Source organism: Aquarana catesbeiana, linkage group LG05, assembly GCF_042186555.1.
Source record: "Aquarana catesbeiana isolate 2022-GZ linkage group LG05, ASM4218655v1, whole genome shotgun sequence".
NCBI classification, from domain to species: domain Eukaryota; kingdom Metazoa; phylum Chordata; class Amphibia; order Anura; family Ranidae; genus Aquarana; species Aquarana catesbeiana.
The window spans coordinates 56,854,089-57,142,446 of NC_133328.1; the positions used below are offsets into that span (position 1 = coordinate 56,854,089).

The 288,358-nt window shown below is 42.9% G+C and overlaps 1 protein-coding gene across 1 annotated transcript; it reads right to left on the minus strand.

Moving 5' to 3' along the window:
- Positions 1-28,313: 28,313 nt before the first annotated feature.
- LOC141144264 (phosphatidylinositol 5-phosphate 4-kinase type-2 alpha) lies at positions 28,314-224,955 on the minus strand. Its single transcript, XM_073629764.1, has 10 exons — positions 222,757-224,955; positions 80,359-80,456; positions 79,429-79,525; positions 59,248-59,400; positions 55,723-55,869; positions 50,914-50,952; positions 38,450-38,563; positions 37,371-37,614; positions 33,984-34,087; positions 28,314-29,429 (listed from the first exon to the last, which is right to left on the minus strand). The coding sequence occupies exons 1-10, from the start codon at positions 222,895-222,897 to the stop codon at positions 29,349-29,351; spliced, it is 1,218 nt and encodes a 405-aa protein (XP_073485865.1). The 5' UTR covers positions 222,898-224,955; the 3' UTR covers positions 28,314-29,348.
- Positions 224,956-288,358: the final 63,403 nt, after the last annotated feature.

Here is a 288,358-nt window from a genome sequence, read left to right on the forward strand (position 1 = left end):
AAGAACTAAACTGGTTAATGTACTCCACTATTTCAGTGCCCTTGGGTTGCGTTTGTGTTGGTTTGTCTTTACAGTGGAAAAAGTACCCCTCTGATGGATGGAAAATTTTTTTTATCAAAGAAACAAATTTTTAACAAAATAACAATTTAGTTGGTAATTTGGTTTTCATTTGGCAAAGTTCATGCATTCCAAATTTGAATGTTAACCACTTCCCACCTGTTGGATGTCATATGACATCCTGGAATCTGGTTAAATCTGAATGATGCCTGCAGCTGTAGACATCATTCAGATATTCTTTTTTGCCAGCTATTCCCTGCACCGTAAAAACAATCATAGTTGCTGTTCATATATAATGTTTGGGGGTTCTGAGTAATTTTCTAGCAAAAAAAATGATGATTTTTACATTTTGGAGAGGAGTGCCAGAATTGGTCTAGTATGGAAGCGATTGAAGTGATTGTAAAGGTAAATAAAAATTAAATAAATAAAAATAACAAACATGTCTATACTTACCTGCTCTGTGCAATGGAATTGCAAAGAGCGGCCACGAACCTCCTCTTTTTAAGCCCCCTGCCGGCGCTCCTGGCCCCTCCTCCCTGTCCAGTGCCCCTATAGGAAGCCGCTTGCCATGGGGGCACTCATGCCTGCTCACACCCGAGCCCCACTGCTGCATCCATTGACACAGACAGCGGGACTCGGCCCCGCCCCCCCCCCGCTCCCTTGTCACTGGCTTTGATTGACAGCCTGGGAGCCAATGGCTCCACGGTGCCCCAGCAAAGCCAGTGAGACCCGGAAGTGAGGGGAGAGAGGATCTTCAGATGTGTGCGGTGCTGGATCGAATGAGGGCTCAGGTAAGTAAAAGGGGGGTTAGGGGGGGATGCTGACACCCAAACAATTTTGATCTCAATGGAAGGAATGTATTAGGTAAAAAATGTTTAGACTTTACAACAATTTTAAAAGAATCAAAATTCTGAAATACTTTCTAACAACATTCGTCAAGTCATCAAATCTGCTGAGAATCTTCATACAAATGTTCGGACAAATTTTTTACAAACATTTCTAAGAAAATCTACTAGTATATGGCCAGCTTTGGACATGTAGTTTTAAATGGACTTTAAAGAGGAACGTAATTCTAAAATGACACTTTCCAACCTCCCCCCCGTAATTTTTATGTTTATTTACCTTATTTGTTATTGTTTACGTTTCAGCCCACCCCTCTTCTTCATTCCAGTGTTCTGCCGAGAATGTTCCGCTCGGCGGATAAGGACCCCCCTCTACTGAGCAGGCCAAAGGTAAATAGGTGAAAATCAGCTGTACACGGCGCCTGTAAGAGGGCCCCTCGCGGCCTCGCTTCGCTCGGATCTTTTTTATTCCCCCTCTAGGTCCACTTGGATGGTGGGGAAGGAACCTGGACCTAGGGCGCAGGCGCCGTGTACAACTGATTGCAGATTTTGAGCTTCGGCTATCTCCGGCGGCTGATAGTAGTTCGTACTGCACAGGCGCTGTGCCTGCGCGGTACAGGGGGGGTCCTTATCCGCCGAGGGAACTTTCTCGGCAAGACACCGGCCTAGGCCAGCGTCACAAGCTATGCTCCTGGAGCCTTCTAGGATATGCACATTATATAACTCAGAAAGCATTGGCTCCTATTCACAAAAGGAGCGGGGTGGGGGTGGGGGTGGGGGGTTGCAGGCCTGGTGGCAAGTCATTGGGAGGCGGCTGCCTGAACCCAGAGGAGACCGCCTCCTTCCGATGACGTCACAGAGGAAGATGACAGTGCTGAGCCTGAAGGGTGGCAGAGGAGAAGTGGATTGCAGTAGGAAAAAGCCTTGGATCTGCTGGTTTGCTAAATATCTGAATTAGGGACAACCTAGCATCAGGTATGCAGGGGATAGAAAAAAAACAAATACAAAGAAGGGGGCTTAAGTGAAGTAACTCTTTAAATTAGAGGCAAACACATTAAAGCCCAAGTCTAGCTAACGCCTTTTAGGATTTAAATACAGGCACATATAATTGTCAGCACAGATGTTTACTAGGGATGAGCTTCGTGTTCGAGTCGAACCCATGTTCGACTCGAACATCGGCTGTTCGATCGTTCGCCGAATTGCGAACGTTATGGGCCGTTCGCGCTAAATTCGTGTGGCGCGTCACGGCCCATAATTCACTGCGGCATCGCAGTGCATTGCTGGCTGATGATTGGCCAAGCATGCACTATGACCCGCATGCTTGGCCAATCACAGCGCCGTCAGTAGAGAGAGCTGTAATTGGCCAAAGCCAGGGTGGCTTTGGCCAATTATGGCTCAGGGGATTTAGTACACACCCCACACTATATAAGGCCGCCTGCACGGCGGCCCTGTGTAGTGTGTGTTCCGGTGTGCTGAGAGACAGAGAGAGAGAGAGAGACAGTGTCATTTGATTTGAGTTAGATAGATTAGGCAGAACAGTCAGTCAGTTAGCTGCACTTACAGTGTATTGTGTATATATATGCATCCCAGGTGTTGCATATATATATATACACTGTATTCAGTTTAGCTAGATCCGTTCCTGTTATCTTCTATCTAGACTATTTACATTTAATGCAGTGCGTCCTGCTCACAGTGTTCAGCTAGATCCGTTCCTGCTATTTACATTTAGTGCAGTGCGTCCTGCTCACAGTGTTCAGCTAGATCCGTTCCTGCAATTTACATTTAGTGCAGTGCGTCCTGCTCACAGTGTTCAGCTAGATCCGTTCCTGCTATTTACATTTAGTGCAGTGCGTCCTGCTCACAGTGTTCAGCTAGATCCGTTCCTGCTATTTACATTTAGTGCAGTGCGTCCTGCTCACAGTGTTCAGCTAGATCCGTTCCTGTTATCTTCTAGACTATTTACATTTAGTGCAGTGCGTCCTGCTCACAGTGTTCAGCTAGATCCGTTCCTGCAATTTACATTTAGTGCAGTGCGTCCTGCTCACAGTGTTCAGCTAGATCCGTTCCTGCTATTTACATTTAGTGCAGTGCGTCCTGCTCACAGTGTTCAGCTAGATCCGTTCCTGCTATTTACATTTAGTGCAGTGCGTCCTGCTCACAGTGTTCAGCTAGATCCGTTCCTGCTATTTACATTTAGTGCAGTGCGTCCTGCTCACAGTGTTCAGCTAGATCCGTTCCTGCTATTTACATTTAGTGCAGTGCGTCCTGCTCACAGTGTTCAGCTAGATCCGTTCCTGTTAAATTCCTACTGACCGGCAGGCTTGTCTGGTTACAGTATATAAAGCTACCTGAAGAAAATTACAGGTGTTCTATTTGATCCTATTAGTACCACGGTCAGGCAGCTAGACTATTTACATTTAGTACAGTGCGTCCTGCTCACAGTGTTCAGCTAGATCCGTTCCTGTTATCTTCCTACTGACAGGCAGGCTTGTCTGGTTACAGTATATAAAGCTACCTGAAGAAAATTACAGGTGTTCTATTTGATCCTATTAGTACCACGGTCAGGCAGCTAGACTATTTACATTTAGTACAGTGCGTCCTGCTCACAGTGTACAGCTAGATCCGTTCCTGTTATCTTCCTACTGACAGGCAGGCTTGTCTGGTTACAGTATATAAAGCTACCTGAAGAAAATTACAGGTGTTCTATTTGATCCTATTAGTACCACGGTCAGGCAGCTAGACTATTTACATTTAGTACAGTGCGTCCTGCTCACAGTGTTCAGCTAGATCCGTTCCTGTTATCTTCCTACTGACAGGCAGGCTTGTCTGGTTACAGTATATAAAGCTACTTGAAGAAAATTACAGGTGTTCTATCCCAGCTTAGTGCAGCTACAGGCCATTAGTATGTCTGGAAGGCCAAGAAGGAGAGGCAGACAGTCACAAGCCAATAAGAGAGGGCAAGCAGGCTCTGTGTCTAGTGCTGGTCGTGGAGACGGTGCATCCTCATCAGCACGTGGCCATGGGACACGCTTGGCCTTTTTTTCGGCAGCTGGCCATGTTGAGCCGCAACATGCGGAAGACTTGGTCGAGTGGATGACCAAGCCGTCCTCATCCTCCTCATCCTCTCTCACCCATGCCCAGGGTGCTTTGTCTGGCAAAGCAGCGGCCTCTTCCCTCAGCTCAATGTCATCAGTGACTCCTTCCCTAGCTCCACCATGTCCTCATGAGGATTCCCTCGAACTGTTTGACCACAGTGTTGGGTACATGCTCCAGGAGGATGCCCAGCGTTTGGAAGGCTCTGATGACGATACTGAGCTCGATGAAGGCAGTAACATGAGCGCGGACAGAGGGGGTGCCCAAGAAGGACAGCAATCTGGCAGTCATGCTCCCCCTGCTGCAGCATACTGCCAGGTTTGCTCCAGTGATGAGGAGGGAGGGGATGATGAGGTCACTGACTCAACGTGGGTGCCTGATAGGAGAGAGGAGGAGGAGGAGGAGGAGGCCCTCCAGGGGCCAGCCTAAGGGCAGCACATTGACTGCATCACACCCCAAAGCTCCACATGTGCAGGGCGCTGCAGTCTCTGCGCGTTATTCAAAAAGTTCTTTGGTGTGGGCCTTTTTTGAGACGAGTGCATCAGATCGCACCGCTGCTATTTGCAACATATGTCTCAAGCGTATCTCGCGTGGCCAAAATATCTCCCGCTTGGGTACCACATGCTTGACCAGACATATGTTGACCTGCCATGCAGTTCGTTGGCAAGCGTATCTAAAAGACCCACACCAAAGAACAAAGAGGATCTCTCCTTGCTCCTCATCAGCTGAGATTTCCAACCCCACTAGACCTTCAGTCCTCTCTGAGACCTGCAGTGAGAGGAATGAAGGTGTAGAATTAGGTGTGTCACAGCCAAGTACTTGTGGGCAATCTGCTTTTGGTACACCGACGTCAGATTGTACCAGGCAAATTTCCCTGCCCCAGCTGCTGCACCGCCGAAAGAAGTTTGCTCCCAGCCATCCACATGCCCAGCGGTTGAATGCTAGCTTGGCAAAATTGCTAGCACTTCAACTGCTGCCTTTTCAGTTGGTAGACTCTGCCCCCTTCCGTGAGTTTGTGGAATGTGCGGTTCCTCAGTGGCAGGTACCCAAACGCCACTTTTTCTCACGGAAGGCGATTCCGGCTCTCTACCGGCATGTGGAAGGCAATGTCCATGCCTCGCTGGACAGGGCGGTCAGCGGTAAGGTGCATATTACCGCTGACTCATGGTCCAGCAGGCATGGACAGGGACGTTACCTAAGTTTCACGGCGCATTGGGTGACTCTGCTGGCAGCTGGGAAGGATGCAGGACAAGGTGCAGTAGTGTTGGAGGTTGTTCCGCCACCACGCCTCCAAAATGCTGATTGTGACACACCTCTCTCCTCCACCCCCTCCTCTTCTTCTTCCTCCATGGCCTCTTCCTCGGAACCAGCGGTGCTCCGTAGGCGTTCAAGGGGCTACGCAAGTACGCAGGCCAAAAGATGCCATGCGGTGCTTGAGCTGGTGTGCTTGGGGGACAGGAGCCACACTGGGGCAGAGGTTCTGTCAGCTCTGCAGGGGCAGGTTCAGAGGTGGTTGACGCCACGCCAACTTAAGGCAGGAATGGTGGTTTGCGACAATGGCACCAACCTCCTCTCTGCCCTCCGACAGGGACAAATGACCCATGTGCCCTGTTTGGCTCACGTCCTTAACTTGGTGGTGCAGCGGTTCTTGGGCAGGTACCCGGGCTTACAGGATGTCCTGAGGCAGGCCAGGAAAGTCTGTGTGCATTTCCGCCGGTCATATAATGCCAGTGCTCGGCTGACGGACCTCCAAAAGGAGTTTAACCTGCCCAAGAACCGCCTAATCTGTGACATGCCCACCAGGTGGAACTCAACGTTGGCCATGCTGCAGCGGCTGCACACGCAGCAGAGGGCCATCAATGAGTACCTGTGCGACTATGGCACCAGGACAGGGTCAGGGGAGCTTGGTTTTTTTTCCCCACGCCAGTGGGCTATGATCAGGGATGCATGCACTGTCCTGTCACCATTCGAGGAGGCCACGAGGATGGTGAGCAGTGACAGTGCATGCATCAGTGACACTGTCCCCCTTGTCCACCTGTTGGAGCACACGCTGCGTGGAATAATGGACAGGGCACTTGAGGCAGAACAGAGGCAGGAAGAGGAGGACTTCCTTAGCTCTCAAGGCCCCCTTTATCCAGACAGTGTTCCTGCGTGCCCGCCGATCACACAGGAAGAGGACGAGGAGGAAGAGGAGGAAGATTGTGTCAGTATGGAGGTGGAGCCTGGCACTCAGCATCAGCAGCAGTCTTTAAGGGATCAGTCCCAAGAAACACATGGACTTGTACGTGGCTGGGAGGAGGTGGCTGCGGACCATGTCGTTCTTAGTGACCCAGAGGACTCCGGACCGAATGCCTCAGCAAACCTACGCTGCATGGCCTCCCTGATCCTGCAAAGCCTGCGTAAGGATCCTCGTATTCGTGGTATCAAGGAGAAGGACCAATACTGGCTGGCAACCCTCCTTGATCCACGTTACAAGGGTAAGGTTGCGGACCTTATCTTGCCATCGCAGAGGGAGCAGAGGATGAAACATCTTCGGGAGGCCTTGCAGAAAGGTCTGTGCAACGCGTTCCCAGAGACTGGGAGGTTACAAACTCCTGTTTCTGGACAACGTGTTGCTGAGGCTTCGGTCAGTCAAAGAAGGAGCGGTGGAGAAGGTGGCCGTCTGACCGATGCGTTCAGACAATTTTTTGGTCCGCAGCCCCAAGGTATGATCGGTTCCAGCAACCATCGCCAGCGTCTGTTTTACATGGTGCAGGAATACCTAGGGGCAAGATCAGACTTGGACACCTTTCCCACCGAAAATCCTCTGGGTTACTGGGTCTTGAGGATGGATCACTGGCCAGAGCTTGCACAGTATGCAATTGAGCTACTGGCCTGTCCTGCATCCAGCGTTCTTTCGGAACGCACATTCAGTGCTGCTGGAGGCGTGGTAACCGATCACAGGGTGCGTCTGTCCACCGACTCGGTCGATCGGCTGACCTTCATAAAAATGAATGAGTCTTGGATCACCACCAGCTACCAAGCACCTGATGCTGATGTAACCGAATAATTTTTTTTGAAATCTCAGATCCCTTCAAAGACTGCCTATGCTGATGCTGAGTGACTATCCCTGAGTAATTATCCTCTTCCTCCTCAATCATCACGCTGATAGCTTGTAAGAACATTTTTGGTTCTGGGCGCCACCACCAGTGCCTAAGGCACAATTTTTCAGCCCCTGTTTAACAGGGGCGTGTAATTACAATTTTTGATGTAATACTTTGCAGCAGGGCTCGTTCCTGCGTTCCAACTAGAGTGTCTGTGAGGGGTTGCAGTGTTGTGGCACCAGCACCAGTGCCTAAGGCCCAATTTTTCTGCCCCTGTCTAACAGGGGCGTGTAATTACAATTTTTGAAGCAATAATTTGCAGCAGGGCTCGTTCCTGCGTTCCAACTAGAGTGTCTGTGAGGGGTTGCAGTGTTGTGGCACCAGCACCAGTGCCTAAGGCCTAATTTTTCAGCTCCTGTTCAACAGGGGCATGTAATTACAATTCTTGATCTAATATTTCACAGCAGGGCCCTGTGAGGGCTTACAGTGTTGTGGCCACAGCAACACCTAAGGCCCAAATTTCTGCTGAGTATATAGGGCAGGACCCTACTTTCAAACATCTAACTTACAAACGACTCCTACTTGCAAACGGAAGGAGACAACAGGAAGTGAGATGAAATCTACCCCTAGGAAGGGAAATTCTCTCCTGTAAGAGTTAATATGGGAAAACAATTTCTCCTTTCCACTGATGCTTTCCAATCCTTGTTCCACAAAAAAACCCAAATTTTCAAAAAACATTTTTCATTGGGACAAAAAAGTGAGGTGAAATCTTCTGAAGAGGAGGAAAGACAGCAAAACAAATGTCACAGGGGTGATAACCCTTCCCTATGTTTTCCAAAAAGCTTAGAAAAGATTTTTTGGCTGGAGCTAAACACGTTAAAAATGTTCAAAATTACAAACAGATTCTACTTAACAACAAACCTACAGTCCCTGTCTTGTTTGCACCGCCTGTATACTGCTGTTCAGAGTATATAGGGCCTGGTGGCCCCACACCTTTCCTTATTTTAATTTGGGTGCGGGGTTCCCCTTAATATCCATACAAGACCCAAAGGGCCTGGTAATGGACTGGGGGGTACCCATGCCGTTTGTCTCACTGATTTTCATCCATATTGCCATGACCCGACATGACATTAAACCCGCAAGCAGTTTTAAATGAGATTTTCTCCTTTAAAAATGACATTTGGTGCAGGGACTGTTCTAAACATGGGAAACACGCGTCACTTTACAGGCATACTATAGACACCCCCCAGGTACGATATTTAAAGGAATATTTCACTTTTTTTTTTTTACTTTAAGCATCATTAAAATCACTGCTCCCGAAAAAACGGCCGTTTTTAAAAGTTTTTTTTGCATTGATACATGTCCCCTGGGGTAGGACCCGGGTCCCCAAACCCTTTTTAGGACAATACCATGCAAATTAGCCTTTAAAATGAGCACTTTTGATTTCGAACGTTCGAGTCCCATAGACGTCAATGGGGTTCTAACGTTCGTGCGAACTTTCGGTCCGTTCGCGGGTTCTGGTGCGAACCGAACCGGGGGGTGTTCGGCTCATCCCTAATGTTTACACAAGAATACAGGTGTATTTAGTAACATGCTGTAAATACAGCCATATTTTATGCTATACGGGCATATGTCTGTATTTGCATCTACATGCATGTAGCCTTAACCATTTTAACCCTATACAAGCTTACTGTTGTAACACTGATGTTATTGGGGGGGAGTTGGCAAAACAAAACTTACCAAGTTGATAGATGTCATCACATTCACAAATTTCACCATCTATTGGCAGATTTCATCATGTATTATTTTTTTTCCATTGTTACACTTTAATATACTTTATTGCTCTGTACACAAGCTAGTTTGCTGCATAATTAAGATAATAAATTAGATTGCATTGACACAGATTATTTTTTCCCCACAATCTATTAGCAGACATTAGAACACATTTTAAAGAAATAAAAGCAGCAGGAGCTTCCGGGGTAACAGATATTCCTAAAGACACACAAAGAAAAATTGGCAGAAAAAAACAGACTAATTCTAATTATTACTTTTTTTTTTTTTTTTACAGCTAAAGTATACTTGCTTACATACAGTAAATATACTGTATAAATACCAACCTTTGTGCTTTGTTTAGCTGAAGTATCAGGTTGACGTGTTCTTTCAGTAGATAAGGAAGTTGTCTCCCTCTTGTGGTCAGGTGTGGTTTTTCTTTTCCCTCATCATAGCCGAAGACACTTAATGCTTATTACCTGTCTGGCACTTTTTAGAACTTTGAATATGGATTTTTTTTTTTTTTCATTTTCATACGCAACAACTTTCAATTCTGGTCTTTGATCATTAGAAGAGCTATGTAGAGAGTGTAAATGTAAAAATCAAGTTTATACTACATAACTGGTACCCTGAAATAACCCGCAAAGTATGTATAGCAAAAACAAATGATGAATTTGATAATGTAAAAGTTAAAAAGTTTAATATTTCAATGCATTTTATTGTAAAGTTTTATTACTACTAATATAAAAATGCATATATTTTTTTACTATTATACTAAATAAAAATGGTGTGTTTAGAATATAAGAATTAGCATATTAGAGTGTAAAACTGATGTATTTCAATCATTTTTAACATAACATATATTTTTTTCGGATTTACAAAAGCTGAATTATTGTTTTTTGAGTATTAACTGGATGAAATTTAATTTGCGAACACAACTGTGTTTCATAAACAACTGCCATGGTTTTCTTTTTATAAAATACTGTTTTCACCTTTTTTTTTTTTTATCCTTTCTTGCATCTCAGTGCTGCTGATATCCTCTGGCTTCTTTAAGTCCCTTCCTGTCTACTCGCTCCAGTGTCACCTGCACATCATTACTCTGGATGGGCTTGCTGATAATTTCAACAGTGGATGATGCCTGTGCAACGTGGGGTTGATTTACAGCTATGCAGTTTTAGTGCTTTTTGCATTTTGCAGATTTGCACTACAGTCCATTGTACATGGTTTCCTATGGAACACGTTTCTGTAGTGCAAATCTGCAGAATGCAAAAAGCACTAAAAATGCCTAGGTGTGAATCCAACCTAAGGCTCGATTCACACCTATGCATGTTGCTTTTGAGCGTTTTAGGAGTTTTTTTTGTCATGCCTGCCACGTTTTTGAGCAGCGTTTTTGTAGCATTTTTGCCGCGTTTTTTTTTTTTTTTTTTTTTACAGTTTTAAAAAAAAAATGTTTTTACATAAAAAAAAAAAACAAAAAAACGACAAAAACGCATCAAAAACGGTGCACTTGCGTTTTTGATGCTGGTCCATTGAATTCTATTACATGCAAAACGCTGCATTTTGCATGAAAAAAAGTCCCTGACCCTTTCCAAAAATGCAGAGGTACAAAAAGGCATTGATGTGAACATGTTCCATAGGAACCCATGTTAAAAAATTCCCATGCATTTCTGCAAAATGCAAAATGCATCAAAAAACACGCTAGTGTGAATGGAGCCTTAAACAGGAGAGTGCAAAATCTGCTGCAGCTGTGCATAGAAACCAATCAGCTTCCAAGTTTTACTGTCAAGGCCTAATTGAACAAGCTGAAGTTAGAAGCTGATTGGCTATCATGAACAGCTGCACCAGATTTTTTTTTTTGTCAAAGCTTAAACAAGTTGAAGTTCGGAGCCGATTGGCCACCATGCGCACAGTTGCACCAGATTCTGAGCTTTCCAGTTTTAGTAAAACATCCTGTGTGTAAGCCCCGGTTCACACAGGGGCGACTTGTCAGGCGACTTAGCCGCCTGACAAGTCGCGTCCCGTTCTGTACTAAGGAACCGTCCTAATAGGAGCAACGCAAGTCGCTCCGACTTAGAAAAAGGTCCTGTAGTATTTTTGGGGCGACTTCAGGCGACTTGCATTGACTTCTATACAGAAGTCGTTTTGCAAGTCGCCGCTGAAGTCGTGTGCAGGTCGCCTCGTTGAGTCGACCTGCAAGTCGTGCCGCCGCTGTGTGAACCGGCACTTACCACTTGTAGTTTCCACCAGGGGTGCATATGACACAGGGACAACATAGCAGCACAAGTGGGAGACAGTTGTCATCCTATACTGTAACAGGAAGGGCCTAAACAAGGTCCTTCATGGCAAGATCGGCAGGTATTCTTTTTAGGTTCAATATATTAACATTTTGTAAGAAAAAAAAACAAGGAAAATAAAGATAACTCTACATCACAAAAATGAGGCTCCATATATATCCATAATGACAAACCAATAATTGAAAAAGTATACAGTATTATTCTGATGATAGAGGAAACCCCAAAGCTGCCGTAAAAAAAGGGTAAGCTTATAATCCAAGTGACTGAAATGAAATTAAATGCTCAGGTATTCTTTTTTTAATGAAAACTGCAGATTTATTAAAAATGAAATCAGTTTCTGAAATTACATTAAAGACCAACTCCAAGATTATATTTTCTTAAGAAATTTTTCTGTGCCCTCTACTTCCAGTGAGCTCAGACAGCCACCCCAGGGGGGGGGGATAGTGACATTATTACTGACATTGTGACATTATTTTATCTTCTAAATCTAGAGCCACGAGGACCATCTACCTAGTTCAAGAACTTTCAGTTCAAACCATAATAATGCATTCCATATACTGAAGCAAATCTTCAGATTTCTAAAAGTAAAGCAGTTCGCCTTATCACAGATTAGCACCATGTTAAAATTAATGTTTGATTCCAGTCAATGGCTTGAAGTCATTTATCATGAGCTGTTTAAACATCAAGAACAGAAAAATTTCAATTGTCCAAGCCTAGCTCCAACCAGAAATATTGTTTTCGTTTTGGATAAATATGGTTAGAACCTTTTCCTGTGTCTCCATTAGAGAGATTTCCCTTCACTTCCTATCTAGGTTGGTGTCACAAGGATGTGAATGACACTGAATTTTCCCAGTGAAGACACAGGGAGTAAAAAAGAAAGCAGAAAGAGATTCTAGATGTTCTCCATTCTTTTAAAATATGCGTTTGTACTTTTGTCTGTCAATTAAGTATATTTCCTGTGACACCCTGTTTTTCTGTCCTCCGTGCCATGCTGGGGCCAGAGGATCAAAAAGACGAACGCTAGAATTTGTAGGAGTTAAGGAATAGCTGAGATGGTTGGAAAACTGAGTCCCTGGGTGCCTTTTGTGATGTGTATATTCAGTATATACCAGTTAAAGACCAAATACCAAAAAAGACCTAAAGTGATTCTAAAGGCATTCTTTTTATTGAAATAACAAACACATTACACTAATGCTGGCCATATGCTATACGAAAAATCGGCCAAACCCATTTTCGAAAAACGAACATTCGGCCGTGAACGCAAACGATAGTGCCATCATGTAATGACCGATGAATCGTTCAGTGGACATAAATTAATGCATTTTTTATTTGTTTTTTTACATTTACCGAGTGCAGACAGTACGGACGGAAAACACATTAACCTTTCAATTTATCGTTCCTTCGGCATAAAATTGCCAAACTTGTTCCTCGTTTTTTCGTCTCAAAAACATCCCAACGATTATCGATTTTGTGCCCATTAACTGCCCGAAAAACGAACTAACTGTCTAAATGACCGAATTTCGGCTGATTTTTTGTATAGTGTATAGCCAGCACTACCTTCTCTGTGCAATAGTTTTTCACAGAGCAGCACTAATCCTCCTCTCCTCTGGTCCCCCGCCCATGTTCCTGGCTCCTTCCATCTGCCGAGGGCGTCCATAGCAAGCTGCTTGCTCTGGGTGTACTTGTGTGTGCTCAGTGCTCACGGCTGAGTAGGCTGTGTGTGTCCATTGACACACAGAGCATGGCTCCGCCCTGCCTGTGATTTACAGAAAGCAAGAGCCAATAGAGCGCTTTCTCTAAGGCAATGGGACAATCTCATAGCACTCTCTTAGATAACTCCCTCAGTTAACACGCACATCTCACAGGACACTCATGAATATGAAGATCTCTTAGCTAATAAGTTGACTGCATAGCATGCCAATCTCATAGCAGTCTCTCTTTTAGGCAATTTGAAGATCTAATAGAACCCTATCAGGTAATGTTCAGATCTCATAGCACTTTCTCTAGTATACAGATACATTGATCCATATATATCTTGAACACCCCCCATACAACTTTCATTTTGTTTAGTTTAACATTCATGTGAATTTTGTTTCAATTTCCATGTTTTCGCAATAAAAGGAAGCTCCCAACGGGAAAATAATACGAAGAGAAACGTGAAAGCTACCATTGCTGTCTGAAAATCCTAGGTGCCTGGTTGCCACGATTACCCTCTCATTTCAGTGCTTTTCAAGTCTGTGCCCTAAAAAATGAAAATGCAGTCTGGCAAGTCAGAGAGTACTACACACTATGCTTACACGGTGTACAGAAGCTTGATCTGTTGAGGCTGACAAGCCTGGTGTATATACTGCGCGGAGGTGGCGATACAGTGAAGGAAAAAAGTATTTCATTCCCTGCTGATTTTGTACGTTTGCCCAATTTTAATGGTAGGTTTATTTTAACAGTGAGAAACAGAATAACAACAAAAAAATCAAGAAAAACGCATTTCAAAAAAAATTATAAATTGATTTGCATTTTAATGAGTGAAATAAGTAGTTGATCCCCTATCAATCAGCAAGCTTTCTGGCTCCCAGGTATCTTCTGTCCAAAGAGCTGTCCAAGAGCGTCAGGGACAAGATTGTAGACCTGCACAAGGCTGGGATGGGCTACAAGACTATAGCCAAGCAGCTTGGTGAGAGGGTGACAACAGCTGGTGCGATTATTCGCAAATGGAAGAAACACAAAATAACTGTCAGTCTCGGTCGGTCTGGGGCTTAATGCAAGATCTCACCTCGTGGAGTTTCGATGATCATGAGAACGGGGAGGAATGAGCCCAGAACTACATGGGAGAATCTTGTTAATGATTTCAGGGCAGCTGGGACCATAGTCACCAAGAAAACAATTGGTAACACAACGCCGTGAAGGACTGAAATCCTGCAGCGCCCACAAGGTCCCCCTGCTAAAGAAAGCATATGTACAGGCCGTCTGAATCATTCAGATGTTCATTAGCAAACTTCAGAGGACAACTGGGTGAAAGTGTTGTGGTCAGATGAAACCAAACTTGAGTTCTTTTGCATCAACTCAACTTGCCATGTTTGGAGGAGGAATGCTGCCTATGACCCCAAGAACACCATCCCCACTGTCAAACATGGAGGTGGAAACATTATGCTTTGGGGGTGTTTTTCTTCTAAGGGGACAGCACAACTTTACCGCATCAAAAGGGACGATGGACGGGGTCATGTATTGTCAAATCTTGGATGAGAACCTCCTTCCCTCAGCCAGGGCATTGAAAATGTGTCGTTGATGGGTCTTCCAGCACGACAATGACCCAAAACACAAAGGAGTGGCTCAAGAAAAAGCACATTAAGGTCCTAAAGTGGCCCAGCCTCCAGATCTTAATCCCATAGAAAATATGTGGAGGGAGCTGAAGGTTCAAGTTATCAAACGTCAGCCTCGAAACCTTAATGACTTGGAGAGGATCTGCAAAGAGGAGTGGGACAAAATCCCTCCTGAGATGTGTGCAAACCTGGTGGCCAACTACAAGAAACGTCTGACCTCTGTGATTGCCAACAAGGGTTTTGCCACCAAGTACTAAGTCATTTTTAACGAAGGGGTCAAATACTTATTTCACTCAGCAAATCAATTTATAACTTTTTTTGAAATTAGTTTTTCTGTATTTATATGTTGTTATTCTGCCTCTCACTGTTAACATAAACCTACCATTAAAACTATAGACTGATCATTTCTTTGTCAGTGGGCAAATGTACAAAATCAGCAGGGGATCAAATACTTTTTTCCTCACTGTTCATTTGTGATATTTTAATGCAACGCCTAAAGTACTGACAAAACCCAGACAGCTGATCGTAGGTGAGGGTCAATGATCAGAAGTGACTGAAGTAACTGTAGGCAGGAAGGAGAAGCAGATCAAAGTCTCATGCAGCTTTTTGCACCAGCAGAGAGATGCTTCCTCTATGCTGTATGGAGGGACGTGACAATCCACACAGTGGAGGATATCAATGTTCAGTCTCACAGCATTAACCACTTCCACAGCAGAAATACAGGGAGTAATGGCACCCAGTGAGCAACAAAATTGAGGGAGCCTCTGATGCTCTTACTGTAAATCTTCAGAGATAGGAGAGGTGAAGAAGCGATGCCAATGGCTCTGGATCTGCAAAGTGCTTCACAGCTCCCGTTTATCAGAAGCAGAGTATGAAAAGCACCCCATACAGATCAGTGTCTGAAGGTCACCAGCCTAGCCAAGAAAGGCTAGTTAAGTGGGGTCCAGATGTACAGTCCAAAATTCAGGCTGAGACAGACTGTGCTAAGTAGCTGTCAATGGGAGGGGAACCTCCAGCTGTAGAGCAGAGAAGAGTCTTGAGTGAAGATAAAAATACAGAGTAGAAAAAATTCTGGAAATAAAAGCTTAATCTTTACAACAGCAAACCTGAAGAAAAGATGTCCATCATCATAGGCCTCTAACAAAATCCTGAGGCATGCTGGTAGTAGCAGGGGTCATCCTGGGCTGACTTGCATCCTTTTTGTATACCAGTTTCCAATTCTCCTCTAGACAGCAATAGAACCCTAAAGTTAAGGGCCTCTGGCATCCCTCAACGCATGAAAAATAAATAAAAAAGTACATGTGAACTCTAAATAAATTACATTTGGTTTTGCAAAAGCAATGGGTATTATAAACCAGTGGTCATCAACCCTGTCCTCAGGGCCCACTAACAGGCCAGGTTTGCAAGACAACTGAAATACATCACAGGTGATATCATTTGCTGCTCAGAGATTGCCGTATTCTAGTCTGCATCTCCCCAAGGTAATACATAAAACCTGGCCTGTTAGTGGGCCCTGAGGTTAGGGTTGATGACCACTGTTATCAACTGCATATTTTTTTTTTTTTTAAATTAAAGTGGTATTAAAGGTTCGGCATTCAAAGGAAACACATTGTGGTTTTGCACAGAGCAGTCCAGATCTTACTCATCTCGGGTCCCCCACAGGTGCTCCTGGCTCTCTTGACCACTTGCTATGGGGGCACTGGTGCGTGTTCGCTCCCAAGCCCTGCTCTATGTGTCCATAAGACACAGAGTCACGGCTTGGCCCCACCCATTGGCTGTGATTGACAGCAGTGGGAGCCAATGGCTCCCGTTGCTGTCTCAGCCAATGAGGAGAGGGAGTACCGGGACAGCCGAGGCTCTCATACACATTGCTGGATCGAGAGGGGGCTCAGATGAGAATTTTGAGGGAGGGCTGCGGGGGGAGCAGCACACAGAAGATTTTCTACCTTCATAGAATGCATGAAGTTAACAAAAAAACTTCAGTCATTACAACCACTTTAACATAGTTTTCATTTTTTTTTTTCATATATTGTTGCATATCAATAAAGCTGATTTCCTTCAACCATTCCCTGTCTACATGCATATACTTCATCAATTCATTTCTCAGGGAGGGTTTCCAGATGGTGAGGAGGCTCAACGTGTCTGTACAAAGTGTGTTGGTACTGCTTGTAGTCTCTCTTGGGAGAACCTGTTACAGGGTGACAACACAGGAACAAAGTTAGGAGACTGGAACAGAGTTGTTGAACCTGCACAAGGAACTTCATATGGAAATCACCAGGTATCATTTTAATGAAGGCTACAGATTTAGGATATTGAAAATGAAATCTTGTTCTTGGGGAGAACTTTTTTTATATCTCATTAATCCTGAATGTCTCTGAAAGCACAAGAACATAGTATTTATCCTCGTTCGGGACAGTGCATGTGTGTCATTAATCTACAGCGACAGCCATCTCAGACTGAATCTGTATACCCAAGGGCATTTCTCTGGGAGGGACTGTTATGTCAGAATTTACCAATGAGGTTTTTAAGTCCTGTCACTAGTTTTTAGCACTTTTATTGGCTGTAAGTTCATAAAAGGAAGGGTCCTTTTTTTTTGGCACTAGATTCTAAGAGCCCTTTCACACTGGGGCGGGGGCGGCGTCAAAACTATTATTAGTATGGTATGCGGCCGCTAGCGGGGCGGTTTTACCCCCCGCTAGCGGCCGAGAAAGGGTTAAATACCACCGCAAAGCGCCTCTGCAGAGACGCTTTGTCGGCGGTATAGCTGTGCCGTCCCATTGATTTCAATGGGCAGGAGCGGTACACACTCCGCTCCTTCACCGCTCCGAAGATGCTGCTAGCAGGACTTTTTTTTACCGTCCTGCCAGCGCATCGCTCCAGTGTGCAAGCCCTCGGGGCTTTCACACTGGAATGAAAGCAGCGGCACTTTCAGGTCGGTTTGCAGGCGCTATTATTAGCGCAATAGCGCCTGCAAACCGCCCCAGTGTGAAAGGGCTCTTAGACAAGCCACAGCTGTACTATCCTGTAAATTTCTACTTTCACATTGTTCAAACGGCAAGAGGTTTGTTACAGGTTTAGTTAGATCTTTGTTCATCTGGAACACATAAACAGCAGAAAGTGATAGTATGACTGATCAGAATGAGCCCAGGTTCACACTGAGCTGCGGGAATGAAGCCATCCGAGTTCAGTAGAACACGATTTCAGCTGCAATTTCACAGACATCTGTGCAGGTTTCTGCAAAGATGTCAATGTAAATTAAAAAAGGAAGTACAGAAACTACTTTTTGAAATCGGTGAGATTAGGACGGTGCCATTGATGGCAATTGATGCCAATTTGACATGTCAAAACGCTCCAGTGTGAACCAGGGCTAAGCTGGCATATTTAGGAGCATTTCATCAAATGGAAACCACCTAGCATATTCCCTTGTAATTTATGTCTACAGCTTTGCCACTCCAAACTTAAGCCTCATACACAAGGTACAATTGTTGGCCAACCGAGCGTCTGATTTTTGTCAAAAGGGTGTGTGCCAGGATCTTGTCTTGCATACTAACAGTACACAATTGTCGCGCCACAAACACGAACGTAGTGACGTACTATGAGGAATTTCAGCCCTTTGGGCCCCTTCTGCTAATTTCGTGTTTGGTGAACATTGATTCCGAGCATGCGTGTTTGTACTTTTAACTTGTGTGACGGATTTGTGTATTGACCATACGAAAATCTGGCGTCAAACCGATGTCCGCCAAAAATTTACTAGCCTGTCATTCAACATTTGTTGGTCAAAAGTTGGACAACAATTGTCAAAAGGAGCGTACTAACGGTAAAATTTTAGGTCAGCAGTCTGTCTACAGACAATCCCCTGCCAATAATTGTACCGTGTTTATGAGGCTTAAGTAATTGTACAGAGACCACAGCAATTAAACTTAAAGTCTCCAGATCACAATCCAGTCAAGCATCAGTGAGATGTGCTGGAAAAACAAATCCAATCCATGGAGAGGCCCCATCTAGAAAATTACAGGATTTAAAGGATATGCTACAGAAGGCTTGGTGCCAGATCCCATAGCATACCTTCAACGGTCTAGTGGAGTCCGTGCCTTGATGGGTTATAGTTGGTGGTGATCATTTTATAGTTGATCAGTGTATATCCAGAAACCTATGTAAATGCTCTACCCCACTGCAGTCCTGATGCACCTTCTCCCACCCATTTTACCCTACCCTCTGGCAACATCCCCTTTGAGGAAGTACTTATATGGGCCAAAAGGCATCAGAGTACACGTGGCCTGGTGTGTTACCCGCCAGTGAGCTCCAGCTATATGGCTACAATGAGTTTCAGCATACAATGGCATGAATGCAATGGCATTTGGTTTGCGAACCACCTGACCTATTCCTCCAACTTTCTCTCCAGGACATTGGTACTAGTGGTTTGGTGACTGTGGAAGGACTCATTGACAAGAGGTAACAGGTAGCAAACCATACTCCTTGTTTGTTGGACAACGAACAGTGGTTGATCCAGGAATTCAGCATAATCCCCAATTTGTGGCTGGCTATATGCCATTAAAGTCTATGTATGCAGGACTACTCTGGCATTTGAGTGCACAGGTGTAACACAATGGTCATTTGGAATGTTTTGAACATAAGCTCCCATTATGTGCATGATTTATTATGAGTACCCTGACACAAGCATACACTATATTAAGGCAATACTAGCCTTATATACTATCTTGAGGGATACAGTTATGAGTACCCTGCTACCAGCATATAATATATTGAGGCAACACTAGCCCTATGTACTATCTTGATTAAATGCGGTGTAAAATAGGTTATTTTTTTATCACCATAGTACAATGACTGAGAAAATACCATCTAATATTGTATGATTAGGCATCGATCATTTCTTTAGAAAAATGACATCTTATCATTGATATAGAACATCTAGAGACAACTATGATTACATACAATTGTGCTCATAAGTTTACAGATCCTGGCAGAATTTATGATTTCTTGGCCATTTTTCAGAGAATATAAATAACACAAAAACTTTTTTCACTCATGGTTAGTGTTTGGCTGAAGCCATTTATTATCAATCAAATGTGTTTACTCTTTTTAAATCATAATGCCAACATAAACTACCCAAATGACCCTGATCAAAAAAGTTTACATACCCTCGTGATTTTGGCCTAATAACATGCACACAAGTTGACACAAAGGGGGTTTAATTGCTATTAAAGGAAACCATCCTCACCTGTGATCTGTTTGCTTGTAGTGTGTGTGTGTGTGTGTGTGTGTGTGTGTAAAAGGTCAATGAGTTTCTGGACTCTACACAGACTCTTTTGTCTTTCATCTAGTGCTGCACTGACGCTTCTGGATTGAGTCATGGGGAAAGAAAAAGAATTGTCAAAGGATCTGCGGAGAAAAAGTAGTTGAACTGTATAAAACAGGAAAAGGGATATAAAAAGATATCCAAGGAATTGAGAATGCCAATCAGCAGTGTTCAAACTCTAATCAAAAAGTGGAAAACGAGGGGTTCGGCTTAAACCAAACCATCGTCAGGTAGACCAACAAAAAATTTCAGCCACAATTGCCAGGAAAATTGTTTGGGATGCAAAGAAAATCCTGCAAATGACTTCAGGTAAAATACAGGACTCTCTGAAAACATGGTGTGGCTGTTTCAAGATGCACAATAAGAAGGCACTTGAAGAAAGATGGGCTGCATGGTCAAGTTGCCAGAAGAAAGCCATTACTACACAAATGCCACAAAGTATCCTGCTTACAATACAACAAACAGCACAGAGACAAGCCCCAAACCTTCTGGCACAAAGTCATTTGGAGTGATGAGACCAAAATTGAGCTTTTTGGCCACAACTATAAACACTACATTTGGAGAGGAGTCAACAAGGCCTATGATGAAAGGTACGGAGGTAGATCGCTGATGTTTTGGGGATGTGTGAGCTACAAAGGCACAGGAAATTTGGTCAAAATTGTTAGCAAGATGAATGCAGTATTATCAAAAAATACTGGAGGAACATTTTCATTCATCAGCCAGGAAGCTACGCATTGGATGTACTTGGACCTTCTAACATGACAATGATCTAAAACACAAGGCCAAGCCGACCTGTCATTGGCTACAGCAAAATAAAGTGAAGGTTCTGGAGTGGCCAACTCAGTCTCCCGACCTCAATATCATTGAGCCACTCTGGGGAGATCCCAAAACGTGCAGTTCATGCAAGACAGCCCAAGAATTTACAGGAACTGGAGGCTTTTTGCCAAGAGGAATGGGCAGCTTTACCATCTGAGAAGATAAAGAGCCTCATCCACAAAAACCTCAAAAGATCTCAAGCTGTCATTGATGTTAAAGGGGGCAATACACAGTATTAAGAACTGGGGTATGTAAACTTTTGACCAGGGTCATTTGGTTAGCCTCTGTTGCCATTATGATGTAAACACAGTTGATTGATAATAAATGGCTTCAGCCAAACACTAACCATGAGTGAAAGAAAAGTATGTGTTGTTCATATTCTCTGAAAAATGGCCACGCAATCATAAATTCTGCCAGGGTATGTAAACTTATGAGCACAACTGTATGACCAAATTAGATTTACTGTATTAGTACACAACAGCACATCCCATTGCTCCGTGGCTCATTGTTAGTATGTTTGCTTTGCCATCTTGTAGAGCCATCTGAAAATGAGTTACATGTTTACATAAATTAGATAAACTGGAACTTTTTATATATGTTTTACAATTGTAAAATATGACTAAGGGCTCATGCACACTGCAGCTCAAAAAGAAAAAAAAAAGCTTTTGTATTTCTCTGCCTAAAGGCTAGAAGTGTGTGCTGTTTTGTATGTTTTTACTTGAGCTTCTTTGAGCACAAGTGTTTTTTTTGTTTTTGTTTTTACAAACCCTCCCTTCGTTTTACCTTTACTTGTGCATTTTCAAGGTACTTTGAGATGCAGTGTGCATGAGCCCAAAGCACAAAAAAGCTCAAAGAAGCGGCTCCTACAGGCTTTTGAGCTCTCATGTTTTCTGCCTGGACACTCCCTTCGATGTTAGCCAATGTGTCCATGCACACTATGACTTGTTCAGGAGTTTACAGACATATGCTCCTACAGGCAGAACCACCCCACCATACTCACATTTTTTGAGAGGAGCTTTCGATCAGAAAAGACACCTGAGTGCCCAGAAAAGGATGGAAGAGCTCAAAGAAGCTCGAAAACACACACAAAAAAAAAAAAAAATTGGAAAATTTAGTGAGGGGAGGGTTTGTGGGGAAAAAAAAAAAAAAAAAAAAAAAAAGGATTTTTGACTTACTATAAAATCAGTTTCTCTGAGTTCATTGACAGACACAGCCTTCTTTATTCAGAACCATAGGGTTATATTGCCCCCCCTACAGGAGTAGGACACTAGATAGAAAAAAAAAAAAAAAAAGACTTGGCTACGCCCATGGGCAGTCCTAGGTGATATACACCTCCCTCTCTGCTATAGGCGTTCAGTTATGTAACAGCAGTACTAGATGTTTTAACAACTCTATAGAGGGGTAGGTGCTGTGCCTGTCAATGAGCTCAGAGAAACTGATTTTACGGTAAGTCAAAAATCCTATTTTCTCATTCGTTCATTGACAGACACAGCCTTCTTGAATCAGAACCACGGGGATGTCCCAAAGCGGTGCCAAACATGAGGGGCGGGGCAGCCAACAAAAAAACTCAGTCGCTTTGTCCATTCTGTCAGCGTTTGCGATATCAGATCAATAGCTAAAATCGGCCGAAGCGCCGAACCCGCAATAGAGAACATAGTGTGGCTCAGAGACTCTGCCTTCCCGTCAGCCAGATCTTTAAAGGCCGGAGAGTCCTCAACTGAAATCATAGTGGTTTTGTTCAACTGAGAAACCGGGGGATCCACCACAGGTTTTTTTGAGCAGACTCTCCTCAAAGGGATAACACACAGTCAAACACTTTGGGATCACAAAGGGGTGTTTTGGATGCTGCCATTCTTTATAGACAAACTTGTCAAAAAAGGAGGGATAAGGGAACACTTTTGCTGCGCGAGGCGGCTTGTGGGTGCCAAAAGGGACCAGCACCTCCACCGCAGCCGTGGCTGCATCCTCCATTTTTAAAGTTTCCCGCACAGAAGCAATCAGTGCGTCCACCAGCGCTTTCTCGTGCGCAGCCACTGGGGCAGAGGAAATCATCCTCACTGTCTGAAAGATCTAAGAACGTGGCCGCAGACCCCGCAGGGTGAGCCCCGTCCATGGAAACCGAATCAGATTCAGGATCTGACGAGACAGATGAAGCAGGGGAAGGCGGGGGACGCTTCTTGCTAATCTGCAACCCAAGAGCCACCTCCACCAGGACACAAAGGACCCCAGAGCCGCCGTCAGTGCGTCAACAGATGACTGGGACCCAGAGGGACCTGCAGTCTCTGACAGGGGGTCAGGTGGGGAAACATGCTCCTGAGACTCCATAGGAGAGAAAAAAAAAAAAAGAGCCCCACACCAAGAGTGACCACTACAATGGGACACCCCCCACACCAGTAGTGGTACCGGACCACCAGGACACCCCATCTACAGCAGAGAAAGGCAGGATCCCCCAGACTCACCACCCCACCAGCATAGCGCTTGCTGCCCAAGATGTATGCACACACGTGGCATCCAAGGGTGAAGAAAACACAGGAGTCAGCGCCGGGTTAAAAAGAGGCACTTCCACCTGCAAAAAAACGCCGTCCTAGGCTACGCAGTAATGGCCGCCATTGCCTGAGCTAAAGTCCACCATATCATGGCCACCGGCCATAGGAGGTCTCAGGCACTGGAGAAAAGGACGCCGGCTACGGCAAAATGGCTGCCGGCCGTGCTACATGAGCCTACCACAGATGCAGGAGAACCCTGTAGCCTCCCAAGATGAGAACAAGAGAGAGAATCCGGGCACCGGACCCAGTGCCTCCCCTCCCCCCGGTAATAACGGCACCTAGGCGGCACGCACCCCCAGAACCCACTACCCCATATGGAGGGAGGAGGGGGAAAGGGGGGGGTTACCAAGGGATCTCCAGGGCCAGGAAAAAAGGGTGCAGGGACAGAGGGGACCCGCAGGACCGACCGACCCGGGGAGGGGCCCGCGTCCACCACAAAAACCCCCTAAGGGGAGAAGGGGACATTTACTCACCATACCAGGACCAAGCGGGCACCGCTCCAGACAGAACCTCCTTGCCACCGAAGTGGGGGCTGCCGGCCATAAGGGGGGCTGTGACTTGAGCCGAGATCCGGTCGTATGCAACCTCGCGAGACGTTTAACTCGCAGAGCCAGCACCCGTCCAGTGAATCTAAGTCGCAGCCAACCAAGCGCATGGCTGCGGTCTGCGTGCGCTCGCTGGCCAAACTGGGGTGACCACTGGATCGAATGTCCAGCCTGTCGCCCAGCACGGCAGTTGATTGTAGATCTCACCGGAAAAATCCAGGAAAAAACAACAAAAAAAAAAATTGCCAGGATTAGAGATGCCAGCAGGGAACTAGGTCCTTACTCCTGATTAACCAGAAAAAAAAAAAACTGAAGGCCTATAGCAGAGACGGGGGTGTATATCACCTAGGACTGCCCATGGGCATAGCGAAGTCTTTTTTCTGCCTAGTGTCCTAGTCCTGTAGGGGGCGATATAACCCTATGGTTCTAAAGAAGGCTGTGTCTGTCAATGAACGAATGAGAAATGCTTATGCTCAAAAAAGCTCAAGGGAGCATAAAGTCTCAATTTTATACTTACCTGCTCTATGCAGTGGTTTTGCACAGAACAGCCTGGATCCTTCTCTTCTCGGGTCCCTCCCTCCTGTCGAGTGCCCCCACAGCAAGCAGTTTGCTATGGGGGCAGCTGAGCCAAAACTCTGTGTCTATTCAGACACAGAACAGCAGCCCGGCCCCGCCCCCTCTCTCTCTCCTGATTGGCTAACTGACTTAGGGGGGCTGCTACACACAAGCACTTTAAAAAAGCACAAAAAAATGTGCAAAAGAGCCCAAAAAAGCACAAGCTTGTTCAAGCTAAATTAGAAGTTGAAATGCCTGTAAAAAGTTTTTTTTGAGCTGCAGTGTGCATGAGCCCTTTTTTGCACATTTTTGGGCACTTAGGCGTTTTTTCTGCTCAAAAGCTCCTCTCAAAAAATGCAAGTTTGGTGGGTTTTTTCTGCCTGTAGGAGCATATGCCTGTAAACTCCTAAAAAAAGCCCTAGTGTGCACAGACACATTGGCTAACATGGAGGGGAGTTTCCAGGCAGAGAAAAATGAGAGCTCAAAAAAAGCTCAAAAGCCTGTAGGAGCCGCTTCTTTGAGATGCAGTGTGCATGAGCCCTAATTGAAGCTACACATGTATGCCCAATGGGAAAACATTTTTGTTTAGATGAATTAAAATGTCTGCCGTGGTGATCAGTGTTTGTTGGGTTTTTGATTAAAATTTCAATACAAATAAAACAATGATTACTACAGACAATAATTGATATATGGCATGTGCTTGGGAGACCAGATAAAGATAGCGCCAAAATGATTTACAGAACAGTGAGTTTTTTTTTTTACCATGGACAGAACCTTCCACAGATCCAGTTCTTACATTTCCCAGTGTACAGTAAGCAAGAACTACCTCAAGAGCCTTCATGGGGACTTTCAGTTTATATCATGTTGCTTTGATACAATATAAAAGTAACAAGTAACAGGATGTTAAAGGACACAAAAAAGCTTTCTTAGTAGAGAAGGACGGGGCTGGAATCTCTTGGGTTTTTACTAGTGTTTGCGCTCCCACTGCAAATATATTTTTTGGCTTCCTGTCCCAGTGATGGGTTCTACTGGGACAGGCAGTAAGAAGGGGTCTAATGATATTAAGTACAGTAAAACCTTGGATTGGCAGTAACTTTGTCTATGAGTGTTTTACAAGACAAGCAGAATTTTTTTTATAAATTTTAACTTGATAAACAAGGGAGGTCCTGCAATATGAGTAGTGCCATGTCACAACTAAGTATAAGGCTCAGTTCACAATGCCGGGACTTGGGAGACTCCAAGTCGCGTGACATGTGAAATCCCATTTTAGTCAATGAGGGCTGTCTTAATTAGCACTACTGAAGTCGCTCCGACTTTAGAAAAGGTTCCTGTACTACTTCAAGGCGAATTCTATTTGACTTGTGCCCATAGACTTTAACCACTTCAGCCCCGGAAGATTTTACCCCCTTCCTGACCAGAGTACTTTTTGCGATTCGGCACTGCGTCGCTTTAACTGACAATTGCGCGGTCGTGCGACATGGCTACCAAACAAAATTGACGTCCTTTTTTTCCCCACAAATAGAGCTTTCTTTTGGTGGTATTTGATCACCCCTGCACTTTTTATTTTTTGCGCTATAAAAAAAAACGCATTATTTTTTACTTATTGCTATAATAAATATTCCCCCAGAATATATAAAAAAAACTATTTTTTTCCTCAGTTTAGGCCGATACGTATTCTTCTACATATTTTTGGTAAAAAAAAAAAAAAAAAAAAAAAAAAAAAAAAAAAATCGCAATAAGCAATTATTGATCGGTTGGCGCAAAAGTTATAGTGTTTACAAAATAGGGGATAGTTTTATGGCATTTTTATTAATTTTTTTTTTTACAAAGGCGGCGATCAGTGATTTTTATTGTGACTGCGACATTATGGCGGACACATCAGACATTTTTGGGACCACTGTCATTTATACAGCAATCAGTGCTATACAAATGCACTGATTCCTGTGTAAATGACACTGGCAGTGAAGGGGTTAACCACTAGGTGGCAGTGTAGGGGTTAAGTGTGTCCTAGGGGCGCGTTTCTAATTGTAGGGGGAATGGACTGTGTGTGACACGTCATTGATCTCTGCTCCAATGGCAGGGAGCAGAGAACAGTGACACTGTCACTAGGCAGAACGGGAAGATGCTTGTTTACATTAGCATCTCCCTGTTCTTCCTCCCCGTGAGGCGATCGCGGGTATCCCCGCAGCGATCGCGTCCATGGGACCCGCAACCTGACTCACGGAGCTTGCCACGGGCGCGTGCCCACTGGCCGCCTCTTAAAGGGGAACGTACAGGTACATGATTCTGCCTGTACGAGCCCTTCTGTCGCAGTATATCTGCGTGAGGCGGTCAGCAAGCCGTTAATGGAAGGTGCCTCCAAGCTGGATCCTTATCTTAATTATTGCGATTTGGATCCGACATTACAGGAAGATTATCCCAGGCATTCCCTGAAGTTGCCTGGCAAAGTCGTGCCAACTTTCAGGTCATGGCAGTGTGAACCGCCTCTCTTCTCTTTTATACTCTGTAGCTCCTATGATGTTATACTGTATTTTGTATTCCTGTAATCATTTTTATATGAATAAATGGTTGTGGAACGAATAATCCGAGTTTCCATTATTTCTTATGGGGAAATTAGTTTTGATATACGAGTGCTTTGGATTACAAGCACGTTTCTGCTCACAATCCAAGGTTTTACTGCATAGCTAAAGGCAAAACGTTTTTTAGTCTTGGATAGGGTGGAGAGGGATTAAAACATCTGTTAGCTTTTTATTGCGGTGTGTGATTCACCCTCTTTGTCCTCTTTACGGTTATTAGCAAAAGTGAAGGAAAATTCCAAATTGTGGGTTGTCCCGGAACAGCAAGAGTGGAAATCTTCCAATGGGGCCACTGGTCACTTCCTGTTTTGGCTATGAGTCAGAAAGCAAGCAGAAATCTCCCCAATGATACAGATGGCAAAAAAAAAAAACTACTCAACTCAAAATGAAAAGTTTTGCTTAGTTCTACTTTGACATTTTTCTTAATAAACCTACGGAAATATAGGCTGCTTCTTCTGCTGGTCTTTTAGTGACGAACATGCTTGTAGAGAAAGCATCTACAATTCCCAGTAACCAGTTCATTAGGCCCCTTTCACACTTGATTTGATTGTAGCCGTATTAGTGCAATTGTGACAGAGAAAATTGAGTACTGTCCGTGATACTTTTTTTATTTGCACTAACATACAATTTTTCAGGACAGGCTTTCGGGGTATTTCCCCTTCTTCAAGGTCCAAGCAGTACTGATTCACAAATTTTTAAGCAGAATATTAAAGAAGAAGAAAAAAAAAAAAAAAAGAGAAAACCAAACACATACAAATCAATGGTAATAAAGATAGCAGCAGAGTAAGTGAGATAAGACAGAGGGAGAGCTAGGGGGGAATGCAGGGGGGGATGCTAGTCACAGAGCGGTCGTAAAACTTTAACATAATGTGTAAGAATAATAAATAAAAAAAGTATCACGGACAGTACTCAATTTTCTCTGCCCCTTTCACACAAATTTTCAGTCTACATCCATCTGTCAGTTTTTAAGACGGATCCTGACTGAACCACAATGTATGTCTACAGGTGGGTGGATGTAAACGGATGATCATCCGTTTATATCCGCCTATATCCATGTCCGTTCAGGTCTGTCTTTTTTAAATGTAACAGCCAACGTCCAGATCCATTGAAACGTAACGTTCCATCTATGTCCATTTTTAGGAAAGAAGCATATTTTTTTTTTTTTACACTTTTGTCACCTCTGATTGGTTTCTGCAAGAAAATACAGATGCAGAAACGGATGTAAACTGAATATAAACGGATGTAAACTGAACTGAAAAGGAATGTGCAAACTGATCTAAACTGAAACCGTTTTTTCTTTGAACCAATGACATGTGAAATGGGCCTTACAAGACTAAACAGGATAAGAGCATATTCATGAATTGTATTCATCCACAGAGGTAACATTTATATGAAACAGAAATCATAAACACCAATTTTGACTTATCGAGCATAACATCTGAGACAGAAGGCTCAAAATGATTCTCTTAAGCCTGAAATTAAATCTCAAAAGCAGCCAGACATTGAATCCATACAATTGCTGTATTTCCAATTGTAACACATGAAAATAACATCTATGGAACATATTAGGATACAGACGTGAAGATTACAGGCAAGAACAGAAATGCCCCCACACTACAATGTAAACAGTTGTTCTTTATCGACTCCCATGGTTGACCTTGCTTGTTCAAAGCTATAGAATCAATAGGTTATTTGTATTGCCTAAATCTATGCAAGCACGCTTGTCTTTGTAACATTAAAACTGGATGGTACCGCTACAAAAAATTAAAAAAAAAAATAAAAAGTGAAAAAAGGAAAAAAGCAGCTCCCTTTAAAGTGAAGTGCATATTATTGTGGCAAGGGTGGAGAGACGCATGGACTTCGTCAATATGGCATCAACAATCCCAGTTTGATTTAATGAAGCATCACGCATTGAAGCTCTTTGTATAGCGGTGAAAATCTGTCCCCTCCCAAAATGCATTGCTTTCACGCCTGTCCTTCGGAACGCGAGCAGTTACGGTTTGCACCAACAGTTAAGATTTGCAGAACTTAAGCGGTGTGTTCCTTCCTCTTTTGTTATTATCCTAATGAATACTGACAATCTAACAATAAAGAAAAAAAAAAAAAAAAAAACTTAAAATAAAATAAACTGATCTACAGTTTACTGTTTGATACCATTTTAATAAACTTCACATGCATGTTGCTTTGCTGGATCCCAAATACTTCATCCACTTATCGCTACTTGCAGCTGTGCATTATTATCATTTTTTGTGCAACTTCATAGAGCAGATTCAATGTTTGTTTTTGTTTTTTTTTTGTTTTTTTTTCCCTTGAATTAAACATGAAAAAAGTAAAAAATAACTAGGACTATGCCAGGAAGCGACGGAAGTTAGTAAATTCCCTCCACTCAGGCCATCTTTTCCAGAAGATGTAGGTTACTGGGGGAGGGATGTTCTTCTCTGCATGGTGAGCTCAAGTTCCAGCACGGTCCGTCTGTCTTTCCAACCATACTCCACCAAGGTCTGTCTTCTAGAACGTTCTACTGGTAACAGGAGAGGTTACGTCAGGATATTGTTAATAAAGTCCAAGAAACGCTTAGAATACTGCTCTGGATTAACAGTGGAGATCTCTGCACCTGCCTTTGAAAGGAAAGAGAATAATTAGCAATGCAAAAAATATGCATGGCATATTAAACTACTTCAGTTTCAGAAGATTTAACCCCCCCCTCCCCACCACCACCGCCCTTCATGGCCAGGCCATTTTTTGCAATATGGCACTGCGTTATTTTAACTGGCGACGCTGTACCCAAATAAAATTTATGTCCTTTTTTTCATACAAGTAAAGATTTCTTTTGGTGGCATTTGATCACTTCTGCGTTTATTTGTTGCACTATAAAAAAAATTAACGACAATTGAGAAAAAAACTATTTTTACTTTCTGCTGTAAAAACATATCCAATAAAAAATTTCAAAAATCGAATTTCTTCATAAAATTTAGGCCAATATGTATTCTGCCACATCATTTTGGTAAAAGAAATCCCAATAAATGTATATTGATTGGTTTGCGCAAAAAAGTTATAGCGTTTACAAATGATGGGATATTATGGAATTTTTACGCGTTTATTTTATTTTTCACTAGTAATGGTGGCGATCAGCGACATATAGCGGGACTGTGACATTGCGGCGGACAAATCTGACACTTTAGACACTTTTTTGGGAACCAGTGACACTAATACAGTGATCAGTGCTAAAAATATGCACTGCCACTGTACTAATGACACTGGCTGGGAAGGGGAGATCAAAGGGTTAACTGTATGCTTAGCCAGTGTTGGTACAGTGTGGAAGGTGATTTTACTAAGGGAATACATGGATCCTTGTCCCTGCTTTACAGGAACACAGGATCCACGCCTTCCTTAATGACAGAAAGGCACACTCAGGTACTGACAAATACGCTCTCCAAAACATTTCATGTAAAATACATTACAAGCTATAAGATCATAATGGTTTACCTTTAGGGCTCATTCAGATGGCAGATTAGTGCAGGCAGTTCACTGAAGTGGATGCACATGCAGCGCACAAACACAATTGCATTTCAAAGCTGGACATGCGGGGCTGGAGCAGGTGCACGGATCTGAACGCAGAAGCTCTGTGTTCAGATCCGTGCACCAGGTCGAGTGTGCATGTACAGTAGGGAAAATGATGATTTGATCCCCTGCAGATTTTGTAAGTTTGCCCACTTACAAAGAAATGAAGGGTCTATAATTTTTATCATAGGTATGATAGAGACAGAATATCAACCAAAAATCCAGAAAAAAAAACACACATACAAATACATACAAATGTTATAGATTGAGTTGCAGTTCAGTGAGTAAAATAAGTATTTGATCCCCAAGCAAAACATGACTTAGTACTTGGTAGAGAAACCCTTGTTGGCAAACAGAGGTAAGACGTTTCTGGTAGTTGGTTACCAGGTTTGCACACATCTCAGGAGGGATTTTGGTCCTCTTCTTTACAGATCTTCTCGAAATCCTTAAGGTTTCTTGGCTGTCGCTTGGCAAAGTTTCAGCTCCTTCCATAAATTTTCTATAGGATTAAGGTCTGGACACTGGCTAGGCCACTCCATGATCTTAATGTGTTTCTTCTTGAGCCACTCCTTTGTTGCCTCGGTGGTATACTTTGGGTCATTGTCATGCTGAAAGATTCATCCATGACCCATCTTCAGTGTTCAAGGTTCTCATCCAAGAGTTTACAATACACTGGCCCCTCAATGCGGCAAAGTTGGTCTGTACCTTTAGCAGAGAAACAGCCCCAAAGCATAATGTTTCCACCTCCGTGCTTGACTGTAGGGACTGTGTTGTTTGGGTCAGAGTCAGCATTTTTCTTCCTCCAAACACGGTGAGTCCACCTCCTCAAGAAGGCACATGTACAGTCATGCCAATGAACATCTAAATGATTCAGAGCAGGATTGGGAGAAAGTGCTGTGATCAGATGAGACCAAAATTTAGCTCTTTGGCATTAACTCGACTCACCGTGTTTGGAGGTAGAAAAATGCTGACTATGACCCCAAGAACACCATCCCTACAGTCAAGCACGGAGGTGGAAACATGATGCTTTGGGGTGGTTTCTCTACTAAGGGTACAGGTTGACTTTGCAGCATTGAGGGGCCAATGGACGGGGCCATGTATTGTAAAATCTTCTCTCAGCCAAAACTCTGAAGATGGGTCGTGGATGGGTCTTCCAGCATGACAAGGACCCAAAACATACTGCCAAGGCAACAAAGGAGTGGCTCAAGAAGAAGCACATTAAAAAGGAGAAGTAGTTTTTTTTTTTTTTTTTTTTTTTGAGATTTATACTTACCTATGTTATCTGTCCCCCACTGCCTCTGCACTGTGAGAACCAAGCCACGGAACACCACCGATAGCTCGGTTCTCTCACCTCCCTGAGCGGAGAGCTGCTGCCTGTCAGTCAGCATCTCTCCTGCTCTACTCCTTCACGCTCATTGGAGCGCTGAGCTGTAGAGGCGCGGGGAACGGCCGTCTCAGCGGCTCGCTGAGAGGCTCAGACTGCCATCAGTCCAGGCAGCTGGCGGATCCAGACTTCCTAAGTTGGGATGAGGCTTCAGACCGCTCTCCGCTAAAAATGGATCACAGGTGTGCAAAGCGAATTGCATTCCTGTGACCCATAGGAGAAGCCTAGCCTAAAAAGCTCAGGCTGAACTTCACCTTTAAGGTCATGGAGTGACCTAGTCAGTCTCCAGACCTTAGTCCTATAGAAAATGTATGGGAGGGAGCTGAAACTTCAAGTTGCAGAGAGACAGCCAAAAAACCTTAAGGATTTAGAGAAGATCTGTAAAGAAGAGGACCAAAATCCCTCCTGGAGTGTGTGCAAACCTGGTAACCAACTACAAGAAACGTCTTACCTCTGTGTTTGCCAACAAGGGTTTCTCTACCAAGTACTAAGTCATGTTTTGCCTGGGGATCCAATACTCATTTTACTCACTGAACTCCCAACTTAATTTATAGCATTTGTTTTATATGTCTTTTTCTGGCTTTTTGGTTGATACTCTTTTATGATCTTTTAAAATACATCTATGATAAAAATGATAGACCCTTAATTTCTTTGTAAGTGGGAAAACTTACAAAATCTGCAGAGGATCAAATAATTATTTTCCCCACTGTAAAAACCTTGCCGGCGCTGTGTGTGCATGCACTTCTATGGGCTGCCTACATGCAGCTCCAAGATGGATGCACACACATCTGCCAGTGACTCTGCACAGAAGACGGCTCTAATCTGCCTTCTGAATGAGCCCTTAAAGAGGCACTCTCATTTCATTTTTCTGCCCCCTAGGGGGAACAACTGTTGATAACCAGCGCATGTCTAAGCTTCAAGAACGTGCTCAAGACAAGCAGCAGCAAGTGGAATGCAGAGGGACGGGAGGCTGACAGTTCTCCTTCCTTCTGCTTTCCTCTTGCCGGCATGTATCTTGGGAAAGTGCTTGATGTAAGCGTCAGTTATAACCGTCATTTCCTTGCTAGCTATGTTATCGGACATCAGGGGGGTAAGGGGGATCTCGTCGGGGTAAGGGGGATCTCGTCTGACCACGTAGCTGGTCTAACAAAGCAAAAAGTGAGAGTTCTTCTTTAAAGAGTATCTAAACCCCCAAAAAGTTTATTTTATATAGATTTTAGCTTATCTTAGAAGTGGTGGCTGCATTTGTTTTGTTTTTGTTTTTTTAGCATTACATTTTCAGCAAGTACAGAAAATGTCTGTTCTTGCCAGAAATGCTGTCTCCTCACTTCCTATGGGCTTAAAATGAAGCACAAAAAACCTTGTCTGTATTGTGTAATCTACTACTTCCATCAATCCCCCCTGGTAACAGAGCTGAATAAAGCCAGACATGTTTGAGGTCCAAACAGACTTGGGGGGCACACCCTAAAAATGCATTTACATTCAAGATGGTGCTGCTATAGTGCCATTAGTGTCCACCTGTGTTATAGGAGGAGTCCTTATAGTTCTCCCATAAAGAGGAGTTTGTCTCCCATGGTTGAGATGCAGGACCTTTCATTCTATGAATAGTGTAGGACCCATTGATAATGGGGTACTTTGACGCAGTAGTGGGCATAGCACTATATGGCCATATGGTGTAACCAAATCCCCATATTTTTGAATATGTTCAAAAATATGGGGATATCAGGTGTTTTAAATAGCCTTGCAGGATTTAAATGTCATTTTTGTATGTTTGAGGTCCAGGCTGTGTAACAACCATGGTTACCATTATAGTTGCAGGGCAGAAAAATAAGCATAGCCATGAAAGGACAGAAGTGTGTTATTTGCAGGTTTATTAGTTAAAAAAAAGGAAAAAATCCTGAAAAAAAAAAGAAGAAACCAAATCAGCCACCTAATTTAAGAACTGGTAAATTGCAATATATTTAATTTTTGTTTTGGTGGTTTGATGAGCTTTACGTTTACACTCTAGAAGAGATGGTGTCAGATGTAGCAGAGGAGGAAATCTAGGAGGATTTCATAAGACATAATATAAATATACTGAAGCCACTGAAATAGTACATGAAGTAAAACAGCACTTACGGCTGTCAGCATGCCCACCATTAGTGTACTCTAGGCTCAAAACGGACTCCCAGGCCTATGTATTGAAAACCTGTAACTACAATGAGAAGAGGAATACCACCATACTTACTCCATGTTTAACAGTTTTTGCCGCATGGGCCGCCTTCTTTTTTGCATCATAGTGAGTTAATATGTCAATAATGGCCATGAAATAGACTTCCTTCCTTGGTGCATCTGATCAGGAACAGAAAATAGAAGATGAATGATTTACATTGTGTATTTATCAAAACACAAATATATTACTTACAGGGGACATCCTCCACATCATTCTCGTTCCAGAGGAGCTTACAGTCTAATGTCCCTGCTATACATACACAAAAACCTATAGTACATGCACTCTCTGGTCAATTTGCTAGATAAAGGTTAAGTTTACCTTTAAAAAATAATAATAAATGCACATACTGTATTTTTCCAGGAAAACATGTGCATTTATTTAATTTTACAAGAACCTGCAAAGTATTGCACCCATGATCAATGGATTGTAAGTGCAATGTCAGGTTCCTGCAAACACTTCCTCCAGCGCTCTGCCTGTATGGACTTTCAGTTGCAGAGCTGGAGGAAGAGTCAATGAACTACCAGTGTGCTGCGCATGTGCAGGAGCTAGTCACACAGAATCGGCCCGGCTGCTGTAAGTTGCACTGCACATGCGCAGCTCAGTTTACAGTCCAGGGATCGCTGTCAGCAGGCAGGTATGTTTTATTGCAGAGGAGACATTACAGATCTCTTCTGCAATAAAATGCCTGCCTGCTCACAGTGTATCAAAGAGGAACTTTAGTAATGCAAGCGTCTGACTGAATGGATACAAAATGAGTGGATTGTTTAGGTAGGCCATGTTATGTAACTTTAGTAATGTAGATTGTACAGCTTTGGATTTGTCAACAACTTAGTGCAAGATCCTACCTATACAATTCAATTTATATCCATACAGAAGGCCCTTACACTACATAGCTGTTGGTAGATTGAAAGGTGATTTTACAGAATGCAACATCTGTGGCTAGCTTAAAGGATAAGATCACCTTTTAAAAAAAATAATAAATGCACATTTTTTGCAGGTAAAAAAAAATGTGCATTTATTTATTTATTTTCTAATGAGCCTGCAGAGCATTGCACCCGTGATCAGCAGATGTCCAGCTCCTGCAGACTCTCAGCATAGCTGTCTGCCCAGCCTTGTACGCAGACAGTTACCTGAGATCAGGAAGATCAATGGACTACGAGGATGCTCACCAGCGCCCTCTCAGCTCATTGAAAACTACAAGCCGTCAGCCATAATGGCGGACGGTACTTTTAGGCATTAATTCACAGAAAACTGTGAATGGCAGGGCCTTGTTGTCGGAGTGAACTAATCCTTTAAGTCTAACCATCATGTTACCTTTGATAACTTACACAATGAGAAAAGCTGCTTCATGTTTGTGGAAAAATAAATGCAAAATTCATAGAATGTATAGTAACGTACTAAAAACAATGCAAATAATCAGTGCAGCGCAACCATTCATACTTAATACAAATCAACAATGTAATAACAACTCAAATAAGTGCAATGTGAAACAGTGTCACAAAAAGTCCCAATTGAGAATATTTGCTCCACCGCTGTGGTAACTCAACGCAACAGTTCAAAATGATGCAATCCAATGTGTTCAGTGACCACCACCTTTAGACAGATTGCCTGCTCACCTCCAGACTCATGACCCCATTACAGAGTCACAATCGTCTGGGCAGCACAGTGGTGTAGTGGTTAGCACTTTTACCTAGCAGCAAAAAGGGTCATTGGTTCGAATCCCAACCATGACACCATCTGCTTGGAGTTTGCATGTTCTCCCTGTGCCTGTGTGGGTTTCCTCCGGGTACTCCGGTTTACTCCCACACTCCAAAGACATGCTGGTAGGTTAATCAGATCCTGTCTAAATTGGCCCTAGGAGATGTATGAATGTGTGGTTAGGGACCTTATCTATCTATCTATTTAAGCGCCAAACAACTGACGGCTCCCCACCTGCTGAAGAAGCTGAGGGCGTAACACGTACAAGGTGGGAGGAGCTGTTATCCAGGACATCTGCTTGTGTAAGAGCGTGGTGTGCTGATTATATAAGAAAAATGAGGGGAATAACTGCGCTACAGTGAAATACATAAACAATAACAATTATAGCTGCGATTCATCTATGTAACACAAACACAGTGAAATTAAATAAGAAAAAAAGGGGGTTGAATCGCACTTTGTTTTTTGGAACTTTTTTAAGATACTTTCGTATCACTTGGGTGATTTATTTTTTATACATGGACTTTTTATTATCACTTTGAACATTTTATTTTTGGCTTGATTATTCATTTGACATGTGTTTTGTATATTATGTATACACTAAAGGGGAACTCTTCACTTAGTTCTAAATATTTGGTTTGGTGATGATGTGTATGATCACCAATCTGTTTTAGCGCGATTCAACCCCCTTTTTTTCTTATTTAATTTCACTGAGCTGATTATATGCATGTTATTTACATATCTATGTGAGTGGTTTTTAATCCCTTTGTTTCGTTTTTAAATAAATCATTTGAAGCAAAGAGCACTATGGCTTTTCATGTTTATTCTATGGTCACAATTGGTTGATCGAGACTCCAGAAGTGGAATAGCGTGGCTCAGGGACGTTTCTTGCAGGAGTGTTCCAGCATCATCCAGAGAGATACCTTATCAGGCGATTGTGACTCTGTAATGGCGTCAGTCTGGAGGTGAGCAGGCAATCTGTCTAAAGTTGGTTACGAAACACATTGGATAACATAATTTTGAACGATTACATTGAATTACCACAGCGGTGGAGGAAATATTCACAATTGGGACTTTTTGTGACACGGTTTCCGCCTATTGCACTTATTTGAGTTATTACATAGTTGATTTGATTTCTTTACCTATCTTACCCAGATCCTTTTAAGTTACTATGCAGTACTTACCCCCACAGGTCCAGCAAGGCCATAGGTTCTGCAGGCAATACTCTTGAATTACTGTTCTATCCTAATCCTCCTTTGCGGTGAACTAGGGAATTTTTGCAGTCATACCACGAGATAGTATTGCCAATTTTATTGTTATCATGCTTACTACTTACCCTTGATATATTAGTGCTACATGTATATTTTTACTATGCTATCCATCAATGTATTAAATGTATGTTACCATTTACCATTGATACCGGAAATATGTAGGTTTACATTTTAGCATCTAATAAAATTCCTTTATGTTCACCCATTTACCTTTTTTGCTGCCACGTGCTTCATGCAAAGTCCCACCTTCCTTGTAAATAAACCCTCCTCTTCTATCAAGTATGAATGGTTGTGCTGCACTGACTATTTGCATTGTTTTATGGTGGACATACTCTGATAAGTGTTGGAGGCAATCACAGAGGGCCTCTAATGTTAATTTTGCATTTAGGTCATATTTGCACTGATTATACGGTACATTTATTTTATAGTGACGTACTGTCATGGCTTTTAATCCCATATACGTCAATAGTTGGGTCGAACTCCCCGGGAGGGAGAGGCTTTGAACTGTTCAGCGTATTCCCAGGGCTGTCCGGAGGAGTGCCTACAGGGTGCATCCCATCACTTTCACCCTCTTCTTCTCCCTCATTGTCCTCGCTCTCCACATCCTCCTGCTCGGCCCTCTCCACATCGTGGATTCCCACCAGCAGGCTGTAATCCATAAGCTTCAACTGAGCCAAAAACTAGAGGGAAGAAATTACATTTATTAACGAACAATGAAATATATATAAAAAAAAAAAAAAAAAAAAAGCAGCTCTGTGATGGAATGAGACATCTGTGAAATCAATGGTTTTACGTAAACGGTACAGCAGGCACATATCAGGAATATGAAGTGTTGGGGTAACAAACCCTTTAAATGCCGCTGGCCATTGTTTAACCCGGAGGCAGAGAGGTGCCGCAATGCTGGATTGGTGAGTCTGTGGGGGACAGCACCAGAAATAGGGCGAGTATATAACTGGATCCGTTGAATCGTTGCAGCCTTTTTACTTGCATGAGTCTGCCCCATCTGGTTTCTTTGAAAGCAGTACATTTAATATTTCTTTGGCATCTGCTTTCCTGAGTCAATTTAAATACTTATAAACATTATTGTGTCCTGATGAAGGGGGAGCATGTGCTACCCCCGAAACAAGTTGGCTGTTTTGGGAAACATTAAACCTGTTTTGGACTCCTTTATGAATTTAATCTTATATTCTGGCGCGATTTAAGATCTAAATGGTGCTTCTGGGTACCCATTGGAGGGTACACCTGGTTGCAAGCGAGCTGCCCAACTACAGCCACTCTGCATATTAATAAGTATGAAAAATCCAGTGCTTCTCAGATGTATCTGTTTTCTTTTTGGGAACTGTGTGGGAAGGGATAGGTAATTGAGATTGTGTTAAAATGCTCAAACTAGAATTTGGCTTTAAATAGTTTAATTGTAGGGGGGGGCAGGTGGCTCTATATTTTATATGGTTAAAACCTTGAAAAGCAGGGAGGGCCTGCGCACTCTTGTCACTACAAACCAAACAGGTATCTTACCTCAACATCTTTCTTTAGTTTCTCCTGAAACATCTTTTTGTTGTTCTCATCAATGTAGATTTTCTGACCATCGTTTATGAAATCGTTATCTTTGTACGTTGGGAGCTCTTTGGCCTGAAGAAAACAAAACAAGCACTGAATGGACATGACCTCCTATAGCTGAGGCTTAGGTTACTTCTCCATGGTCACAAGTAAAGAAGGGCATTTAAAGTGGTTGTAAACCCTTACATATACCCAGTGAAGTGACTGGCTTCGGGGTATACGCAGAGATGAAACAAATCCTCCTACATAAGTTGTACCTGATTATGTGCAGTCCCCTACAGCAATGATTCTCAACTCCAGTATGCAAGTTCCCCCAACAGGTCATGTTTTCAGGATTTCCCTCAGATGAAACGGCTGTGGTAATTACTAAGGCAATGAAACTGATCAAATCACCTGTGCAAAATAATGGAAAGCCTGAAAACATGACCTGTTGGGGGTACTTGAGGACTGGAGGTGAGAAACATTGCCCTACAGCCTCCTAAAGCAGTGAGCATTTCCAAGCTTTAGCAGGCAGGGGGCGGGGATCTGATGTCACACACTGCAGAGCATAGTGCAGGGAACTGAGTGTAATTTGAGATCCAAGTGGAGGGAATGGACATACCCCCTCTACAAAGTCTCAGGGAGAAGCATGAACAGCTAAAGCAGCCTATAGATTATGAGACTTTCCTTACGCCACAGGTAGAAGGAAAGAAAATCACTAGAAACCCCCCCCCATCAACACAGTCAGTGCTGCGGGAGGCATTCCCTCATCAGCACTAATTGTGTTCTGCCAGCCAGAGAGGTGGGGTTGTGGGAAGCCTTCCCGGCCAGCAGAACAATGATTACTGAAAGAGCCATTGGCAGCAATTGTCAGCTTAAGGCTGTCAATCACCTGTTGTGTGCTGGGGGCCATCCCCCAGGATTCTATGGTGTCAGCATAATCGGTCTGAAGTGACTCACACAGATAGCGGAGAGAGGAGAGAGCATGAAGGAACCAAAACAATTTTACATATGATATAAGTCAATGGAAAGCGACATGTTGGAGACTTGCAGGGTTCCACCCTTAAGGTGATGCAGTGACAACGTTTATATTTTGAAGGAGGTGGGGTCTGGACAGTGTATTAGCCTTTTTCCCACTGCAAGGAAAGTGCATAAAAATCTCTGTTTCAAAGACACTCTCCCGCCTTCAACTCAAGAACTTCTAAGGTAAATCCATTATGCGTTGCCCAAACCCTCACCGAAACCAACTGTGCTGATACTGGTTGTCAGGGGAGGTGTTGCCACCGAGGTCTCTTCAGTTTTGCATCTTTGGCAGCACACTCCCTAACATCCATTTGTCTTGGTATAAATTTCGGAGGAGGACTCAGACTTTACACAGCCTTTGTTGCTTAGAAATTAACTGAGGACTGAAAATCACCTTCCAACCCTTCCACTTCAATCCTATGAGCACAGGAGCAATAGGGAATATTGCATTTTCTGAGCCACCAAAAATGTGCTGTCACACGTGCCAGGCTGTTTATTTACACATTGCCATAGAGGCAACATAAGCTACCTACTGACTTTTTTTGCCAGTTTTTTTCCAACTGGATTAAATCATCATCACAGTAATGGTGGATAGATTCAAGAGAATGAATGATAGTTGAGTCATCTGCCCTTACTGAAGATGGCTGTGGGGGTAACGCTGAGGGGTGTCTAGACACAGACTGGCGAGTTTACTTTGAATAAAAAAATGGTTAAAATGGTGTTTTTGGGAGTTTAGTTCCGCTTTAAGAATGATGGTCAATAGGCTCTTTCAGGATTTGTAGTTTTCACAGTCACTGATCCAAAACAAGGATGCAATGCAGGTCACAAGAGTGAACTTGTGATCTGAGTACTTGTTCCAGATGAGTGCCTCAGAAATACTGAATCAGAAAGAGCCAGGCAAGTAGCATTTTTAAAGGAGAGCTCAGCAATGGCAGCCTACATGTTCTTTAAGTACAGATTTCCTCCAAAAAAATATCCAGCTTTACAATTTTGTTCTTCTGTTTAACAAGGTTATGTGACCATGAAACGCATCTAACTTCAGGATTGCAACCATCCATTTCAAGCGATGACGGGAAGGAAAGTGTTGGAAAAATAGGATGAAATGAAAGGATCAAGGATACCATAAAGTGCGTTTTAGTGAGATGTTCCATCTGACAGGAATGTGGCTTGTCTGTAATCATCTTTTTTCCTCCCTACTATTCCCAACTGAGCAGCTGACTTCTTAGGTCCTGGCAGCCTGCCCAGACTGTCAGTGCTAAAAAGAACTAAGCTGGACTAGAACCACTCATTTTATACCATATTGGTGCTGCCGCGCCTCTATGAAAAGAGTGGCCACCAGAGAGCTTTCTCTCTCACATGGAGGGGAAGAGTAATCTGTCTGAGCTCCGGCTCCTGACTGATGTCCTATCAATGAACAATGAATCTTCTGGGGGATGGAGAACGTCAAAACAGATGCAAGAATGTGACAATTGTTGGAGGTCAGTGAAGATGAAGAGGAGAACGGCTGCAGTAGGACATGGCCTGACACACACTGCTAGGCTTATTGAGCCACACAAGGCCTTGCAACGTCTGACAGAGCTGGGCTTCAGAAAGCATCCAGATTCTGCCGCCTTTCAGGCTGCATTCACACCTGAGCATTTCAAAGTCTTCTCCAAACCCAACTTCAAGCAAAGAAAAATGCAATGCCCTTACCAGAGGTGGTCTTTGCTTGAAGTTGGGTTTGGAGAAGATAGTGTCTTGGACGTTAGTATGTCTCTAACAACGCTTTGAGAAGCATTTATGAAATTTTGGAGTATCAACAGCACCATATCTGCACTTTCATGAATCTCCACTTTGTATATGGACTATAGATGCACTATGTTATACCCATATGTAATTTATTTTTGTTTATGACTTTTAATAGTTTGACAAAATAGACATGCGGTATTGCTTATCTCATTCATTCACTCATGTTTACATTGTTATGTTAATGTGATTCACAGGACCATTCATTGCTTTATACCATTTTTCTCACTTTGTTCTTTTTATTTTTTTGGTCTTTACCTTTGATGTTACATTCAGTGTGATTCACTTACATTTCCTTGTCACCAACATAGTTTATGACCCTCAGATTTATGAGCTATAATATCTTTGTGGTTACACATTCTATATATGTTTGATTATATATTTTCGTTACTTTGTGTGTCACTATCACTAATGTGACCTTACATTCACCCATTTCGATTCCTAGCACATCTCATTAGCGCCACACATTAGTGTTTTATTTATATTTTACAATTAGTCTGATTGTGGTGTTGGCTGATTTTTTTATTTAGAGTTGGCGCGGCAGTTCTCCCACCTATCATTTCAATGTTTGAATGAAATTCTGCAGGTGTAAGGTCAGCTTTAAGTGGACCTTCACCCTTAACTAATTCTCATATTGCCCGGGCCTCCTCCTCCCTCCCTCCATCACAATTTGATATACATTTTTTTAGCTTAGATTTAGGCTGCCTTTACACTGATCAGTTTTTTTTTCCATTTTGCATTAAAAAAAGCAGAAGAAAAATGCATGACCATTAAATCCTATGAAGCTGTTCATACTGGTCAGTTGCGGAGCCGTTGCGATTTTCAAAGTCCTGCAAGCTGCATTTTTGGTGTGGTAAAAAAAAAAAGCCCCAAAAATGCACCTTACCATTGAAATGAATGAAGAGCGTGCCAAAAACACAACCGCAGTTGCGTTTTTGGTGAGTTTCAGTCACATATCCTTTTTTTCACAGCCGCAAAACATGTAAAAAACGCTGCAAACATGCATATGCAGTTTACCGCATTTTTGCAACAGAGCAGTGTGAAAACAGAGTTAGGTACCTGGTAACTCTTTTTCTAAGAAGTCTTCCAGGGCAGCATCCGAGAGATAGGCTCCTCCTCCCTAAAACAGGAAACACATTAGTCCACCATTATAAATTTCACACTCTTACCTGTGTGCCTCAGTTATGTTAAAGCACCGAAGGAATTCCCTGTAAGCTGCAAGCTCCCCCTCTGTACCTGGTTTTTGTTGTTTCAAGGGTGGGAACTAGTGCTGCCCTGGAAGACTTCTTAGAAAAAGAGTTACCAGGTACCTAACTCTGTTTTCTCGAATCGTCTTCCAGGGCAGCATCCGAGAGGATATATCAAGCAATACTTACTAGGGTGGGGTTAGAGACTGGAGCACTTTACGACCAAATGCTTGGTCTTGGTCAGACAGCTGGTCTATGCGGTAGTGCTTAGCGAAAGTACTGAAGCTCGACCATGTCGCTGCCCTGCAGATCTGCTCCGGAGTTGCCCCTGCTTTCTCTGCGGCCGAGGTTGCCCAGGCTCTAGTTGAGTGCGCTCTGATTTCACTAGGTGGAGTGAGATTCTGTGCCTTATAGGTAATCTGTATGGCCATCCTTATCCATCTGCTGATGGTGCTTTTTGAAGCTTGTTTCCCTCTGTTGATTCCTGCATAGAGGATAAAGAGGGAGGTCGTTCTACGCCATTCTTTTGTTCTTTCGAGATACGCTATGAGCGTGTTCCTTACATCAAGTTTGCTGTAAATGTTTCTTTTCCTACTATCCATGGTTGTTGGAAGTGAGGGTATGACGATGTTTTGGGTTCTGTGAAATGTAGAAGAGACCTTGGGTAGAAAGGCCGGATCTGGAGAGAGAATTATCTTGTCCAGATGTATTAGACAGTATGGTTCTATTGAAGATAGAGCTTGGATCTCACTCACTCTTCTGGCGGATACTAAGGCCAGAAGGAGCGCAGTTTTTAACGTGAGGTTTTTGTCTGAGCTGTCCTCGATAGGTTCAAACGGAGGGGAAAGAAGGCCCTTAAGTACTGTGCCCATGTCCCAGGTGGGAGTTTTGTACAATTTGGCTGGTTTGGATCTTTTAAGAGCTATGAGGAATCGTCTTATCAGCGGGTCTTCCGCTAGTCTAGTATCCATGACCGAGGAAAGTGCTGCAACTTGTACTTTCAGGGTACTTGGTGATATGTTTTTGTCTGCACCATCTTGTAGGAAGTCCAAAACTATTGGAATTATCCCACCGTTGGAGATTGGTCTGTCTTCGTACCAAGAAACAAATTTTTTCCTTATTTTCTCATAGATGGCTCTCGTTACCGGCTTTCTGCTGTTTAAGATGGTGTTGATTACTCTGTCTGACAGGCCTTTGTTCTGGAGTTTTACCCTCTCAGTAACCAAGCCGAGAGCTTCAAGATTTTGTGGTTCGGATGGTTGACTGGGCCTTGTGACAGTAGATCCGGGCGGTCCGTCAGTGTCAGCTGTTGTATGCTGAGATTTTTTAAATGACTGAACCATGCTCTCTGGGGCCAGTGTGGTGCTATTAGTATCACTGTTGTTTTCTCTGCCTTGATTTTTTGGATTACTTTTGGGATTATGGCAGTTGGAGGGAATGCATAGCACAGATGCCATTTCCAGTTTTGGTTGAAAGCATCCACCCCGCTGTTGCCATCTGTAGGGTCCAGGGAGAAAAATATCGGAGATTTTGCGTTCGCCCTGGAAGCAAATAGGTCTACTTCGGGTATTCCCCACTTCTGGGTGATTTGAGTGAAGGTTGTTTGGTTTAGCGACCATTCCGTGTGTTTTATCGTTTTCCGGCTCAGGAAATCTGCCACTGTATTGTCTGTTCCTTTTAGATGAATACCGGATATCGATCTTATGTTCACTTCTGTCCACAGTAGGATAGATTGTGTCAGTCTCATCAGTTTTTGGGATTTTGTGCCCCCTTGTCTGTTTAGGTATGCGACTGTCGTTGCGTTGTCTGATTGTATCTTTACATCCTTCCCCTGTAATGCTGGCTTGAAGGTTTTTAGCGCTTCCCCCACAGCTTTCAGCTCTCTCAAGTTTGAGGAGGCTTGTGCCCATTTGGGTGTCCATTTCCCTTGCGAGAACCGCCCTTCCATGTGGGCTCCCCATCCTAGGGCGCTTGCATCGGTGGTGATGCTGACTGGATTGACTTGAGCCCATCTGCGCCCCTCGATGACCCGAAGTGGGTTGAGCCACCAGTAGAGTGTTTGTTTGACTGTGGCGGGGACGGGAATGGATTTTTCTAGGGATGCTTGCCTGCCATCCCATTGGGACAGAATGTAGTTCTGTAAGGGTCGCATGTGAATTTGTGCCCAGGTGATGGCTGGAATGGAAGACGTCATCAGTCCTAGTACGGACATTCCGTGCCTGATCGTTGTGGAATGGTTCCTTAGCAGGGACGTAATTGCTTGTGTCATTTTTACGTCTTTTTCCTTTGTTAGGAAAATTTTTGACAGTCTGGAGTCCAGCACGTATCCCAGGTACACTACTCTCTGGCTTGGGATCATTTGCGATTTCTCTGCGTTTATTAACCATCCCAGGTTTTGCAGATGGATCATACTCTTGCGCAGGTTGTTTTCTAGGATTGCTGCTGAGTCCGCAAAGAACAGGAGGTCGTCTAAGTATGGTATTATTCCAATACCCTCCTGTCTTAGACCTTTTAGCGCTTCCGCCATTATTTTTGAGAATATTCTTGGAGCTGAGGAGATTCCGAAGGGGAGAGCTGTGTACTGTAGGTGCAGCGTAGCTGCTGGCCCCTGGATTGCGAACCTTAGAAACTTTTGGTGATCCTTCCTTATGGGGACATGTAGGTAGGCATCCTGTAAGTCTAGTGTTGCCATGAATGTCTCCTGCGGTAGGATGTTCCTGATTGAATAGATAGATTCCATTCTGAATCTCTTGTATCTTATTCCTCGGTTGAGTGGTTTGAGGTTTAGTATCAGCCTTAGTTTGCCTGATGGTTTTCTTTTTGCGAAGATGTGTGAGTAGAAGCCCTTTTGTTCCTCCTCTTGGGGAACGTGACAAATCACCTTCTGATCTAATAGTTTCTGTAGGGATTCTAGAAACACCTTTGCTTGATTGCTGTCCTTGGGTAGCATGGTCGCTAAGTATTTGGTTGGGGGGCGGTTGGAGAATTCTATTGCGTAACCGTCCGCTATGGTGCGCAGTATGAATTTGTTTTCTGTTATCTCCTCCCATTGGTGGGAGAAAGCCGCCAATCTGCCCCCCACCTGAAGGCAGTCATTGTTTTTTGTTCTTTTGGGTATTAGGCTTGAGGATGAATTCACCTTTGCCTTTCTTGTTTTGTTGACCCCAGTGCTTTTTTGCCCCTGGCTTATTGAATTTCTTGAAATGCCGAAAGGGCGCCTTCCCTTGTCTCTTCTTGGTTTGAGGGAACTCCCTTATTTTTTGCTGCAGTCCTATCCAGGACTGTTTCTAGTTCGGGACCAAACAGTAGGTCTCCAGTGAATGGTATGCCACATAAACGGTTCTTGGAAGGTGCATCCCCCCCCAGGATTTTAACCACAGGGCTCTGCGGGCCGAGTTTAGTAGTGCCGTGGTCCTAGAGGATATTCTGACAGTTTCTGCTGAAGCATCTGCCAAGAAAGCTGCCGCTCTAGTTAGTGTGGGGATGGTTTTAATTAGTTCCTCCCTGGGTGTGTCGTTCTCCAATAGATCTTGCAGCTGGGTTAGCCAGATTAGCAAGGTTCGGGCTGTGCAGGTGGAAGCAATAGCCGGATTTAGGTTTGCCGCCCCTGCTTCCCATGCCCTTTTCAGGAGAGCTTCTATTTTCTTGTCCATGGGGTCGCTGAGGGTACCTGCGTCATCAAAAGCCAAGTCCGATTTGTTCGTGATTTTTGCCAGAGAGGCATCCACCTTGGGGCATTTAGCCCAGGTTTTGGTGTCTGCTTCCGCAAACGGGTATCTGCGTTTGATTGTGGCGGGGATGAAAAGCTTTTTCTCTGCCGCTGGTAGATGGGATACTGGCCTGAGCGACACTTGCTGGCGTTTCTAATTTCTCTATAGCTGAGCGTAGTGGTGCCATGGTGCTCTGAATTTCTTTCTTAAAAGAATTGAGCAGGTCTTTCAAAAATCCCTGTGATTCTTTTGCCACCATTTTGTCTAAGCATTTCTGACACAGGGGCTTTTTCCAATCTGGGGAAAGACTGTGGCTGCATGAGGCACATGTTTTGCCTTTAGCCTTCCTTTCCTCAGGGGTCTTTGCCTGCAAGCGAGCATAGAGAACAAAAAAACCCCGTGAGTTTAGATGGTCAAAGGAACTGCCTGTAGATAGGCAGTAAAGAGGTTAAGACAGAGATAATTCAAGAATATTCTGGCTTACCTTGGAGCTGTCCTGATTTGCAGGATCTGCAGGGCAGGGTGGGGAAGCGTCAGACATGATCAGCCACCAGGATCCTCTGCTTAGAGGCCTTTTTATCTGCTTCCTGCATAAGCTCCGGCCCCGCCCCCGGCTGACCCCGTGCAGGTTGGTGGACACACCTGCACATGCCGCTGTATTGTAGAGTAACTGTGCTGGTAGTGAAGGGTAGCATTGAACAAATTTGCTATTTGTATTCTGTTTTCTTTCTCTTTTTTTTTTTTTTTTTTTAAAACTTCCCGCCCCTAGGTGTCCCTGCTCTATCTCCGCAGTAGATAGACTACGGGAAAATGGCCGCCAACCCGGAAGCGGAACTTCCTCGGCGCCATCTTGGTACACCCCCGACTTCCTGTAGCGGCCTGTGGCGGTGAGGACGCTGCTGCGCCGCCCGGAGAGCGGTGGATTCGTTTGGGGGGACAGCCGCAGCCACCAGGGACCTAATTTAGAAGGTGCAAAACCCTCCCTGCTAGACCCTCTGCTGCTGAGGTTTTCGGCAGCGGTCGGCGGCGGCGGCGGCGGGGGGGGGGGGGGCGCCCATCTATGCATGTATCCATCCCCCCTGGCGGGCTCCAGATTCTGCGGAAAGCCAGAGGGGGGTGCTTGCGGAAGCATACACAGGCCTAACAGCGGCATGGGGTGGGGATGACAGAGTCCTCCTGCAGCCTGGGGGGATGATTGCAGACCCCTCAGTAGGGGCGAAATCTCAGGCTTTGAGCAATGTTGCCCAGTGCTGCGCCTGCTCGCCCTCCCAAAGCCCCTTGGGCTGTATGGGATGCTGGCAGGGGGTCTCCTGCAACAAGCACAGAGACAGGTGAAAATAAAATAACAAACGTTCTTGCAGCTCCTGTGGGTCCGGAGGAAACACAAACAACTGAGGCACACAGGTAAGAGTGTGAAATTTATAATGGTGGACTAATGTGTTTCCTGTTTTAGGGAGGAGGAGCCTATCTCTCGGATGCTGCCCTGGAAGACGATTCGAGAAAGTAGCTTTATTTGTACCGCAAAGCAGCACTTCTGCATTTCTTGCCTAGTTGAAAATGACAATTGTGCCCTCCCAGCCTGGATTCTGCACATGTGCCACAGGGCTTCAGGTCCCAACTGAGCCCTGTGGCACATCTATGCACATTGATTTTCCAGCATATCTGCGCATGTGCACACACCCCTGTGCATGCATAAAGATGGCTATTATGGAAACTCCAATACTTTACTGTCTTTGTGTGCATGCATAGATGTGCCGAAGGGGTTCCACCAGTACCCAGGCAGAGCCCTTCAGCACACCTGTGCATAAGCCATAATGGGAGCACCGGTGCTATACAAAAAGGGCAATGAAGTTCCTCTCATTTCCATAACAAGTCTCCCAAATATGAAGTTTATTCCTCATTTCATGGCTTGGCAAGGAAAATAGGGTGAACATCCAATACATGAGAAAGGCAGAGAACCTCAAATTGCAGGGATTTCAGTCTGTAGCGACACTAAAGCCTGGTACACACAATGAGAATATCTGACGAATGATCGTTAGTTTTTTTTTTTTTGCATCCTAGGAAAATTTTTGTACGACAGAATACAATTTCGGAAGTGATGTAATGTGTTGTATTGTATTATATTCCTTTGTTTCTGAGCATGCGTGGTCTTGGTCAGTGGTCTGCAAACTGTGGCCCTTTGCTTGCTTTTATTCAGGCCCTTGGGGGACTATTTCATCCATTAATACCAACAATAGAGCATAATCCCCCCCCCCCAACGCCAATGAAGAGACAAAATTTCTCCCAATGACACCAACGATGTGGTCCAATTCCTCCCAATGACACCAATGATGGGGCACAATTCCTCCCACCAAAACAAACGATGGGGCATTATTTTTTTCCCACTGACGTCAAGACCTGTTCTACTCCCAATGGTCTTAGTCTGGCCCCCCTGAAGCCTGATGGGCAGTAAACTGACCCCTTGTTTAGAAAGTTTGGAGACCCATGGTCTTGGTCTTTCGATTTCTTGCGGATGAACAGTTTACGGATTAAATGAAATTCGTTAATTCTGGTATTGTACGAGAAAAACATTCTTGTTAGCCCCTTCTAATAATTTTGCATGAACAGTCGTGATCGGCTCTCAAAGCTGTGTACTAATGATCATATATCACGATCGCTTCGTCTGCGCTGGCATAACCATACAGTGAGGGAAAAGAGTATTTGATCCCCTGCTGATTTTGTACGTTTGCCCGCTGACAAATAAATGATCAATCTATAATTTTAATGGTCGGTTTATTAAAACAGCGACAGACAGAACAACAAAAATACCCAGAAAAACACATTTCAAAAAAGTTATAAATTGATTTGCATTTTAGTGAGTGAAATAAGTATTTGAGCCCCTATTAAATCAGCAAGATTTCTGGCTCCCAGGTGTCTTCTATACAGATAACAAAATTATATAAGAAGCACTCTCTTAAAGGGAGTGCTCCTAATCTCAGCTTGTTACCTGTATAAAAGACACCTGTCCACAGAAGAAATCAATCAGATTCCAATCTCTCCACCATGGCCAAGAACAAAGAGCTGTCCAAGGACGTCAGGGACAAGATTGTAGACCTACACAAGACTGGAATGGGCTACAAGACCATTGCCAAGCAGCTTGGTGAGAGGGTGACAACAGCTGGAGCGATTATTCGCAAATGGAAGAAACACAAAATAACTGTCAATCTCTTTCAGTCTGGGGCTCCATGATCCCAAGGACACAATCCCCACCGTCCAACATGGGAGGTGGAAACATTATGCTTTGGGGGTGTTTTTCTGCTAAGAGCTGCATGGATGTGTATTCCAGCATGACAATAGCCCTAAACACACGGCCAAGGCAACAAAGGAGTGGCTCAAGAAGAAGCACATCAAGGTCCTGGAGTGGCCTAGCCAGTCTCCAGACCTTAATCCCGTAGAAAATATGTGGCGGGAGCTAAAGGTTTGAGTTACCAAATGTACGCCTTGAAACCCTAATGACTTGGAGAGGATCTGCAAAGAGGAGTGGGACAAAATCCCTCCTGAAATATGAGTAAACCTGGTGGCCAACTACAAGAAACGTCTGACCTCTGTGATTGCCAACAAGGGTTTTGGGTCATGTTTTGCGAAGGGGTCAAATGCTTATTTCACTCATTAAAATGCAAATCAATTTATAACATTTTTGAAATGCTTTTTTATGGATATTTTTGTTGTTATTCTGTCTCTTGCTGTTATAATAAACCGACCATTAAAAATATAGACTGATCATTTCTTTGTCAGTGGGCAAACGTACAAAATCAGTAGGGGATCAAATACTTTTTGCCCTCACTGTAGGGCCTTCATCACCCAACTCCTTCCTAAAATTAGGAAAGTAGAAAGTCCTCCACCTGTGCATCATTATGGTTAGGCTCCGCACTAACGCTTCCAATGACGGTGACTATATGTGTAACAATCACATCGAGTGATACATTATAGATTACCATTACAGAATTAGCAAAAAGTGCTGCCAGCATTGCTGCAGAGGTTGAAGGGGTGGGGGGTCATCCTGTCAGTGCTCAGACCATACGCCACACACTGCATAAAATTGGTCTGCATGGCTGTCGTCCCAGAAGGAAGCCTCTTCTAAAGATGATGCACAAGAAAGCCTGCAAACAGTTTGCTGAAGACAGACTAAGGACATGGATTACTGGAACCATGTCCTGTGGTCTGGTGAGGCCAAGATAAACTTATTTGGTTCAGATAGTGTCAATCGTGTGTGGCGGCAACCAGGTGAGGAGTACAAAGACAAGTGTGTCTTGCCTACAGTCAAGCATGGTGGTGGGAGTGTCATTTTCTGGGGCTGCAAGAGTGCTGCCGGCACTGGGGAGCTACAGTTCATTGAGGGAACCATGAATGCCAATATGTACTGTTAATGTACATGTACTTGCAACCTGTGAAGCTCTAATTCCATGCCCAAAAGGGTTAAGGCAGTGCTGAAAAATAATGGTGGCCACACTTTTGTTGCAAGCGGTTTAGAGATTAATGGCTGTGTGTTGAAATATTTTGGGGGGGAAAGCAAATTTACACTGTTATACAAGCTGTACACTCACTACTTTACATTGTAGCAAAGTGTCATTTCTTCAGTGTTGTCACATGGAAAGATATAATAAAATATTTACAAAAATGTGTGGGGTGTACTGACTTTTGTGAGATACTGTATATACCTATGCGCTGTCATGGCCAAAGACTGAAATAAATGATTTACCTTTTCTTTGTCACTTGCTTCTCTTGCCACAGTGGATCCCTAAGGAAAAAAAAAAAAAATTAATAAAATGTATAAAATACATGACAAGTGAAACATTTATATTAAAACAAGTCAAAAGAACCCATATGTTGTTGGACATTACTGGTACCAAAAAGGGACAGACACAAAGAAAAAATGTAAAAAAAAAAAATTTATATATTTTATTACAAATATTAAAAAGTGTTAAAACCCTAAGGGAACAAGCCTTATCAGGCGATGTAGGCTATATCTACTTTCAATACATAGTTATCTTTGCTGAAATGTCCAAGAGGTTGACGCGTTTCACATCTATGAGCTTCTTCGGGAACTTCTAAAAGCACTTGGGCTTTCACATTGGGGAGGCATGAGAGGCATTTTTCAGGTGCTTTATAGGCACTATTTTTAAGAGCTAAAATGCCTGAAAAGCGCCTCAGTGTGAAAGGGGGTCTAAATGCTGCTTTAAAATCATGCAACTTTACTTGAAATCGCATTTCAAAGCCGCATGTCAGTGCGAATTCAGGTGCGACTTGGCCGGCATGTGTGTGATTCCATGCAAAGATGTCCATGCAAGCTGTATCTGAAATCACTAAAAATCGGGCTGGAGCTTTTTTGCAAATCGGTGTGGCACCACAAAGTCAGCGTCGCACCGATTTTAACAGTTGTATTGCCGACAATAGGCTGTGTCTTTAGACTTGATTTACAAGTCTCTCGGTTACTTGTGGAAAACGAGAAGCCAATCTGTTGCAGATTGCAGAAGTAAAGCTTGGTCTGCCTGTGTATGGACAGCTGTACATTGTAATGCGACTTTAGAAAATTACTTTTCAAAGAAGTTTCTGAAAGTACAACAGAGTTCATTTTATTGATTGCAAGATTACACTAATTCCTGTAATTTTATAGAATTCAGTTCCAGACTGGAAATGGGGCAAATCAATATAATTCCAGGCTTGATGGCACAGCGAGTTTTGGCTGAGGAGAAAACACTTGATTTTTCCTCTATTATGGAACACATCAGTCACCAATCACTTATATATTTGATTTGCAGACAGCTACTAAATATGTAACGGAACAACAAATGGTCGTAAAATACATGACAAAAATTTTTTTTTTTTTTTTTTTTTTTTTTTTTTAAGTAAAGCAGAAATGTACTCTGTCCTTTAAAGTGGCCCTGTCTTTTACAGGATGTATAGCACCTTCAAAAGTGTATATTAGGGTTGCACCGATAGCACTTCAAGACCCGATGGCACTTCAAGATACCAATTACCAATACTTTTTTTAATGTCATGTGACAGTGGCACTAATATGCAGCACTGATGAGGCGTAAACGGTCAGTCATTTTTTTTTTTTTCACAATGCTTTCTATTTTTTTTTTGGGGGGGGGGGGGGGATAAGTGGAAGTCAGTGTCAGTATTTTTTTTATTTTTTATTTGACAATTTGACTTATATTTATTACATCTCCCTTTTGAGACATGAAAAGGGATGGAGGATAGAGATTCCCCAGTCCCTTTCTCAGCAGCCTCAGCTGCACTGAACATGAAAAGACAGAAGACCGAGGCTCCTCTGAATTATCACGGACTGTGCATTCAGAAAAGGAAGGAGTCGGTAAATTACATATTTACTGGCTCCTTCCTCTGCTCTCCATCCTGAAAGATCGGCGGAGGACGACAGGGGGGACGGGACGACCGGAAGAGCACACGAAGGGGGATGGGACCAGAGGAGCACATAGAGGGGGACTGGAGCCCATGGAAGAGCACAGCAGACACAGGGGAGATGGAGAATACAGGGGACACTCAGGAATGATCAGTGCGGGTGGTGGGGGAAGTTATAATCACCGAACTTCCTGTGTGGCTTTCAATAAAGCAGCTGAAAGCTGCGGAGTGGAGAGGAGAAGAAGCGGCTGTCAGCTGCTTTATTGAAAGCCACACAGGAAGTTCGGTGATTATAACTTCCCCTGCCGCCGCACCAATCATCCCTGAGTGTCCAGGTATCGGACTAGGCATCGGAGCATTTGCACAAGTACAAGTATTCCTGCAAATACTAGTATCAGTATCGGTGCCGATACTGAGTATCGGTGCAACCCTAGTGTCTATATAAAGTTTTTTTCCTCTAAGCAGGCTGTATATTTTTTAATGATATGTTTTGTGAGCGGCTCTTATTTTAAAGCGTCCAGCCAGAACACCAATTTGTGCGGCTATAAATTTATTTAAAAAAAGCAAAAAACAAAATCACATCATCCATTTTGAAGCTCATCTAAACCCAATGAACGCTAATGTTTTATATTGCAGCTTAACCAGTCATTGTATTAGATACACTAGCTTTGTTTTTGTTTTTCAGAATTTTTTTTTATTATGATGATCCTGCCATTAACACACTGGCATCAGCACCTGTTCTAAGGTTCCAATCTTCACTCCTTATACTATGTTTATTTGAGCCCCAGCTGGCTGGCAGCGTATGCGCCGGTCTGTGTATCACAATACAAGGACCAGCACATCCACTGCCAGCCAGCAGGGCAGGTGCAAAGATTTTTGTCTACACAGGTAAAGGTGCATTTTGCTGCCCTAGAGCAAGCTCTGATCTAGCTATTTTTTCTTTCTTTATTTTTTTAACATTTTATTTATTTATTTTTATTTTACACTTACACTTCTGTTTACATCTTTCTCCCTTGGCAAGGAGAGAAAGATGCAATGTATCTTTCTCTGCATTCAGAGGAGAGAAAAAAAAAAACAAAACACATGGGCGGGCTGCACAATGACTGATCACTGTGATAGCCAATCAGAGGCGATCAGATGGTCAGGAACACTGGTGTGTACAGGCAGTGGGAAGGGCTTAAAAATCTGAATCCCTAGCAAATGGCCGGGGATTAGGATTTTTCCATCCCCCTCTATCCTGGTGCATTAAGTTGGCTGCCTAAGGAGTTTTATGCTGGCGGCAGCCCTGCCAGCCAGTCAGGCACTCCTGGAGGTAAGGAGGGACTCTGCAGGGCACTTCAGGATGTAAGAGGGAATTCTGCTGGGCACTTCAGGATGTATGGGTGACTCCTAGCACTCCTGTTACAAGAGGAAACTCTGCTGGTCACTCCTGGATGTAAGGGCTTACTGTGCTAAGCACATCTGAATGCAAGGGGATACTCTAATGGGCACCCCTGGGTATAAGGAAGGACGTAGAAAAAAAATGACCTGCACTCCGGTTGTTGCTCTTAAAATTTCTTAATTTTATTGATTAGCCACAGTGAACAAACGCAGTTTAATGCCTCGTACACACGGTCGGACTTTGTTCGGACATTCCGACAACAAAATCCTAGGATTTTTTCCGACGGATGTTGGCTCAAACTTGTCTTGCATACACACGGTCACACAAAGTTGTCGGAAAATCCGATCATTCTAAACGCGGGGACGTAAAACAAGTATGTTGGGACTATAAACGGGGCAGTGGCCAATAGCTTTCATCTCTATTTATTCTGAGCATGCGTGGCACTTTGTCCGTCGGATTTGTGTACACACGATCACAAAATTTTATAGCCTGCTCTCAAACTTTGTGTGTCGGAAAATCCGATGGAAAATGTGTGATGGAGCCTACACACGGTCGGAATTTCCGACAACAAGGTCCTATCACACATTTTCCGTCGGAAAATCCGACCGTGTGTACGGGGCATTAGTCAGTTGACGCGTTTCAGGCTATAAGGCCTTAGTCATAAGGAAGGACCCTGCTGGGCACTGGTGAATACAAGGGGGTACTCTTCTGGGCACTCCTGGATGTACAGAGGGTTTTATTTAATTATTTTAAATTTATTTATAAAACCAATTTTTTTTTTTCAGCCTGAGGATATTTGTAAAATATACAATTTGGCTCTTGTACGGTTTGGAGAGCCCTGTCCTAGGACATCCAGAACACTTCATCTCCATACCATAGAGGGAGATGATCTGTTGTTCACAGAAGAGAACTGAGAAAGCTGATAATCTTGTTAGAGAGTTCAGTTCAGTGCACAGGAAATCACAAGGACACAAAATTCTGTCAGGATCAAGAGGCATTTTGCTGTACTTGTAGAAAATGCACTTAAAGGTGGTGGCTCCATTTGGTTTCTTTTTTTTTCCAGGATAAGAACTGGTAAGCTGCAATATAGAATGTTTTGTTGCTGGGTTTAGGTACAGTTTAATTCCATCTAGTGTAAGAGTCTTTTGGTACCCCCTTGGAGGGCATCCAGAGAATATATGACTACGGTTTAGAAGCCCTTATTGGTTAGAACGGTGTAATCACAGACACGCCTCCATCTCTCATCCACAGCAATATTATATTTGCAGATTGCTCCAGATCAGCACTTGCAGTACCACTCTGCAGCCAGGCAGCTTGGCAGGAGCCAATACATGAGCAGACACCGAGGCCAGCAAAAGGTAAAGCATTACTATGAAGATGCCATTTATGGAAAAAATCCTACATGACAACTTCTTCATCCAGCTCAGCTTAAAAATGTACAGGTCTACATTGATTTTCAGTATGGTAGAAGCCAAGTCCTCTATGGAGAGGTAAGTGCTCAGGAACCATGGGGCCCCCAGACTGCACCAAATTTGATTTGAGGTTAAAATGATGTACTTGCTGGGACCACAAGGAGGCCGTGCTTTGACAGACTTCTCAGCTTGAACATTTTCATCAAACATGGGCACTTTAAATCATATAGATTATTAAATGTGTCTTATAGCTTTTGCTAATCCAACTATTAGAATTCCCTGTAATTCGAACAGTATAAAAGACAAAGGCACAAGGACACTTCATTATCTCAATTATGTAAAATGTCGCTACCTTCAAGTCGTATTTCCTATACACAGATAGACGGTGACTAAAGACGTTCCTTGTGACTATCATGTACGTCTCTACTCCATCTACATTTAACCGGTACATGCCCAGGAACTGAGGGAGAAGCGTGTTCCCATGACACTCCACAATGAACTGCAAAGAAAGAAAGCAGGAGATAAAATGCATTCAATTATAAAACATTGTTTGGGGTCTGGCACAATATTCAGAAAAATGGTGGATTGCACAATAGAAAACTGCTAGATACACAGTACAGGAAAAACTTGGGCTTAAAATGCGTGTAAACGTGTCTAAATTGTAGGTGCACGTAGCACTTGAGCATTCATGCCAATGGGCAGAATAAACAAATTTGGGCCAATGGAATCCATGAACGCCCAAAAGCTTGATGCGCCTAAACACGTGTGCAAAATGTGACATTAGGCACAGTTTTTAAACTGCTTTTTTTTTCTACCAGGAACAAAGGCATCTAGGCAAGGAAAAAAAAAAAAAAAACGTCCCATGTGCACGAGAGCTTGGGCTCACAGGAAGTGACAAGGACATAGCATCTCCGGAAAGATCAGCGGCTATTTTCTGTATTTGCTGAAAATGTTTTTAGCCTAGAAATGGGAAACAAATCCAACCATCACCTCTAATGACCGGTAAGTTGATATGTTAAACTTCTGTTATTGGGTTTGGATTCACTTGAAAGCCTTCCAAATGTAACTATACAGGTCCCAAAGGCAAATACAACCCCCGCCCCCCCCGTCACAAAAAAAAAAAAAAAAAAAAAAAAAGAGGTTAAATATTGCGTATAGGGGACAACTGAGCTCACATAAAACACGTGTTGTTCAAACTAATCTGATCAATGGAGTGTGGTTATGTGCTGGCCTATTTCCTCTTTGAGCGGAAGACAGCAGATGAGCCCACAGATGATAGAATCAGCACATTTTCCATCCTAAATGCGCTCAGCGGGGCTCCGAGAGCTTATTAAAGAGCCTCCAAGTTTCCACAGCACACAACAAGCTTAGCTGGTTTCAATCTATAATTTGGTTTAATGTGTATTAATAATTCAAGAGCTTCAACCGAGTCCATTTAACAAATGGCTGAGCTAACGATGCTTCCCAGTAATCTCAAAATGCAGGTAACAATAGCTATATGAATGTGCTGAAAGTTGGAGGCCTAAAATGCAAGTGATGTTCACATGAAATCCCAAAACCACCTATTAATCCATAAGGTTGAGCAAAGTTCTCGAATAAATTTGACTTCCCTGAAAGGTAACGTAGGGGGAAAGTGACAGTGCCTGCCCATAGCCCACTCAGCCCAGGCAGGCATACCTACCAGCTATGCTCCTTCACTGCCAACACTACCGAAGACTTTGTTAAATGGCGACTCCAGGCAACTAAAATATTAGCCTTTGCACTAAGCTGCGCCAGCACTGTAAAAGTTAATTGCTTGTTTAGGTCCAGGGGAACAGTAAAAGAAGATTACATAACCTGATCCTTTGCTTCTCCCCTCTGCTAGACCCATCCCCGCAGTGTCTTCTCCCCAACTAGTCTAGGGTCCTTACATAACCAAGACCAAAACAGGGCCCATAGTAATGCACTGGGAGTTTTGACACCAAGGGATAGTCTACCGCTGGATTGCAGAGGAGCCCAATTTGCCAAAGAAGAGGGGGATCAAGAAAATAAGTGTGTTTTTCCTCTCCTCTAGACAAAATGAGTAATTCATTTTAATTTTTCCCAGAGTTGGGCTTTAAAAGGAGTGGGACTTCCAGGTATGGGGAGCAAGTGACCTTTGCCACAAGACAGTGCTCAGGCCTGAGCGACCAATCACCAGTCCCAAACACTGTTGCATGGAGGAGCGCCATGTCGTCATTCCTTTGTCCAAGCTCCAACACCAGCCAACAAAGGAGCCTGGAAAGGCTGGGATGCTGCAGCAGGGAAGCATAGCTGGGTAAGTACAGTATACATGACTGGGTGGACGTGGTCCGCTATCAGGAGACCCTGTCACTTTGCCTTGAATGGCAAAGCCTATCAACAGCCCATTTTATTTAATTTTTTGGTTTTGGATAAAGCGCTTACAATTTTCTGTCTTGATTTCATTGCTGCCCGCTGTAGAGATTTTCTTAAACTTCTGTGATGCCCTTACAATGGAGGTGGGGGTTGTCACTGGGACAGTAAGGCCAGGGCAGCAATTAAAACATCAGACGTTCCAATCCTTCCCCACTCTACTAAAATAGTGGTTTTGCCACCTTTTGATGTGAAATTTCGCACTACCTAATGTCTGGACAGGAAATCTCCATCTTGGAGCCACTGTCAGATTTTTATTGTCATTGTTGGTCTCTAAGGCCAGCCGGTTCGCATCTCTGCCAGTTTAGCAGGAACCGGACGAGATTTGAACCGTTAATAAGCAGGCTGAATGTACCAACTTGATCAATCAACTTGGGTACAACTAGCTTGCCAGATTAGTTTGCAAATATCGCTAGCGGCTGCTATAGCCGCTAGCATTAACCACTGTCTTCTCCCAGCGGGGACGGCTTCCCCCACCCAGAGAAGACAATGGCCCAGCAGGAGGGATTCCCACATTAACGCTGTCTGTGTTGATGGGGGAATTGTGGATGCAGGAAAGAAATTTGCTCTGTGTATGTCTAGTCTAATGCCCTGTACACGCGACCAGTTTTGCCGTTGGAATAAACTTCGCTCAAGCTGTCTTGTATACACACGGTCACACCAAATTCTAACCGTCCAGAATGTGGTGACGTACAACACATATGACGGGACTAGAAAACAGAAGTTCAATAGCCAGTAGCCAATAGCTTCCATCTCGTACTTGCTTCAGAGCATGCGTCGTTTTTGTTACGTCTGAACAGCATACAGACGATCGGTTTTTCTGATAGGAATTGGTTCCGTCAGAAAAATTTAGAACATGTTCTCTTTCTAGGTCCGTCAGAATTTTCGACGTAAAAAGTCCGATGGGGCATACACACGATCAGAATATACGATGAAAAGCTCCCATCGGACTTTTTCTCTCGGACATTCCGCTCGTGTGTACATGGCATAAGGCTGGCTATAGATTATGAAATTTCCTTTCCTTTCACCACAGGTGTAAGGAAAGGAAATTCCTTGCTTTGCCCATCAACACTGAATCCCTTCTGCTGCGCTATTGTACTCTGACAGCAGGAGGTTTGCCTGCCGTTAGAATACAATGATCACTGCTGGTGGCTATAGCTGCCGTCAATGATCTCATGAAAAAAAAAAAAAAAGTATGTCAGTCTGCCCATAGATGGATTAAAATGTGGTTGTTTTTTGATTTGTCTATAGTTGGCTTAAATCTTGCACACTATGTACAAACAGTATAAAAAGTTGGGCCGCCTGGAGTTGAGGTTTAAAATACAACACATATAGAACTCTGTATTCAGTTTTTCCATTGCCTTCTCATTTCTAAGGGGAGCTGCCATTTTTGCAGTGATGTCATGGATGGGTAGACACCGCTTTAGGGTATTTTTAAGCTCTAAGGGAAGACAGCCGCCTTTACCTGGTGGTACTTCTTCAGGATGTTGTGCATCTCTGCCACATCTTCACTTGTAATGGTTTTGATGATGTACCTCTTGTCACAGGAAGTATGGAAGCGCGCACCACTGCGTGCTTGTGAGTCATTGGCTAGAGGAGCGCATCTTGTCAGGGAGTTCTGAAAATGAGACAAACACATGATATAGTAAGTGAAAAGACATTTTCTACTCAAAAGGGAAAATGAAAGTCATTTAATCATCTTACTGGAAAAATGTTTCACAAATATCATGTTTTTTGTTGTTCTAGTCTGTAGGTACTCAGTCAGTAAATAATGCAACATAAATCAGAAAAAGCACCCCTTTTCTTTTCTTTTTATAGCACAGTAAAAAGTTTGGAATTAAAAAGTACACAGTGCATTTACAATGTTACAAAATCACAAAAAATAAATAAAAACAAACAAAAAAAAAAAAACCACCCAAATTACAAACAATAAAAAAAAAACAAAAAACAAAACAAAAAGAGCCTATGTATCTAGAATTCAACTGCTAGTCAGAACAAGACCACACAAGTGAAGTGGAAGGGGGCATCTTCCCCACTGCACTACTGTATTCTGACATCAGGACTCCTCTGCTGTCAGAATACATTGATCAACGCTGCAGCAAATTAAATTAAAACAGTCCCATTTGAGAGGAGTTGATCATTAGATCGACTCCTCTAGAATGGTCCCTGCTGAATCTTTCCGGATTTTGATGCATCAATAGCCAGCTTTAGTGACTAGTGTATATATGTATATATATATATATTATATATATATATATATATATACACACACACACACACACACACACACACACACACACTGAAACAATTTTTAAATTTGTGACTTTGTGTCCAACAATTTCACAAACAATACTGCAGTCACTAATGATTTGGTCTGGGATTGCAGCAAATACAGAATAGTCATGCACAGGTCCGACATTCATACAGGTATACTTACTGTGATGCACATTTTCTGTAAAACGGTGTTAGTTGTTCCATCAATAAACTAGCTTTTTATGTTGTATTTACTGCTTTTTCATATTCAGCTCTTCGCAATCATTCTAAATAGAGATGCACCGAAATTTTGGCGGCCAAAACATATTGTCCAAAAATGGTGTCATCAGCATTTTGCCGATAAGAGGAAAAAATTGCAGATAATAGGTCATGGGACTCAAAATCGCATAAAAAAAACTTAACACAGGTGCGTTATTGATGCGTTTTTGCTGCATGTTCAATACATTTCAATGAGGGTGTGTTTTTTTTTTAACTGACCAAAAATGCAGCAAGCAGGATTTTTAACACCACAATGGAAGCACAATGGACCAGTGCGAAGACATACATAGAATTTAAAGGGATGCATAGTTTTTCTTGCACTGAAAAGGTGCCGATAATGGCGGACAAATTCATATTAATTAAAATTCAAAATATTAAATTAAAAAGTTGAATATAATACAAAACTACATATACATATTTTTTAAAAACTGTCATTTTCGTTTTTCGCCAAAGTGCATCCTGCATTTTTGGGTTTTGGTACCAAAAATTTCCATTTGGTGCACCTCTAATTCTAAACTTCAAGCGTGAGTGTTCACAAACACAACAAAAGTGGCATTTGATGTTGTACAGATAATGAATATAGCACTCCTAAAGTGGTTGTAAACTCTATACAACCACTTTTACCTACAGGTAAGCCTATATTAAAGCCCCATACACACTATCAGATTTTCTGCTGATTTTTGTCTTAAGATTTACCAAAACCATATAATATGGGGTCAAACCTTAGGAGTTTCAATTTGTATGCAATCAGGCAGGCCCTTGCATTACATGGTTTTGGTAAATCTGAAGACAAAAATCAGCAGAAAATCTGATAGTGTGTATGGGGCTTTAGGCTTACCTGTAGGTGCGGGAAATATCTCCTAAACCTAAACGGTTTAGGAGACATGTACAATATACGCGAGCCGACGTCATCACCACGATCATCACGATCGTGCCCTTTCTAAAGGGATCATGCCGTGACTGGCGGCTCCCGCATGTATGTGTGGGAGTGATGTCACGTGACTCGGGCCAGTCACGGAGCTGGAGTTCGCGGCCCCGTAAGGAAGAGGGGTGAAGGTGGATGCTTCCAGCCAGCGGGGACATTGCAGGCTTCGTTTTCAGTTAAGTGACACATAATGGGCTAGTATGCGATGCATACTAGCCCATTATGCTTTACCTTTGCAGGGAAATAAAGAGGAAGTAAAACCCATCAGGGTTTACTTCCTCTTTAAACTAGTTTATATTTAACTCTATCCAAGTAAATGCATTGTGTGTACTTAACATATGTTCTACTTATACAGCTGTATCAGCAAGTCTATAAATATTCATACACCATTAAGTGCAGCACAATCAGCCTCCTGTGCTCTGCCAATGTAAGGTCTGGAATGACGGGGGGACAGGTTAGAAGCCGGGACTGATAGGCCTTGGTCAACCCTTACATGTCCACCAGGTGGCAGGTGAGCACCTTTTTAGACTTGGTAAGACATGAAAGAAACCTTGTCTACAGCATTGCCAGCAGGCATGAAAACAGACGGGTCATGGGGGCTCGGAATAAAGTAAATACATATAAAATGCCTTTATGATTCCTGAGTGGAGTGTACAAGGCACAAGGGAGAAGTCTAAAAACTAGAAACACTTGTGCTGATTTGGCATTAAAGGAGAACTACATTGGAAAGTCACCATTAAACTTTAATATTAGTCTATTAGGTAGTCCAGCAATTTGGCGATGTGGTGGGGCAAAACATCCTCCACTGTTATAAAAAAAAGAAAAAAAAAAAAAAAAAAAAAAAAAAAACTACCACAAAACATACAAAACACACCATATTCCTAATCAGTAGATATTTATATATCATTAGAAGCACAAAACCCTCCTGTCCCCTTCCTTCAACTTCTAGAATAAACTTTCCCTTGCACTAGATTCTTAAAGTGTCACTTGTAAACTAAGTGCATTCTTTATTAAAACAAAAACAAAAACAAACAAAAAAAAACACAGCATCTATACTTGCCTTTTCTGTGGGTTCTCTGCCACTTTACTGCTCCCTGACCACTGCAGGTATTCAGCACTTTGGGTAGTGTCCAATGTCCGCTCCGCCTGCTGAACACTATAGGGTTGATTTACTAAATGCATATAGGCTGTGAACTTTGCAAAGTGCAGTTGCTCCAAAGCTTAGTAAATGAGGTAAAGCTTCACTTTGCAAAGAATACCCAATCACATGCAATAAATATGCCAAAAACATTTTTGCTTGCACATGATTGGATGATGGAAGTCAGCAGAGCTCATATACTAAGCTCTGAAACAACTGCTCTTGGAGAGAGAAACTGCACTTTGCAAAGCGCACAGTCTATTCGCCTTTAGTAAATCAACCCCTTTGATTCCTCCTTTGTCCCCCCCCCCCTCCCCCTTTTTTTGTTTTTTAATTTCTTTTTTACATGGAGAACAATCAGAAAAATGATGTACAGCTTTAATTCTATGGACACTAGTACCAGTTCCAGGACAAGCAGAGCTCCAGACTTTTTTTACATTTTTTTTTTCTTTTAAAAAGTACCCCCGTGATAGTCACAGCTTATGCAATGCAAATTGCCATATGCTGCATATGTATTCATTTACTTTCTTTGCAAATATGCATTGTTACCCATTGCCCCCTCTGGAGCCTGTAAGCCACCATCTTGAGTTTGGGCATCTGAAGCCCACTTGGAGTTTCTTCCAGAATGCAGTGCAGCTGGCTACCCAGCATGCACCTCCCGAGCTTTCCAGACCAGCAGAATGAGATAAATAAAGCTAGTGGCTATGATCACTTGCAGAAAAAAAATTGACAGGGCGGTTGAATTGGTCGATCAAAAGGTTTTTATGATAGAAGACTAGTGATCTCTTCTGCCATAAATGCTTCTCCCTGTCTGTCAGCTGTCATGTATACTGAGCTGCACATGCACAGGTCAGAGAAAATTTATGGGGCCCCTCTGTGTTGTGATGAGGTGACTCCCATGCGCATGCTTGGAAGTGACATCATTGCAGACTGGCCTTGTGTGGCTGAACAGAGCGAACCCGGAAGGAAGAATAGGAGAAGATGGAAGCACCCGGGATCAGTTAGGAGCACAGACAGTGCAGCGCTGGAGGGCTTTGTTTGACAGGTAGGTTTGCCATAATGTGCTAAAATTATGTTCAGTGTAGGAAAGGGTTAAAACTGAGATTTTTTTCATCATTGGTGTCCCATTGGAACAAATTCCCCAGGTCTTGTAAACAGAAAGTGAAAGGAAATCCTTCTAAAGTAAGTGAAATGCCCCATTTTAGACAGCTGTCACTGGAACAAGTGTCCCCATTGCACTGTCCACTTAGCCCTGTTCTGGTGGTGACAACTCCGAATGTTGTGTTTTACCTCAACTTTACTTGGAGACAATGGTCACCACAAAAAAAAATAGATATGTACAGAAACCATAGGATTGGATGAGACTTTAAATGTACGTTCTAGGGTATATTAAACACCAACTCATAAGGTATTTAAAAAAAAAAATGTACGTTTTTAACAGTTTTGATATGAAATAAAACTTTATGTTAAAAACATTCACACATGTAACAGCCATATATAGGATGTCTGTCTTAGAGTTGGCCCAATTTTTTTATTTTAATGTGAAAGATGAAGTTACGCCGCGAGAATCGTGAGAGAATCATGATCTATCTTCTAAGCAAAAAAAATGTGATTCTCATTTTAGCCAGAATCATGCAGCTCTAACACTTCCCCGTTCTGCGGCTCCGTGACACGATCACCGGAAGACGCTGTACGCGGCCTCCGGCGGTGCATGTGCGTTCCCGCCAGCCCCGCCAATTAAAGGGGATGTACAGGTACGCCCATTTGCCCACCGTTGCCATTGTGCTGATGTATATCGGCGTGCAGCAGTCGGCAAGTGGTTAATAGATGGATAAACAAAAGAAAAAAATTGAGCATAGAAAAATGTGTGAGCAGCCAACACTCCACTAGACACAAAGTAAAACAGATATAACAATAATAGTGTAGCGCTCAAAAATTAAGAAAACGTTAAAAATGTGAATTTTTTTTTTAAATACACCACTAAGACAAATGGTGTAAACAAAAATAACATAACTTGTCAGTCCATCTTGATTGAATATACCATGAGGGTGTGAATAAACATCAACACAAGTGTAAACTCTAAGGTGACAAATATTGAAGAAAGTGCTTGATCACGAAGTGCAGTCAAAAAGAGTAAGGTTGGCACGCTTACCAGATGGGGTGGACACATGTACCATACAGCATATTGGTCAAACGAAGGTCACCAACGTATTTTGTCCTAACAGACATCACCCCCAATGATGTCCGTTAGGACGAAACACGTTGGGTGGCGTTCGTGGCAATCGCCCTTCACTTTTAAAGAACAAGCTTGTTTTTATCTACATTGCTGCAAGTGTGAACCCCTCTTTTTTTTTTAAATAAAAGATCTTACGGTATGTGGATCCATTTGTCTTTTGTGTTCAATGCCAATGGAATGAAATGAAATGTATGCTTTGGAGTTCGTTCGTCTGAAACACGATAATCCATCATCTACCCTTGAGGTCCACTTTCCATCCAATGCTTCACTTACAGACCACTACATTGAGGCCGAGTCCTCATCATGCCCATTTGACCCATGTGCTGTATGGTACATGTGTCCACCCAATCTGGTAAGCCTATACCCTAGATAGAACATACATTTAAAGTCCCATCCAATCCTATGGTTTCTGTCCAGTTATATAATGGGGACAGTACCTTCTAGGGGTGGATTCAACTAAACACTCCATCCCCATACCCCACAACTTATTTAGCAAAAAATGGATAGCAAAATAATAAAAATAAATAAACCCTAACAAAGGATCTAACCATTCTAAAGCATACAAAAGTTCTGGCTTTAGATACAATTTGATTACCAAAATCCACTGCTGCAATTTAAAATTAAATTTCCAGCATCTGTATGGATTTGCAGTGGGTGGTATCTGGGTGCGTCCACTGTCCAAATCCGTTTACTTACAATTTGGCATTTCCTACAAGTACACCAACATAAAACATCATGGTGGTTCCCTGATAGAGAAAGAGATCTCTGATACCATCGTCATGCTGACTCTCATCCTCACTAAGCATGTCACAGCCTTCCCTTCATTAATCACCAGTCCATGCTGAGTAACCACGGGCCCTCCACTCTAATCTGTGTACAGGAATAATGAGAGATTTTCTGCAAAGTGGAGACAAACAATACTTACAGCGCGCCATTCTATACTCTGAATCATTCAGGAGCTATTGATGCATATCAAACTAGAATCTTTTGTGTCTTGATAAAAATAGAGCACAATCTTCTTTAGGAGTGATGAGTCAAAGCCCGCAGTATAAATAGGACGATGGGCACCACCGAGGGAAAAAGTGGATACAGCACCTGGTGAGTGCCCATTAGGAGGGAATCAAGCGGCATGCCTATGTCTTTGCACTCATGCACACTGCACATGGGTGTGTTGGGCCATGTAATGTAAAATACAAACATATCTCATCACCCCAGAGCTGCTGCTTATAGATGCCTGTACAAATTAATGACAGTATATGGCTGGTGGAAGAAAAGTTTGGAGATAGTTGAAAGAAGCTTCTGTAACCCACAGCAGCCATTTAAAGCTCACTGGTGATTTTTCCCAAAAGTCCCAATTTTCACAGAAATGTTAGAAAAATAAAACCGCTCAATTTTGTTTCTCCTTAAAAAATGGAAGGAAGGGAAGGGAAAGGAAAGGAAAAGGAAAGGAAAAGGAAAGGAAAAGGAAAGGAAAGAAGGAAGGAAGGAAGGAAGGAAGGAAGGAAGGAAGAGGAAGGAAGGAAAAGGAAGGAAGGGGAAGGAAGGGAGGGAAGGGAAAGAAAGGAAGGAAGGGAAAGAAAGGAAGGAAGGGAAAGGAAGGAAGGAAGGGAAAGGAAGGAAGGAAGGAAGGAAGGAAGGAAGGAAGGAAGGAAGGAAGGAAGGAAGGAAGGAAGGGAAAGGAAGGAAGGAAGGGAAAGGAAGGAAGGAAGGAAGGGATGGGAAAGGGAAAGGGAAAGGGGAAGGAAGGAAGGGAAGGGAAAAGAAAGAGGGAAACGAAGGAAGGGAAGAAAGAAAGAAAAAGCAAGCAAGGGAGGGAGGAAGGAGGGGAAAGCAAGGGAGAGAGGAAGGAGGGGAAAGCAAGGGAGAGAGGAAGGAGGGGAAAGCAAGGGAAAGGAAGGGAAAAGAAAGGAAGGAAAAGAAAGGAAGGGAAAGAGAGATGGAGGTGGGGAGAAGAGGAAGAGAGATGGAGGTGGGGGAAGGAGAAGAGAGATGGAGGTGGGGGAAGGAGAAGAGAGATGGAGGTGGGGGAAGGAGAAGAGAGATGGAGGTGGGGGGAGGAGAGATGGAGGTGGGGGGGAAGGAGAAGGAGAGATGGAGGTGGGGGGGAAGGAGAAGGAGAGATGGAGGGGGGGGGGGGGGAGGAGAAGGAGAGATGGAGGGGGGGGGGGGGAGGAGAAGGAGAGATGGAGGGGGGGGGAAGGAGAAATGGGGGGGAAGGAGAAATGGAGGGGGGGGGGGAGGAGAGATGGAGGGGGGGGGGGGAGGAGAAGGAGAGATGGAGGGGGGGGGGGGGAGGAGAAGGAGAGATGGAGGGGGGGGGAAGGAGAAGGAGAGATGGAAGGGGGGGGGGGAGGAGAGAAGGAGAGGGAAGGGGAAGGGGAAGGGGAAGGGGAAGGGGAAGGGGAAGGGGAAGAGAAGAGAAGAGAAGACAAGACAAGACAAGACAAGACAAGAGAAGACAAGACAAGACAAGACAAGACAAGACAAGAGAAGACAAGAGAAGACAAGAGAAGAGAAGAGAAGAGAAGAGAAGAGAAGAGAAGAGAAGAGAAGAGAAGAGAAAAGAGAAGAAAGAGCAAGGGAGGGAGGAAGGAGGGGAAAGCAAGGGAGGGAGGAAGGAGGGGAAAGCAAGGGAGGGAGGAAGGAGGGGAAAGCAAGGGAGGGAGGAAGGAGGGGAAAGCAAGGGAAAGAAAGGAAGGAAGGAGGGAAAGAAAGGAAGAGGGATGGAGGTGGGGGAAGAGGAAGAGAGATGGAGGGGGGGGAGAGGAAGAGAGATGGAGGGGGGGGAGAGGAAGAGAGATGGAGGGGGGGGAGAGGAAGAGAGATGGAGGGGGGAGAGGAAGAGAGATGGAGGGGGGGGAGAGGAAGAGAGATGGAGGGGGGGGAGAGGAAGAGAGATGGAGGGGGGGGAGAGGAAGAGAGATGGAGGGGGGGGAGAGGAAGAGAGATGGAGGGGGGGGAGAGGAAGAGAGATGGAGGGGGGGGAGAGGAAGAGAGATGGAGGGGGGAGAGGAAGAGAGATGGAGGGGGGAGAGGAAGAGAGATGGAGGGGGGGAGAGGAAGAGAGATGGAGGGGGGAGAGGAAGAGAGATGGAGGGGGGGGAGAGGAAGAGAGATGGAGGGGGGGGAGAGGAAGAGAGATGGAGGGGGGGGAGAGGAAGAGAGATGGAGGGGGGAGAGGAAGAGAGATGGAGGGGGGGAGAGGAAGAGAGATGGAGGGGGGGAGAGGCAGAGAGATGGAGGGGGGAGAGGAAGAGAGATGGAGGGGGGAGAGGAAGAGAGATGGAGGGGGGAGAGGAAGAGAGATGGAGGGGGGAGAGGGAAAGGAGGGGAGGAATGGGAAGAGAAAGGGAAAGACTAAGGGAGAAAGAAAGAAGCAGGGGAAGAGAAGGAGGAAGAAAGGAAAGGAAAGGGAAGAAAGGAAAGGAAAGGAAAGGAAAGGAAAGGAAAGGAAAGGAAAGGAAAGGGAAGAAAGGAAAGGAAAGGGAAGAAAGGAAAGGAAAGGGAAGAAAGGAAAGGAAAGCAAAGGAAAGCAAAGGAAAGCAGGAAGGATAAGAAGGAGGGATAGAGGGAGGAAGGAAGAGGGAGAGAGAAGGGGGAGGGGATTCATACTCCTCTGTTTCCTGCAAAAAAAATTACCAGTACCTACTTACAAACAGCACAGACATGGAAGGCTAACAGGGTGCTATTTAAAAGGCCTGAACAGCTAACTGTTAGGATACAGATACGATGTATAAATATATATTTATAAACCTCTACAAATCACTAAGTGGTGTACCGCACACCCTCTCTGCACCACGTAGGTGCCATTAAGGCTTCATGTACACGGGATGTTTTTACAACCTCTCCTGAACGATTTAACTTGACAGATAGTAACCACGTTTAAAACGTCTGTTTTGCCGCGTTTACACAAAAAAAAAAAACTGATATCGCCGTTTTACTAACCTGACAGCTTATTATTCTAAATAGGAAACCTTCATTTTGTTTGCAAATATTAAAGATTCTAACTACCAGCAAGAATGAGTCCTTACATTTAAAGAGCACCTGTCATTTCAGATCATGGCAGCGTCTGTTCGTAGCATCCACTCACCTGCTGCTGCCACATCACCAGTTGTCCCATTAAAGCGAATAGGACTGTCAGTGAGTCAACAGCGGGTCAGAGGAGAAGCCGCTGCAGGACAGAGATGATAGTTGCTCTTTAAAAATTACGATTTGGGGGGGCGTGGCCGGGATGTTGGACTGAGCAGACATGCCTCACTGAGCTCTGCTGGAGAAAAATCCGACCATATATCCGTAGCTGGGATAGACACATTATAATTGGTCTGACAGCCCTTGTATGCCTTCAAGAACGCCCGGGGGCCCGAAACGGGGCAAAAAGCTTAAATTTCCCCCTGACATAGCGGCGGAGAAGATTCCGGCTCCAGACCTGCGGCCTATACCAGCGCGCCTCAGCAACATGGCGTCACAGACGGAGCGCGAGGAGACTACTCCACCGGGCATTCCTGAGGTGATGGCGGCTATTTCCCTATGCCAGACGGCGCTTACGACTAAAATAGAAGAGGTGCAGTTGGACGTAGGGCTGCTGAGGCAAGATTTAGATAAAATCCGCACTAGGATTACAGAGGTGGAGCAGAGGGTTGGAGATAAGGAGGACGTAGTGACCGACCATACGGCCTCCATTAGAACACTTCAAAACAAGGTGAAGGCGCTGGAGTATCGGGCAGAGGATGCCGAAAATCGTAGCAGAAGAAACAATCTTCGGATTGTTGGGCTCCCTGAAGGGGCTGAGGGGCGCAATCCCACTGCCTTCACTGAAGATCTGCTGCGATCGGTTCTCCCTGCAGCGCACCTGTCCCCGTTCTTCACGGTGGAGCGAGCCCACTGAGTCCCGCCGAGACCCGGACCAGAAGGGACACCTCCACGCACGCTAATCCTACGTCTGCTAAACTACAGAGATAGAGATGAGCTTCTGAGAGCGGCCCGAGCAGCAGGTGACATCCCCTACCGCAATGTGAAATTGATGCTGTTCCCGGATTACACGATGGAGACACAAAGGCAGCGTCGATCCTTTGATGCGGTGAAAGCAGCTCTTAGAGCCAAGGCGATCCGATACAGTATCCTGTTTCCCGCTAAGCTCCGTGTAGTGGATGGAGAAACGGTACGGATTTTCACCAGCCCTAAAGATGCTAATGCCTGGCTTGAAACCCTCCCTCCCTAAACCTTCAGATGTGTGGGCCTGAGTCTCCCCCTGTAATTTTAGCATGTTCCCTCTTCTGCTGACTACCTTCTGCAACAAGCATTGTCGGAACTCCTGCACAAAGAGGCACAGACGCTATCCGGTTTTGTTTCCATCAGATGCTCCTGTATGCATGCATAGAGTTTCAGGCTCAGTGACCCCTGTATTTCTAAGCCCCTATATAAGTTGTTAATGCTGTCCATGCTCCTTCATGGGATATACCCTCAAAGGACGACCCCATACAGCAACATGCCACATGTGCCTTGCCATAACTTTGATGCCGTTCTGGAACATACTGTGTTCACCACATGTGTCAGCTCTCCAGCAACTCACTATAGTGAGGTTTTTCATTTTACACTTTTTTTTTTCTCTACTATTTTTTGTTTTTATTTCTGTTGTCAATTTTCTATTTTTGGTATGCTCTAATCGGGTGCACGCTCCCCGATACCAAATTCTTTATATTTGGGACTCATAGTTTGTTCGGGAATATGTGTCCCTTGAAGTTGGAGGGTGCACGGGGTGGGGGGGGGGTTGGATGACCGTTGTCATCACCAAGTTATATGTTATGCTTAATATATGGTCTCAGATGTGCTTGGTTGGTCATGGTGCTCTCATTGTTGTGCTTCCTGTGTGGTGGTCCGGGGGGGTGGAGTCCCCGCTCCCTGTTGGTTTAGCGTGCCCTGGGCTCGAATGGGAGGTGGGCGGCTGCGCTCCCTCGGATGGGCCCCGCAGGTCGCAACACTCAGGTATCCTTCAATTCTGGTTACACAAAAAGTATGGCTGATTTTACAGTGTTGTCCTGGAATGTTAGGGGCCTTAACTCAGCAATCAAGAGGTCCCTGGTGCATAAATATATAAGGCAGTATAGCCCCAAAATATGTATCCTGCAGGAAACCCACTTAATAGGAGCCAGGGTGTGGGGTTAAAGAGAGCCTGGGTCTCTGCCCATTATCACGCCTCTTATTCCAACTATGCCAGAGGGGTGAGTGTTTTGATACACAGATCCCTCTCCTTTCAATTAGTAGATGTTAAGACTGATCCAGGGGGCAGGTATGTCCTAATACATGCATTAATAGCTGGTTCTCCATACATAATTGTAGGGGTATACCTGCCTCCTCCTGCTGATATTACCCTGCTTCACACATTGATGCACACTGTTGTCCAATATGATGTTAGTAAAGTGCTGATGGTGGGCGACTTTAATCAGGTAATGTCAGATGATTTAGATAGACTCCGACCCTCTTCCTCCACTGGTGGAGGCCTGTCCCACTGGGCGTCCTCTTTTCATTTCCACCCCTCAGATGCTCAATTTACTTGCTTATCCACCACTTTTCAGACGCTGTTGCGTATAGATATGGCCTTTGCCTCGACAGAGATGCTTGGAGAGACGGTGTCCACAGAGATTCTCTCGCGAGGCATCTCGGACCATGCTCCATTACTAATCACGGTCCGGGCGGCCCCTCCTGGGGGCCTGAGATTGTGGAGATTGTCCAAATATTGGATAATGGACCCAGAGATCCAGGAGGAGATGCCGGAGGAGCTGTGCACCTTTTGGTTGACCAATGCTGACTCATCCGGACCACTCATATTATGGGACACATTTAAGGCGTGGTTGAGAGGTCAATATATTAAGAAAATTGCAAATAAAAAGAGGATATTGGTGCAGTCCCTTGGGCAGTTAGAAACACAGGCCCGAGAAACAGAACAAGTATATGTTACCACCCCGAACTCTAATAATTATATCATTTGGCAACACACCCTCAGAGAACTAGCGCTGCTGAGAGTGGACCTTACTAAAAAGTCCATGCTAGCCTGTGCCCAAAGAGTTTTTGAATACGGAGACAAGAATGGCCGACTTTTGGCCTGGTTAGCAAAGGGACAGTTTGCAGCGACGCACGTGGGTAGGCTAAGGGATACAGATGGTGCTCCACTGACCACCCCTAGGGAAATTAGTAATAGATTTTTAAAATTCTATCAGCAATTATACGCTACTAGGGTAAACTATACAACAACCGACCTCTCTGATTATTTGGACCTCATACCGTTACCTGAACTGGACTTAGACCAAAGAAAGGCCCTTGATAAGGACATAACCCTGGAGGAGGTTCAAAGAGCCATGAGTTGCATGCAGGCAGGAAAAGCACCTGGCCCAGACGGTATCCCCATAGAGTTCTATTCACAGCAGCAGGAGCTGCTGGCCCCCAGATTGACCTCTCTCCTATCACAGTTTTATGATCTTGGCTCCCTTCCAGAGTCTATGTCGGAGGCGGTGGTGGTGTTGGTGCCCAAACCCGGTAGGGACCCTGAGGAATGCGCTTCCTTTAGGCCCATATCTCTCATCAATGCAGATGCCAAATTACTGGCCAAAATTCTGGCTCTTAGATTAGCCACAGTGATTGAAGACCTAATTCACCAAGACCAGACGGGGTTCATGCCGGGGAAGGGCACCGATATCAATATACGTAGGCTTTTTGTCAATCTTGATACAGCACATGACAACGTAGGCACTAGAGTCATTGCTTCCCTAGACGCGGAGAAAGCCTTCGACTCCGTGGAATGGGGCTTTCTATGGGAGGTATTAAAAAGATTTGGATTTGGCCCAAAATTTTTAAATTGGATTGGCTTACTATATAACTCGCCCAGGGCCAGGATCCGTGTTAATGACACCCTATCTGACTATTTTCTCCTCCAGAGGGGCACGAGACAGGGATGCCCGCTATCGCCCGGTCTCTTTGCCCTGGCCCTTGAGCCACTAGCTGTCCTGATCCGTGAATCGGAGGCTGTGAAGGGGTTTAGGGTTGGCCCTCTGGAGGAGAAAATCTCTTTATATGCAGATGATGCATTACTGTACCTCAACGACGCTGGTCCCTCGTTACAAGCAGCACTGGAGATTTTTAATAAATATGGGGGGTTCTCCGGAGTCAAAATAAACTGGTCCAAATCGGTCATTTTCCCTGTAGACCCTAAGGCCCGGGACGAGATGCCACTAACTCCATTAATGTGGGTGGAGGAATTTAAGTACCTGGGGATAGTGGTGTCCAGGGATCTCCAAGACTTCCGTCGTCTTAATGTCCAGCCTATTATCACTAAACTTAAGGAGCACTGCATCAAATGGAGGGAATTACCACTCAATTTGTTAGGACGCATCAATATAATTAAAATGCTTTACCTACCCAGATTTAATTATGTATTTAGGAACTGCCCTGTGTGGCTCCCTAGCTCACTATTTAAAGACCTAGATGGATATATTGGGTCATTTTTATGGAAGGGATCTTCCCCCAGATTAGCTAGGTCAACTCTACAGCTCCCGGTCCATTGTGGGGGCCTCGCATTACCAAACCTTTTAACCTACTACTGGGCAGCGGTACTGGTTACCATGCGATGGTGGTTTGAACAATCCAGATCTAATGCCGCCACATGCCTAGAGGCGGCTATCATAGGCTCCTTTAAGGAGCTAGGAAATTTAGCTTATAGGGGTTCCTCGGCCTACTCTCTGCTCCCAGGACCCACCAGGACGACCCTAAAGGTATGGGCAGAAGGAGATTTTTGCGCCCATGTCACTACTCCCCCTTTACACCACTTTGGGGGAACCCATCCCTCCATCACTTTAGATCCATACCTGACCCACAGTTATGGGCCAGATTTGGAGTTAAGGTCCTCAGGGATGTTATTCACTCAGGGACATTGCTTTCCTTTCAGGACTTAGTTGAGAAATTTGGGCTCCCTGGTAATATGATATTCAGATATTATCAGCTGCGGCATGCAGCTAGAGCTCAATTTCCCACTCCTATACACCTTAAACCAGACCCTATTGAGGAAACGCTAGCTCATGAAACCCTTAAAAAGACCCTTTCCACTCTGTACCTCGCTCTGATTGAAACTGACTCACCTAAGATGCATTCACTGTGGACCAAATGGCAGACTGATATTCCCAGTTTGGATAGGGAGACTTGGGAAGAATGCTTTGAAGATGGGTCCAAGTTACTAATTTCATCTAGAGACAGGTTGCTACACACCATATTCTTACACCGGGTATATTACACCCCACAGAGACTGCACCAGATTTATCCTAATAGATCGCCAAATTGTAATAGATGTCAATCCCCAGACAGCACATATCTACATATGTTCTGGACATGTCCTCTCATTGTGAAGTTCTGGGCAGCCGTTTTTGAAAGCATTAATATCCGCCTACAGTTAACGCTGCCGATATCCTCCGAGCTGGCCCTCTTGGGCATCCATGATGATGACCAGAGACCTAGATATACGAAGATACTAATCTCCTTACTGCTGTTTTACGCCAAAAATTACGATTTAAATCAAGTTGATTGTAGACAGTACAACTTTTGCGCAAACCAATCAATATACGCTTATTGAGATTTAAAAAAAAAAATTTATTGGATAGGTCTTGTCAGGTTTTTTTGTTTAAATAAAAAAAAAAAAACAAAAAAAAAAAAATGTAAAAAAAAAAAAAAAACGCAGAGGTCATCAAATACCACCAAAAGAAAGCTCTATTTATCAGAAAAAAAGGACATAAATGTTATTTGGGTACAGCGATGCGCAAATTGTCAGTTAATGTAACGCCATGCCGTATCGCAAAAATGGCCTGGTCATGAAGGAGTGTAAACCTTCCGGAGCTGAAGTGATTAAAAATAAATAATGACCCTGACCCAAACACTAACCCTGGCATTGACATAGAACAAACTATGATCCAAAGTATTTTTTTAATTATTATAAAAAAAATGTTCCCATCTCTGCAAGGACAGAGTGATACAATGTATCTCTTTCGTACATTCACAAAGACAGGAAACACGGGGGCGGGCTTGACAGTGACTGATAACTAATAGCCAATCAAAGGCTATCACAACAATCAGGTAACCCAGAATTAGCCGTTCTGGGTCCCGATCGTTAGAACGAGTCCCGGGGCTCTCGGTGAGACCCCAGTCTCTGTGCTGGGAACGTGCAGACACGTGCGCTTCCAGCACAAAAAGGGAGATATGCAAATATGCGGCCCCACAGCCCAGTCCAGTGGGGCTGCGTATTTGAGTACGGTCGGCGTGAATGGGTTAAACTCAAAGCTGCGTGGGGTCTGGGTGCAGCGTTCAAGGTTTTACTGAGGTTGCACCGATCCAGAGGCACCTTTTCTATTGTTGTATTAGAAGAGAGTGAAGAGTTGATTAACAAATTTGAAGAGGAAATACTAAACTAGTTACATTAAGATGCCTTAAGCACACTGGGAGTCAAAAATGCCAAATTTTAAAAGGGGTCCAACTTTGTTTTTTCTGCCTCTAAACACCCCTCTGTGTTATCCTACGTGTCCATTCACACAGTCATTTTCAGGCATTTAGAGGCAGAATAAAAACCAAATCCCCCCCAAAAAAATAAATAAAAAAAATAAATAAATAAAAAACCACATCACTCGAGCATTCAGGAGAGGAGAGTTTGGGCAGAAAAGAACCTCTTGACGTGCCAAAACGCCGCATTTAGTGCTCGAGGGGTCATTCATTTCAATTGCCAAAATATTAGAGTTCCTCCACTCTGGATCAAGGAGCACACTTGGACAGCAGCATTGTCAGTCTGGGGTGTGTTCAATGTATTAGCAGGTTCAGATACACTAACAAATTGAAGACAAACTCCAGCTAACACTTTATTCGCAGTTACAGCAAACTTTCATTTTAGTTTTGGGAAAAAAGGTTTTACATAAATAAATAAAAGCTGATCATTTTAACTACCGCTGTCAGTGTTGAATGGTTTGTCTCATCCCTGTAGTTCAGTGGTTCTCAACCTCAGTCCTCAAGTACCCCCCCAACAGGCCATGTTTGCAGATTTTCCTTTACCTTGCACAGGTGCTTTAAATCAGACTCAATGGCTTGGCATTTTGGACAGCTATTTTATCAAAGAGAAATTCCCAAAACATGCCCTGTTGGGGGTGCTTGAGGACAGGGTTGAGAACCACTGATGTAGTTTTTCAAAAGAACAAGCTCTCCTGGAAATGTATCAACAGACTTAGAGCCGGTTCACACGGGGGCGACTTGTCAGGCGACCTAGCCACCTGACAAGTCGCCTCCCGTTCTGTACAATGGAACCGTTCTAATCGGAGCGACGCAAGTCGCTCCGACTTAGAAGAAAGGTTCCTGTACTACTTTGGGGGTGACTTGCATAGACTTCTATACAGAAGTCGTCTTGCAAGTCGCCGCGGCAGTCGTGTGCAGGTCGCCTCGGTGAGGCGACCTGCAAGTCGTGCCGCTTCTAATGTGAACCGGGGCTTACTGGACAGATCACTAGATGAAAATAGAAGATAGAAAACCTAAAACTATTGCAGCCATCACATTTAGGAATTGGTAAACTTAAATAGAATAAATGTTAGCTTTTAGGTTTAATACAGCTGTAACCTTCAATCTGGGGAATTAACTTCCTGAGCCATTATATTGGTGTAGTAAACTGTCAGGAGTGGCGAGTGCCACATTAACTACGCAGATACTGTAGATCTTTTTCAGGTCTATTTGTGCCACTCACACCAGTTTATGTTTTAGAATGAAATAACCACTAGTGCAGGTCTGCCCCTAATTAGCAGAGGGAATATGGCAGTTTTCCATATAGAAAATTGCTTCAGATTCTCACCAGGTGTGACCTTGTCATATGAGCTGTCAGTAGACAGCTAATATCCCTCTCCCTGCCCGTGCAGCGATGACACTGCACAAGCAGGGTCTGCTGGGTTAACAATCCTCCTCCTCCCTTCCCAGATGAGCAGAGAGATCAGAGCATGCAGCTCCAGCTCTCCGTTGTCTATGCTGCCTGTCACAGGTGCAGCAAAACAGAGAACTGACTGATTCTAACAAAAGGGGATTATTCATATTCCGCTTTTTGGTAAAGGTGAAATAACCCTAAAAAAAAAAAACCACACCACAGCAAAACTGTCATCTTAGTCTTTGTTTGATCTTCAGTTGCCATGGTTCTGCATATGTGATTAGCTAGGACACCAGATATTTGAGGGCTTGAAAGTCCAGTTGAGAGCTGACACTGGCAACCTTGACAGTCACCACCAGAGGCATGCCATAAATGGAAAATCAGTGGGTTTAGTTCTACTATAGTCTATATAGGGTGGTAGACAGGTGTGAGCACTGCAGTAGTTAGTTTTCTCTGTCAAGAATCTACCCAAAAAATTGTTCCTGCTTCTCCACAACACTTTCCACTTCCTCCACAGGAAAAGAAATAGGTCCACACAATAAATGGATGCTGAAATTGCTGATAATGGACCTCTAAAAATGTACTAGATGTAACTTCTGAGCTGCTGATCTCCCATCTCAAAAGTACACAGATAACGTCCACAATTTTTTTCAAACGTCAAGAAACGGTTTGGTTTATACAGTGACATGAGTTTTCAAAACGAAATTGTCCGATGGCAAAATACAGGGACCAATTAATGTAAATTCCAGGGTTTTTTGTTTTTTTTGCAGAGTTATATTGGTTTAGCTTGGCCCTAAATTATTATACATATTCCATACCTGGCTGACCCCTGCAGTAGCGGAGAATTGATGTAGTATCGACTTGTCTTCCAGATCCTGTGCCGAGCAGTGGCCTTGCTGCATCTTAACTACATGGGGTCACCCGCTCATCACTGGAGCAGTTCATAGAAGACCTTGTATTTTTTAGAGAACAAAGCATTCTCTGAATGGGTTAAATCAATATCCCCACCTAGTCCAATCAGAGACCACTTTACACTCGATGAAAAAATGAAAAAGCAGTCTCGGAATACCACCCATAAGAAATACAAAAGACAGTGAGGATCACTGTAGTAGTGGTGGCCACTCCAGTGATTCTCAGCTTCCACATGGGTGGCCAGGTATAGACTATGTATACTTACATTGTGCCCTTAAAGTGGAACTTCACCAAAAGGGAAAGTCTTGTTTTCCTCCTCTCTCGCAGGTACTCGATTTCGATGGGTACCCACTCAGACTTCCGGGAAGGATCATCCTGGCAATCTGAGTTGAAGTTCGCCCCTTCACAGGTCCCAGGAGACTGCAGGACCATTCACTGGGTGCAGAGCGGCCAGGCATGCAGTGGACAGCCAACTGTGAAGCCACAAGGAGTCACAGTTGGCTGCCAACAGTTAAGGTGCCGGCGCCTGCACCCAAAAACCGGCAATGAGCCGAGTCGGGTGAGGACATCGCTGAATCCTGGGACAGGTAAGTGTGTGTTTTTTAAAAGTCAGCAGCTATAGTATTTGTAGCTGCTGACTTTTACATTTTTGTTTACATGGTGAACATTCGCTTTAAGTCTGGGACATGTGTTCATGGCTTCATGGTGAACATTCGCTTCAAAGTGGTTGTTAACCCACTTTTGTTACATGCTGCCATCCTCTCTGCATCATTATAATGTGTCCCTGTGTCTGTGTTCTGTAAAAAAAACTTCAGGATTGTACCTGTATGAGCTCTGCTCCCGACGCTCAGCTGATTTCTCTCCTGCCTTGTCTCTCCGACTCACAGCTGCAGTGGGCGGGGCCGAGCCCTCCCACTGACGTCAGCTGGGGAGGTGGGGGAGAGAGGAGAGACAGAGCTCAGAGCCGCCGACAATCAGCTGCGAGGCGTGAGCGGAGCTCATACAGGTACAATCCTGCAGTTTATTTTTACAGAACACAGGGACAATTATTAAAAAATGTGCAAAGAGGATGGGAGCATGTAATATGTAAAATGATTGCAGCAGGAGCAGGGCGGGGGTGCGGGTACGGGTAGAGCAGAGAAAGAGGGGAGGGAGGGAGAAGAACACAGGAGACAGATAGCAGCCTTAGGCTGACGGAATCACGCAAACAGACCACGATGTCAAGGGCTCAGCAGCCATGATTATCGTGATCTGTTTGCAGAGGGGAAGGTATAGCCAGGCAGGATCAGCCAGCTATTTCAGGTGATACAGGGTTTCAAATGACACAGCACAAGCACTGTGCTGTATAACATGCTTTAAGGGAACAGGATCTTTAATTTTTTTTGGGGGGTTAACAAACGCTTTAAGTCTGGGACATGTGTTTATGGTTTCAGTTACATAACATGAATTGTTGCCCAATCACATGGGTAGAGAAATTAAAATAGCATTATGTGTGGGTGACCTAGAGTGTTAAAGGGCCCAAATCCTGTTTAGCGAAAGTTCCTCCAGTTTTACATCGGTGTCTAAGGCTGCTTTCACACTGGTCCATTGCAAAAATGCGGTAAAAACACATGTGTGTTGCCGCATTTTGTCTGTTTTTACTGCGTTTCCAGCGCATTTTGCACCTGTGAAAAAAAGGACACGACTCCAAAAACATAACCCACAGGTCCATTTATGATGAATTTTTACACTTTTTTGATCCGATTTCCATTCATTTCAATGGAGAGGTGCGTTTTTTTACTACACCAATTATGAACCAAAAAAGCAGCATGCAGGACTTAAAAAATCACAACTGACCCGTGTGCAGAGCTCCATAGGATTTAATGGGCATGCATTTTGCATCCACTTTTCTAAAGCCAAAAGCGGAAGAAAAACTCAGTGTAAAAGGGTCCGAAAGAATGAGCAGAAAACAAGAAAAGCAAGAAATTTAAGTTTTCCTACCTGAAAATCTTGATCATCAATTCCAAACCTCTCTCTTAGATTACGGAAGACCATGGGGCAGTATTCTTTAAATTTAAAGTGACTGGGCATGTTTTCTCTGAAAAACAAAAGTAACAGATATCAGACTGAGCATGTACTGCCAACCCCACTCAATCCCTTACTGAAGATAACCAGAGGTAATTCTGAACAATAATTTCCCATCTGCATGCATTGTAATGTTTATTTAGGACAACTCTGGGACTAAAGCTTAGTACACACGGGCCAAATGTCGGGTGGCATCAGCTGGTTCAATAGAAACCGTCCAACATTCGACCCGCGTGTACTGGAGTCTGGCTGGCTTCTGTCGAAGGCGCATGACCGAAAAACGTCTGCTGATTGGCTCCTGGTCAGCTCTCTCAGCCAATGGCTGAGAGCACTGACCAGAGTGTTCTGGCGGGGGGACCCCCTGTCAGAACACGATAGCACAGCAGGGGAGATCGCTGTACTAACGTCGGATAGTTAGTACAGCGGCTCCTCCTGAGCTGTCAGGTTTTTTTTCATTCAGCCCTGCTGGGTTGAATGGAAAAAAAAATCCCACTAGTGTGTACAAGGCTCAAGGCAGCACATAGATGGTGCAAATTTCTTTCCTGCAACCACAGACAGTGCTGACAGGGGAATCCCTCCTGCCGAGATATTGTATTCTCCCGACAGGAAAGGGTGGCTGTCGGGAGAAGACCGTGATTATCGCTAGCGGCTATAGTAGCTGCTAACGATAATCGCAAGTAAATCTGGCAGGCTGGTTGTACGCAAGCTGATCTATCAACTTGGTATGTTCAGCCTGCCCACACATGATTCGAATCTCGGCTGGTTCCTGATTCGAGCCGTCTATGGCCAACCTAAGATTGCCTGTAGAGATACATGTAAGATGCACTGTGACAAAGTGTTACTTACTTGTTAAACAGGTGATTGTCCACCTTAATTTTCGAATAAGCTTTGAAGTCATCGGGCATTAACATAATAGGTATTTGGACATGACTGAGTTCATTGATCTACAATAAAAGAAAAAAAACACACGTTAGATCTGGTGGAGGAAATTGAACAATTTTGCATCAGTGGAACGTGGACTACTAGGGCAAAACACTTCCACATTAAAGCATATTTGCAAAAGCACCCTTCCTGTGATTAGATGCAAGAATCCAAGTGGGGGCTCCTGCTATTGGATGCAAGAGACAGCCCCTCTGAAAGCAATGGGAGGCCGACGGCTCCTCCTGTGTCCAGGATCGATCACTTGCATGTGATCATTGCATAAGAAATGACATGTTAATGGTTGCGTTTAGCTGCGGGAGCTGTCAATCTTCCATTGTTTTCAATGGAGCTACCTCTTGCAGCTAATAAAGTGATTGTAAACCCTCACCTTGTAAAACAAACCATTTAGTTTAAAATAGAAATGAAAGGCAAAACATCTGTGTATAGATATTAAAAAAAAAAAAAAAAAAAAAAAAAAAAAAAGAAAACCTCCCCCCCTTTTTTTTTCTAAAATGATCACATTTTTTCTGTTCTCAGCTGCATAAGAGCTGGGGGAGCAGCAGCAGCAGCACACGGAGCTTCCCAGTGAATGGCTGTGCAACGAGGGCCTGTCAGGACAAGTCCGATTATTGGAGAAGAGCAAACCAAGTTCCCAGCACAGCGTGTTCTCCTGCTTAGTGTGGTCAGTTTTTAATAAAAAAGCAAAGGGACTAAAAAAAGAACACCAGGGATTTCATATAAAGGAAACAATACAAAGAGAACAGGATGCTTTATCATACAAGTACATGGAACAGCAGGCACATATCAGGAATATGAAGTGTTGGGGTAACAAACGCTTTAATTTAAAAAAGTACCCTCTATTGTGTGTAAGGATTATTTTTGGAGAGTAAAAATATTGTTTGTCACTTTAAATTAGAACTATAGGTAGAATCTTTTTAATTGTTTTTGAGATAGAACAAGGAAGGGTTATAACCCCTATCAGGTTTTTTTTCTTTTTTTCTTCCCATTGGGCCATCTGTGGCCCAATGGGAAGATTTCCCTTCACTTCCTGTCTCAGAGCAAAAACTGCAAAGTGAGTAAATCCCCGGTGGTCATCAAGGTCCCCACTGGAAGATATTCTATTACTCTATTACTGTTCTGGGGACAACCCAAAATTAGGGATTTTCTTTTACTTTTGGTGATAATGGTAGATAAGACAAAATAGAATGAATCTCCCCAATGGAGGCACAGACAGTGATACAAACCCCGACAGGTGTTTCAATCCCCTTTGACTCTATATAAAAAAAAAGTTTTGCCCTTGGTTATATTTTAAACCTCTAATTTCAGATGCAAACATTCCCAGTAAGGGTTTCTGCCCTGTGAAGTCTCCCTCCTATTGCTGCATCTTCGCTATTGAAAACCTTATCAGGGTAGAGGAAGACTCCTGAGCACCCTATCAGGGTAGAGGAAGACTCCTGAGCACCTTAAATGGACATAGTAGGTGGCGAGACGAGTAGGTGATTCAATATTATACGGTTCTGAATACAATAATGCACAAGGTCCCATTGACGCATCTTCCTGAACTTCCATGGTCAGACCAACTGTGGAATGTGCACATTCCTAAGCCACAGCTCCCGCTCCAGCTGACCTTCCTGGTCATCCTTCTGATCAAAGATAAACAGGATACAATAGAAGTGCAAGGCAGAGAAAATTGAGTCCCTGGACTTTCTCAATATCCTGGAAGTGAGCCCAGAGCAAAAGCTTCCAGTGAATTCTATAACAGGATACAATGAAACGGAGTTCTAACAATGGGAGAGAAGTGTCTGTGCATGCTCAGAGCGACCAACCAGATCTAAGCTCACATTTTATGAACAATGGCAGACAACGGAGCTAGGAGACAACATTGCGGGCTTCAGTTACACAACCTGGAGCCATCCTCCTGTAGTGGCCCTAAGGCTGCATTTACACCTGAGCCTGATTTTTTAATTTTTTTATTTTTTATGTAAGGGTTCGTTTATTTTTGTTAGGTTAGGGGTAAATATTAGGTTCGGGGGTTCAGGATTAGGGGTTAATATTAGAGTTAAGCATTGGGGATTTTAAGAATTTTAATTTAATGCATTTGATCAGAAAACGCTCAAAAACACACAACAAAATGCTCGAAAACGCTCAAATCAAGCATTTCCATGGAACAAAAGACAATTAAAAAAAATGCACCAATCTGCCCGATTCTAGCTACAAAAAAAGCTCCAGAACTTTGTTTAGCTTCAGGCGACTGGTAGTGAGGATGTTAACCATCTCCATAAAGAATTATTGATTTTTTTTCTCCTCCGGCGATTTAGAGCTTCAAGCTACAAAAACGACGAGGTATAAATGGGGCCTTAACGCAGAGTTCTGGACGTTTTTTATTCTTTAAGATAAAATTACCTCCGTTATAGTCACCGCTCATTCTTTCACAATCAGCTATCTTTCAAAGTGTCCCCTTTTCTATAGTTGTGCAGTATTGATAACTTGGTTCTCCTTCTGCACAGCGCGGCCATCCTGACTATGGGCATGTGAAGCCCGCTGGGTCTCTCTTCCGGGATTCGGTGCTCATCGCCGCCTTGCATCGCATCATTTCCTGTGCGGAAACAATGCAATTCTACCAGCCAGCCATGCCCATTGACTCCTGGGATTGAGGACATTCATCTCCCAGGAGCAAATGGATGACCGGAATGCACCTTTGAAGCACTTTTCAGGCTCTTCCCATTCATTTCAATGGAGAGGGCACTTTTTTTTTTTTAGCTCTCCAAATATGCTGCTTGCAGGAGTTTTTTCACCTCCCCGCCAGCGCACCGCCCCAGTGTGAAAGCATCCATTGATTTTAATAGGAAGCAGTTTTCGGGAGCTTTTCAGGTGCTTTTTTAAAAGCAAAAGCGCTTGAAAAACTCCTCAGTGTGAAAGGGGTCTTAATAGGTTTCAAAATAAGACCCTCTGTAGCTAAAAAGATCCCAATTGTCTGTGTTTACTTATCGGAGAGGCAGAAATTGTTTATTGCTCATGGAACCCCTACGAACCTCTGAAGTAACCTTAGAGTTCCACGGAACCCTGGTTGAGAAGGGTTGTGTTCAAGATTAGAAGACTGGAAAGCTTCCAAGAACTTGAGCTGTGAACTCTGAAGAAAAACCATCTCACGGTGTCTGCAGCTACTATATTAACAGGTGACTTGTAGTTCACAGGCTGGACAAGAAGAACCTGATGGAAAACACACATACATAAGATGACAGCTGGTCAGATTAGGTGACAATCATCTGAAGAGCTGGTGTTGGCAACCTCTATCACCCCCATCACACCAATTTTATAATGGAGCACCACTCTTCAGACTTCGCTCCTTGAGGCCCATCATGCAACTTATTGAACCACCTACCAAAGTCCAACGGGACTGTGGGACACTGAACATGGTAGGTAGACTGGAAACATGCACAAAACAAGGAAAGAGAGCCAAATTCAGAAAAGTACATTTTACAGATGACTGCCAGGTGTTAAGTGTCTATAAGAACCAACACAGAGATTACGGGGGAATAGAGCTAGGAGGTTTCATCCTGTGTACAAAGTGTCTACAATGCACACAGGCAAGTTAAGGAGCCTAAACAATGCATGGAGAATTCTGGGTAAGGGCTCAACACCCAGATTTACTGAAGGTGTTGTGCGGTAGTAGAAGATTTAAAATATTACTGCAAAGCAGTAATGTAATGCAATCTATGCTCAAAGCATTGACCGCAATTACATTTCACCCTACCGCCACCTGGTGGGCAAATGTGGTGCTGCTTTGTGACCATAAAGCTCACACAGGCTCTGTGAGCGTTGTCTTTCATTTGTTGTATGGAAGTCTTCAAAGCACTGTAGACAATGTTAAAAGTAATAATGTGCTCTGTTTAAATGAGAGGATCTGTGATAGGTAGGTACTTCTTCAGGTGATTTTTTTCCTAAGTGTGTGTATATATATATATATATATATATATATATATATATATATATATATATATATATATTTACACACATACATACATACACGGGCAGTCCCCAATTTACGAACCTCCGACTTGCTAACGACTCCTACTTACGAACGGGAGGCGGTGTGACGTTCTGCACATGCGCGGGCACTTTGACGACGGGCATCTCGAAAAATGACGTCTGTGCGGCTACTTGACAGAACATCGGAAAACGACATCTTTGCCGTTCTGCGCATGCGTTTCCGACTTACGAACATTTCCGACTTAAGAACAAACCGGCAGTCCCCAACCTGTTCGTAACTCAGGGACGAAAGAGATATAGAGATAGAGATCACACACACACTATATTTTCAAAAGTATTGTGCGTGTAAAGGCAGGCGTCCCACGAACTTTAATGGCATCCCAGTCTTAGTCCGTAGAGTTCAATATTGAGTTGGCCCATCCTTTGGAGCTATAACAGCTTCAACTCTTCTGGGAAGGCTGTCCACAAGGTTTAGGGGTGTGTCTATGGGAATGTTTGACCATTCTTCCAGAAGCCCATTTGTGAGTTCAGGCACTGATGTTGGGAAGGTCTGGCTCGCAGTCTCCGCTCCAATTCATTCCAAAGGTGTTCTATTAGGTTAATGTCAGGGTTCTGTGCAGGCCAGTCAAGTTCCTCCACCCCAAACTCGCTCATCCATGTGTTTATTGACCTTGCTTTGTGCACTGGTACGCAGTTATGTTGGAACAGGAAGGGGCCATCCCCAAACTGTTCCCACAAAAGTTGGGAGCATGAAATTGCCAAAATATCTTGGTATGCTGACGCCTTAAGAGTTCCCTTCACTGGAACTAAGAGGCCGAGGCCAAGCCCAACCCCTGAAAAACAACCCCATACCATGACCCCCCCCCCCCACCCACCCACCAAATGATTTGGATCAGTGCACAAAGCAAGGTCCATAAAGACATGGATGACCGAGTTTGGGGTGGAGGAACTTGACCGGCCTGCACATAGTCCTGACCTCAACCCAATAGAACACCTTTGGGATGAATTAGAGCGGAGACTGAGCCGGGCCTTCTCATCCAACAACAGTGCTTGTTATATAGCTGCAAAGGGTGGGCCAACTCAATATTAAACCCTACGAACTAAGACTGGAATGCCATTAATGTTTGTGTAAAGGCAGGTGTCCCAATACTTTTTTTTTTTTAATATAGCGTATATACACACACACACACACACACACACACACCGGTGTCAGCTGAATCTGGGTCACAGGAGAGCAGAACCTGTGTTACCCACAGGAGAAGTATGACCAAAGGAGCTTTGGCCATGCTTCTCCTTTAAATAAATTGTTCACATCACGTTCTACATTGACACTGTAATACTTATTCCCTTCTACTTTTCTGATGGGCAGACCTCTCTTGGCAGTGTCCTTTATGTAAATAAGCAAGCTGGCTGACTCCAACATCCTTCTTGACTAGACCTTAGTGGTGTGTTTTGCAATGTCTTGACTTAAACTGGAACTAAACACCCTCCTAGCACTTCTAGCCATGGTCATCTTAAGGCTGAATTTAGGCCTAAGGCTTAAGAACAGGCCTAGGCACAAGATTCAATAGACATCACATTATGCTGTTCACATTACAAAAACATGAAGCGTTAGCGTCGCTTCGCTTCAAAATTGAAGCTTAAAGTCGAGTCAGGAGGCGTTGAAGCTTTTCAACGCCTCCCATTCAAGTCTATGGTAATGCCCTGCAAATGCTGGGCAGGCGTTTTCGACGCGGTTTTGGGGCGGTTGCAGAGCGTTAAAATCTGTCACTTTCCATTGTGTAACAGTTTTAACGCGCAAACGATACGAAAACGCGCATAGGGCGTTTAGGGAGCGTCTTAACGCTTGTAAAACACCTCATTCTAAAGCTCATTGACGCCTGTCTGACCTCCATACTAACGCTTTACAAACACTATAGGCGCGTTTGTTGAGCGTCAGTAATTTAGCAAGTGTGAACAAGCCCTAAAGGGGTTGTAAAGGCAGAAAGATTTTTATCTGAATGCATTCTATGCATTCATATAAAAAACCTTCTGTATGCAGAAGCCCCCCCCCCAGTCCAGAGATAAAATGATAATTCTCCCGCTCTACAAGACTCTGGTCCGGCCACACCTGGAGTATGCTGTCCAATTCTGGACACAAGTCCTCAGGAAGGATGTACTGGAACTGGAGAGAGTCCAGAGAAAGGCAACAAAACTAGAAAAGGGTCTGGAGGATATTAGTTATGAAGAAATATTACAAGTACTGAACTTATTCTCTCTGGAGAAGAGACGCTTGAGAGGGGATATGATATGAATATACAAATACCGTACTGGTGACCCCACAATAGGGATATTTTCTGTGAAAGGGAATTTAATAAGACATGTGGCCATTTGCTAAAATGAGAAGAAAAGAGGTTTACCCTTAAACAGTGTAGAGGGTTCTTTACTGTAAGAGCGGTAAGGATGTGGAATTCCCTTCCACAGGCGGTGGTTTCAGCAGGGGGCATCAATAGTTTAAAAAAACTATTAGATAAGCACCTGACATACAGGGTTATACAACGTAATACTGACATATAATCACACACATAGGTTGGACTTGATGGTCTTTTTTCAACCTCTCCTATGTAAATACTTACCCGAACCCCATCTAGATCCAGCGATGTTGCACGAGAATCTTGACTGTCCAGGACTCTCCCACCTTATTAGCGGGGGCACAGCAGCGGGCACCATTGGCTCCCGCTGCTGTCAAAGTCAGTGAGCCAATAAGGAGAGAGAGGGGGCAGGGTCGAGCCATGGCTCCATGTCTGAAAGGGCACACAGAGCAGTGGCTCCGCTCGGGTGCCCCCCTAGCTGCTTGGTATGGGGGGCACTCGGCAAGAGGGAGGGGCCAGGAGCACTGGAGAGGGACCAGAGAAAAGGAGGATCCGGGCTGCTGTGTGCAAAACCACTGCACAGAGCAAGTAAGTATAACATGCTTGTTATTTAAAAAAAAAAAAAAAAATTTTAATATGTCTTTCACAGTCATCATGGAGGCCATTATGTTGATTTGGGCCCGCGTTCTCCCTGTTTGGCCTACAGGGCCTTTTTGGATCTTACACCCACAACTCCCGGGACAGACCTTTTCAGCGGTAGTCCAGTGAATATGAGCATGTGTATTCCCTCTAACAGTTTTGTAAGTATGGGCACAATGTAGCGGTCCTTTAACGTTTTGACCCTGTACAATTAATTTACCTTCTCTATTATACAGTTTTTACCTTATAGATATCAAGTTTGCATCAACCCCTGAGGAAATGAATAGGTGTTCTCGAAACGCGTCGGTCACTAGGATGCATTCTTGTACTTATCTTGGACCTTTAGCATGGAAAATCATATTGTACTGCATTATTATGTGTACAACATTACAAATCTGTTCATATACTTGGCATCTGATTTTTGCTACCGTAGATCCTGTGTGAACAAATAAATCTGTTTTTTTATTTAATTAATACCAATGTCACACCTCATTTAAAGTCCCAAGGGCAAAACATTTCTATATTGGAAGGATTAAAAAGAGTTAATGTGGATTGAGAGAGTGAAATTCAGCTTTAAACTGGGGGAAGGTCACACCAGCCATTCCACACGTTGCTACTCATCATATTATCATGATGATTTATACACTGTTATCATTTCCTGTGGTTCTGTACAACATGATACAAGCAAGGGTACGCAATGCAGATAACACAAACAGATAAAACTTTTGTAATGACGTACACAAATGATTGGAAGGCAAATACCTACACCGCGTTAATAAGATACAGTACTTTGGAGAGCTTTGTCTGTACGGGTTTACAATATTTACCATTTGTAGTTCTGATAGTGTCATATTACATGCACAGTGCGATGGGATCAGTGGACACAGCACATATAACTAAAGCTGGCCATAGATGGCTCAAATATCGGATGGATCAGCAGGTACCGGCCAAGATTTATTTATTTTTATTTATTTATTTCAAGTACTTATATAGCGCCGTCAATTTACGCAGCGCTTTACATATATATTATACATTCACATCAGTCCCTACCCTCAAGGAGCTTACAAACTAAGGTCCCTAACTCACAGTCATACCTATACTAGTTCCAATTTAGACAGGATACAATTAACCTACCAGCATGTCTTTGGAGTGTGGGAGGAAACCGGAGTACCCGGAGGAAACCCACGCAGACACAGGGAGAACATGCAAACTCCAGGCAGGTAGTGTCGTGGTCGGGATTCGAACCAGCGACCCTTCTTACTGCTAGGTGAGAGTGCTACCCACTACACCACTGTGAGATTCAAATCATGTATGGGTAGGCTGAATGTACCAAAGTTAAACGTGTATGGACAGCTTAAGGTGGGAGGGGGGGAGGGGGGAGGAGGGAGGGGAGGACGAGGAGGGAGCATGAGGAGGGAGGGGAGGAGATCCTGTTTACTTATAGCAGGTTAAACAGCACAGTGCTTGTGCCATCTAACCTGCCCCTCTGGAAGCTGTAAAATACCTGGCTGATTCTGCCAGATTCTGCCCTCCCCCCTGTAAACTGACCACAGTTTATTAAGGCTGTTGAGCCCTTACACCATGGTTAGTTTACCTGCCGCTGTGTCTCCTCTGTGCTCTCCCCCCTCCCCTCCCTGCCTGTCAGCTCGAGAGTCTGCGTCTCACTCTCTTCCCCCACCCCTGTAAAATTTCGCTGCCAGACCCTTTTTAAGCTTCCATCCTGCACAGTATAATTGTTTATTAGAAACAAAGCCTCTAAATGCCTTTTTCTGATGTATCTTCAGACAGGTCACGTGATTCCCGGCCACTCTGATACTCCGATGCAGGGCTACAGTGGGAGGAGCTGAGCGGGCAGCTCGGCGGTCACGTGACTCCCAGCTGACGTCAGAGGGAGAGCTTGGCTCCTCCTGCTGTAGCCCTGGATCGGAGTATTAGAGAGGCTGGGAGTCACGTGACCGGTCTGAAGATACATCACAAAAAATGTATTTAGAGTCTTCGTTTCCAATAAACACTTATACAGTGCAGGGTGGAAGCTAAAAATAGGGGGTTGGCAGAAAATCAAAATGTAGGGTTACACACCCTTTGAAGTGCATCTAAACCAAAATTTTAATATACTGCATTTTACCAGTACTTCAATGTGGTGGTTGCATTTCTTTGCTTTTCGTTCACCGGTTTATCCTGCCAATACATATGTTAATTTTCAACTTTCATTAACATAGCTGTCCAGTAAAAGTGACAGTTGGAGGACAAACCATTTACCACTGACAGGGGTGATTACAATGATCAGCTGTTATTCATGTAAAACCTTTAAACTGCCTAAAAAGTGTTAGCTGGAGTAAAGCTGGGTATACACTAGAAGATTTTCAAATGAACATTCGCTCAAAAATTCTCAGTACATTTGATGGAAAGCAATTCATTTTTGTTTGCTTTTAACATTCGCTTTGAAGTGAATGGACTTAACTGAAGAAAAGCATATGTAGTTTTAGAAACTTGTTTGAGAAAAATGTTCCACTTACTTTTTCGAATTTTCTCATCCCTGCGTTCGAAAACAAACAAGTTCACTCCACTGATTGGAAAAATCAAATGAATGTTCGTAAAATGAAATAGTCTAAAGAAAATCTATGAGCATTTACCCAGCTTTAGACTTTAATCACTTATGCAAGTCAATCTAAAATCAACCAGACCATCTAACACTACCCTCTTCAGACAACGCCGCTGTCCATGAGCGTCTCCATTGCTCCTCCATAGCTAGAAGAGACACTCAAGGACAGGAAGTGTGTTGCTGACCACATTGCAGGTGAAAAGAACAGAAAAAAAAGGCCCCAAAAAATAGAAAAATAACGCAGCAACATATTATATTTTCATTTTTGGGTTTACAGTAGATACGCTTTAAGGCAGGTGAGTTCAGACAAGTCCAGAAGCAGACCTAAAAGCCCGTGCCCGTAGAAAAACAACAGATTTTAGGGCAGCTATAGGCAAGTTTGGGGGGGAAAAAAAATACCTTTCTTCATTAATGACTGGTTACTCTAGTGATCAATTTGCCTAGGCCAGACAGCTCAACAGCAGCATTTTCTTTTAATTCATGCAAGAAAATAGAAAATGTTTTTTAATAGTTGTGTTTTCCTATGGCTATTTTTATAGCAGAAATATATGGAACAACATTTTTAGGACCATGTATTGTTTTAAGAAGTTAGGCTTCCCCTATTCTTAAGCTAATGAACTTGTTGGACTGGTTCACAAAGCTCAGGCAACAGGAAGTGATGTTGGCAGAGAGTAGGGGGAAGGGAAAAGGACTTGAAACACAGCCATATGATGGACACAAAGGAAGAAGAGAGTCTTTTCTGGCAGAACTCCAAGAAGCAAGGAGCAGTCTGGAGAGAAGGAATGCAATGCCATCACCAAGAAAAATCAAGTTAAAGTAGAGCTATAGGCAAAAATATTTTTTTCATTTTGGATAGAGTAAGGGAGGGTTATAATGCCTGAAAGGTTTAGGTTTGCAATCCTTGTCCCATTAGGGAGATTAACCTTCACTTCCTGTCCATTAGCTAAAACAGGGAGTGAGAGGAAATCCCTGCAAATGAAGGGAATATCTTGGGGACCCCAGATCACCAGAACCATTGTCCTCATTGGAAGATTTCCCCTGTACTACTTTCCTGCAGACATCCCAAAATTTGGGATTTTCAATAATGTGGTGTAGTGGTTAGAACTTTTGCCTAGCAGAACTAGGGTCGCTGGTTCGAATCCCATCAACCCTGTCTGGAGTTTGCATGTTCTCCCTTTGTCTGTGTGGGTTTCCTCCGGGTACTTCCGTTTCCTCCCATACTCCACAGACATGCTGGTAGGTTAATTGGATGGATCCGGTCTAAAATTGGTCTTTGAATGTATAAATGTGAGTTAGGGACCTTAGATTGTAAGCTCCCGGAGGGCAGGGAGTGATGTTAATGTACAATATAAACTAAAATTGAAAGGTTATTCCTGCGCTAACAGGTGTAAAATCAAATGAACAATACTAAGGAAAAGCTGCATGCACCGAATCAGGTGCAGACCGAACCTTAAAAGGGACATAAATAAAATACTAGGTGGTGCTGCGCTAATCCTGGACACCCTCACTGAAAAACTTAGGGTGGTAATAAATAACTAAAAAGTAGTGTAAACAATCAGGAAGTGTTGGCACCAGCCATAAAATAATCGCACTCATAAATAATATGTGCTAAAAACAAATAAATGTGGTATACGTAATCACTAAAAATATCTCATCATAAATAGTAGCATTAAATTAAGCATCAATCTGTATCTGTAATCATGTGCATAAATAGGTAAGCAATAGTGTAAACAATCATCAAATTGTATCATAAAATCTAAGTGACTCAAAATGAATACCAAGCAGATAACACGTAAAGTGCAATGGTGAAAAAAATGAAAAATAAAGAAATATAAATCAGTGCAATATTCAGAGATTGTCCGAATCTATGACAAGCAGTCTTAATAAGTAATGTGACTTGAATATTTTGGCATGCACCAAATGTGACAGTAAGGAAAAGTCCTTTTTCAAATAATTGGAAGAAATAGCAATAGCGTCCTAGCATGCAACAGTCGCTCTGCGGTGCTTGAAATAAATCACACGGTGTTCAACTTCTTGTTAAAACACTTATGTAAGAGATGGCCCCTTACCTTAAGCCGTCGGAAATTGGAACAGTATTGTTGTTTTACATGTGAGTACCCTTGTTTTACCTAATAAAGTTGCTGGTTTAAACAGTATCACACTATTGGGGCTCCCTGTGTTTTTTATATCCCCCTATACCACCGAGGGAATCACCCCCTGAAACTAGGACCGTGAGGATAGGTTTCTACACCCTAGGAGGACCCCCCCCAAAGATCCTTGGTCATATGCGCTTGCCCTATTGCCTTAAGGAGGACCCTTTTAAAGATCCCTGGTTATATGCGTTTGCCCTATTGCCTTAAGGAGGACCCTTTTAAAGATCCCTGGTTATATGCGCTTGCCCTATTGCCTTAAGGAGGACCCTTTTAAAGATCCCTGGTTATATGCGTTTGCCCTATTGCCTTAAGGTAAGGGGCCATCTCTTACATAAGTGTTTTAACACGAAGTTGAACACCGTGTGATTTATTTCAAGCACCGCAGAGCGACTGTTGCATGCTAGGACGCTATTGCCATTTCTTCCAATTATTTGAAAAAGGACTTTTCCTTACTGTCACATTTGGTGCATGCCAAAATATTCAAGTCACATTACTTATTAAGACTGCTTGTCATAGATTCGGACAATCTCTGAATATTGCACTGATTTAGATTTATTTTTCATTTTTTTCACCATTGCACTATGTCACTTTACGTGTTATCTGCTTGGTATTCATTTTGAGTCACTTAGATTTTATGATACGATTTGATGATTGTTTACACTATTGCTTACCTATTTATGCACATGATTACAGATACGGATTGATGCTTAATTTAATGCTACTATTTATGATGAGATATTTTTAGTGATTACGTATACCACATTTATTTGTTTTTAGCACGTATTATTTATGAGTGCGATTATTTTATGGCTGGTGCCAACACTTCCTGATTGTTTACACTACTTTTTAGTTATTTATTACCACCCTAAGTTTTTCAGTGAGGGTGTCCAGGATTAGCGCAGCACCACCTAGTATTTTATTAATGTACAATATATATGTAAAGAGCTGTGTAAATTGACAGTGCTATACAAGTACCTGTAATAAGAAAAGAGGGCAAATAGAGAGGGTGATACTGCCCAACAGGGACACAAACAGCAATAAAAACTGATGGGTTTTTGAATCCCTCTCCCTTCTATCGAAAACTAAAAAAAAAAAAAAAAAAAAAGGGGGAGAATGTTTCCTCTTTAAACTTTAAAGTGGTTGAAAAATCAGTAGTTTTTTTTTTTTTATCTTAATGCATGCTCTGCATTAAGATTAAAAAAAAAAAACAAAAAAAAAAAAACTGTGTGCAGCAGGCCCGCTCAGCCCCTCCTAATACTTACCCGAGTCCCCTCTCGATCCAGCAATGTTGCAGGAGTGTCTTAACTGCCCAGGAGTTTCCCTCATTGGCTGAGCTGGCAGTGTGGTGCCATTGGCTCCCACTGCTGTCAAAGTCATTGAGCCAATGAGGAGGGAGAGGGGGCGGGGCCGAACCATGGCTCCATGTCTGAATGGACACACAGAGCAGCAGCTCGGCCCGGGTGCCCCCAAAGCAAGCCGCTTGCTGTGGGGGCACTCAGCAGGAGGGAGGGGCCAGGAGTGACAAAGAGGGACCCGAGAAGTGGAGGATCTGGGCTGCTCTGTGCAAAACTACTGTACAGGGCAGGCAAGTTTATTATTTTTAAAGACGGTTTGTTTTTCTTTAAAAATAATAAACCTGAGACTTTAAGATCATTTCAAGTAACTGCTTAGTTTATACCTATAGCTATTGCATACATTGCCCATGCTCATTTGCTAGGGAAGATAGATAGCTTGTGCATGTGTATATCATATGAATATTTTGTGATACTCTGTATGTCGTATTCTTCTCCCAAAATTGTAGGTAGTTTGCAGGTACAGCACTTTTATTTAGTAAAACAAAGCACTGTAGATTTTTTTTTTTATTGCTTCCTTGCTTTTACAGAAAAGAACTTTAAAGAGACACAAAACAAAATCACTAAATAATCCTTTCATATGGAATGGCTTACTCATTCAACTATTGTGAAATTATTAGTGACAGGTCCTCTAACTATAGGAGTATTGCACCAAGGACAATTGTCTAACTGGGGACTCATGAAAAAATTCCGTGGCACAAAGTGCCCATGATGACGAATTCTGAACAGATTTCACTTTTCTGACCGGAGTGTTTAAAAAAAAAAAAAAAAAAAAAAAAAAAAGAAAAGCTTAAATATAATCTTCAGCAATGTGCTTCCATAAGGACCCCATCGCCAGTCCGGCACACATGCAGCCAAGGAGCAGTCCAGGGCACAGTAATGTACGAGTTATGATGCCACGTGGCATTAATTGCCTGAAACACAAAGCAAACGTTTTTTTTTTTTCCCTCCCCGCGAGGACGATTATGTGAAATGCTACAAGTTATAAATCCAGTAACAAAAGAAGATATCAGATTAGCAATGGAAACTTCATTGGATAGCCTTGCCCAGGCTAAGTGATAACTAACCCCGCCGCGGTGCCATATCAGACCGGAGACATGTGCCCGCTGCCAAGTACACTTCAAACCGCTCAAAAGCTTTTCTTGTGTGTGAAAGACTAACGCAGCAAACTGATTTCCAGATAATCAAAACTCTCAGCCCTGCTGGGGGGGGGCTTGTTCTGTACATCGGGAAAAACTTCAATCTTATATAAACTCAGGATAAGGGCAGATAATCAGGAGCTGCAACCAATCTGCTTCTATCTTCAGCTTGTTCAGCTGCTTCTGGAGCGCCCCACACATGGCAGGGCTGCCCTTCAGCGCAAAATCACATACCTGTATGCAATTTTTTTTCTTCAGGTCGGGGGCGCGCATGCGCTCCGCCGGCGATCCGCTTCTGCTGCGATTGGACACAGCAGGAGCCAGTCGGTCTGACGGACTCGATGTCTCCTGGGACCTGCCGATCATTCCCTAGGCAGACAGAACGGCAGTCCGCCTATGAAGATGGAGAGCTTGTCTCTGCTAAGCAGGAACACAGATCTCTGTCTCCCCCCAGTCAAAGCACCTCCCCCACAGTTAGCAAGCACTCCCAGGGAACACATTTAACCCTTTGATCACCCCCTGACATTCCTGACGTTAACCCCTTCCCTGCCAGTCTCAGTACAGTAACAGTGTATTTTTTTTAGCACTGATCACTGTATTAGTGTCACTGGTCCTCAAAAAGCGTCAGTGTCAGATTTGACCGACACAATGTCGCAGTTCCGCTAAAAATCACTGATTGCTGCTACTAGTAAAAAAAAAAAAAAATTCCATAATTGCATTCCAGTTTGTAGACGGTATAACTTTTGCACAAACCAATCAATATACGCTTATTGGGATTTTTTTTCTTTAACCAAAAACATGTAGCAGAATACATATTGGACTAAATTGATGAAGAAATTGGATTTTTTACATTTTTTTTTATTGGGCATGTTTTATAACAATGTAAAAAATGTTCAGTCTCTTTCTTGTTTATAGCGCAAAAAATAAAAACCGCAGTGATCAAATATCCCCCTCCCCCAAAAAAAGCCCTATATGTGGGGGGGGACATCAATTTTTTTGGGTACAGCGTCGCAGTTAAAGAAACGCAGTGCCGTATTACAAAAAATGGCCTGGTCATAAAGGGGGGTAAACCTTCCTGAGCTAAAGTGGTTAGTTAGGCCCCCCAATCACATCTGAGCGATGCTCCCACATTGCATTTTTTTTGCAGCTTGCTTTCAGAATAGCACCCATTTTTTGAACAAGCCTCCCACTGCTACAAAAACCAGCACAGGTACCACATTTTGTCACTGAGCCAAGTGCGTTTTGTGACATGCATTTTTGTGCGATTTTTGCACATTTTGTTGTACATTTTTTCCCATGACTGCTACCCCCATTTGGAGTGCCATTAAGAAAAATTGTCACGCAAGCGCATTACACTTTTTAACCATTTTTTGCCCATTTGTGGAAACGAGGGCAGAAACAAAGGTTTCTGCCTGTGTTTCTGCTACACCCAGATGTGAACAGGACCTAAAGCTCCGAAAATAAAAAGATAAAAGCTGATTGGTTGCCATGCACAATTGCTCCAGATTCTATCTACTCCAGTTTTGATAAATTCCCCTCAGGGCCAATTCACACTATATGCGGTGACAAACAATTTCCCGCATTGTAAAACAATTGCTTCCCATTTGTCCCATTTGCACTGTACTGCAGTGTGCTGTGCTAAAAGACACCAGGCCAAATCGCACTGCATTGTCAGGCAGCACAGCATATCGCACCATCCAACATTGCAGTGAATAAAGTGTATGTTTTGTATACTTCAAAGTTTTTTGGGTTTTTTAAAACAAAAAGGGGGCCATGCAACGCAGAGCTGTGAATCGCTGTCGTTCTGTGTTGCAGTGTGAATTTGCCCTCAATGTTACTTTGCCCATTGGGCATATATGGCTGCTCCCATGTACATACAAGGCATTCCCACAGCCCTGGTTTACATATGTGCATTGTATTTGCACACGTGCTGCGGGTACAGCAGAGAAGTGAGAAATGTGAAACAAAGACGTTCCCAAACTCTTTTTTTTTTTTTTTTTTTAAATCATGCCGCACCTAACCGCATGGTGCTGTGGCACCATGCAGTTTGGCAGGCACAAAATCATGCAGCGGGTGCCAATGCGTTATAAACGAATGGCACCCCCTGTGTGTCTGCCAACGGGCAGCTTGTTTCTGTGCGAGTCGGGAGCACACGTGATTATGCACACGTACCCAACCTGCATTATTGTAAACCAAATGTAAACGGACACATACCAAAACTTACAAAAATTTGGTCTGATCGCAAAAGGTTTTAAGCCCTAGGAATAGTTAAACGAATTGTCGAACCTGGCAGATTTGGTACGTCCATCATGATCTCTAATAAAAACATGCTGATATAACAAAACGAGACTTGTTTCCCAAATAAACCTCGATGGGAAATACCGGCCCTTGTAAATGAGCTGAACAATGGAAAGCGTGACACTTCTAGAAGTGAGAGAACACAAATGTACTAGATCGGCTCTTTCGGTGCCCAGCTGTGCCAGTCGGCAGCGGTATCTCTGCTGGTATTATTCCCTCCCAATGATTAATTACATCCTTTAAACTGTCATTAAACTAATTCACAAAAAACAAATAATCTCCGGCGTGGATGTGTACCACAAAACACGGAAATTTTTTATTTTTTTATTTTTTTTATTTGCAAGGAATCCACTTTGAAATATTGCTGCCGAGTTTATTTCGGGAGGACCAAGGGGGGACTGATGAGTTATTTTGTGCGATGAGTGAAAACGGCCTGCAAACAAACCGAGGAACACGCAGAAGACAAGAGGGGACCCCCAGATAAAAACTGATCACACAAGACAAGGAAACGGTTACAAGTCAGAGGACCCGCCACAATAGTTCAGAAAAGATCACACTATAGATAGGACCATATCTTAAAGCTGAACTCCGGGTATAAGCTGTATTGCTTAGTCACATTGATCCAGCTTGGCACAATGGAAGTACGCATATACCATACCTGATTGCTGCTGGGGAAGCTGGAAATTGCTGTAGTAGTCGGCGCTACTACAGTGTTAGCTACAATCTTCCATATCCTGCTCATGTTTGGTGGCTTCCCCTCTGCACACTGGCCACATGGGGTCACTAGCATGGCACTGCCACCATTCTTAGAACACCTGTGATTGGACAAGGTGGAGATTATGACATCACTATCCCTCCTCATCCAATCAGAAAACACCTTGTACTCCTTTAGAACAAAAAAAGCAAAAACAAATACAAGACATTCTATGGACAGCAGTGCCGAGCAACCCATTGACAATTTTTGGACTGGGGTTGTGCTATGGACATGGCATATCTTGATTTCAGCAAGGCGTTGGATACAGTTCCACATCATGATCTAAGGCCCCTTTCACACTGGGGCGGTTTGCAGGCGTTATTGCACTAAAAATACCGCCTGCAAACCGACCCAAAACAGCCACTGCTGTTTGTTCAGTGTGAGAGCCCAAGGGCCCAAGGGCTTTCACACTGAAGCGGTGCGCTGGCAGGAGAAGAAAAAAGCTCCTGCAAGCCGCATCTTTGGAGCGGTGAAGGAGCGGTGTATTCACCGCTCCTGCCCATTAAAATCAATGGGGCAGCGCGGCTATACCACGCCTATAGCCGTGCTATGCGAGCAGTTTTAACCCTTTTTCGGTCGCCAGCGGGGGTTAAAACCGCACCGCTAGCGGCCGAATACCGCCGCAAAAACGACGGTAAAACAGCGCTAAAAATAGCGCTGTTTTACCGCCGACGCCCCCACCGCCCCAGTGTGAAAGGAACCTAATACAAAAGTTGTATAACCATTACGAAACCCTTGGGTGGTTCCATGGAAATGCAGTTGGCTAAAGCAACCTTTTTCAACCAGGGTGCCCTGAGGTTTCTTCAGGGGTGCCTTGGCAAAATGCCTAAAAATTTCCCACAATTGTATGCAAGCCGGTGGATGGATGAAACCTGCTTTTTAGTTACACAAAGCCATGGGTTTTCATTGTACACCATTACAACCTTCTAGCTGCTGGCATCTTAATGACATCAGTTGATAAGGAGGATGTCAGCTGTCTGCTTATTATCCTTGTTTGACCCTCCCTTGCCTCTCTCCATCAGCTTTGGGGTCTCATTGGCTAAGCAATGGAGAAAAACTGAGGGGAAAAGAGAAACATTGGAATACTAGTCAGTACCAGTTTGCAAAAGTGTATTTGCTTTGGAAGAATAAAATCACCTCTAAATGTTGGGTGTCCTACGTGTATTAATGTTGCTGCATTATGTAAAACTATCAGAATAGTTTTTACATTTTAGAATGGGGCACCTCAAGACTGTCCATAATTTTGGAGGGTGCCTTGACTGAAGAAGGTTGAGAACACTGGGCTCGATGATAGATACCAGAGTGTGGTTGTAAATGGGGTTCATTTGGAACAGGGACCAGTCACTAGTGGGGTACCACAAGGTTCTGTACTAGGTCCTGTTCTATGTAAGTGATATAAAAGGTTTGTTGGGTAGGGGATGTCTTTCTGCAGGGGTCACCAACAAGAAGAAGGAGGTTCTGATTCCCCTATATAGATCTTTAGTGAGACCTCGCTTAGAAAAAGGTATTGATACAATAGAGACAGGTTCAATATGAAGCCAAGATCAAGAACACAGGAACATAGCTTCAAACTAGCAGAAGGAAAGTGCAAACTAATCTTAGAAGGTATTTTACTGAAAGGGTAGTTGGTGCTTGGAATAGACTTCAAGCAGAGGTTGTGAGTCAACAATAAGTGGATTCAAACATGCTTGGGACAAACATCTATACTCAGAAAAAAAAAAAAAAAAAAGGTTAACAAAAACCCAAAAAAACATGTATACATTTTAAAAAGAAAAAATGGTTCAGACTTGGACCAGTTGGTCTTTTTTTCTGCAGTCACTATGTTTCTATAGGCAAATGAACTACCAAAAAACCTACCAATTTTAAATGAGCGTTTTTCTGATTCAAACCCTAGACTCCAAATCTTTAAAGCGATATTAAAGCTTTGGTTTAAAAAACAAAAACAAAAAAAACAAACTTGTTATACCTGCTCTGTGCAATGGTTTTGAACACAGCAGCCCAGATCCTCCTCTTCGAGTCCCACACCGGCGATCCTGGCTCCGCCCGCCTGCCGGGTGCCCCCATAGCAAGCAGCTTGCTGTGGGGGCACCCAAGTAGGTGCGCTCCTGAGCCACAACTCTGTTCATTCACACACGGAGCCACGGCTCGGCCCCGCCCCTCCACCTCCTGATTGGCTCACTGGCTGTGATGGACAGCAGCCAATGGCTCCCACTGCTGTCAAAAGCCAATCAGGAGTGCAAGTTCCCAGACAAGCAAGGCTCTCGTAGACATTGCTGGATCGAGAGGGGGCTCAGGTAAGTATTGGGGGGGGGGGCTGCTGCATACATGTTTTTTAACTTCATGCATAGAACCCATGAAGGGAAAAAAAAAAACCTTGTGTTTTTACAACCACTTGAACACCTCTTGTACACAGGAGTAAAAAAAAAAAAAAAAAAAAAAAATGAAATGCATCCTTGTCTATGGAATCATGCACACAGCTGAGTAAAGATCAGTAATACAGTGTTGAGTACACAGACGTAAAAAAACAAAAAAAAAAAATGAACATTTTAGATTAGAGTGCAGTAATTTACATGCATTTACATGTCTATAAGCATGTTTATGAGAGTATGAATGAGTATATTACAACAATGCGGAAGAATTTTACTCATCTATACACTTAACGCACCTCTCCACACTTATACTCAACAAGCGTATAGTTCCTGAGGAAACATCAGTAAATTATGATGCCCATGTGCAAGGGGTCTAATCTGGAACTAAACCCCCCCTATCCTTCACAGCCAAGGAAGCTGCCATCTTAGCCCCTGTTTAATTCTGCAGTTGCCATGGTGCTGTACATGTGATCAGTTATGATACCAGCCATTTGACAGTCTGGTTGAGAGCACAAGCAACTGTGACAGTTCTCATTAACAGCATGATTTGAATGTAAATGATTTGTGGGAAATAATTAAATCAATGGGTTTAATTCCAAGTTAAAGGGGAGCTCCAAGCTCCTTCAGAAAAAAAATTAAAGTCAGTGACTACAAATACTGTAGCTGCTGACTTTTAAATTTTAAGACACTTACCTGTCCACGAATCCAGCGGTGTCTTCACCCGAGCTTTCAATCGGCTCTCGGGTGCTGCCTTGCGGCTTCACAGACGGTTCCCTACTGCGCATGCCCAGCGGTGGGGGAAGAAGGAGAGGGGCTGAAATTCCGGATGAGTTTGCAACGGTGAAGTCAGTCAGAAGTGGGAGGGGATACCTGTCAAAACCAGGTACCCGCTCCCCCCTCCTTCCTGAAAGGTGCAAAATGTGGCAGCGGAGGGCGGGATATAAGCGGGGCTTCTCCTTTTGGATTGAGCTCCGCTTTAAAGTAATTGACTTTCAGCCACACGACTTTTTTTTTTTTTTTATATCTCATTGGACTCAGTAGAAAATAAGTGTAATAAATAAGGAACCTTATCCTGGGGTTAGCTTTGTGAGTTGAGTCTCTGATGATAACATCCTGCTAAAGGAAACATGACTAAAAACAGGCAATGTGGTAAATATTCTATTCAGTGCTTTCATAGATGAGCTGACTTTTGGCATAGGACTAAAGGAGTGTTGGGAATTTTGGACTTCAGAAGACACCAGAACATGGAGTTTGTACAGATCATCAGAGGACCACTTAGATGACACATTCATACTTATCCCTGTGCTGAATAAAAACGTACCTCAAAAAAAATCGTACAATTTTCATAGAAACAGATATGGTTTTCTGAAATGACGGCATTATGTCATCCCAATTTAGTTATGAATAAAGCTAAGCGGAGTTCTTGTTAAGAAAACAAGATATGGCTTTTCTCCTTACTGCATAGGTCCTGCCAGAAGGCTTCTCACCATTATCAGAGGCATTGACCTGCTTCTACACACAAGTCCTCCTGGATCTATTACCCTGCAAGGATCTCCCCGCTATCACACTACTAATTTGGATGAGAGGTTTTCCTCGCTGTTATATAAAACTCATGAAATAATTATGTCTCATTCCAGAGCATTCTATTTTTATTACATCAGCTGCAGCCATTGGGAATGTCCGGGAATAACCAGTCTTCTCTCTTCCAGACTCATCTACAAAGACAATCCAATAAAGAGAATAGTTTTCTAATGACAACTAGAGTTGGGAAATGCCCAGCTGCTGTAGGCAACATCATCAGTTTTTACTCTGCTGTTACAAATCAGCGTATATTGTCAAAACTGTCTAATTTGGTTATGCACAAATGCGTTTTTATCACTGCGTGTTGGTTCTCGTTTGTCATTTATTACACGTACTTATATAGTACTGTCACTTTACAAAGTGTTCTCTTAATGGCGCAAATGCCAAAGGACCTCCTGTGGTTACTATGCAGCAGGGCAGCTGTTCAGCACGGTATCCAGAAGACATCAAGGATCACTGTAATAGCAGCAGCTACCAAAGTGTTTCTCTTCTTCCACAGGGATAAGCCAAGTATGGAGTAAGTATACTTATATTTAGGGATGCACCAAATGGGTTTTTTTTGGTGCTGATACCCAAAATAAATCTTCCTTGATCCCGAAAACCGAAACCCCCGATACCGAAAGTGACTGTTTTTAAAAATATTTTTATACAGGAGATGATCAGCGACTGGGGACATGGTACAGGAGATGGTCAGAGACTGAGGACATGGTACAGGAGATGGTCAGAGACTGAGGACATGGTACAGGAGATGGTCAGAGACTGAGGACATGGTACAGGAGATGGTCAGAGACTGAGGACATGGTACAGGAGATGGTCAGAGACTGAGGACATGGTCAGAGACTGGGGACATGGTACAGGAGATGGTCAGACTGAGGACATGGTACAGGAGATGGTCAGACTGGGGACATGGTACAGGAGATGGTCAGACTGGGGACATGGTACAGGAGATGGTCTGAGACTGAGGACATGGTCAGAGAGTCAGACTGTGGACATCATACAAGAGATCAATGCAGCCTCATCAGTGCCCGTCAGATGCAGCCAGCCTGTGTCTCCAGTAGTGCAGCCTGTGAAGTGAGAGGAGAGCCGCCGTCGCCTGTATGATTACAGCGTTGGGAACATCACAGCTTTCATTTCAATAGCTGTTTATTCCCCCCGCTGCGCGCCATCACATACAGCCCCTCTCCCTTGTCCGGACACTTTGATAGATCACCCATCCCAGGATTGGACAGGTGATCTGTCTATCAAAGTGCACGGACAAGGGGGAGGGGCTGTATGTGACGGCGCGCAGCGGGGAATAAACTATTGATAAGCTATTGAAATGAAAGCTGTGATGTTCCCGGCACTGCAATCATACAGGCGGCGGCAGCTCTCCTCTCTTCTACGATATAGGAAGCCCCCCTGATAGGCGGCACCAGGGCCCCGCCCCATTTTCGGTGCCAGTATCAAAAAAAAAATTCTCTTTCGGCTTTTTACTGAAAGGGCCATTTTCGGCCGATATGTTTCAGTGGCCGAAATTTCGGTGCATCCCTACTTATATTGTCCAAGCTGAACCAATAACTATGCTAAATAATCCATATCTGGAGCTGAGCATTTAAGGGCTTTTGCTTTGTGCTTTGCTCTTTGAAGGGGGATTTGCAGCTAAATGGTGAGCAATCTCAACAGTGGGGTTTTACCACCCCTCAACTACACATGTGAACAAGCCCTAAGGGGTTTTAGGGACTCCTCTGGTGAAAAAAAAAATAAAATAAATAACAGGTCGAGAAAGGCTGGAATAGATAATTGTTAAACCCTTTTTTTTTTTTTTTATTTCCCATTACTTTCTGCTCCGTAGCAATGTTGAGAAAGTGACAGAGGTTCTAAAGTTACCCTACTATATCCAAAAAAATAAAATAAAGGAGAACTGAACGATCAAAGACCACTGATAACTCAGTTCTCGGCCTTCAGTGAGCAGAGAACCGAGGACCATCAGTAACTGGCTCGCTGCTCTGTCCCTCCAGCGGGTAGGAGCGGCTGGCTCAGGGTCTTAGTGGGGTGCCGAGAGGCTGAGCCAGCTGCCAGTCAGGCATCTGAGTGGATCTCGACTAGAGGTCGGCCGATATTGGTTTTTCTCTGGCTGATGCCGATATTTAGAAATTGTGGCGGCCGATGGCTGATATATGATGCCGATTTTTTTGGGCCGATATGTTAAGCCAATTTTTTTTTTCTTTTCTTTTTTTTTTCCCCCCTTCATCTTATAAAATCTAACAGTTAGACCCCTTTCACAATGGGGCATTTTTCAGGCGTTTTTGGGCTAAAAATAGCGCCTGTAAAGTGCCTGCAAAACGGCTCCCCTGCAGTCTCAGTATGAGAGCCCGAGTGCTTTCACACTGAGGCGATGCGCTGGCAGGATGTTAAAAAAGTCCTGCAAGCGGCATCTTTGGAGCGGTGTATACCGGCTTCTCCACCACTCCTGCCCATTGAAATGAATGCGCACCGCTGCCGAAGCTCCTGCAAAGTGATTCGGCAGCGGTGCTTCACGGGCGCATTCAACCCCTTCCTCGGGCGCTAGCTGGGTTATAAGTGCCCCGCTAGCAGTCGAATAGTGCCGCTAAAATGACGGTAAAGCGCCGCTAAAACTAGCAGCATTTTACCATCAATGTCTGCCCACTCCAGTGTGAAAGCAGCATTTAAGTAATACAGAAAATTTCTTACATTTAAAACAGGTAATCAAAACTTTTGGATGAAAAAAAAAAAAAATTGGCTAACTTTACTGCTTAGTTTTTTTTTTTTTTAATTCATTAGTGTATTTTTTCCAAAAAAAATTGCATTTGAAAGACCGCTGCGCAAATACCGTGACATAAAATATTGCAGCAACCGCTATTTTATTCCCTAGGGTCTCTGCTAAAAAAAAAGATATATTATTTTTGGGGGTTGTATCTGTATTGTATCTTTTTAGCTTCTTTTATCAGACTTGGCAGGCTGCCACGAGAGGAGAGAAGTCGCTCCACAGAAGACTTCAGGCAACTTGCATTGACTTCTATTACAGAAGTCATTTGCAAGTCGCGCTGAAAGCGGAGTTCCACCCTAAAGTGGAACTTCCGCTCAGATTCCTCCCCCCCTCCGGTGCCTCAATTGGCACCTTTCAGGGGGGAGGGGGGTGCAGATACCTGTATAATACAGGTATCTGCACCCACACCCAGGAATAGCTAGCCGCAGCTAGCCGCAAATGCCGCCCCCCCCCCCGTTGTGTTGTGGGAAACACACAGTTCCCACAACACAACGGGGACCGGTGTAGACACGCAGCGCGACTCGCGCATGCGCAGTAGGGAACCGGGCAGTAAAGCCACAACGCTTCACTTCCTGATTCCCTGACCGAGGATGGCGGTGGGGGCAGCAGAGAGACGAGCGATCGATCGGCTTCGGCTGCTGACATCGCTAGACCCTGGGACAGGTAAGTGTCCATTTATTAAAAGTCAGCAGCTGCAGTATTTGTAGCTGCTGGCTTTTAATATTTTTTGTTTAAGGTGGAGCTCCTCTTGAAGTTATAATCGGCCTTTTTTATCAGCACAATCGGCCGATGCCGATTAATTAAAAAACGCCAAATATCAGCCAATATATCGGCAGGCCTCTAACCTCGACTTTGATGTCAGGATCTCTCCAGAGTTTGGACCAGCTGAGTGGTGCCAGCTGACAATGGACTTTAGTCTGCTGTGGGCTGAATCTGGGTCACAGGAGTGCAGAACTAAGTGCACTACCGGAGAAGAAGGGCCAAAAGAGCTTTGGTCCTACTTCTCCTTTGACCCCTTTCCCACCCACGCTATAGCAGAATGATGGCTACAGCGTGGGATTACTTTGCCAGGCGTCTATTGATGTCCACACATGATCGCTACCTGCACGTCCCCTGCAGTGTGAGGTGAGAAGGAAGAGAGCTGATAAACTGGCTTTTGTTAAAGAGACATCTACACTTATAATTAAGGCACGGATTATCAGTGCTGTCCCAACAGTCCCCATCAGTGCCCCTCATCAGTATCTCCCCCCATCAGTATCTCCCCCCATCAGTATCCCCCATCAGTGCCCCCTCATCAGTATCCCCCATCAGTGCCCCCTCATCAGTATCCCCCATCAGTGCCCCCTCATCAGTATCCCCCCCATCAGTGCCCCCCCCATCAGTATCCCCCCCCCATCAGAACCCCCCCCCATCAGAATCCCCCCCCATCAGTATCCCCCCCATCAGTATCCCCCCCCATCAGTATCCCCCCCCATCAGTATCCCCCATCAGTGCCCCCTCATCAGTATCCCCCCCATCAGTGCCCCCCCCATCAGTATCCCCCCCCATCAGTATCCCCCCCCCCCATCAGTATCCCCCCCATCAGTATCACCTGATCATTATCCCCCATCAGTGCAGCCTCAACAGCAGCCCATCAGTGCAGCTCATCAGTGAAGCCCATCAGTGAAGGAGAAAAAAAATTACCTGTTTGCAAAATTTTATAACAAAACTATTAACTTGTTTTTTTCCAAAAAAAAATTTCGATCTTTTTTCATTTGTTTAGCAAAAAAAAAAAAAAAAAATCCCAGTGGTAAAAAAAAAAAAAAAAAAAAAAAAAAAAAAAAAAAAGCCACCAAAAGAAAGCTCTAAACAAAAAAAAAAAAAAAAAAAAAACAAAAAAAAAAAAGAAGATTAAATGATGTAATTTGGGTACAGTGTTGCATGACCGCGAATTGTGAAAGTTGGAAAGCGCTGAAAGCTGAAAATTGGCCTGGGCAGGAAGAGGTTTAAGTGCCCAGTAGGCAAGTGGTTAATTGCACCATAATTAGTAACTGCCAAAGCTGTAAGTTATGTAAAAGGATTGAATCTGGCCAGCAGACCAGATAACAGACACATGGCAATGACGCTCAGCATGGTTTGATTTGTCCCAATAATCCCAGAATGTTGAAACACAGCCCAGTTACCGACGAACTGTCAGATATATTGGTGTGGCCACATAATAGCCGATTCTGCTATAAGGAGGTGGCACGCACACGCCAACATGTCCTGGCAGAGTGACCTTGACAGTGCTGAATCGCTGTGTTTATATTTAAAATAAAGGAATCAGATTGCAGATATAGGCTGACAGAAGGTGAAGCCGGTGTTGGGTTACGCCGGTGTCGGGGAGTAAAGGGAGATCTGGAGTTGGCACAGCTGCTTGTCTGATGGGCTGTGGTCACAGGTATTCGGTTATGTAACTTATACCGGCTAATGGCAGTTCACCGCACAACGCTCTCCAAATCACCTGCTTCTACTCCAAAAGAAAGACTCTCTGGAGTGTTCGTATGCTACTTAATCACATTTCACAATTCATAATGTTACAGTTTAAAAATAGAATATCAAGGCTTTGCTTCTTTTTTTTTTTTACAGTAAGACACACTTAAAGAGTAACTCCGCTTTCACTTCAGGAATTGAGCTTACTATCTTCTTTCCAATTAAACCCCTTTACTTTCCTGTCACTGTAATAGGATTGCCACCGGTAAAAGGTTATAATAATGCATAATTAAAGCAGTGTCATGACATTTCTACCAACAGCATTGAACGCCGCTGTGCATACACAGCCAGCCAATTATTTTACATCTGCTCAGAGAGTCCACATTGCCGCCTAAAGGGGATTTCCAAGCTTCAAAATAAGCCTAATACTTTTAATTAAAAAGGAATGTATAGTGGTTACAATGAAAAAATGTACAAAAAAAAAAAATTCTTCATCAATTTAGGCTAATATGTATTCTGCTACATGTTTTTGGTAAAAAAATAAAATAAAATCCCAATAAGAACAAATGTATTGGTTTGCACAAGTTATCGCGTTATATAGGTACAAACTATGGGATATTTTTAGGGCATTTTTATTTATTTCTTTTTTTACTAGTAATGGTGGCGATCAGCGATTTTTAGCGAGACTGCGACAAATTGAACACCTGACACTTTTAACACTTTTTTGGGAACCCGTGACATTACAGTGATCAGTGCTAAAAATATGCACTGTTACTGTACTGGCAGGGAAGGGGTTAACACCAGGGTCGATCAAAGGGTTAAGTGTGTCCCTAGGGGGTGCTTGCTAACTGTGTGGGGGATGGACTGACCGGGGGAACACAGATCTTAGCAGGAAAACAAGATCTCTGTGTTCTCACCTGTCAGAACGGCAATCTGCCTTGTTTACAAAGGCAGATAACTATTCTGCCTCTCTGGGGAACGAATGGCGGGTCCCGGCGAACATCGCATCCGCCGGACCCGCCGATTGGCTTCCCCTCTTGCAAATCAGTGCGCTCCCCCGCTGTCTACTGCACAAAATGACACACAGGTACATCATTTGGTGCAATAGAGCCGACCTGCAGCAGTTTGTCTGCGGTAGGCAAATGGTTAATATAATGTACAGCTGCACTATTTGAAGAAAAAAAAAATTGTGATTTTCATTTTATCCAGAATTGTGCAGTTCTAATATGATGTAGTCTTGTTGGGCCAGCAGGGGGAACTATAATCTCTTTTTTATATGTGATGCATTGTATCACTCTCAGCTATGCTGAATGAAGTCCACTATTTATAGAATTAAATGGGTTATCGAACAGTGACACTAACCTTAGCAAGGCCGGCCATACACTGTGCTAATTTCTTTTCAGGAAAGAAATGCACACATTTTCCCCCCATCAACGCAGACAGTGCTGACAAGGGAATCAGCAAATGCCTTCTGAAGACAGTGATTGCTAGCGGCTATAGCAACTGCTAGCGATAATCGCAAGAAAATCCAGCAGGCTGGTTGTGCCCAAGTTGATCGATCAACTGGGTACATTCAGCCTGCCCAATAACTGTTCGAGTCTAGGCCGGTTCCTGCTGAACTAACCGAGATTCGAACTTTGAATGGCTGGCATTAGAGATTTCAATCAGATGAATGGAGGTGCAAAGCAAGCTGCTCCGCTGTCTCTTTAGATGACCTAAAGTGCTCTGGGAACCCTCTCTCATGGGTTAAATGTTTGTACAGTAGTTCCTGTTCCAGAAGAATGCTTGTAATCCAAAGCACTCGTATATCAAAGCGAGTTTCCCCATAGGAATCAATGGAAACTCAGATAATTCGTTAGTGTCACTGCTAGTGTATGAAGTGCCGCATGTGGCCAGAGGTGTGAGGGGGGGCGCCGGAAACACTTGGAGAAGCTCGGGGTGTCTGAGGCTTGAATCCTGCTCGTCTGATAAAACACAAAAACATCTTTCAATCATGGTTAGTGTTTGGCTGAAGCCATTTGTTATCAATCATCTGTGTTTACTCTTTTTAAATCATAATGGCAACAAACTACCCAAATGACCCTGATCAAAAGTTTACATACCCCAGTTCTTAATACAGTGTACTGCCCCCTTTAACATCAATGACAGCTTGAAGTCTTTTGTGGTATTTGTGGATGAGGCTCTTTATCATCTCAGATTGTAAAATTGCCCATTCCTCTTGGCAAAAAGCCTCCAGTTCTTGTAAATTCTTGGGCTGTCTTGCATGAACTGCACATATGAGATCTCCCCAGAGTGGCTCAATGATATTGAGGTCAGGAGACTGAGATGGCCACTCCGGAACCTTCACTTTATTCTGCTGTAGCCAATGACAGGTCGACTTGGCCTTGTGTTTTGGATCATTGTCATGTTGGAATTTCCAAGTATGTCCCATGCGCAGCTTCCTGGCTGATGAATGCAAATGTTCCCCCAGAATTTTTTGATAACATACTGCATTCATCTTGCCAACAATTTTGACCAAATTTCCTGTGCCTTTGTAGCTCACTCATCCCCAAAACATCAGCGATCCACCTCCGTACCTTTGATCATAGGCCTTGTTGACTCCTCTCCAAATGTAGCGTTTATGGTTGTGGTTAAAAAGCTCAATTTTGGTCTCATCACTCCAAATGACTTTGTACCAGAAGATTTGAGGCTTGTCTCTGTGCTGTTTGGCGTATTTAAGCGGGATGCTTCGTGGCATTTGCGTAGTAATGGCTTTCTTCTTGCAACTCGACCATGCAGCCCATCTTTCTTCAAGTTCCTCTTTATTGTGCATCTTGAAACAGCCACACCACATGTTTTCAGAAAGACCTGTATTTCACCTGAAGTTATTTGTGGGTTTTTCTTTGCATCCCGAACAATTTTCCTGGCAGTTGTGGCTGAAATTTTAGTTGGTCTACCTGACCGTGGTTTGGTTTCAACAAAACCGCTCATTTTCAACTTCCTGATTAGAGTTTGAACACTGCTGATTGGCATTCTCAATTCCTTGGATATCTTTTTATATCGCTTTCCTTTTTTTTTTTTTTTTATAGTTCAACTACCTTTTCCCGCAAATCCTTTGACAATTCTTTTGCTTTCCCCATAAATCCAAAAAGGTCAGTGCAGCACTGGATGAAAGATGCAAGGGTCTGTGAGGAGTCCAGAAACATATTGACTTTTTATACACACACACTAATTACAAGCAAACAGATCACAGGTGAGGATGGTTACCTTTAATAGCCATTCAAACCCCTTTGTGTCAACTTGTGTGCATGTTATCAGGCCAAAATCACCAGGGTATGTAAACTTTTGATCAGGGTCATTTGGGTAGTTTCTGTTGCCATTATGATTTAAAAAGAGTAAACACAGTTGGTCGATAACAAATGGCTTCAGCCAAAAGCTAACCATGAGTGAAAGAAAAGTTTTTGTGTTATCATTCATATTCTCTGAAAAATGGCCAAGAAATCATAAAATTCTGCCAGGGTATGTAAACTTATGAGCACAACTGCAGAATTGTATTAATATAATTATTTATATATATATATATATATATATATATATATATATATATATATATATATATATATATATATATATATATATATATATATATATATATATATATATATATATATATATATATATATATATATATATATATATATATATATATACACACACACACACGACAGTGATAGAAGAAAGACACCACTTGCCCCATCTATAGCTGGCCATAGCCGTAAGCAGCATTGGAAGGCTACATAAGGTATAAACAGGGCCAAGGATAAATCCAAGGGAATGCTGGGTGCTCAGTGTGCTCCTGTACTTTTAAGAAGGGGTGGACTCCCCTTCAGTCCACCTGCCCTCCACCTATCAGAATGCATGTGTCTCCCCTGTGGGGACACTTATAAGTTAGTGTTAGGTACCACAGATACAAGGGTGCCGTGGCGAGATTCTGTGGCTTACGCATGCATTTGCAAATGTGTGCAGACTAAACCCCTGCTTTTAACGCATACTTTTAAACACGTTTAATTGGTTGTCTGCCAGCTGGTAAGCTTTTTTTCCCTTGGATCTATCCTTGGTCCTATCTCGTGTGTGTGTGTGTGTCCGAATACCGACGGTAAAGCGTCACTAACAATAGCAGCGCTTTACCGCCGACGCCGCCCTCGCCCCAGTGTGAAAGGGGCCTTAGTGCTAGAAATGGCGCCTGTAAGGCCCCTTTAACACTGAGGTGCTTGTAAACTGCTAGTAAAACACCGAGCGCTTTTGAAGAGCTTTGCATTCATTTCAATGGAGAGGGGCGTTTTTTTCACCACCCTGCCAGCGCACTGTCCCAGTACTAAAGCATTCATTGATTTTAATGAAAATAGATTTTCATGCGCTTTTCAGGCTCTTTTTTAGCGTGAAAGCGCCTGAAAAGCGCCTCCAGTGTGAAAGGGGTCTAAAGTGCTTGAAAACTGCCTTCATGCCACCCGAATGTGAAAGCCTGAGTGCTTTCCCGTTGGGGCGGTGCGCTTGCGAGACGTTAGAAAAAGTCCTACAAGCAGCATCTTTGTGGCGGTTTGGGAGCGCTGTATACAGCGCTCCCAAAAACGCCCCTGCGCATTGCAATGAATGGGCAGCACTGCCAAAGCAACACGGGCGCTTTTAATCCTTTCTTCGGCCACTAGCGGGGTTAAAAGCGCGTCGCTAAAACGACAGTAAAGCGCCACTACAACTAGCGGCGCTTTACCGCTGACGCACCCCCGCCCCAGTGTGAAAGTAGCCTTGGTGAGTACCAGGGGTCAATATGTTTTTAACCCCTTCTTCAGCCGCTAGCGGGGGATAAAAGCGCCTCACTAGCGGCCGAAAAGCGCAGCTTAAACAGTGGTAAAGCGCCTAACCAAACAGCAATTTACCGCTAAACGCACGGGCAGCCCCAGTGTGAAAGGGGTCTTAAGAAAACTATTTGTTGCAGAAAAACAAGACACCTCATGGAAACACACTATAAAAAAGGATACCCGTCTATAGTCTATAGTGATCAACTGCACTAGCATACCTAGAAGAAAGGGAATTTCAGCCAAAGTCTCTTAGGGCGCATGCACACTGCAGCTCAAAGAAGTGGCTCCTACAGGCTTGTGAGATTTTATTTTTTTCTGCCTAGAAACTCCCCTCAATGTTAGCCAATGTGTCCATGCACACTAGGGCTTTTTTAGGCGGTTTCAGGCATATACTCCTACAGGCAGGAAAAACCCCCCACTAAACTTGCGTTTTTGAGAGGAGCTAGTGCACCAAAGAGCTCAAAAGAGCTTGAAAATGCGCAGAAACTTTTGTTCCAGCTTTTTGTTTGGTTTATAAGTGATTAAGAAAATACCATCTAGGTGGGTTTGTGAAAAAAAAAAAAAAAAAAAACTTATGCTCAAAAAAGCTTGGAGAAGTTCAATAAAAATGTGCACAAAAAAGCACAAGCTTATTCAAGCTGAAATAAAAGCTCAAATGTGCATGAGCCTTTGAAGTGTAGCAAAAGCCGTAAAGAAAAATGTACTACATATGCGACTTTACTAATCCTTGGATAAGGTGGCTGCATTAGTATTTTTTTTTTCAGGCTCTCCCCTGCCAGTAACACACCCTGTGATCCTGCCAGTAACACATCCTGTCCTAGGGTGTCTATACTCACATGTCTTCCACTCTTCATCTCCATTACAATGGAGAAGGGGCATTCAATGTTTAGGACCAGCCTCGTTTTGGATTTTTGGTGTTTACATGTTTAAAACAGGTTTTTTTTTGCTAGAAAATTACTTAGAACCCCCAAACATTATATATGGTTTTTCTTCTAACACCCTAGAGAATAAAATGGCGGTCGTTGAAATACTTTTTTTGCACCGTATTTGCGCAGCGGTCTTAAAAGCGCACTTTTTTTGGAAAAAATTCACTTTTTTGAATAAAAAAATAAGACAACAGTAAAGTTAGCCCAATTTTTTTTTATATTGTGGAATATAATGTTATGCCAAGTAAATTGGTACCCAACATGTCACACTTCAAAATTGCGCCCGCTCGTGGAATGGCGTCAAACTTTTACCCTCAAAAATCTTCATAAGCGATGTTTAAAAAATTCTGCAGGTTGCATATTTTGAGTTACAAAGGAGGTCTAGGGCTAGAATTATTGCTCTTGCTCTACCGGTCACGTCAATACCTCACATGTGTGGTTTGACCACCGTTTTCATATGCGGGTGCTACTTGCGTATGCGTTCGTTTCTGCACGTGAGCTCATCGGGACGGGGGGGGGGGGGGTTTTAAAAAATTTTTTTTAAATTTTTATTATTTATTTTACATTATATTTATTTTTACACTGTTTTTAAAAAAAAAAAAAATGTGTCACTTTTATTCTTATTACAAGGAATGTAAACATCCCTTGTAATAGAAAAAAAGCATGACAGGACCTCTTAAATATGAGATCTGGGGTCAAAAAGACCTCAGATCTCATATTTACAATAAAATGCAATTTAAAAAAAAAAAAAAGTCATTTAAAAAAATGACATTGAAAAAAATATGCCTTTAAGAGGCGTGGGCGGAAGTGACGTTTTGACGTCGCTTCCGCCCAGCAGTGTCATGGAGACGAGTGGGCGCCATCTTAGCCTCACTCATCTCCAGGCACACCACAGAGAAGAACACGATCGCCTCCGCCGCTACCGACGGCTCCGGTAAGCGGCGGAGGGCACCGGATCGCGGCGGGAGGGGGAGTGGCCCTCTCCTGCCACCGATAAAAGTGATCTCGCGGCGAATCTGCCGCAGGGACCACTTTTATCTGAAAGCCAGCCGCCGCATGAAAAACGGGGATACCGGGGTTATGGCAGCTAGCTGCTGCCATAACAACGATATCCCCGTTCAAAGTTTGGACGTACATCGTCGTGCGGCGGTCGGTAAGTGGTTAAAGGAGGATAACAAAGCCCTTTCACACTGAAAGCGCCCGGGCGTCTAAAAATAGCAGCGGTTTACGGTCATTTTAGCTGGGCTATTCGGCTGCTATCGGGGTGGTTTTAACCCCCGCTAGCGACTGAAAAAGGGTTAAAACCGCCCGTAAAAATGCCGCTGCAGCAGTGCTTTGCCGGCGCTGCCCATTGATTTCAATGGACAGGGGCGCTTTAGGTACAGCGCTGCAAAGAAGCTACTTGCAGGACTTTTTGTGATGCTCTGCCAGCGCAGCGCCCCAGTATGAAAGCACTCAGGCTTTCACACTGGGATTGCAGCTGAGGCTTTTTTCAGGCGCTTTACAGGCGCTATTTTTAGCGCTAAAGCGTCTGAAAAACGCCTCCAGTGTGAAAAGGGGCCTTAAAGTGATTGTAAAGTCTCAATGGCTTTAGAGACGGACTTGGAAGTACGATGATCAGGAATTCTGACAATACTCGGACTTTCCTGACCTACATGATTGAGGAAGGAAGAGAAAAGCAAATGCCCTTGTGTTGGTCTAATACTGGGATAAGACTTCTGACCTTTTTCCCTACAAATACATTACATTTTTACCATTATAACTATAAAGTTTTTACAGCATTTTGCGGCAAGGTCAGTTTTGAGATTCTTATCAGCCGCAGCTGTCCAACCCAGTATTTATGTGGGGGCCAAAATTTTCCAAAGGTTACAAGGTTGTAAATTAAATAAGAATGCTTTAAAGTGGCTGTAAACCTCTGACATGAAATATGAATAAAGCCTTTGTAATGTGTACTTGTCTCAATATAGATCACTAAGTGTTTTTTCAGTCTGCTGCCGCATTCCTCTGCTATCTGAATGAGTCACTTCTGACAGGTTTTCATGACACCAAGAGAAAAAAAAGGTGCCAGGGGAGGGACTTGCAGCACACAGCCTGTGATTGACAGCCTCAGCTCTGCTCCTGTGTGAAGGGAGGTGGGTCTCTTTCCTCCAATCAACTTTCAGGAGGTCCCCCTCACTGCAATCTGCAGCGTGTAACTTCAGCTCCCCGCCCCCTGCTTTCTGATAGTTTGGACAAGCTGTATAAATTCTGCACTTTGAACAAATGTTGAGACAAACAGGTACAACTTTTGTAGGAGGATTTGTTTCATCTCTGTGTATCACCTGAGGCCAGTCACTTCACTGGGTATATGCAAGAGTTTACAACTACTTTATGTACTGTAAGCCCCACTCCAGGCTTAATTTTTTTTTTTTTTTGATCATCCCTTCTCTCTTAGCAACCTCTAACCTATCCTACTATGCATGGTTTCCGCTTTACCCTGTCTAGCCAAAAAAAAAAAAAAAAAAAAAGGCCCCCTCCAGGTCCCATGCATTGATGTCCTAGGATATAGTCAGACCTTTTAATGCTTTTTATTACATTTAGGAGGAAAAAAAAATGGTCTTTTTAGAGATATAGATATATCCCTATATCGATATATGATATGATCTAGATAGAGAGAGATAGATATATCTGTATACACATACATACATATACACACACACACACACACACACACACACACACACACACTATATTACCAAAAGTATTGGGACACCTGCCTTTACACGCATGAACTTTAATGGCATCCCAGTCTTAGTTCGTAGGGTTCAATATTGAGTTGGCCCACCCTTTACAGCTATAACAGCTTCAACTCTTCTGGGAAGGCTGTCAACAAGGTTTAGGAGTGTGTCTATGGGAATGTTTGACCATTCTTCCAGAAGCGCATTTGTGAGATCCAACTAATGTTGGATGAGAAGGCCTGGCTGGCTCTCAGTCTCCACTCTAATTTATCCCAAAGGTGTTCTATCAGGTTGAAGTCAGGACTCGGTGCAGGCCAGTCAAGTTCCTCCACCCCAAACACGCTCATCCATGTCATGATGGACCTTGCGTCTAGGAGCAGAAAAAAAAAAAAAGATAGTTTCTGTAGAGTTTCTTAGAGAGTTTTTCCAGCAGAAACACTACTAATACCATTTTTTTTTAGCTCCCCCCTCCCTTTTTTTTTTTTAAAGAAACTGCAAAAATGTCTTAAAAAAAATGCTAACGCTATACGCTCGCACTATCGCCTAGCAGTAAGAAGGGTCGCTGGTTCGAATCCCAACCATGGCACTACCTACCTGGAGTCTGCATGTTCTCCCTGTGCCTGTGTGGGTTTCCTCCGGGTACTCCGGTTTCCTCCCACTCCAAAGACATGCTGGTAGGTTAATTGTCCCCAGTATATGAATGTGAGTTAGGGACCTTAGATTGTAAGCTCCTTGAGGGTAGGGAACGATGTGAATGTAAAATGTATATGTAAAGCGCTGCCTAAATTGACGGCGCTATAAAAGTACCTTAAATAATAAATAATAATAATAATAGTGTGCATGGAACCCAACAATGTATTTGGCATGCTTGCTTTACAACTGCTGAGATTATAGGAAGTATATTGCAGACTACTAGACAGGGGGCTTACATTTAGAGAAATAACTTTTATATACATTAAGTTGATTTAATTATTCAATTCAATTATTATTCAATTATTAATGTCTAATACACATTAGAGATGCACTGAAATTTCGGTGGCCGAAAATGGCGTTTTCGGCATTCTGCCAATATATAAAAAAAGATGCCAAAAACGCATGCGATTTTGCGCGATTTTACTATGCTTTTGGTTTGTTTTTCATAGGTCACGTGACTCAAAAACTATAAAATAACGCACCTGTGTTACGTTTTTGATGCATTTCAGCTGGGGTTGCACTGATACCAGTATCGTGCCGATACTGAGTATTTGCCCGAGTACTTGTACTCGGGCAAATGCTTCCGATGCCTGACCCGATATCTTTGCATGAAGAGGCAGCTCCTGGAATTTAGTGAGCGGAGAAGGCGGAGCGGAGAGTGAGTCCTGGCAGTGGAGAGCGAGTCCTGGCAGCAGCAGAAGGTAAGCTGGCCAGGGTGTGGGTCGAAGCATCGGTGACCCGGCCGTCGCATTCGTTAATGAAATCGATGGCCCCGGTCTCCGGAGATTGAACAGCGCGACGCCCATCTTGGTACACCCTGCACTCGGCCTCAGTAAGCAGCAGTCACAAGGCGGCAGCGGACATCTTGTTACACCCAGCCCATATAGTTCAAAAACTATATGAGCTGGGTGTAACAAGATGTCCGCTGCTGCCTTCTGACTGCTGCTTACTGAGGCCGAGTGCAGGGTGTACCAAGATGGGTGTCGCAGCACTTGTATACTGGATAAAGTTTGAACTGTTATTGATTGTCTCTCATCATTCATTTATCATGCTAGGCTGCCAGCAATTGCCAATGCAATCAGTGCTGCATTTCACTGCCACTGCTTGCCCATCAGTTCCACCTATCATTGCCCATAAGTGCCACCTATCAGTGCTAGGGGTGCAACGGATCAAAAAACTCACAGTTCGGATCGTTCCTCGGATCAGGAGTCACGGTTCGGATCATTTTCGGATCAAAAAAAAAAAAAAAATCTCCCCCCACTGTAATATCTACATCATCTCCCCCACTGTAATATCCATGTCATCTCCCCCACTGTAATATCCGCAATCTCCCCCACAGTAATAATATATTAGCAGAGTATTGGCAGGGTATTGTCAGGGCATTGCAGTGTATTGGCAGGGTATGGCAGAGTATTGGCACTGCTGCCATCTGATCTCTCCCCTCCACTGTACAAATAAGTACACAGAGGGGAGAGAGGAACTGGCATCATGACATGACGCCGGTTTGTTTACAAGTGATCGCTCCGTCATTTGATGGAGCGATCACGTGGTAAACGGCCGCCGTGTGTACCAAGATGGCCGCCGCTCCGGAGCTAGGCCGAAGCCGCTGCCTTTCCTAAGGCCGAGGCGGCGGCACGCTCTGCAAAGCGCACGTGTGCCGATCCAAACAGGCTGAACCGTTCGGATCACGGATCGGTGACGATCCGTTGCACCCCTAATCAGTGCCCATAAATGCCACCCATCAGAGCCAGCATATCAGTACCACATCAGTCAGTGCCACCTATCAGTGCTGTAAAAATATCATTAGTCTGCAATGTGCTTTGAAAACTGTCACATGACATAAAAAAAAAAAAGTCTCGGTAATCGGTATCAGCGGGTACTTGAAAAAAGTATCGGTGCTTGTACTGGGTCTTAAAGTGGTATCGGTGCAACCCTAGCAACCCTAGTTTCAACATGGAGGTGCGTTTTTGGTGTGATTTTTTTAACTGACCAAAAATGCCGCAAGCAAGATTTTTTAGCACAACAGAAGCACGGACCAGTATGAAGACATAAAAGAATTTAAGGGATGCACTTTCCTAGCGTTAAAGGTGCCAATAATGGCTGATAAATTCGTATTCATTTAAATTCATCATAATCATCAAAATGTCTAATATAATACTATTACATATAAAAATACATAATTTTTTTAAAACGAATTTTCGGTTTCGGCCAAGTGCATCCTGAATTTTCGGTTTCGACACCAAAATTTCCATTCGGTGCACCTCTAAAAATATACAGTATCTCACAAAAGTGAGTACACCCCTCACATTTTGTAAATATATTTTATTCTATCTTTTTATGTGACAACACTGAATAAATTACACTTTGCTACAATGTAAAGTAGTGAGTGTACAACTTGTATAACAGTGTAAATTTGCTGTCCTCTCAGAATAACTCAACACAGCCATTAATATATAAAACACTGGCAACAAAAGGGAGTACACCACTAAGTGAAAATGTCCAAATTGGGCCCAATTAGCCATTTTCCCTCCCCAGTGTCATGTGACTCGTTAGTGTTACAAGGTCTCAGGTGTGAATGGGGAGCAGGTGTGTTAAATTTGGTGTTATCACTCTCACTCTCTCATACTGGTCACTGGAAGTTCAACATGGCGCTGAGGATCTGAAAAAAAATAATTGTTGCTCTACATAAAGATGGCCTAGGCCAGTGATGGCGAACCTTGGCACCCCAGATGTTTTGGAACTACATTTCCCATGATGCTAATGCACTCTGCAGTGTAGTGGAGCATCATGGTAAATGTAGTTCCAAAACATTCAGGGGTGCCAAGGTTCGCCATCACTGGCCTAGGCTATAAGAAGATTGCCAAGACCCTGAAACTGAGCTGCAGCACGGTGGCCAAGATGATACAGCAGTTTAACAGGACAGGTTCCACTCAGAATAGGCCTTGCCATGTTGAGTGCACATGCTATTCATCATTCAGAGGTTGTCTTTGGGAAATAGATGTATGAGTGCTGCCAGCATTGCTGCAGAGGTTGAAGGGGTGGGGGGTCAGCCTGTCAGTGCTCAGACCATACGCGGCACACTGCATCAAATTGGTCTGCATGGCTGTCGTCCCAGAAGGGAACCTCTTCTAAAGAGGATGCACAAGAAAGCCTGCAAGCAGTTTGATGAAGACAAGCAGACTAAGGACGTGGATTACTGGAACCATGTCCTGTGGTCTGATGAGACCTTATTTAAAATAAACTTATTTGGTTCAGATGGTGTCAACCGTGTGTGGCGGCAACCAGGTGAGGAGTACAAAGACAAGTGTGTCTTGCCTACATTCAAGCATGGTGGTGGGAGTGTCATGGTCTGGGTCTGCATGAGTGCTGCCGGAAATGGGGAACTACAGTTCATTGAGGGAACCATGAATGCCAACATGTACTGTGACATACTGAAGCAGAGCATGATCCCCTCCCTTCGGAGACTGGGCCGCAGGGCAGTATTCCAACATGATACTGACCCCAAACACACCTCTAACATGATCACTGCCTTGCTAAAGAAGCTGAGGGTAAAGGTGATGGACTGGCCAAGCATGTCTCCAGACCTAAACCCCATTGAGCATCTGTGGGGCATGAAATGGAAGGTGGAGGAGCGCAAGGTCTCTAACATCCACCAGCTCTGTGATGTCGTCATGGAGGAGTGGAAGAGGACCCCAGTGGCAACCTGTGAAGCTCTGGTGAACTCCATGCCCAAGAGGGTTAAGGCAGTGCTGGAAAATAATGGTGGCCACACAAAATATTGACACTTTGGGCCCAATCTGGACATTTTCACTTAGGGGCGTACTCACTTTTGTTGCCAGCAGTTTAGACATTAATGGCTGTTGAGTTATTGTGAGGGGACAGCAAATTTACACTGTTATACAAGCTGTACACTCACTACTTTACATTGTAGCAAAGTGTCATTTCTTCATGAAAAGATATAATATCACATGAAAGATAATAAAATATTTACAAAAATGTGACGAACGCAGCGAGTATAAATACACTGACCAGTGAGAATCCTTTCTAGGTCGTCTTCTTCCAGAAACATTCCTGAAGAAGGATTTTCATTGGAGAACGATCCCATGGCCGTGCTGACAATGGCGGCTTGTCTTTATTAGATGATGCTTATGGGATCTGGGGTTACTAGTGCAGTGTATGGTGTACAGATAATTTTCTGTAAAAGCAAACGTACCCTTTCATTTAGGATAAGCTGTCCTATAGTGTAAAGGGTCACATCAGGGTTAAAAGAACATTAAAATAATGATATAGGGCAATGTCCATGACTGCATAGTCTCTGCAGTCTTACAAATAAGACATCAAAGGCCCAATAAAAGCAGGCCAGATGCAATGCAGGAAAGTTTAGGTCGGTCTTCGGGGAATATAATTACAGGTTGCAGAACTAAACCTCAACCCTGCAAGTGGTGTGCAGACCTCTAACAACTCCAGTAAAAAAGGTATTGCAAATGTACATTCATAAAGTCTGTAAGAGAGGATCGACCATTAATCTGCACCTAAAAGAAGCCATAAAAAAAGCTTAAGAGGCAGGCAGACTATAAAAACTATACACAAAGTGAGTGATCAACACATGTAGCCTGGACTGGTATGTAACATACAACGGAATAGATTTTTAAAAAAGAATCTTCTCAAAACGAAGAACCTATTACACAATATGGCCGTTTTTGGATACCTGACCTCGACTCCTACTAGGACCTTTTGGGACTTCCCAAAATCATGGTATTACTAATGGAATATCACTCTCGCTCGCCCCCCTCCCATGTTTATAACATAAAGCTTCTAACTTGAGTTTGTTCAATTAGAGTAGTAAAGTCTTCCTTTTAATTGTACCTACGGGTAAAGCCTATATTAAGGCTTACCTGTAGGTACTGTAAATATCTCCAAAAACTTGCACCGTTTAGGAGAGAATTACTATATACGCCAACATCATCGGCACATGTGCTCTGTAGAAACAGGTGCCGGTGCCGTTTCTTCAGTACCCCGTGCCGAGACCGGCGGCACCCGGTGGAGTGACGGCATCGCGACTCTGGCCAATCACAGCACCGGAACCCGCGAACCTGGAAGGAAACTCCGGGAAAAAATGTCAGTGGCCTCAGTGGTGTGCGGGCAACACTGAGAGAGCTTCGTTCTAAGGCAAGTTTTTCACAATGAGCTAGTATGCGATGTCTTGGAGGTTTTTTTTTGGGGGGGGGGATTTACAACCGCTTTAAAAACTTTGACCAAAAAAACTGGAAGCCGATTGGTTTCTATGCAGAGCTGCACCAGATTTTGCACTCTCCAGTTTTAGTAAAGCAATGTCATCATGGACTTGGCTTGGGTACAAAGTAAAAGCCATGCTAGAAGATAAAATGGTCTACCCCAGGCTGTTGTCACCAAGTTGGGAGTGGGCAATTGTCTTTGAATGCTGTAACATTAAAGCCCACTCTGGGATCAATCTATAAATACTTGAATAAAAAAATTCCCAAACACCTGTTTTTACTTACCTTAACCCACGGTCATGTGACTCCGAAGCGCCAAGTCTACTCTTCTTCTGTTTACTCCTTGCTTGAGGTCCTTCTTTAGATGTCCACATCACTGCCTGCATGATGTGGGCACTTTCTATTGGATGGCCACCAATAGGGTCCTCTTAGGAGAAAGAAGAGGACAGACGTCCTCATAGGGGGAAGGTAGAGGGACCAGTGGTCTTGGGGTGCCATTGCAACGTGGCAGTAAGGGACCTGGTTAGAGGACTTGAGTGAACAAAAAAGACTGCATAGGTTAGAGGCGGTAGGATGGTAAAATTTTAACTTTGTGTTGGAGTTGGGCTTTATTTCAATAATTTAGTGGGGGACTACCTACTTTTGTCCCCCACAGTGTAGTTGTGCTGGTCTGGTGTCCACAAAGCTTTTGACCAGCAAAAGTCTTTAATACCCAGGATTTTAAGGCTCAATGTCAGCGCATTTTGATCAGCCAAAGCTTTAAGATTTGTCTCTTCTTTCCTCCTGCACATTTTTTGGCAAGCCATTATGAACATTGTAATGAACCAATAGGAATGTATGTGTGTGTGTGGGGAGACAAGGCAAGCTTCAACATTAACAGAAGTTCCGGAGCTTTGCTTATCAGAACAGCTGATATGAGGACTCGAAGTACCCACACTTTAAACCTGCAGATTTTCTTTAATTTGTTGTGATTAATGAGTGATTTTTAGGCCTTTGTGCCCAACCTGCGGCCCTTTGGTGTTAAAAGTGCGGCCCTTGGGCCCCAGCAGTCACTACAGGGAGCACAGATTTGTAATTATTCCCTTAACAGTAGTAAAGTCTAGTGGTCTCATGCAACACCATAATCTCTGATGATCACCTAAAGCAGGGGTCTCCAAACTTTCCAAGCAAAAAAAAAAAAAAAAAAAAAAGTGTGCGGCGTACTGTCCTTCAGGCTTCAGGGGGGCCAGGCTGACCAGTGGGAGTAGAAAATACCCCAGCATCAGTGCCCCATCATTGGTAATGGGAGGAAGTGCCCCACTGTTGATATCAATAGGAGAATATTGCCCAATTGATGGTGTTAGCAGGGGGATCAGTGCTCATCTTTGGTGTCAGTTGCTGCACGATTAATCTCTAAAGAATCGAGATCTCGATTCAACTCTCCCCATGATCTTAAAATAGCTTTTTCTCAATTCTATGTAACAAGAGCAGAGAATTCTCTGCTCACTTCTGACAGCTGACAAAAAATAAAAATCCAGGCAGCCTGCAAAGTTTCAAAACAAAATTGCTTAGGCGGAGATAAAGGGAAACATTGCAACACTTAATCTAAAAGGATTAAGACCCCTTTCACACTGAGGCGCTTTTCAAGCGCTTTCACGCTAAAAAAAAGCATCTGAAAAGCTCATGAATACCTATTTCCATTAAAATCAATGATTCGCTTTCGCTAGGGCAGTGTGCTGGCAGGGTGATAAAAAAACACCCCTCTCCACTGAAATGAATGGAAAGCTCTTCAAAAGCGTCTGAAAAGATCTTCAAAAAATCACCTGAAAAGCTCTTCAAAAGTGCTCAGTGTTTTACTGGCGGTTCAGAAGTGCCTCAGTGTGAAAGGGGGCTAAAGGAACGAAGTTCGGTCTGTAAATGAGGTCAGTTTAACCTCTTAAAAGACTAAAATTTTCTGTAAAAGCAAACTTACCCTTTAATTTAGTTGCTTACAAGTTAAAATGCAATTTTTGGGAAAAAAAGAAAAACACTTTGATGAATTAAAAAAACTAAACAGTAAAATTAACCCAATTTTTTTGTATAATATGAAAGATGTTACACCGTGAGAATCGTGATCTTTATTCTAAGCAAAAAATAATGATTCTCATTTTAGCCAGAATTGTGCAGCTCTTGTGTCAGTTGGTGGAATAATGCCCCAAGAGCCAGATAAAGGCAGGCAAAAGGCCACATCCGGCCACCTGGGCCGCAGTTTGGAGACCATCCTAAAGAATGACTTCAGTCTCCAAACAGTTCGAACAGGGGAGTGGAGATTCCCTAGCCTGATCACCGAATCTCAACAAGTATTTTTCAATTGTGCAGTGGAGCTTGGGTATCTTCTGCTTGTATTTATTTTTTTCATTAGCCTGAAAATTAGCACGTTTAGATGTTTTTTCAGCAAAAACGCCCCTCTCTTGAATGCGCAAGTGTGCGTGAGGCCTAAATGACCAATATTGCCAAAATGTATTCTGATAACTGAACAGATTCATATATATTGTAACTAAATACTGTAGTTCCAGCGGTTGGCACAATCTGTAATGCCGCGTACACACAAGCAGACTTTTCGACCGGACTGGTCAGACAGACTATCCAACGGACTTTCGGCGGACTTCCAACCTACTTTCCTACACACGATCACACCAAAGTCCGATGGATTCGTATGTGATGACGTACACCGGACTAAAATAAGGAAGTTGATAGCCAGTAGCCAATAGCTGCCCTAGCGTCGGTTTTGGTCTGTCGGACTAGCATACAGACGAGCGGATTTTGATAGGAACTGAGTCCGGCGGAGTTCCGACGTAAAGGTCTGAAACATGTTCCAAATCTAAAGTCCGTCAGATTTTCCGAAAAAGTTCGCTGCAGGTCCGATGAAGCCCACACACGGTCGAATTGTCCGCTCGTGTGTACGCGGCATAAGGGCTCATTTACAGTTGTGGTGGTTTTCACCACCCTCTGAAAAGCAGTTATTGGTAGAACGATTTTCAGGGAGCACATTTGACAGGTGGTGGGAGGTCATAGGTCAGATGTCAATTGCCTGATCAATGGCAGCTGCCTTATTTCAAACCTGATATTTTTCCTTTAAGAATGTAGATCATTTGGCTGTTGTCCTATATTCAGATCTTATTTTCTGTCTCAAATTAAGTATGTCAAATTTGCCATGTAAATGTGAGCAAGGCAGTTTCATGCACAATTAAGCAGGATTTTCCAGACTGCAACAAAATAGCCTGTATGTCTGCTTTATAAATTCTTTGTTTCGGCTCACAGATAGAGAGACATTACTCGGATTCCTGCACTAGGGCAAGACCAGAAATAACATCTCGCTCGCTTGGCTGAACTTACTGCTGCTCTTAAATATTACTTTTGTGTTTGACATTTTCAGTTATTTTCTTGACATTTAAAATTCAGATGAGAATCAGAGATTTCTTATAATCTTGGAAAGTAGGAAAAAAAAAAAAAAAAAAAAAAAAAGAAGAATGTTCATTTAAAAGCATAATTCCATTTAGAAGGATCTGCTTTTCTTTTGCCATTCACATCTAGACAAAGTATGGGCCATTGTGGAATATTCGCAATGCTAATTAAAAGTGAACCTGTCATTAGAAATGACACCATAAACCAGGCAACAAGGGCAACAGAAGGCATACAAGGTGAAATGTAGGGTTGCGGTGCCGGTACCGAGTATTTGCACAAGTATCGGTACTCGTGCAAACCTGAAACCAATACTTTCAGGCTCGGTTCTTCGAGCTGTCATTGGGTCTCCCCTGCGTTAAAGAAGTCCAGTAATTGGAGCCGTCAAAAAAAAAAAAAAAAAAAACAGCCGGTGTCTTGCCGAATAAGTTCCCTCGGCAGATAAGTTCCCCCCCTGTACTGCGCAGGCGCAGCGCCATGACCAATGTAAAAGCTCCAACACACCCGTATGAGGTGGAGCAAAGGACACAAAGGTATATAAAGTAAGCACTTCAAGGAGAGAAATCTTCATTCCAGAGAGTTTAGGAAATCCATCATCCTTAACTACTATTAGTTTTTAGGAGTTTTTTTTGCTAGAAAATTACTTCGAACCCCCAAACATTATATATTTTTTTTTCTAACACCCTAGAGAATAAAATGGTGGTCATTGCAATACTTTTTTTCACATCGTATTTGCGCAGCGCTCTTACAAGCGTGCTTTTTTTGGAAAAAATTCACTTTTTTGAATAAAAAAAATAAGAGTAAATAACAGTAAAGTTAGCCAATTTTTTTATATATTGTGAAAGATAATGTTATGACGAGTAAATTGATACCCAACATGTCACGCTTCAAAATTGCGCCCGCTCGTGGAATGGCGTCAAACTTTTACCCTCAAAAATCTCAATAGGCGACGTTTAAAAAATTCTACAGGTTGCATGTTTTGCATTACAGAGGAGGTCTAGGGCTAGAATTATTGCTCTCGCTCTACCGATCGCGGCGATAACTCACATGTGTGGTTTGACCACTGTTTTCATATTCAGGCACTACTCACGTATGCGTTCGCTTCTGCGCGTGAGCTTGTCGGGACGGGGCGTTTAAAAATTTTTTTAATTATTTTTCTTATTTATTTTCTATGATTTTATTTATTTTTACACGGTTTAAAAAAAAAAAAAAAAAATTGTGTCACTTTTATTCCTATTACAAGGAATGTAAACATCCCTTGTAATAGAAAAAAGCATGACAGGTCCTCCTAAATATGAGATCAGGGGGCAAAAAAGACCGCAAAGCTCATATTTACACTAAAATGCAATTAAAAAAAAAAAAAAAAAAAGTAATTCAAAAAAATGACATTGAAAAAAATGTGCCTTTAAGATGTATGGACGGAAGTGACGTTTTGACGTCGCTTCCGCCCTGCAGTGTCATGGAGACGAGTGGGCGCCATCTTCCCCTCACTCGTCTCCAGGCACAGCTCCGGTAAGCGGCGGAGGGCACCGGATTGCGGCGGGAGGGGGGGCCCCTCTCCCGCCACCGATAAAAAGTAATCTCGCGCCGAATCCGCCGCAGAGACCACTTTTATCTTGTAGCCGACCGCCGCACGAAAACGGGGATACCGGGGTTATGGCAGCTAGCTGCTGCCATATCATCGATATCTGCTGGCAAAGTTAGGACGTACATCGGCGTGCGGCGGTCAGCAAGTGGTTAAAGAAAATGTAAACACAACATTTCATATTCCTGATATCTGCCTGCTGTACCATGTACTTGCATGAGAAAGTATCCTGTTCTCTTTGTATTGCTTCCTTTGTGTGAAATCCCTGGTGATCCTAAGTTCCTCCGATTCCCTATTAAAACTGACCACACAAGGCATGATAGCACAGCATGGTCAGTTCTCTAGATATGCTGGGAACTCAGCCTGCTCTCTTCCAATTTTCAAACTTGTCCTGACACGCCCCCCCCTCCCCCCCGCGCGCCCAGCACAGCCATTCACCGGGAAGACCAGCATGCTGATGTTTCTTTTCACCTAGCTCTCTGACCACCTTATGCAGCCAAGAACAGTAGTACAGAGCTTGAGGTCAAACATTCACTACAAAAGAAATATATTTTAGTAAAATCTTTAAAAGAATAAAGAATGCCTGTGTTCGGATTACTGCAGCAGATAGTCGGATAACCCCTCCAATTTGAATGGCCCTGAACTCATTGAGTGTTCAGAGCTGTGTTCCTGCATGGATGTATATACACATGGATGTGCCCCATGTGAACGATGCTTTATACAAAGTCTAACATGAAAGCGGTCATCTTTGAAAAACATTCTATGTATTCCTGCAATTAATATCCACTAAAAATAATATAAAGATATAACACAATGAATCCTCTTGTAAGTCTAAAAAATTAATAAAGTGGACAGAAATTTCTATCCTTGTTTAAAACCGAAGAGGAACAGAAAAGTTTATTATGGTTCTGAGCTAAAAAAACTGTTTAGCATTCTTCCTCTGAAGTGCACTGAAACTGAAACCAAGGGGCCTATTTATAGCCGAAAGTGGACACCGCTTATCCCCTGGAAATTGGCGTTTACTCCACACGGTGCTCTGTATTTTACACCAATTTCATAAAAAACGCAGGATAGCGTCCCATGGTGTTCTCCCTGAATAATCCTGCAGAGAGTACTCTGATTGGTGGAGAGGTCGATCACATGACTTTCACAGGACACATGACTGAGCTCTCCTCCCTTAGTTCACAGAGTCCTGAAGTGTAATGCAAGTGTAAGGCTTCATTCACACTTGTGCGACTTGACATGCAATCTTGGAAATCAAAGTTGCGTAAGTTGTTCACCATGTTTTACAATGATAACCATCATCCCCCCCCCCCCCCCCCCACAGCTCGGCTGAGCTCCCCCGACCCACCAGGAGGCCCAAGCGACCAGCTGGCACTTCCACCGGCTGGCCAGAGACCCGAACAAAGCCGGAATCGTCTTAGATCGGGTCTTGGATCTAGTAACCTGAAAGCGATGTCATGACATCACTTTCTGTTTACTGGAGCCTTAAAGGCACCACATTTTTTAAAAATGACGACAGTATTCAAAACAGCCAAACTTGGCGTTTTGAATGCTTTTAAGTACAAAGGAGGGATTTGGGGTCTTATAGACCCCAGATCTCTCCATAAAGAGTACCTGTCACTGCCTCTTACTGTCACACATTTTACATTCTTTGTGACAGCAATAAAAGTGATCAGAAAATAAATAAATAAATAAAGTAATTAAAAAGGGACAGTGTAAAAAAAAAAAAAAATAATAAAAAAATTGAAAGTGCCCTATCCCTACGTGCTCGCAGAAGCAAACGCATACACAAGTCGGCGCCCGCAAATGTAGACAGGGTTAAAACCACACATATGAGGTATCGCCACGATTGAGTGAGAGCAATAATTCAAGCACAAGATCTCCTCTGTAACTCTAAACTGGTAACCTGTAGAAATGTTTAAAGTGTCACCTATGGAGATTTTTTTAGATACTGTAGTTTGACAACATTCCACGCGTGTGTGCAATTTTAAAGCATGACATGTCAGGTTTTGTTTTAATTCATGAAAGTGTATTCCTTCCAAAATGTGCAAATACAATGTAATTAAAAAAAAAATATTGCAACGATCACTATTTCATTCTATAGGGTCTCTGCTAACATTTCTATTATATATATTCTTAATTAATTTTCTAACAAAAAATACTGATTTTAGCATAAAGCAACAAGTGTCAGAAAAAGGTTTAGGCATGAAGGGGTTAAAGCTAAAATGACATTCATTTACACTAAAAGTTTCAACACATACATAAAACATTTTAATACAAATAGAACGCTGATTTACTAGATTCTAGTATACATCTATGTAAGGTATACACCATTTTTGTGTATCCATTCTATCAGCTGTTCTCACAGATGTTTCCATACAGTCAGATTGATAAGGAGAATGCATCCCATATCTCAATGCATTTTGTGAACATAACTTCACTGCCTTAAGAGTGGATGCAACTGACAAGATATCTATAGAGTATAAGAAAAACATAAATTAAACTTCAAAACATGATTTGCATCATTTAAAGTCCCATAGACAAATAAATAATGCTGTGCACCTTATAAATAGGGATAGAGGTCCTTCATTATGGGCATCAGCTAATAAAAAATAAATAAAATAAAATGTAATATGTAAAAGCACAATCCTGTACTTTAGAATGTGCTTTTTTGTGGTTGTGTTGGAGCCATAGCACTGCTGGGTTCCTCAGCTTCACATGGTTAAAGAACAGTATGGTTAACCAAACGCTACAATGTTCCTAAAATTTTGTGATGACATTATAAGTTTGCAGACGATTGGCTTCTATAAACTCATACAAAATTAGTTCTGCGGACACTCTTTTAAAAGTCGTTTCCTACTGGTTGAGGAACTGAATGTGTGAAGAAATGCCACTTCTGCTCATGATGTTCTTCAGAAAAAAATGTAACCTTGCAGACATTAGGAAGGTCCGCATATATAGGACTTATGCACATGAGTATCAAACTCTGAAGCAAACTGTTGCTCTTATGTTGCCTTGACTTGATTCTGAAATGGTAATGATCAAATCAGGAGTTGCTTTGAGCTGCTTCAAGTTGATCGTAACCCCAAATTAACATGCATGTGAAGAAATGTAATTCTGAAACAACCAAGTACACCGGCCACAAGTAGTAAAGTGTGGTCACCATCTTTTTTTTTTTTATACTGCTGGTAAGGCCCCTTTCACACGTTCGGCCCGCTCGGATCTGCCTGTCTGTTTTTCAGGCGGATCCAAGCAGGCCACCCATTGACTTCTATGGGCAGGTGGATGTCAGCGGAGATGTGTCAGCTGACACCCGCCTGCCATCTGATCTGCCAAGATCGCTCAAAACAGACGGATGGGGATACATTTGCCATCCGTCCAGTGGATCAGATGAAAAACGGACAGGCTGTCAATTTTCATCTGATCGTCCCATAGAGGAGAGCAGGGCTCTGAAAGGTCCCTCCCTGCACAGTGAGCAGTGACAGACCTGTAATCCACCTGCTCAGTGGGGATCAACAGAGCAATCCACCGCTGAGCTAGCGAGTCCATCCAGCAGATCTGCCCTGTGTGAAAGGGGCCTAAGGCAAATGCTCTCTAGTTTATTTTGTCATTATATGCAGCCAACCTGCCCTAAGCAGTGTAAATGTGGCCTTAAAGAGGAAGTAAACCCTGATGGGTTTACTTCCTTTGTTTCCCTGCAAAGGTAAAGCATAATGGGCTACTATGCATCGCATAGTAGCCCATTATGTGTCACTTACCTGACACAGGAGCCTGCGATGTCACCGCTGTCCCCTCTGCTACAGAGCGTCCATCTTCTTTCCGGGTATCATGGCTCCGGCGCTGTGATTGGCCGGAGCCACAATGACGTCACTCCCACGCATGCGCATGGCAGCAGGCACTAACGGCATATCGCCGTTAGCAGCGGCATGCTCAGTGCGCCACTGTCTACGGCGCATGCGCCGTAGACAGCGGTGCCTGTCTTTTTGCAAATATCTCCTAAACCGTGTAGGTTTAGGAGATATTTCATGGACCTACAGGTAAGCCTTAATCTAGGCTTACCTGTAGGTCAAAGTGGTCTGTAAGGGTTTACAACCACTTTAAGAGTGTTACTAAACACACAACAGTAAAACCAGTCTGTATTCGCAGTAAAGCATGCTTGTTATACTCACTGTGGAACCTAAGGGGTTATTTTTCTGCATTGTGTAAAAAAGGCCATTTGCACAGATCCTCCTCTTCTTGCATTGCCCCAAAACATGTCTGGATAAGACAGACAGAGTAAATGGTGTCAGGCTGCACATGCTCAGTTGTGTGTATTGTTAGAGAGAGTTTTTTTTTTCTTGGGAGGGTGTATGTAATCGGCACTGTCCAGAGAGGGTCAGGAGTCATGTAGTAGTAGGTGAAAATGGTTTAGCCACTGTTGCATACAAACAACCAATCAGATTCTACTTGCATTTTCTGCAATCAAAGACAAAAAGGAGGAAACTGAGTGTCAGTTAGGACCTGCGCTGAGACAATCGATAAAAGAGGACCTGTGTGTGAAGATGATCTGATAGGTTCTTCCATGTCCTAGTGTTTTTAGTTCCAGGTGGTCTCTTCCATGTCCTAGTGTTTTTAGTTCCAGGTGGTCTCTTCCATGTCCTAGTGTTTTTAGTTCCCGGTGGTCTCCTCCATGTCCTAGTGTTTTTAGTTCCAGGTGGTCTCTTCCATGTCCTAGTGTTTTTAGTTCCCGGTGGTCTCCTCCATGTCCTAGTGTTTTTAGTTCCAGGTGGTCTCTTCCATGTCCTAGTGTTTTTAGTTCCCGGTGGTCTCTTCCATGTCCTAGTGTTTTTAGTTCCCGGTGGTCTCCTCCATATCCTAGTGTTTTTAGTTCCAGGTGGTCTCCTCCATATCCTAGTGTTTTTAGTTCCAGGTGGTCTCTTCCATGTCCTAGTGTTTTTAGTTCCCGGTGGTCTCTTCCATGTCCTAGTGTTTTTAGTTCCCGGTGGTCTCTTCCATGTCCTAGTGTTTTTAGTTCCCGGTGGTCTCCTCCATGTCCTAGTGTTTTTAGTTCCAGGTGGTCTCTTCCATGTCCTAGTGTTTTTAGTTCCAGGTGGTCTCTTCCATGTCCTAGTGTTTTTAGTTCCCGGTGGTCTCTTCCATGTCCTAGTGTTTTTAGTCCCCATCTTTAAAATGTGGGTTTACTTCTCTCAATATAAACAAAACCATTTGGAAAGCCCGTTCTGGACAGTGTGTTGGTGGGAGCAGACGCTTTCTTAGTAAGTACAACTTCATCCAGACTCGCCGTCTCCAGAAAGTGCAGCAACAGCTGTGGTAGAATACACCAAACACTGACTGCTCCGCCGAGTATTGGGAAAGACGTGTTGTCACAACGTGCTAAAAATATCATCTTTTCTGTAATCTTTTTACAAAGTCTGCCCTTAACGCCTCTCCATAGAGGATTGGTGCCTACAACCTATAAATACAGCTCTTACTCAATTCACCAAGTAAATAAACAAACGTTAAAGTCCAAATTCCCGTTTTTCACGTTTTGAAATCATTAAAGCAATGAAATTCTCATATTTGCTCATTTTTGGTCTCTTAACCTCTTGATGATGGCAGATTACATATGTGCAGCAGGACGGGCCTTAACAACCAGCTGCTGCACAAGTCCATGGGGTTCCAGGATTGTGGGCTGCGAGTGCGTTCACATTGCACTCCCAACACACTGACTGAGGTATTGCCAGCAGTTTGTGGTCACAGTTTGCTATCCAGATCAAACAGGATGGGTTCCCAGATCATATAATCACAATGACAGCCAATTAGGATTGAACGCCTGATCAAGAAGCTGCCTCTGCCTCCTGGCATTACTGCTCCCTGGCGATGAGAAAATCATTGAAAGGGCTTTGCTTTTTGATGTGTAAAATAAAAAGAAAACCTGCTGAGATCCTGCCAGAAATCCAGTGCTGTCTTGTGCACTTTGCAGTCTTATGTCAAACAATGTAATCACTGAGAAGCTGAGTCGCCATAACTGCAATACTGGATTCCAATAATAGGTGACAGCATCTGTCATACATAACTTATTCCCAGTAACAGCCAGAGCGTTAGAGATGAGCTTGGTCGACCTCCAAAAACTCTTCTCAAAGCCAAACTCCAAACTTGTGCTGTTTTCTTACTCCAGTGAGCTGTGGACTGGGTCATTCCGGCCCCTCAGTCCGCCTCTTTGTTAACGTGACCAGCTCACTAGAATATTATTATATTATCAATAATAATAATAATACAAAAAAGAAGGAATGGAGCACAAACTTGGAGTTTGACTAGAGAGGAGTCCAGAGAACATCCAAGCTCATCTCTAGTAGAGCTCTAGTGGGCTTGGGCATCCTCCAAATTCTTCTCAAAGCCAAACCCTGAACTTGTTTTTTCTCCAGTACAGTACTTTTTACTCCAGTGACCTATGGACTGGGTCATTCCTGCCCCTCAGTCCACCACTTTGTTAATGTGACCAACTCACTGGAATAATGATAGGAAAACAAAAAATATATAAGAATAAGAAGGAAAGGAGCGCAAACTTAAAGTTTGATTAGAGAGGAGTTCAGAGCACATCCAAGCTCATCTCTAGAGGAAAGGAGGGGGTCCTCTGTTACTACACAGAGGCAACAAGCAGATCAGAGTAGGCTTTTAAAGCATAAGAAAGGATTCCCAGAGCACTATGAGTTTTCCAAAGAGACAGTAGTACTTGTCTACTTTCAAGCTCTAAAACCTGAGCAAGAACCTTATAAAAAAAGGGAGGGGAAGAAAAGGTAGGCAATGGGACATTCATGTGTGTGTTGGTGTACATTAAGCTTGAGCAACAAGCTCTTACAACAAGAGGAAAAAAATGGAGGTTATACTCCACCTGCTGGCTGAAAAAGAGAATACAACTTAACACTATGCAAAAATTTATATTGCATGAACAAAGCACAGGCTTGCTTTAAATCTAGACAGATGGCAGCCAAGTAACTACGACAGGGACCATACGATGATAAAACTGTATTAACAAAGCCACTTAACCAGTTCAACTAGAAAACAAAGAACTGAAGCAGTAACCTAAAAAGAAACTAACCAAAATGTCTTAAATTTAGGGCAGAGTGGGGAAAGGGGGCTTCTGACAATCACTGGTTCCCTGGTTGATTCTATAGGAATATATGAAGAATGCTCTCCAGACAAGAGGGAAACAGGAAATTTACCTTGCAGCAATTGCCTGATAGTCAACAGCTCAGAAAGTGCAGAGAAATCTCCCCTGTGGGGACATAGTAATGAAAAATCAAAATTGAATGCATCCCTACACTATTGCAAAATGTTGAAGCATCACTTTAAATCTCAATGTGATCTTAAAAAAAAAAAAAAACAGAGTACAGAGAGAGCAGTTTACAATGTTAGATTACAAAGTAAAGTCACATACAGAGCTGATGCTTAATTTAGATCACTAAACTTGAACAATGTTTATCTTGGCTGCGCCTACAGCCACTTTCCAAGGTACACAAAAGTGTTGTTCCAGCATTGCAAGGCTTTCTTTTTAGAGCTTATCGTAAAAGAAACAGTGAAATATTAAAGAACGATGTCATTCTATGCCCTTAGCTCATATTTTTTCCTTTTGTTCTAAGCCACATGGCACAAAAACAGCTGCATGGAAAAAATAATAAACAGCCATTTGATTGCCCATTCAGGGCAAAGCAACAGGTTTGCTTTAATGCTCTATCTCCAGCAGACTGTATACTACCTTTCCTTCACTCCCCTGGTGTCCTGCTCCATGCTGGGAGCCAATGGAAATATTTGGTACTTCCAGATAAGGAACAGTGACAATGCTGTCACCTAGGGAGTCCATAGCACTGTGTAAACTTTCAAAACGGTATATTGTTAAGCTGTCGAGAGCAAAAAAAAATAATAAAAAAAAGTAAGAAGAAGAGGTTCTTAACAGAGCTGTGGGGGACTTTACAAAAGTTAAAAGCACTCATTCACTTTAATCAACAATTTAATCAACAATTTAATTGCTGGCCAAGCACATAAATATACCAAAAGACGTGATTCTCCAGCCCAGCTTAGCTACACTATATTACCAAAAGTATTGGGACGCCTGCCTTTACACGCACATGAACTTTAATGGAATCCCAGTCTTAGTCCGTAGGGCCCACCCTTTACAGCTATAACAGCTTCAACTCTTCTGGGAAGGCTGTCCACAAGGTTTAGGAGTGTGTCTATGGGAATGTTTGATCATTCTTCCAGAAGCACATTTGTGAGGTCAGGCACTGATTTAGGACGAGAAGGCCTGGCTCGTAGTCTTTGCTCTAATTCATCCCAAAGGTGTTCTATCGGGTTGAGGTCAGGACTCTGGGCAGGCCAGTCAAGTTCCTCCACCCCAAACTCCCTCATCCATGTCTTTATGGACCTTGATTTGTGCACTGGTGCCCAGTCATGTTAGAACAGGAAGGGGCCATCCCCAAACTGTTCCCACAAAGTTGGGAGCATGAAATTGTCCAAAATGTCTTGGTATGCTGATGCCTTAAGAGTTCCCTTCACTGGAACTAAGGGGCCAAGCCCAACCCCTGAAAAACAACCCCACACCATAATCCCCCCATCCACCAAATGATATGGACCAGTGCATAAAGCAAGGTCCATAAAGACATGGATGAACGAGTTTGCGGTGGAGGAACTTGACCGGCCTGCAACAGAGTCCTGACTTCAACCCGATAGAACACCTTTGGGATGAATTAGAGTGGAGACTGCAGATTGGAGGGGGGGGGGGGAATCTCCCACTGGAGATACCAGTTCTGGGGGATTTCCCTCACTTTAGAGAACTTTCTGTCCACTCCATGCCGCATATCTAGGACAGGAATTGAAGGCAAATCTTCTCAATAGACAGAGGTTTTAAACATTCTGAACTCTATCAAAATGTATATAAAAGGTTTTAGCTATATACACACACATATGCAACGCACACCTGAAACTGAATATTATAGTAATGGCAAGCAATAAGAAGTTGACATTATAGAAAAGGTCTACAGCATTGGTAGTCCAGTCCTAAAGTATACAGGCTCAATCTGGTAGACCAGATCATACATGTTACAGTGGAATTTGATCTCATTTAGATTATTCAACACTATCGAATATAATGCTTTGTTGCCGGTTTGTATGATGTCACATTACTCCGTTGGTGTTCTTGAAAACACGTCCAGATGCAGACATCACAGTCTTTTCAGATCTATGGTCTGTCCAGGGCCGAGCAGTGTTTACAATCTGTTCTTTCCAGGGTGGATTTGATTTAAATCACTAGTAAAAAGGCTTGATATAAAATCATAATTTTTAAAGGAGCAAATGTCATCTCTGTCCTGCAGCGGCTCCTCCTCTGACCCGCTGTTGGCTCACCGACAGTCCCATTCACTTTAATGGGGCGGCTGGTGATGCAGCAGTGACAAGGTGAGGGACATGATGGCAGCAGGTGAGTGGATGCCCCCTAACAGGCGCTGCCATGATGGATCTGAAATGACAAGTGCTCTTTAAATGCAAGGACTCATTCTTGCTGGTAGTTAGAATCTTTAACCATTTCCCGCCCGCCATATAGCAGAATGACGGCTGCAAAGTGGTTAAGTTATCCTGACTGGATGTCATATGGCATCCAGCAGGATAAGCTGCGCCCGTGGGGGACACGCAACACGGCGATCGTGGTGTGGTGTGTCAGTCTAACACACCACATGGCCGATCTTGATAAAGAGCCTATGACGTAGGCTCCTTACCATGTGATCAGCTGTGTCCAAACACAGCTGGTCACATCATAACCAGGAAGAGTCGTTTATCGGCTTTTCCTCTACTCGTGCTGCCAGGCGCGAGGAGAGCAGATTGGCTGCTCTCATGACGGGGGGGGGGTCTGTGCTAATAATCAGCGCATTTATTATCTGTGCAGACCCATCGAGGATGCCCACTAGAGCCCTCCAGGGGATGCCCACTAGAGCCCTCCAGGGGATGCCCAATCTGTGCTCAGTGCCACCTATCAGTGCCCATGAATTCTGCTCATTATTGCCGCATATAAGTGCCAATCAGTACTGCCTCATCAGTGCTCATCGGTGAAGGGGAAAAAAAAATTATTTACAAAAGTTTGGTAACAGACGAAGAATTTTTTTTGGTGATCAAATACCACCAAAACAAAGCTCTATTTGTGGGGGGGGGGTGATAACATTTTTGTTTGGGTACAGTGTTGCATGACCGCACAATTGTCATTCAAAATGCGACAGCGATGAAAAGCTGAAAATTGGACTGGGCAGGAAGAGGGTGAAAGTGCCTTTACTGAAGTAGTTAATATTTGCAAACAAAATGAAGGTTTCCCATTTAGAATAATAAGCTGTCTGGCTATTAAAACAGCAATATCAGAACCGATTTTAGGTTAATAGGTTAATCACACAGTTGGAGAACTACTCAAATTCTTTTATTTAATTAAAACAATAACATTGCCAGTGCATGCCATCTCAGCTTGCAGATTTTGAATTCATTGAGAGAGTTTACCAAAAATTTTAATAAATATTGCAGAATATAAATTAATGTATCTTAAATAGAAAACTCTCTTTGATTTTTACACCATTAAAAGCATTTTATTAAAATAAATTTGATTTAAAAAAAAAAAAAAAAATTAAATAAAAAAATAAAATAAAATAAGTAATATAGATTTTTATCCACCCTGGTTCTTTCCCAGGAGTTAATCGTGTGGTCTTGCAGGAGGCCAGCCATGGGGTGTAATGACCAAACCAATATAGGGCAGGAACCAGAGATTGCTTATTCTATAAAACTGTCAAAAACAGGCAATAAATGACTGGTCTTGTGCAGGCAGCAACAGTAAAAAGCCGATTATTTCTGCTTCTGAGATATGTCTGAACAGTTCTGCTTTTTTCATATGCAAAATAAAAAAGGCACGTTATGAACTTGCTAAAGATCCCCTAAACTGCCATAATCTTATGACTATCCACCTATTATTGAGAAGGTTCCCTCTTTTGCAGCTAAAACATCCCCTTTTGCCACCAAAACCACTCTGACTTATCGAGACATGGACACTACTAGACTTCTGAAGGTATGCTGTGGTATCTGGCACCAAGCAGTCAGTAGCAGATCATTCAAGTCTTGTAAGTTGTCAGATGGGGACTTCATGGATTGAACTTGTTTTTCCAGCACGTCCCACAGATGCTCGATTGGATTAAGATCTGGAGAGTTTGGCAGCCAAGTCAACACCTTGAACTCATTGTTCATACTCCCCGTATGTGTGTTCTTTATGTACAGAGTCCAATGATTGTGAATTTCATATATTGTATTGCATATCTTGTCTATATTACGCATGCTGTATTCCCCTGTATATCCACTTTTGTGCATCGTAGACTTGTTAGATCTACACCCAATAAAAACTCATTTTCATTACAAAAAATTTACACTCCTTATACTCCTTATTACTCTAGAGTAGGTTCTCCCTTTAAAGTCCCGCAAGAGGAACAAATTTCCATTTGCTTAGATTATTGGGGATGTGGGTTAACCCGAATCTCTAGGCCAACTCAGCACCACCCCTACAAATTTTGATCTAATACAGCCATGAGTCTTTTTGGGAAAGATGCAACAAGTTTTTCACACCTGGATTTGGGGATCCTCTGCCATTCCTCCTTGCAGATCCTCTCCAGTTCTGTCAGTTGGATGGTAAACGGTGGTGGACAGCCATTTTTAGGTCTCTCCAGAGATGCTCAATTGGGTTTAAGTCAGGGCTTTGGCTGGGCCATTCAAGAACAGTCATGGAGTTGTCGTTAAGCCACTCCTTCATTTTAGCTGTGTGCTTAGGGTCATGGTCTTGTTGGAAGGTAAACCTTCGGCCCAGTCTGAGGTCCTGAGCACTCTGGAGAAGGTTTTCATCCAGGATATCCCTGTTCTTGGCCGCATTCATCTTTTCCTCGATTGCAACCAGTCGTCCTGTCCCTGCAGCTGAAAAACACCCCCACAGCATGATGCTGCCACCACCATGCTTCACTGTTGGGACTGTATTGGACAGGTGATGAGCAGTGCCTGGGTTTTCTCCACACATACCGCTTAGAATTAAGGCCAAAAAGTTCTATCTTGGTCTCATCAGATCAGAGAATCTTATTTCTCACCATCTTGGAGTCCTTCAGGTGTTTTTTAGCAAACTCCATGTGTCTTGCACTGAGGAGAGGCTTCCGTCGGGCCACTCTGCCACAAAAAGCCCTGACTGGTGGAGGGCTGCAGTGATGGTTGACTTTCTACAACTTTCTCCCATCTCCCGACTGCATCTCTGAAGCTCAGCCACAGTGATCTTTGGGTTCTTCTTTACCTCTCTCACCAAGGCTCTTTTCCCCCGATAGCTCAGTTTGGCCGGGCGGCCGGCTCTAGGAATGGTTCTGGTCGTCCCAAACGTCTTCCATTTAAGGATTATGGAGGCCACTGTGTTCTTAGGAACCTTAAGTGCAGCAGAAATTTTTTTGTTACCTTGGCCAGATCTGTGCCTTGCCACAATTCTGTTTGAGCTCTTCAGGCAGTTCCTTTGACCTTATGATTCTCATTTGCTCTGACATGCACTGTGAGCTGTAAGGTCTTATATAGACAGGTGTGTGGCTTTCCTAATCAAGTCCAATCAGTGTAATCAAACACAGCTGGACTCAAATGAAGGTGTAGAACCATCTCAAGGATGATCAGAAGAAATGGACAGCACCCGACTTAAATATATGAGCGTCACAGCAAAGGATCTGAATACTTAGGACCATGTGAAATTTCAGTTTTTCTTTTTTAATAAATCAGCAAAAATGTCAACAATTCTGTGTTTTTCTGTCAATATGGGGTGCTGTGTGTACATTAATGAGGAAAAAAATGAATTTAAATGATTTTCGCAAATGTCTGCAATATAACAAAGAGTGAAAAATGTAAGGGGGTCTGAATACTTTCCGTCCCCACTGTGTGTGTATATGTGTATATATATTTATTAAAAAAACTACCACCACCCCCCCCGCTTTACCAACACTGTCCACTGCCCCAATCCCCTCCCCCCAAAAAGCATTGCGAATTAATAAAAAAAAAAAAAAAATTGTAAAAAAACTGTAAAAAAACAATATGTAAAAATAAAAACTACCGACACCATCACCGCCACATACTCTCCACCCCTTTCCCAGAAGCACTGTGAAAAAAATATTTAAAAAAATGATTTAAAGAAAATAATAAACGAAATTGTAAAAAATAGAGAAAATAATAAAAACAAAAAAACTGACACGCTGCTCTACTCACACTGTCCACTACCCCCCCACCCCTAATCATTGTGAAAAACAAAAATAAAAAAGTAAAAATTGTAAAAAATAATTTTAAAAAATTCAATTGTAAAAAAAATAATAAAAATAAAGAACTACTGACACCATCCTGCGCATACTACTCACCGATGTACACTCCACACTGTATATTCCCTATTTAACATTACTACATTCTGCAAGTCATCTCAGACTCTATTAACCCCTTCCCGCCGAGCGTACGCAGATGTGCGTACTCGGCTTTCCGGGGTTATACCGGGATCATGCCCGCAGCTGCAGGCATCATCCCGGTACCGGTTTTTACAGCGGGCGATCGGCTTTCTGGGTATAACAACCGATGCAGCTAAAAGCCGCTCGGCTGTTATGCCAGAGCAGCGGGAGGGGACGTTCCCCCCCTCACGCCGCCGTTACCGGGCCTTCTGTTCAATCGGGAGGCCCTGTGGCCAATCGGCTGCCTCTGGCGGCTGGGGGCGGGCTGGAACAAAGCTGTGGGCGGCTTCTTTCCAGCCTTCTAAATGTAAACGCGGAAGCGACGTCATGACGTCACTTCCCGTTTACTCGGCTGCCAATGGTGCCGATTTTAAAAAGATACACAGTATTCAGAATCGCCGAAAACGGCGATCTGAATACTTCGAAGTGCAAAGGAGGGATCGGGGGTCTTTTAGACCCCCGATCCCTCCATAAAGAGTATCTGTCACCACCTATTACTGTCACAAGGGATGTTTACATTCCTTGTGACAGCAATATGTCATAATTTTTTTTTTTTAACACAATTTATAAATATAAAAATTAATAAAATAAATAAGAAAAAACATTTTTTTAAAGCGCCCCCCTCCCCGCGAGCTCACATAGCAAAGAAAACGCATACGGAAGTCGCGCCTGCATATGTACACGGTGTTCAAATCACACAGGTGAGGTATCGCCGCAATCTTCAGAGCGAGAGCAATAATTCTAGCACTAGACCTCCTCTGTAACTCTAACCTGGTAACCATAAATAATTCTGCAAACCGTTCTGGGTGTTCAGGCAGTCTTGGAATTCGGCCCATTCTGCACTAAACCTACATTTCATATTTCAATAACATATCAACATACTCAGAAAAGTATCCCCATTGCCAAGTTCCTTACCCTCCTTCATAGACATTGCTGCAGCTAGGCCTCAGGCAGAGAAAGGGTGGGTTACATCTACAGGCTGACAGTGACACTGCTACAAAATGCTTCATTCTCTGCATAGCAAGGCTATACAAAAAGTATATTCTTTGGAGACAATGGAGAAAGAGGTTATCCTGACACACTGCACATTGTTAAAAGACAAGAGATATCGCTGACCATGCAGGAAGGAAGAAAATTCCGAATGATGCAAATTATTATGACAAGCGTTTGATCTTAATCATGTCGCACATTTGACACCAAGCAAAATTCTGCAGTGTGTTTTTTTTTAGTTTATCGTGAATTTTAAACATCCAGTTTTAAGAAACCTTTGTTGGGAATGCTGTTAGCAGCTGGCAATAGCAGATGTCCCTTGAGGTATGGTCACTGTTCCTTAAGAAAAAACATAAGAACACAAGTTGACTCGTTTAAAGTGGTTCCTGCACCATTTCACCCATTCCACACCCGATACTTGTTGGCACTGTGGTTCCTCCAAGGGTACCATGATCCACATATGGCAGGAATGCCCCCCTATCAGATCCTTCTGTCAGCATATCTTTGACCTTTGCTGCAAATTGATGGGGACCTCTGTACAACCCTCACCTGAAGTAGCTCTCTCTGCAAATACTTTCTGGATCCTTCAAATCCATTAAAAAAACAACATCCTTCAACATTTCTTATCCACAGCTAGAATGGTCATACTTCACCATTGGAAGACCACCGACATACCTTCTATTGGGGAGTGGTCCATGGAAGATGACTCAGAGACCTTAAACGGCTGTTGGCACAGGAGGCTAATAGGGAAGAACAGTTTTCGCTAACCTGGACCTCGTGGTATATGTTCCACTACTCATCAATTCTCACCTGGGTCTCGGGTGATCCCATACATACCTTTTCTGGATCTTGATGGAGTATACAGAACCTCTCTCCGAATTCTTGATTCTACTTTGTGTGCTTGATATATCCCTGATATTTTTTCCAGACTCATTTTTGTCATAAAAAAATAAATAAAAATGAGCTCTACACCTTAGTGCTCCTTACAACATATCTATGCATATTCAATTAAATCATGCAGGTTAAAAGTAAATTTTTACTCTATGATCTATTATACCCCAATATCATCCTAATAGTTACCATGATAACTGTTACAGTTCGTTCCACTGTCCATGTGTTGATGAATATAGTTATTTTTCTTTTGAAGTTTCTTGACCTATGTAATTGATCATCTTATACTTCATATACGTATTTGTGTTGGTCTATGGTTTGTGATCATATTTTTTGATACAATAAATTGAGACTGAACTTATGTGGTTCCAAACACTAAGATTCCTTACACACGAGAGGTCAGATCATCTGTTTTTCAGCTGGACCTTATCAGACCATCCGGATCCAATAAAAAAAGGAAGGAAGGAAGGAAGGAAGGAAGGAAGGAAGGAAGGAAGGAAGGAAGGAAGGAAGGAAGGAAGGAAGGAAAGAAAAGGAAAGGAAGGAGATCCATTCCCTCCTCGATCAGAGGGCAGTCAGGTGTAAACTGACAGCTGGTCCTTTTACATCCAGCTGCCCACAGAGCAAAGCTGGCTGTGTGACGGGGGCCCAAAGGTTTTTTACCTTAATGCATTCTATGTATTAGATAAAAATCCTTCCACTGCCTGTTTCTCTCTAAACACTAACCTACATCAATTCAGTGCTGTGCCCAGTGAAGTTCTTCTCTCCCCTCTCCCTGCTCTTACAGGCTGCACAGATAGCAGCAGGAACCATTGGCTGCTGTCAATCAATACCTGGGAGGAGGGAGCAGGGGCGCCTATGGATGCACACAGCCTGACCAGCTTGCTATGGGGGCATAAACAGGGAAGGAGTGGAGAGGGCCAGCGGGGGACAGAACTGAAGGTAAAGGGCCACTATGTGCATTACCATTGCACAGAGCAGGCAAGTATAACACACGGTTCACATTTCTCTAATTTTTACTAGCAGTAGATGCAGTGAATGACCTCTATGTGAAGCTTCCCAACTGTTAGTTAGCTAGGTGTCGCCTCACACAGCAGAAGCAAAAGAATGTTACATTAGTGTTTCTCAACTCCAGTACTCAAGGTGCCCAAACAGGTCATGTTTTCAGGATTTCTCTCAGATGAAACGGCTGTGGTAATTACTAAGGCAGTTAAACTGATCAAATCACCTGTGCAAAATAATGGGAGGCCTGAAAACATGACCTGTTGGGGCGGCTTGAGGACTGGAGTTGAGAAACACGGTCATATCACTTTCGCTTTTAATGCGAAACATGTCATCACTTTCACACCTGCAAATCATGTAGTGTTTCCATATTTTTGTCCAACCCTTGTATATTCCCATTTACATAACATACCTTACCATTTTGACATGCCATAAAGACACAGGAGTAGTAGCCATATACATAGGGTTATGCAGCGGCCTCCAAGAGGGTAGACACTGGCAAACAAGAGCTCTAAGGACAAACCAGTATACCTTCTCCTACCTTCCATATTATGGAATATACACAAAGAAAATGATTTAGAAGTCAAAAGATCCTATTTTTTAATAATACATTACAAGACACAGGAGACGTAGTCAGATAAAGCGGACCGCAGTCCACTGAGAGGTTGGCAACACAGAAAATGAAGGATAACAGGTCCATGAAAACCAACAGGGTAATAGAGGGTGCTAAACAGATTACAGAGCTGCCTGAAGAACTTTATGACTACAGCCAGCATCAGCTGAGGCCTGGACATCCATTATCAAACGTGTACAGAAAACCAGGTGGCAGCCTTGTAAATCTGTGGAACAGATCGATGCCTGGTGCCGAAAGAGGCACTAACTGACCTAGTGAAGTGAGCCCTCATGGGAAAATAAGTTGTTGAATCCACCCAGCAATGTTGGAGCAGGAAGCGGATTACCCCTTTTGGCAGGGTTTCTCAACCATCGAACCCTATGCTTCACGAAGAGGTTGCTAGGGGTTCCTTGAGCAATTTTTGCCTCTCAGATAAAATGCCCATGGACACCATTTTACTTCTTACGTTAAGGGAGTAATCCCTCCACAAGTGTTAGGAGCATTCTTCCCACTAATGTATCATCAGTTGTAGATATAGGAATTTTTAGCAGGGGTTGCCGGAGACTGGAAAGTAAAAAGCGGTAGTAAACGCGCACTGGACACCTGTACCTTGTATAATAAAACTTACCTATAGATACAAGGAATATCTCCTAAGCATGCACAGTTTAGGAGACATTCTAGTGAGCAGCAGACAGTGATGTCACCGGCGCATGCGCTCTGAAGAAACTGCATATTTGTGCCGTTCCTTCATAGCTCTGTGCTGCAGCCAAAACTCCCATGCACATGTGGAAAGAAGACCAGGTGTAGATGGAAGCGGTGACAGTGTGCCGCTGTGGGCTTTATTTTAAGGGAAGTCTTATGTGCTAGTATGCGCTGCACTACTATGACATTTTTATTTTTAGTAAAGTTTACTACCGCTTCAATTCAAGGGTTCCTCAGTGCTGAAAAGGTTGAGTAAGGCTGCCTTATAGGAACCTTCAGAAATAACAAACAGGGATTCGACTGCCATAAGGAAGATGTAGCTGAAGACTCAAACAGCACATATCACATTCAGATAAAGTTGATGAGGAAGAATGTTTTGAAGCAGAACAGAGAGGGTAGACTATGTTCTGATTAAGGTGGAAGGAAGAAACCACCTTGAAAAGAAGAGGTTTGGGCCTAGTCTTTGTACAGCAGAAAAAATCATTCAGAAACTCAAACGCTTCATGGAAGTGATGACAAGAAAGACAACCTTACAAGTAAGGGTAGACGGGAATATCCCTAGTAGGTTAAAAGTGCAATGTTCAAAGAACTGGCTGAGATCCCACAGATTCACTGTGAAATGTACAGGAGGAATGATGTGAGCAACATCCTGCACTAAGAAACGAGAGGCAGGCAGTCTAAATAAGAACTCCTAAGGACGAGATTTGTCCGTTGAGGTACTAAAGGCCAATTGCTGATTCAGATCAGACTAGAGAAAAGACAGGATTCATCCACGATGAACTTCCTGGTGTGGAATTTCCTTGTCTTGAACGAAAAGAACAGTTTATCAACAGGGGTGTCAAACTCAATTTCATCATGGACCGCATCAGCATTATGATTGTCCTCAAAAGGGCCGGTTGTATCTGTAAGATTAGATGTCTAGCGCATCCCGTCCCCTTACATTAGATGTCAAGAACCACCCCACCATCAGAAGTTGAGTCCCCTACTCTCCCTAACATCACAGTGCACCCCCCTTTCCTTATGCTGCTGGGAAGAAGCTGGATGCATTGCTTGAAAGCAGAAAGTAGAGGTCTGGAGGAGGACCAGAGGAGGGCAGGAGCTCTCCTGCAGCTGCAGGAGAGGTGTGAGGGCCACATGAAATGGCCTAGAGGGCTGGATTCGGCCCGCAGGCCTTGTGTTTGAAACCTGTGGTTTACAAGTACGAAGGCAGACTTTACAAGAAGTTGATTAACTAGCTTTTAAGATCATAGAGATGATCTAACCTGAAAGGATAGGCCCCTTTCCCTCAGAAGTTTTAAAACCAGTAACCGAGAAGCAGAACTAGGACTGATAGCTTTGGTTCAAATACAAGGAATGGGATAAATTGACTTATCAGAGTTTCACAAAAAAAAAAAAAAAGTGTTCTATATCCACAATATTCAGACGTGAAATCCAATAATCTTTCAAATAACAGAAATTATGAAACACACTTTTATTCATGATAAAAATGAACAATGATTATTGTGGGCGTATATAAACAAGTTTCCTCTGGTCAGCACCAAAAAAGACAAGACGTTATTTGTTCTCCGTGAAGACAGTAATCCTGTGCTTGTTTCCTTGTTTCTACAACAAGATGCTGTCCTATGTAAAATGAAAGTTAACCACTTAAGGACCGACCCTTTTTCTGAGATTTGTTGTTTAAGTTAAAAACATTTTTTTTGCTAGAAAATTACTTAGAACCCCCAAACATTATACATTTTTTTTTTCTAACACCTTAGAAAATAAAACGGCGGTCATTGCAATACTTTGTCACACCATATTTGCGCAGCGGTCTTACAAGCGCACTTTTTTTTGCAAAAAATACACTTTTTTGAATTAAAAAAATAAAAACAGTAAAGTTAGCCCAATTTTTGTTTACATTGTGAAAGATAATGTTACGCCGAGTAAATTGATACCCAACATGTCACGCTTCACAATTGCACCTGCTCGTGGAATGGCGACAAATTTTAACCTTAAAGTGGTTGTATACCTTTTTTTTTTTTAACTTTTACCTACAGGTAAGCCTATAATAAGGCTTACCTGTAGGTAAAAAAAAAATATCTCCTAAACCTGTACGGTTTAGGAGATATTCCCCTCGCAATGAGCCGCTGACATGCGCACAGGGGATTCTCGGCTGACAGCCGGCAAACTCCGGAGCTTGCCGGACAGAAGTCTCCTGCGCGCATGCACGGGAGTGACGACATCGCGGCTCCGGCCACTCACAGCGCCGGAGCCGCGATACCCGGAAGACACGCCGAGGGGAAATGTCAGCTCCCTCGGCGTGGACAGGATGAGATGCCGGCGCCTCGTTCTAAGGTAAGTATCTCATAATGAGCTAGTATGCGGTGCATACTAGCTCATTATGCCTTTTCCCTTGCAGGTGTAGCAAAAAAAAAAAAAAAACCCAGCGGGTATACAACCGCTTTAAAGATCTCCATAGGCGACGTTTGAAAAAAATTCTACAGGTTGCATGTTTTGAGTTACAGTCCGTGGCGATACCTCACATGTGTGGTTTGAACACTGTTTTCATATGCGGGTGCTACTCGCGTATGCGTTCGCTTCTGCACACTTTCTTTTTTACACTTTTTTTTTCTTAAAAAACAGGACCTCTTAAATATGAGATCTGGGGTCAAAAAGACCTCAGATCTCATATTTACACTAAAATGCAATAAAAAAAAAAAAAATTGTCATTTGAAAAAATAAAAATGGCCCTTTAAGAGCTATAGGCGGAAGTGACGTTTTGATGTTGCTTCCACCCTGCAATGGTATGGAGACGCCGATAAACCACAGACACCACTATTATCGGAAACCGAACCGCCCGCTGAAGAAAAGGATACCGGGGTTATGGCAGCTAGCTGCTGCCATAACAAAGATATCCCTCTTCAAAGTTAGGACGTATATCGGCGTGCGGCAGTCCTGAAGTGGTTAAAGCGTTTTCTATAGAAAGAAGGAATATACTTAAAACCTGTTACTTTGTAAAGGCTTCTAAGGCTATAGCTACACGGGTGATTAAAGTGTATGTCTAGGCAAAAAAAAAAAAAAAAAAAGCACATATGTTGTACATCCCTGCCGTAAAATACACATTTTGTCTATTTAATATTGTTGCAAGTGCAGAAAAATCCTGTTGATCATCCAAAAATCCAGTGAGCTCCTAACTTTCTAAAGTAAGCTGAAAAAACAATACCTCTGCTGCATGGAAATCTCAAGCAGTACGGTCTTCTATGCTGGACTACAGAATGCCACCTCCATTCCTTATCAGCAGAACATATGAAGGGGATGCTCTATTGGCCAGCAGAGGAGATCTCGTACAAGGCAGATTGCTTGAGATTTCACTGGAGCAAGGGCACCGTGCTGCCATTTCACTACAGGAAGCTGGGAGACAACTGGATTTCTGGCAGATCAGCTGGTATGTACTTGCAGTTTTATAGGTGGTAAGGTTGAATAAAGACACCAGTCCATCTAGTTCAATGTTGTGTGTGTACCATTTCCCATATATTCCATTCGCTAAGATGCCCATCTAAGTTTTTTTAATTAACACCTCCCGCCGACACCACTGATTGTGGAGGGGCGTTCCACATCCTTCCTGCTCTAACAGTAAAGAACCCAGTTGTCTTACAGCCTGTCAGTTCTTATAGCCTAAGTTCACACTTACGTGGTTATGAGGTTATTATAATAATAATACAGGATTTATATAGTGCCAACAGTTTACGCAGCACTTTACAATATAAAAAGGAGACAATACAGTTATAATACAATAAAATACAAGAGGCTTAAGAGGGCCCTGCTCAGAAGAGCTTACAATCTAATAGGTTTTTAGTAAGATTTCCAGGATAATGTCCATGGCAACTCCAATGTGATTTGGATACAGCTGTGATTCTCTCTCTCCCTCTGGAAATCAGCTCAGAAAGACAGTATATAGACTGCTAGAAATTTCACTGGAATTGCATAGACTTTGAGCACCTATGCATTTTCTACACAGTTTCCATTAGACTCTATGGAGGTGAAAACTGCATCTCACCACACCAAACACGCACAGGACCCTTTAGAAAAAAAGCATTGTGTACGGACTGCATATATGTGAAGGTCACCACAGAAAGTCACGTTATTTCACTTGTCATGTGATTCCATACATTCTGGTACACATATGAAATCACATCAGTGTGAACCAGGGCTTAAAGTGGTTGTAAAGGCAGAATGTTTATCCTAATGCATTAAGATATAAAGCCTTCTGTGTGCAGCAGCTCCCCATCAGCCCAATCTACATCCAGCAATGTCAGCTGTCCGTGACTCTCCCTCATTGGCTGAGACGGCAGTGAAGCACCATTGGCTCCCGCTGCTGTCAAAGTCACTGAGCCAATGGGGAGAAAGAGGGGGTGGGGCCGGGCCGTGGCTCCCTGTCTGAATGGACACACAGAGCTGTGGCTCGGGTGGCCTCATAGCAAGCTGCTTTCTGTGGGGGGCACTCAATAAGAGGGAGGGGCCAGGAACACCAAAGAGGGACCCAAGAAGAGGAGGATCTGGGCTGCTCTGGGCAAAACCATTACACAAATCAGGCAAGTATAACATGTTTCTTATACTGAACAAAAAAAAAACAAAAAAAAAAAAAAAACAAAAAAAAAAAAAAAAAACACTTTAGTATCACTTTAAAGAGCTAAATCATGGGGAACTGTGCATGTAGTACAGAGAGCTACTTCAATGTTTTTAATTCTTACGCCCTGCAAACTTTAAATCTTTGCTGTTTAACAACTGGCTGGGAGTCCCTTTTTTTTTTGCAGTACACAGAAATAAATGAGATAACATTCTACAAGCAGTTTAATCTCTAAATAGCAAAGAGATTTAATTATCTAATGAATGGATCCATAATGCCATAACTTACAATTATCTACATCGTCAAATATGGATTATATTAAGAAGATAACGATCTCCTATGTGGCCGGCGTAAAGAGATAATGTGGTGCCAGTTGCAGAAGCACCAAAAATCCCAGAAGGACTTGCAGAGCAATGCTGAGACATGTAGATATTCATACAGCTAACCAACACTGATGCAAACATCCAAGCTGAGCTATTAATGGGCATGTTCTCCACCCATCTGATGCTCTGATCCGAGGATCCTTGCGAGTGTTGGGCTATGCATGGTGTCCCATGGAAAGTATCAGTTTAACGGTGTGCACTGCTTCCAACATGGACAACACTGGCAGGGTCAAAGACAAAAGTCTTACCGCCTGTTATTCTCAGTGAGACATCTGCTTAAAGTTTAACAAAAAGAGTTATATAATGATCTATGGTAACCAGAACCTTCTGCAACTATTCCTCCTGACTTGCTCAGGATGGGGACTTTTATGCAATGAGTGTTAATTCTAAAGTGAACCTGACCTTCAAAGCAATCCTTGGGTCCTTGTGGAGCCCATCAAATCCTAGGTCCTTGTCTGTAGACAACGACTTTCCTCCAAAATTAGGAGATAAAATAAAGTAATTACATGTTATTGGGCAGTAGAAAAACAAATTGAGGACCAGGGCTTGACAAATCTGCTTTGAATCTAAGAGCCAGCTAAAAAAAAAAGTTATGAGCCAGTTTTTGTTTTAACCAACAAACCTTACGGGTAGAACATGTAATGTAACACGTTCCTGAAGGTTATGATCCCTAAAGCGGGGGTCCACCTATCTATCGTTTTTTTTTTTTTGGAGTTCATTCACAAACTTTTCTTCTCATGATTATCTACTCACATGTTCTGTGTAATAAGTCCACCTGTGTCCGATTTTGTTGTAAAGAATAACTTATAAAATTCACTGAAGGCGGTTTCCATCTTCATTGTGGGCATTTGAAGCCCACAAGCATGTATTTTCTGGATGCAGTGAATGCTGTGCTCCCAGCATTCACCGAGATGTTGTGATGACACTGTTGCACAATGCATGCTGGGAAGCCTGAGACTAGCTCCCAGGGGACTGTGGGAGGTCTGGGAGAGGCTAGAAACACGCCTACTCCCATGGGAGGAAAACCAGGAAGTGCTAAGAAGATTAGAAAAAAAAAGGTAATTACGGCGATTTAAATTTTTTTACACAGCATGTCAGCATCTAGGCAAGGAAGAGAATGCATAGAGATAATGTTCAAAATTTGGGTGGAACCCCGCTTTAACCCTTTCACAACCAGCCGTTTTTGTGTTTTTTTTGCACAGGTTTGATAAATCAATTTAGGCCTGAAAATTACATAAAATCCCCAAACATTATATATTTTCTGAAAGCAGGCACTCTGGAGAATAAAATAGTGGTAGTTCCAATTTTACCCAATTTTTTGGTGTACTATAAAAGCTGAAGATGCACAGAGTAAACAGATACCCAACATGTCAAACCTTAAACATGTCAGTGTTTCAGATTTTTCTTAGGCGATGCTTTTAAAAGCCCCCTAGAAGTAAGTCATAAGTTTAGTGTTACAAAAGGAGGTTTGGTGTTAGAAATATTGCTCTCAATCCGCCATGTGCGCCGATATGGAACATACGTATCACAATCGATAACAATTAAAGAAAAGAATATTTTCTACATCACATGGGGACAAAAAGTCCCCTGTGATTATTTTCTTGCATGTCTCCCCTGTGATCCACTGAATTTAATGCAAATCACACTGCATTACATTCTTTCCCAGGCCCCAATTGCCAGGGAAACTGTCAAATGGGGACCCAGCAGTGACGTCACTTCCAGGTCAACAACTAGAAGGAGAGGAGAGCAGACGTGTGTCCACTCTTTTCCCTCCCCCCTCTAGCCGGCAGCACCTGCTATGAAGGTCCCGGGTCGGCGGATAGGTAAGCGGAGCTCAGGCACCAGTGTGGGGAGCATTTGGGCAGCAGTCCAGGTGCCAGGACCAAACTTCTAAACTTAACTAAACTCTCTCAGTCAACATTGACTATTTCTAATCCTTATTCTTCAAGCATTAGTAAATAGATTGGAAGGTATATTATATTTACTTGTTTTAAACTTTTTTTTTTATGTTCCTTCAGTTGCTTCCTGGTTTTTTGCCTAGGCCAAAATGATGTCAAATCCCAAAAGTCTCCATGATCAGCTAACCGCGTCCAGGCTCAGACAGACATTCACCCCTAACCACAGGTAATCCCATGGTGTGCGGCTATATGCAAACAGCGGCGGCTGCAGTCAGCCTGCCATTAGTGTATATAGGCTGTGCAACCGCTGCGATTAACATGCACCTGTCACTACAACCACAAGAATCCGCTGATTCTTGCCACAGAAATCCAGTGTATACGGCTAAACGGATACATGAAGGAGGCATTTAACAATGGTTATTCAGAGTGCATGTATATCCAAATCTTCTATTTTAATACTGCATAAGTTAGGGAAGGTTTAACCACTTCCATACCGAGCCTATTCTGGCACTCCTCTCCTACATGTAAAAAATCATCATTTTTTTGCTAGAAAATTACTCAGAACCTCCAAACATTATATGTTTTTTTTAGCAGACACTCTAGGGAATAGGGCGCGACTTAAGTGTGCGGTCGCTTTAAATTTTTTTTTTTTTTTTTTATTGTTTATTTTACTTACATTTTTTTATTTTTACACTTTCTCTTAGAATTTTTTTTTTTTTGATCACTTTTTATTCCTATTACAAGGAATGGAAACATCCCTTGTATTAGGAATGGTGCGTGACAGGTCCCCTTTATGGAGAGATGTGGGGTCTATAAGACCCCACATCTCTCCTCCAGGCTGAAAAGATTGAGATAGGAAAAAAAAAAAAAAACCCCATCTCTTTCTTTCCAGCCGAGATCTTGGCCTGGTTTACTTTCGCCGGCCGGACGTGACGCAACGTCAACCCCGGGCCTGCGACAGTCAGAGATGACTGGGGACCATCTCTATGATCATCGTCCTGTGGTGGCGGGTTCTTTCTCCGGGTTGACGATTGCACGGGGCGAGCCTGGAGAAACAGCAGAGGGCGGTGGGGGCGATGTCCCCTCCAGCTGCCTGTAATGCCACGTACACATGAACAGACTTTACGGCAGACATTCCGAATGAACGGACTTGCCTACACACGATCAACCAAAGTCCGACAGATTCGTACGTGATGACGTACGACCGGACTAAAACAAGGAAGTTCATAGCCAGTAGCCAATAGCTGCCCTAGCGTTGGTTTTTGTCCGTCGGACTAGCAAACAGACAAGCGGACTTTTTCGACCGGACTCGAGTCCGTCGGACAGATTTGAAACATGTTTCAAATCTAAGTCCGTCAAACTTTTCAGAAAAAAAAAAAGTCAGCTGGAGCCCACACACGATCGAATTGTCCGACGGACTCAGGTACGCCGGACCAAGTATGCCGTAAAGTCCGATCGTGTGTACGCGGCATTAGAATGATCAAGCAGCTGCTATGATTGTTCTTAGGGTGCACAGAATCGTCGGCTCTAAAAGATGATATCAGAATGATGCCTGTAACCGCAGGCATCATTTAGATATCCCCACTGAAAGTCAAAGATGTCATGTGACGTTGGAAGTGGTTAAAACCCATCAGTTTTCTTTTTTGCTGTCTGCATCAAGTTGGACTATTTCTCTTCACTCTTGGAGCTGCAACTGGAAATGAAAAGGAAAAAGTATGGGGAATTCTGCACTTAGACAGCTACCAATGGGACAAAAGGTCCCCAATGGACCTTTTGAAAAATTTTACTTTACCTCCTGTTTTGGGGACAACTAAAATTTAGAGTTTTTCAACTGTCTCTTCTGTCTCAATGACAATGGTCACCAAAACAAATAGAGGGGTCGCAGACAGAAATAAAAATCTAAAAAAAAGGGGGTTCTAAAGGTCTCTACTCTGTCCAATCTACCTACAATCTAGAGCAGTATTTCTAAAACCTTTTAGTTAAGACACCCTTATGGACATTCTCGTGGCGCTCCATTCTAAAATGTAAAAAACTATTTTAATAGCTTTACACAATGCAGCAACATCCACACGTAGAACAACCAACAGTAGAGGTGATTTATTCTTCCAAAACAAATACACTTTTGCAAACTGGTACTGACTAGTATTCCAATGTTTCTCTTCTCCCTCAGCTTTTTCCCCCATCACTTAACTAATGTGACCCCAACACTGATAGAGAGGGGCAGGGGAGGGTCAAACAAGGATGCTATGCAGCCGACTGACATCCTCATTCTCAACTGAGGATAGAAGGTTGCAATGGTGCACAATGAAAATCTGTCACTTAGTGTAACTAAAAGGAAGCTTTCATCCACACACCGGCTTGTATACAATTTTTGGACAATTTTTAGGCATTTTGCCAAGGCACCCCTGAAGAAACCTTAAGGCAACCTGGTTGAAAAAGGGCTGATCTAGAGGCTTGTTCACACCACTGACCACAGTAATGTGTGCCACTGTGGACTTTACCACCATGTGCGACAACATACATTATATGTGTAGGTGCAATGCTGATGGACGAACACTGAAGAGAAAAGGGTATTTAGTTTATATTTACTAAAATAATTGCATTTCCAAGTACTGTGTACTGTGTGAGACCAGATATAGTGAATGCAGGCTCCTGGGTTTAGTATCACTTTAACCTCTTGGCACCTGCACTATAGCCGAATGACGGCCACAGCGCAGACCTGAATTTCCGGGAGGCCGTCATATGACGGCCTCCCCTGTGCACGCATCCTGCAGGGCGTGCGCTGTGATCACCGAGTCACAGACTCGGGTGATCACCGATCCGAGTAAGGGCCGGTCCCGGCCCCTTACCATGTGATCAGCTGTCAGTCAATGACAGCTGATTACATGATGTAAACAAAAGCTCGGTAATCTTTTTTTTTTTTCTCCTCACGCTAAAGATGATCACCGGCTCATCAGCAAGGGACATCAGTCCCGAAGAGGAAGAGGCAATTATGCCTCATCTGCGCCACCTGCCATTGCCACCTATCAGTGCCCACAAGTGCCACCTATCAATGCCCACCAGTGGTGCCAATCAGTGCCACCTAGCAGTGCTGCCTATCAGTGTAACCGATCATTGCCCATCACTGCCGCCTCATCAGCATACATCAATGGAGAAAAATTACCCGTTTTAAAATTTTTATAATAAAATATATATTAAAAAAAAAAAAAATTTAAATTCGGTCTTTTTAACAAAAAATAAAAACAGCACAGGTGATCAAATAACACCAAAAGAAAGCTCTATTTGTGGGAAAAAAAAGATAAAAATTTCATTTGGGTACAGTGTTGTATGACCGCGCAATTGTCATTCAAAGTGCCTCAGTGCTGAAAGCTGAAAATTGGTCTGGGTAGGAGGGGGGTTTAAGTGCCCAGTAAGCAAGTGGTTAAATAAGTGTAAAACACCTCAAGATGCATTGTATTTTTAGATCCTTAAAAAGCAAGAGAGAATGAATAATTCCTCTGATACCATAATAAAGCGCGATAATCGTTGTCTGCAGGGACACTCATAGGAGGACTCACCCTGCAGCTCCAGTTCATGTTAGAACTATGGACAACACACAACATGTACAGATTACACATGATGTAAATATGAGTCAGTGAGCGTCTATGTACAAACTGATATCGGACAAGATTGTGTATTGTTCTCTTTGTTTGAAGAACAGGCAGTGGAGTCTGGCTGGAACACAATACGGAATGTATACACAGATCTTTCTATAGAACAGAGACAGGTCCCTAGACAGGCTTTCATATATTGTATACAGACATATCTAAGCTATACAATGACCTGCTTTATGGTGGTCTCTGCCTGGTTTCAGAAGCTATACGTAATCACCATAAAAGACAACTCTAAAATGATTGTTGGACTACTGGTGGTAAAAAAAATAAAAAAAAAAAAAAAAAAAAGAGAAGAGGAGAAACACAGGCGCCTCTGAACATAGATTAAACATTTAATGGGAAAAGTGCAATATAAACTCACATAGAGGTATCTGTAATCAGGCACATAAGGTCCAGTGGTAGACGCCGACATCCGCACAGGCTTGTGTGTTGATCCCGTGGCTCACATGGCTAGATTGTGACGGGAATGCTGGCCAGCTGGATGCTGTGGCACTCGAGCAGGAACCAGGGTTGGAGTGCAGCTGAAGCTTGTGGCGGGAGCTGGACCTCAGAGTTGGACGTGATGGCGTCACTGGCGTGCTCGCGACGCGTTTCGGAGCATGGGCACTGGGGAGATGTACACAGTGGGCGCTCCTTTGTCAAGCATGTCACCAGTGCGCATGCCATGAAACGCGTCACAAGCACGCCAGTGACGCCATCATGTCCAACGCCGTAGTCCAGCTCCCCGCACCGAGCTTCAGCTGCGCTCCAACCCTTGGTCTGGTTCCTGTTCGAGTGCCACAGCATCCAGCTGGCCAGGATTCCCATCACAATCTAGCCGTGGGATCAACACACAGCCTGGAAGGATGTCAGCGTCCATCACTGGACATTACGTGCCTGATTACATATGTGAGTTTATATTGCACTTTTCCCATTAAATGTTTAGTCTACGTTCAGTGGCGCCTGTGTTTCTCTTTTTTTCTGCATGTATGACGTTTGCTTCCACTTCCCCTACAAAGCTGGCCCTGGTACAGTTGATGGTTTCCCCTTTTATACGGAGCGGATTAGCTCAAATGGACTCTCGTTTTATTTAAAACACCAATTATTTTGTGCCACTACCCAATTTGTTTTGCCTCTACTGGTGTTGAAAGCAAGGGGAACATCAAGGTGGGCACAACAGCAATAAAAGCCGGTTTACGTATGGGTAGGAAGGGGTTAGAACCTCTGTCAGAAATCTGGACCCTGCTCCATATGTGGTTGATGTAGATCAACAAAAAAATGAAAAAAATAAATCCTCCTCCTCTCCATACTTCCAGGTCTCTAAAACCAAAAAGAAACTACCAACTTGCCTCCAAATGTATACGATTGACTGCAAGTGGTTATACCGGAGTAATGGCTGCAGCTGTCAGCACCCGCTGACTGGTTTGTGCTGCAGCAGCGCATGTAATCCAGTGGTAGGTAAGTGAGCCGGTGCAGAGCAGCCACCTTGCTGCAGTATATCTATGGTGGGCGGTCCACAAGCGGCTAGAAGAAAATATCAAACATGTTATACTTACCTGCTCTGTGCAGTAACTTTGCACAGAGCAGCCTCGATCCTCCTTCTCAGATCCACCGCCAGCGTTCCTGGCTCCTTCCCCTTCCCCTTGACCATGCCCCCAAATAGCAAGCCGCTAGCTATGGGGGCACTGGTGCATGCTTGTTCCAGAGCACTGCTCTATTCTATGCGGTCATAAGACACAGAGCCGTGGCTCAGCCCCCCCCCCCCACCGCTCTTCTCCTCATTGACTCACTGACTGAGATTGACAGCAGTGGAAGCCAAAAGCTCCCACTGCTGTCTCAGCCAATAGAGGAGAGGAAGTCCCGGAACAGCCAAGGCTCTCGTGCACGTCGCTGGATCGAGAGGGGGCTCAGGTAAGTTATTAGGGGAGCAGCACACAGGTGGTTTTGTTTATGCATGAAGGTACAAAACTTTCAGCCTTTACAACCACTTTAAGCCTCTGTCAGGTTTTTGTTTTGGTCTGTCTCCGTTAGAGAAGTTCTCGAAGCTTCCCATGTGATCAATGGCACTGGAAATGAGAGGATTTCTCTCCGAAGGGACCACTGACCGCAATAAAAGCACTTATGTGACACATGGAAGCATTTGAACCTCTGTCAAGAGTACATTTTTTTTTTTTTTGAAGACTCCTTTTTTTCTGTGCATTCACTGAACAAGCAGTGAATGAAAATATTTGCCAATGGAGACAGACAACATAAAAACTTAACAGAGGTTGTAAACCTTTCTCACTACACCCAATACAAATAAAGAAAAGATCTTGGTTGGAGACACATTCTAATAGTAGGTATAGCCTTGGTGGCATAGAAAAAAATCTCTATTAGTTCACCATGTAACAATTTGATCATAAAAATTACAAAATGTCCCTAACCAAAAATGGTAATTTAAAATCCTTGAAATGTACATTGATCACCCAAAGGGTTAAAGCCTAACTTAAATTTAAAAAAATGCTAGGAAAGGAGTTTTCTTTTTGTTTTGTCTTTTTTGTGTGCATTTCTTCTGCATTAAAAAAAAAAAAAAAAAAAAAAAAAAGGGCGGCGCATGCCACGATACACTCTCGGTCCCTTTCGGCATGTATGAAATGCCTAGAATGGAGCCCAGTTCTAGGATGATGTAATATCACATTAGAGGCAGTCCAATGGCTAAAGAGCAGCAGAAGAAAATCAAAGAATGGCACAAACAAGGACACCAGAGACACCCAAGATCCCAATATGATAAGGACCATCAATAATAAATAAATAGCAAATGTAAAAAAAAAGGTGGCATATAAATAAACCACAATTTTTAGGGTCCACTATAACAGTTCATAGTCATGAAAGGGCTAACTGCCTCAGCGGTTGTGCCTCAAAGTGAAATGAATGATAATTGGCAATTCACATGTACAGTATGTGGAAAATACCGTATTTATCGGTGTATAACACACACCCCAAGTTTAGGAGGGAATTTTAGGGAAAAAACTTTTTAAGGAAAAAAAAAAAAAAAACTTACATTTAAATGCCCATCAATGCAGCCTTGTGTCATCTGCAGCCTTGCCCAGTGACACTGCAGACTTTTCAGTTTTTAAGTATGGCGCTTTCGGCTCCTCTCGTAGTGATGTGGGCAGAGCCGAGCGCCGCCGACATTCATACATAGAGTGAACTCGGAGCTAGCCGAACCTAGCCGAGTACACTCGGCTATGTATGAATGTCGGCGGCACTCGGCTCCGCCCACATCACTACGAGAGAAACCGAAAGCAGCCGAGAGCCGCCGACATTCATACATAGCCGAGTGTACTCGGCTAGGTTCGGCTAGCTCCGCTCACAGTCACGCCCAGTCCTGTGTTATGTCCATCATAGGGCGGGACTGGGCGTGACTGTGAGCGGAGCTAGCCGAACCTAGCCGGCTATGTATGAATGTCGGCAGCTCTCGCTCCTCCACTCACAGTCAGCGGGGGATCTACGGGGGATCGGCGTATAACACGCACCCGCGATTTTCCCCTAAATTTAAAGGGGAAAAAAGTGCGTGTTATATGCCGATAAATACGGTAAGTGCCCATCAAAAGAGACCTGATGGAGGTAGCCAGGATAAAATAATCCTTTGGCCATCAGTTGTAGGTAATAGGCTGGATCAGGAATCATCGGAAGCACCATGGACTCCAACTACCTACAACTGATGGCCAAAGGATTCTTTTACCCTGTCTTTACACCAACTCTTTTGATGGGCATTTATTTTCCACATATATGCGAGTTGGCAATTATTCATTCAACCAGGTGTTGACCACCCCACGCACATATATTATGGCAGGGCGGCCTAGTACATGGTCCAATACCTCTGGTTCTGGGGCATGTGCGCCATCCGTGACCCACTCCCCCTGTGATTGGACACAGCATGAGCCAATCAGCAGGTCTGGCGAACTCTATGTCCGCCAATACCCGGCGATCATTCGGGACACAGACAGAACGGCAGTCTGCCTATGTCAGTGGTGCTCAACCCCTCTAGTGCCATGTCTTCTTGATAACATTTCCCAAGTTGTGGAGACCCCTAACAGTAAAATTATTTTCGTAGCGTGGGTTGTTAGCACCTAAGGCAAGACAAGTAATTTGCGCCCCGAACACACGAACATTTAGAGCTCCGAGTTCCTTCCACTGGTACAGTATTAAAACCCCTTATGGTACATTTTAGGATGTACCACTTTTTCTCTTTGTTCTCCTTTCTTTCCCTTTTCTCCCTCTGTCCTAATTTCTTGTTTTTTTTTTCCCCATTCCTCTATCTAGCCGTCTTTCTTGTTCTCTTATTCTTTCTCTCCCTTTTTCTTTGTTCCTCCCTTGTTTTCCTCTCCCTTGCATGTATTCTCTATTTTTGTTCCTCCTCCTTGGTGGGGGGTGGGGGGAAAGGGATGAGTGTCAGTGCTGGCGGGGAGTTGGGATGAGAGGCATGGCCGGGGGGTGGGGGGTAGGGTATCAGTGGCAGCGCTGGGGGGAGTTCTGATCAGCCAACTAAGGTTGATCGAGGTCATCTGCTGATCCGAGAACTGTAGTGGGGGCTTTTAATGGCAACTAGACTCACAGGTAGTTTTACTCATTGTGTCTCAGACTTTGTGGTGTCTCGTAGCAGTGACACCTATGCCGAAATCAGGAGATAGGGTCTCCTCCAGCCTCTCCCACTTCACATTCCTCACCAGTCAGCTGACCTCTAGTCTTTGCCCCCCCCCCAGCCATGTCGTGAACCGAATGGGTGTCTGTGAAGAGGCTGAGTGGGCGGCCGTGGGCTCCAGGGACAGACCTGCTGGGCAGCTGCAAAAAGGCTGGGAGAACGGTGCGGGCTTCAAGACCTGCCCAGGATTCAGTGACCCCTGGGCAAATCATCATTCGACCCCCAGGTTGAGAACCACTGGCCTATGTAAACAAGGCAGATCGGTTATTGGGAAGAATGCTCCTTACTCTTGTGGTCACTGGAAGGAATTACCCCCTTACAGATTGCTAAAAAGGTCAATGTTGTCAGTGGGAACTTATCTGAGAGGAGGAAATTTCTTATTGCGCAAGGAACCCCCTTAGCAACTTCTGGAGGAACCCTGGTTGATAAACCCTGGTTGACAAACCCTGGTATTGAGTAATGGATGGATGGGCAAGTTTGATGTGAACATTACAAAAAATTTAAGAGCGTTTTCAGTTTGTGGTGCTCAGATACTGTTGAATCCGCTTTAAGAACCTTTACGCTCAAGGGCAGAAGGCAACAAAACATTATCTCCAAATCTGATGATATACTTTACATTATCAAATGTGTCACACAGCTTCAAACCCATCTTGTTCTGCCATGGGTGAGACATATGTAGAAAACACCGGATGACACTGGTATTTAAAACATGACTTCTGTGTCGGATAAACCTAACAATTGTCTTCTTCACACCTGTGTAGTAGAAGCCCCTTCACTTCCCTGTCACTGTAATAGGATTGCCACCGGTAAAAGGTTATAATAATGCATAATTAAAGCAGTGTCATGACATTTCTACTAACAGCATGTGAACGCCGTGCATTCACAGCCAGCCAATTATTTTACGCATCTGCTCAGAGAGAATCCTCATTGCCTCCTAAAAAGGTACACGCCAGATAAACCTCAAGAATTTGTTTTCTCTGAGATGGCAAAAACTAATAGGATGTTCACAGGTTCTAACACCATGCAACCCCCCTCCCCCCCAACCTGCAGCAGCCTTTGAAGCCCAACTGAATGTACAATACACATTCACTTAATACATTCCTGATGCATCAAAACTAAAGCTGTGCAAAGTCTTGCAGGTCCTTTTTATTAGAGAGCAGCAGTGGTCTCTCTGCAGAGGTCAGACATGATCCCTGGCGAGTCAGAGCTAGAGCCCTGCAATCAGCAAAGAGGAGGAGTCTTGCTATAATACAGGTCTGACTCAACAGAGGGCATAGTACTACAAAAACAAGAAAAAAAGGGTGCACCAGCCTTGCCCATTATCCCCAAAGATCGATTTATTTATTTTTTTTATCAAAAAAACAAACCGTTTTTATTTAGAATTGAATACATACTGTCCAAAGATCAACATTTAGTCCATATACAGCAATTATATACAGTCCGGTATACAATGGAAACATTCCGTTTTTCACCATGGTCACCATCATCACTTATACATCCTGAAGTCAAAGCCCATAGCACCTTACACCCAAAATCTGGGAAAGTTTACCACGTCATCCATGATCTATTAGTAATTCAGTAAGACAACTGCATTTAGCCCACATTGAATCTCAAAAGTCGATCCATGATCAGGTCATCCGGGGCAAGTCCCGGTGTTCCCAAGCATGGGTCCCATAGTTTTTCACATTTTCCAGAGCACCCCCTATGTTGATAAATGACTTTTTCCATTCTCAGTGCATTACCTACAGCAGTAATCCATTCTTTGACCGTGGGGGGCGAGTCAGACCTCCAGTGTAACATTATCGGTCTGTGGGCCATAAAGAGGGCCCGCGTGAGAGCTTCTCTAGTATGGTGTTACCATTCCAGCTCCAACAGACCATTAATAAAATCAAAATAAATACACTCATAAACCACTGTGATATACAAAGCTCAGAGTAAACATGGTTCTTGGCTTGGGAAGACGTCACCTGTATGCCTACTGGCCTATGAGTTTCGAGGGGTATCCCCCCTTCAGAGTTTTGGCTCTAAAGAAGAGAGGATAACCCTCTAAACACATAAGCCAGTAGGGATCCAGGTTCATAACCCTGAGAGGGCAGCAAAGCATGGCACCTCCTTCTCTTCCTAGGAGAAGTGGATGCGTGAGAAGCATTGGTGTCTGACTACCACACTTGGTGCGAAAGTGTATTGCATTGTTTTCAGCAGAGGTCATGTCAGACCTCTGCAGAGAGACCACTGATTCCACACAGATAGCAAGGGTGTCTTCCTATGCAACCCGCTATCAAGGCACGGAATTTTGTACTCAAGCTGTGGTTGCTGCCACTCTGCATGCCTTAATGCATTGTGGTTCCAATCATTTTGAACGCCACATCAATGCAGTAAGGCAAGGCACCCGCGCCATAACAGCACCCCAAAAAAGTGTCAGGTGCTGTTTTGGCTGCATTGGGGTGCATTTGGTAGCCCATTCAAAATGAATGAGCTTACCTCCCTAATAGAGGGCAACTACAAAGTACTAATGCGATGATACATGGTCCCTGTTAGAATCGCCCAATGGGTGCGTGGAGTCTTCCCCCTATGTTTGAGGGTGCGGCCAAGAGGGAACGGCGTATCGCGTATGGTAGATGTGCACGAAAGCTCATAGATTATGGATCTATAATTTAATCTATTCCCTCACGGGGACTAATATGACTAAAGCCCATGCAACAAGCACTCCTCGGACACCCTGTTGCGGGAGCCCCAAGAGTCACCCAACTCCTATTTTCTTTCATCCTAATAGCAGCCAGAATAATGGCAAGATCTTGGAAATCCCTGTTGCTATCTTTTGACCTCTTAAAGAAAAAGCTGTCCTGGATAATGCTAAACAAACTCCTCTCTACCATCCTGCAGGACAATCTTCCCCGATTCTAAAAAAAAACCTGGGACACCTGGATCACCTACGTGATGGGGACAGCCTCGTCAGATCTGAGGCCAACCTCTTAGTACCCTAAGAGAGGCTCGCTGTCTTTTTCCCTTTCTTCTCTTCCCCTTTTCCTACTTATTAAACTTTTTAGTAGTTTGGGGAGCAATGTAGGGCCGCTGGTCAGCCGCCATTAGTCCCACTCTCTGTTTGCGGGCTGTGTATTTAAAGAAGTAAACTGCCCTGGATTGTTTATACCTATAGGAAGGCTTATCTATAGGTACTGTAAATATCTCCTAAACTTGCACTGTTTAGGAGATATTTACTATGCTTCCTGGCCATGCAATTCCTCTTCAGAAGATTTATCTACGGCGCTTAAGAATTATAGTCATAGCCCAAAATTGTGTTATACCAGTTCCTTAGCGGCCAATGATTTATATGACCAATGTTATCATGCACCGGTACTTTTCTGTACTGTATTGTATGTTTTATATCTCTATGATTTACAACCTTAATAAAAATTATTGGAAAAGAAAATGAATGGGCTGTCTTAACACAATGCACATTAACGCAAGCCGGGTTCACGCTTGCAGTGCATTAACTGACGTACATTAATGTGCATTGTGTGAAGACAGCCCATTCATTTTCTTTTCCAATCATTTTTATTAAGGTTGTAAAGCATAGAGATATAAAACATACAATACAGTACAGAAGAGTACCGATGCATGATAACATTGGTCACATGAACCCGGCTTGCTTACAGCATACACTTTCATTTAACATCAGCATTGTAACAATAATACAAAACAATAGTTATTTTGGACAATCCAATATAAGCTTAATTGAAAAAAACATCCCCTTTCATTATGTGAGTGCTGGCTGTCTTTCCAAAACTTCCTGGATTCTCTGCATGCTTTGCAGCTTCTCTTCTGCTGTTCAATTTCTAAGGACTACATATCCCATGGTACCTTGCTGACCAAAATAAATTCTACCTGTACTGACCCCGCCTCCTGAAACTCCTCCTCTCCACTCCTCTGTAGTTCAGAATGCAGGCTCTATGAAATGTGTGACACAGCAGTGCCTACTCACACAGCATAGTGAATTAAATGTGTAGGAATCATCACAAGATTGTTCAGATTAATAAAGAGTAGGCTAGAAATATTTGAAATACAATGCAGAAATCAATAAAGGAATTTACAATTTGACCATAGATACACTTTAAATGATGGTTAACCCCTTCATGCCGACATAACACAAATATGCAGCCCCATTTATTTGTGTTATCTCCTTTTGTGCTGGGAGCCCACCGCACGACAAGCTTCCAGCACAGAGACCAGGGTCTCACGGAGTACCAACGATTGGGGCCCGGAACTCCCGATTCCAGGTCAACTGATCGCGGTGATAACCTCTGATTGGCCATCAGTCAGATTACTGCTCAGTCACTATGAAGCCTGCCCCCCCCTTGTTTTTTCTCTGTGAATGGAGGAGAGAGATCCATCATATCTCTCTCTCCTTGCAGACTAAATACAAAAAAAAAAAAAAAAAAAAGAAGAGAAAAAAAGTATGTGTAAAAAAATAAAAAATAAAATACCTAGAGGAAGGTTTGAGCTAGGTCAGTGCCAGGATTAGTGTTTGTGTTAGGGTCAAAGGTCAAGGTCAGTATTTTTTTTTTTTTTTTTAAATTAGTATCAGTGCAAACAACAACTAACATACACATAAGTGGTATAGTCAGGAGCAGCAGGAGAATTTTATTTGGCTTGTTCTTTGGTGGAAGGTTATGATAGTAACAAGAAATATAAAGCTACGCTTACAGCAGGGCGATTTTCTCCAAAAAAAACCTTGATTCACGATTCATATTTTTTTTTTTTTGATGAACACCGCGCCAGCCCTGAGGAGCTGCGGGAAGGAGTTTTTAGGCGAGGCCGCGGCTTCGGCCTGGGCCTAGTCCACAGCGTCCGGCCTCACCTAAAAACTCCTGCCCGCAGCTCCTCAGGACCAGCGCGGTGTCAGTGCCGGTCCTAGTGAAGAAGAAAAAAAAAAAATCGATTTGCTGAAAAATTTTAATCGATTTGACCTCTCAACTCGATTCAAATCAATTTTTTTACCCAGACCAAGCTACGCTTAAAAAAAAAAATAAATAAATAAAACTATTTTTTTAATATTTTGGCCAAGTTTTTCTTTGATAATAATAAAAAAACAAAAAAAAAAAAATCAGTAGGAGATCTCCATTACCATTTACCACCAAAAGAAAGACCAATTAATCCACCTGGATACACAAAGCAGTTGTGATGATATGTACAGTTTTACTAAGACATGCCAAATTGTGCTTAGGCATTAAGATTCGTTTTACCCTTAGGCGCAAAAGGGGTAAAAAAAAAAAAAAAAAAACTAGCACTCATACAATGAGCAGTGACTGTTCTGAAGACCAGCAAAGTCTCTACACTTTTGTATCTTCTCTACACTTTGGAGGAATGCAGGCCATGGACAGTTTAGTCTGGCAGGATGACAGAGGATGACATCTACAAAACATCACTGGGGGTGTCCTGTGACAAGGCAATATGTTATAGCAGGATATGGTAAGACAGCCACCGGCTTATTATAGAACACCCTTCCTGTACACTCCATCCATCCAGACCTGATGCAAACCAGCTGCTCAGAGACAACTTCACCAATCCCGGGGTGAGTGGAGAACAGGAAAAAAAAAAAAAAAAAATGAAGACTTGGTTACTTCATCCAAATCTATCGGACATCCATTACAGCATCAACCAACTATTTCTGTTATCACTCTAAAATACCACGAAGAAAAAAAAAAAAAAAAAAAAAAAAAACAAACACACATGGATGACATATTGCAGGTCTACCTGTTAGAGCTCGGTTCACACCAGAGGCGGCACGACTTGCAGCACACGACTGCCTGGGTGACTTGCAAAACGACTTCTGTATAGAAGTCTATGCAAGTCGCCCCAAGTCGCCCCCAAAGTAGTACAGGAACCTTTTTCTAAGTCAGAGCGACTTGTGTCGCTCCCCTTAGAACGGTTCCATTGTACAGAACAGGACGCTACTTGTCAGGCGACTAGGTCGCCTGACAAGTCATCCTAGTGTGAACCGAGCCTTAGGGCTCGTTCAGATGTGCATAAGGGGGCGGCAAAAGCAGGCAGATGAGCTGCAGTTTTGCCTCCTCTCCAACTGCCCACCTAAACAAAGACATGCAGCTGCAAAGAGCTATGCACATGCCACAATGCCTTGCTTCATGGGATGGGGGCAAATTTCTGTGCATGACTGATCAAATAATATCGGATGAACTGTCCTGATTGGCTCTCGAAAACTCTGTACTAACGATCAGAGTATCGTACGATCGCTTAGAAAATCTGTATTTTTCGTACGATTTTCTGATCTTGTGTACGGGGCTCAACCGTCACATTTGATTGTGCTCTCAAACAAACTGTCAATCCATCAAATGGCTGGAGTCATAACTGATCACATGTGCAGCACCATGGCAGTTGCAGATCAAACAGAAGCAGCCAATTCTGCTTTAAGGCTGTCAACAGATCGGCCCCTACAAACTCAGCAGTGTCTAAAAATGGAGAAACTGAGCATGTGCAGAGCAGGGTGAGACTCTATTACAGGATTTTAAAAGGAATAGGCAATTATTTTTACCGTTTTACAGAGCCGTGCAAAAGTATTCACCCCCCTTGGCATTTTTATTCGTGTTTTGTTGCCTCACAACCTGGAATTAACATGGATTGTTTGAGGATTTGCTTCATTTAATTTACAGAACATGCCCACAACTTAGAAGATTTTTCTTTTTTTATTGTGAAGCAAACAAATAGGACAAAATAACAGAAAAAGTCAATGTGCATAACTATTCACCCCCCTAAAGTCAATACTTTGTAGAGCCACCTTTTGCTTCTATCACAGCTCCAAGTCGCTTTGGATAAGTCTCTATGAGCTTGCCACATCTTACCACTGGGATTTTTGCCCATTCCTCCTTGCAAAACTGCTCCAGCTCCTTCAAGTTGGATGGTTTGCGCTTGTGAACAGCAATCTTTAAGTCTGACCACAGATTTTCTATTGGATTGAGGTCTGGGCTTTGACTAGGCCATTCCCACACATTTACATGTGTCTCCTTAAATGCCCTCCTTGCCCGGTCAGTGAGCTTTGGTGTGCGGCCGTCTCTTGGCAGGTTTGCCGTTGTGCCATGTTCTTTCCATTTGGTTATGATAGATTTGATGGTGCTCCTAGGGATCATCAAAGATTTGGATATTTTTTTTATAACCTAACCCTGACTTGTACTTCTCAACAACATTGTCCCTTACTTGTTTGGAGAGTTCCTTGGTCTTCATGGCAGTATTTGGTTAGTGGTGCCTCTTGCTTAGGTGTTGCAGCCTCTGGGGTCTTTCAAAAAGGTGTGTATATGTAATGACAGATCATGTGACACTTAGATTGCACACAGGTGGACATCATGTCACTAATTATGTAACTTCTGAAGATAATTGGTTGTACCAGAGCTTTTTATGGGCTTCATAACAAAGGGGGTGAATACATACGCACATGCCAATTATCAGTTTTTTATTTCTGAAAAATAGTTTTATGTATATATTTTTCTAATTTTACTTCACCAACTTAGACTATTGTGTTCTGATCCATCACATATAATTCAGATTAAATAAACATTGAACTAAAGGCTGTAATGTAACAAAATAGGTAAAAAGCCAAGGGGGTGAATACTTTTGCAAGGCACTGTACATCTCTATACCTGCAAAAGGGGCCAGCCTGAAGAGATCTAGCAGGACTTAAACTTTCTTTTCCACTTTTATAGGGCCGCACTGCAACCGCGCACAATGCAAAGGATTGCAGCACGGTAGTTCAGTCATTTTAGAGTTAAAACATGCCATTTGGGGGCACCAGATCCCCTTCTGTTGGTCAACCACTATTTATTATATTGCACATCATCAATTCTTAGATGTGATGACTGCACGGTTTGCTGTAACTGCTTATAATGTATCAGCTGGAGTTTGGCTTTAGTCTGTTATGGTATCTAAATCTGCTAGTGCAATAAACATTCTTCCCCCCCCCCCCCCCCCCCCCCCAACACATTAACAATGCTGCTGTCCAAAGGTGCCCCTGTGTGCTCCATCTAGAGTGGGGGGCACCCTAATACATGATGTGTGTTACCGGACAGAAAACAAGGTGGAAACAAAGGGAATAGTCTAAAAAAAAAATAAAATAAATAAAGTTAAAACTAATGCAGCCACCACATCTAATGATTGGTAAGCTGCAATATATTACATTTTTGGTTTTGGGTTCAATACCGCTTTACCACTTTAAAAAGTTTACACGTAAACCCCAACATCAGCTGGGACATGGGAACCTATGGGTGATGTCACCACTTTCGGAATTCATAGCCATTGTCGGAGCACTCTCTCCTCTCCCCTGCAGCTGCCGCTGGCTGACACAGGGGTTCAAGTGACCGGACTGGGTTGAAAATAGGAAAGTATATGTTTATTTTTTTATTTTTTTTGCACAGCTTAGTCAGCATAGATGTTAAGAGGGGAGTTGAGACATTTTTGATTTTTTAAGATTGCTTAGGTTTAGGCTGGAAATCCATTTTAAATCTGCGGGTTTAATTCCGCTTCATATCAAATGGGCATTTGGATATTTTTTTCTTCTATACTAGCAGCTAAAGGGTGGTAATGGGGGATAGGGTCTGCCAATATCCTGGAGTTGGGGCTTTTAACCACTTGCATACCACGTGAATTCTAGCACTCCTCTCCTACGTCTAAAAAAAAAAAATCAGCATTTTGTTTGCTAGAAAAATTACTCAGAACACCCAAAACATTATACATATATTTTTTAGTAGACAGCCTAGGAAATAAAATGGTGGTCATTGCAACTTTTTATGTCACATGGTATTTGCTCAGCGATCTTTCAAACGCGATTTTGGAAAAACAATTTCATGGGAAAAAAACAAAACAAAACAAAAAAAAAATGCACCAAAACAGTAAAAGTTAGCCCAATTTTTTTTGTATAATGTGACAGATGATGTTACGCCCAGTAAATCGATACCGCACACTCGTGGAATAGTGCCAAATTTATACTTATAAATCTCCATAGGCGACGCTTTAAATATTTTTTACAGGTTACATGTTTAGAGTTACAGAGGAGGTCTAGGGCTAGAATTATTGCTCTCGCTCGCTTCGCGGTGATACCTCACATGCGTGGTTTTAATGTAGTTTACACATGCAGACGCGACCTACGTATGCTTTCACTTCTGCGTTGTGAGCACATGGGGAGGGGGGGGGGGTAAATGTATTTGTTGTTTATTTTATTAAAAAAAAAATATATATATTTTTACACTTTCCCTTTAAAAAAAATGTTTTTGATCACTTTTATTCCTATTACAAGGAATGTAAACATCCTTTGTAATAGGAAAAAAGCAGGTCCTCTTTATGGAGAGTTGTGGGGTTTAGAAGACTCGACATCTCTCCTCCAGGCTAGAAAGCCTGAGATCAAAAAAATAACAATAAAATTAAAACGATCTCAGGCTTTTCCAGCCGAGTCCCCAGCATTGTTTACTTCCGCCAGCCTGGACGTGACGTCAGAACGACCCTGCTTAAAAAAAAAAAAAAAAAAACACCCCCCCCCACCAAATACTTAAATAACGTATTTATGGGCGTATAACACGCACCGGCGTATAACATGCACCCCAATTTAGGAGGGAATTTTAAGGGAAAAAAAAAACTTTTAGGAGGGAAGTTGAAGGGAAAAAAACTTACATTTAAATGCCCATCATTGCAGCCTTCTCAGTGCAGCCTTGCCCCCGTGCAGCCTTGCCGCTCGCTGAGCTTCAAAATCGCCGACCGCGATTTGAAAATGGCGCCGCCGAAATACACAGAGCTGGTCCTTGGCTCTTCTCGGCGGCTCTCGTTCACTTTCGGCTCCACTCGGGATGGGCGTGACGGTGAGCGGAGCTATCCGAACCTAGCCGAGTACACTCGGCTAGGTTCGGGCGGCGCTCGAGTGAAGCCGAAAGTGGCCAAGAAGAGCCAAGAACCGGCACTGTGTATTTCGGCGCCGGCGGCGCCATTTTCAAATCGCGGTCGGCGATTTTTTTAGATCTGACAGGTCAGGATCGCAGGGGATCGGCGTATAACAGGCACCCGCGATTTTCCCCTGATTTTAAGGGGGAAAAAAGTGCGTGTTATACGCCAATAAATACGGTACTTACCCGAGCCCAATATTATTCCGGCGCTGTGCCCTGTTCTCTCTCGCCCTCCTCATTGGACTCAGAGTAGTGGGAGCCATTGGCTCCAGCTGCTGTTAATCAAATCTATTGATGAAGAAGCAGGGGGGGGGGGGCTGAGCTGCACTGTATGTGTCAATAGACAGTACAGTGCGGCTCAGGATCAAGTCTAAACGAGTACCTCCCCTAGGAAGCAGCTTTCTAGGGGGGGGTTACTCCAAGGCAGGAGGAGCCAGCAGTGCTGGTGGAGGATCCAAGAAGAGGCGGATCGGGTCTGCTCCTTGCAAAATCATTGCACAAACAGGCAAGTATAATAGGTTTGTAATTTGTTTATAAAAAAAAAAAAAAAAAAAAAAAGGGAGGAAGATCCTTTACAAATCACTTTAAAGTGTTACTAAACCCAGGACCCTGCATTTACTACATGCAGTCTCCCACAGTACACAGAACATGGAAATGCAATTATTTTAGTAAAATTAAACCGCAAAATATCTTCTTTTCGCATCAGCAGTATATAGCAGTCTTGTGACTTCTATCAGTGTCTGGTTAAAGATTGTAGGAGGAGTTTTCATTCTACTCTGACAGTCCTACGAGGCTGCATGACCCCTGACCCTCTGTCTGGGCAGTACCGATTGGCCCTGTGCTGATCACATGCACCCTCCCAAGGGAAGAAAAAAAAAAAAAACTAGCAATACACACCAAACTGAGCATGTGCAGAGTGCTCCCAAGGCTCTGTACTGCCAGGAGATAGATTGGGGACAGTGGAAGAAGGGGAGGATCACAGAAGACAGGATTTTACACAATGCGCAGGATTAACCCCTTAGGTCCCACAGTGAGTATAACAAGCATGCTTTACTACATATTTTACTGCTGTGGGTTTAGAAACACTTTAAAATAGGGAGTCCACCTAAAAAAAAAAAAAAAAGTTATTAAAAGCCAGCAGCTACAAATACTGCAGCTGCTGACTTTTAATAAATGGAAACTTACCTGTGATGGAGTCCAGCGATGTCGGCAGTCGAAGCCGATGAATCGTTTGGATCTCGGCTGCTGCCATTCTCTACGAGGCAATCAGGAAGTGAAGTGTTGCGGCTTCACTTCCCGGTTCCCTACTGTGCATGCGCAAGTCGCGTGGTGCGTCATAAGTGGTCCCCGCTATCTCCTGGGACCTGTGTGTTGTTTCCCAGGAGACAGCAGGGGGGGTGCGGGAAGGGGCGTGACTCCTGCGGGAGTCTATTCCAGGAAGTGTGCGCAAATACCTGTAGTAGACAGGTATCTGCACCCCCTCCCACCTGAAAGGTGTCAATTGTGGCACCGGAAGGGGGGGGGGGGGGATAAGATGAGCGGAAGTTCCACTTTCGGGTGGAACTCCGCTTTAAGTGAATAAAAAAGGCACAAGTATGCATTTTCTCAGATGCATGTACAAAGTGTCTGCCTTGGTAGACTAAGACAGTGGTTTTATGTCTGCATACACAATTAGATCTATCGAAGGAAAAGTTAAAACTTGCATTCTCACCAATTAAAAATGTATGCATCCCGCATCGCTCTCAGATCAAACAGTCCTTGAAGCCGTCAGCCCGGAGTTTGCAGTCAGCGAACAATATGTAATTGCCTCTACATAAACCACTTAAAGGGGAAGCGTGTGGTAAATGTAATTTACTTAATTTCTAATAAACACAGCTGCACCCTGCTAAAGAGTGTTTTACATCATTTTCCTAGAGAGCTGAATGCTGTCAATCTAAAGGGCTGTGGATGGATAGAGCTTATCCACGGTTCTAACATCGAAGCAGTTGCAGCAAAGATGACAACACTTCAGTGATTGAAATACAGAAGAAAAAGCATCGTCACCCCCAACAAAGAAATGCCGATCCAATGGTTCTTTTGGCAGGATCAACAGACTTTTACATCATGTTCCAGGGGATACTTCGAAAAACAGACAGCTCAGTCTTAGCGGTATGGTCAGCCTACATCACATATGTGATTTCATAGTTTGGTTCTACTATTTAAAATTGACAGCAGAAACCCTTTCACTTAAAATTTCAGCAGCTCAGCTCTCCCTCCCAGCAGTGACTTGGCAGCTTGCCCACCTTACGATTACTCATGAAAACATAGCTCCCAACTGTCCCTGATTTCGAGGGACTATCCTTGATTTCGGGCAATGTTCCTTTGTCTCTCATTCCACCTCATTTGTCCCTCATTTTGGCCTGATCAATATAGATGTGTATAAAATGCACTTTTTAGCTATCAAAAAGTGTTTTCTGGGGCTAAACCTTTCATCTGATTTCTAAATTGCTGCATTTGTAAATTCCAAAATAAATGAAAAGTAAAAGTAATGGTAAAAAAAAAAAAAAAAAAAAAAAGAGCACTTGTGGGTTTAACCAATCTTTTTTTGTACAATTCTCCTTTAATAGGGCGTGGCAAGGGGTGTGTCCTATGCCTGCATACTTTTGGTGATAGTCGTCCCTCATTCCTATCTCAGAAAGTTGGGGGGTATGATGAAAATACTCAGTATCAGTACCAATAATGGCGCATGTCATTGGGCTGGCATGTTAAAGCAAAACTAAAGTAATACTCACCTATTCTCTGACACCGTCGCTGGCATCTTCTCCCTGGTGGCTTCTTCTGGGCGCCAATCTTCATCCATGACTGGATGGTGCAGGATGACATGCACAGGAGTGCAGTCACCCTGGCAGTGTGCCTAAAAAGCAAACGGAGCTGCGCATGCACAGCTCTGAGCACATTTTAACCTATACTGTTGAAATAAACTTAGAGGGCCTTAGGCCCCTTTCACACGGACGGATAGAGTGGTGCTTTTAGCTGCGGATTTTCTAGTTTTCTACCGCAGCTAAAAGCACACAATGCTTTCCTATGGCCCCATTCACACACTGCATTTAGCTGCGATTTAGTTACATGCGGTTCCGTGCGGATAGAAAAAATAGAATTGACTGCGTCCAGAAGCAATTTAGAGCAGCTATCCACACATAACCACAGGTAATCGCAGTGCACTGTGTCAGCTGCGGATAACAGCGCCGAGTTGCTCATCGGGAAAGGAAAATTTTAAGGGGAACCCCCTACGCCAAAAAAACGGCGTGGGGTCCCCCTAAAATCCATAGCAGACCGAAGGGCCTGGTATGCTCTTGGAGGGGGAATCCATGCCATTTTTTTTTCATTTAAAATTTGGCGTGGCGTCCCCCTCAAGATTCATACCAAACAGTGCCGGGGATCCAAGTCTGATCCCCGATCAATAAGTGGGTACCCTGTCGGGTTGCTCTGGAAATGGCAAACCGCAGTTAAAACGCAACTGCAGCTAATCGCACTGTACAAATGCAGCTGATCGCAGTGCCTAGAGTCTTGAATTTCACAGGAAAAAAAAGAACATGCTTTTAACTGCGGCAGAATAGCCATCCGTGTGAAAGGCGCCTTATAGAAAGATTATTAAATAATCATATCTGACCTGACTCAGACTAGAATTGACACAGCACTACTGAGCAGGAAGCAAAGCCTATATATTTAATGAACGAATATAGATAACCACAAAATTTTATATATATATACATACATACACACACACACACATATATACACACACTGAAAGGGACATGCGGTGAGGTCAGTGGCTGGTGAGGCACTGGCTAGTATCACAGCCAGATACACACAGGTCACATTCGCCACGATCGTTACAGCGAGAGCAATAGCTCTAGCATTAGATCTCCTCTGTAACTCTAAACATGTAATCAGTAAAAAAAAAAAATTAAAGCGTCGCATATGGAGATTTTCAAGTACTGAAGTTTGGCGTCATTCCACAAGTGTGTGCAATTTTAAAGTGTGACGTTGGGTATCTATTTACTCGGCAATACATCATCTTTCTCATTAAAAAAAATTAAAATTAAAAAAAGGGTTATCTTCAGGTGTATTTTTTTTCCCTGAACCCCCACCAAAAAACGCGTTTGAAAAATTGCTGCGCAAATACCATGCAACATAAAAAAGTTGCAATGACCGCCATTTTATTCCCTAGGGTGTCTGCTAAAACTATACATCTATCTATATCTAGATATAGATATATCTATATATAGATAGATAGATAGCGATCTATAGATAGCTCTATCTAATGTCTGGGGGTTCCGAGTAATTTTCTAGCAAAAAAAATGATTATTACTACATGTAGGAGAGGAGTGTCAGAATTCGCTTGGGTGGCAAGGGGTTAATTACCACAAGTCACGTACAATTATTATATTGTTTTTAAAGTAATTTACTAGATTTTTAAAAACTGTACTCAAGCTGGTGGTTTAACGGATAGAATTGCTGAAGTTATAACTTCAAACAAGTAATTTGACAGTAAATAGATACATTTTCTAACATCTAGCATAATATCCCCTTAGCGCCGACCGTACACATATGCGGCTTCGGCTTTCAGGGGTTATACCGGGGTGATGTATGCAGCTGTATGTATCACCCCGGTATAACCCCTGAAAGCCGAAGCCGCATATGTGTACGGTCGGCGCTAAGGCGCTATGTTAAAAAATGTATTTATCCATTTACCTTTTTTTTTTTTTTAGAGCAGGCGGTCGGCTCTTTACGGATAACAACTGATGCGGCTAAAAGCCACTCGGTTGTTATTCCGGAGGAACAGGAGGGAGCCCCCCCCCCCCTCCTGCTGCCTTCCGCCGCTGTTCGCGGGCCTCCCGTCCCACCGAGAGACCCGATCCGCGATCCGGCACTTCCGCCAGCTAGAGAGAGACTGTATCAAAGCCCTAAACGGCTATGTTCCAGTCTCCCATGTGTAAACACGGAAGTCGACGTCACTTCCGGTTTACTCAGCTACCAACTCTGCCGAATTTTGAAAAACCGACAGTATTCAGGATCGCCGTTTTTGGCGATCTGAATACTTTGAAGTGCAAAGGAGAGATTGGGGGTACCACTTCTGGGAGCCACAGACACGGCTATTGACGTCACCACAGGGCTCCCTCCTCCTCTCCCTGTCGCCATGCCAGTAGGAGAGAGGAGAGGAGCGGAGCCTCGTGCATGCGCAGTAGGGTTCCTGGCGTGAAGCCGTAAGGCTACACTGCCATGTTCCCTTACACGCAATGGCTGCGGCAGCACCCCGACAACTGATGGAAACATCATCTGCAGTGCCGACATCACTGGACTCCAGGATAGGCAAGTGTCCTATTATTAAAAGCCAACAAACCCATTATATGTAGCTGCTGGCTTTTAATTTTTGCAGCGGTGGGCAGACCTCCTCTGAGAAAAACATGGGATTGTGGGTAAATCTTATACCCATAATCGCATGTTTTTTCCTTGTAGTTAAGAGGGTTGGGCTGGAAGGGAGCATTTGTCTTTTAGACACATGCCCCCTTCTATAACACCACAGTGAGAGGCGTGCCTCCACTGCAGCATTTTTAATGGACAGCTGGGGCTAATGGTGCTTTACCATTGGTCCAAGGCTCCAAGCTGTCCACTGAGCTCAGTGCCTCTGATGAGAAGTGAGGAGAGAAACTGTGAGCTCATCCTCTCAGTCTGCTGCAAACAAAGTGTGCAAGCTTATATTTAAAGTGGCCGCTCTGTATGTAGCTTCTGACAGGTGCAAGTAGCCCCGTATCTCTGGAACCATAGGTCCAGAGATACGGCTCTCAAAGCTAGATTTATTATTTTATTTTATTTTTTTAATGTTCATGGCAGGTGAGGCTCTGCCTTACCTGCCTCCCCTGACTGCACGTCCCTGCTGAAAGTGTGTGTATGAATAGTGGAATCTACAGCTAGACTAAAAGGGGAAGAGATTCATCCTGATAGATTATTCTCAATCAAGGACCCATCTAATCAATGCTTTTGAAAAAGCAATGAAAGATAAAAAAAAAAAAAAAAACCTAAGTGGTCCATTGGGACTCCGCCCTTGTAGACACAAGCAAAAACCAAACCCTTGCTTACTATGGTTCCCTACAACAGCTTGTACATCTATTAGGTTTACCTTCAGCTCTTTAGCAGTTTAGGAAAAGTGGAAGGGAACAAACAGCACAAAAACCCATCTGCATGGACCAATTTACACATTTGAACTTTCAACATCCCCTGCATGTTTTTAAACAGGCTAATAAAGTTGCGACACATCCCAACAAAATGAACAGATGCTGGTGTATCATGTTTTACTGGGATGCAGACCTACAGCGTTCTAGAACAAGGTGACATGAATGAGAAAGGGGTTTTAGAAAAGGACATATTCTATTACATTGTGACCAATACTTAAAGAAAAAAAAAAAAAAAAAAAGTGAATATCGGCCGCACCGATAATCCGTCGACCCCTAGTACACAGCGGTGGATCTTTAATGTTGGTAATGTGACATATATTTTTCACACATATTGTGTGTTATTTTGTACACAGTGGTGGAACTCTATTGCGGGGACGATTACATTTTTTTTTTTTTTTTTTACACATATTGTGTGCCATTTTTTATGTTCTACACAAGTTGTGTGTTATTGGAGATATCTATCTATATATCTATAGATATATAGATATATAGATAGATATAGATATATAGATAGATATAGATATATAGATATATAGATAGATATAGATATATAGATAGATATATAGATATATAGATATATATATATATATATTATATATATATATATTATATATATATATATATATATATATATATATATATATATATATATATATATATATATATATATATATATATATATAGAGATATATATAGATATATATATATATATATATATATATATATATATATATATATATATATTATATATATATATTAGTTTTACTGCTACAGGGACGCACCTGTGTGCCAGATCAAGTATATACACGTGATCTAATACTTCCGGGTAGGGGGCACGCACGCACCCTACCCCCTACCAAAAATATGTAGCAGAATACATTTTGGCCTAAATGTATGAAGAAATTCGATTTTTTTATCTTTTTTTTTTTTTTTTTTATTGGATAGGTTTTACAGCAGAAAGTAAAAAAAATATTTTTTTTTTCCCTCAAAAATGGTCAGCCGTTTATGGCAAAAAAAAAAAAAAAAAAAAAAAAGCTATTTGTGGGGAAAAAGGGACATATTTTATTTGGGTACAGTGTCACATGACCGTGCAATTGTCAGTTGAAGTAACGCAGTGCTGTATTACAAAAAATGGCCTGGTCATGAAGGAGGGGGGTAAACCTTCCGAAGGTCAAGTGGTTCAAGAAAAAGTGTAAAATAAAATAAATAGTAAAAAAAAAAAAAAAAGAAAGAGTCCCACTCCCTGTGTAAAAGGGAACGCATCACACATGTAAGGTATTGCCATGAATATCAGATTGAGAACAATAATTCTAGCACCAGACCTCCTCTGCAACTCTCCACTGGTAACCTGTAAAGGCTTTTAAATCTTTGCCTATAGAGATTCTGCATAACACCATGTTATAATATATACCCAATTTTTTGGTAAAATGATATAGTGTTTGTGTGCATTAAAAAGGGGTTGTGAAGGTTAATTAACCTTTTTTACAAACAGGTTATAATTACCTGCTCTTTGCAAGGGTTTTGCACAGAGCAGCCCCGATCCTTCTCTTCTGGGGTTCCCCGCCGACGATCCTGGCTCCTCCCCTTCACTGGGTGCCTGCACCAGAGAAATCACTTTCCATGGGGGCACTCGTAGAGGTGCGCGCCAGAATCCCTGGGCTTGGCCCCGTCCCCCCGCCCCTGTATCACTGGATTTGATTGACAGCAGCGGGAGCCAATGGCTCTCCCTGCTATCAATCTATCCAATGAGGACAGAGACAGTAGCCGGAGCCGCTGCGCTCATGCTCATCGCTGGAATGGATGGGCTCAGGTAAGAAAAAGAGGGGGTTCTGAGGGCACCTGCAAAGAAGGTTTTTCACCTTAATGCATAGAATGTATTAAAGGTGAAAAACCTTGAGAATTCACAATTCCTTTAAAATGTATTTTTTTTTCAAAAAATGTGCGTTTGAAAAACCGCTACGCAAATACAACGCGACATAAAAAATTGCAAAACCCACCATTTTTTTCTCTAAGGCCTCTGCTAAAAAAATATATTATGTTTGCTGGTTTTAAAGTGATTGTAAGGGCTCGTTTTTTTTTCCCCCCTTTTAAAATAAAAAAACATATCATACTTACCTCCACTGTGCAGCTCGTTTTGCACAGAGTGGCCCCCGAACCTGCTCTTCTGGGGTCCCCCGGCGGCTCCTCCCCACATCAGATAACCCCCTAGGAGAAGCGCTCTCCCGAGGAGGTAACCTTGCGGGCGCGCTCCTGAGTCCAGCATTCGGCGTCCATAGCTGCTGAACGTACGATTCGGCCCCGCCTCCGTGTCATTGGATTTGATTGACAGCAGGAGCCAATGGCTGCACTGCTATCAATCTATTCAATCAAGAGCCGTCACTGCCAGGTGTTTTTTCATCTTGATGCATTAAGGTGAAAACACGAAGGTTTAAAAAAAAAAAAAAGCAGATTTTTACATGTAAACAAAAAGTGGTCAGAAAGGCCTGATCTTCAAGTGGATAAATTGCATCAGAAAGCCAAGAGCTGGCATGTGATTGGTCACTACTGGCAAGCTTCCAATTGTATAATCTTGGCCTGCAACTGGTCATTCCATGAAAAGAAGACAAAATCTGAAGTCACATTCCCTGGTCTGTAATCTGGACAACCCCTAGGGGAAGTGTCCATAAGGAAAACACCAATATTATATTGGCAACCAGGCGCCGATCCCAAGGGGAGCAATTTTCCTACACGCTACTAACATTCTGTTGGCAGTCCTACTGCAGTACGCGGCGGGCGGCTTCCAACAGCCTAAAATAGCCGGATAATAAAACAAGCCATCATTTCTCCAAGTAATCCTTCAAGACTCGCTTTCTCAGCAGACAAGAGGACGATCGCTGTATCAGGAGTGACTCAGCCGCATTACATCATCCCGCATAATGTTTGGCGAGAGCTCGTCCGACGCAGACAAGACACACAAAATTCAATGCAAATAAAACAATGAAAGCCAAAGCTGTTTCAATCAAACTCATGAAAACAGAACACTGCGTTCCACCCGCTTTCATGTCCGTCTCTTGTCACAAGAACACCCGAAGGTACCTGCAACGCCGACACCAAACAAACATCGCCTTCTCCATCAGACACCGATTAATAATGGATTGCCGATACTGTGTGCTGCGGCATTTTCCTATGCTTTAGAAATGTTCCGCTTCATAACCCTTTAATAATGTATACATTCCCTCATCACCGCTCTCCCATGTGTGCCACTCCAAGCTGACTCCAGCAATTTCATGTTAAAAAAATAAAGTGGTGTTGTTAAGAACTACCTGCAATCTGCCACATGTCAGGAAAATTACTAAAAAGGGTTTTTTTTTGTTTTAGTGTGTTTTTCATAAATGGACACAGCACCAGAAAAGTATAGGCAGAAATATTCTGAATTCCCCCTCTATATTTTTGGCACATCAATAATTTCCTGTATATGCGGCATATTTAAAGTGGTTCTAAAGGCAGAAGTTTTCTTAAAAAAAAACCTTCTGGGTGCAGCTCCCCACCCAGCCCCTCCTTATACTTACCTGAGCCTGACATCGATCCAGTGATGTGCATGAGAGCAGCGGCTCTCCCAGGTCTCTGTCTCTCCTCATTGGCTCACACAACAGCAAGAACCATTGAGCCAATGAGGAGAGAGAGCGGGGGCAGGGCTAAGCCCTGTTGTGTGTGTGAATGGACAACGTCCATTCACAGGAGCGAGCCTACTCGAGTACCCCCACAGCAAGAGGTTTGCTATTGGGAGCAATCAGCAAGGAGGAGGGGGGGGGGGGCAGGACCACCAGCAGGAGACCCAAAAAGAAGAGAATCAGGGCTGCTCTGTGCAAAACCAATGCACAGAGCAAGGCAAGTATAAAATTTTTTTTTTTTCACAGCCTTTACAATCACTTTAACCACTTCAGCTCCGGAGGGTTTACCCCTTCATGACCAGGCCATTTTTTTGCGATACGGCACTGTTACTTTAACTGACCATTGCGCAGTCATGTGACGCTGTACCCAAATAAAATGTATATCTTTTTCCCCCCACAAATAGAGCATTTTTTTGGGTGGTATCTGATCACCTCTGCGGCTTTTATTTTTTGCGCTATAAAACAAAAATTATATACACCTAATTAATGTATGTATGTATGTATGTATGTATGTATGTATTAGAGCTGCATGATTCTGGCCAAAATGAGAATCACGATTTTTGCTTAGAATAAAAATATCACGATTCTCTCACGATTCCTGCGAAATAAAATATTTCACAGTATACAAAAAAATGGGCTAACTTTACTGGTTAGTTTTTTTTTTAAATTCATTAAAGTAATTTTTTCCAAAAAAATACAGTGTGACATAAAATATTGCAACAACCACCATTTTATTCTCTAAGGTGTCTACTAAATATATATATATGTAATTTTCTAGCAAAAAAAAAAATGATTTTAACTTGAAACCAACAGATGTCAGAAAAAGGTTTAGTGTTAAAACTTTTTTCACTTGCACACAAAGTCTATTCCATTGACAAATTGTTACAATGTTTATACTTAAGTTCAACTGATAAAGAAGGTTTTGTTTCCTGGCAGACTGCTCAGTTTTTCTCTTCCTTTCTTTTGATGGCTGTGGCTTCAGAAGAGCAGAGAGAATTCTTTGTATAGAAAGAATTGTGAAACACTTTAGTCAAGATTCTTGACGATTAATTGTGCAGCTCTAGTATGTATGTATGTATGTATGTATATTTTTATTATATATACACACACACACACACACACACACACACACACACACACACACACACACACACACATATATATATATACACACACACACACTATAAAAAATAAAATCGAATTTCATCAATTTAGGCCAATATGTATTCTGCTTTTTGGTAAAAAAAAAAAAAAAAATCCCAATAAGCGTATATTGATTGGTTTGCACAAAAGTTATAGCATCTATAAACTAGGAGATATTTTTATGGCATTTTCATCTATTTATTTATTTTACTAGTAAAGGTGGCGATCAGAGACATATAGCGGGACAGATATTGCGGCGGACAATTCGGACACCTGACACTTTTTTGGGAACCAGCAAAACCAATACAGTGATCCGTGCTAAAAAATATGCACCGCCACTATACTATGACATGGTCTGGGAAGGGGTTAACATCAAGGGCAATCAAAGGGTTAAATGTGCGCCTAGCCAGTGTTTTATTTACAGTGTCGGAAGAGCTTTTACTAAAGAGAAGGCATAGATCTGTGTCCTTCGCAGGAACACAGGATTCATGCCCTCCTCCTCCTCCCCCCGACAGAACGGCAATCTGCATTGTTTACATAGATCCCAGAAGGAAGAAGTGATTTGCTGTAACTGATTATAAAGTGTTAGCTGCAGTTTGGCTTCAATTTGTGTATTTAAATCTGTTAATGCATTTAACACCCCCCCTCCCCCCCAGACTGACCATGCCGCTGTGCCTCCTGTGCTCATTCCTCCAGAGTGGGGACCCACTAATACAGGAGGTGTGCTATTGGCCAGATCACCAGGTGAAAACAGAGGGATATAAAAGAAAGAAAATAATGCAGCCACCACATCCAATAGATGTTAAGCTGCAATATTATACATTTTTGGTTATGGGTTTAACACCGCTTTATCTAGATCTGCCATTAAAAATTATAGGAGGTTTTTTTGCTTAAACTGGAGTTCCTCCTTAACGATCCGTTCTTTCCTCGGGGTGCAGTCTTTATAGGCAAAGTGTTATTATTGGCTCAGATCCGTGTAATAAACATCATCACTTGGCCGCAGGAAAAACAGTATCCAAGTGTTCGGAAAGAGTTGAGTCTATTTTTATGTGTTTATGTTTTCTGATAAACACGTTATTCATATCCTCATCGATTGTAATCGTAGAGCCGGCAGGTCTGGGTGTGTTGCATTGTGGAAGGGAGAGAATCTGATATTTGGACTCCAGTGTAAAGCCTATACAGCCCGAGCCAACTGTTTACTCAGAATGTTTTCATAGAGAAGACTTTCACTTCTATTCACGTGTGACCAAGTATGATCCCGGTAAAAATCTGCCGCTAAGTCCTTGAAAATCCTCTCTTGAAAGAAGCGGAGAAGCCACAATGTTTGCTTCACATAGCGCAGGATTGGAGAAGGTAAGCATGGGCGTGTGAAAACCCGACGTGGTAAGACGATCTCTAGAACGCCGTGAGAACCAAGAGAACATATCACACAGAGAATGTAGAAGAAAAAAAAAAAGTTATATGATACACATTTGGGGAGATTTACCAACACTGGTGAACACAGAATCTGGTGCAGCTGTGCATAGTAGAGCTGCACGAATAATCGTTAAAAGTTTGAGATCGATTCGACACACACACACACACACACACACACACACACACACACTTAATCCAGCATTTCCACGATTCATGTAACAAGTGCAGAGCAGTTCCCCTGCTCACAGCTGACCAAAAAAAAATACAGCTGGCAATGTTTATCAACAACATTGCTCAGCACTGAAGGAGTGATAAAACAAAATATTGTATCTTTCTATTTATTAATTACAGAGCAAAGGGATGAACTTCAGTCTGTAAATGAAGTCAGTTTAAAGCAACCTTGTCAAGTAAAAAAATTTTTTTGTCTTTATTAAACTGTTCCTTTGTTTAACCCATTAACCCTTAAAGTGATACTAAAGGGTTGGTTTTTAAAAACAAAAAAAAACAACAAAAAACAAACATGTCATACTTGCCTCCACTGTGCAACTTGTTTTGCACAGAGTGGCCCCGAACATCCATCTCTGGAGTCCCATCTGCAGCTCTTGCGGCTCCTCCCCACATTAGATAACCCCCTAGGAGAAGCGCTCTCCGAGGGGGTTACCTTGCGGGCGCGCTCCCCAGTCCAGCATAAGACGTCCATAGAGGCCAAATGCAGGACTCGGCCCCATTCCCCGTTTTGACTGAAGCAAAGAGTTTTATGTCTTATTTTACTGCCATGTTGTTTGATTACCTAATGTTCAGGGAATGTAAATCTTTTTTTTTTTTTTTTTTTTTATTTCAAAAAGTTCAGAAATCGTGATCTTTACTCTAAGCAAAAAAAAAAAAAATAAATAAATAAATAAAAAATCTCATTTTATCCAGAATCGTGCAGTATAGATCTAGTGCATAGTATTCAGATTTTAACTTCAGCTTGTCCAGGTAAGCTTTGACAAGAAGGCTCCATTCACATTTGTACCACTCCAAAGTCGTGCGATTTACATTGCCACTTAGATGCAACATTGAATGGATGCGACTTGGATGCAACTTTGACTGTTGTACAACTGTCGCACTGATAACATTAAGATATGACTTTCACGGGTCTTTTGAGACTTTACATTGCAGTCTGATACTAAAGTCGCATGAAAAGTAGTGTAGGAACCTTTAGGTCACATAGATTTGAACAGCCCCTACTGAAATACATGGTGTCCAAAGTCACATGACAAGTCGCACAAATGTGAATGGAGCTCAAAACCTAGAAGCTGATCAGCGACTATGCACAGCGGGCTCCAGTTTTGGTAAATCTCTCTCTCTGTATTATATCACATTGTAAAATAAGATCTTTTTTTACACCACAATGTCGTCTAGAGCAATCCGATCGTTCAAGTCATCAAAACTGCTAATATCTGTTCTCTTAAACTGGGCACACTATACAATCTGAATGTACAATCTGCTGTAGAGTTACTAAAACCATTTACAGTAGTACCTTGGATTACAAGCATAATTTGTTCCAGAAGTATGCTTGTAATCCAAAGCAATCATATATCAAAGCAAATTTCCCCATAGGAATCAATGGAAACTCAGATAATTATTATTATACAGAATTTATATAGTGCCGACAGTTTACGCATCGCTTTACAACATGAGGGCAGACAATACAAGTACAATACAATTCAACACAGGAGTTATCAGAGGGCCCTGCTCGTTAGAGCTTATAATCTAGGAGATAATGCGTTCAAGTGCCACTGCTGGTGTATGCAGTACTGCATGTGGCCAGAGGTGTGGGGGCGCCAGAGACACTTGGGAACCGGAGCGTCTCTAAACATCAACGGCACCCCCCGCACCTCTGGCCACATGCGGTACTGCACACCCCAGAGGCTTGAATCCTGCTTATCTTGCAAGACAATGCTCACAAATCGAGTCAAATTTTTTAAAAATTTTATTTAAAAAATAGCTCGTATTGCGAAATGCTCGTAAACTGTGTTACTCACAATCCGAGGTATTACTTTAATAGGAGGATACCTCTGGACAATCTATTCAATCTGCAATAAATCAGGTAGGCCCCTGTGCTATGTAGCTGATGGTAGATGGTGAGAAGATTGTTCAATCAGATCACATAGTGTATGGCTACCTTTGGGGGTTCATTCACACTAGCAGTTGAGGGGTGCAAAACCCACACACTTTTACTCCACCCAGCTGCTACCCACTTTGTGTACCTCTGCAGCTAGTCATGTTGGAACAGGAAGGGGCCATCCCCAAACTGTTCCCACAAAGTTGGAAACATGAAATTGGCCAAAATGTTGGTATGCTGATGCCTTAAGAGTTCCCTTCACTGGAACTAAGGGGCCAAACCCAACCCCAGAAAAACAACCCCACACCATAATCCCCCCGCCACCAAATGATTTGGACCAGTGCACAAAGCAAGGTCCATAAAGACATGGATGAGGGAGTTTGCGGTGGAGGAACTTGACTGGCCTGCACAGAGTCCTGATCTCAACCCAATAGAACACCTTTGGGATTAATTAGACTAGAGACTGCCAGCCAGCCCTTCTCATCCAACATCAGTGCCTGACCTCACAAATGCTCTTCTGGAAGAATGATCAAAGCATTCCCATAGACACACTCCTAAACCTTGTGGACAGCCTTCCCAGAAGAGTTGAAACTGTTATAGCTACAAAGGGTGGACCAACTCATTATTTATATATATATATATATAAAGTTCATGTGTCCCAATACTTTAGGTAATAGAGCGTATGTAAAACGATGCATCTATAGAGGAGCAGAGCTGTCCGCTAGGTATGTTAGGACTAGAGGACACCTCTCCCAGTCTTGTGCTGGGAGGATCAGGTAAGTACATCTGCCTTCTCCTCTCCCCTAGACATAAATGAGCAGTGAACACGTGCAGTGCAGGAATTGACCCACTGCAGGGGAAAACTAATTTTCTTCCTGGAGATGGGTTTAAATCCTTGGGAGGGTAAGGCCTCATACAAACAAGCACTTTGTGCCATAAAATATAGAATTTGGGAATATTTCCCTCTCTGGGATCCCCAGCTGCTGTGTACAGCCAGCTGCTCATAGAAATCAATGGCTGCACGCAGGTACACAGGTACACACGGATGCGTACAGACATAGAACTCTGGATACAGAATGCTCAGGGGTGATCATCCATACACATGTGTTTACACAAGTACCAGCATCTACCAGTGTACTGCTGTTGATTTCTATGAGTGACTTTACACAGCTCACTTGGTGGAGAAACACTCCCAAATTTTACATTGTACAACCCCAAGCGCCTGTAGTCATGAAGTCTAATAAAAAGGAGAAGAGATAAGAAACACATTACATATGCAGTTTCTGCTTCCTGCTTTGAAGTGCTACACAATGCTTTACTGCTCATAATTATAATGAAAATCTGGAAATCCTCCAACTGAAAACAATGCACTCCCTCAGTGGCTGATGTCTTATTTCAGAGGTCCATCCAGCCCTCCCCTGTGTGTGGGGACCCACATTACAGTGCCTTGCAAAACTATTCACCAGTGTTCATTTTGGCAGCAAATTTTGATTTAGTTTTAGTCGTAGTCTTAGGACTAAAATGGCATTATAGTTTTTAGTCCCATTTTAGTCTTCTGCAATTGTTTTAGTCGTATTTAGTCGACTAAATTTCCAGTGCATTTTAGTTGACTAAAACTAATTTTAGTCAGCTAAAATCTAATTGTTGTAATTAAATTGTAATGCATTAACATTTCTCTACAATTTCCAAACTCATTATACAGTACACTGCTGGAGTGAAAAATCTCATATTATTTGAGCTATGAACATACACTACAGACCAGTGTTCATTTTGAAGTCAAATTTCAATTTAGTTTTAGTCCCATTTTAGTCATCTCAATTGCTTTAGTCGTATTTTAGTCGACAAAATTAACACTGGTATTCACCCCTTTGGCTTTTTACCTATTTGGTTACATTACAGCCTTTAGTTCAATGTTTTTTTTTTAATCTGAATTATATGTGATGGATCAGAACACAATAGTCTAAGTTGGTTGAAGTAAAATTAGAAAAATATATACATAAAACTATTTTCAGAAATAAAAAACTGATAATTGGCATGTGCGTATGTATTCACCCCCTTTGATTATGAAGCCCATAAAAAGCTCTGGTGCAACCAATTACCTTCAGAAGTCACCATAATTAGTGAAATGATGTCCACCTGTTTGCAATCCAAGTGTCACATGATCTGTCATTACATAGACACACCTTTTTGAAAGGCCCCAGAGGCCTGCAACACCTAAGCAAGAGGCACCACTAACCAAACACTGCATGAAGACCAAGGAACTCTCCAAACAAGTAAGGGACAATGTTGTTGAGAAGTACAAGTCAGGGTTAGGTTATAAAAAAAAACATCCAAATCTTTGATGATCCCTAGGAGCACCATCAAATCTATCATAACCAAATGGAAAGAACATGGCACAACGGCAAACCTGCCAAGAGACGGCCGCACACCAAAACTCACCTGACCGGGCAAGGTGGGCATTAATCAGAGAGGCAGCACAGAGACCTAAGGTAACCCTGGAGGAGCTGCAGAGATCCACAGCAGAGACTGGAGTATCTGTACATAGGATGTGAGTGGCCAGAATAAAGCCATTACTTTCACCAAAAAACAAAATGGCACGTTTTAAGTTTGTGAAAAGGCATGTGGGAGACTCCCAAAATGTATGAAGGAAGGTGCTCTGGTCTGATGAGACTAAAATTGAACTTTTTGGCCATCAAAGAAAACGCTATGTCTGGCACAAACCCAACACATCACATCACCCAAAGAACACCATCCCCACAGTGAAACATGGTGGTGGCAGCATCGTGCTGTGGGGATGTTTTTCAGCAGTCGGGACTGGGAAACTGGTCAGAGTTGAGGTAAAGATGGATGGTGCTAAATACAGGGATATTCTTGAGCAAAACCTGTACCACTCTGTGTGTGATTTGAGGCTAGGACGAAGCTTCACCTTCCAGCAGGACAATGACCCCAAACACACTGCTAAAGCAACACTTGAGTGGTTTAAGGGGAAACATGTAAATGTGTTGGAATGGCCTAGTCAAAGCCCAGACCTCAATCCAATAGAAAATCTGTGGTCAAACTTAAAGATTGCTGTTCACAAGCTCAAACCAGGAGCTGGAGCAGTTTTGCAAGGAGGAATAGGCAAAAATCCCAGTGGTAAGATGTGGCAAGCTCATAGAGACTTATCCAAAGTGACTTGGAGCTGTGATAGCCGCAAAAGGTGGCTCTACAAAGTATTGACTTTAGGGGGGTGAATAGTTATGCACATTGACTTTTTCTGTTATTTTGTCCTATTTGTTGTTTGCTTTACAATAAACAAAATTATATATATATATCTTCAAAGTTGTGGGCGCATGTTCTGTAAATTAAATGATGCAAATCCCCAAACAATCCATGTTAATTCCAGGTTGTGAGGCAACAAAACACAAAAAAAAAAAGGGGGGGTGAATACTTTTGCAAGGCACTGTATATAAGGAAAGCTGATCCTTGTCCTGAAATGTCCCGGAGGACCAGCACCCTCCCCCATATTATTTTAGAAGCCTCTTTCTCTTTTTGTAATACATTCTTTGGAAGTGGTTGCATGCGTTTGATTTCAACAACTTCCTCAATGTTTACTTAGAAGGGAGATTACAAAGAGCAGAAGTGTTGCTACAACAAGATCATATTTGTGTGAAAGATTAGAATTGTGATTAAAAGGATGCGTCACCGCCGCCATGAAGAGCCCATTCTGGATAAAGCACAAACTTCTCCTTCCATGGAAGGTGAGAGACTTGGCCTACATACATCTTCGGAAAGCCCATGGACAGCACACATCGCATGTCTCCGCTCAACAAGGACTGAGCACACTTTAGGGAATGGGATTGTATGCATTAGGACCCTTTAACATGTATGTTTATACCATAAAGTGTAGGGAATATGCATTGCTGATGGCCATTTTCCATGCACTGATAGTCGCTGAGCTTATTACCCTTGCATTGACATGTTTCCTGTTCATGCATTTTACATGGTACATATGCACCAAAACCCTCAAAAGCACGTGTAGGAAAACCCCCTTTTTTTTCTGCATTGACCTACATAAATCTGAACTGGCAAAATATAGTCAAGTCTTTTTGAAGAAGATGTTGCAGCAGAAACATGTGCAAGTATGAACGGGCATGCATGGATCTCTTGTGCCCTCTCTCCGCTCTACCCTACCCGGCTCTAATTCCACCCCTAACAAATAATAACACAAAGCAGATTTCATTGATCTGACTGTGATAACTAAAATAAGGATAAAATAGGATTGGCTTACTATAGGCACTGTACACATCACTACCTCCTTGTTAAGCAAATATTGTAATGCTACTGTATAATATAGCATTAAAAAAAACGAAAACAAACGAGGGGCACTTTCACAGATTTCGCATTCAGAGAGACTTCCAGCCAAGCACAGCACTGGACAGGGGAGCAGGACCTGCCAAAGTTACCTTTTCCTATTAACAAGCTGGTGATTGGTTGTTCAGACCGCCTAGCAACCAATCACCAGCTTGTTAATAGGAAAAAAAAAAAAAAAAACACAACTTTGCCAGCTCCCACCCAACCCTCCTCCCCAACCTCATCTAGTTCTTTGCCATCTTTGAGGGCTATAGAGAGAGATTATATATAATATATCAGGCTCAACAAACTGCATTCAATTTGCAGTGGCATGTGTACATATCGTTTAGGTGGGACGGCAGTTAAACCAAGTCTCAACTGCTTGTTTTTACCAGCCCTTATGTAAACAAGGCCTTGGTTGGTTATAAAGTCAAAAGTGGAACTAAAGCCTCCTAGCTATCCTTTTCAGCCAAGGAAGCCGCCATCTTTTGTTTGATCCGCAACTGCCGTGGTGCTGCACGTTTTGACACCAGCCATTTGATGGTTTGATAGTTTGGTGGAGAGCTCAAGCAAATGTTACAGTAAGACCCCTTTTACACTAGAGGCATTTTTCAGGCATTTTAGCGATAAAAATAAACGTCTCTCAATGCTCCCCAGTGTGAAAGCCCGAGTACATTCACACTGGGGCGCTGCGCTGGCAGGACGTTAGAAAAAAAAAGTCCTGCAAGCAGCATCTTTGGGGCGGTGGAGGGGTATACACCGCTCCTGCCCACTGAAATAAATGGGCACCGCTGCCAAAGCACCTGAAAAGCGCAGCGGCGATACACGGGCATTATTAATCCTTTCTTCGGCCACTAGCAGGGGCTAAAAGTGCCCCGCTAGCGGCTAAAAAGCGCCGCTAAAACTAGCGTCGCTTTACTGCTAACGCGGCTCATGGTGAAAGGGTTCTTAGCATTTTCAGAATGCCGGGAATGTAACAGTTTTTTTTTTTTTAAGTTGTTAATTTGATGGTTTTAGTTCCGCTTTATTGCATGCTCTGCACTAAAGTTTAACATTGAACTTTACCCATAACAACTGGATAAAAAAATAATGTTCTTTAGCAAGACATTCCATATTAATAAGGATTACCAAAATTAGCGTGTGCTGTAAATTGCTTCCAGCATTGCTCCCGTTTCCTCTTGCTGGAGGCTGCCATTTTGCTGAAGCCGAGGGCCCCTGAGCAGCAGTAAATCATTAGGCCGTCAGCAGATCAGCCTCTACAAATTGGCACAGTGCCTAAAAATAGAGCAAAAAGCAAAAATGTGCATTAAAATGTTTTGCACTGAAGCTTGCAAAGCAATGCAACTGGTATCAGTGGATCGATATTGCAATGCACAGGCGCCAATATTCCTCCAGGTCCATACAGAGTTATGGACCTTCGTTCAGGTCTCATGCAAACAGGGCATTTGTCTAAGACACTGACTATCTAAGATAATCTTTTTACATCAGTCATGTTACTGACCCCGTTGCCAATTAACCTAAATTAGTTTTAAAAAAATGTTTTTCCAGCTCTTCCTTGTTAGTACCACTTGCTCGCTTTTTGTTGCCCTCCGCCAATCTTTTTTAGATGTGTTGCTGCCATCAATTTCAAAATAACTTATTTTTTTTTTAAATGGTACATTTATTGTGAATAAAAGATAGGTTTGAGATTTGGAAATCATTGCATCCTGTTTTTTTGTGCACAGCGTCCCAACATTTTTGGAACTGGGGTTGTATAAAAAAGTCAACAGAAGAAAAGAATTATGCAGAGAATTGCATTTCAATTATTTTCAAATATTCAGAGATCCTATGTACCCCTTTATTTGGTTTCCATTCCTGCCAAGGGGTAGGGCTACTACTGCTTAAAGAGGAACCGCAGTCTGCTCACATAATTTGTAATAAAAACATCATTCTGAAGCTTCCCTCCAACCACTTTGCATATTATTCTATATATACTGTGATTCTGTACTTGCCAAATATGCTGCAGAAATCTCCCTCCACTGAGTCTGGCTGCAACCATTTTAACTGTGGGCAGCTGAAGCTGCTGCCTGTTCACTTCCTGGATTTACACAGACACACACCTCACGCTCTGCAGCGCTCATTGGCCCTCTTATGACTCGTCCCCCCTCCTTTCAGAGAGACAGAGAGAAAGAGAGACATGATGTCATAAGCCTAGGCTAATGACCAGACAAGAAACAGGAAGTGGGCTGTATAAAGTATTTACTGGCAGAAAAAAAAATTACTATCCAAAGTTAGAAACAATGGCAGAAGATTTCATAAATGGAAAGTTGAAAAAAAAAAAATAATTACTGAAGGTCCACATTAAGAACCCCTGCAATAAGTAGTTCAGGTAGAAGTACGACAGCCGTGCACCTATAAAACCAAGTCTGCACCGGCTGCTCCCATATATTCATTACTGACAGATCTCTTCGAAAGTTTAAAAATGGGAAGGCAGAAAGCAGAAGTAAAATTGTAAAAAAGCCAATTATAATTAGACTCTCCCTGCAAACTGTTTAGCAAAATGTTGAGTTAGAGAAGTGAAGGGCAAACTATCCGAAAGATAATTACTCTGAGAAAGCTGACAGGGATTACATTACCAATCAGGATAATTGTTCACTTTCTAGCCCCGGGATTGGCAAACCCTTTAAAGCTGAGGCCTTCAAATGCTGATATCAGTCCATCACACGCATGTATTTCAGCCGGCCAGATCTCGCAAGTGATTACGCCGCACGTACGGCTTCCTGCCGATGATACAAAAGGATCCAAAACCCGTGTCTGGCAGATGACTGGCTGAACACAAATACAAAACCTTTGGCAGGTAAAAGATGTCATTTAAGCATTTCAAGTCTGCCTGCAACTCAGAATCTACGCCTGGCTTCTGACTAAATTTACTGAAAGCCACAAAAAAATAAATAAAAAAAAATTGAGACCAAGTCCAAAAACTTGGGAAAAAAAAAATAATGAATCAATTCATCCATTTTAAAAATCAAATAAAAAAAAAAAAAAAAAAAAAACAAACAAACTTAAAGTGGAGCTCCACCCAAAAGGGGAAGTTCTGCTTTAAGAACTCCCCTCCCACATTTGGTATGTAATTTTTTATGGGGGGGGAAGAGGGAGGAAAGAAAGAGGGGAGGGGGGGGGGGAAGAAAGAGGGGAGGGGGGGGGGGGAGGAAAGAGGGGAGGGGGGGGGGGGGAGAGAAGAAAGAGGGGAGGGGGAGGAAAGAAAGAGGGGAGGGGGAGGAAAGAAAGAGGGGAGGGGGAGGAAAGAAAGAGGGGAGGGGGAGGAAAGGGAAGGGAAGAAAAGGAAAAGGAAGAGGGGAGGGGAGGGGAGGGGAGGGGAGGGGAGGGGAGGGGAGGGAAGAAAGAGGGGAGGGGAGGGAGAAAGAAAGAGAGGAGGGGGGAGGAAAGAAAGAGGGGAGGGGGAGGAAAGAAAGAGGGGAGGGGGAGGAAAGAAAGAAAGAGGGGAGGGGGAGGAAAGAAAGAGGGGAGGGGGAGGGGGAGGGGGAGGCAAGAAAGAGGGGAGAAAGAGGGGAGGGGGAGGGAAGGGAAGAAAAGGAAGAGGGGAGGGGAGGGGAGGGGAGGAAAGGAAAGGAAAGGAAGAGGGGAGGGGAGGGGAGGGGAGGGGAGGAAAGGAAGAGGGGAGGGGAGGGGAGGGAAGAAAGAGGGGAGGGGAGGGAAGAAGGAGGGGAGGGAAGAAAGAGGGGAGGGGAGGGATGAAAGAGGGGAGGGGAGGGATGAAAGAGGGGAGGGGAGGGGAGGGGAGGGAAGAAAGAGGGGAGGGAAGAAAGAGGGGAGGGGAGGGGAGGGAAGAAAAGGAGGTAGGAAGGGGAGGGGAGGGAGGAGGGTCAAGGGAAGAAGGGGAGGGGAGGGAAGAAGAGGAGGTAGGAAGGGAAGGGGAGGGGAGGGGGAGGGTGCTATAGGAGGAAGCATCGGCTTATGCGGCTCCTGCTCCCTGCACAGCTGCCTGCTTCCTCTTCTGTCGGTGCCGGCTCAATGCACGCCAATGCTCTGGGATGGAGGGTCGGCAACCTGTTTATTGTGATTTGTCAACCCGCAATCCCAGCATGGGCATGTGCTTCCCTGGTCTGAGATCGTGGGCCATCAGAGGGCTCCACAGACCACAGTTTGAGCACCACCGCTCTAGGGGTTCCTCGAACTGTGGTTGATTGACCTCCTATTTTACGGTGCTTGTATGGTCCCAGGCCAAATGTCACCTGGAAAAGCCAGCAGCATGACAGCAATGATTTGTTTAGCTGTCTGTAAGGGTGGCATAATGACAACCACAGTCAAGTTATGCATTCTTCCTACTGACCACATTTTTCCCATTGACCCTGATAAATTTGTTTCACTGAGGGTTCCCCCGAGACCTGAACGTTATCCAAGGTTGGGTTCACACCTATGGGAATTGGATGCAAGTTTCTCCACATCCAATTCACATAGCAGGAGATTGTGACCTGCTCTCTATGGAGCCGGTTCACACATCCTCGCAGCGGCTTCAGTGCTAATTACAGGGGTCCTGTGCGTCTTTTAGGGCTGAAATCAGACCTGAAACTGAATGGAGACACACCAGGTTAAAAAAAAAAGTTGTGAAAGGCCCCATTACATCTTTTTAACCAAGTGCAAGAAATCTCCTATAAGGTTTCCTATTCAAATGAGACAATCTATTCATTTTTAAGCCGTTAATGCATCCTTATTTAATCCACATAGTCAGATGATAATTAGTGATGAGCTCATTAATCAACTACACCAAAATGACACCCTCATCATAGCCGCCTGAAGTTACTCAAAGCTTCAAAACGAAGAATTGCCAATTAACTAAAACAATCTGTTCCTGGAACAAAATAAAAAAAAGAAAAAAAAATATTGAGAAATAAAAATGCATAATCTGCTATTTCAGATCTATCTCTAGTTAGGTTTGGATAAAAGGCAAAACCAATAAATGATCATCTATTTGGGTAAACTAGTCAGCCTGAGAAACTGCATAACTGTGCAACAAAGAAAAAGCTGAAAAATTCCCCCCTATTCACCCAACATTTCTCAGTACCAATACACAGCTAATTTTCTGCTACATCTCTGATAATCTGTTGTGACTCTTTTCTCCAGCATCCCCATCTGATAAGTAAGCCAAGCCATTAATCTCTATGGCTGGGGGCCAATCCATGCAAACTACACCACCCTACAGCAGAGGCGCTCTGGTTCCCATTAGGCTGTAAACATTTCTCAGCCCTGTACAAGGCGGGCCTCTGACTTCTTGGATTGGGAGGGGAAGGTACTGTGCTGGAAAGATTTACCCCTGTAAAAACATTAAAAAAAGGTCAGAAAGTCCACTCATTTCACCGTCAGGGTTTACACCACCAGAGTGCATCTGCACTGCAAAAATAAATAAAATGGCAGAAATCCCTAAAATTTCCCTTGTTAAAATAAGTTAGAACCCATGGATGTGAAATAGACCGTCTAATGCAGCATGTTACCCACATGCACTGCAGCACATCACCAATCAATTCCAAATGGGTCCTTCAAATTAACTGTAGGGAGCAAACGGAAAAAGGTGTTGCCATTTAAACCAGTTAGTAGGTACTACAGCTGCACGATTCCGGTTAAAATGAGAATCACAATTTTCTTTTGCTTAGAATAAAGATCATGTTTCTCTCACGATTCTCGCTGCGTAAAATCATCTTTCACATTATACAAAAAAATAAATAAATAAATAAAATATGGGCTAACTTTACTTTTTCTTAATTCATTAAAGTGTTTTTTTTTTTTTAAATTGCGTTTCAAAGACCGCTGCACAAATACAGTGACATAAAATACTGCAGCAACCACCATTTTATTCTCTAGGGTCTCTGCTTTAAAAAAAAAATTTTTTTTAATATTTATAAATATTAATATAATAGAATATAATATTTATACTGATTTTCAACTTGTAAGCAACAAGTGTCGGAAAAAGGTTTAGTCTTTGCCAATAAGGACCAGGCCTATTTTTCAAACTTGTTGTTTTACAAGTTAAAATTGTTTTTTTTTTTTTCCTAGAAAATTACTTAGAACCCCCAAACATACATTTTTTTTTTCTCCCATACACCCTAGAGAATAAAATGGTGGTCGGTGCAATACTTTGTCACCTTATTTGCACAGAGGTCTTACAAACGCAATTTTTTGGAAGAAAAAAAAAAAAAAACACTTTTTTTTTTTTTTTTTTTTTTTTTTTTATTATTCAAAAAAGGGGGGGGAAGAAAAAACAGTGAAGTTAGCCCAATATTTATTTTCAGATTGGGAAAGAGAATGTTACGCTGAGTAAATTGATACCAAACATGTCACACTTCAAAATTGTGCCCATTCGTGGAATGCCGACAAACTTTGACCCTTAAAAATCTCCATAGGTGACGTTTAACAATTTCTACAGGTTACCAGTTTTGAGTTACAGAGGAGGTATTTTCCTATAATTATCGCTCTCACTCTAACGATCCCGATGATACCTCACATGTGTGGTTTGAACACAGTTTACATATGCGGCCACGATTTAAGTATGCGTTCGCTTCTGCGCGCGAACAAGTAGGGACGGGACGCTTTAAATTTTTAATTTATTTTTTCCCCTTTTATTTTAATACTGTCCCTTTTAACCACTTCAGTAGAGGGTATTTATACACCCTTCCTTCCCAGACCAATTTTTAGCTTTCATCGCTTTCACACTTTAAATGCCAAATTACTCAGTCATGCAACATTGTACCCAAACAAAATTTTTATCACTTATTTCATACAAATAGAGCTTTTTGGTTGTATTTAATCACCGCTGGGTTTTTTATTTTTTGCGACTTAAGTGAAAAAAAGAGCAAAAATTTTGAAAGAAAAAAAAAAAAAAAACACAACTTAGTTTCTATGATAAAATTTTGCAAATAAGTTTTTTTTGTTCATAAAATTGGGCCAAAATTTATACTGCTACATCTTTGGTAAAAATAACCCAAATTAATGGATATTATTTGGTCTCTGTGAAAGTTATAGCGTCTACAAGCTATGGTGCAAATCATTGAAAATTGATCACATCTAATGCACTGACGGCCTCTCATTTCTTGAGGCTCTGAAATGTCAGGAAATTACAAATAACCCCCAAATGACCCCTTTTTGAAAAGTAGACAAAGGTATTTAGTAAGAGGCATGGTGAGTTTTTTTTGAAGTTGTAATTTTTTCCCACAATTCTTGGGAAAATTAAGATTTATTTTTTTTTTTTTCACAAAATTGTCATAAAAACAAGTTATTTCTCACACACAGCATATGCATACTTCCAGTCGGTTGCCGGTCACGTGGTAAAGAGACATTTTTTTATTGTCTCTTTACACGGATCTGGGATGGGCTGTGTCCAAGTGGCCCGCAGGAGAGGCGAGAAACTGAGGACGTCATATGAAGCCCGCCCAGGATGGGAGATCCCATCTGCGGATGTCATATGACTATAGCTCGGTATTGAAGTGGTTAAAAAAAAAAAAAAGTATAATGGCGGCGGGCTGTCCGGAAGTGGTTAAGTGTTTAAACTGACCTCATTTACAGACTGAAGTTCATTCCTTTGATCTAAAATAACACTTTGTTTATTGTTTTCTCCCAGTGCTGACAATGTTGTGATAAGCTGTGCAGGCTGTCTGTTTTTTTTTTTTTTTTTTTTGTGAGCAGAGAACTCTCTGCACTGAATCGGGAAAATGCTGTACTAAGATCGTGAAGGGGGTTGAATCGGGATCGCAATTTTTTTTTTAACTATTAAATCGTGCAGCTCTAGTAGGTACCCCATGATCCGCTCTATAGTACTCAAGATTCCCCCCACAAATCATTGATTGCATTGTGTGGCAAATAGGTGCCCATGATTTCTGGCGTAAAGAGCTAGCCCCTTCCGGATGGGTGAACCTCTTGGTTAGTAAGCCCATGACACACCCAGAAAGTCAATGTCTGAAAAGGCTAAGCACTCACCCCTTCCACGCCAATACATATCAGTACTCAGACCATTCGGCAGGGGTTCGTTCACATCATTGAGCTATGTTGACCTGCATAAAACAAATCCAGGCTCAAGGCAAAAAAGGAACATAGAAAACATCAACCTGTTGGAATCACTGATTACTCCCGATGTATTTTTTTTTCCCTTCCCAGTGGCACCATCCGTCCCACTGACACCAATGAGGGGCCACCATTCCCTCCCACTGACACCAATGAAGGGCCACCATTCCCTCCCACTGACACCAATGAAGGGCCACCATTCCCTCCCACTGACACCAATGAAGGGCCACCATTCCCTCCCACTGACACCAATGAAGGGCCACCATTCCCTCCCACTGACACCAATGAAGGGCCACCATTCCCTCCCACTGACACCAATGAAGGGCCACCATTCCCTCCCACTGACACCAATGAAGGGCCACCATTCCCTCCCACTGACACCAATGATGGGCCACCATTTCTCCCACTGACACCAATGATGGGCCACCATTTCTCCCACTGACACCAATGACAGGCCACTATTTCTCCCACTGACACCAACAATGAGGCAAGTGAGTGAATACTATTGATGAGGCACTATTCCATGGAAAATGCTGAACACTCTGGGACAAAAGGAACGCCCTCTCACGGGACACATCAGAGTGCTCCGCAGGCCACATGTGGCCTGCAGACCACGGGTTAAGCACCCCTGGTGTAGACTGGATGTATTTTTGTTTGACCTTTATGAATGGCTTTGTTTTACTGAAATTATTGTTCTTGCAGATTACAAAAAAGCACCAAGTAAAACGTATCAACTCATTAAAAAAAATTTCCATTCATAAAAAAAAAAAAAAAAAAAAAAAAAAAAAAAAATTGCCTAGCAAATATTTAAGGTATGAAATGTGTCCCTCAAACTAAAACATTTAGCCCCTGCTCTACAAGATGGCCATGGCTGTGACGTGTGAAATCGGTCAAACATTTCTGTGGACAGTGACGTCAATTACAGATTTGATACGTGGCTTCCCCCAGCTATTATTTCCTATGCAGGCACTGAGATTCTCAGCACTCGTTTCCTTTGGAGCTGAGCTGCAAGAAGTCTCCCCTGAACAGGACTCATCGGCCAAGGCAGGCTGGGATTTGTAGTCCCCCTTGTTTAAGCACTTCTTATCTCACACATAAAAATCAAGAAACAAAAGGAACGGCTGCTTTTCAAAAAAATACATTTAGCAAAACCCTCCCACCAACCACTTCCTGTTTTAAAACGCAGCACATTTCTGCCGTCACATTCCAAATGTCTGTGTAATTTACCACCGAGCAAGAGGAATAAACTGAACTCAATGTAGGACTCTTACTATTAAAATCAGCAGAGTCTTAAAGTTTTATGAGAGGATTAAATATGAATCTTCTGACTGCTGTTACTGGCTGCAGGCAATGTTCAATCGCAAACTGCGATATATAAAACAGTGAGCTTAAAGTATAAGTAAATTAAAGTGCACGTTAGTGTTATTTCAAAAGCAATTTTCAATATTTTGAATTCTGCAGCTTTCATTAAATTAATAACTGGAAATCCTGCCATGAAGGTTCTTGCTCCGGCACTTCCTGTTCTAACAGAGTGACAACTCTCTCTCTGTCACCCCAATTATATTCCTGCCTCCTCTTTGCAATAAGGAGGAAGGAGTATGGTCCTCCTTTGATAATTGCTGTTGATGCATGAAGGCTCGTTCACACCGGCTTAATATATGAACAATTACCTGGCCAGGGAGCATGTGATGTTGGCACCCCAGCCCGATTTTCGGATAGGCTGTTGGGTGCTGCCGCCAACTCCACTAAGAGAAACTGGCAGTGAATCCTTTCAGCTTCACAGCCGGTTCCCTACTGCGCCTGCGTGAAGAGTGCTACACTTTTTAACTGGCGGAAGGGGGCCGAACTTCAGGGGGACGGCTCGGCGGCTCCGTCTCGAAAGTGGGGAAGGGTACCTGCCAAAAAAAAAAAAAAAATGTGGGGGGGAAGCAGATAAGCAGAGGTTCCACTGTTGGGTGGAACTTTGCTTTAAAATAGAACTTACAGTGGAGTTCCAGTCTCCTAGCCAACATTGCAATAATATTAAGGAGATTTAATTTTTAGTTTTAATTCATCATAAGCATAATGGATATTGCTGCCCATATACACATTGTAACTACTTACATATTGCCATGTTCTCATTTGTCCCCCTCGATTCCGGCTGCGGCCATGCAGGACGTGGGCAGCTGAAGCCAGCCTGGCTTCATTTCCTGGATTTTGTGCAGTTGGCTACCCAGCATGCACCTCCAGATCTCACGCCTGCACAGTAATGACACTTTGAGGCAGGTTTTGTTGTTTCAAGGATGCCAAAGGCTTCTGGGATTAAGGAGATAGATATCCCAGGAGTCAACTGGCCAGGCTAATAATGTAATTGATTAGGCGGTCATGACCTGTAGTCGCAGGTAACACTGCAAAAAAAATAAAATAAATTAAAAAAAAAAAGGGGAGGTACTTTTTAAAGAGTTTACCATTTCAATATCCAAACCCTAATTCATTAGAGGTGCACATTAGAATAAGGGCGATCTCCGAAGTCTAATATTTAGTAAGCAATCTTAATTAAAATCATCAAATGGCAGAGGAACATACAGAAACAAAGCTCATTTGTTTCATGCTGATCTAGCGCTTAATCATAGTTTTTTTTATATTGTGTACCTGTGGGCATAACATTAAAAAATAAATAAATAAAACTGTCCCAAAGCGCACAGTCGACACTTCCAGGTACCTGCACTTTAGTTAAGCCCTAAAGCCTGGAAAGTGTGCACTGTTATGCAAATAGTGACCACATCCTCTAGAGCTAGCTGATTTCTGCATGTGAACATTATAAAAAAAAATATATATATATATATATATACACACACACACACACACACACACACATATACATACATACACAAAAAAGTCAAAGAAAATGGACACTGATGAAAGTATAGGATATGATACCCACTTCCGTCACGAAGTACTGTAAAGCCCCATAACATCCTGCTTCAAGCATACCACAGTCTTTGCCATGCAAGTACAGCCCAGATTTCCCCACAAAGAATGGGGCCACCCACACTTTAAGAGCATATCTGAGCGTTACACACCTTGCTTTAAGATGCCGATTAGGCCACAACATACCACGGATACTGCATGCCACACTTTGCATTGCAGCACACAGATCATTTACATCTCTGATCCATTACAACGCATATGTGCTACAGAGCGTTCTGGTAGCGTGTTGGAGTGCTGTTCCAAATGAACAGCGTCACAAGGTGGTACATATGTCACATTTGGACATTTACGCGCTATAAAACACACAATTTTACAGTGAGTTTCCGCAAGGTGTGAATGGGTCCAAAGGCAGGGTTGCATATCCTCTCGTCTTCAGTCATAGACAAAATTCCCCAGGCTGGAGAGCCATGAATGAACTCCTCCTTATTACATGCGGTTGCAGCCAGTTACAGGCAGGCCCCTTAAGTGGGTTGTGTTCAGTGGTGCTATTGCCCACCGAAAGTAACAGAAGGTATCATTTTTTTATGTGACTGTGGCATGTGTCTTAATCTCCAAAATGCTGATCCAATGCACTGCAACCGAGTGCATTTGCTGGAATAGCGTTTGGTGTCGGTACTGCCCGCTGAACAATTCTTGCTGTGGTCATGAAGTAAAGCATCGTGGCCGTGGCTTGTGTACAACCTGTCCGACTGCCTAAGTAGGGTGGTTGGGGGGGGACAGTCAAAATGCAGTCACATGTTTTTACCACCTCTCAACAGCAAGTGTAAGCAAGCACTGGTTGTCAGACCTGCAGTTCTCCTCTGGTGGACTACAGAACACCTCCCCCTCTCCTCATCGAAAGGGGTAGCCTTCCTTACCACCAGATTTTTTTACATGGCATTCCATGTGCCTTCTGACTTTGGCCTTATTCATTAGCCAGTACTAGAAGCCAAGCAAAGAAGTGCAATAATCCCTTGCAAGCAACAAAAATTCAGTGAGGGATAATTAGGCCTTAATTGTGGTTGCTAATCTGTTGCACCCTATATTTTATAACGCACGTTAGGGGCAGATAGAAATCTATAGAACAAATATTTTTTAACTGTATAACTGCAACTGTAGTTGTATAATCAATCTGAATATTTGCCCATAAATGGACTGAAATCCAGCCAGTTCTGTAGGGACTGGATAAATTTCGATCCATTTATGGCCATCCCTGTTCAACAGAAGTCGGTCATTAGATCAACTTTTGTCGAACAGGAATGTCGGAAATTTCTCGATTAGCGTCTGCAGCTAGGACCCTTTCGCTGCCAGAATACAATGTCCCAGCATGGAGGATTCCTCCATCTACCTTGCTTGTGTGGATGAAGGAATCCAGTGGGCCAAACTTAAAGCAGTAGCTTGTATTGGTTGTACTTCTCCTATGGATCACAAGAGTGCGGTATGTTCTGCACTCCTGTGACCTGTTTTCAGCAGACAGCGTGCCCAAGTCGGCTGACGTCACTATTTAACAGCCAAAATACATTTAAAGAAAGATGGAGGCGGGGGCTGAACACAAATCCTTAACACATAGCAAGGAATCATCAGTTTTGCCTAATGGCTTGACTTCGCCAGCTCTCTACATATCTGGGCCCCCAAAAAGACAAGGGCCACCCAAATTGAGAAGTCCATGTAAAAATGAAAAAAAGAGAGCATCAAATGACTGTTTCAAGAGTACAAAATCCTTTATTCTTTTTATCATGCATAACACAAGCCAGCCAACGCATTTTAGGGGCCTAATCCCCCTTCATCAGGGCTTAGACAAGGTAGCAAAAAGGGGTCAATTGAACTTGAGTCAAAAGCTCTGGATAACACAGAAGAAAGACCAGATGTGCGGTTGCACTTCTACTGAGTGATATGCGATTCTTTCTCCTGTCAGGCATACAATGTGCAAATTTCATCTGGTTCCTAATGAGCCAGCCAAAATTTGCTCAGTGGGTGGCTCTGTTGGCCTCCTAACTCCCCAATATACCTTAAATGAAAAATCCTAGGAGCTGGGTGGAAAATCAGCTGAACATCTACATTGTCCAAGCTCTGATGAAAGGGTATGTCTGCAACCGAAACGTGTTAGTTGTCTTTTGCCGTTCTGTTGTTATGACTGATAATATAGGAGTTTAGACTCAAGACAATCGCTTGGAGCTCACGCTTTTACCTGAACTGCAGAAATAAACCTGTCACTTTGATCGCAAATCGGACCAAAGATTCATGCTACCATTTTTGCGCACAAACATACATAATTAATAAAGAAAGCAGAACGGACTGGTTGCTAAGGGCAACAGATGTTTCAGCCATATCCAGCCATGAGGTCAAGTGAAAAATGGATTGCTGTCATAAGCTGACCCCCAGCCCCACACTCTGTTCCAGCAGGATATATGGAACCAATGGAAATGACTGCCTGTAAATACCATTTCAGTACAACCTGAAGAACATGGGACATTTCATTTACTTGTTTAAATAGTAAAGTGGAAGAATGTGTCACTCTGAAGCAACTTAATTTTTCACTCCGACTGACAGGCCAAATGCCAACTTCTCTTCCCAGCTGATGCTTTCTGACATCACAATGAGCCATATACAGGCAGCGTCAGTAAAAACATGATGGAACAAGCTTACAATTCTATTTTCCCTTTAAAAGGTGGCCAGTAAAAATATAGAAATCAGGCACAAAGACTATAAATATCTGAGCCAGCAAACAGATTTTGAATGAACCCGTCATCGACCTAAAGTGATCAGTCTAAGGCAAGGGTCTTCAATCCCTCTAAATAAAGGGCCAATTTACTGTCCTTCAGATGGGCCGGACTGTGACCAGTGGGAGTAAAGAATGCCTGATGTGTGCGGGGAGTGTCTGTTATCTCACCCCCCCCCCCCCCCCCCAAAAAAAATTAAAAAAAAAGAGCATTAGATCCTTCATCTGAGGGGAGCAACGTTAATGATTTTGTAATGGTACAGTAACAGCAAGTTAACTGAAGTTATCTTTTTTTAATATTAAAGAGGAACTGCACTCTGGAAGGTGCGCCCCAAAAAAAGCCACACGAGAGAACAAAGGTCTAGTCATCAGTATTGATAACACTGATAACTCCTCATTATTCACCATATCTTGTTCTGTACTACTCTGTATAGAGGCGGCCATCTTGGTGGAGGCAGGGCTTTGCTTCCTCGTGTCAAAACCTCCAGTTAGAAGTCCAAAGCAATATTCCCAACACGCTCGTTTTTGGAAATGGCTGAAGAGTAAGTAGGTGCTGTAGGGTCCTGGGGACAGGAATGTCTAGGTCACCAGCACGCCAAGGAACTCCATTAAAAAGGGTCCAACGCTTTAATAAAGGATCACATCATAGCAGAAGATAGCAACATTTCAAAGGCACGCAGGACCTGTGACACAAGCCTGATGAAGGGGTCCTGTGTAGCTCCAAAACGTTGCTATCTTCTGCTGTGATGTGATCCTTTAATAAAGCATTGGTCCGTTTTCAATAAAGTTCCTTGGCATGCTGATGACCTATTCCTCGCTTCAGAAACGAGATTTTCCTGTGCTCAGATCCCAATAGTTTGTCCATGCATATAATCTAGCAGGCGCTAAAAAGGTGTGACCTAATGTTTACCTTCCTTGTAATAGGAAAAAAGTGGCACAATTTTTTTTTTTTTTTTAAAACAGTGTAAAAATAAAAAAATAAATAAAAAAAAAGGTAAAATAAAGAAGAAAAAAAAAAGAAAATTTTAAACGCGTCCCATTCCGCCAAGCTCGTGTGCAGAAGCGAACGCATACATGAGTAACGCCCACATATGAAAATGGTGTTCAAACCACACATGTGAGGTATCGCCGTGATCGGTAGAGCAAGAGCAATAATTCTAGACCTAGACCTCCTCTGTAACGCAAAACATGCAACCGGTAGAAATTTTTAAATGTCACCTATGGAGATTTTTAAGGATAAAAGTTTGTCGTCATTCGAGCGGGCGCAATTTTGAAGCGTGACATGGGTATCAATTTACTCAGCATAACATTATCTTTCACAATATAAAAAAAAAAAATGGGCTAACTTTACTGTTGTCTTAATTTTTAATTCAAAAATGTAATTTTTTTTTTTTTTTTTTTGAAAAAAAGTGCGCTTGTAAGACCGCTGCGCAAATACGGTGTGACAGAAGGTATTGCAATGACCGCCATTTTATTCTAGGGTGTTAGGGGAAAAAAAAAATGTATAATGTTTAGGGGTTCTAAGTAATTTTCTAGTAAAAAAAAAACAAAAAACAGTTTTTAACTTGTAAACACCATATCTAAAAAAGAGGCTCGGTCTTAAAGTGGTTAAGCACAATTGACAATTGCAAATGTTCCCTATAATATTGCAAATCTTCACTTTTGGAGTTCAGGTCTGATTTACAGGAGTTGTAAAGTCTCGAGGTTTTTCACCTTAATGTATTCTATGCATTAAGGTGAAAAACATTTTGTGGTGCAGCTGCCCCCCAGAGCCCCCCCCCCCCCCTTTTTACTTACCTGAACCCGAACTTTCCAGCAAAGAAAAAAAAAAAAAAAACAGCACAGCAGCTCCAGCTGCTGTCCTTCCCCGCCCGGTGCCCCCATTGAATGCGGCTCTCCGTGGGGGCACTCGATGCAGAGGAGGAGCCAGGAGCGCCGCCAGGGGACCCCAGAAGAGGAGGATCAGGGCCACCCTGTGCAAAACCCTTGCACAGAGGAAGTATAACATGTTTGTGGGGAAAAAAAAAAACTTTACAATCAAGTGCAAAAAATGGTTCTGTTTTATGCATGTATGGGTCCACAGTTGTCACCATCAGCAAACCCGTCTGAGAAATGCCATGCAGCCATCACTGTGGTGCATGTAGACAGGAGGTGGCTGCAAAGAAGATGTACAAAATCAGCAGCCCTGAGATGCAACAAAGGATAAAAAAAAAAAAAGTTTGAGAGTTTAAATATGGTGATTATTTATGATACAGTACATAGTGCTTTAGCAAACTGAAAGACATTCAGTTAGAGTTTCCAGCTTACCTTAAGACAGTGTTTTGTCTTTTTTACTCAATTATACTTTTGTTCTTCCGTGGTGGCAAAACCGCATTTAAAAAGGTGACAATTAAACTGATCAGCTAAGAGCTAAACAGGAAGCAAACACCAAAGGAAGAAGAGCGTTTTCAAAAAGAAAAGTCATACTTAAAATGCAACAAAAAGTTATACTGGAGTGGAGTATGAAGAATAAATGACTGAGGTCTAGGCAAAGTGGTCTCCAAACTGCGGCCCTTTGCGTGCCTTTATCCAGTCCCTGGGGCACTATTCCTACGAGACACTATACTGCCAGCTGACGCCAACAATGGGGCACCATTTTTCCCACCGGCGCCAACAATGAGGCAGTATTCCTCTCAGTGATACCAATGATTCCTCCTCCTCCCCCTCCCTCTAATACCAAACATGGCGGCGTTTACTCCCACTGATGCCAGAAAAATTTTCACTCCCACTGACCACAGTCTGGCCTGCATAAAGTCTGAAGGACAAAAGGATGGCCCTCCGTTTAGAAACGAATGTACCATTTTCCTTTGAACCTCTCAGAAGGAGTCGCTGTTTGGCCCACACTTTTCCATCTGGCTCCTTTGCCAAGTCAACTGAAAAGTAGCTTGTAATGCGGTGCACACACAGGTGGACTTTTCAGCATCAAAAGGTCCGACGGTGTTTCCGACGGACGGACTTGAGATGGACTTCCGAATGAATGGACTTGCCTACACACGATCACACCAAAGTCTGACGGATGACGTACACCGGACTAAAATAAGGAAGCATGTTCCAAATCTAAAGTCCGTCTGATTTTCAACCGAAAAAGTCCACTGCAGGTCCGATGAAGCCCACACACGGTCGTATTGTCCGACGGATTCGTCCCGTCGGACCAGTCTGCTCTAAAAGTCCGCCCGCGTGTACACGGCATTAGGGTTGGAGATCATGCAGCGTGAAAGAATTCCCTTCCAATGATTTCTGCCCAACTTAAAAAGAAAGTGGCGAGCTCTTTTTGGGGGTACGGCCTTGAGGTTATCAAGGTAGGTGGAAAGGAGCACTTGACATCCAGTGAATGCAAGTTGGAAGGGGAGTTTGTAATCATTTATGGAGTGTAGAAACAAGTAATTGAGCCAACGTGTTTCGGGAAACGGACTCCCTCTTCCTTAGGGTTGTTGCTGCAAAATAATAAATGGGGAATAATCCCAAACAGGTGTGTCTGCAACAGAAGGATCAGGCGGATCGATGTTGGCTGTGTTTACAGAAGCAGAATTGAGGAGTCAATTGAAAAATATTTCTTGGCCAAGACCTCAGACATGCTATATCTTTGTGTTGCGATTTAGGTGCAACTTTTTTTCTGAAATTGTCCTCCTTCCTTTGGTATTTGGTTGGACTAAATTTGAGCTGCATATGGAAGACTTTTTTTTTTTTTTTTTTTATTCATTTTCTCACTGCCTATTCACCTGTTTTGCCACATTGTGCCGACAGGGCCACTCACGACACATTTTGGCTGATTCACAAGGAATAGGACTGAATTTAAGCTGCCTATGGATGGCTTTTGTTAAGTTTCCAAGTTCATATACAAGCTTTTCTCATGGTCTTCATTCATTCTTACAAAGGTTTCTACGTTTCACAGAATTAATGGAAACTTGGCATTAGGCTACATTGAAATATTTGGAATAATCAAAACCAGGTACTAAAATTGTTATCCTTTGAGGGCTCATTCAGATGGTCACTGTGACCTTCATGCTCAGGCACTTTTTGCTGTGTGTCTGCATCCACCTCGGAGCGCTGTGCAGGCCGCCCATAGAAGTGGGTGCGGACGTAGCAGCTGCACAGACACAATTGCATGTCAAAATTTGACACACGGGCAGGAGTGGGAGCATCGATCCAAACACAGGCACTGTGCGACAGGTCTCATCAATGCCTGTCTGAATGTGCCCCAAGGCTAGAATTATAACCAAAATAGAATCGTGTACACTAAAATGATTTTGTAGCATCGCTCAAAAAAAAAAAAAAAAAAAAAAATGCACATTGACCAGGATTTGCTTGAATGCATTACATACACTACAATTAAATAGAAAACAAAGGCCATTTTCCCAACTTGTCTACAAAAATGAGATATATAGATATATATATATATATATATATATATATATATATATATATATATATATATATATATATATATATATATATATATGTTTTTTTTGCCCGTGTGCATGAAGCTTCAGGGCCAGTTCACACCACATGCAGTGCGTTTTTTTCCTGCATCAAAAACACATGGAAAGTAGGTTATATATGGTTTCCAATGGCATAGTTCACACCAGTGCAGTCAGTTCCAGGGCTTTCCAATTCCCAAAAAAAAAAAGAAGGGTTAAAACACTGCACTGAAAACGCATTAAAACCGCACCAGATCCATTACAGTGGAAAAAAAAAACACCTGGGATGCATCCTGAAACGCATCAAAAACGTGCATGCAAAAACGCATGTGGAACGTATCTGGAGTGCATTTTTGTGGTGTGAATCAGCTCTTAAAGTAGAACTAAAGACAAAACTTTTTTTTTCGTTATGGATAGAGGGGAGATAGATTAGAACATTAGAAGATTTTTTGCTTTCGGTGTCCCTGTTATGGAGATTTAACCTCTCTATTTATCCTGTTTGCCATTATCATTTAAGCGGAGGTCCGCCAATTTTTCCAAAAGGCGGAAGTTCCATTTTTGTGTGGAACTCCGCTTTAAAAGGGGAAAGTATAAAATATATATATATATATATATATATATATATATATATATATATATATATATATATATATATATATATATATATATATATATATATATATATATATATATATATATATATATATATATATATATATATATAAATAAAACACTAAAATTTTGGGTTGTCACCAGAAAAGTAATAACAGGGAAATCTTCCAATGGGGACATTAGTTCTGGTGATCTGGGGTTCCCCAAGAAATTCCCTTAATTTGCAGGGATTTCCTCTCACTTCCTGTTTGGCTGTAAGACAGGAAGTGAATGGAAATCTCTGAAAAAGGGACACAGATAGCGGAAAAAAAAAAAAAAAAAAAAATCAGACTGGGTTATAACCCTCCCTTGCTCTATTCAAAATGAAAAGAAACATGTTTGCCTATAGTTTAAGCCTAGTGCACACAATGAGAATATCGGATGAATGATCGTCCATTTTTGATATGAGACTAGCATGCAAAAAATAAAAAATAAAATATACGATGACGTTACAAAAGTTATGAAAATTCTTGTAGGACAGAATAAAACTTTGGAAGTGATGTAATGTGTTGTATTAATTTTGTTTCCGAGCATGCATGGTCTTGTTATGATTTTTTTTTGGACGAATATTGTACTGATTAAATGAAAATCATACATTCTGGTATCATACGAGAAAAATTTGTGTTTGTCCCTTCGGATAATTTCATATGAACACCTCTCTCGAAAGCTGTGTACAAACGATCAGATTATCGTACGATCGCTTCAAAAGTTGTATTTTTCATCTGATTTTCTGATCATGTGTAGCAGGCATTAAAGTAGATGTGAGCCCAATCACTAAAACCTGATAAAACATGTTACCGTAATTCCAAGTTTACAGTAGGTTTTTAATCGCTTTATAACTACAGATTTCATTAAAACTATACCCAGTAATCCTGCTGTGAAGATCATTGTCCAGGCACTTCTAATTATAGGAGGTCAATGCTTTGTCCCTTTCTTCCAACTGTTCTGCATCGTCACCTCGTTATGTGAGCTGCTCGACCTCGTGATAAGGGATAACAGGCAGAACTGCTGCGATTCTGCCCACGATCCCAACTCTGGTGCCAATCACAGCACACTTGCGCAACTCCACAGGTACACGATTTTCAACTTTGATTCAACTTTACACTCTCTGGATCAAATTTGAATCAAAGTAATGCAGGCACCTTTTTTTAAGTCGCACCAATTTAAATGATTGCCATTGAAAAGAATGGGCTGTGACTTGTCGTGCTATTTTGATGTCCAAAGTCGCATGACAAGCCACACAAGTATGAATGGAACCCAAGTAATTATGTGCAACCACCCCAAAAGGAAGCGCATGTAGACAGCACAGAGATGTTAAAAAGGTAAAACTATATTTTCTAAAAAGAAAAATCAATACAATGGTTTAATGGTCACTGTGTCTATAACATACCAGTTCACATGGATCTTTCTCCATCATGGACTCAGAGATGGATCAAATCACGGCCGATTCAGTAGGGACCAGCCAAGATTTGATCAGTGTATGGGCAGACTGGCTGTACTGAAGTTGATCCATCAATTTCAGTACAACTAAGGCCGCATTCACACGAGGCGGACTCCGTTTCCACGGAGTCCGCCTCGGTCCGCCGGCTCAGCGGGAGATCAGTCCGTTGATCTCCGCTGAGCCAGCGGATGACAGGCCCCTCTCTGCTCACTGAACGGGGAGGGGCTTGTCAGGCGCCGCTGCTGCCTATGGAGGGATCGGATGAAAACGGACAGCGTGTCCGTTTTCGTCAGATCTCACCCGATCCGATAGCGACGGATCTGGACGTAGGGCCATCCGTCTGCTTTTAGCGGATCGGACCGGATGTCAGCGGACATGTCTCCGCTGACATCCGTCGCTCCATAGGCTAACATGGAGCGCCTGTTTAGGTCCGCCGTCAAAACTGACAGGCGGACCTGAACGGTCCAATCATGTGAAAGGGGCCTAACAGGTCAGATTTTTGACATGCAATTACTATAGATGCTAGCAGTAATCATTGTGTTCTGCCAGCCAGGAAGGCTTCCCCCGCCACAATACAATAGAGCTGATTGAGGCATTCTCCCATCACTACAGTCAGGGAATCAAATGTTTTTTTTTTTTTTCCTTGCGCCTGTGGTTGCAAGAATAAAAATCAAATCATCTATGGCACATGTGTCAAACACAAGGCCTGTGAGCCAAATCCAGCCCTCCAGGCTATTCCATGTAGCCCTCACACCCAGGGAGAAGGGTGGAAGTAAGGTGTGGACAGCCTGTGAAAGAGTTGAACACTGTACTCTGTAGGCAGCGCGCCCCTGAACCCTGCACTCTGTAGGCAGCGCGCCCCTGAACCCTGCACTCTGTAGGCAGCGCGCCCCTGAACCCTGCACTCTGTAGGCAGCGCGCCCCTGAACCCTGCACTCTGTAGGCAGCGCGCCCCTGAACCCTGCACTCTGTAGGCAGCGCGCCCCTGAACCCTGCACTCTGTAGGCAGCGCGCCCCTGAACCCTGCACTCTGTAGGCAGCGCGCCCCTGAACCCTGCACTCTGTAGGCAGCGCGCCCCTGAACCCTGCACTCTGTAGGCAGCGCGCCCCTGAACCCTGCACTCTGTAGGCAGCGCGCCCCTGAACCCTGCACTCTGTAGGCAGCGCGCCCCTGAACCCTGCACTCTGTAGGCAGCGCGCCCCTGAACCCTGCACTCTGTAGGCAGCGCGCCCCTGAACCCTGCACTCTGTAGGCAGCGCGCCCCTGAACTCCACATAACGCACTCCTGGCATTTGTTGCCCCTTGACCCTCCCCACTGCACAATTTGGCCACACCCACCATTTTATGCATGAATGTGTGTGCGTGGGGGGGTTGAGTTCCTGCACCTATTCTCTAAAAATAAATAAATAAAATCCCTGCATAAATTGTTATAATCTTACAGATAAAACCGTCCCCTTTGGGAACCACCATAATGCTGGTGCGGCTCCAATGAAATAGAGAGTGACACCACTGATCTATGGCTTGCCTAAGTTTTGCCCCTTCTATATGTTCAGCCCTCACATGCATAAGCTGACATGCCCCCTCACTGAACCTTATTTGCCATTGTAGAAGCCCAATCATCCAGAATGTCTAGGTCAGCGTGTAAACTGGAGAATCTTCCACTGATTGGATTACACTACATAGCTCGGTGTCACCTGCAAACATGGAAAGTGTACTTTAATCTTAAATGCTGCATCATTTATAAATAAGCTAAACAGTAAGTCCTCGTGCACACAGGGCGTGTGGTCATCTCTCCTAGACGACTTACCACCAGGCAGCAGTGTTTTAGCAGAAAAACTCTTGACGCCGGTAAATGCATTTAGACACATCAAGTGTTTGGGCGTTTATTATTCTGGCCAGTGAAATTACTTATTTTTTTTAATGTTATTTTTTTTAACTTAAAAGGCCCCCCCCTCTCCTCTGACCCTCAGTTGTTAGAAGATCAAGTAAACCTCCACCAAAAGTGCACTTGGCAGAGGAATAACAGAAACTCACTTAAACACCACCACCACCAGGTAAACAAAAGGAGACAAGTGAATACAGAATAGGGTGGAAATATAGACGCTCTCCTGGAAGATTCATGGAAATACCATTACCGGTAAGTCTAACGGGGTTTCCCCCCCCCTCATCTTCCATGACAGCTACTTGAGGATAAGCAAGATTCTATACCTCGGGGGGGGGGGGGGGGGGGGGGATGGGGGGGGGCGACAGCCTGAAGCACTTTCCTACCAAAGGAGAGGTCCTGGCTGGAGAGCATCTGGACTCTATAATGCTTGATGAACGCATGAGAGGAGGACCAGACACCAGCTTTAGAAATTTCTTCTCATGATGCTCCTGCTCTTTCTGCCCATGACACGGCCAAAGATGTCGTTGAATGAGCTCTAACTCTGGAAGGAGGGATGCTTCCCTAATCCATCTGGAAATGGAACTTTTAGATGCTTTGGTCCCCCTTCTTGGGGCCACTGAACACTAAGAGTTGGGAGGATCTCCTAAACTCACTAGACCTTTCTAGTTAAAGCAGAAGGCATCTTTTTCACGTCCAAAAATCTAAATCTTTCCTCTTCCGCATTCTTGGGGGAGGAACAAAAACTAGGAAGCACTACCTCCTGGGACCTGTGAAAACAACTTTGGGTAAGTACAAAGGATCGGGCCTAATCACTACTCTGTCCTCTAAAATCCTCAGGAAAGGGTCCTTACAGGAAAGGGACTCTAGATCAAAAATTCTTCTCCCTGACATTATAGCCAAAAGAAAGGTAATCTTTAAGGAAATCAATTTCAGAGAGGCCTCATGCAATGGCTCAAAAGGAGCATTTAATACCAAGGACAGATCCCAGGGAGGAATCTGTTTACCTGGGTGTACTCCTAAGTTCTGGCTGAAAGGAACCTCCTGACCAAAGGGTCCTCAGCTAGTCTTTTTTCTGCAAACAGACAGGGCAGCAACCTGAACCTTAAGGGTGCTGACAGAAAGTCCTTTCTCCACTTACCTCTAAAAAAAATCTAATACATAGGGAGTAGAAAAAGAATCTATTCCTGTCTTCTTCTGCCAGGAAACAAACGTTTTCCAAACTTTCCCATAGATTTTTCTTGTGACTAATGTACGGCTGTCCAGGATAATCTTAACGCTCTCTGAACACCCCCTTAGCTGTAGGATGCGCCGCTCAGCCGCCAGGCTGTCAAATGGAAGGTCTGAGGGTTTGGATGGAGCACCGGCCCCTGACGGAGAAAATTCCTCCACTCCGGCAGGGGCCGGGGTTCTATTGAGAGAGCTCTTAGCAAGGAGAACAAACTCCTCCTGGGCCACCAAGGGGCAATCAGGATAATTTCTGCTTGATCTGCCGAACTACCAGCGGTAAGAGGAAATGCATAGGCTAGAGTGAAATTCCACGGGTAGGAGAGTGCATCTGTCCCTAAGGACTCTGTCTCTCTTTCCAGCAAAAAGAAAACCGGTAGTTTCTTGTTGAGACTGGATGCAAAAAGATCCACTCTGGGAACACCCCACTTTACACGATCTCCTGGATTGTGTCTTGATTCAGTTCCCGACTGCCGGCACTGATATTTATTCTGCTCAGATAGTCCACCAGAACATTCGCTGAACCACTGATGTGCACCGCTCTGATTGAAGAGACATTATTCTCTGTCCAGGGCAGAATCTGCTGGGTTAACAATAGAAGATTATCTGAGCGAGTGTCCCCTTGCTTGTTTAGGTATGCCACGGTCCTTGTCTGAAAAAAATCAACAGGTCCTTTGAATTGACCCTCTCCTTCAGAGCAACTAATGCCTTCCCCACTGCTAACAGTTCTCTGAAATTTAATGAGTGACATGCCTCCTCTGGCAGCCAGGCCCCTGAGTGAGCTCCACAGGCTGGCATCTGTAGTAATTTTTCATTGGGGAATTCTGTGCCCAGTCCTTCCCTCCCTGCAGATGTTCCTGCTGCTCCCACCAGGACAGATTGAGAAAATCCTCTCTTGGAAGCTGTATGAGCTGATTCAAAAGCTTTTTCTGCAATCCCAATGACGCAGAAAAAACGCCTGAAGGGGCCTGGAATGCAATTGGGCCCATGGCACCCCTGGAATGGCTGCAGTCATTAAGCCCAATAACTGCATGATCTGACGAAGGGAGGCCTGTGGGAGCAACCTGAAGTTCTGCATGGAGAGAAGAATCTTTAAAATCTTTTCTTCCGGAGGATTAATCTTTTGGGCAACAGTGTCTATTAGGTAACCTAAAAAGGGCATGCTCTGGGAGGGAACCAGGCAAGACTTCTGCCGATTGACCTTCCACTCCAATTTCTGAAAGGTCTGTAAGATCAATTGTAGATTCTGAACAAGGCTCTCTTTCTCTCGGGTAAAGACCAAAAAATCGTCTAAATATGGAACGTTTGATACCCTCTGTATCCGAAAATAGACCATGACTTCGGCCATGATTTTCATGAAAATCCTTGGTGCTGCCGAGAGACCAAAAGGGAGGGCTCTGAACTGCCAATAACTTGGACCGTTCTCCATGAGAAGTGCAAATCTAAGGAACTTTTGATGACTCTGGCAGATTGGTACATGAAGATAAGCGTCCTGAAGATCCAGGGTTACCATGAACACTCCTTGTAATAAAAGATTACTTACAGAATAAATGTTTTCCATCCGGAATCGTCTGTAGACTATGAATCTGTTCAGGATGCTTAAATTGATGACCATCCAAAACCCGTCGGTAGCCTTCCTTAGCAGAAAGACGTGAGAATAAAATCCTCTGAATTTTTGATCTTCTGGAATGGGAGAAATAACACCCTCTGTTTCCCACATCGCAATCAGATTCACCATGGCTTGCCGTCTCTTTTGGTCCCTCGGCAGATGGGTAAGAAAAAACCTCTGGGGTGGGGGGCTTTTGAATTCCAACCTGTAACCTCTATCATTTGGAGGATAAAAGGATTGCTGGAAATCTCTGCCCATTCCTTGATGAAATGGGACAATCTCCCTCAAACTTCTGCTCTGGCGTCACTGGGGATTTTTGGTAGGGGCTGAAGAAGCAAAGAGTGCCCCCTCTTTTTGCTTGTCTTTGTTAAAAGACCATTTCTTTGCCTGTTACCCTTAAAATGGACTTGTTCTGAAAGCCACTCTTATTCTGGGGCTTATTCTTTTGAGAAGATGGAAACCGTTTACTCTTCTCGGAGGAACGAGCTAGGACTTCCTCTGAGGAAGAACCGAATAAGAGAGTTTGCGCTCAAAGGGTATGCCGCAGAGTTTAATCTTGGAGACTAGATCACCTTCCCAAGATTTCAAACAGATGGCCCGTCTAGCTGAATTAATGAGTGCTGAAGTTCTGGCCACAGATTTTAGAGAATCTGCTGCCACATCAGCCAAAAAAGCAACTGACTTGGCAATAAGGGGTAGAGAATCCCTGATCTCCTCTATGGGGGTGTTGGAGGAGAGAAGGTCATCCAGACGTTGGACCCACACATCTAAATTCCTAGCAACATAGATGGATGCTACAGCTGGTCCTAAAGAAAAGGCAGAGGCATCACAGGCCTTACGTAATAAAGAGTCAGCCTTCCTATCCATCTGCGCTTTAAGGACTCCAGAGTCCTCAAATGAAAGATCTGACTTTTTAGATACTTGTGACATAGGAGCATCTAATCTAGGACATTTGAAAAAACTTCCTCAAAATCGGACTGAAAGAGAAACCATCTCTTGTGTCCTCTAGACTGGAACAACCTTTTGTTATTGTGAAAAGGATCACGTCCTTGAGTGAATGATGCACAGGAAAAGACCTAGTTTTCCGTCCTTGCAGACCTCCGTACATTTTATCCTGAACAGATTGGGCTTGCTGAGGCATCTCAATTAATAGTCTGTCAATATCTTCAAATGGAAAAAAAGATACCAGTATCCTCATCCTCTGATACATGCAGATGTAGATACCGGATTCTCACCTTCTTCCAAATCAGAAACATTACGTGAACTACTGGTCTTTGATACTAAAAGAAGTCACAGGTTTAGAAGTGGAAGGCCCTAGCCCAGCTACTCTGTCGTTAAAGGACCGAAAAGAGGCCACTACCTCCTTCATAGAAGTCATCAACTCCTTAAAAGAGGCAGTAGACCCAGAACCTGCCTTTGATGGAATACAATCCTCACAAAATAGTGTCTTACAACTATCAGAAAGCCTAGCTCTACAGTCCCCACATTTTTTCTTTATAGGTTTGTCAACCTAGGAAAAAAAAAAAAAAAAAAAAAAAAAAAACACAGAAAACAAAACCATAAAAAAGGTTTATACAGACCCCCCTGCAGCAGTAGCTCTTTATTCACAGACAAGGGCTTAGCTTGGGGGCAGTATTGGACCCAGATGCCACCGCTGGCTCAATGAGAGCGGGTGCTCCATCCTCAGTCCTGTCCTCAAGTTCCATAGAAGAGAACGTAGGCCGGCTGGTGAAACTCCTCTGGCCGCCACTGCACTGCTAAACTAGCCTGCCCTGCGTCTGGCAGACTGTTTCCAAAGCAGCGAGTCCCCTGCATTGTACCACGCTGAGATCCTTTAAGAAAACAGCGACTCAGAAGTACGTCATGTCACTTCCGGTTCCAGCGTTATCTTGCCGCGTCACCGGAAGTCCTCTGGCGCCATTTTGGTACACCCAATGCGGGGAAGACACAAGGAAGATGCCTCTCCACACAGATAGACAATGGACCTGGAAGGGAGTTGCCACTGCTAAACCACCAGGGAGGCAAGTAACCCAATACATACAGGGGGCCCTTCTTGGTCTAAAAACATAGAAAAACACCCCAGACATGGCCACAACCAATCCTGAATATCACCACAGAAGGGGGGTCCACCAACCACAGTTACCAGACCTATAAAAAAAAACCACAAACATTACTGGAGGGTCTGGAAACACAACAACTGAGGGTCAGAGGAGAGGAAGGGGCTTTTTAAATTGTGTCCGATTTATGTTTCCTGTACAGGGCAGAGCCAATCATCTCTCAAGTAGCTGTCCTGGAAGATGAGGGGGGAAACATTCAATCTCAGTTCTAGGAATGTGGAATTTAGTACAATGTTCTATACATTTACAAGTTCTTCTTCAATTCACAGGAAGGGCAAGTAAAAAAAAAAAAAAAAAAAATTATATTTAAAAAGTTTCATTGCCACAGCCATCTGCAAGCAGCGATCATATTTCTTATAATCCACTAATCAGATTAAACTTTCACGGGTGACACTCCAGGATTTGAAACGGCAGGAAAAGCACACACTCTATTAGGACACGTGTATGAACGCAGATACGGGATCACCTTAGGGGTGCAAGTGAAATCAATTCGTACACATGATCATCAGTGGTATTTATTACCTGATCTGCATACTGGTTTCCGCTCCACGATTCAAACTACTGACACTATTGCACCAGTATGACAGCCGGTGAACTAGAGTCTCCATGGAGAGGAAGAACATTAGGTACCTGAATCTGACTTGGTATCAGCTTTTAGTACTGCCCTGTGCAGGTTTACACTTCTGTAATGTGGAGAGTGAGCGTGGTCTTCATGTCCTAGCAGGACATGGGGATTCCTAACCAAGTTTTTAGGCCAGCCTTCTAGGGGGCCAAAATGGCCTACCGGTCTGACAATAAAAAGTAATGAACACTTTACAAAACTGCAGTTTTATTTCTTAGCATCTACTGCACAGACTATTTTCTATAAAATTTGAACAAAGCATATCCCTCTATAGTGTGTACTTGTCTCAATTTAAGGAGTTGTAAAGGCAGAAGTTTTTATTTCATTGCATTAAATTAAAAAGCCTTGTGTGAGAAAAAAAAAAAAAAAAAGAGAGAAAAAAAAAAAAAAAAGAGAGAAAAAAAAAAGAGAGAAAAAAAAAAGAGAGAAAAAAAAAAAGAGAGAAAAAAAAAAGAGAGAAAAAAAAAAGAGAGAAAAAAAAAAGAGAGAAAAAAAAGAGAGAAAAAAAAGAGAGAAAAAAAAGAGAGAAAAAGAGAGAAAAAAAAAGAGAGAAAAAAAAGGAGGAAAAAAAAGGAGGAAAAAAAAGAGAGAAAAAAAAAGAGAAAAGACACACACAGAGCTGCAGTTCGGCTCAGGTGCCCTCATGGCAAGTTGCTTGGGGAACAGTGAAGAGGGACCCAAGAAGAGGAGGATTCGGGGTGCTCTGTGCAAAAACCACTACACAGAGGAGGCAAGTATGGCATTTTTTTTTTAAATTACAAAAACTTTACAATTACTTTAAGGTTACTTTCACATTGGGGCGGTGGGGGCGTTGGCAGTAAAGCGCTGCTAATTTTAGCGGCGCTTTACCACTGTAATAGCAGCGCTTTTCGGCTGCTAGCAGGTCGCTTTTAACCCCAGCTAGCAGCCGAAGAAAGGGGTTAAAAGCACCCGCAAAACGCAGCTGCCGAAATGCTTTCCAGGCGGTTCGGCAGCGGTGCAGGGGTAGTGGAGGAGTGCTGTACACACTGCTCCCGCACCGCCCGAAAGATGCTGCTTGCAGGACTTTTTCTAACGTCCTACAAGCGCACCACTCCAGTGTAAAAGCACTCGGGCTCTCACACTGGGGCTACAGGGGAGGCATTTTTTTCAGGTGCTATTTTTAGCCAAAAAACACCTCTAGTGTGAAAGGGGTCTAAGAGCATTAAGGCTGCACTCACACATGCGTCCATTGACACAGACAGCAGGATTCGGCCCTGGCCCTGGCTCCCATATCACCGGATTTGATTGACAGCAGCTGGAAGCCCATGGCTTCTGCTGCTATCAATCTATCCAATGAGGACCCGAGACAGTGGCTGGAGCTACTGGGCTTGTCCCTGGAACGATCGGCTTAGGTAAGAAAAAGGGGGTCTCTGGGGGGGTGCTGCAGCACAGAAGGTTTATCCCCTTAATGCATAGAATGCATTAAGTGGAAAAAGCCTGAGGCTTTACAACCCCTTTAATATTTTGAGGGAGACGCAGTGCTCTGCGCCGCAAGCCCACCAATTTTTTAAGCCAATTAGAGCCTCAGGCTCTAATCCGGTGCTTTAAAAACAAAACAAAAAAAGCCCCATTGAAATCCACGCACCGGCGCCCTGCATGTAGATTAGGGGACAGACAATCTGTGCCAAGACTTGAAAATTGCTGTTCAGACGCTCTCCATCCGACAGATCTTGAGCGATTTTGCAAAGAATGTGAAAATGTCACTCTCTAGATGTGCAAAGCTGGTAGAGACTTCCCCAAAAAGACTTACAGCTGTAATTGCAGCAAAAGGTGTTTCTACAAAGTATTGACTCAGGGGGGCTGAATACAAAATGTACACCACACTTTTCACATATGTGTAAAAAAGTTTGAAAACCCATTTATCATTTTCCTTCCACTTCACAATTATGTGCCCCTTTTTGTTGATCTATCACACAAAATCCATTTACGTTTTTGGTTGTAACATGACAAAGTGCGGAAAATTGCAAGGGGTATGAATACTTTTTCAAGGCACTGTATGCAGGTAAGGGGTGTCTGTAGATAAAAACAAGCTGTGAGCTCTGGCTTAAAGTGATTGTAAAGGCTGAAGGTTTTTTTTTACCTTTTTTTTTACCTTCATACATTCTATGCTTCTATCCCCCCCCCAATACTTACCTGAACCTCATTGCAATTCAGCGAGGTGCACAAGAGCCTCGGCTCTCCAGGGACTTTCCCTTTTCTCTTTTTGCTAATTGCCATTGGCTCCAGCTGCTGTCAATCACTGCCAGTGAGCCAATATGAAAGAGGGAGGAGCAGGGCTGAGCCGCAGCTCTGTGTGTGTAAATGCACATGCAGAACAGTGGCTTAGGAGCGAGCCTGCTTGGGTGTGCCCATTGCAATCTGCTTACTCTGGGGGCACCCGGCAGGAGGGAGGGGCCAGGAGCCCAGCGGGTGACCAGAGAAGAAGGATCGGGGCTGCTCTGTGCAAAACCACAGCAGGTAAATGTGACATGTTTATGATTTTAAAAATGCCTTCAATATAACTTCAAATTGGATAATGTTGTTGCTATAGGTGTAGGCCATTTACTTACCTCCTGAAGCCTGAATGAAAAACTCCCAGATATGGCATCATTCTGTCTGCCTTGTTGCTAGGATGTTGCCAAGACACTCCCAGCAGTTACTGCTCACTCCTACCACCACAGGAGTGAGCTCTGAAACCCCCACACATGTAGTCCACCATCTCCTCCATCACAGCATCTCTGAATCGGATGGTAGTGTCTTAAGAACAGGGCAGGAGGGGGCGATTCCACCTCTCGGAGTTTTTCAGCCAGACTTCAGGAGAGACATAAATGGCATACACCTATAAACTAAAACATTATTTAACTTTGGTCAAAACTGCACAGTTTAAATTTTTATCTACAGGCACCCCCTACCTGCAAAGGCAGTTTTATTGGTAAAGGTGACCTAACCCTTTAAATCACCTCCTGGTTCTCAATGTCATCAAGATCCCATCGCTGTGCAACCAACCTGCAGCATACACACACAGACCACTGAGCGCGTCTAACCTGGACACGGCTGCCAATGTGCTACTTCCCAGCCCTTTTGTATTATACAGATAAGAGGAAACACCAGGTTATCTTTGGAGCAGAGACAGAACTGAAAGCTGTAAAACAAATATAGATTTCCTCAAATACTCTGCAGAACTGTGCAAAGCAGCTCTGACGTCTGCAGTGGACACTGGGCCCGCTAATATCTTTGGAACCAGAGCACATCGCTATTCAGAAAGCTCAGGATCAGGTGTGACCACCAGCTCTCGTTCACACCGGTGCGATATGACAGTTCCAAATCGCATGACAAGTTGCACCCCATTGCCGGCAATGGAACCACTTATGTCGCAGCGATCATGAAAAAGGTCCCGGCACTACTTTTTCTTCCGATTTCATTGCGACTTGCATAGGCTTCTGTTAAATTAAGTTGCAAGCCGCAATGAAATCAGCACTGATCTGCGGCTTTGAAGTTGCGCTGAAGCAGTGCGATTTCAAAGCCGCACCAGTGTGAACCAGGACCCCACAGCCACATGTAACAAATGGGTGGGGGTGGTGGTGATATCATTGACATAATATGGCTATAACTGAACAATGACATTGTGTTCGGCCTGAACCTTAGCTATTCCTTAGTGGCTACACTCACTCCTCCACTGTATGTATGGAGGAATGTAGCCGCCCGTGGACAGCAGCATTTTCAACCTTTGGAGAGGGTAGTGTTAGATGGACTTTACATAGTGACTAATAAATGCATATATTTTTTTTGGGGGGGGGGGGGGGGGGAGGGGGCAGGTACCTAGTTTTGGCAGGTACCCACTCCCACTTCACCAAGGTAATCCAAGTAGAAGTTTGCCCACGTCACAGGAAACTGTGGAACCATGCACAGTCCCAAGGAGTCACAGCTAGCTTCCCACAGTCAACATTCTGGCTCCGGGGACCTGAAGACCCACAAAGAACCGGCCCGGGTGAGGACAGTGCTGGATCCCTGGCGAGTGTTTATTACACGTTACATAGTAGGCGATGTTGAAAAAAGACACAAGTCCAACCTATGTGTGTGATTATATGTCAGCATTACATTGTATATCCCTGTGTGTTGCGGTTGTTCAGGTGCTTATCTATAGTTTCCTTAAACAATCAATGCTCCCCGCTGAGACCACCGCCTGTGGAAGGGAACTCCACATCCTTGCCGCTCTTACAGTAAAGAACACTCTACGTAGTTTAGGGTTAAACCTTGACAGTTTTTGTAGCTGCTGACTTAAATTTTTTGGAACCTGGCTGAAGGTCCTCTAAGGCCTGACTCGCACCTATGCATTTTTTGCAGAAACACACTACAGTCCATTCAACATGGTTCCCTATGGGATACGTTCAAATCTATCCTTTTTCAGCGCCAGCGTTTCTAGGGGAACCAGGGACATTTCCAGGACTGGTGCGGTGTGGGAACCGCATGCAATTTGGACAGGTATCGCACCACATGCATTATTTTGTATGACTCAAATCACATTGCATCCGCACCAAAATCGTACAGGACCCTTTTTTTGCTGCACCAGCATTGGATTGCATGGGTATTCACACCCACGCGATCTGATTCTGCAAAATCACACAGCATTTTACAAACAGATTTCGGGGTGTCCGTAACTTAACATACACAACCACAGCAGCTGGCATAAACAAGGTGCGATTTTGATGCAGTGCAGAAACTGCACAAAATTTGAGGCGAATTCCGCCCCACATCAGTGTGAACCAGGCCTTCAATGCAAAACAGTCCGTTTTTGGTTCAATGGAGAAGCTGCTGTACAGCATGTAGTGCATTTTTGCTGCTATTCGTGCTTTTTATTCTGCACAGCAACAAATTGGCCAAAAAAAACTTAAAGCGGTGTTCCACACAAAAATGGAACTTCCGCTTTTCGGAACCCTCCCCCCCTCCAGTGTCGTATTTGGCACCTTTCGGGGGGGGGGGGGGGGGAGCAGATACCTGTCTAATACAGGTATCTTGTTCCCACTTCCGGGCACGGGTATCTACGCCACTTCCTGCCCCCCTGCTGTCTTCTGGGAGACACACTGGTCCCAGGAGACAGCAGGGACCAGTGGGAACGCGCAGCACGAGTTGCGCATACGCAGTAGGGAACCGGGAAGTGAAGCCACAAGGCTTCACTTCCTGATTCCCTTAGCGAAGATGGTGGCGGCAGCACCCGAGAGCCAAGGGACAGATCGGCTTCAGGTGCCAACATCGCGGGTCCCTGGACAGGTAAGTGTCCTTATTTTAAAAGTCAGCAGCTGCAGTATTTGTAGCTGCTGACTTAAAAAAAAAAAAAAAAAAAGGGGAGGCTGAACTCCGCTTTAAAGTGGAAGTGGTTGTAAACCCTGTTACACCACTTGTACCTACAGGTAAGCCTATAATTAGGCACTGTAAATATCTCCTAAACCTGCACAGTTTAGGAGAGATTTACCATATATACGATTGCGCTAACGTCATCGGCGCTTGGCACTGAAGAAACGTCTCGCTCGTGCCATTTCTTCAGCAGCGTGCCATGATCACGGTTTCGGGCCAATCACAGTGCCTGGAGCCCACAAACCTGAAAATAACGCCGGGAGACACGTCACCGGTCACAGCAGGGGCCGCTGCAACAGCTTAGATCTAAGGTATTTCATAATTAGCTAGTATGCGATGCATACTAGCCCATTATGCCTTTGTCTTACAGGGGTTTTTTTAGTTTTGTTTCGGATTTACATCCACTTAAACATAAAAAATGCAAAACGCATTAAAACACACATCTGCAAAAATGCAAAAAGCACTGCTGAAATGGAACCAGGCCTAACATGAGCAGTTATCAAAAACAGTTTTTTTTTTCCATTATGAGATAAAGGTTTTACATAAACCGTTGTAAGCACTGCTGTTGGTGTTAAATGGTTTGTCTCAACCCTCTAACTTCCACTTCTCCTTGGAGGATCATCAGGTGAAAAAAGGAAAAAAAAAAAAAAAAAAACTAATGCAGCCACCACATCTAAGGATTGAAAAGTAGCAAATTAATTTTTTTTTTGTATCTAGGTTAAGATACACTTTACAACACACAATCCTAACACCAAAAAGGCAAAAAAGAATTGGCAGCTACCAACCAGAAATCATTTTCATTGCAATGAATGATTAAAGTGAACCTGTAAGACCCTCTTGGTTTAATACACTGAGCAGGCGCCAGCAGATACCCCCAATATGAAAACTTCTCTGTGCTCCGGGAGGTCAAAACTTCTACGACTTTCTGAAAGTCATAGCGTTGGCTCCACCGCACATCCCACAATGCAATGCCTGAGCAACCTACCGAGAATTGCCATTAAGGATACCGTTGTCTACTGCTATTGTTAAAGATTTCAGAAAAGATTGCACAGGGGAGCATTTGGCACACCCTGGAGTCATATTCAGAAGCCACAGGTACCCGTTGTACTGCCACTACAGGGGCACTTTAAACATGACTGGCTGTGCTGGGTTAAACATTGCAAATCATTCCTCAGTGCAATGAATTATTAAATAAACCCAGAACCATCTACAATAAAATTGGTGATTTATAAAAGGATTGAAGCTTTGAGAGAAAACCACAAGACATCCAGAGATATAAATATGCTAATGAGCAAATACAGAAAGAAATAACCCCCTAATCTGGTTAGCCGCTGAATATCCCATTCCCGTGGTTGATGGGGGGAAAAAAAAAAAAAAAAAAAAAAGAAGGAGCAATGAACAGGAGTACAGTTACCCAAAGCAGGCAAATGACAAGCACTGCCTCGGCTGCCCTCATCATGATGCAAGGTAGCAACTATTTGCCATGGGTTACTGCACACTGCTCACCACCACCGCTCAATAATCAAGGCTAGCATCCATCCCCTGATACCACCATAGAGGCAGCACACTGTAAAATCAGCCCAGGTCCCACACGTATTTAGATGACCTGTCACCAGCTGGGACAAGCAGGCAGCCAGAAAGACAAACACAACAAGGTACAGGAGACCCATCCATCAATAATGACAACCCCCCTTACCGAATGATTGACTCCCCACATCAGGACACTGAGCAGAGGATCGCTGGCCCGGAAGAGCTTGACTTTCTGAGCTACAAAATGTTTCTTCTTAGTCTTGGTCTTGCTGGCCAATGTGGACACAATATTGCTGGCCGTTGCCATGGTCGGCACCTCAAAGATATCCAAGCAGATTTGGTCTTGAAGAAGGTCACCCACTTAAAAAAGTCAGGCAAGAACCCAAGGTCTCATCTAGTACCCAGGTCCCCCTCCTCCCGAAGGCAAAGCTCCAAAGTATCCAAGGGGTCTTGTCACTAAGAACGTAAAGAAAAAAAACTCACAGCCTAATGTCTCGTCTAGGCCAAAGGCAAAGCTCCACAATATCCAAGTTGACCTGTCTTGAAGAATGTTACCCACTTAAAAGTCAAGGAAGAACCCACAGGGGCCAAAGTCTAATCTAGTCCCAAGGGCCTCAAACCTCCAAAATATCCAAGCTGACCTGTCTTAAAGAATGTCACCCACTTAAAAGTCAAGCATGAACCCACAGAGGCCAAAGTCTTGTCTGAGCCAAAGGAAAAGCTCCAAAATATTCAAGAGGACCTGTCCCGAAGAACGTCACCTACTCAAAAGCCAAAAATATCCATGTGGACCTGTCCTGAAGAACGTCACCCACTTTAAAGTGAAAAATGAAACCTCAGAGCCCAATGTCTTGTCTAAAGCTAGTAAGAACCTGCAGAGCCCAATTAGACTTATTTAGTACAAAAGGGCCCAAGCATAGGTGAAGCGTCAAAATATCCAAGTTGACCTGTCTTGAAGAACGTCATCCACTTAAAGTGTCAAGCATGAACCCTCAGAGCCCAACTTCTTGTCTAAAGCAAAGTATCCAAATTGACCTTTTGTGAAAAACGTCACCCACTTAAAAGTCAAGAAAGAACCCACAGAGCCCAATGTTTCATCTAGTCCCAGGGGCCCCAGCAAAGGCAAAGCTCCAAAATATTTGACCTGTCCTAAAGAACGTTGCCCACTTAACAGTCAAGCAGGAACCTACAGAGCCCAATGTCTTGTCTAGTCCCAAGGGCCCCAGCAGAATGTGAAGCTCCCTATATCTAAGTTGACCTGTCTTGAAGAACTTCACCCCCTTAAAAGTCAACAAAGAACCCGCAGAGCCCAATGTGTCACCTAGTCCCAGGGGCCGCAGCAAAGTCAAAGCTCCAAAATATCTGACCTGTCTTAAAAGAACGTCACCCACCTAACAGTCAAGCAGTAACCCGCAGAGCCCAATGTCTCATCTAGTCCCAAGGGCCCCAGCAAAAACAAAGCTCCACTATATCTGACCTGTCTTAAAGAACGTCACCCACTTAACTGACAAGCAGTAACCCGCAGAGCCCAACGTCTCATGTAGTCCCAAGCAAAGGTGAAGCTCCAAAAAATCCAAGTTGACCTGTCTTGAAGAACGTCAAAAGTCAAGCGTGAACCCAACGTCCCATCTAGGTCCAAAAAGGCAAAGCTCCAAAATATCCAAGTGGACCTGTCCTGGGCAATGAAGGATCTGCAGAGCCCAACGTCTCCTTGCAAAGCACAGGAGATCCTGCAAAGTTTTTTTTTTACGTGTGGCGCATAGGAAGAAGAGAAGAGGACAGCGCGGTCCCAGGCAGGCAGATTTGTATGTGGAGCTCAGAGATGAGACGTCTGTGATCTCCCAGATCTGTAGGCGTTTCCCCTCTCTATCTTTTCTCCCACATCCACTAGCAGATGTGGCCCCCTTCTTGTGTTGCTGTGATGCCAGGCGGTGGTGGTGGTCTTTAATGGATGCACCTCCTCCCTCCTATCCATCCATGTCCTCTGGTGACAGCAGGGAAGACTGATGCTGCAGCAGCTGCTTGCTGCAAGACACACACATAGATTGCTGCTCAGGATGATTGCCCAGCCCGGTTCGTACACCCACATACACACACGGATCTTCCCCTCCTACTGCAGCCTGAACCCTCCCTGCGGACCAGCCACATCCTCCATGTACAGCTCCATGTACAGCAATCACAGGCCAGCCTCTCCGCACCTCTCCTTTATACGTGTGTGGGGGGGTAATGCTCCCTCGGCTGCCTAGCCGCCTTCCCCTACTGCTGCCCGAGCTGCTGGCTGCATCTTCCCAGCGCTTCCGGCCGCTTGCAGCCCGTCTGAGTGACAGCGCTGGAGGAGGAGAAAGGAGGGGCGGCCGGGCCCGGCCTTTTTTTTTTTTTTTTTTTTTTTTTTTTTTTCCACAGGCGCTGTAGCGCAGGGATTCTTGGTTTCATCAGCCAGTGCCCTCGGCAATAGACGTGCGGGAGGGCGTGAAATAAAAAAAAAAGGGCTTTTCTATTCTTGTCTAACTCAAGCAGCTTGTCAGGTCGTAGCCCCCTCCCTACTGTCATTGTTGGGGCTCATTTACACACATTTTGACATTTCAGGTATCACAGATGGCCGTTACTGCGCCTAAAGCGTTAGGATGCGTTATTGATGCGTCTACGGGCGCTAGGGTTGTCACCTCATCCCTTTAATCGCTTCAGATTTTACCCCCCCTTCCTGACCAGAGCACGTTTTGCGATACGGCACTTGCATCACTTTAAATGACAATTGCGCGGTCGTGCGACGTTGCAGCCAAGCAAAACGGACATCCTTTTTTTTCCAACAAATAGAGCTTTCTTTTGGTGGTATTTGATCACCTCTGCGGTTTTTATTTTTTGCGCTATAAACAAAAAAAGAGCGACCATTTTGAAAAAAAAAAGCAATATTTTTTTACTTTTTGCTATAATAAATATCCCCCAAAAATATATAAAAAAAACACATTTTTTTTCCTCAGTTTAGGCCGATATGTATTCTTCTACATATTTTTGGTAAAAAAAAAAAAAAAAAATCGCAACAAGCGTATATTGATTGGTTTGCGCAAAAGTTATAGTGTCTACAAAATAGGGGATAGTTTTATGCCATTTTTATTATAATTTTTTTTTTTACTAGACATGGCGGCGATCTGCGATTTTTATCGTGACAGCGACATTATGGTGGACACATCGGACACTTTTGACACTATTTTGAGACCATTTTCATTATATACAGCGATCAGTGCTATAAAAATGCACTAATTACTGTGTAAATGACACCGGCAGGCAGGGAAGGGGTTAACCACTACGGGGCGATCAAGGGGTTAAGTGTGTCTTAGGGAGTGATTCTAACTGTGGGGGGGATGGACTTCCACTCACATGATAGCGATCACCGCTCCCGATGACAGGGAAGCAGTGATCTCTGTCATGTCACAAGGCAGAACGGGGAAATGCCTTGTTTACATAGCCATCTCCCCATTCTGCGGCTCCGTGACACGATCACCGGGACACCGGCGGACATCAAGTTCGCGGGCACGGTTACGATGTAAGCGGCCACTAGCCCCGCTAATAAAAGGGGACATACAGGTACACCCATGTGCCCACCACTGCCATTGTGCCGACGTATATTGGCATGCAGCGGTCGGTAAGTGATTAAAACCAAACACATTAATTACACAGGTTCAGGGGCCAATTTAAAATGGAACTTCAGTCATTTTTTATATCTTTCCATCTATTAAAGCGGAGCTCCACTCACATCTTTGATTTTTTTTTTTTTTTAAATAACTCTTACTCTTGCATAATGCACATTTAGCAATTCTTACTCTTGTCATTATGATTATTTTATTGGAAAAAATACCTTTGATTTTGCCTTCTTGGGTATTTCCATCTTACTTGTGGGCAGGAGAAGCCCGCAAGCATATTCTTCCTGGATACGGCGCTGTTGTATTCCCAGCATGCACCACCCATTCTTGTGCATGCGCAGTAACAGCACATAGTGGCGCTGGAAACTACACAGGTTGCCATCACGACGGGCGGCGGTGTCGTAAGTGCCCGCCCCGTTGTTATGGCAACCTAGCCCTCGGCGCTGCCCACTGACTCCTGGGAAAGGATGACACACATCTCCCAGGAGTCAGTAGCGAGCAGAGGCGCCAAGGGAAATGACGTCAGGAGCCGCTGCGAGGAAGGGGAAGATTAGAAGGGACCACATAGCAACAGGCATTAAAAGGTAAATAAATAAAAAAAAAATTGTCCAAATGTCATTAGTTAGGTCATTTGCTGCACATTATTATTTTTATGGGTGGAACTCCACTTTAAATCTTCTGCCCTTGTTGTTTTAACTTTGGATAGCAAAACATTTTTTTTTTCTGTCAGTAAATACCTTATACAGCCCACTTCCTGTTTCGTGTCTGGGAAAAAAAGCCTAGGCTTATGACATCATGCACAGCTCTCTCTCGCTCTCCCGAGAGTTTGACAGGAAGGGAGGGGGTATGAGTCATAAGAGGGCCAATGAGAGCTGCAGAGCTGGAGGTGTGCCTCTGTGTGTCTGTGTAAATCCAGGAAGTAAACAGGCAGCAGCTTCAGCTGCCCGCAGTTAAAATGGATGCAGCCAGACTTAGTGGAGGGAGATTTCTTCAGCATATTTGGCAAGTACAGAATCACAGTATATATAAAATAATATGCAAAGTGGTTGGAGGGAAGCTTCAGAATGGCAAACGTGTTTTTTTATTACAAATTATGTGAGCCGACTGCAGTTCCTCTTTAATGCAGGTAAGGCACTAAATTAATTAAATTACCGCCTTAACCACTTCAGTCCCGGAAGGATTTACCCCCTTCCTGAACAGGCCATTTTTGGGATACGGCACTGCGTCGCTTTAACTGACGACTGCGCGGTCGTGCGACGTGGCTCCCAAACAAAGTTGACGTCCTTTTTTTCCTACAGATAGAGCTTTCTTTTGGTGGTATTTGATCACCTCTGCGGTCTTTATTTCTTGCGCTGTAAACAAAAAAAGAGCGCCAATTTAAAAAAAATATATATTTTTTTTCACTTTCAGCTATAATACATATATTCTTCTACATATTTTTGGTAAATAGGCGTAAATCGATTGGGTTGCGCAAAAGCTATCGGGTCTACAAACTATGGGATAGATTTAGGGACTTTAATTTATTTTTTTATTGTTTTACTGGTCATGGTGGCAATCTGTGATTTTTAACGGGACTGTGACATTGCGGCAGACAAATCTGACCCCAAATGACACTTTTTGGGGACCAGTGACATTATTACATTCATCAGTGCTATAAGAAATGCACTGATCAATGTAAAAATGGCACTGGCAGGGAAGGGGTAACACTAGGGGGCGATCAAGGGGTTAAGTGTGTTCCCTGTGTGTGTTCTAACTGTAGGGGGGATGGGCTACCAGGGACATGACAGAGATCACTGCTCCCGATCACTTGGAACAGAAGATCTCTGACATGTCATCTGGTAGAACGGGGAATCAATCGCCTTGTTTACATAGGCAGTTCCCCGTTCTGCCTCTGTACACCATGATCGCGGGTCTCCAGCAGGCATTGAGTTTGCCGGACCTGCGGACACGCTCCCACGGCATGCTATGCAAAGACTGATGTACACCTACAGCGGTTTGCGCAGGAGAGACGACTTGTCACAGTATAATGACTGCAGCTGGTCGGCAAGCGGTTAATAAGCCAAGTAACCTGTGTAATGAATATGTGTTTGGTTTTAAAGGGATGAGGTGGCAACTCTAGCAGGCGCTTTGGTTTTTCAAATCGTTTGGAATCTTGTAATATCACGCCAGTGTTCTACCAGAATATCACTACCCATCAGAAAATGCAACGGAAGTGACTTTGTGAACAAAAATGCTTATTGCGCATGTGCCATGCATTTCAACATGGCCGCTATGTGTTTCAATAGGTTTCCTAATCTGACAGAACACATAGGCGGCAGCGGACATGTTGCTACACCCAGGCAAGTCTTGAATTTCACACTTATTTTAGCTGTAAACTCAATTTATATACTGAAATAGACTATTTCTCCGCGACCGAGTGAGGGTGTCAAAAAATTGTCCCTCAGCGCCAAATGATTATCAGTTTGGCGCTGAGCAGTGCGGGGTGTAGCAAGATGGCCGTCGCCACCTTCTAAATGCAGGCTTGTCGCTGCTTTTAAAATGCAACATCAAAACAGTGTCACAGATTTTAAAAATACTGTATTTGGGTATATAAGGTGAGTTTACTGCTAAAATAAGTATGAAATTGAAGACTTGCCTGGGTGTAAGAAGATGTCCGCTGCTGCCTGATGGGTAGCAGTATTCTGACAGAACACCAGCTAGTAATATTTTCTAAGCCCCGGTCCACATTCACTATATTACCAAAAGTATTGGGACGCCTGCCTTTACACACACATGAACTTTAATGGCATCCCAGTCTTAGTCCCTAAGGTTCAATATTGAATTGGCCCACCCTTTGCACCTATAATAGCTTCAACTCTTCTGGGAAGGCTGTCCACAAGGTTTAGAAGTGTGTCTATGAGAGCGCATTTGTGAGGTCAGGCACTGATGTTGGACGAGAAGGCCTGGCTCGCAGTCTCTGCTCTAATTCATTCCAAAGGTGTTCTATTGGGTTGAGGTCAGGACTCTGTGCAGGCCACCCCAAACTTGCTCATCCATGTCTTTATGGACCTTGCTTTGTGCACTGGTCCAAATTATTTGGTGGAGGGGGGATTATGGTGTGGGGTTGTTTCTCAGGGGTTGGACTTGGCCCCTTAGTTCCGTTGAAGGAAACTCTTAAGGTGTCAGCATACCAAGGCATTTTGGACAATTTTATGTTCCCAACCTTGTGGGGATGGCCCCTTCCTGTTCCAACATGACTGCACACCAGTGCACAGATAACACTAGGGTGATGTGGCCTCTGCAGCTTACACATGTATCTGCAAATGTGTGCAAACTCATCCCCTGTTTTTAATGTGAACTGTTAGACAGGACAATTTGATTTGTTGCAGGCTGGCTGGTAAGTTGAGCTGGGAATTTTTCTTTGGTTTTTTTTTACATGTGTCGCCCTTCCATGTGCTCCTTGCTGTTAAGGCCAGTTATAGGCGGGGCAGTTGCCCTTTGTTTGTACTGTTTATAATAAAGCTTACCTGTAGGTTAAATGAATATCTCCTAAACGTGCAGTGTTCAGGAGATATTCTAGTAAGCAGCAGCCAGTGACATTACTGGCACATGCACTCTGAAGGAGCGGCATACCTGTACCGGTCCTTCTGAGCTCCAAGCTGCAGCTTCATCAAGGCTCAGCCATTCAATTATTATAATAATACAGGATTTATATAGCGCCAACAGTTTACGCAGTGCTTTACAATATAAAAGGGAGACAATACAGTTATAATACAATAAAATACAAGAGGATTAAGAGGGCCCTGCTCAGAAGAGCTTACAATCTATTAGGGTGGGGCAGGTGGTACAAAAGGTTGTAACTGTGGGGAATGAGCTGCTGGAAGTGGTAGGAGATTAGTTGGAGACGTGATAGGCTTTCCTGAAGAGATGAGTTTTTAGGGATCGTCTGAGGGTAGCAAGAGTAGGGGATAGCCAGATAGATGGAGGTAGGGAGTTCCAGAGGATGGGAGAGGCTCTGGAGAAATCCCGGAGACGAGCATGGGAGGAGGAGATGAGAGAGCTTGAGAGTAGGGGGTCTTGAGAAGAACGGAGAGGATGGTTTCGGTGGTATTTGGAGACAAGATTGGGGATGTAGCTCGGGGCAGAGTTGTGAATGGCTTTGTATGTTGTGGTTAGTATTTTGAATTTAATTCGCTGGGTGATTGGGAGCCAGTGTAGGGATTGGAGTAGAGGGTTGGCAGACACTGAGCGGTTGGTAAGGTGGATAAGTCTGGCAGCAGCATTCATGATAGATTGAAGAGGGGAGGAGCCTATAGAGAGGCAGGCCAATGAGAAGGGAGTTGCAATAGTCAAGGCGAGAGATAACGAGGGAGTGAATGAGGAGCTTGGTGGATTCATGTGTTAAAAAGGGGCGAATCTGATTATTCAACATTATGGCTTTACCTTGCAGGGAGAACTTTTTTTTTCTCTATCCTGAACTTTACTATCGCTTTAGGTGCAGCGCTTTTCTGTACAGGTTGGGAAAGCTTACCCTTATGTGCACGTTCCTGGCCCATTAGTCTTAACCTATCTCAAACACGTTGTAAACGCCATAGGCGTGTGGCACATTTGCAGCAAGTTCACATTGATATGAATGGAGGCGTTCCACACCCCACAGCCACACATATCCAAGGTGTGTGTATATGCGTAGACATGCTGCATTTTTCCTTGGTGCATCGGGTGGCACCACAGGTCACCACACCCCATTGCATTGCACTTGAATTAAGGGTATACTAGAACACCCTCAATATAGGTTTAAAAAGAATTGTACACAGTGCAATGTACTGAAACTGCGCATCGCGCTGCTATAGCCGCTGGCAGTAATTGCATCCCAAAAAATTCAACAGGCTGGTTGTACCAAAGTCGATCAATGGATTGTAGTGCCACAGTTAATGTTTCCACAGTTGCTTCTCAGCTAGCAAATTTGGGAAGTTTTTTATGCAGGGTAATTTCAGGGCCACACCTAAAGCCGCGTACACACGAGCGGAATGTCCGACAGAAAAAGTCAGACGGAAGCTTTTCATCGTCTATTCCGATCATGTGTGTGCCTCATCGGACTTTTTTTATTTTCGAAAATTCTGACGGACCTAGAAATAGAACATGTTCTAAATATTTCCGACGGAACCAATTCCTATGAGAAAGCCGCTCATCTATATGCTGTTCCGACGGACCAAAAAAGACGCATGCTCTGAATCAAGTACGAGACGGAAGCTATTGGCTACTGGCCATTGAACTTCCTTTTTCTAGTCCCGTCGTATGTGCTGTGCGTCACCGCGTTCTGGACGGTCGGACTTTGGTCGGACTTTGGTTTGACTGTGTATAGGCAAGACCGCTTGAATGGAATTCCATTGGAGTTCCGTCGGAGAAACCTTCGGAGTTTATTCCGATGGCAAATCCGGTCATGTGTATGCGGCATAAGTGTCAATAAACCCACATCATTAAAAACCATCAATAAATGGTGTATTCCATGCTGTTCATACTCACGCAGTCACTATAAGATTTGTTTTCTGTATTCTGCAAAAAACCTGATTGATCCTGCTGTTCTCTATCTCCCACTTCTGTCCATGTCCCCACTGCACTTGGGGATTTTTCACAGCTCTGCACATGCTCAGTTTACAGTGAGTTTTCTACCCTAAGCATATCCTTCCTATCACATTTCAGCAGCCAATGTGACTAAAGAGTTACACATGTTATACACTGTGCTAAATGGCAGGCCAGTTCCTCCTCCTTCCTCCATGCCCACTAACAAGCTTAACAAAATGGGGGTGGGAAATTACATCTTGATTGATGGAGGATTAACCTCCCTGTTATTCTAAGACACAGGCTGGAAGGGTGTGACTGTCAGAAATCCGCCCACACCATGTTATTGCCAAAAAATAATAAAGATTTAAATTCAAATATATATTTCTATGACAATTTAAAATAGTTTATCAATATTATTTATTTATTTGTACCCTGTATTCCAAAGGGTGTTTTTTTTTTTTTTTTTTTATTTTGAACATGTGACCAGTAGCAGAGGACCAGAAGTTCCTCCTGCCACTGTTTTCCTGCAGACAGGCTGGGAAAGAGCTGCGTCATGTGACAGCTGTATATCAATTAGGAAAAAAGGTACTTGTTTTTTTTTTTTTTTTTTTTAATAAAATAATTACAGTGCCATCATCCACATACAGAAAAGGAAGAGATAATGTAAATTAAACAGTGCGCATTTAGTATCACTTTAATGTTTGCGGTGTATATTGCTGCTCTGGCAATGCAATGGTGACATGTAGTGTTCATACAGCTGCTCTTCAGATATAAAATTTACGGTGCTTCATGCAGGCTAAATTATGCACTTTTCTCCCATTTTCAGCTTTCTATTCTCCTTTAATGCAGAATATTTGCGGATATTGTCTCTCTGAAATAGTCTGAAATACTGCAGTCTAAAACTTTTTTTTATGTAACACCTGCCTGGTCTTTCCACAATATACTGCGGGCTGGTAAAAGTGCATTAATATTGTGCATAGTCTGGGAAATATTTTGCTGACTTGTTTAATGCACTCTAATGTCAATGTTTTGCTTTTTAAGCTGCCAGGAGTCTCTCCTGTTCAAAATGTAGACAATTAAAATTGTGTTATTTATGTGCAGCGAGTCAGTAAAATACACTCTAGTTGTTTTTTTTTTTTGTTTTTTGTTTTTTTTTTTATAAAAGCTGACTGTGGTCCCTTCTGTTCAAAATGCAACTTAACCAAATAGCCTAAACACTGTGTATGGAGGTTATTAATTATTTATTCCCTTTCCATGTGTACATGGTCTGTCATTTTTAAAATGTGGACTAAAAACTATTTTTCAATACTGTCTATGCAGTATATACAATATTCCAACTTTTTCACTTTTTTATTATGTTGTTTTTCATCAACACTGCATAAGGTAAGTGTTTTATCAAAAGATGCTTCCTAAAAATGTATTAAAAATATGTGCCATGCAGTGTGAGCCATATTCCTTCCATGCTAATGATAAAATAAATCGACTTTCATTTTTTGTTTAGCCAATGGAGTCTGAAAGAAATTATACAATTATTGTATATGCTGTGTGTGTCATCTTACATCTATCAAAATCAATAAAATACAAATGTTACATTTTTTTATTCTTCCGAGAATAAATGAGGATGTGGTTTAGTCAATGTTGTCTGCAAGAAATTGTACTAGTATACTATAGATAATTGTAATACTATCTATGCTGTGTGTGGCATATTATTACTATTGGAATCTGAGAACTAAAAATTATACCTTTTTTTTTTGGACCCTTACAAAATAAATGTGGATGGGGTTTAGCCAATCATGTGTAAAAAAAATTGTGGAAATATTATTTATGTTGTGTACAGCATATTACTTCTACTGTATTCTTTAAAAAAAAATAAAACTGACATAGATTTTTTTATCTCCAACACAAAACTGGGATGTAGTTTTGACAATTATGCCCATCAGAAATGGAAGAAATAATACTTTTGTAGTATGTACAATAATCCCTTCGGGGTCCCCCAAGGTTCTGTTCTTGGACCTCTCTTATTTTCTACACCTCTTCCCTGGGTTAGCTGATAGCTTCACACGGCTTTCAATATCATTTCTATGCTGACGACACCCAAATCTATCTCTCCACCCCTCAACTCACTCCATCAGTCTCCTCATGCGTCACTAACTTACTAACAGACATATATGTCTGGATGTCACACCACTTCCTTAAACTCAACTTGTCCAAAACCAAGCTCATAATATTTCCTCCCCCACGTGCATCTTCCCCTTACTTCTCTGTCAAGATCAATGGCACAACCATCCACCCATCCCCACATATCAGGGTACTAGGTGTTATCCTGGACTCTGAACTCTCCTTTTGGCCCCACATCCAATCCCTTTTCAAAGCTTGCTACTACGTCCTTTCCTAACCAATAAAACCACAAAGCTCCCGATTCACACCACGTTTATCTCTCGCCTCGACTACTGCAACTCCCTCCTCATTGGCTTACCTTTAAATAGACTATCCCCCCTTCAGTCCATCATGAATGCTGCTGCCGGACTCATCCACCTCACAAACCGCTCAGCGTCTGCTACCCCTCTCTGCCAATCCCTCCATTGGCTGCCACTCACCCAACTAATTACAGTGGAACGAGTAACACGGTTAACGAGTGTTTTGAAAGACAAGCAACTTTTTTTTTTTTTAATTCTGACTCGCAAATCGAGCAGAATTCAAACGAATGTGGTGTGCAGTACCGCATTTGGCTAGAGGTGCGGGGGTGCCGGTGACACTCGGAATGGTTCGGAGCCGTTCGGAAATTCTCGGAATCACTCGGAAATACTCGGAAACACTCAGAAATACTCCGTTCCTGAGTGTTTCCGAGCCTTTCCGAGCTCAGCCAAGCTGTCCCCGAGTATTTCCGAGGCTCTCCGGTGCCCCCCACTTCTGGCCACATGCGGTATTGCATGCAATAGAAGTCAATACGGAACAAATTATCTTTGTTTCCATTGACTTCTATGGGGAAACTCACTTTGATATGCGAGTGCTTTGGATTACAAGCATTCTCCTGGAACGGATTATGCTCGTAATTCAAGGTTCCACTGTAAATTCAAAATACTAACATTATTTAACATTAGTTGCAAAGCCAGCCACAACTCTGCCCCCAGCTACATCACTAGCCTAGTCTCAAAATACCAACCTAATCACCCTCTTCATTCCTCCCAAGACCTCCTGCTCTCAAGCTCCATCATACCCTCCTCCCATATTCGCCTCCAGGACTTCTCCTGAGCCTCTCTCATGCTCTGGAATTCCCTACCCCAATCTGTCAGACTATCTCCAAATCTATCTACTTTTAGGCGATCCCTGAAATATAAATCCTGTATAATAATAATATATATAGTGTAAAATACTATTTATTGTATATATTTGATCTGAACAGCTGCAGGTTTTGTGTCAAGCTTAAAATGTGCTAAATCAAAAAATAAGTTGCTCAAAAATTGTCACCAAATAGTAAAAAAGAATAATTTCTCAGTGACAGCTGCACTCACAAAATGTCCACATAAACATTATACATATTAATATTAGGCTATCAATATAAAGTGCTTAAATTCATAACAATTAATCAATCAAGTAAAACATTCATATATATATATCAAAACACTGTAAATAAGAATGTGTTAAAAAAAATTCATAAATAATCCAGTAAAATCCATCAGAAAAAAAAGAAGAGAAGTGCTTTTGTGCAAAAAGTTAATTTAAACGGGTGTATCAACAAAAAATCCATATTTCAGTGTGGATAGAAAAATCTTCCTAACTTTATTCCTGGATCAAAAATGCCATGTCTCTCCCTCTTCAAATGCAGCCTACTAATTAAGAATTATATAGTGTGGAGCATGTCTCTATAATATTTTTGCATCGTGTCCTTGACATAATTCACTATCATTTTTATTTCTGGAATAAAAATGCCCTAGCTCCTCCCTCTTTAAATACTGCCTACTAAAAAAGCTTACATGATTTGCAGCACGTCTCTGTAATATTTCTGCTTTGTGTCTTTGAGATAACCCACTGTAATTAAAATTTCTGGATCAAAAATGCCCTGACTCTCCTCTTAAAATGCAACCTACTAAAAAGGGTTACATGATATGCAGTGTGTCTCTGTAATATTTCTGCCTCATGTCGTAATTCACTGTAATTTTTATTTTTGTTTTTTTAACCTCTTGCCGCCTTGCTACAGTACATTTACTGCAGTGGGGCGGCACAGGCAGACAGGGTCACATACATGTACATCATCCTGTCTCTTCCTGGTTAGGGGTGCGCCGCTCCTGCTTTGCCCGCTGGACACAGCTGATTGCAGCTCCCGATACCTGGCCGCTTTAAATATCAACAAAGCTATTATGAATGAATTTCCCTGATCACCCCCCGGAGAAGTAAAGTGTCACTATGGTGACACCGAGCTACTCTGATGAAAGTATGTAAAAGAAAATAGTAAAAAAAGAAAACAAATGTTTATAAAGCTGAATAAAAAATAATTTAATTTTTTTTTAACAAACTGTCACCAGTCAGTATCCCTGATCACCGCCACACCAGTCATATGATGTCACTATACTGCACTGGTTACCGTATGAAAAGAAAACAGAAAATATGTTTTATTTAATTTCTTAATTTTCCAAAAAAACCTGCCATGCCTCTTACTAAATACCTCACTAAATACCTCAGGTTGTCTAATTTCCAAAAAGGGGTAATTTGGGGGGTATTTATACTGTCCTGGCATTTTAAAGACCTCAATAAATTAAATTGGCCATCAGTACATCAGGATTGATCAATTTTCAAAAATACAGTGGGTATAGAAAAGAATCACCCCCCTTTAAATAATCACATCTTGTTGCATTGCCACCTGAAATGAAGACAGACACGATTTTTGTTTTATCCAGCTGTATTTACTCAACTTACAAGCAACTTAACATCTTAACATTAACACTTAACATCCAAGTGAAAGATATAACACCAACATGTCAGAAAAAAAAATCAAAAACAGAATCCCTGAGTTGGAAAAAGACTCTGGGAATCTAGGACTGCAATACAGATTTTGTGCCCAAATCAGCAAGGACTGTTTTAGACAATGAGACTCAGAGCAGATGTTAATATAATCAGCTCAAACTAACCTGATGCTGGGGTCTCCTGCTATAATCTGTCTACTAAGGTTTAACTAATTTTTTTTTCCCCATAGTATCATTTCCCCATTGTGTGCCTCCTAGGTGTGAAATCCCATTGTTAATTGGGTCACCCATTGTTTCTGTCTGTCTGTCTGCTCATCTCTTGGAGATGTGATTAATATTGTGTCCACTTTACCTTGTTATTGAAACATTGTGGGATGTTTATGTGTTTATGTTAATGTGTAATGTACTTTTTGTATCCAGGGTTGTGGGTTTGTTGCTGGACGGTCTGGGCACCTAGGCTTGTTTAAGTGACTAGTTGTTAAATAGCTTACTGTTTAATTAGTGTAATGTTTATGTTTATGTTGGATGTTCCTTAGCTATGTTAATTATATTCCTGTTTAAAGTTTACATTGTTAGGGTAATGTGATCAGGCTCACCTGATCTTGTGTGTTATATATTCTGTGTGAATTTTCAATAAAGAGTTCCAGTTTGCACCTAAGCTAGTGTTGTCTAGATCTTAAAATAAAATGGGTAAATAAAAATTCCAGTATATACACTGTACCATAGTTTGTAGATGCTATAACTTTTGCGCAAACCAATACACGCTTATTGGAATTTTTTTTACCAAAAATATGTAGCAGAATACACATGGGTCTAATTTTTTGAAGAAATTAGATTTTTTACATTTTTTCATTGGATATGTTTTATAGCAGAAAGTAAAAAATATAGATTTTATTCAAAATTGTCGGTCTTTTTTGCAATTGTCAGTTAAAATAACATAGTGCCGTATAGCAAAAAAATGGCCTGTTATATCTTCCGGGGAGCAAATGGTTAAGACCAGAGGTCATTAATGCTTTGATGTCCAGACAAAAATTGGCAGCTCCAGTATATGGTTAAGCACAAAACATACCCAGCCCCTTACTTGCACTTTTTTTTACCTTTAGTGGATATTCCTTTTTTTCCAGGTTTATTCTCTCTGATGAAATGACAGCAGGGTTTTCTTCCCCCTCCTTTGGTAATGAGAGGCCTTACTCCCGCTGGATTAGCGTTTGCATAATGAACTGTGAGCACTGTTCTGTGCATCAGTGCTGGCATGATGACCCACCCCCAAGCAATATGCCCATTAATGCCTAAGTGCAAAGAAAGTGGATCAAATGACACTGGGCACTCCTCGCCATTTTGTTTTAGGGGCTTCCAATCTCTGGGCACTATGCTCCACATTTGGGAATGCCCTAAAATCAGAGGCTTTTGGAACAAAGTCTTTGTTATAATAAGGAAGGTCACCAAAGCACCAGTTTCTTAGCTACCCCTTCTTTTTTCTTTTTTTTTGCCACTTCAGCGAAATGTTTTCTGGGGGATGTTACTTCACCTCTACAGTTCAGTATATTCCCTTATATCATCACATCATTGTGGCTTTCAACTTCCTCTCAAAGAATAAAACAAGAAACCAAACTGTTTACATTGCTTTCAACCATAATTTACCCCCCCTTATTTATCCATCCCATGTTATTACCCACCCCCACCCCCCTAAACCACCACCTCCCCAATTATCCCACCCCCCCTTTAATTCTCCCCCATTGCTTTTTCCCTACTTCCTTCCGTACCTTCTCTCCCCTACTCTCCCTCGACCCTTATCAGCTCTTCTACTATATATTTTCTATTATCTTACCTATCTAGTATTCTCAAGTTATTATGGGGCCTCTATCTAAATACCGCACACCTCTGCTGCTCTTATTGAGTATCTATATTTTATCCACTTTCTCCATGTCATTTCGAAAACTTCCAAATCCAACCCTTCGCTATACCTTAAGTATTCTAAATAATATATTTCATTGACTTTATTGAGCCACTCCCGTATTGAGGGTCTTCTTTCCTCTTGCCAATGTCGAGGGATAAGGCTTTTGGCCGCGTTTATAAGGTGTGGCACTAGCGATTTCAGATATATTTTCGTGGGTATTCCACTCCCATGAAATAGACATACTCGGGGATCATCTGGTATGGTGACATCTGGAATCTCCATTATAATACCCCCTATCTCATCCCAGTACTTCTTGATTTCTGGGCACGTCCACCAAATGTGTGCCATTGTCCCAATGTCATTACATCCCCTCCAGTATTGTTGTGATGTTTCCGGCCGAATCTTATGTGCTCTATCAGGTGTGATATACATTCTTGCCAAAAGTTTATAATTCATCTCCCTTATCCTACAATCCACCGAAGTGATGTTTACCCTTTTCAAGATTTGCCCTGTCTCCCGTACATTAAGCTTGAAGTCCAGTTCGTTCTCCCACTTCACCAGAAATGGAGGAGGTTCTACGCTCCCCAGATCCACCAAGACTCTATAAATCTTCGAGACCCCCCCCCCTTTCCCTTTTTTCTCGGTACAGATTTTCTCCAGGGGTAGCAAGTTCCTGGTCGACCTAATGGGCCAGTGAGTCAATAAAGTGTTTCAGTTGTTTATAACGCCAAGGATTTATAATAAACCATGCATCTTTATCTTTTAATTCTTGGTATGTACAAATATTACCCTGTCGCATAACATCTTTTAATTGAGCGTCTTCCTTTAGTATCCACTTCCCAAACATATCCTCCTTCCCTGGAGTGAAAAATTCAGTACCTTTAAGTGGGATCAATGGGGAATTGAATTCCCATTTTTCCCTTTTATGTAAATTATCCCATATTTTTAATACGTGTCTAGTGTTCTCCATTGTTCCCGTGCTCAGTTTTCTACAGTGTGGTGGAATCCATACAATCTTGCCCAAATCTACTTCACTCCTGCTATTCTCAATTTTCACCCAATGTTTTTCTCTATTATTTTTTACCCATTCTAATACCCGTGATAAGGTGATTGCCTCATAATATTTCCTAATATCAGGTGCTCCCCATCCCCCTTTTGTCTTCTCTTTGGTTAATTGTGTGAAATTTATTCGTGGTTTCTTTCCTTTCCAGACAAACCTCACCAGCATAGTGCGCAACCTTTTAAAATAACCCGGTGGCAGTGCAATTGGAAACATTCGCATTTTGTAAAGAATCTTTGGTAATATTATCATCTTATATAAATTTATTCTCCCACCCCATGAAAGCTGTCCTCTTGAGATTTTACTTAATTCTCTCTTGATTTCATTTAGAAGTGGGGTAAAATTAGCCTGGAATATCGACTCTATTGTTGGGGTAATTTTAACTCCCAAGTAGTTTAGTTCTTCTATTCCCCATCTAAAGTGGAAATATTTTTGATAGGAAGTATCCCCATTCTTATTGATCTCCAGCGTTTCGGATTTATCTGGGTTGATTCGAAAGTTAGAGAGCTTCCCGAATTCTTTTAGGGCTGATAACAAGTTTGGGAGGGTGGTCTTTGGGCGGGTGACATAAAACAATATGCCATCCGCGTAAGCGGCTAATTTGTACTGCTCATTGCCCACTTTGACCCCGCCAATGTCCAGGCTCCCCCTTATCTTGTTTAACAGGGGTTCCAGGGCTAACACGAACAATAGCGGGGAAAGTGGGCATCCCTGTCTGGTTCCGTTGTTCATTTCAAATGTATCTGAGTAGGTGCTGTTTACTTTTACTTTCGCAGTGGGATGGGAGTATAGAGCTTTAATCCAACTAAGCATTCTCTCTCCTATTCCAATCTTCTCCAAGGTACTCCACATAAAGCCCCAGTCTACCCTGTCGAATGCTTTTTCAGCATCAATGGACAGTAGTAGACCTGGGGCTCCACTTTTCTTAATCTCCTGGATCATTAATAACGTCTTGATACCGTTGTCCCGCCCTCTCTGCCAGGTACAAACCCTACCTGGTCAGGGTGTACAGTCTCGTTAATTATCGATTACATTCTTTCTGCTAATATTTTGGCGAATAGCTTTGTGTCTGCATTTAGGAGTGATATGGGCCTGTAACTGGAGCATAACGTATTATCTTTACCTTCTTTCAGAATGATGGCTATATTGGCTTCTAATGCTTCCCTCCTTATTGCCCACTTATCCCCAATCCCATTCATATATGAACACATTCGGGGGAGAAGTAAGTCCTGGAATTTTTTGTAATAAGCAACGGTCAGCCCATCGGGCCCTGGACTTTTACCTGCTGGGGTTTCCTGCAGTGCTTTCCTAAGTTCTTCTTCGGTAATAGGGGTCTCTAACAAATCCTTTTCATTATCCGTGATTTTATGTAGTCGGGCCTCTTTTAAATATCTTTTTATTCTCTCCTTTTTTCTTTCTTTAGCCTCTTACGACTCATTCTTATCTATCGCGTATAGCTCTACTATAGTACTATAGTACTTTTGAAAGACTTTCGCGATGTCACTGGTTTTATACATAAGTTCGCCCGAGTTTGCCTTTATTTTTTCAATAAAGTTAATAGATTTCTTTTTCTCACGACCCTTGCTAGACGTTTGCCTGGTTTGTTACCATTTATATATCTTTCTTTCTTCGTTAGGTTGAAGGCCTTGCGTGTCTCTTGCTCTACCAGGTCCCTCATGTCCTCTCTCTTCCTGTGAAGGCATGTCAGCACCGCCCTGTCCCCCGATTTTTTATGTTGCTGTTCTAGCTCATAAATTTCTTTTGTCAGGGCTATCCTATCTTTCATCATTCTTCTCTTTTTCTCCGCCCCCACCATCATGATAATACCCCTTATGTAGGCTTTGTGAGCCTCCCAGACCGTTGCCTCGGCTACATCCCCTGACCCGTTTACTTTGAAGTACAACTCCAGTTCTTCTCTTATTCTCTTATCTATGTCTTTATCTTGAAGTAAGTCTTCGTTTAGTATCCAGCTATTACCCCATTTCTGTTGTTCTCCTATCTTTATCTGGAGACTTGCCGGCGCATGGTCTGATAGGGTCATAGTACCAATACTTGTATAGGTGACCATTTCCAGTAGCCTATGGTCTATCAGAAAAAAATCCAGTCTCGAGTATGTCGCATGCACGGGGGAATAATATGTGTAATCACGTATATTCTCATGTTGCGTCCTCTAGACATCAACCAATTGATATTGGTGAAGCTTCTTTTTCAATTTATACACCCAACATTCTCCTGTCCCCCATGCGTGGGACGTACTATCTCTTGCTGGGTCCAAACAACAATTAAAATCCCCTGCGATTATAGCCCCCCCTTCTTAAATTCTTCAAATTTCGCCAAAACACCCATTACAAATCTTTTTTTCTTTTTATTTGGTCCATAGATGTTTGCCAAAGAGCAATCAAAGCCGTTTAACTTCCCTTTCAGGAAGAGGTATCGCCCCTCGGGTCCGTCAATATTGTCTCAAGCTCAAATTTTACTTCCTTGGTAAACCCTATGGCGACCCCTTTTACACCCCTAGTCGGGGAGTCTCCGTAAAACCAAACTGGAAATTCTTTAGAGTAAATTTTTTGATATCTGCCCATCCACAGGTGTGTCTCCTGTAGCAATGCTACGTTAGCCTTCAAAAACTTCAGCTCTCGCAATATATTAGCCGCTTTGTGGGGGCATTCAGCCCCCTAACATTATATGTTATTATTTTTACACTAGACATTGTTGCTTCTTTTTTTTTTCTTCAAGAGAGCGTACAAGGGGGCAAGAGTCCTAGTTCTAAAACCCCATCCTTCCCTGTTTTCCCTTCCCACTCTCCCTCCCCCACCCCTCCCACCCCTCCCCCCCCGGGGTGATTAGATCTCTTCATGATCTAGCAAACCGAGGCCCCACCTACTTCTCCTGAGCCCCCGGTAAATCTCCTGGAGGTTGAACTCGGCAAGGCCGTGATCTGAGCTGTCATTCCCCCCACTGTGTTTTTTTGGGGGGTACCCCAGCCCGTTCCCCTCCCCCCTCATCCCACCTCCCCTCCACCACTAGCCCCCATCCACCCGCTCCCCTCCCACTGTTTATCATTCCCTAATGGGAGACAAAGGGAAAAAAGAGCAGAGAAAGAAGCAAAAAAAAAAAACACAACACTTCTCTCCACTCTCTTTCCCAATTTACAGTCCCCTATAAATCATTTCTTTCTTCCTGTTGATCTTTTTGGGTAAATGACCGGTTGCCAGGATTGTACTGCCTCAGGACCCACTGCCTCCTTATTCCGCTCCCACCATCCTGGGATCTCTATTATAGGAATGTTTAATCGTTCGCAGAAATTTGGTGTATCTTCTGGAAATCTTAATACAGCAGAGCGTCCATCTTTGCGTCCTGTCAGGCACGCAGGGAATCCCCAAGAGTATTGGGAATTACAATCTTTGAGTTGCACCAACAAGGGTTGCAAAATTCTTCTTCTGATTAAAGTTTCAGCTGCCAGATCTGGGAAGATCTGCAAGATGGTTTATCCGTACTTCGCCGGTTGGTTGTTTTTCAGGCATACTCTAATCTGCTCTTTGTCTTCGAAAATTATTAAATCTGGCGATGACGTCTCTTGGTGCGTCCCCAGCGATCTTGGGGGGTTTCCTAATCCGATGTATTCTTTCAAATTTAATTTTGCTAGTTTTACTCCCCCTTCTCACCATATGAACAAAAATGCCCTCCATTTTTTCTTGCAGATCCTCCTTTTCTCCTTGTGTCTCCGGCAAGCCTCTTATCCTGAGATTCTTCCTTCTGTTCCGGTTTTCTTGGTCTTCAATTTTATATAATATGTGCCTTTGATCCATTTGGATCTTATTTACTTGTGCCTTGAGGTTTCTTATCTCTTCCCCCTGCGTGTCCAACCTTCCCTCGGTGTTCTCTACTCTTGCTATTATATGGTGCATATCTTCATGCAGCGTTGCGATCTCTCCTTTTATGGATGTTTCCAATCTCGCGAACATCTCTGCCATTTCACTCTTGGTTGGGAGCAGTTTTTTTTGTTTAGAGTCCATTTTAACTTCCTCTTCTGCTGTCGCTAACATGTCACCTCCCGTCTGGTTGGTTTCTGTAGCTTCCAGTTGTTTTCTTACCCCTGATTTTTGGGTGCACTCTGCGAATCTACTTTTACTCATCCCCTGTTTATTTGGGCTTTCTCTGCTCCCTTCCCTGTTCCCTTCTTGCAACATGTACTTTTGATGGTTCCCGGACTTGCGCTTATTCTAGGCTGGGTAGTGGGGTGGGATGGGTTCACTGCAGATCCTCTCCCGGTTTTGCCTCTCATTTCTCGCTCAAACAAACCTATCCGCTGAAGTATTTAATTTAGGTGATACCATCACACTCTCCTAGCCGGGGGAAGGGTTCTAAATCCTCCTGGGGCTTTCAGCCGGAGCTGATTGACCCTCCTTTCTTCTTCCTGGCTAAACTAGACCACCATCGCTTTCCCCAACCTCCGCCGTCAGCCCTGTACACTGAAAACCACACAACCTCCAAAGTGTGTGCTGTATTCCGGAAGTTCTGGTATAAACAAAAATCCTCTTTTAATTTGTTATCTTTTGTTATCCTGTTTAAACATATATTATCTCCAACTCCCACTCATTTACTGATTTCAACAGGTCTTCACAACCCCATCTGCTTACAGACCCATTGAGGTCACCCAACAGCAGTCTATGTCACAGCATGTATCTGACCTGTGGACCTTATATTATATCTGCAAATGAGCTAGTAGCATACCAGAGACACCTCTTGTCACTCATTACCATATAGCTTCTTATATTATCAGTGTTTTAGCAAGTCATAGCAGTTTCTATAAATCCACAATTAGGTCCCATGGTCTATGGGTGATACCCCTAGTACTTGCGGTTTTGTGGGTGTAGAGGTTTTCTCCTCATTCCAACCTCTCTCGCTTTTTTTTTTTCGCTTTCGAGCACTCCACGCTGCAGACACCGCGCCCTGTCAGCTGTATCTCGGCCGGCTCCCTCTCTCCTCTTGCTGTTAGCGTTAGGGGGCCAGTATACTGGAGCGAGGGAATCCTCTTCCCAGCTGTTACACCCAGAGCGGCAGAGTGGCCTGAGTCAGCGGCGGGGGGGTGGCATCGGGATGGATCCCGATCGGGCAGTGGAGGAGAGCATGCCGTCCTTGCCCTACTCAGGCATCTCGTGGGGGAGGATCGTGGGCTTCCCGGGCTCAGACACAGCTCCTACACAGCCTCACATCCGGTCCCTCCCTCACTCCCCTTCCTACCCCTTCTTGACAAAAAGGCTGTTGATAGCTCCTGTTCAACACAAAGATTAATTAATGTTATGCTTTTAGCTGGCAAACTTGCCATAGCTCGTTCTTGGAAGCGCCCCTCAGTTCGTATTGCTATGTTTAGGGGCAACTTTCTTGGTATCATGCTCATTGAGCATTTGGCAAGTAAACTTACTGACTCAGTGTCTAAATTTAGGAAGATATGGGAGCCATGGGCTAATTATGTCCATATAGATCTGTAAGTGGCCATTTGTTTGGCACCCCTCCCTGGTCTTCCTAGGGTGATTTTTACAAGGCACCAGCCTCCTCTGGGTTTCCTCCTCTCTCCTTTCTTTTTCTGCCTTTTCTTTTGTACCGGGGCTATAAGCGCCTACGGTTGGGGTTATCCCCGTTTTCAACCTTATGTAACTATATGGTCATTTGGGTGAAATATCCTCTGCCCCTTTTACCCTTTTTCTTTTGGCCACTCTGAATATTATTGGTGTTCATATGTTTTAGACATGTGCATGATGAAAAAATTTGTTTAGTTTCAATTTGTTTTGTCTTTTTTCGAATTTTCTTCGCATTTACAGATTTTTTTGATTCGAAACGTTTGAATCGATAAATTTCGAATTGGTCAAATCGAAAATGTTATATATTTTTTCGATTCGAATGTGGCAAAGTGAACAAGCAAAAGAAAGATCTTTATAAAATGATTACAATAACTCTTTAAATCATGCTTGGCTTAACAAAAACAGCATTATTTCGAAATGGTACTCTAATAACATACACAGTCTTTGATTTCAGAAATATGTTTATACAGTAATACCTCGGATTGCATGTAACATGGTTTACGAGCGTTTCGCAATATGAGCTATTATTTTTTTTTAATCCTGACTCGGTTTGCGAGCATTGTCTCACAAAATGAGCAGGATTCAAGCCTCTGGGGTGTGCAGTACTGCATTTGGCCAGAGGCGTGGGGGCGCCAGTGGCACTCAGAGCCGTTCAGAGCCATTCTGAGCCGTTCGGAGCCACTCGGAAAAACTTGGAGCCACTCAGAAACACTCAGTTCCCAAATTTTTATGAGCCTCTCCAAGTGCATCCAAACGGCTCTGAGTGTTTCCGAATGTTTCTGGTGCCCCCCCACCTCTGGTTACATGCGGTACTGCATACACTAGCAGTGCCACTGAAACGGATTATCTTTCCATTATTTCCTATGGGGAAACTCGCTTTGATATACGAGTGCTTTGGATTACAAGCATTCTTCTGGAACGAATTATGCTCGTAATCCAAGGTGGTATTCATTGTATCTGAAACGATGCTGTTTCTGTAACTTCAGTGCTCTTTTTTTGATTGGGGCTCTGACCCATGTTATAATCTCTTTGAACATTGTCCCCTTTGTACATTGTCTTTCTTTAATAATAAAACAGAAAGAAAGTAAAAATAGCAATGCATGTATAATTAGGCTACCTAAATCATATTTACATTATTTTAATTAGTTCTTTTTTTATTATAAGTTGACATATAGACTTAAATGCTAAATAAAATGCCTTAGTTATTTTACACATAACAGTTTTAAGTTACTTTGCTACTTTGCTTTAGGGCTGCTGTTGCTCCGGTAGTGACTAGGGGTTGGTGGGAAACGCATTATTGAACACATACAGTATATTGTATAGTATTGCCACACAGTGCTTTGCAAAAGCAAAGTTTCAGCACGGGGTATTGCAGTTCTGCCTTATCAGCACAGTCCAGTAACAGCAGAACACTCCAGAGATTGTAACCATCTTACAAATGGTCCTCCAAAATGCCTGAGCCAATTAGTTACTCTCTTGTGAAAATGCAATAAAACATGAATCACAATTTATCTTAATCTACAGGCACATGGAAGTAATCTTTCTAAGTCACAGCTTTCCAGTGACAATGACTGTCTGGGAAAAGCAGGATAAATAACTGGCTCTTCTCTCAGCTATGGCTTCCATATGTTATGTTATTCTAAGGCAGACATGATTCATTCTTGTGGCAATCACTTTAACCACTTGCCGACCAGCCGCCGTCATTATACTGCAGCAGGTCGGCATGATCCTGCGAACCGTCGTAGCTATACGTCAGTCCCTTTAAGCGGGATAGCAGGCGCGCGCGCCCGCTGCACATCGGCGGGGGGGCGATGCTTGTGACCGGCAGTCTCGATGACCGCTGGCCACGAGCGATCGTGGGCACGAGAGGCAGAACAGGGACGGGTGTGTCATCCCAGTTCTGTGAGAAGAGGAGAGAGAGATCGTGAGTTCCTACAAGCTGGGAACCACGATCTCTCATCTCCTATAGTCAGTCCCATCCCCCACAGTTAGAACACACACATAGGGAACACAGTTAACCCTTTGATCGCCCCCCTAGTGGTTAACCCCTTCCCTGCCAGTGACATTTATACAGTAATCAGTGCGTTTTTATAGCACTGATCGCTGTATAATTGTCAATCGACCCAAAAATGTGTCAAAAGTGTCCGATGTGTCCTTCATAATGTCACAGTCTTGATAAAAATCGCAGATCGCCGCCATTACTAGTAAAAAAAATGAAATAATTAAAAATGCCATAAATCTATCCCCTATATTGTAGACGCTATAACTTTTGCGCAAACCAATCAATATACGCTTTTTGTGATTTTTATTACCAAAAATATGTAGAAGAATACACATCGGCCTAAACTGAGGAAAAAATTAGCTTTTTTAAAAAAAATTGGGGATATTTATTACAGAAAAAAGTACAAAATATTGTGTTTTTTTCAAAATTGTCGCTCTTTTTTTGTTTATAGCGCAAAAAATAAAAACCACAGAGATGATCAAATACCACCAAAAGAAAGCTCTATTTGTGGGAAAAAAAAGGACGTCAATTTTGTTTGGGTACAACATTGCGCGACCGCACAATTTTATTAATTAAAGTGACGCAGTGCCGTATTGCAAAAAACGGCCTGGTCATTGAGCAGCCAATTCTTCCGGGGCTGAAGTGGTTAAAGCAAATCTGAACCCAAGTTCAGTTTTCTCAATGTTTATCGAGTGTCATTAAACAAGAGCTCTGTGCAATATTTGTATTTTCCCATGCAGTGCGGCCACTGCCCGTTTGGTCCAGGGGGACAAGGAAAACCTATACTTACCCGATTCTTTGATGCACCAGAAAAAAGCACTCCCCTATGTCCAGCGGTGGAATATTCTTGTCATCCTCACGTCCAGAGCCATTCTATGGGCATGATGACATCAGGAACAGTCTATTCACAAGGTATACCTTCACTAGGTATTGTTCTACAGCATGCCCACCGCCTCTGCCTGGGAGGGGGGTGCGCTTCGAAAATCCTCCACAGGACCTCTCCTTAGCAGCCCACTGATCCCAGAAGTCCCTAAACGCCAGCTCCTCCCACACAGCCACTCCCACTTTATAAAGAGGCACCCTGCATCACCACTCCACGACAAGGAGGAGCAGTCCCTTAAGGAGACCACTACCTGCCTACACAGGGACAGTCTAGCACGCATGCCCTGAGAGCTGTAGGAGGTATAAAGAGTAAGTATGTACAAAAGTAAGTAAATGAAATCCTTTAATCCCTCTTACGTATTCACACACAGTAATACATTCATATGTGTAGATACTGTATTTACTATTTTTGTTCTAATTTTAGCCATTGCCAAGTAATCAGTCATTTCTGATGGATCTTTCACACCTATAAGCCGCACCCTTGTTTTACTACTTCTTGTGGAATTATTCAGACTTACCCAGAGGTGTCCAGACCAGAAAAAAATAATATACAGTATATACAATGCCTTGAAAAAGTATTCATACCCCTTGAAATTTTCCACATTTTGTCATGTTACAAGCAAAAACATAAATGTATTTTATTGGGATTTTATGTGATAGACCAACACAGAGAGGCACATAATTGTGAAGGGGAAGGGTAAAATGATAAACGGTTTTCAATTTTTTTTTACAAATAAATATCTGAAAAGTGCGGCGTGCATTTGTATTCAGCCCCCCATACTTTGATCTCCCTAACTATAATCGAGTGGGACCAATTGCCTTCAGAATTTCCCTAATTAGTAAATTGAGTCCACCTGTGTGTAATTTAATTTCAGTATAAATAAAGCTGTTCTGTGAAGCCCTCAGAAGTTTCTTAGAGAACCTTAGTGAACAAACAGCATCATAAAGGCAAAGGGACACACCAGACAGGTCAGGGATAAAGTTGTGGAGAAGTTTAAAGCAGGGTTAGGTTATAAAAAACAAATCCCAAGCTTTGAAAATCTCACAGAGCATTGTTCAATCCATCATCTGAAAATGGAAAGAGTATGACACTACTGCAAACCTATCAAGACATGGCTGTCCACCTAAACTGACAGGCTGGGCAAGGAGAGCATTAATCAGAGAAGCAGCCAAGAAGCCCGTAGTAACTCTGGAGAAGCTGCAGAGATCCACAACTCAGGTGGGAGAATTTGTCCACAGGACAACTATTAGTCGCGCACTCCACAAATCTGGCCTTTTTGGAAGAGAGGCAAGAAGAAAGCCATTGTTGAAAGAAAGCCATAAGAAGTCCCATTTGGTGGTATACCACATAAAAAATCCCAATAAAATACATTTATGTTTTTGGTTCTAACATGACAAAATGTGGAAAATGGCAAGGGGTATGAATAATTTTCAAGGCACTGATATATATATATATATATATATATATATATATATATATATATATATATATATATATATGTCAGGTCACCTGTATCCAGGTGACAGATGCACCCCGTTGGGGTCAGGAGTGCACCGCTATGATGGTGGACCCTAAGGCTGACTGCTGCAGATGGAACTCGGGGTGGTTCAGGAAGGCAGGTCCCCTGGAGCACCAACACGGATCCCACAGTGAGTTGGAGCATAGATTCCCCAGGGCGGGGAGTCTAAGAGCCAGCAGGTGTTCACCAGAGCCTCTAGTGGTGAGGATGGACTGGGCTGCAACTGGCTCCAGGTCGCGGCCCCCAGGGTCTCCCAGCTCACGCTCATGGTAGGGTACAGGAGGATGGAGAAGAAACAGCAGCCCAGGACAGCAAGGGATAGTAAGGAGGTAGCCAAATGTCGGGGCGACTAGCAGACAAGGATAACAGAGAACACGCCAAAAGTCAGGGTCACAGGCAAACAGGGATAGTCGAGAATGCGCCAAGATCGGTAACAGAGACAGCAACAAACTTAGAGCACATGGCAAACAGGAAGCCAAACACACAATATTGCACGGCAAGGCAGGCTTGGAGAATACGGTGTTAAATAGTGGTTCCTGTTGAGGCTAGGGTGGAGCCACACAGAGGGAAGATTACTTAAACATGCAGGTGTGAGAGTACAAGCCTCAAGGCTGATACACAGACCAGGTAAGAGACAGACAGGTCATGAATGTATTACTGCAAGGTCACGACAATATATATATATCAAAGTTTTTGTGTGATTTTGCCCCTTTTGACCCCCATAGAGAATGGCTTATGAGTGAATCTTGGTAAAATATAGACCTACATCCAGCCAGTCAATATGGATGAATACTAACTGCATTTTCATGTGTGTCAATGTGCTTTTTGAACAACCCTCCCACACATCAATACTTTCACCGCATTCCCCTTCCACTCCATCACTGCGTAGAAGCTGGGAGTGCTGGGAGCCCTTTGTGAGCTCAGATAGTTTAGGAGCTTACACATGATTCGTTTATCCTCCTGCTTCTCAGGCCTAAGCATTGCATTATTAAATGGAAGCAGTCACAGTTGGGCCCAGATATAGTTACAGCCATGTACATCCCATATACCTTAAAGCCAGTCTGAATATGCAGTAAAGCAGTGGTCTCCAAACTGCGGCCGGATGTGGCCTTTTGCTTGCCTTTATCTGGCCCTTGTTGCACTACTCCTCCAGCTGACTCCAATGATGGGACACCATTCCACTCACTGACAGCATCCATGGGGCACTATTCCTCCCATTGATACCAAAAAGGGGCACTATTCCTCCCATCACAACTAATGATGGGGCACTATTGCTCCCATTACAACCAATGATAGGGCACTATTCCTCCCATTACAACCAACAATGGAGTATTGCTTTTCTTCCACTGACCACAGTCCGGCCCATAAAAAGCCTGAAGGACAGTAAACTGGCCCTTTGCTTAGAAAGTTTGGAGACCCATGCAGTAAAGCATGCTTGTTATACTTACAGTGGAACCTAAGGGGTTAATCTTCTGCAGTGTGTAAAAAGGCTGGTTGATCCTGTCTTCTCTGATCATTTCCTTCTTCCACTGTCCCCAATCCATCTCCTGGTAGTAAAGAAACTTTGGAGTCACTCTGCACATGCTCAGTTTGGTGTGTATTGCCAGAGAGTTGTTTTTTTTTCTTGGGAGGGTGCATGTGATCAGCACGGGACCAATCAGCACTGTCCAGACAGAGGGTCAGGGGTCCTGCATCCTCATAGGATAGAGGAGAATGAAACCTCCTCCTACATGCTTTAATCAGACAATGATAGAAGTCACAAGACTGCTATATACTGCTGATGAGAAAACATATTTAGCAGTTTATATTTACTAAAATAATTGTATTTCCATGTTCTGTGTACTGTGGGAGGACAAATATAGTGAATGCAGGGTCCTGGGTTTAGTAACACTGCAAGTACACAGTTTGACTCTCTCTGCTGTGTATATATGACAGATGTAATCTGCTGGAACACTGATGAAAATGCATATACAGTACCTGTTGAACTGGATAATTACTACCAGTTTGGTAACTGATTTTTCACAGTTCTCAGGCTCTTCAGTAACTAAAAATGTTGAGCATGTCAATGTGTCATCATAAGCTATACTGCCTAGGGTGATGTTGTCCGAGGTGAAATACCTCACATGGTACAAAAGTGTTTCCACCCGAACATTACAGACACTATGGGGGTGATTTACTAAGAAGAAGGCACTGCACCAGTTCATACATTAATTGGTGTGCCGGAAAAGTCATTAAGCGAACGTGCGAAGCCGCGTACATTGAAGCGCAAATATCGATAATGAATACCCGCATATGTAAACTGCAACTGTCGCTAGGGTAATTGCGGTTTTCACATTGATAATAGTGCACACCCAATACAATTGGTTAATTTCATCTCATTGGATGTGTCTTGTTAGGCAATTAGTAGGTGTTCTCAGTTAATTAACCCTTTTGATGCTAATCCCATTCCTATCACTTCTAATATATCTTCAAAATGTGTTTTTTTCTTTTTTTATCCAAATCTTTTAATACATTACAAAGAACAGAGAAGTGTTTCTAAACCCAATAAATTAATTGTTTCCGATCTTGATCTTTAAAGGTGACCATACACTGCAATCAGTTAGATCTTAAATAAATTAGATTTAGTGCAAGAGCCTGTTTGATTTCCTATCATTTGAATTAATTGTTTAAGTACGTTTTCCTATTACCTATTTTGCCTAAATATCGAGTTGTACAGAGATTGGCCAATCAGATTGCATAGTGCATGACCATCTTAAGTGCCAAATTTGGAATGTAGATGTGCCATGACCCACTTGTATTTTCCAAACGATATTTCTTGGGCATTATACAAGGTACATGAAAAAACACCTGTTTTCAAGACATACTAGAGTGATCAGGAATCTTCAAACTACGGCTCTCCAGCTGTTGAGGAGCTACACATCTCATGAGGCATTGTAAAACTCTGACATTCACAGACATGACTAGGCATGATGGGAATTGTAGTTCTTGAACAACTGGAGGGCCGTAGTTTGAAGACCCCTGTGCTAGACCATTATTATACCTCCAGAATTGGGAGTGTGGCATCTACCCAACTTCTCTCTGCTGGTGGACACAAGAACCTATATTATTATTATTATATTATATTATTATTATTATACAGGATTTACATAGCGCCGACAGTTTACGCAGCGCTTTACAACAACATTAGGGCAGACAGTACAAGTACAATACAATTCAATACAGGAGGAATCAGAGGGCCCTGCTCGTTAGAGCTTACAATCTAGGAGGGAGGGTCAAGTTATACAAAAGGGTAATAGCTGTGGGGGATGAGCTAATGGAGAAAATAATGCAGTTGTTAGATGGAGGCAGGATAGGCTTCTCTGAAGAGGAAAGTCTTCAGGGATCGCCTAAAAGTGGATAAATTTGGAGACAGTCTGACAGATTGGGGTAGGGAATTCCAGAGGATGGGCGAGGCTCGGGAGAAGTCCTGGAGGCGGATATGGGAGGAGGTGATGAGGGAGCTAGAGAGCAGGAGATCTTGGGAGGAACGGAGATGGCGTTTAGGTTGGTATTTTGAGACTAGGTTAGTGATGTAGCTGGGGGCACAGTTGTGGATGGCTTTGAAACTTATTGTTAGTATTTTGAATTTAATTCGTTGGGCGAGTGGCAGCCAATGGAGGGATTGGCAGAGAGGGGTAGCAGACACTGATCGGTTTGTAAGGTGGATGAGTCTGGCAGCAGCATTCATGATGGACTGAAGGGGGGATAGTCTATTTAAAGGTAAGCCAATGAGGAGTGAGTTGCAGTAGTCAAGGCGAGAGATAACCAGGGAGTGAATCAGGAGCTTTGTGGTTTCGTTGGTTAGAAAGGGACGTAGTTTAGAGATGTTGCGGAGGTTGAGGCGGCAAGCTTTGGAAAGTGATTGGATGTGGGGCTGAAAGGAGAGTTCAGAATCTAGGATAACACCTAGCACCCTGACATGTGGGGACGGGTGGATGGTTTTGCCATTGCTCTTGACAGAGAAGTCAGGGGAAGAGGCACGTGGGGGAGGAAATATTATAAGCTCAGTTTTGGACAAGTTGAGTTTGAGGAAGTGGTGTGACATCCATACAGATATGTCGGTTAGTAAGTTAGTGATGCGTGAAGAGACTGATGGAGTGAGTTGAGGGGTGGAGAGATAGATTTGTGTGTCATCAGCATAGAAATGATATTGAAAGCCATGAGAGGCTATCAGCTGACCCAGGGAAGAGGTGTAGATTGAAAATAAAAGAGGTCCAAGAACAGAACCTTGGGGGACCCCGACAGAGAAGGGAAGAGGAGTGGAGGAAGTAGAATTGTAAGTGACACTGAAGGTGCGTTGGGATAGGTAGGATGAGAGCCACTGAAGAGCACAGTCACGGAGACCGATGGAGTGAAGTTTTTTGAGGAGGAGGGGGTGGTCAACCGTGTCAAAGGCAGCTGAAAGGTCCAGAAGTAGGAGTACAGAATAGTGTCCGTTGGTTTTTGCAGTTAGTAGGTCATTTGTGAGTTTTAAAAGAGCAGTTTCTGTGGAGTGTTGAGGGCGAAATCCAGATTGAAGGGGATCAAGAAGGTTGTTTTTAATGAGGTGGTCACTCAGTTGGTTGTAAACCAGGCGTTCAAGGAGTTTAGAGGAAAAGGGGAGCAAGGAGATAGGGCGTAGGTTGTCAAGATTGGTAGGGTCCAAGGATGGTTTTTTGAGTATGGGAGTGACCAGTGCATGTTTTAGAGCATTGGGGAAGACGCCAGAGGTGAGGGAGAGATTGAAGATGTGGGTTAGAGAGTGTAGGATGGGGTCAGAGGGTGACTGTAGCATTTGAGAGGGAACAGGGTCCAGGGGACAGGTAGTTAGGTGGGCGATAGAAAGGAGTTTAGCAACTTCGTCTGGAGTAGTAGATTTGAATAGAGGTAGTGTCAGTTGTATCTGTTGACATGGGGTCTTAGCTGGGGGAGATACCTGTAGAGTGGAGATTTCATCACGGATTGTATCAATCTTGTTTTTGAAGTGATTAGCGATTTCCTGGGCAGTGAGTAAATCAGTGGGGGGAGGCGGTGGAGGACAAAGTAGAGAGTTGAAGGTAGAGAAGAGTTTACGGGGATTGGATGAGAAGGTATTAATAAGAGTTGTAAAATAGGTTTGCTTGGCAGTGTGGAGGAAAGAATAGTATTTTTGGAGGGCAGATTTGTATTGGTTGAAGTCTTTTAGAGACTTAGTCTTGTGCCACAGACGCTCAAGAGCGCGACTACGTTTTTTGAGAATTTTAGTGTCATCTGTTTGCCAGGGTTGTAGGGGTCGAGGCCTGATTCTGCGTGTAGTGAGGGGAGCGAGCTTGTCCAGGGTGGAGGACAGAGATTTATTGTAGATGGATATGGCTTGGTTGGGGCAGGACAGGGGGGAGATTTTGTCATAGAGGTGGTCGGTAGCAGAGTAGAGGAGAGAGGAGTTGAAGTTGCGAAAGTTTCTACGGGTGACGGTTAGGCGATTGGAGGGAAAGGTGGTGGAAGACAGGGGGAGAGAGAAATTAATAAGGTGGTGGTCGGAGAGAGGAAAAGGATTGTTTGAGAAGTTGCATGGAGTGCATAGGTAGGAGAATACAAGGTCAAGGGTGTTGCCATCAGAGTGAGTAGAAGCCTGTACCCATTGCTTCAGGTCAAATGAAGAGGTTAGACTAAGAAGTTTAGAAGTAGCAGGAATGTTTGTATTAGCAGGGATGTTGAAATCACCGAGAAGGATTGTGGGAATTTCTGAAGAGAGAAAGTAGGGTAGCCAGGCAGAAAACTCATCAAGGAAAGTCGATAATGGTCCAGGGGGCCGGTAGATCACAGCAATTCTTAGGGAAGTGGGAGAGAATAGACGTATACAGTGGGCTTCGAATGATGAGAGTGAAAAAGAGGGAGGAGGGTGAATAACCTGGAAGGTGCTCTGGGGGGATAGGAGGAATCCCACTCCACCTCCCTTGCGTCCATTAGGCCTGGGGGAGTGAGTCCAGTGAAGGCCACCCTGGGAGAGGGAAGCAGGAGAAGGGGTGTCATATTCGTGGAGCCAGGTTTCTGTGAGAGCAAGTAGATTAAAGGAATTAGTGACAAAGAGGTCATGAACAGCAGTGAGTTTGTTGCAGACAGAGCGGGCGTTCCAGAGGGCGCAGGAGAGAGTGAGGCTGGTGTTGGCAAGAAGAGGAATGGAGACTAGATTGTGTAGATTGCGACTACTGCCAGAGGGTGTAGGGTGATGGTGATGGGTGTGTTGGGCACAGTTAAATAAAGTGGGCCCAGGGTTTGGGGAAATATCTCCAGCGATTAGGAGAAGCAGAAGAGTGAGGGAGGTAATATGAGAATATGATTTGTATGAGGGGACATGCTTCAGTATCCTGGGGGGTATGTTAGCAAGTGGGCTTAGAGTTAGAAAGAGGTGATGAGTGCAGTAATAGGGGGAGGGGAGAAGTGAGGGTGATATGTACAGGTTGTGGGGTGGAGCAGAGGGATGTAGAAAAGAGAGTTTGAGGAGAGAGGCAGCAATTGTGAAAAGGAGGAGAGGTAAAGAGTGCATGTTTCAGAGAGGAAGATGATAAAATTAGGAAATGGGGTCACCTGCAGTCTTTTATAGTTTGCTTTGTGCAAATCGCTGAAGTGCAAGAGCAGAAGTGTCACTTATTTTCAGAACCCCACTTCTTTGGAAGAACCCCCTGTATGTGCAGCCCCCTGTATGTGTTCCCCCGTAAGGAAGGCCTTGTTTTTATACTGTGTGTTGGGTGTGGGTTGAATCTGGCAATTAATCAATTAGGAGGGCATATTAGCAACACAGCTAGCAGGGCATAACTTTCACACCACAATCAAACTGCAAGGGGACTAAAAGGCCAAAATTGTAAAGATAAGGCAACCCATAATTTAGGTAAGACTTAATGGCTAAATAAACATTGAAATAATGTGAGCATGGCTACAGATACATATCTATATATATCTATTGATATATATAGATATATATACACACACACTGAAGCAGGAAGCAATATTCATTGGCCTGGAAGTGAATCTGTACACAGGAAGTAGGTGTGTGTTTTGAGGCCAAAACATTTAGACATACACGCATGACCTACACAAACATAAAAATTTTCTACAAATTTTATTGATCAACAAAACAGGACTTGGAAATGAGCAAGGAACGCAAAAAAACACATGCATGGTAATTTGAGACACTAACAGAATATGGTTTTGAGGTCTGACCATTTTGCAGAGGAAATGAACAGGAGTTAAAAGGACTGCGCCCACAAACAGACAGTCTGTTAACCTCCCTGGCGGTATGATTATTTCAGATTTTTGCGTCTCAAAGCGGTACAATTATTTTGCATAGAAATTTGGCGTTTTATATTGTAGGCCTGTAATTCTTAGCAATAACACACTTAAATATGTCCACCAAGAGTCTAGTAGATATCCCGGGTATGATGAATTTTGAAACACAAAATCATAAATTATAATATAATAAATAAATATAAATAATTAAAAAAAAAAATATATAATAATAATAAAATAAATTTCCCCACGATTCACTATTGCTCAATTCTGCAAGTGTTCTAATTTACTATCGCTGTTTTCTAGCTGGTCTAAAACTACTTTTGACATAAAGGGACACTTTTTGGTTGCTATGGACAATCTCAAGTTTCCAGGCAGAAAGAACAGTATATATAATATAAAACTGCATGCAGGGCATTGGACAAAGCATTGGGGACAAAAGGGATGTGAAATGATTTCATACAGTACGGTAATCTGTAAGATTACAGTGTACTGTATGTTATGATTTTTATAGTTTTTTTTAATTTGCCGCCAGGCTCTGCCCCCGTGCGTTGCGACGTTCGTACGGAACGGAGCCTGGCACAGAGAGGCTTCGGGAGGAGGACACAGCCCACAGAAACCGCGGGGGGACATCACAGGATCCTGGGGACAAGGTAAGTATACCGCACCAGGATCCTGCAATGCAATCCCGAATGAGGCTCGGGGTTACCGCTAGTGGTGCTGAAATTTAACCCCGAGCCACACTCGGGAATACCGTCAGGGAGGCTACGGATTTAAACATTTATAAGTCACAACATCTTGAGGAAGATTTTGCAAAATAATGCAGCACAGACAATTAAACCTACAAACACAGATTGACAACATCAAAAATATTTCAGTGAGAAATATCCCCCCCAAAACACACACACACCTGTTAAGGATGTCCTTAAATTGCTAACCCAAAAAACACACATGCCCAGAAAAATCAAAGTGCTGTTCACACACAAAAAGCACAAAAAAAAAAAGTCCCTAAGCGTGCCCAGAACAACCCAAATGCAGCTAGCACAAAATAAGCTCCCCACTGTCCAAAATTAAGCACATGCTACAAAATTACAGATGGGACAAACACGAGGGGTGTTTGTCCCATCTGTAATTTTCGACCGGGGGGGGGGGGGTCCAGGGGAGGCAAAAAAAGAGCCTAACATGGGCAAAAGTTATACAACAAATAACATTGCAGTCTATGGGAACAGACTTGTTAATTTTGCTAGTCCCCACTTGGCTGGCTTATATTCTAGTTATTGGACTTAAAATGGGTATGGGGGCCCAGGTCCCACCCTGAAGGACATATATCAATGTCACCAATTTGGACAACCCCAAAAATGAAACAAGGAGAAGCGCCTTTAAAAATGCAAAATTGCTTAAAAGCTAGTAACTTGGGGGCGGGGGGGGGGGGGGGTTACTCTGCCTGTAAAGTGGTGCATCTGTAGCATGTATCCAAAATGCTGCTTCAAAGATTTATGGCTTTAGAGAAAACTTACAAATCTACTTTGCAGCTGCAAGATTTTAACCCAAAACAAAAAATAGCCTGCCCCCCCCCCCCCCCCAATACATACAAGGCCATTTGGGTCTGTTAAGGCTTAAAATGAGAACCCCCACGTGAAAAATACCACCCCAAACTAAAAAAATATTGTTCCCCTTCCACACACTTATGCCCTGTACACATGATAGGATTTTCCGACAACAAAATCCATATTTTTTTTCCGACGGATGTTGGCTCAAACTTGTCTTGCATACACACGGTCACACAAATCTTGACGGAAATTCTGAACGTCAAGAATGCGGTGACATACAACACGTACGATGAGCCAAGAAAAATGAAGTTCAATAGCCAGTGAGGCTCTTATGCTTGATTTCGAGCATGCGCGGAACTTTGTGCGTTGGAATTGTGTACACACGATCGGAATTTACGACAATGTCGGAAAATTTGAGAACCAGCTCTCAAATTTTGTGTGACGGAAATTCCGATGGAAAATGTCAGATGGAGCCTACACACGGGCGGAATTTCCGACAACAAGCTCCCATAGAACATTTTCCGTTGGAAAATCCTATCGTGTGTACGGGGCATAACAAACCCCTAGCCAAACACACAGCAAGCCAGCCCATGAAAGGGGGTGGATGCTTGGGGGAAGGAGGGGCGCGGGCACTCCAAAAGTCAACCACCTTGCTCCCATATTCAGGGGGACAAGGGCATCTTCCACACAACCCTAGGCTGGGGTTGTGGGGGGCTGGAGAGAGGGGGTTTCACAGAATGTGGAAAGCCCCTTTAAACTAGTGGTGCTTTGTGGTTGGTATTGGGCTGAGCCCAACATGCCCCAAAGGCAGCCAGCTATGTTGAGTGCATGTGGCCTTGTATGGTTCAGGAGGGGGTTGGGCACTCGCTCTTCTCGCCCCTTTCCTAGCTGGCCCTGTTGTATGCTCTAAAAAACAATGTGGTTTGGATTGGTGAAGGCAGCACACAGCTTTTTGAGAATGGAGTGGAGTGTGGAGTTCCCCTTTAAAAGCAAAAGCTAGCCCATGGAAATCCAAGCGGTTAGAGGGGGGAGACAAGAGCATTGGAGAATGGAGTGTGGAGTTCCCCTTTGTCAAGTTTAGAGGTGCGCCCGTTCAACCCATGCAATTGCATGTACATTGCTTAACATTTACTAAGATTTTGGCTGCGCAGTGAACAAACTCATGTGAACGAGCGCAAGAGCCGCTTGCGCATGCGCACTGCTTACATTGATCTCACGCAGTTCTAAACATACTTGCAGGCACAGCAGGCTTTCTCTGAAAAAGTTACTTTCTCATTCTATTTTGGGCATATTTGTTACTTGGGCAGTTGTTTACTAAACTTCCTCACATCACCCCATAATATTGGCACCCCATCTTCTGTCAATATTGAATTGGAGATGCCATGCGCCATGTCCATAGTGGCGCACAGATTGCATTCCTCCCTGCGCCGAGATCGCAATAGTAAATGGGGGATTCGAGCTCTGTTACCGGCGCACCTTTTCGTAAATATGAAAATGTGCGTTGTGCCTCACCATGCGCATCTACTGATGGCGCATGGCTTTCGTAAATCACCCTCTATGTGAAGAATGCAGGATGATTAGAGCCGTTTGTAAAATCTGCAAAAAACATTGATCTCCTTCAATAAAGTGCATTCAAATTATAGTTCATAAATAAATATCTAAAACAGTGTGAAAATCATCTATATATAATAAATTTACATGAGTCCATCTTTTCTTTTAACCACTTCAATACCGGACACTTAGACACCTTCCTGCCCAGGCCAATTTTCAGCATTCAGCGCTGTCGCAATTTGAATGACAATTGCGAGGTCATACAACACTGTGCCCAAACAAATTTTTTATCATTTTTTTCCCACAAATAGAGCTTTATTTTGGTGGTATTTGATCACCTCTGCGGTTCTTATTTTTTGCGCAACAAATAAAAAAAGACCGAAAATTTTGAAAAAAAACAAGTTTTTCTTTGTTTCTGTTAAAAATGTTTGTAAATAAGTACGTTTTCTTCTTCAATGACAGGCACTGATATGGCTGCACTGACGGGCATTGATAAGGCGGCACTGATGGGCACCGATGAGGTGGCACTGATGAGGTGGCACTGGCCGGCACTGATGATGGGCACTCATAGGCGGCACTGATGGGCACTCATAGGCAGCACTGATGGGTACTTATGGGTGGCACTAATAGGTGGCACGGATGGGCACTGATAGGTGGGCAATGATGGGCACGGATGGGCACTGATAGGTGGCAAAGATGGACACTGATGGGTGGCACTGTTGGCACTGATTGGTGGCACTGATGACATTGATGGGTGGCATTGCTGGGCATCACTGCTTTATTGGGCACAGACTGGGCACATGTGGATGGCCATGGGGTACATACCTGGCCGTCCACATGTTGCCTGCTTCCCTGGTGGTCCTAGCGGCTTCCCTGGTGATCTAGTGCGGGCATCCGAGGGGGGGGCTGCGCTGATAAACAATCAGCGCAGACCCCTCTTGTCAGGAGAGCCGCCGATCAGCTCTCCTCTACTCGCGTCTGTCAAACGCGAGTGAGGAAAAGCCGATCAACGGCTCTTCCTATTGACATGGTGATCAGCCGTGATTGGACACGGCTGATCACGTTGTAAAGAGCCTCCGCCGGAGGCTCTTTACCAAGATCTGTGTAGCGGTGTGTCAGACTGACACACCGCTCCACCGATCGCCGCGATGCGGCATGTTATCCTGAAGGACGTCATATGACGCCCAGTCAGGATAACTGAACCACCGCCCATCCGTCAATCTGCTATAGGCCGGGCGGGAAGTGGTTAAACATATATACAGTCCATCAATAAATGATTCAATGTCCGTTAAAAAAAAAGTGCAGTCTTTTCACCTGCTTGAATGGACATCACTAATTACAGGAGGTCTATGTGGGCTTTGCAGCGTTGTAAGTGGCACCTCTCCCACTGGCTGTACACTCCAAATCCGTGGCGCTCAACAGCTCTCAGTGTGGTGTCAATCATAGAGGAGACAAGAGAAAAGAACCATAGTGCAAATCGCTAATAAAAAGTATTTATTTTCATATAAAAATGCACTCACATTTCAGAAGTAAAAAAAGAGCATTTCACAATACAATCCTCAGCATACACAGCTCCACCTAGTCCCAGCGTGATTACGTCACCGACCACCGCATGTGTAGCGCCCATTGGGCCTGAACCTTTGAGAATATGGAAACAAATAGACACCCATAGGTGGGGTGAAGGGCACTGTGGTGATCAAGGGCAATTACTGAAGAGTGTCTGGTGTATAGGACTGCACTTTTTTCATTGAATCATTTATTTATGGACTGTATATATGTCTATAAGAAAAGATGGACTCACGTAGAGACTTTCAGCTCTGTTCGTTAAATAGTTCAGGGCTCTGCTAATCTATTCATAGCATCCTCCCCAACACAAAACTCAGGCTGCTTTTATCATATGTGATGGAAAACTTGTCAGGAGTTAAGAGGCTGATAACAGAAGAAAGGAGCAGGAGAAAGCTATGGGACACTTGAAGAGAGATAAGAAAACACTGCAGATTGCATGGGAAAAGGACCTCCAGACCACCTGGGAATTGGAGGATTGGCACAAATCCTACTCCCAATCACTCAAAGGTATATACAATACCTCTCTATTGGAAGCCAATATCAAACTCTTTACGAGATGGTACCTTGTGCCATCTAGATTGGCCTCTATGTTCCCCTCCACATCACTTCTATGCTTCAGGGGATGCCAAGGCTGGGGTTCCATGATCCACATCTGGTGGGAATGCCCTAAACTTCGTGGGTTTTGGAACAAAGTGTTCCACCTTATCCGTAAGGTTACGGGTTGTGCTATCCCTCAAACGCCGGCATTAGCCTTATTCCCCGTACACACGGTCGGATTTTCCAATGCAAAATGTCCGATCGGAGCGTGTTGTCGGAAATTCCAACCGTGTGTGGGCTCCATCGGACATTTTCCATCGGATTTTCCCACACACAAAGTTTGAGAGCAGGAGATAAAATTTTACGACAACAAAATCCGATCGCGCCAATTCCAACCGTGTGTGGCCTGTTCCGACGCACAAAGTGCCACGCATGCTCAGAAGAAATTTCAACATGGAACAGCTCGGTCATGTAAAATTAGCGTTCGCAATGGATACAGCACTTTCATCACGCTGCAATGTTAAAAATGGTTTAATACAGCGCACTCTCTTCTTCTTTATAATGTGACAAGAATTAAGTAGTTTTGCTGCTCATATTCACACACACTTCTCACAAACTTATTTTTTTGTTTTTTTCTTGGGATTCCCTGAATATATTGTTATTTGTCACATCTGACAGAATTTTTTTTTTTTTGTTTTCTTTTTTTTTTTTATTTAAAGCCATTTTTGGTTTAGATTTTATGTTTGTATTTTTTCCAAAGCTGATCTTTGTTTAATGTTATTTTTAGTTTTACTCCAGACTATTTTTGTGTGTGTTTTGTGTGTCAAGTTACCACAACACCATTGATATCTTTTATTATTTAATCTCAAGGAGATTGTTTGGTGTTGGTGTCCCTTGTTAATTTCACATTGTATTTTTGAAATGTACCTGAATCCTCACAAACCAACTGTCCTTTTTGAAGTAAAACACACATAGGCAAGTATAATTCAAAACAAAATTCCTTTATTAAGGGCTCAGAACCAAACAAAGAGGGAGGCAACGCTGGATAAAGAGGAGAAATTAGCGAAGCCTGGGACCCCCAGGGCAGACATTAATTCTTGAACATCAAAATTGGTGGCCTGAGGAGTCCATATGTAAGGGAGGCCAGTCTGGTCCAGAAGTCCCAGAGATCCGGAAAGCAGCAGATGACATCTGTGTCCCCAGGCTGTGGTACCACAAGAGGCTGCATCTTTTGGCCGACCAGACTGGATCCTCACTTTCTGGTCTTCCTTCCACGCTTCATTCCGGGTTGTGGCTGTGCTGTTGGAGATGTGGCAGGAGGAGGAGTAGGACCTGGAGGAGGAGGAGAACTGGGAGGACCTGGAGGAGGAGGAGGACCTGCAGGAGGAGGACCATCTGTGAGTTCGCAAAGGTGTGTCTGAGATGTAATTTGACCCCTCATACTCTTTATTAAGAGCCTCCAATATGAGCGACTCACACATGAGTTGTTGTCCCTCCTCCATCCTCTGCATTTTAGAGGCAATGATGGCAGCAATGTCCTCCTCCACGGTGTGTGGTGCTCCCAGGGCCTCTGTAGCCCTCCAAAAGAGGCCTATGGCAGCCTCCTCTAGGGCACTCCTCCTCCTGCCACTTTCTCTTTCCAGGTGTTGGGGAGGGACCGGCATATCAGGCAGCCGGCTCGGCCCGGCCACCTCCTGGCTGAGACTTCCCTGTGTATGAAAAAGGGACATGGTTTTAGTTTTTGCATCATCAATCACAATCCTAAATTAGTACTCCAAACTAACATCTAGTTAACATCACTGTTTGGACAACCTGAACTATTTAGAGGAATGCTATACCTGACTCAAGCTGGGCTCCTCCACATGTTGTTGCCTGGAAGGCCCAGGTTGGGCGTCAGAAGCCTCAGCTGGGGGGGAAGGAAGCGTGGAAGGAAGACTGGAGAGTGATGGCCTGGGTTCAGTCTGGCCTGCCAGAAAATGCAGCCTGTCATAGTACCACATCCTGGGGACATAGATGTCATCTGCTGCTCCGGATCTCTGCGAATCCTGGACTTTCTGGCGCTCCCTTACATATGTGCTCCTCAGGCCACCAATTAAGATCTTCAAATATGTGATGTCTGCCGTGGGGATCACCTGCTTCACAATTTCCAACAATTGATCCAGTGCTGCCTTCCTCTTTGTTTGGTTCCTGTAATGTGGGTGGTTGATCTCCCACAAACAGGGCAGCTCCCTGAACATGTCAATGAATATTGACATGAAGTCATTATCTTGTAAGTGGGGAGGCATCCATTTTCTGTTTTAGGAAGGAGGAAGTTTATCCCTAGCCAGGGGTCACATCTCCACAATACAGTGATAATTGGTGAACAGCGTGCTTAATCCAAGCGAAGGTGGTGTGCTTTTCCTTTGATGGTTCCACCCTGAAAGGCCCCGACCGGGTTAAGGTCGCAAGCTTCTTTAAGCTTGCCGTTTGGTAAGCGCGCATTCTTATCAATACCACAGTGGTGCGGTGAAGGACATATTGATTTATTTGTATTTCCACCTATCTACGCTTCCCACTTTATCCACTATTTATGATCGATTTTGGATAGGACTTTTTTACCTTTGTTTATTATGTACTTTTATATGAACTTTGGAGCCTATCTCAAATTTGGGTCTAATATTCAACTTATCTGATTTGGTTATATCATATACACCTTTTTTTTGTCACAGCGCTGCTCTTTTTGTATTTATTATGTAATGTGTGTATCCCACTTTCAGCGGCTGCTCTTGTGTTTGGTTTTGATCAGTGAACTGTCACTTTTTGTTTTTTCAATTTTGTTTCTCTCAGTATGTTTTTTACGCACTAGTTTCCGTTTACAGCGCGGTGATTTGTCTTTTCTCATTATCTTGTAATAAGATATCCATGTTCACTGCAAGACACAACACAAGACAAAGCCTAATGTCAGACAAAACTCTCCAAATCTTGTTACAATATAGGCCTCAATCTAGAAGCAGTATAGGCACAAGTTTGTCTCTTACCTTCGTTCTTACGATCGGCGCGTCCAATGCTCCTTCCTCCGCTCACAGATCGTACGTAATACGCACGTGTGTTACGCTTTATACACACTGCGCATGCGTGTAACTCCGCCCGCCCCTGACGTTCTTTCTAGTCTATTCCCCGCCCCTTTTCGTTCAGCGCCGTGGGTGAAGAGCACATGGCGGAGTCACAGCAGGTGCGTGCTAATTATAGCAACGAGGAGGAGGAAAGCCCGGAGACAGAAACGTCCCGATCCAGAAGGAGAAGATTTAAGGCCACAAATATGTCCTTTGGGGAGATGTTGGAGATGGTGGACATCCTGAAGTGGGCCGACTATGATGGAAAGTATGGGCCTTACCCCAACCCCAATATCAGAAAGGCCAAGATCATGGCGAAAGTGGTCAAAAGTCTGCACAGGAATTTCGGGGTACGACGATCGAAAGATCAGCTCAGGAAGTGGTGGTCGGACCTCAAATTAAGAGAGCCCGAGCAGTACCGAAAGATCCGGAGAGTGCTGCAAAAAAGTAAGTAGTTGTGCTGTGTTCCTATTCTTTTTGTCTTTATTACGTTCGTGCTGCTCCATATGCTTTTCTTAATTGTACAGTTTAAAATGTCAATTTTAATGTTCATGGGCCCATTATTCGTTCGTATCAAACATTTTTTTTTCGCCCTCTAAAACACCATTGTTTAGGCCATATGCATTTTCCTACATTTTTTAGGGCCTACTTGGATGCAAAATATTTGGTTGTGTAGATGGGTTTGTTACTAGAATGAAACGCAAACTAGATTCTGTGTAAGGAGAGGACACTCAGCAGCTGTTTTCACATCTGGACACTGGAGCACTAGTGTGGGACCCCAGAACACCATTTTTATTAGAGGGGGCACACAGGTGCTCCAGTGTATACTATAGGGGGGTCTCCATCTGTAAAGCTTGTACTAAACAGGTAAAGTATTGCAGGTTGACAAAGGACAATAAAAAAAGCGACATCTTGGAACTCTGCTAAAATTGACAATTGTACCCCACTTCCAAGCAATGTTTCCTATTTATAGTTCTGCCATCAAATATCTGTGTGCTAATTATACTATTTTTGTTTTACATAGGGGAGAAAAGACTCGGAGGACACCCCTCATCCGAGGAGACCAGAGACCCCCCACCTCTGGAAGAAGGTGAAATACCCCCAACACAAGCGGAGCAGGAGGAGGAAGAAGATGTGGTGGAAATTGGCACCACAACAGGTGAGTGTCTGCGACCACAGACTCAGGTAAGAGATGGATGCTGGTAGATTTTTGATACCTGTTTTTGTTTGGTTTCTCTCTTTTTAGGTGATCGTGAGGTTAGGGGTCAAGATCCTTTCACATCAGAAAGTGCCCAGATCCTGATTGGGGAGATCATGGGGTGTAATTTAGAATTGGAAAACATCAAGAAAAAAATCAATGATGTGATTCAAAAAAATAATAACATCATTGATGTTTTGGGGCGAATTTAAAACCCCACAAATTCACTTTTGTTTTTTTGTGGTACAATGTTTTAAATTTTTTAGCAATGTTTCGAAAAGCCAAATTTGGAGGATGCACACAGTGTGCCAACATGTGCTATCTGCCATCATGGGAGATCAATGGACGCGTTTTGGGGGTGCAACCCCTTCCTCAATAATAAAGTAGCGGGGAGGAAGGGCTTGCTTCCACAAAACACGTCCCTTGATCCCCCGTGATGGCAGCTAGCACATGTTCACATTCGTAAATTGGTGTGCATCTTCCAAATTTGGCTTTTCAAGGGGTGATTTGACCCCATCTGAACGCAATATCAAACACAGTTCCTAAATACTCATGTCTGATATTGCCTTCAAGTTTTACCATATGTGAACTTTGTAAGTTCAAGTTTTTTGTCTTTCTTGTTGGTTTTACACAGGCCTGTTTTATCGTAAATGGACATTTCTATTTTTGATAATGCCACCCCAAAAATTGTTATACAACAAACATGTTGGTTTGTTTTAAAAACCGTTTCTAAATGCACATGTGATTGTGCAGGTATTAAAAAGTTTGTTAATCAAGAATGTGTGGATTATTGTCTCAACGCTACAACACTTTTGTGGTGATGTAATTGCTGTTTTCTGAGAAAATGGTGGTTATCTCCTAAGGGCAAATCCTCTTTGCACTACAAGAGCATTTTCATTGCAGTTTCAAGAGCACTTGTAGTATAAAAAGTGTATACGCCTTTAGTAAATAACAGCCAACAGTGCTTTGTATAAGGTTACACAATCACGCCATTTTCTGGACTCAACACATTTCTGTCAGGGTCAGCTAAAACAAACACAAGCAGTAAATGTCCACAAAGAATTTCTTTTTTTTGCTTTTTTATTTGAAAAAGGCTTCACAAATTTGCAGGCATATTGATGGCCCCCCTACCCGCAAAGAACTCCAGGTATCGTAACCGGACATCACGGGCACTCAGGAAGGGCAAGCCAGGACGGCTGCTTTCAAGCGCCATCAGTGTTGTTTCAGGTATCACTCCGGCCTCAGGCCCAACTGAGCCAGCATAGTTGGCCGAATGTTTCCGTAAAAAGTTATGGAGAATACAGCACGCCATGATTATATGATTACGTTTATACTCCGCCATATGGATAGGTGTCAGAAATAGGCGGAACCGGCTGGCCAGGATTCCAAATGTGTTCTCCACCACTCTTCGGGCTCTGGCCAGCCGGTAATTAAAAACCCTCTGTTCCGGGGTGAGGGTCCTCATCGGGAATGGCCGCATAAGATGGTCCCCCAGCGCAAACGCTTCATCAGCAACAAACACGAATGGGAGTCCTTCCACATTGTCCTCTGGAGCTGGCAAGTCCAAGCTGCCATCCTGGAGACGCCTGTAGAACTCCGTCTGGGCGATGACTCCACCATCGGACATCCGGCCATTCTTCCCCACATCCACATACAAGAAGTCGTAATTAGCCGACACCACCGCCAACATCACAATACTATTGAACCCCTTATAGTTGAAATAGTACGACCCCGAGTTGGGTGGTGGGATGATGCGGATGTGTTTCCCATCAATTGCCCCTCCGCAGTTAGGAAAGTCCCACCGCTGGGCAAAGTGGGAGGCCACAGTCTGCCATTCCTGTGGCGTGGAAGGAAACTGTTGAGGAAAAAAAATAAAAATTAATATTTTTGCTCAGAAACATGGCAAGCAGATTAGGCACAAACATTCTGGGGCAACCTCCAGATAGCATTTATTAGACATGTGCAGGATGAAAAAATTTGTGTAGTTTAGTTTCGTTTCGATTCGTTATTTAACTTAATTCGTTTAGTTAAATTCGTTGCATTCATTACAATCGTTTTCGGAATTCGTTTCGTATTCGAATTCGAAAAAAATTCGACCGCATTCGAAAAAATTCGACCGCATTCGAAAAAATTCGACCGCATTCGAAAAAATTCGACCGTATTCGAAAAAACTATCAAATTCGAAAAAATTCTAACACATTCGAAAAAAACTGTCAAATTCGAAAAAATTCTACTACATTCGAAAAAAACTATCAAATTCGAAAAAATTCTACCACATTCGAAAAAAACTATCAAATTCGAAAAAATTCTACCACATTCGAAAAAAAATGTCAAATTCGAAAAAATTCTACCACATTCGAAAAAAACTGTCAAATTCGAAAAAATTCTACCACATTCGAAAAAAACTGTCAAATTCGAAAAGATTCTACCACATTCGGAAAAAACTGTCAAATTCGAAAAATTTCTACTACATTCGAAAAAAACTATAAAATTCGAAAAAAACAATAACTGAATTTAAAAAAGTAAACTATATATAACCTTTTTGCGAAATTTGAAATTCGTATAGAATGAAATCGAATTCCAATAGAAAAGATTAGGATAGAATAGAAAGTATAAAAGAATAGCATAGAAAAACAATAGATCAGAATAGAAAAAAATATAATATATTGTATTCTAAGCTTTTCTATTTGAATTCGAATTCATTCTGTACCAAATTCCAATTTTGGAAGATGGTTAAATATATATATTATATTTTTTTTCTATTCTGTTCCATTGTTTTTCTATGCTATTCTTTTCTATTCTATTCTAAACTTTTCTATTCGAATTTGAATTAATTCTATGCGAAATTCGAATTTCGGAAGATGGCTTCTAAAATTAGAATTTCGTATAGAATGAATTCGAATTTGAATAGAAAAGATTAGAAAAGAAATAGAATAGACTAGAAAAACAATAGAACAGAAGAGAATAAAATATAATATATATATATTTTTTTCTATTCTGTTTCATTGTTTTTCTATGCTATTCTTTTTTATTCTATTCTAAACTTTTCTATTCGAATTTGAATTCATTCTATACGAAATTCGAATTTCAGAAGATGGCTTCTGAAATTCGAATTTCGTATAGAATGAATTTGAATTTGAATAGAAAAGAATAGACTAGAAAAACAATAGAACAGAACAGAATAAAATATAATATATATATTATATCTTATTCTATTCTGTTCTATTGTTTTTCTAGTCTATTCTTTCTACTCTATTTTAATCTTTTCTATTCAAATTAATTTTATACGAAATTCGAATTTTGGAAGATGGTTATATATATATATATATATATATATATATATATATATATATATATATATATATATATATATATATATATACATATATATATATATATATATATATATAAAATATTTTTTCTATTCTGTTCTATTGTTTTTCTATTATTTTCTATTATATTCAGATCTTTTCTATTTGAATTCAAAAATTCGAATTTCAGAAAATAGTTATATAGAAATAGAATGAAATCAAATTCGAAAAGAATAGAATAGAAAAACAATAGAACAGAATAGAAAGAAATATTTTATATATATATATATATATATATATATATATATATATATATATATATATATATATATATATATATATATATATATATATATATATATATATATATATATATAAATAAATAAAATCATCTTCCGAAATTGGAATTTGGTACAGAATGAATTCGAATAGAAAAGATTAGAATAGAATATTTTATATTTTTTTCTATTCTGTTCTATTGTTTTTCTATGCTATTCTTTTATATTATTTTCTGTTCTATTCTAATCTTTTCTATTTGAATTCATTCTGTACCAAATTCCAATTTCGGAAGATGTGTGTGTGTGTATATGTATATATATATATATATATATATATATATATATATATATATATATATATATATATATATATTTTTTTTTTTTTCTATTCTGTTCTATTGTTTTTCTGTTCTAGTCTTTTCTATTAGAATTCGATTTCATTCTATTTCATTCTGTTTCTGTATAACCATTTTCGGAAATTCAAATTTGGTATAGAATGATTTCGCATTCAAATAGAAAAGATTAGAATAAAATAGAAAAGAATAGAAAAGAATAGAAAAACAATAGACCAGCAAAGAAAAAAAATAAAAATAAAAAAAATATATATATAAATATACGTATAAATATACGTATTTATCGGCATATAACACGCACTTTTTTCCCCTTAAAATCAGGGGAAAATCATGGGTGCGTGTTATACGCCGATCCCTTGCGATCCTGAGCTGACAGATCTTCAAAATCGCCGACCGCGATTTGAATATGGCGCCGAAATACACAGAGCCGGTCCTCGGCTCTTCTCGGCCACTTTCGGCTTCACTCGAGCGCCGCCCGAACCTAGCCGAGTGTACTCGGCTAGGTTCGGATAGCTCTGCTCACAGTCACGCCCATCCCGGGCGGGACTACGAGTGGAGCCGAAAGTGAACGAGAGCCGCCGAGAAGAGCTGAGGACCGGCTCTGTGTATTTTGGCGCCGGCGGCACCATTTTCAAATCGCGGTCGGCGATTTTGAAGCTCAGGATCGCAGGGGATCATAGGATTTTCAAACTGCGAGCTGCAAGGCTGCACTGGGATAAGGCTGCAATGGACACTGGGAAGGCTGCACTGACAAGGCTGCACTGACAAGGCTGCACTGACATGGCTGCACTGGGGCAAGGCTGCACTGACATGGCTGCACTGGGGCAAGGCTGCACTGAGAAGGCTGCAATGATGGGCATTTAAATGTAAGTCTTTTTCCCTTAAACTTCCCTCCTAAAAGTTTTTTTTTCCTTAAAATTCCCTCCTAAACTTGGGGTGCGTGTTATACGCCTGTGCGTGTTATACGCCGATAAATACGGTAATTTTTTTGTATTATTCTCTTCTATTTTTTTTTTATGCTTTTCTTTTCTATTATTTTATATTCTATAATAGTCTTTTCAATTCAAATTCATTCTATACGAAATTCGAATTTCGGAACATGGCTTCTGAAGTTTGAATTTCTTATAGAATGAATTCGAATTTGAATAGAAAAGATTAGAACAGAAAATAATAGAAAAGAATATACTAGAAAAACAATAGAACAGAATAGAAGAAAATATAATATATATATATATATATTATATATTATATTTTCTTCTATTCTGTTCTATTGTTTTTCTAGTCTATTCTTTTCTATTCTATTCTAATCTTTTATATTCAAATTTGATTTCGGTCTATATGAAATTCGACTTTTGGAAGATGTTTTATATATATATATATATATATATATATATATATTTATATAAAATTTTCTATTCTGTTCCATTGTTTTTCTATGCTATTCTTTTCTATTCTATTCTAAACTTTTCTATTCGAATTTGAATTCATTCTATACGAAATTCGAATTTCGGAAGATGGCTTCTGAAAGTGGAATTTCGTATAGAATGAATTTGAATTTGAATAGAAAAGATTAGAATAGAAAATAATAGACTAGACAAACAATAGAACAGAATAAAATATAATATATATAATTTTTTGTATTCTGTTCTATTGTTTTTCTAGTCTTTTCTCTTCTACTCTGTTCTAATCTTTTCTATTCAAATTCGAATTCATTTTATAAGAAATTCAAATTTCGGAAGATGGTTATATATATATATATATATATATATATATATATATATATATATATATATATATATATATATATATATATATATATATATATATATATATATATATATATATATATATATATATATATATATACATATATATATATATATTATACATATACACACACACATATATATATGTGTATATGTATAATATATATATATATATATATATATATGTGTGTGTATGTATAATATATGTATTATATATGTATTTTGCTGTCGGAATGTCCGAACAAAGTCCGACCGTGTGTACGGGGCATTACTCAATGGACTGGCACCGTGCGTCCCCAAAAATACTCGTAAACTGATTTTGTTTATTTTGACAGGAGCTAAAATGACTATAGCCAAAGCATGGAAGTTACCTACGGTATCTCTTGTGGCAATGAGAAGGAAGATTTCCTGGATAATGGAACAAGAAAAACTGGTCAGTTCTATCCTGGATACAACTCCCCAGTTTGAAGCAATCTGGAAGCCCTGGGCTCAATACATGGGAATATCCCTAATTCCAGGAGTGGCCGGCAAATCAGGATGCTGATTGCTGAGATTGACATCAGGCAGGAAGGCACCTCTTCTTCTCCCCCTTCTTTCTCCCCTCCCCTTTCTTTTCTCTCTTTCTTCTTCTTTCCTCTTCTCTTTGATGGGCACAGGATTACTGTTTAATGCTTTCTGTTTAGGACCAAGATCTGTACCCTGGACCAACTAAGTAGAGGTGTTATACCTTACTTCGAGACATGGTTATTCCTCATATATGTGATCATAGGAAGATGATTTCACTTTTTCTCGTCTCCAGGAGATCTTCCTACAGACTCATCGAGACATGGTGTGAAGGGGCCTCTGCAACTCACTGGACACAGCATGATCCCTTTTGGGGTGTCCGGTGGGGAGCAGAGCCTCAAAACATATCAATAAGGCGAGATACTCCGTGTTCGGCCGAATGTTCAGAGAATCATAGACCTGAATACTTCTAATTTTGTCTTAGTTATACAGGTTACCGATGTGCCTTCAATGTTACAAGGTTGCATTATGTGACTTTTTTGTTACTGCTATTGCTTCATGACTGGTGTAAAGCTGATTTGCTAGCTGCCCTACTAACCATCCTTAGCCCACCTTTACCATTGAACTTAAATTATTAGAAAGAAGGTAATGAATGCTATCTCACCGGCTGACCACCACCACCACAGCATCCTGGCCCCTAGCCGTGAGACCCGTTCCAGCACAGGGACAAATGATTATCACTTTCTTGCACCATTCAGCTCGGTGACCGATAGCCCATATTTCCAGATAGGGAAGGTACCCATACCGAGATAGGTCCCAACCCGTACCACACCATATATTATATATATACATCCATATATGTATATATACCAACCACCAATTCCGACCTTCAGGAACCAGAGACCCCTGCCACCAGTACCTGAAACAACAAAACAGAATAACACAAAACACACATACCATATAACTGCCTAAAGGGAGGGTGGGAGGGAAACAACTGCTTGTGTGTTACCTCTTCTCCTTCACGTGCCTAAATGACTGGCTCCGCCCCCCCGGCCCCACTAATAGACACAGAACGAGCTGGCTAGCACCGCCCTGTGTCCACCTCACATTGCCATTTCCTGCACCTAAATTTCCTGATGCATCTATCCCCCAGCATTCTCCAGTCATGTGGTCCCTACACTAAGGTTCCCTTGCTCCGGGACTTTCTAAAGAGAAGGATGGACAATTTTTGTTAAATGAACACATTTCTAATGCCCTGTACACACAATAGGATTTTCCGACATCAAAATCCTGGATTTATTTCCGACAGATATTGGCTCAAACTTGTCTTGCATACACACGGTCACACAAATGTCGTCGGAAATTCCGAACGTCAAGAACGCTGTGAGGTACAACACGTACGATGTGTCGAGAAAAATTAAGTTCAATAGCCGGTGCGGCTCTTCTACTTGATTCCGAGCAAGCGTGGAATTTGGTGCGTTGGAATTGTGTACACACGATCGGAATTTCCGACAACGAATTTTGTTGTTGGAAAATTTGATATCCAGATCTCAAATTTTGTTTGTCGGAAATTCAGACAGAAAATGTCCGATGGAGCCTACACACGGTCGGAATTTCTGACAACAAGCTCCCATCGAACATTTGTTGTCGTAAAATCCTATCGTGTGTACAGGGCATAACAGTGTATGTGGTTTTCATTTTGGTCCATTTGTTCTAAAATGGAATGTTAAAAGCAAACATAATTTTGAAGCACTTGGAACTACATTTGTTAAGTAATTTAATGCACTGAGAATTTACGAACCTCCGTATGACCAGCTTTACTCTATCCAAAATTAAAAAACAGTTTTGCCTTTACTTTTACTTTAGGAGTCAAAATTACCGTTATTATTTCATACCAATTGAAAGATTGGTGAGGTTGTTCAAAAACCTCTCAGGTTTACTGATTTTAATAAGCATTTCAGTATAAAATGTACAAGAAATTTGAATAATAAAATGTAAATGTATGTTATTCTTTATGTTTTATGTATTTTCCTTTGTATTTATTCAAAGCAGACATCGGCAAGTTTTCTTGTTAAATGTATTAGCTCATCACCCTCATATTTTTACGTTGCATATTGAAGCCCTGTATACATCCGAGCAATGTTCTGGCGGTACATTTTTTACGTGTGTTTTTGTAGCTCGTTTTTGGAGCAGCATCATTCATTTAAACGGGCTTCCCTCTGCCCTCTGCTCCAAAAACGCGCCGAAGAAGCTCATAAAGCAAATTTTGGCACTGAGCAAATCGCATTTTCCCACGTTCGGTTTTTGCATTTTTTTGTGCACTTTGTCATGCCGAAAACATTCGACAAAACGTGAGACTGCTACCCGTGTTTGGAGTGCCATTAGTACTTGTGTGCTTTAGTGCATTTTTTGTGTGATTGCAAAAACCCGGGCAAAAATACACATTTCCGCAACGCCCAGATGTGAATGGGGCTTCAATGTACTAATGTAAATGTATAATCGTGTTACCTTTACAACTTCTCTTTTGTGTTTAAAGAAAAGCTATTCTATAGTGTTTTTGGGGAAACATTTTGTCATTCTATTTTTATTTTTTCAACTGGACTCTAGGCACATAGATACAATATTGATGCAGCAGATGGCTGATCATTGTAGGTCAACATATATACAGGCCAACATATATACAGCCAAGAACATTTACCCCCTTCATGACCAGGCCATTTTTTGCTTTTTGACACTGTTAATTTAACTGACAATTGCGCGGTCATTCAACTCTGTACGTAAACGAAATTTCTAGCATTTTTCCCCCACAAATAGAGCTTTCTTTTGCTGGTATTTGAACACCACTGTTTTTTTTTATTTTTTGCGCTATAAATGTAAAAAAAAATCACATTTCTTCATAAATTTAGGCAATATGTATTCTGCTACATGTTTTCCGTAAAAAAAATCCCAATGAGCCTATATTGATTGGTTTACATGAACGTTATAGCATCTACAAACTATGGTATACAGTATATACTGGAAATGTTATTTATTTTTATATTAGTAATGGTATGGCACTCAGCCTGACACTAACTGACACTTTGTGGGAACCAGTCACACTAATACAGTGATCAGTGCTAAACATATACACTGTCACTGTACTAATGACACTGGCTGAGGAAGGGGTTAAACATCTAGAGCAATCAAAGGGTTATTTGCAGGGAAACAAAAACCGCCACATCCCCACTGACAGGACAGAGCTTTGCATTGTTTACATTAACAGAGCTCTGTCCTGTCTTCCTCCTTGTTGATCAGCGGGTGCCGGCGTTCATCCATTGGCAGGTACCCTCTGATCGACTTGTGCTGTGTCTAATTAGCCCCCTATCTGGAAATGCAGAACCAAGTACAGTGCCTTAAAAAAGTATTAAATAACTATAAAATATGTAGCGCTACTCTAACAAACAGCACCAAACTAGCATAAAAATAAACTGACCAGGATCAATAAGAACAACGATCAGACTGCCAAATACTCTAATCTTCATATCTCCATGTAGGAATGCATACCAACATAAGTGCCACAACAGGACATAGATAAAATGGAATACAAATCAAAATCGCCAAAGTGAAGTGAATAGTATAAAAGCCACTCTGTTTAAAAGGAACGTGACAATATTTCAAACTAAAAATAATGATGCTAATCTAAAAGCACATAATCCCTAGTGCACACCAAAGTAACAATATTACATGCCATAAAAACGCATCAAATCGCAAATGAATTCAAATGAATCCCTAGTGCTAATACTTGTAAAGTATACCATATATACTATTTGTATACCACAAATGGATGTGCAATAAAGTGATTAAAATAAACTATACCGTGCATGGAAATGCCACATAAATGTTATTAAAGCAAAATCAAAAAATGTAATAATAGTGATAGCAGTGCAGTCAAAACTAATAATGCATGCACTGATGTACTAAAGTGGATAGCTCAAACTGTAATGATATATGGACAAACAATCCCACAACAGAGATGCTGTCCCCAAGTGCTGATAGTGCAAAACAGTCCAAAAAGTGTATAACTGTGCAACAGTGATGGGTAATGTCCACAGGGAATGAGCTGTGCATAAGGTGCCAAATGTGCAGTAGCTGGTGATAATCTTCATATAAATTCTAGTGCACCCATCAAGCGTTTCCCCCAGCCTCTCACCTCCAACAGCGGCCCCCAGCGGGCCTAGTAGAACTGATAAGTGATCCTGGAGGGGATGGATTCCCTGGAGTGTTTGTCAGTGGGTCTGGCTCTTTGGGTCTCCTCCCGCCGCTCACTCCAACAGCGCCCCCCCGTGGGCCAGGTAGAGCAGATGTATGATCCCAGAACGGATGGATTCCCTGGAGTGGGTCTGGCTCTCTGGATCTCCTCCCGCCGTTCCCAGTGATCCCAGTAGTAGTGATTAGGGACAAAGGAAAGGTCTCATAGTGTAGTAGTTTAGCATAAAATTTTATTGAAAACGTAGTAACTTACATCTAAAATGCGAACGAACAATGGATGTAGTGTGCTTCCGGGTTCGGCCGTCTCCTGGAAGCGTCAGCACCTGACTCCTCCTACCCTCGCTTCCAGGGGACGGCCGAACCCGGATCGTTGTTCTTATTGATCCTGGTCAGTTTATTTTTATGCTAGTTTGGTGCTGTTTGTTAGAGTAGCGCTACATATTTTATAGTTATTTATTGCTTTCCTGGGGGAACTGAGGGGACCCTATCTATGCTGGCAGCTCTCTACTCAGTACCTCACTATTGTGTTTCAGTTTTGCATTCTCTTTACCAGTGTGGTTTTTTGCGCACTAGTCCTCTTAATATTTATTAAAAAAGTATTCATTCCCTTGAAATTCTCCACATTTTGTCATGTTACAACCAAAAACGTAAATGTATTTTATTGGGATTTTATGTGATAGACCAACACAAAGTGGTACATAGTTGTGAAGTGGAAGGAAAATGATAAATGGTTTTCCAAATTTACAAATAAATATGTGAAAAGTGTGGTGTACATTTGTATTCAGCCCCCCTGAGTCAATACTTTGTAGAACCTCCTTTCACTACAATTACAGCTGCAAGTCTTTTTGGGGATGTCTCTACCAGCTTTGCACTAGAGAGTGACATTTTTGCCCATTCTTCTTTGCAAAATAGCTCAAGCTCTGTCAGATTGGATGAGAGCATCTGTGAACAGCGATTTTCAACACATGAATATGCTTTGATCTAAACCATTCCATTGTAGCTCTGGCTGTATGTTTAGGGTCATTGTTCTGCTAGAAGGTGAACCTCCACCCCAGTCTCAAGTCTTGCAGACTCTAACAGGCTTTCTTCTAAGATTGCCTTGTATTTGGTGCCATCTTCCCATCAACTCTGATCAGCTTCCATGTCCCTGCTGAAGAAAAGCATCTCCACAACATTCCGGGTTCGGCCGTCTCCTGGAAGCGTCGGCACCTGACTCCTCCTACCCTCGCTTCCAGGGGACAGCCGAACCCGGAAGCACACTACATCCATTGTTCGTTCGCATTTTAGATGTAAGTTACTACGTTTTCAATAAAATTTTATGATAAACTACTACACTATGAGACCTTTCCTTTGTCCCTAATCACTACTACTGGGATCACTGGGAACGGCGGGAGGAGATCCAGAGAGCCAGACCCACTCCAGGGAATCCATCCGTTCTGGGATCATACATCTGCTCTACCTGGCCCACGGGGGGGCGCTGTTAGAGTGAGCGGCGGGAGGAGACCCAAAGAGCCAGACCCACTGACAAACACTCCAGGGAATCCATCCCCTCCAGGATCACCTATCAGTTCTACTAGGCCCGCTGGGGGCCGCTGTTGGAGGTGAGAGGCTGGGGGAAACGCTTGATGGGTGCACTAGAATTTATGTATTTTATTGGGATTTTATGTGATAGACCAACACAAAGTGGTACATAGTTGTGAAGTGGAAGGAAAATGATAAATGGTTTTCCAAATTTACAAATAAATATGTGAAAAGTGTGGTGTACATTTGTATTCAGCCCCCCTGAGTCAATACTTTGTAGAACCTCCTTTCACTACAATTACAGCTGCAAGTCTTTTTGGGGATGTCTCTACCAGCTTTGCACTAGAGAGTGACATTTTTGCCCATTCTTCTTTGCAAAATAGCTCAAGCTCTGTCAGATTGGATGAGAGCATCTGTGAACAGCGATTTTCAACACATGAATATGCTTTGATCTAAACCATTCCATTGTAGCTCTGGCTGTATGTTTACAGGCTTTCTTCTAAGATTGCCTTGTATTTGGTGCCATCTTCCCATCAACTCTGATCAGCTTCCATGTCCCTGCTGAAAAAAAAGCATCTCCACAACATGATGCTGCCACCACCATGTTTCACGGTGGGGATGGTGTGTTCAGGGTGATGTGCAGTGTTAGTTTTCTGCGACACATTGCGTTTTGCTTTTAGACCAAAAAAGCACTTTCGGGATTTGGGGCACATGGCTGCACTGCGCAGCTGCTCACACCTACACCTCTACCTCACAGAAGCACCCACATGTGAGTGCTAATGCTGCAGAGTGATACAAGGCTACAGGTCAGCGGAAGACGCTGCACAGCCACAGCATAGGTGGATAGCCCTGAACAGCCCAGAAACTACGTGGACACTCAGTTACAGATCTTAGCCTGCAATACTGGAATCAACCATTGGGTCCCCGAGACCAAAAACAACAAAACTCAGATGAACCTATCTACATACACCTGGAAGGATAATTCCTAGAGCAAAGGTGAATACGTCCACAAAGCTACAACACCTATGTAGTGTTATGCTACACTACCCATCCAGCCTCCTGTATCTATTTATACATATTATAACACACAGACCAGATTTGGCCTTCTAAGGCTCTGATGAAGAGGAAAACCCTTGAAACACATTAGCCATCATCTGATCATCCCTTGTGTGGATATCACTTTATAACAATCCATCGAGTGTTAAACATTGCTTTTATTCATATGTACGAATACATAGTATTATACATATATAATTATACAAATTAAGTATATACGTAGTATATACTTAATTGGTTTATAATAAACTCTTTTTTAGTGATTCATTCATTAGGCCACGCGCCTTCCTTTTTCCTTTATATATAGCATTTCGGACTTCCCCTAGTCGGCCTAGGCAGCAGGGCATGCATGATCACTTTACACTTATATCATCAAGAATTATTACCACCTTACTAAGGCCCTCCGCACTAGCGCAGGAGAATATCTTTTCTGTCTATACCTTTATATAGCCTGTATTTACTATTTAGGGGACTTCCACTAGATTTTAGTTAGGGGTATCAGAGTAAAGGGGGCTGAATACAAATGCATGCCACACTTTTCAGATATTTATTTGTAAAAAAATTTGAAAACCATTTTTCATTTTCCTTCCACTTCACAATTATGTGCCATTTTGTGTTGGTCTATCACATAAAATCCCAATAAAATACATTTACGTTTTTGGCTGTAACATGACAAAATGTGTAAAATTTCAAGGGGTATGAATACTTTTTCAAGGCACTGTCTATATACGTGATTCTCTGCAGAGCGGCCGCCCTGGAGCAGTAAAGCTACATGGGCTGGTCGTTAAGTGGATAATTCAGAGCTGCATTACTTTCTGTTTTTTATATCCTTGTATTCAGCTTCACGAAAAAATATATGCTCTAAGAAAAATATTCAAATTGCAGTGTTCAAATCTTCTTTTCAACCTTATGTACTTTAAAACCAATAAAAACAAAATGACCAAAAAAAGAACATTAAAGACAAAGAAAAAAAATCAATGTAACATGCAGAAATAATGGGATTTCATAGTCAGTTTTGGCATCATCATTAAGTAACCTATTAGATGTTAGATACTTATTGGGCTCCAGTCAGTAAAGTGGAAATATGGGCAAAATAAAAAAATGACATTTACTCTGCAATCTGTCACCAGCACTACACAGCAGTTTTTGCTTTTCTTTTTTTCTCCGTAATATAGTTTTATTACCTGTTGATGCTGCCAGTGGATCCATTTTTTTCTACTTTTTTTTTAAGCTCCATGGTGCAGTGCACACATATAGAACTAACACTAGGAGCAAAAAAAATACAATAGGTGAAAGCAGGGGCGGACTGACGTGAGTGCCCAGGCCAGTGGGGGCTCCAAGAGAGGCTCCTGGTAAGTGCTGCAGCAAGGGGAACCAGACAGTCGGGGGAGATCGGTGCAGTGGGGGGTAATTACAAGCAGCAATCTCCCTATATATGGCTTTCCATTAAGCAGCTGAAAGTCGCTTCTCCTCTTTTCGCTCCCACAGCTTTCAGCTGCTTCATGGATAGCCATACAGGGATACAGGGAGATCGGTGCTTGTAATTCCCCCCCTTCTGCATCGATCACCCCCATAGTATTCCTCCCATGGGGGAAGTGATTAGCCTAGCTCTGATGAAGGGGATGTGCCCCCAAACGCATCAGATGTACCCCGTGTTTTGTTCCTGTGCATGTACAGACTGATGCTGCAGCATGGAGGTGAGTATGCATGTTTGTTTTTTTACATAACCCAAACTTCTCTTTTAAAGTCCACTTAAAACGACATCCATCTATGACTACCCTGTTCACAAGGTGACAAAGCTGCTGTGCAATTCCATTGTAAAACAAACAGCTTTGTCACCTTGGTAAAGGAGTTGATAAATAACACAACTGCAGGCAAAATCAACGGGTAATAAAATGTTACTGCCATGTTAATGCTAGTGACTGACTTCATCATACAGCATATCTTTTTTTATTCTGTTCATAGTTAGATCCACTTTAAAATATCCTTTGTACCTTTTGAGTTTTAAGTCACAGGAATCGGCAGTCAAAATTTAAATAGACTCTTTAAATCTAACATAAATGTTAAACTTTAATCACTGAGGTGTTCATTTTTAATAAATCTGGGTAAAACATTAGCTTTCTTAAACTTCATAAGCCAACTAGAGGCTTAAAGTGACACTTCACATTGAAAAGCAACGTGAACTGCAATAAAATGCAATAAAATAAAAAGGCCCTTCACAATCCTTTTTTTAATTTCCAAGAGTGCCATGAGAGCCACCAACACAGGGCATTCAATGTGAAACGTCAACGTCTAGCTCTGTACACCAAAGCTCTGGCACATTTCCTTGCAATCCCTGCCAGCCTGGTAGTTATTAGACCCACTGAATTTTATTAAGGAATGTGATCCAGAGTTCTGACATGACTAGAAAATGCCATTGGCAAACGGAGTTTCCCAGATTTAGGTGTATGCCAGAGCACCCATGTAATTAATGGAAATTCAAGGTCGGTAAAGAATGTGACCTAACAGCCATGTTGGGGTCCCCTGACCTACAGGACACAGGAACAGTTGCACTGTGTAACCTCTGTAACTACATTTTAGTGTACTGTGATAATGTCAAAATATATGTGAAAGAACTTCACTTTTTTAGGTACCATACAACAAAAATGTAACAACACCAATTGTGCTGTTACAAGGCCACTTTATTGACACATCCTGAGCCAATTTACAGGTCTTTTCACAGTTTGGATTTGTATGAGATGTACTATTTTACAGACCTCTATTTTACACCAAGGCTGAGCGGGAGGAAGGTAGACAGCTGCACCACATGGCCAAATGCGGCTTTTCTTCTAAACAGCTGCTATTTGGGAGAAGATTTGCACACATGGTTTGTGTCTCAATAGGAAACCTAAAACCTGATAATTAGCTATATGGCAGGAGGCTCAGAGAGAGAAGGAGGGGGAGGAACAGAAGCTACAGGTGTCTTTGGGACCGCCACTTCTAGACCGGATACTCTTAGGGCTCGTTTACACTAGCTTTTACTTTAAAGTGGTTGTAAACCTTCTTTAACAATTGCAAAAAAAAATAAATCTGCAAGATAAAGGCATAATGAGCTAGTATAGATAGCATACTAGCTCCTTATGAATTACTTACCCGAGAACAAAGCCCCCACAGCTGTCCTTGTCTTCCCCTCCCCCTATAGCAACGTACGTGCCGTTGCTTCAGTTGGCTTAAGTGCACATGTGCCGATGATGTCAGCACATGCAAATACAGGGATATCTCCTAAACTGTGCAGGTTTAGGAGATATCCAGTGCAGCTACAGGTAAGCCTAATTATAGGCTTGCCTGTGGTTTAAAGTGATTGTAAAGGGTTTACAATCACTTTAACACACATTAAAGTGCCTACTGCTTCAACATGCTTTCTTATTGTGTTTCTGATGCTTTTATGATGCTTTGGTGATGCTTCGATGATGCTTCGGTGATGCTTTCTTGAAGCTTTAACCACCTCCTGCCCACCGTATAGACAAATGGGTGCTCTCTTGTTCTGGGACATCGTCATATGGCATTGCCCCAGTCTCACCGTCCTTGCTCACCCACGGGGACACAGTGCAACCCCAATCTCAGTAAAGAGAGAGTGATTGGACATAGCTGATCACATAAACAAGGAAATGCTCAGATACCGGTATCTCAAATGATTGATCATTAGTGGGACTGCTTCAGCAGTCCCACTATTGTTATTTGTTTTTATTAGTGGGACTGCTTCACCAGTCCCACTATTGTTATTCGTTTTTTTAAATTTTTTTTTAACTTTAATTTAGTTATTCTGTACGTTTTTGGCTCTTCGTAACTTCTGCATACTTTCACCTATTAAAACCATTCAACTTTTAAAATTTTCAGCTCTTTTGGCTAATGATGGGACTTCTTCAACTTTTTTTCTACTATTTATACTTTTTAAAATATTAAGCTTTTTAACACTTTTTTTTTAACATTGAAGTGAAGGAGAGCATGCTTCAAATCCTTAAAATCTTCTTCCGCTCCCAAAAGTTTCAGCTCCTTCATGCTTTCACCTATAGACGCCAAACAAACTTTAAAATGTTCACAAAATATTCAGCTATCTGGTTACATCTTTTCAGTTTGATATCTTTTACAGTTTTTGTGAAAAAGCTGTTTAAGTTTAGTGATCATTTCAGGAAATTTTATCGATTAAACAGAGTATTGGGCTGCTTAGAGTGGATGATGTCATAGCTAGAGCACAGAGCCTTAAAAAAAAATGATCTTAGTTCCTTCTTTATAAATTGCTCTCACACTCACAAGATCTACTTGTCATACACAATTTATACATCAAAACGTAGGTATTTTTGTCTAGTTTCAGGCAATGTGCTCAGTTTTGAGATGCGCCTTTTACTTTTGGCTGGTTGAGCTTCCAAATGACAAGAGTTCTACGCTTTCTTCCATTGACTGTCCTGTATAAAATTCTTCACATTTCCCAGCAAAACGCACAGCCAACTTAAGCCAGCGGTAAGGATGTGGAATTCCCTTCCACAGGCGGTGGTCTCAGCGGGGAGCATTGATAGCTTCAAGAAACTATTAGATAATCACCTGAATGACTGCAACATACAGGGATATGTAAGGTAATACTGACACATAATCACACACATAGGTTGGACTTGATGGACGTGTGTCTTTTTTCAACCTCATCTACTAGGTAACTATGTAACTATGTAACTTCTTTTTTAAATCACTGACATGCCCACATTTTTAAGTTTATCAACATAAATTTTATACCGATACGTTCACGAAGGCTGTGTGTCTCTAACGGTGAAGTCGCTGTTTCAATAGCATGTACTGTTGTGGATTTATTAAGGCTTGTTTGAAGGGTTCTTTCACACTGTCTCTTACTCATTAGGTGTGGGGATTAATGATCAAAAAGCTTTTCAAAAAACCTTTAAATATTCCACATGTTTCATACATTAGTGGCGTTGTTAAACTTTTTTAATGAAATTCGTGTTTATTTTAAAACCATTCCTACTTTTCCAACTATTCTCACTTCTTCATCTTTTTCTTACAGATTTAAGCTATTCATCCAGTTAGCTTTAGAAATTCAGCTATTCAGCATTCCAACACATTTTCTCCAGGAAATGAATTTTCTACTTACTCTTGTCTATTTTCTTATTGATCCACTTTGTCTTTACCTATTTTCTGCCCTCTCTTATCTTGTATCTACACCAAATCTCTTTTCTTATAATCTGAACACTCTGAGGAAAATAGACTCTGTTCATTGACAATGTACATTCTCAGGTCAAGAAGTTTACAATAGGATGATTATTTTGCTCCTATCTACTTTTATTTTAATGCTTTTTGTGCAGATGTCCCTGATATTCTTTTCCTGTAAACTATTTAAAAAACACCTTAAATAAAAAAAAAAACTTAATATAAAAAAACAGGTGAAGTACACAGCAGTAAGTGAATGGAAGGCTCTCATAAATGTGAGAAAAGGTCTGCCCATAGATTTACTTCATTTAAATGGACCTTTCAGTCTTGTAACATGGTGAATGTAAAGTCGATTATGTTGTCTGGAAAAGGTATGATGGGAAGTATTTGGCTTTATGTTTTTTTCACCCTACCTGTCTTCAAAACAAGCACTGGGAATCCTCGCGAGCAGGGAGATTTGGATTCCCAATACTGTGGACCATATTTGGTTTTTCCCCTAACAAGCCTTCTGATAAAGTTCAGATGGGTCAAACTGTGGTTGTCCATGAGAGCCAACCTGATCTGAAAAGCTGAAGTCCTCTGCACTATGGCTACCAGTACTGAAGGAACCTGTGGCTGATTTTTTTGTCCAAGAAGGAACTTTACCTTGAACAAGTGACTTGGACTAAGTAGGCCTTAGTTGTACAGAAGCTTGGTTTGCAATGCATTTGCTTTGTGGCCAAATGCCTGCATATGCTGTAGGTTTCATTCTGCTGGAATAAACAGCCTGTTTTATTTAAGAACTGAATGTTTATTGCTTCTGAATGGTGCCCATGCTGAGTGGGTGACCTCCTGTGTTCACAATGTAGTAGGCCAGCTGCTCGGAATGGGACACGGGAGCTAGCGGAGATCACTTTAGTAGGGGTGTCTAATACAGTTATTTCTAGCTTCTAGAGGGATCCAATAGGCATAGTATATGCATAGTTGCATTGGTCCAAACTGGACCAATGTAACTATATATAAAATACCATACCTGGAGTTCATCTTTAAGATGGGATAGATATGCCTTTCTATTTGATGGGGGGATAAAAAAAATTCTCTGACAATGGTCTCATTTAAGGCTCAAGGTGGTCCAAGTGGAAAAGGAATGAGCAGGGGATTTAACTCATGGGAACCAGCACCAGAGAAGGGGAGCGAAGCACACTTGTGTAACCTGGTCCATTGGTGGATCAAAGCAAAATAGGAATTGTTAAGAAGATACTATACAGGAATTTCTTTCATAAGTAGTCATCTACAATGGTAAACTGAAGGAAACCTTCAAAGTCACCAGTAGGGCAAAGCAAGGATCTATTTTCTACCCCATTTTTTGTTGATCCTTGCTAAACAATGGCTTATGAACAGGACAGTAAATGATGGAGAGACTAAAGATGTGAAATATGTTTCTAGGTTCCAACATGTCAACAAGTGGAGATGCTGAATGAGTCATCAACAAATCTCAAAGGCCAGCCAAGCTGTTGAAGAACTCAGAAACAAATAAAAAGCAGAGAACACCAGATCCAAAATCAATTAGTTCAGGAATAAATTCTCAATACCTCTCTATACCATGTAATTTGTAATAATGAAAGATGACTCAGATAAATAGCCACAACCTTAAAGTCATCCAAAAGAGATGTCAGGGGACAAGGGGGATGGGTCTAACCATTTTGTAACAAACAACATCCTCAATAAGTGAACTAAAAATGAATACACCCACAATGTCTAAAGCTGGCCATATATTATACAATTTTCTTGATCAATTTCCTTAAAGAGAAGGGCCCATCAAGAAAAAAAACAAATACTGCAGCTGCTGACTTTTAATTGGACACTTACCTGTCCCAAGGTTCAGCAATGCGGGGGATCGAAGCCCCGCTAGTCTCCCCTTCCGTTCAGCGGCGCCGGCATTGCAACTGTGGGTGCCAGGCTGTGGCTTCACAGCCTGGCACCCACTGCGCATGCGCGAGCGGCGCTGCGCGCCGTGATTGGCCGCTCAGTCACCTGGGACCTGTAATGGGTCCCAGATGATTGACAGGAGGGAGGGAGCAGAGCCGAGCCCTTCCTGTGCCGAGGGAGAAGTGATGTCATCAGCCCAGGCACTGAAAGAGGCAGACTACGAGGGACCCCCTAGCAACAGGCATTTAGAGGTAAGTAAAAAAAAAAAAAAAATTTCCAAATGTTTTTTTTTAATTTTTTTTTAGGCATAGTCATGAATTTTTTTTTTTTAGGGTGGAACACCACTTTAAGATTTACCGTCAACTATGTAGTACAAGGACCGGCCTGATTACATACAAATTTAAAGTGCTTAGGTTTGACCTCCTATTATATGGTTTTGGTAAATGTAAAGGAAAATTGTATAATGTATGGCCAGCCTAACAGCTGCCGTGTCTGGAGAGGGTATTGTTAAATGGAATAGTAGATTTAAATGGATTTTTGAAAGGTGACTAACAAATGAAAGTCTAATGTCGTGTACACACAATCGGAAATTCGTCCGGCAAAAGACAGATGAGAGCTTTTGGTCGGAAAATGCAACCGTGTGTATGCTCCATCGGACTTTTGCTGGCAGAATTCCAGCCAGCAAAACATTGAGAGCAGGTCAAAATTCCGATCGTGTGTATGCGGCATAACTCCGGCTAACACTTTTTAGGCAGTTACAGAACATAATGGAACAGCAGCCCTGTAAATTCAGCACTCAACGAGTACTCCCCCCCCCCCCCCCCCCTGGAAAAAAAAGCATATATGCTTTATGAATTAATAGACTTTATCTTAAATGTAAATACGTTTAGTTTTGATTCCTTTTGATTTTGTAGCTACAGCTAACATGGGAATACGGGTTCATATTTTTAGAAGAGTAATAGGGCGTACACACGGTCGGACTTTGTTCGGACATTCCGACAACAAAATCCTAGGATTTTTTCCGACGGATGTTGGCTCAAACTTGTCTTGCATACACACGGTCACACAAAGTTGTCGGAAAATCCGATTGTTCTGAACGCAGTGACGTAAAACACGTACGTCGGGACTTTAAACGGGGCAGTGGCCAATAGCTTTCATCTCTTTATTTATTCTGAGCATGCGTGGCACTTTGTCCGTCGGATTTGTGTACACACGATCGGAATTTCCGACAACGGATTTTGTTGTCGGAAAATTTTATCTCCTGCTCTCCAACTTTGTGTGTCGGAAAATCCGATGGAAAATGTCCGATGGAGCCCACACACGGTCGGAATTTCCGACAACACACTCCGATCGGACATTTTCCATCGGAAAATCCGACCGTGTGTACGGGGCATTACAGTTACTTTCAGCTGCAAGCATTTAAAAACAGTCACAAGGCTGAAAATAAAGATTCTTATCCTAGCTTTGTTAATTGAATTGTGGAACTAAACCCTCCTGTCCTGTACATCCAAGGAAGCTGCCATTTTAACCTCTGTTTGGTCAGTAGTCGTCTTGGTGCTGCACATGCGATCAGTGATGACACCAGCAATTAGATGGCTTGATAGTTTGGGTAAAAGCTACAATAAGCACACTGGTCACTGTAACGTTTATCATTTTACGGCATGCCTTGAATTGTACTGTTTTGGGAAACACAATTGGTGGGATTAGTTCTGCTATAAAGAGGTAATAATCCCAAAAGCCAACATTTATTATGTTGCAGCTTACTGATGATG

Bases quoted from the DNA above. Each gene is read 5' to 3' on its own strand.
- LOC141144264 (XM_073629764.1), bottom strand. From the start codon at position 222,897: ATGGCAACGGCCAGCAATATTGTGTCCACATTGGCCAGCAAGACCAAG. The intron at 38,564-50,913 runs GTAAATCATTTA...TGTTTTCTTCAG, and splicing joins AAGCAAGTGACAAAGAAAAG to GCCAAAGAGCTCCCAACGTA. The intron at 37,615-38,449 runs GTAAGATACCTG...TCTTCCCTCTAG, and splicing joins AACTAAAGAAAGATGTTGAG to TTTTTGGCTCAGTTGAAGCT.